This window comes from Passer domesticus, chromosome 4, assembly GCF_036417665.1.
Source record: "Passer domesticus isolate bPasDom1 chromosome 4, bPasDom1.hap1, whole genome shotgun sequence".
Classification (NCBI taxonomy): Eukaryota; Metazoa; Chordata; class Aves; order Passeriformes; family Passeridae; genus Passer; species Passer domesticus.
Window position 1 is genome coordinate 42430093 of NC_087477.1, and position 238977 is coordinate 42669069.

The window sequence follows — 238977 nt, forward strand, 5'->3', positions numbered from 1 at the left end:
TGAGACATATCAGCATACAGCACTTGTAAGGAGATCTGCTGAAAGTAATTATAAACAAACCAGACTGGGCATGTTCACCCTCAGTGTGTTGTGTAAATTTAATTTTGGTAGTGTTTTTGTTTTCTTTTTTTTTTTTTTTTTTTTGCTATTTCAAGATATTTTCTCATATTGCAGGTTTACACCAAGCAGCAGACTGAAAGAGCTATATAAAGATAAAGACTCCATAAAAAGACATCGATGCAAATATTTTTGTAATCTTCTGAGTGGTATGTCTCATACTGGTGGCCCAAAAATACATGGCAAGAGTACACCACCCACACTGCAGCACTTCTCATGCACCAGGGTGGGGAACAGAGAATTATCCTTTAGTCATTCTGCCCATTTTGAGCAGCTGACATTTGTGCAGTTGTAACAAGAGAAAGCTTTCATCTACTATGGGATATTGGATCCTTTCACTTGTCGAAAACAGGGTTAATTTATAACCTGGCCTAAATGGGTCAGATAATTTTCTATACATAAGCACATATACACATATTTATAAATTCTATACATAGATACAAAAACATTTTAAGCTTCTGTGTGTCTTCCCTAGTTTGCAAGACCAAAGAATTCATGAAGCAACAAACTTAGAAAACACTAGTCCTGCAAAACTGCAAAAAGCAAGAGAAACAGTTCCTAAACTTGTATGTTTATTTTGATTTACTGCTGAGAAATACAGATGAGAAGAATTTTGCTTGCCTCTGTTCTCTCATAAATTACTAGGCTAGTTTCCATAGAAAAGTTAAATCTGATTTTGGGAGTAAGGACCTTGGCAAAACACATGTCCAATGGATTTGTATATGTAGATTGTCACACTCTGGATGAACAATAGCAAAACTGAATGTTGTCACTGTAACAGATCCTTCCAGCAATATTTACTGAATAATGATTTGAATGCACTGCAGCATAAAAAGGAATACTGTATGTGTTCTCCTGCTGCACCTAAGAAGGGATATCAAGACCCAGCTTAAATACGGTAAAGAAAGGAGGCTGTGATGGAGCAGTTTTCCATTCTGATTACAAAAATCCATCATTCATAAACTGCCATTTTACATCCCTGTCAGCAACTTTGTGGAAAGAAGAGATTTTCTGCTTAAAATGAGTGTGTCTAGAATGCTTCACTCTATTGCTTGTGTGAGAGCTACTCAGTATTTTAGAGGGCCTAGCCCAAAGCTTCCCATGTTCTGTAAGAGACTGCAGAAGGATGATGTTCTTTCTATTCTTATATTTTGCTCAGTTGACTTATCCTGCTTTTTGTTATGGGCTGAAAAAGCTTTCAGACAAACACAAAAAATCTAGCCATTCAAAATTAGGTTCTTAAATGCATAAAACCTATTTATAGATATATGTATCTACTCTAATGACATACTGTTTCTGAACACTTAAAAAAATGGAAACATTTATATAAGCATATATGCAGTGTGAAAGTCTAAAAAACTAATTTTTATCTAGCACACATGATGAAAAAAAATTAAAAGTATCATATTCATAAAGCTTTTGATCATCTTGTGCATTGATAGTTACCAAGACTTATCTTCCGTGCAGTTTCTGAAACGAGTAAATTAAAAGATTTCCAAGAGCTGCAAAGCATTAAAGGAAGGGAAGGAAAAAAACCTCAAAAAGCTACCAAGAGAAACAAAGAGAACATAAAGAAAGACAGAACAGGCTCAAATTCAGACAGGAGTTCATAAATTCCTTATCTCAGTGGTGGGAAATACTCAGAAATAAGAAATTCAGACAGTTAATAAAGGAAAACAGTAGCTAAAAGGCTTAGTCCAATGTAATACAACCCAGAACCCTAATCTCTCTCTTATTTTGGAAAGTCTTCCCCCTTAAATAAATTGCAGTATATATTTTGCAATAAATTTGTTTGTTTAAAATTTAAATGGCATGGAGAATTATTTTCTAAAGCACATTTTTCTTCAGTGGAGATTCTATGATATTTGGTAAAACTTCATATACTTTATTTCCCAGCTCTCAGTGCCTTGATGGAAGTCAGAGGGCAAAAAGAGGAAATTTTCATAAATTCTTCTATTTCAGTTTTTATAATAAGTTTAGTGTTCCGCAATTTCTAGCCTTCCTTCCTCTTTTTTATGCAGCTTTATTCAATAAGACTCGACTTGTACATATATTATACTTAGTTATAACAATTGCTTCCTATAATCAGAGCAAATTACTTTTTCTGTAATTTGTCTTTGGAATCCGTACTAAGCTGCTGAACTTTTGTGTGTTAATCCATAGCAGGGAAGCATGAACATTTCTGACAGGTTTTCAGACTGAAGTAAACATTACCAAAATAAACACAACACAATGTGTTCACAATTAATTAGTTTAACTAGGGCACTTTAATTTCTCATAGACAGAAATTTGAATGAATTCAAAGAAAAATAATTTAATTATAAATATACTTGCAGTTGAGCATAATGGTGCCATCAATTTTTTAGTAGAATCCACATTACAGTCCGTGGGGGATCTGTTAAAATATTGATAGCAGGATATGGCCCATTATGAGGACACACATTGTGTTCTATTTCAAACAGAGAATTAATAAAGATTTGTTTCAGGAGGATGTAAGAAGCGTAAACAGTAAGGCTTATTTCAGTATGTCACTGGAACATAGAAGGAAAGCTGACATATTGACTTCCACATTTTACTTTGACGTGTAGCATGAAATTCATAGGAAGGAAGGAAGGAAGGAAGGAAGGAAGGAAGGAAGGAAGGAAGGAAGGAAGGAAGGAAGGAAGGAAGGAAGGAAGGAAGGAAGGAAGGAAGGAAGGAAGGAAGGAAGGAAGGAAGGAAGGAAGGAAGGAAGGAAGGAAGGAAGGAAGGAAGGAAGGAAGGAACTAAAATACTTATGTTACAATATATATTTTTCCCCCCTCTATTATATAATAAAAATTACAGTCCCCAAATGGACCCAAGTACTCAAGGAAGTGAAATTCTTTTATTTCTTTCTTGCTTTTATCTCATACAGATTTACCAGAATGGCAGAAGATTTTTCCATTGTTCTGATGGAAGGAAACAAAAGCCTCCATTTTTAACTCAACCTCCTTTAAGCCTTACAAAATTCATAACAGACAGAGACACTAACACAGTATTTCCTATCTTTTGTCCTTTTCTTTCTTCCTTAGAAATAAATACCTCTTATAAATGCTGTCTAGTTAATACTTTGCAATGCTCAAAAGAGGAGGAGAATATAACACTGGTGTCAACTTACTCTTTCAGATTTTTATATTATACTCTGTTCTTATTTTTCACTATGTTCCCACATAAAGAATTCACTTTTCCCCCTAATTCATTTCCTCTACCTGGGGAAGGGAGAGAAACACAAGTGTAGTGAGGAAGCAGAGGATAACACAGGCTGTCAAGCTGGCATAGTTCTAAGGACCCAAAAATTCAGACTGACAGTCTCCTTCTGTTCATCGTACACTGGGTTCATTGCCATTTTGGGGCAGCCAAAACAGCCTTCTTGGGAGAAAAAGGAAATTTCTTGCCTTCTAGACAAGGATCTTAAAAACTTATGAACAAATTCTTTATTTTCAGGTTTTATAGTTTTAGTAAAGTGGAAGCTTATATAACTTACTGTTACTTATTTTAGCAAGCACAGCAATATAGGAAGATACAGAGACAGCCAGCTGACCATGACGACATTTTGGCTGAAGGAAGTGTTTGGCTTTCCCTGTTGGCAGGGCAGGGATATCTCTCAGAGCACTGATTAGGGGGCTTATAGCTCCCTTTACCCCCAGAAGGGATAGAAATTTGGAGCGTATGTGCCAGCTGCCAAGCCTGATTTGAAGCTGGAAGCAGTTTATGTGAGATCCCCTGCGCAAGGGCAATTAGAATTTATAGGTCTTGGAAGCATATGGCACATGTACAAATGCCAATCCAGCTCAAAATTGGTGAAATTATGCTAAATAATTATTTTAATAATCAGATTTGACTGAGCTATCAAAAAAAGGGAAAATAAGTTTCTTGTTTTCTTTTTCTCTATCTTTCACCTGTGTTGTCCAAGTCTCTAGTAATACAGAGGTCTGATCCTGGTCTCAATGACATCAGTTTCAGTAGGGCAGGAGTTACAACCTTGAACCTGTTCAAGCATGGCAATGAAGAAGCTCCAGCTGACTGCAGCTTTGTACAGAACTGAAACCTGAAATCTGTACCTGACAGAGCTTTATCAACACTTAGTGCAAGAAGGATGTCCCCTCCTGTTACCAAACAGGTCAAGAAGTCAGGTTTTTTGGGTTTTATTTTTCAATACAAGGCTTGAAAAAGTACTTAATCTTTGTTTACGTGGAAAGATGTTTATATGGATAGGTCTTTATATGAAGCTCTAGAGCTTTGCTTCAGGAAATATGACAGGGATACTCCTTCAATGTCAGGTCATGATTTGTGGAAATATGGACAGCATGAAAAGGGGATTTTAAGAGTTCCAGCACTGACATACGGAATAAGAGATAAGACTACCTGAAGAAGAAAGGGTTAATCTCAGAAATCCTTAACGCCTAATAAGATCTATGGAAATTGGAGACTAATATTTCTTTCTATACTCAACAGCATTTTTACAGGCATAAAAATGCATGTTAATTAACATATCAATAAATCAATAAACAAAAAATATATAGTGAAATTTGGATAGCATAAAGCGAATATATCAAATAGTCAAAATAATTAAATTTCAATTTTGCTTTGTAACAAAACTAATTTCTCTAGCATTTGTAAACTTTTTTTCCTTAATATTTAAGGTAAAAAACTTTTAAAAAGCTGTTGAATAAACACATATTTATTATATAAGAGACAGTCTTTCTTGTGTACCATCCATCTATCCCAGGAGTAGCACTACTGAAGGGAATGAAGAATGGCATCCAGTAGAAATCAAATAGTGAGAGTAGATATTGAATTTACATATTGCCTTACATGTCATGACTGCCCTTGAAGCCAGCATGCCAGCAGGGTGAAGAAGGTTTTGCACCTCAGCTTTCTACACTTCTTGCTTTTGGACACACTGATAATGGTAGCTGAGTGTGAAGCTAGGCTATTAACATGAGCTTAGTCCATAAGCAGCAGCCTTTTTCATGTACCAGAAATTGCATTTTTTTCCCCAAAAAGCCAGATGGAAGTAACAAGTGATATGTTATATTCACTGTATTTCATGTGCCTGCAATGCCCAGAAGAGCTGCCTGAGAGAGATCAACACAAATGAATGGTCAGTCTTTATTACTTTCAGTATGTAGTGTCATTTCTGAGCCAAGGCCAGAAAAATGGATGCAAAGTTTCTAAGCAAGGAGGTGAAGCTGCAGGAATGAAACAGCAGCCAGGGTGAGTGTTTAGTTGTGACATGGCTCATCCTGTGCTATAGCTCCCAATATCTGCTCCTACACATCACATCAGGAATATTACATTGTACATTCGTGTAAACAATTCATTTACAAAATACTGAGCAATATCAGCATATGTACTTCAAATTTCTTTCAAGTTATTCCACTTCATATGATAAAAGCAAGGGTTTATCTACATTAAGGACTGCAGAAGTAAAAATATTTCCTTTGAAGCAACAAATAAATTAATTTTTCTGGTATCATCTAGGGACAGGAAAGTTAAATTGCTTTAGACAATACCTGTCAACCCATTGCATAAGATAAGCTACATTCAATTCTGTGAAACATTACATAGAAAAAACCACATTACAATGTGCATATTTATTCTCATGCATAAAAGAAATATAAACATTGCTCCGAGTCTGTGCATATGAGAGTAAGACACAGTGAATCACCTTTTGGAAAAACAGAATTCATATGGGAAAAATTGTTTTACTTGGCACCTGAGACACAATGTGCTGTATGATATTGCAATACATGATACTGTTGTCATGTTGTATCCTACTTCTTTAGAGACAACAAGGGAGAAGAACATTAGTCTTTCACCCAGATAAGATGAGAAGAGAGATGTCTGTGAAGATGTGGATTGGAGGAGGAGAACGTTCCTCTGGTGGGTAGAAGCCTTGAGAGGTCCAAGCCAAGGGAGGGCAAGAGGGAAACAGAGCAGCCAGGGGTGAGGCAGTCACAATCAGATGATCAATCCACTCACTGCATTGTAAAAAAAAACCCAGGATTTGTCCCAAATACACAACTGCATTTCCTAAACTTCCATGACACAATTGAGTGTATTTCCCTAATCATGTTTAAAAAGTAGTTGCCTATGTGCATTTCCCTCAGGAGGTTAGAGATGGAGCTTTTCTAATATGTAAGAAGTTCAGTGACCATAAAACTGCATTAAGCAGCCATTTCTCAAAAACATTTCAAAATATGTCTATCTATCTGTTAAACTACAGCAGGGAGCAAAAATTACAATAAATCCCCTTTATACGTTGTATCTGTATTTAACCTATGTTTGCTTTCATCTTTCTGTGAGATTTTATATATAATTTTTTCTGCTAGTGATATTTGACAGAGTCAATAGAGGAGATCAAAAAGTAGAACTAAAAATAATCAGAATTATTTCTTCTCCTCCCTCCTTTTCACACTTCCCATTTTCTGTCAGTTCTGTTTAATTTCTACTTTTTCTGCTTCTAGTAAATCTGTGTCCTTTTAAATTCAGCCAAAGCTCTGACAATTATACTTTTTTTGTTCTGGTATACCAGTGATAATAAAGATTCTACTGGATAAAAATTTCTGTTACTTAACAGAAACCTAAGCTATGACTCACATATTAGGTAATCAGTATTTTCCATAAAACCTAGTATTCTTTATAGGTAAGACACAAGTTTTTTGAATTTCAGAGATTAGCAGGCACATACCCTATAAGCAACACTTATTGCTAAAATTTCAGTGGTTTGTGATTTTATTGTTTTTCTTTCAGCCTGCAATATGGGCAAGATGAATTGCTTGAAAAAAGGCAACATGAATAATTTCGGAAAATTTATCATTCTCTTTAAAATAAATTTCTTGTTGATTTAATATCATAACTATTTGAAATGAAAAGTTCTTCTGTTAATGCATGGCATACTAAGAGATAATATATTGGATGGCTACAATTAGCTCTTCTAATCCTACAGAGGCTTCAATGAAGAGCTTTGCAGTAGCCTGGCTTGGTGAAAGACACTTGTATTGGCCTCCTTCACTAACTAACTCTTAAAATGCTACATTAAACTCCATGCGTGTGAACAGACCTGGGAGGAATCCTTGGTGTTACTGAGAATGAATAAGTCAGTGCCGTGCTTGGATCCAGGGCAGGAAGGTCATATGGATGCTTTGAGATCCCTTCTGAAGCCAGTGAGTCATTCCAGCAGTTGTTTTACAGACCCTCAAAGAGAGGCTGGTACCCAACTGCACAGCACAGCCTACTCCAGTAACCTATTTCAGAACTCCCCCATGTATTTCTACAACACGACACCAACACCTGTTTTTCTGATATTAAGAAGAGGGTCTTTCGTGTCACAAATTATAAAGTCTATGGGACAGGAGCAGTTTATGCATTAAGGTGATTCATAAAACTGAAATAGATTTAAAGCAGATGGAGGGAAGTTGACCCCTGCTTAGAATTCCTATGCATATGAGTTGTCTAACCCTGAGATCTTTTTGTTATTGTCAGCTCTTTGACAACATTAAGATGGAAAGAAAGGAAGAAATGCAACAACACCTCAGTTTTGGCAATTCTAAAGCTGTGGCTGCAAGGAAAAAAGGATGATTATGGTAAATGTTCAGATTTTCAGCTCATTCATGAATGCAATAAGTAGATAATATTTTTACCCATGTACATTAAGAAGCTGTTATAAATAATCCATCCATTATGGACTTGTCCAGAAACTGGATTGTCTATCTGTACATGTGAGTAAAGGAACAAGAGCTTGGCTAAGTGTATGCTATACAAACAGAGACAGCAGATTTTGTCAGGCTTTTTCCCAAGTGTAGGTAAGTACTGGGAATATACTATTTAAATGGTAATCTGATTGCAGACATGTTTTCATCACACAAGCGGGCTGGCTTGTAGGGTTGCCTAGTTCATCAGATGTTAACTAGGAAAATTTATAGAGTAGTTACAACTTAAAAATGCAACCAAAGACTATAAGTAAAGCACAGAGTACCTGGGTAAAAAAAGAAGTGGATAAAAATTCTCAAACTACTTTAGAACATCTTTTGTTTCAGCTATTTCAGTATACAATATAAACCCAACAATACAAAAACCTCTTTTGCAAGATAACCAGGTCCAAACATTTGGGAACAACAGCATAAATTGTGGCCATTCTGTATACCAAAAGAAACAATTTTTTTTTTTTTTATCAGAACAATCCCTTTTAGAAAGTCCAGATTTTTTTTATTATTTTGACTAATAGCATTCAAGACGTATGCATTTTTAGATTTCAATACAATGAAACATTTATAGCTTAATTCCATCTGCAATTCAATTACATATTAAAACCAGAAAAATTAAAAATTAAATCACTGACAAGGTCATGTTGCTGCAGCTGTTCAAACAGATGTACCATCACCTCAGAACCTGTGAAGTTATGTTTCATTCTAAAGCTTACTAAATTAAGCAAATTATTTTTAGAAAGAATGGCAGGTAAGCAATCTTTTGAATATTTTCTCCCTGGTCCTGAAAATTCTTCCTTATTTGGATGCATGTTGGACAGGCTTATTAACAAGGTCTATTTTAGTCTTTTGACTGAAAAATCAAACTGAAGGAGACCAGGATAAACAGACCAGGACAATAAAATGATTTTTATCTTGTTTTGTTTTTGTTTTTGTTTTTCCCTTAGCTTTTGGTTGTTTTGTGGGGTGTATTTGTGCTTTTCTTAATCAGGAACAATAATTAAATACACTTCTGAGGTTAGAAAAGCATTTATAAAGAGACAATCTTTAACATACCACCTACAAATGATACTAGTTAAGCTACAGTGATATTTATATAGATCCTTTCCAACTGAAAAATCCATAGCTTTGTAAATGACTTAGTACACAGTGATGGTGCCTATGATATCTTTGAACCATGCTCATTTCCTTAGAGGGAATATTAGCAACTGGAAACAGAACAAACCTTTCCCGAATACCCAGCAAAGGGTTTTTCCATCATCCACATTTTCAGTTTTAAAACAGGTTTTAAAGCAAATAATTTTTTGTTTGTTTGTTTTTAGTTCAGACTCGTGGCAAAGGAGCTGTGGTTCTGTTACAGGAAATGTCATGGGTGATGCTGATGGCAGCACGTGGGTGTGTAGGACAGTGAGCATTGGTGCATGTGTCTGCAAAACCATGCATGTGCTTTGTGGGTTTTTGGTTGCTAATGTAAAGTATGCAATTTGAAATTATTGCAAACGTACTAAAATGTACATTAGAATCTGCTTTCTTAATATCTTCCCTAAGGAACTACCTCAAGAAAATCATGCTAAACCTTGTGATACTGAATAAGTCCTAGGGGAAGCGATGAGGCTAATAGGTGCATATGATCTTTACTGTTTGAGGAAGAATGCCTTTTATTCTGCTGGCTGAAGGATATTTTTACTTCAGATTTAAGGATGTATGATCCAGCTGTGCAAAACCCCTCTATCACAGAGCTCTAACTTTCAAGACCCTTTTCATAAACTAGTTGTTATAGGAATAGTAAAATCAAAAACCACTTTAGAAGCTTTTTCATTTCTCCCCATCAACTTTATGAGTGTTGGTTTGGACAGAACAAGCCTAGGCAGTGCAGGCACATAGTTATTAATGCCTATCTGGCAGCAAGAGCAGTGGCACTTGGTATAATGTAGCAGTGGAAATTTTTATAGAACAGCTAATATGTATGGACTTGGAAATTCAGGGGCAAAAGAATAAAATCACTCAGTGGTGCTTCTCTTTTATGAAATTCACAAATTTTTTTATTCTTACATATATTTTTTTCTTTTGCCAGGTAGCATTTTTGCTGGTTTTTCAGAACTTGGCTTCTTTTCTCTTTTTCTTATTCTGTTTCTAGTCATTGTGTTAAGTCAATTTCAGATTTCATTCTTTTGTTGTCTTATTATCATATTTAGCTATTCAAAACTGAGAGCATGCTACTTTGTACTGATTTAATACAAAGAATCTACTCATAGACTTATTCCATGGAAAGGTCTACAGAACAAAAGGAGTGTCAGGCTCATTATAGGACAACATGCTCTGCAAGGAACTAATTCTTTATTATGAATACAAGTGAGAGGTGAAGGGATAATGACAAATGTTCTTATTTAACATAAAATAGAAGGTTTCTGCCAAGATGTAGAAAAAAATTACTGTGGGAAGTTTAAGAGTGACGAAAAGACACTCATATATTTGGGGGGGGAGGCAGTGAGAAATCAACATTTTATTTTGTAGGAAATTAGTGCTAAATATGCTTAATATGTCAAATTCAGGTGATAATACACAGTCTTAAGCTAGTTAATATGTGATTGTTCTTACACCATCAGTGCTCAGCTGACACAATGCACTGAGCTTCACAAAGATTATTGGAATACCTCTTCCTGGTGTTATTTCCTAAGTGCTCTACTTCTGTGGAGAGGGGCGGGAGGGGCACTCCATGTGTCAGTTCTCTGCAAGCCAGTCCATTTCTATCTCCCCACAATAAATGTTTTATTCCTTACCAGGGAAGGGAGAAGGAAATGAAAAAGCAATAAAAGAAGAGGAAAGCTACCTGACAGTACCCCAGTACCCTTCACTGTTGCTGAGAAGTACAAGAAAAAAATAATGGAAAGAGGAATGGGGGTTGAGGAGCAGGAAAGTAAAAAGGAGAAAAAAAAGAAAGACCTGACAGGGAGGAGCAATTAAAAAAATATAGGAAGCTCCTTAATAGCGCAGTTTCCATTTGTTTGAGTGCTCCCAGAGAAGAAATAGAACTGCCTGTATGTGTATAGTCCTGTAAATCCTGTAATAAAGAGGTTCCTTCTTTGGTATTTTTCTATTTTTTCCTAAAAAAATGAACATGAACAAACAAGCAGGCAAAAACAAACAAACAAAAAAACCCTAAAAATCCCAACATGAAAAAGACAGATTTTTTTATTTCCTCCCTGTGAATTTTGAGCTAGGTTTTCATTATCTAGTCATGATTAGTCTGACTAGGTAACTTGAGATTAATGAGGTCACTGTAGCTTAATATTTATTTGCATGTGTTAACATCAAACCACACAGTTAAATAGGGGAGTGGGGGGGAGGTGTTGCAGGCTTTTTTATGATGAATTAGAAAGCCAACTCAGATGAGTTTTTAGTAGTATGATGAGCCTATTCAAAATTTCCAGAGTTCAGAGGCAACTGCTGAGAACTAGATTCTGATGATAATAACACCTTTGCTCTTTAAGTAGCCCATTATATTTTAATTCTGTGCAGACCATGCTAAGAAGTTGCAAACCAGAATTATCCAGGAATAAAAACTGAAAAGAAGAAACCCATACCTACAGTACTGATTTGCCAGTCAGTAATCATTTCTCATGGTAAGTAATTAGAATAAAAGAGAAATATTTATCTATACAAACTAATATTTGCAAAACAGAGGTCAAACTAATTTTATTTGCAAATGTTCTTGCTTTTCCAGTGATGAAAATACAGTACTGTATTCCATTTTATTTTGACACAATAAGATTTCCAGAATAGTGTCCCTTTAACTACTCACAATAGTTCCACACAAAATCAAGGGTAGATCCAGACATTTGCATGACAGTATCAAAAGAGGAACTTCCTGAGATTGTTCAAGAATATTTTCCTGAGCAATAATTTCTATAGAAAATTGAGAGAGAGTATGATAGGAACTAGGATGTTAGCATATATTTGTCCTCTCACAGCATCCATACAAGTAAAGCATGGCTGGAATCCATCATACTTAACACAATGCAAACAGAACCTTCTTAATAAAAAGCAAATGAGCAATTTTTCTATCTACATAATTACGACACTTTATCTAATTTAGAAGATCAGACACTGAAATATTGAATGAGAACTTTTATGCAGAAAAATTCTACTTGAACTTATTTTTAATATTGCTAAAACAGCATATAATTTGAATGCCTCAAATGTGACTGCCAATTTGTGCATGGGTATTTTTCTTCACACATCATTTTTACAGCTGAATTAAGCTCATAATCAGAGACTGTGAAGAAAGGTTAGCAGAGAAATTCCACAGCAGCGGACATTTCCCAAAACTCAGCTTATTTATGAAGAAATACTGAAACTTTTGCTAGATTTGAATTCTTATGCCTACAGGAATCAATTCCCTAATCTGATTATAAAATGTGAAAAACGCTAAAACGTGTTGCAGCATACATGCACTTTATGTTTGCTGCCTGCACTCCTAATTCCCTGAGCTTCGTGCTCCCTTTCGAAGCACTCTGCAGCTGCTTTCCTGCTGCCAGCCTGCCTGCCTGCCTGCCTAGGCTTCCTTTAATGGAAATCAAGCCACAGTGGGAAAGAATCCATTTGCAGAGCTCGTCCACGACAAAGTCAGGGTGTTGCCAGGCCATGCACCTGCAGCAGGGAACTGAAAAGTTATTCAGGATCATACATCATAAGCATAGCCAATGTTTAGTACAACACAGGACAAAGATTTCATAACAACTCACTGGGGACAGGAAGGATGCCATAACAATTTAAGTTAGAGGAGTATGCAAAGATTTTCTCAATTACCCAAGGTGGAACTTGTATTTAAAATTGCTAGTTTCCTTAAAATGACTTCATAAATGAAATAATTTTATCATCTGGCCAAATATCACTGCTTCCTTGCCCAAAAAGAGGTGTTAATACTCGATCACTAAAAACATTATACCCATCTTTCAACTAAAAGTAAGAATGCTGGGCAAGAAAGCAAATCCAGCTGGAAGATGTTTTCATAGGAAGTCTGACTGTCTCTATCTTCCAATGAAAATTAAAACCTAGAATCCTATTTATCTGTCACTGCTGTTACAACTTTTGTAACATCCCTGTGACTCTCCATGCTAATTTACTGTGAGAACTTCATAAAATTGTATTTCTGTACACAGAAGTACTGTGATACAGTCATACTGTTAGAGCACACATAGTAAATCTAATCTGCCCTCCAGGAAACAGCAGTTTACCAAGAAAACTTGCGACAGAAACAAAAATCCTTTTTATCCTCAGAAACTTTGTGTTCCAGGACAGCTTGCTTGCAGGTGTATGAAGTCCATGGAAGAAGATAGAACTTGTGCTTTTATTAATTCAATGAAAATACCCTTCTTCAAGGGAGACTCGAAACTGTGCAAAACTTTCTGAAAATATAGATATTAAATCCTGATAAATACTCAGATCTGACTAATCATGGCTGAATAACTGTGAGAAAATGGCAGGTACTATTTGAAAAGGGAGTCTTTCAGTGAAAAAGACTGAAGGTAAAACACCTAACATTGGTACCCTTTTGATATATTTTCAAACAGTATGAGACACATTCCTGAAGAAGGAATTGATGAGCCTTAAGAGTGATTTCTAACTGTGAGAATTTAACATTGTCCAGAAAGGGACATATTGAGTTAGGTGTGGATAAATCACTGAAACCTCTTCTGAATTTGATGTAATTTGGTAAGATGTCTTTAGACATATCAGTGGTAATACGTCTTCCACAATGTTTTCAACTTCCTAAAACAAGAACCAATAAGAGAATGTTAACCAGGTGGCAGAGATATCAAAACTCCACAATTAATCTCAGTTCAGATGTTTTTTAGATAGTACAAGACTAAATTATCTCTTCAGCTGGCATCACACCTTTTGGTACCCTAATTGATCTTAGAAGGCTCTTGAAAATGTCACAGTGACTGATACAGAGTTTTTTCAGTTTTTCAAATTTTTATCCATCCTGAAGCTTAATTCTCACCTTCTGTTGTGTAAGGAGGTAATCGATTTGATTACTAGTGCCATGGATTAGGTGACTGTCCCCTTTCTGTGTTGTGTGAACCTCCTCTGCACTGGAGTGGAAAGGTAATGTGTTTCTCATGGGAGACTCCAACAAATGCCATGACATGGCAATCCTGAAAATGCATCATTACACAGTGGGATAGAAATTACAATTACAAAAAAGAAGAATGATGCAAAAAAAAGAGAAAAACCCAAACAGAAAAGAAAAATAAAAAGAATCAAAGCTACAAAGCCAAGCATTATAGTCAAGGCAATAATTAAGTTTGTCCATGCCTTGAAAAAAGATGCACAGCGCAGTCACATCACCCCTGGGTTCAATAATCCACCAATTAGAGGCGAACTGAGGCAGGGAATCCATGAGGACTCTGATTGACCAGACTGACTTCACAAGTGAAAAAAAAGAGCATTACAGCCAAGCAGACTTCTACCTGGAGCACTGCACATTTGCAGCAGTGCAATTTCTAATGCCAATGACAAATGCAAATAGGATCATTTTAGGCTGCCATAAACATAATATGGCCTGCATTAGGGAGAGCACAGCCAGCATGTCGCAGGAGGTAATGCTTCCCCTCTACTCAGTACTGGCAAAGCACATCTGAATTTCTGGGTCTAAGCCTGGGCTCTGCAGTACGAGGAAGAGACATGGACTTACTGCAACAAGTGCAGCAAAGGCTGCTAAAATGGTTAAGGGACCGCAGCACCTGATGTACTAGGAGAGGAGGACACAGCTGTGACTGTTCAGACTAAGGAAAGGAAGGCTCCTGGAGATCTTATCCACAGGTATAAATATCTAATGGAAGAGAAAAGAATTGGGACCTGGACTCTTCCCAGTGGCATCCTGTGTAAAGACAGGAGGATGTGTATTTCACAAACTGAAATACAGGAAATTCCTTTTAAATATGGAAATATAACTTTTTTTCTTTTTTTTTTTTCTGTGAATGTTGTCAACATGATGTTTAAAGATGTTGTGGAGTCTTCATCCTTGAAGACACTAGAAATTTGGCTGGAGACCATGCTGAACAATGTGTTCTAGCTCACCCTGCTCTGAGCAGCAGGGTAGGATTAGCTCACGTCCAGAGGTAACTTCCAACATGATTCTTTCTGCCATTCTGTTATCTGCCAGCATCTCCAGCCCCATGGTGCTGGTGCCTGAAGCCATCCAGGCTGAGCCATCAGCTGCTCAGCACCACAGGGCTGCAGCTTTCTGTATTTTCAGAAATTTCAGTTGCCATGGGGGAGATGATACATTTGAGAGGTGCTTCTTTGAAGACATCTGATTTGAGAACTTGAATTAAATACAGCAGATGCCGGTAAATGGCAGTTTAGGAGTGTTAATTATGCTCTGAATTATGATGCCCTTATATTTGATTATACATATATCTTAGCAGCATTACATATAATACAATCTTTCCATCTTATTGGTCATAAAAAAACCCTTTATTTTATAGAAGAAAATAAAGAAAATGTTGCCATTTTTAAGTGTGACATAAGTGTTCCTTAAATAAAACGTGATATCTTTTTTGGTATTTGTAGGATCTTTTGGATCTTATGGAAGGAATTTATCTAATCTATTTTTTTTTTTTGGAGAACTAACTTTCCAATGACTAAAGTAAAATAAATACTGACCTGTATTAATATTTCAATTATTATAACTTGAAATATTATACTTTTCTTTCAAATACTCATTGCAAAAATCCTATTCATAAGCATGTTCTTTGTTTTATTTGGTGCAAGATTGCAAGTTATTGTTAGTACACACATAACAAGTGACAGGGATGAACAGTGGCTTTCCAAGAACTATGGGAGACCTTGTTGTGCTGATGATTCAGCTCCTCACCAAATGACAAAATTTGCCGTTCTTGTCCAGCGTCTCTTTGTCACCCTGGCCACAGCAGGTTTACACTGCAGTGATCATCATATCTAAATCTGCATGGCACATCCTGGAATAGGAATTCTCTGTGCAACAGAAGCTCTTACTCCTTTTGGTACAAAAACCTGATAATGTAATTCACTTATATCAGTTGCTCAGTAGCTGTTTCTACTTTTTTTTTTTTTTTTCCCAGAAATGTCTGGTTCCCTGAGGCAAGAAAAGTGAGACTGAAAAGCGAGAGTTAGGGTAGTTTGCAAATGAGGGCAAACATTAGCAGGACCACACCTTGCCTTGAGACTAATTTTTGTTTTTGAAGGCAAAACACTGCATCAATGCATTATCTATTAATACAGTAGTTTTATGAGGTACACACAGTCCTATGCTATTTATCACAAGTTTCATATGACTTCAGAAATGGCAACAAATTGGGTTTTGGCAGATTATTTTCAGTTGACTGACTGGTGGCTGAAGGGATTAATCACTTCTTTAGCTGACAGATTTCTCTTCTTTTAACATGGCAGGCAAGGAAGCATGGTGTGAAGCAGATATATTTATTAAACCATCTTTCAGTTCTGACAGTGAGGGAGGCAACAAAACATTCACACCTTAAATTTGATACCCTCTCTTGCGTAAAGTTGGTCTGTTCAAAACCACTTGGAAATGTGCTACTTTTGTTTTGGTTAATTTTGACACTTGCTTCCACACAAGCTTATTAAGGTACAACAATCAGTGAGCCACAAGAAATAATACCCCTCTTCTCTTGCTATGTAGTATGCTGCTCCTCCAAACTCATCCTTTAGCTTACAAGAGCTGTTTTTCCTGGTGAAATTTTCTGTTTTCTTCCATGTGACTTGATAAGGTAACTGAACTCAGTCACTGTTAATTGTCCAAGCCCAACAAAATTATTTATCCTCCTGGGCTGCCAAAAACTATCCATTGGTTCCATCCAGTGAGAATACCATGAAAATGCTTCAGTGATGATTTAAAATTTGTTAACTTATCATTCTGGTGGCATGCAAGAATTAAGAGCACAATTTCAGACCTGGGCAACTCTACAAGGAGCGTTTTATGAATTTGTGCTCTAAATTGAAGTTGGCCATCTGATATGCTGATGTTGTGTAAACGATTCTTTTATTCTGTGCTTATCTGGAAAGGCATTTCCCTTCTTTCATTGCTTAGGTATGAGCTTAAATAGTAGCACTCCAAGGCTACAGTAAAAAAGGTATGTATCACATACTGCACGGAATATCACTAGCAACAAGTAAATAGAAGCCGTGGTAGAGAAAATGCGAATAAAACAAAAATGGCAGCACACGTTTTCGAACAGAAGGGTATATGAAAGGATAGTGGTGTGGAAGAGACGTCAGTAACCACAGCGCCTTGCCCCCAGTGACACGGGTTCCTACTGGCGCGGAAGCCGCAGACAGGAGCTCCCGGCTGCGCAGACTGATATTTCTCGAAGCCTTAACCCGTGGGGGCCGCGAGGCGAGGGGGCACCGGCGGGGCGGGGGTACCGGGCAGCCCGCGCCCCGCTCGCAGTCCCGGCGCCCCGCTCGCAGCCTCCGGCGGTGCCCGCGCAGGGGCCGCTCCGCTCCGCGCTCGGCGGGACTGGCCCGGCCCTGGCACGGCTCTGCCCTGCCCTGCCCGGCCCGGCCCGGCCCGGCCCGGCCCGGCCCGGCCCGGCGCGGCGGGGCCATCGCACCGCCCCCGGCCGCCGCCCCCGCCCCGCCGCCGCCCTGATTGGGCCCGCGGGGAGGCCCCTCCCGCCGGGCCCCGCCGCCGCCGCGCCGCGCCCGCTCCCCAAATACACCTTGGCGGCGCCGGGAGCGGCAGCGGCGCCTGCCCAGAGCCCCTCGGCGGGGCTGCGGCCGCGGGCACCCCGCGCCATGGTGAGTGACGGAGGCAGGCAGGGAGGGAGCGAGCGAGCGGCGCCCGGGGCGCGGAGAGGGGCGGCGGGGACCCTGGACAGCGCTGGGACGGGGCGCCCGGCCGGGAGCGCGGGGCGCGGCCGGGGCCGGGGCTCTCCCGGCCGGGCGGTGATCGGTGCTGAGCCCCGGCAGCGGGAGCGGGGCGCGGGAAGCCCTCAGCGCCCCGAGCCCCTGTGCCCGTGCTCCGAGCCAGACATGGGCGTGAGCGGAACAGGGATCGATTCGGGGCTGGCAGCGCTCGGGGAGCCCGCTGAGGGCTCCAGACACCAGCGGTGCTCGGCGGCCTTTGTGCATTGTGAGGCTTTCTAAGAATTTGCGAATTGCTGATGCTCGTCAAGCTAATTAAAGCCATCCAGGCTGGTGTTACTGCGTTATGCTTAGGTAAGGTTTCTTACCCGGTTTTCAGAGCAATTTCTATCACCCCACCTCATGAATTAGACACCAGCCTGATATTTCATCGCATACTTGATGCTCTAACAATAACTTCATCTCTGCATCTGCTATTCCAAAGATTTCTTTATCGTAGGAAGAATAAATGAACCCCCAGACTGTGTTGCATTCATGACAATTAGCAGTTTTTCAGTCAATTTTCTCCCTCTTTCCATTTCTTCAAGACTTCAGGCTGACAATCCGTTTTCTGAGTGAATAGGTTTATTTCTGTGGCTAAAGCTCAGTGGGCATTACTAGCCTACGTTTAGTATTCCCTTTATAAAATCATCACTATCTATGATCATGAGACACTTGAAAACTTTTTCTCTCATGTAGAAAGGAGTGATTTTATACATCTTTTAAACATCTTGTGTCATGTCTCAAGCTTGATCTAATGCTGCTTGTAAAATGGCTCTATTTTCAGAGCTGGTCACTTATTCTGGGGATGTAGTAAGATGGCTTTCTAAGTTCGAAGGATGATTTAACAGGAAAAAGTCATAAGCAAGGATGCAGTGTGTCTGTAATGCTGTATTTGGGCTTTTCACTTCCACTGGACTACAGGCTACCCTGTGCTGCATGTGGGTTGCTCTGAAGAGAGATGTGAAGACATTTGCTGTTTGGAATACTAGGAGGAAAACCAACATTTTTATTCACTTGGATTTTCCATTTTTAAGTCTGAGAATACAGAGCTACAGAATAATGTAACAGAGGATTTTTTTCATAACAAGTGTAAGAGTTTAATTATATTTGTATGAATAGAACAAAGTGTTTTACTTATTTGGAAGTGGTCTAATCTTAGAATTTTTCCTAAGACAAAACTCCCAATGGAGCCACTCCCTTTTCTTGTAGTTAGAATTAAGATGATTTGTTTCCAAACTACAAAATGTAGGTGTAAGGAAACATACACTTTAAATCATATAAATGGGTCTACTACTTTTCTAGGGTCAGGAACAAAAGGTGGTGACAGGGTGTACTGGGAAGAGATTCCTGTAACAGACCATTTTACATAATTAATCAGAGAAGATAAGCAATTCAGGCATCCAGAGAATGTGTACAAATGTGTTACAAATGTTCTCTTTGTAGGGAAGAGAATTGTAGAGAAGTTTTTTGCTTGGATTGTGTTGCTCTGCAGTGCTACATATGGCCATACGTTCTGATGACTGTTTTCTTTGCTTTGCCAGTAGCAAGAACCTTAAATGAACCAGGTGATTGTAAGGAAGCACGAAGAGTATGTAGCAAAGATACAAAAACTTTGTGCTCCCATTCTCAAAAAAAAAAAAAAAAAAAAAGCCTTTTCTGAAATCATGCTGATCCAAAGCAGGCAGGAAAAGTATGGAAGGAGAGAGAAGGAAAGCACATTTTCAGATTTCCTGGTTGTACTTCCTTTTTTTGTGGAAATATATAGCTTGCAGCGATTATGAGTCATGACAATGCAAGATCATGAGGCAAACATTGGAGGAGAAGGTAAGGAATTTAGTTCTGCAGTGGTTTTTTTTCCCTTTTTGACATCAATAAAATGGCTCACCTAGGTCTTGCTGCCCTCTCTTCCACTGGTTCACTTGCTCAGTACTCAAATTAATCAAATTTTTAATAAAACACTAAAAATGAGAAGTCAGAGTTCATAAAAGTAAGTACTCAAGTTAAGTATATTCGTTTTGCTGGGATTAATGCTTTCTTTAAAAAAATCTGTCCTTAGCCTTCTATGACAGTCTGTTTCAAAACAGATCCCATAGTGAAATCAAAACATAAGTAAGAGTTTATAATAAAATCTAATATGCCAAATATCAGTAGCAGTCAAAACCTGATTATGTCATGCTAGAAAAGATAAAATATCAGTGCTATTATGTGTATAAATGCCATCTGTTTAAAATTCTAAAAAAAAAAATACCAAGACTGAAAATAAGTAGTCCAAGATAGAATTTGTAGCAAACACAACTATTTTCCTCTTAACTGAGACGAGCTGTTAACAAAAAATCCTGTAAATCGTATTGTACTTTAAAAAATCCCCAAAAACTAAAATCAAGCACCTCAGTAATCTAATTAATCATATGCTACGTTCTAAATTATCCACAATGAAATATGTGTAAGGAGGTACTGGCTGTATTTTGTATCTATTTTGTATAGCAACAGGTTTTTATAAAGAAAAAAATATATTTTTTCTTTATAAAAGCTTAAGCATTTTAGAAAAGTTCTGTATAGGTAAAAAGAAATCTTATTTTAAAAAATTCTTAGGAACTACAGAACGTGATTTAAAGTATTTTATTGTAATGTTGTTTAGCAATCATTACACTTCAGATGGCACATTTTGTTAACAAATGAAATTTGGGCCATAGGAGAGCTGCCATTAGAGTTTCTTTGCTGGGATTCCTTGCACTTTTTGTACTATTTACTTTTTAAAGACCTTTATTGTCTATGTGTCTTAAAATTTACTGTATTTATGTAGATGTTTGCCATTGCAATTAAGATTTTTAGCATTTGAAATTAAATTAGGGCCAAATCTCATATTTGACATTACTTTGAATATTCTTTCTAGCATGTCTTCACCATTTGAGATATGGATGTATGAAGTTTGTATATTGTATGGCTGTATGTATGATGTATATTCAGTGTGTCTTCCATGAATAGTTGTATGACAAGTAGAGATTCAAGTTTATTATTAAACATATTATATTTTTAAGTCAGTTCAAGGCATTGGTTTTTGTTCAACAAAGCAACACTGTTCAGGGCAGAATGTTAGTATCTATTTAATTTTAAAATTACAATATTTAAGCATGTGCTTAAATTGGCTAGGGCTTCTAGCTATGGTGTAAACAACAAATTAATTTTTACTAATAAAGGCAACAAAATTTGCTAGAAAAAGCAGATTTTGTATAAGGGTTTTGTTTATAGATTCACATGCTTTGAGACAACTGAAAAAATAAATTAATATCTATAGTTAAGCCTTTCACTTGTGCCATAGGTACTGACTGCAGCTCATTTGGTGCTATGCTGTTCTTCCATTTTTTTGGTTGTCCTAATCGGGTGATGGCAGTTGTAGGTCAGTGCTAGGAAGTGGCTCACCACACAGGATATTTATTTTTGTAGATGTGGTGTTGAGAGCAAGCTGATATCAACTCTCTTTTTGTAGGAGTGCACGTTTCACTGTTCTGCTGCTTCATGACCTAAGCCAGCACGAATACGATCCCTACAGATTAATTTTACTTCACCACAGAGAGGCCTCACCACGTCCTGTTCATTGATGCAGCCCCAGGCTCCTCTGTGAGCTTCAGGGCCTCCACAGGCCTTCAGGCTTTAGGAGAATTCCACCCTACCAGAGCATTTTGTGATACTCACTTCCAGTTGTTTTTTATTAATGTTTCCTGTTATATGATAGTTTTGTTAAGTGGAATTGATGCCCTTGCTAAGAATATTACTGCTTTCAGATTTAATAGAGATTAATGGTATTTTAACTGACATTCTCAAATGCCCCCTTCCATGGTTCAGGCCTTTACTGCTACTTTTAAGCACTCTCCCAGCTGCTTGAACTTGGCAGTATTGTGGTAGACATTATTCTTGATTTTACTGCTCTGACTCTTTAAATTAGTTCCTTTGTATTACTTAAAGTCAATTTGTGAATTGATTTTCTTCTTGCATATTCACTATTCACACTCAAAGTAGCTGTTCCAAGAGAGCAGTGTCCTGCTAGCAGAAGCATTCAAATGAACCCCCTTGTGAAAGTCAGGCCAGGAGGGTAATTCCTTACAGGGAGAGCACTAAGCCCAGATGATAACCAAGCTGTGACCTTGTGTTATTTCTTAGAGGGCATTTCCTTCATGAGAGCCCCTGTCTCTACTTCCCATACATATGTATCTGCCTGTGGACAGAGTGCTCTGCTGTTCCTGCTTGAGTGACAAGGCCACTTTTTCTCTGTCCTCAGCCAAGGGGAGAAATGCCTGGAGACTTGCACTCCTGTGAGGGGCTGTGGGGGACAGAGCTGTCTGGAGCCCTCCCTTGGGATGGTTTGGCTATGCCTTGCACTTCACGCATGGCTATGCCCATTGATTGTTTCAGCTAAGTCCATATAGAAAATAGGTCAGCCATGCAGTGGCTCAGGAAGGGAGCTTCAGTTGTGTAGTTGTAATCTAGAAACAGGACGTGTGTATCATCTTGGAGGAGACTGGAACCACTTCCAAAGATGTTATCAAGCATCGTGGAATCTAGCCCTTGGAAAGCTGTTTGTATTGGAGAGCTGCAGGGAATATCCCATGCAAGCCATCCAATTGCCTCCCTGTGAATAAAGTTAAAATTTCTTGTTAAAGGACCACATGCTAAAATTCTTGGATTATTTTCCCCTCCACAAATGGAAATTGAAAGAAACATACATTTATGAAGTGAATCTGTTCCTCAGCCCAGTTCTGAGTTATTCAGAACAAAGATATATCATGCTTTTGGGGAAAATGTATTTTGTGGCAATCCTGCTGGTGTAATTCTTGAATGTCGCTGATTCCAGAGAGTGCAGTAAAACTTGTGGTTTCTGTGATGCCATGCACAATAGTTGCTGCTAAACTCTCCACTTCTAATAAATAATAGCACAAAACCAAGTTTTTCGATAGTATATTAGACAGAAGTGTGTTGTGCAGTGATGACTGCCTTTCTAATGCTGACCAAAGTAAATGTGTGTTTAATTTCATTTTAACCTTGCATTTCACTTGGCACTTGATACAGATGCAGACTGGCAGAAATTGTTCAGGGAAGGCTGATTGCCCTCCTCGGCAAATACAGAAACTTCACACACAAAAGAGCACTAGTAAAAGCCTGAATACAGGAGAACACCTCAGCAATATTTCTAGTTTGTTATTGGGAAGAATTGGGATTTTATGTTTACTCAAAATGATTTCTGTGATTTGAAAACAGAAGACAATATGCTCAGGTGCTGCCTTCTGGTTGACAGGGAGGGGCATCTGCTTGCACGAATAGCTGTGTTTCTCCCTAGCCCTGACTGCTGGCATCCAGGACCCTAAAATACTCATTGCCATTCCTCTTTTAAATAGAACTGCTAAAAATGGCAAAATTTCCATGTCTTCAGAGAAAACATGTATCAATCTAACTTTAAATCTACTTTTTTGTTGCTTTTTGCCAAAATTGTCGTCATAGTTGTCTCTTGTCTCTTTGCACTAGCAAGCTGAAAGTGCAAAACTGTTCACCTTCACGATGAGAAAAATCTTTGGTGGACTGATACATTGCTGAAATTTTAGTGATTAGTCCACAGAGCTTACAAAGCATATTTAGAGGTAGGATTTTAGAATTTCCCCATGGGAAGAATGTTATGAAGGGAAAGAGTCTTGTGGCTTAAGTAACTAAACAAGGCTTTTGGTCAGTGGGGAACTGATTTTTTTCCTCAAAAATTGTGACAGAAAGAATTACAATTAATTATACCTTGAATGAAATTCTTCTTTTGATACAGTTAAAGTTCCCAAACAAGTTGCATGATATTAAAAACCATCCAAGGGGAAATGCATTTCCTTTAAGGAATTATGAAGCCTTCAGAAGTAACAGAATGACATTAAACCTGCTGTGTGTTAGTCATGAAGATTTAGTGTAAGGATCCCTTCCTTGTTCTGCATGTGTATTTAGCACCTGCATCCTTTTATGAATCCTATCTGTAAAATCTATTAGAATTTTACTGTGTGAAGTGTTTTAATCCCACTGGTGCTTTTAAAATCTGGCTGTCAGTTTTTATAAGGTCAAACATGACTTTTCTAAGTCACTCAGATCTATTAAACTTCCCAACAAACTTGTGCAATCTCTTAACTTGTGCTAAGAGATTTGGATTCACTTGTTAGCTCGGCTGCTGTCTTCCTTTTGTGATCTCCAGCATGCCTTATTTCCCCACTTATAAAGGAAGCATTGTTATGCTCCTTTCATATCCCATTTTTCTGTCTTTGCCATTCAGAGGGCAAACCTTCAGGTGAGACATCATCTTTTGCTGTATATTTCTGTATGGCCCTGCTCTTAATTGGATCCTTCTGGGTTAAAATAAGCAAGTAGTCGGCCTACCAACAGCAACAGAGAGAGAGAGAGAGCAGAATGCAGGGTATCAGTGGCACTATTTGTCTGCTAAGCAGCCTGCCCAAGGATGACCTCACTGAAGGTTAAATACCAGTATTTAAGTGTAAAAAAAAGTTCTGTAAGAATTTTCACAAGTTGTGATCTTGCTGACTAAATAGTGAGACCTTCATGAATGTTGGAAGGTAATGAAATATTTCCCTTTGCAGACAAAAACATTTGGTTGTGTGGTGGCAATGAAATAACACAGAGGAGACCAGTCTTCATCTCAAGTTAGGCACAGTTTGCAAAACCTTTTGATGTGCTCATGAGACAGAGACCACATTCGTAGTGTGACACTGAAAATCTGTTGCTGGTCTGAAAATTAGTATCAGCTTCGATCAGGTTCGGACTTAGCCCTGTATGTCACATGCTCCTGATCTGCAGGAGAGGCAGCATGATTATCAATTATATGTGGAAAAATTCACTGACCATAACAAGAGTAAATTTTAGAACCAACAGAGGCATGGCTAGTCACAGTCTGAAGTGTGCAGCTATACCATGCATGAGATAGAGGTGGGTGGGCACCATGTCACTGACTATTCTGACTATTCTCGTAGCAGATTAGAGACAGGCACTCAGAAATGCCAGTAAAAACTGGCTTTGATGGCTGCTTAATATATGAAATGCAGTTTCATGATATCTTCCTTTGAGTTTCTCTTTGAAAATTATTTGCAGTTCTAAGTAATCATAAGTTCTAAGCAGAAGAGGGTTCAAATAATAGAGAGAGGAATTAAAAGGAAAAAGTATCTTTTCAAATAGGCTTTGAAACAGTGAAAAACAGGACTACTGATAGCATACAGGGGTATGATTTACCCATAGCAAAAACGAAAACAGAACATCTATCCCTGCCTGTGTTGTGGGCAGAATTTTGTTAGCAGGAAATTGGTATATGGAAAAATAAGGTGATAAATAAGAGAGTGGTAGTGGCAGAAAAGTACCTAAAAATAGTTAGATTTTATTGCCATAGTTCTAAGCTATTATATTGTCAATGGCTGACCTGTTTCATGTTGGAATAAATATGCCCAAAACAGCAGTTATATGAGTTTGCATGACAAATACTCAGTGTTTTCTTTCCCAGCTGTTACACTACAGTAATGGAAAACATTAATGATCTTTAGTAAAATATTAATAAATCCATTCCAATCTTTAAACTTGGGTTTGGCACTCTGTCTTTTAGCAAAGAAGCTGCATTACTTAGGAATTCAATCCTAATGTCAGTTTAACATAGTAGGGACATCATGGGGTTTAGATGCCTGTTATAAACAGAATTGAAAACCCAGAGCAAGGGTTTACAACATGAATATGCTGTAATGATACTTGTGATACTGTGAGAATTTTAATTTCTCCATTGTCACAACAACTTGTAAAGTTAGTGCTTGTGCCTCGTTAAAGCTTGTCAGGTACAAGTATTTAAAATAAATGTTTTGTATTTTCCACATCACCTAAAGTGTAAGCAGAAATGTCAAATGTTTCTGACCCCATATAAAGGAAGACTATACACAGTGAAGCAGCCTTTCTTTCCTCCCTGTGTTATTTTTACCTGTTGAGAGTGCACTGTGCAAGATTCGTGGTGCTTCAAAATGCTCTGTAATGCCAAGATGCTTAAAAAATGTTGTCTTCATCTTGGCAGGAAATTCCTTGTGAAGGAGATACTATCTTTCTTTATCCTTAAACTTAAGTTTCTGGTTTACATCCTCCAGGAGCTGGTGCATCACATTCCCTCCCTCTGCCCCAGCTATTCTCATGGCTTCTCAGCCTTTAGTCCCTCAGAAAAGGGGGGACTTGCAATGTAGCACCCTCTTTCTGTGCACATAAACAAGTACAGAGGTGAAACCCATTATTTGTTACATGGTTTCTTTTTCCAAGGGTCCAGTGAACAATAATTTTAGCTGTCCAGGCAAAGGAGCATACTTCTTCAAGATAATATTCAAATAACATTCAAAATCTATTTTGAAGTACTCCTCTGAGTACATATGCACTTGATATGTCATTTGATTTTGGTTCATTTTTAGCTTTTCTGCCACAGTTCACTAGCCAGTTGCTCTGCTCTTTCACCTCTGAAACAGCTGAACTGTGTTCTTTTCTGCTTGGAGCTGTTATTCACAGAACTAGTATGCAACACAGCAAGTTGGAGACATCCTGTTATATGGCTCCATTTTTGAAATGAATGTAGTTTCTTAATACAATCAAAGAAAGCAGGTGTTCAGTGGTGGATTTCCATCTTACAGATTTAAAAAACAGCACATACAGAATTTGTGTGTTATTTGTTAACATTTTGATGGGAAATTGTGCTTGAAGGACTTCTGGTGTGGTACAGCCCCTACACTTCAAGTGAGCCTCAGATCTCTGGGTAGCTGAAGTGTTAAGACAAAGATGTTTATCAAAAACATTTGATTTGAGTTCTCGACAAAGTAATCTGAGATGACTCTGTTGCTACTTTTCTTTGGCTGTTGCTCCTGTTTGGGAGCTCTTTCTGACCAGGATGCTCAGCTATGTTGTGTGCTCATTTTGCCTGAGGACTGAAGCCCAAAGCCTCCCAGCACTGAATCGTAAATTGCCACACTTTGAACTAAGAGCTGGATGCCAGAACAGTTCCTTACCTTCTGTGGTGGCAGCGGGAGGAAGGTCTGCTTGTGTTTATGGGTGATTGCTGACACCAGTGCACTTCCATCCTGCCACACTGGAATGCAGGGCAGGGCATTCCAGTGGGTAAGTAATTAAGGGCATTAGCTGGGTAAGTAATGCTTCCATTCTGGGATCTCAGATACATGTGCAGCACTGACTGGTGTTTCAGAAGGCCTAATGGAGAGAGAAAAGAGGTTCCTTATAGGCATATTATAAAACACAAGTGAAGTATCCTTAAAAAAAGAAAATGTAAAATTATGAAGTGAAACCTTAAATTTGTAACAGTGGACATCTAGCCTTTATGTTCCAAATCAATGCCATTTGAAACAAAATACTACAAAATAACACAGGATTTTTACTTCTTTATTAACACAGGGCAGCCTCATTGAACAATGCTGCAAAACAGGGTATGTCATTCCTAGCCCATCAATAGGTGTTAGTGCAGCAAACCAGTGAAACTAGAAATTGAATCTTGACAGCCAAATCAAGGTAATAAACACATATCCTTCCTGAATTGTGCATCAGAGAGTAATACATAGCCAGGAGAGTTGGTTGAAACACAGAAACAACAAACAGAAAAATTCTCCTAAAATCTAAAATACTGCTGGAAAGTTCCATGGAATTAGCATGTCAAAATATTCTATAACCTATACTGACAGATTACAGAAAATTATTTGCATAAGAAACTGCCAAACTTCAGTGGATTTGTAGGAGAGGGAGGAAGCACTTTATCAGTAAGCAAACTGTCCATTCCCATTACAAATAGTTTTGCTCTATTGGCCATGTTTTCCTTATTTCTTATATATTTTTGGATCCTCATGTTCTTCTATAGGTTTTTTCTGTTCTTTCCTCCTTAATCCTTTATTCTGTTTGTATCTTCCTTTATCTTTCATGTCACAAAGAACAGCAAAATAAATTAGAAAAAATAGGTAAACTCAGTTGGAGAAATGGAGACAAGCTCTGATCTTTCAGAGTTCAGTAAGATTACTGTGATGTTAACATCATTGCAGCCAGTGCAGTTATACAGGTTGTGAAGTGAAGAAATGTGGGCAATTCTAGGTGCCCTGCCTGGAATAACTCCAGGAAGATTATCCTGTGGTTCATGCAATGCACAATATATGTATTTACCCAATGAGAGAAAGACCTGAGGACCTTGCACAAAAAGTCATGAAAAAGCAGAAGAAGAATTACGGTTAAAATACATTTAATTTACCTCAGTAATGAAACCCTGAATTTGAACCTTGAATTAGAGGCTGGCGATTGATACATCTGATCAGAGTTTCTGAATTGTTCTTTGTTAACCTTTTATTTGATTTCCATTCTCCAGTATCTCTTAATCTGTCGAATCTCTGTTCGTCTGAAACACCTGCCACAGAAATTAGTGAATTTCAGTGGAATTTGCAAGCATTGCAAGCTAAGCATCTATTTCTGTGCCAGTCTGTAACCAGCACTTTGGCACAAAAATATCATAAACTGAAATAGAGTTTCAAAATACTGGATGGTATTATTTTTTTTTTAATTTGAATATTCAACTTTGGTATTGTTACAAGAGACTGCAATTCAACAGCTAATGTACTTGAATCTGTATAATGGATAGCTTGAAACATGCTAAATCTTTCTAAATGTATCTGTACTAACTGGAGCAGCAGCACTGACCAAGGCTTCTACTGTTTGATATGTTTTAGCTATAAGGATGTGTCTTTTTTTTATTGTTTATCACTAGTGAGGATTTGGAATGTAGAATTATAAATATTTTCTTTTCCTTGGTGTCATGATCAATACTTCAATGATCCTCTGATTTTCTCTGTGTCTATTATTAAAACCAGAAGCTACATTTTAATGACTTGAGAAGTTTCTTTGTAAAGGAGCTCACATTTCTACATCTCAGTAGCCTTGCTATGGTTTAGATTTGTCAAAGCTGAATCTCCCATAAATGTTTTCAGCTTACTTTTCCATAGGACCACATTTTTTCCTCACTCTTCCCTTCAAACTGCCGCCAGGGCCAAGGGGAAGATATTACAGAATACGTGGTGAACATGGCAGTTCTCTCTGAGTTAATCTTGCATTCTTTCTCCCTGCTGCTCTCATTTACATGTGCTGACTTTTCCTGTGCAAAAGTAATCTGAAAAACACTCTGTGCAATTTGATTTCATTCAGATGCTTAAAAGAAGTGTTGAATAAATGGAACGGAAGGATTTGAAAAAGCAATAGCTGCGGTAACTTCAGCAATTGCACTGGAGACAATAACAAGCATCTCAGATTGAACATTCAACAGGAAGCCAAAATCTGCTTCTGGATTTATTTAACCTTTAGTTTTGTTACACACATGGTATACACTAACAACAGGCTAATGTTAGTCATTAAGTGCTTATTTGTTGTGATTAACAAGATTAATTTCTCTTAATACCACATGTGCAAGCTCAGTATTTTACAGAAGCTCTCATCTTCACTTAGCTTCATCATTTTAGTGAAAAAGGAAGCCTGTGCTTTTAAGTACCATATAAATCCATATACTTACCTAGCTTTCTCTGCTTTAAATGCATATCTGCTATATTTTACAGAAGAGTATTAGAAAACACCTAAACAAGATACTCAAAGTGGTATTGTAATGTATTCCTAGAGCATACAGTCTCTCTGGATGTGCTGATAATCTTTTCAAAGGTAAGATGATCTGCTTTTGTGTACTCAAATCTTTCTTAGAAGAGCAGATTTTGAAAGAGGTGGGCTATGAATAACTATATGTGCCTGTACCATTGTGTGCAAAATGACAGGCCAATCAGTGAAATAAAAAAGGAAGGTGCTAATTTACAGTGCACATGGGCTAAATCAGCAATTCCAATTATTTTTAAACATGTTTTGTAGCAGAAACTATCTGTAGGCATTTAATCAAAAAGAAAGGTGCATCTTGGTCCTGCTCTGCAAATACTATGGAAGAGAACAATTGGGAAAGTAGCTGATTTCTCTGCTTCTTCAGAGCTGGGGTTTTTTTTTGCAGGGACCTACCGAAAGCAGAATCAGTATCTGTATGATGGCTATGAAAACGTCCTTTCAGCCATCTATTTGGGTTTGTTAGACATCTTAAATCAATATTTTTTTTATGAAAAGTACAAGGACATAACCTCAATGCTGTAGGACAAACCATTTTTGCTAATTAGAAGTTCCTGTTATTACCTTCCCATGCATAGTTTTTAACCTTTCTGTAATCTCAAATGACCTCAGTTCTGTGATTATTGCATCTGCACACTTAGCTGCAGAAACCCAACATTAAAAAGCCAAGGTCATATTTTGGTTCAAAAATAAGAAAACATGCAAATCAGTATTTCCGTGACAGCAGTGACAGACCTTTTAGGTTTAATCCTATTCCTGCTGTATCCAGAAACCTGCTGTTGACTTCAACAGGAGTTGGCATGAGTTTTTAGCTATGAATAAATATGAAAGGTAGTTGTTAGTGATTTCCAGCATGAAAATGATTCTGTAGACATTATAAACAGAAGTGACAGGTGGCAAATACCCAGTCAGAAAACTCTGCAACTGAAATCTGCTAATGAAACACTTTTCTTTTTCAGACCTAGTTTTCAGACACTTCTCTAAGATCTCTGGAGTCCATGGAAACTTTTAGTACTTTTATTTATAATACTTTTAGTACTTTTATTTATAAAACTTGCTGTTCATTATAATTTAAAGCTGTGAACACAAAGGGAATATTTAACTACATGCACTGCCTTTAGACACTACAATCAATGTTTTATATTGCTCTACCATGTTCCAGTGTATTTGGGAAAATAATATTTATGCAAACCTGTATGTCAGTTGCGTAAACTGTTACATCAGCTGCAGCAAGAATATGTGCAGGTACAAATCTCAGGAAGATAAGTGTCTTTCAAGAAGTAGGGGAAATTTTTTGTCATCTCTGAAAGGGGCTTCACAGTTAATCCAGACCACGGTACTCAAATGAGAAGTTACTTCATGCTTTAGAAATTTGGAGTTGTTAAGCAGTTTGTTGTTTTATTTATTTAAAAAAGAGATGCAGGCTAAGTCATGAATACTAGCTAAAGATTTCACTAATAGTATGGGATAAAAGGTTACTAGATTTCACTTTTATCACAAAATAATTACTATTATTTTTTAGTTTATTTGCTCCTTAAAAGCATTTTTGGTCTATGAAATAAACAAAAGTCAGATTTTTCAGACATGTAAAGTTAAAGGTTTAGTTAAATAGTAAAGTGCCATGCATTACTAAATTTGAGAGATTGAGCTGTAAGTAGCTATTTGGAAGGAATCAGTGAGCACAACAATTAACAATTACTTCATGTTCTAGACCATCAGTGCTTCTCCTTCTGTGGATTCTAATTAAATTCCATTGGCTATGGGCAATACTTTGATCTTTACATTTAACTACTGCAGGCTGTCACGACCACTGCATGTCCTCAGGATGAGGTTTAATTCTTGAAAAGAAGACATAAATTTATTGTTCATAGCTTTTCTCTTACAAGTTTTATGGAAGTATTGTACTTTGAGAGACTGCAAATGTAGATTATGCTATATTTAACAATACATTCCTTTATAGTGTGAGAATAATTTCCAGATGCTTTGGATTGCTTGCCCTCACTGCAGCAGCTCCTCTCCTTCAAATGCTTCCTCATCTGGGCACCCAGATCACTCGAGGTCTCATCAGTTATGTCAGTTCAGTATCGGGATTTCTCAAAAAAGCAAAACCAAAATGCAAGCCCAAAACCTGCATAATGCATCACGGTTACATACAGCAGGTCTCTGGTTTTTGTTGAGGTATCTTCATCTCTGCCTCAGTGGAAATGGCCGTGAGCAGTGCAGCTCCAGCGCTCCTGCAGTGCAGGGGGGCCGGGGCTCTCGGGGCTGTCTCCATCCGGGGTTGCTCAGCTGGGGTTCTGCGGGCCCAGGGTGCGGATGTGCCGCGGTCCAGGGCTGCCTTCTCATCCTCAGCGTGTGGTGGAGGGAGCAGAGGATCAGGTGCTGTGAGCCTGCCTGCTGGGCCTGCTGGGGGAGTGTTTTCACAGAGGTTTTGACTCACAGGAAAATAATATTTTTCCCACGCTGCCTTCTCAGCATGCCTGCCTGTTATTTGGTCCTAGCATAGGAAAATATTTACCCTATGAAAGTACTTAATGTGATACTTAAAATGGCAAATATGTATTTTATCAGCAGCATTTGGGAATCAGTCCTTCCTTTAGCTACATGCCAAAACATGGATGTATTAATTAAGGTTCCCCCTGTGCTTTTAATTGAATCCAGAGATGTGGCTGCAATATAACTTTCACATCTGGAGTCTGGGCTTCTCCCAGGGGTATAGTTGGATCCAGGGACTTGCTTCAGACCATTACAGGGAAATGAGTCAGCCACAAAACCAGTAGAAATTCAGTGATACTTTAAAATTAGGGTTTTTTCCCTATGTTCAAGAACATTAGTTTCAATACTAAGATGTAGTGTTTGGTGTTATTACACAAATGCTAATATTTTTAAGCAGCAGAAATATCTGTCTCATGACCTTAAAATAAGACATATTAGTAGTTTTGAAGTTGACATGTATTCTGTGAAACTTGTTTTCAAGATAGATGACAAGATAGAAAAGTAGATAGTTTAGTTTTTTTCTCAGAAAACAAAGGTAATTATTTTCTTAATCTTCTGGCTTGGTAGCTGTCTAATGTTGCAAATCGCAATCTATTCAACTTGAAGCACAGAGGAAACACTTGATTGTGTTTCTCTGCCTCTTAAAACAATTTATACAGAAAAAAAAAGTAGAAAGGTGAGGCAATTCCACTATATCTGGGGAGAAAGATTTCTAGTAAGCAAGGTCTAGATTTTTAACTTGCCCTAAGCAGTCATATAGTCATATAGGACAGTAGGCGGGATAAGTTACAATACTGAACTTGGATTTACTAAACTGTTTGGACTGTTAAAACAATGATTGATTGGTGTGATTTGTGTTGTTTTATCATAGCTGCTTTACTATCTTTTTCTTCGTTTGGTAATCACTGTAAGTTCATTAATTCATTAAGTTCTGTGGTGTGCTGTGGTATTTCCTTATTACCAAAGCTATCCTGTGACTTACATAAATTTTGGCTCTACTTGTATTAGAATAGCCCTAAACAGAGGGGGAGAACACTGGAACTGGGCTTGCAGAGCACACAATGGCAGTTTTAGTGCTTTGAAAAAAAAATGGTAAAAGACTACTCTTAAAGGGTTCTGAGGTAAAGACAGATTGGAACAAGGATTGACTGGAGAGAAAGGAGGGTGGAAATTTTGGCTGAACAAGCAGGAAAGTTAATGTCTGGCAAAGCATATTAATTTTGGGAGCTGGAGTGGAATTTGAGATTGCTGATTCTAGTAATTTCTTGGGCACCAGTAAATTGTTGTGGAGTTCACTGTTCCATATCATGTCTGATCCTGATCTGTAGAGAGGATAATAACCTTTTCATCAGTTACTGCCTTTGCTCAGGTAGCAGAAATATGTACTGTGAAAAGCCTAGAATCTTTCAGGAAAGAAAAGTACTACTTTGTAAATTAAGTAAAGCCCGTGTCTGTACAAAGTGGTAATGTACTGGAATTGTCTTCCCAGGGAGGTGGTAGAGTCACCATCTCTGGATGTGTTTAAAAAAAGACTGGACATGGCACTTGGTGCTACAGTCTAGTTGAGGTGTTAGGGCATAGGTTGGACTCGATGATCTTAGAGGTCTCTTCCAGCCTCAATATTCTGTGATTCTGTAATGATTTAGGATTGAATGGTCACATGTATTATGGGGTTTCTAGACGTCAACTCCTTGGCTTTGCAATATCCAAACAAATTAATGCTTTGAAGGTGTGTGTACCCAGGACATATTTAAACTAACAGTGGAGCAAACAATGAAAGGTTAACTTATTTGTACAGGATTTAATAAGACTAATAAATACTTGCTTTGACTTCTTAAAATATGAGCTTATATATTGATGTGGACTCGAGGTGTTTTCTTAGTATTTTAGAAACAAGATCATTGGAAATGGACCAATCTCCAGGATTTTGTTGCTACCCTCAGCAACTTGAAGTAGAAAAAATAATATGCCGATATTTTACTTAATATTACTACGACACAATTATAAGATTTAGTCATTTTAGCTGTGTCAGCTGATAGACACAGCAGCTGAAACAGAAATGAACTGCTACTGATAGGGAGGGTGCTGGCTCCTAACCTGTCCCACTAGAAGCTGGTTGTGTTTTGCTCATGCATTAAAAGAACAGTTCCTGCCTTGCTCTCTTCAGAGGCACTGATTGGCAAGGGGAAAAAGGCAATGATTTCGGAACCCCACAGAGATTAGAGCTGAGTGGAATAGCAAACCCCTTTCTTATATAAAGGCAGAAGTTAACAGCTCCTTCTGTAGAGGCAAAGGCTTGCACACCACTCCTGCAAGTGCTGCAATCACTCTCGTACTAGAGAAAGTTAGATTCAATCAGTGATATATTTTCACTCCTGCAAAACAGACTATTTTTTTTTAAAATTATTGCTCAACATGTAGCAGTTCACCTAACAAAGTGATAGGTATGATTTAGAATTAAAAAATGACATATCGTCATACCATATTCTGTCTTACTGTGAGTGAAGGACTCTGCTTATCATAAGATAAAAGTATTTAATGTTGCTTTTAATTTTTGTGCCATATCCATAAATTAAGATTATAAACTACCTTTAGCTACTATTGACAAGTAGTATTGCTTAATTTTTATAAATGGCCATGTTAATATTAGGGATTTTACTGTATGATTGATTCATTGATCTGTATTGAATGACAATGTCAAGAAATGTTGTAATAAAGGAAATATTCAGAAGCAGATAGTAGAAATAAACATGGAGGAATGCTTTTTTGACTATGAGACATGTATAGATGTAAACTTAGAAAGAAATGTTTGTACAGAGCATTTTGAGCACTGTTAAGTTATTCTGCAGCTATGACTATACTAAAGTTGTCTTCATTTTTCTGAGTGGCACAGTGCCATGTTTTACTCAGTCAGACACTAAATAAATTGATTGCTTGTAGTTTGATCTCATGGCAGATTATTTAATTTTAATTTTCAATTTGTTTCCCAAGGTAACTACAACATCAATTACTATGGCAGAGATGGAGAATTCACATTAGACACTGCTACTCCCCTGGGATGAGCTCTCTCAAACCATGTTTGGAGAGGAATCAAAAACATAAACTATTTTCATAGGGGTTTTATGTTATTTTGGTTGTGGTTTTTTGGTTTTTTTGTTTGTTTGTTTGTTTGTTTTGTTTTGTTTTTTGTTATGGTCAGAAAATGTCTAAAGACATGGTGAACAGTGGGAGGGCTGGTGTTCATCATTCCTGAAACACATCTGCAGATGTTTGACTTAACCTGTGATGTGTGGTATCATCTTTCTCATACCATTTTGAGGTCCATCATATTGCTGAAATTCCTTCTGTTATCTCTACACTGGGGATTCATTATCTTTCTCCTGTCAGACCTTTAACATCACTTATTATCACATGAGTGAGACAGATTTTCCTGTAATACAATAAACTTTTTTTCCTGAACATTACTTAAATTAAGTGCAAGATGCACTTAGGATACCAGATGCAAACTTGATGTTTTAATTAAAGAAGACACAGAGGGTTTTTTTCAGTATTTGAATCCTTTAAAGTATCATGGAATCAGGTTTTCCACTTTGTTTATTTAAATATGTTATTTAGGGGGTTTTGTCATTGCAGAGGTCAGGAAGAGTTTTGAACTGTCCACTGCTTGAAAATTGTTATGCCTGTTAAATTGATAATGGCTCTGAACTGGGATCTCTGTTATCAAAGAGCCATACACTTTGTTTCTGGGAAAACAAGAACTTCAGGATGCTTAGAAAATGGTTCTTAAGAAAACTCTCTTTAGGAACTGTGTCTTCATTATTTGGATTTTAAAGATCTGATATTGGTTTTGTACAACAGTATTATTGCTAGAAACATCATGGATGTTGTTCCAAATCGATTATGATATGTAAATAGCAACTGGCAGGAGACAAAGTAGTGTTCAGATCAAGGGCAAAGACTCCAGGATTCCAGTCCCCATCAGGGCAGGATGAGGCTGAATGTAGGTGTCCTGCAGCACACAGGGTGGCATCACAAAAAGAAGCTGCAGATACAGTAGCTGCATGTCCAGCAGCTTTGTCAACTCAGGGATCTTCACATTAGGGCCCATTTTGCCCCTGAAAAAGTCTTGTCCCATCACCATCTTCTGGGACCTCTTTTTCCCACTTGGCAGCTTCTGGAGACTTTTCAGGTGTAAAACAATGGCATCACTTCCTTTTCTGAACTGATTCTACCTGCCTGGATATTTTTCCAATGACAATAAATGTGATTTAGTTAAAATACAATATACTAGCATGGAAGTGAACCCCAAATACTTCCAGATAATTGTTTTCTAAAAATGGAGAAATAATCAGCAGGAAAAAAAATCCAAAGAGACTGAAAACTCATTGGTAATTGATGAAGGTCATTCACTTTCTTTGTTCTTAGGTCAGTGCAAATGCAGTGCATATTTTTTGCTGTCTAATTTAGCCATTAATTCACGTTTACATTCTTCACTGAGAAACTTTTTCTTAAGTCTGTTTAAATAGCAGTATATGAATTTGCAGCATGCATTCCTTGGGAGATGTTTAAAATGTTTAATTCTACATTATTTACAAAAATATATTTAAGAGCCTTTTTTCCCTTTCAAACTGCTGATATACTTGACTTAAAAATGTTAGTAGTTATTTTATTAATTCAAAATTTATCTTGAAATTTAAGGCACAAATCCAGCAAAGCATGTGAATATAAATGTAAGAGCCATCAAAGCCATAATTTTTTTTTTAGGTTTGAAAATTGTGCATGTATATATGTGTGTTTAACTTCAGTACACACATCAGTCCAACTGCAGAAAATATGGTTCTTTTCTGCTTTTCTTTTTTAGTGTAGTAATAGTGGTTATGTAATGGGTTCTGAATAAAAATGTCTATCTATGTATCTATGACAATGCTTACAGTATAAAGTATTATGTATATTTACGTATTTGGAGTATAGTTCTTGCTTTAAATTTTTCACTGCCTTATTTGTTATCCAGTGTTATTCAGCAATAAAAAAAATGAAGTATTGCTGATGTCCATGCAGCAGAAACAAATGAGTTTCTGTGTAAAAACTGAAATCAGAAATATAAAATGCTATATAAACATTCTTCAGCCTCTTGTTCTTAGCATTGTGTTTATTGATTCTTAAAATAAGTCATTAATTTTGATAGATGTCCCCTAGAGCCTGGCCTGACAGCATCAGTATTACAGCATGCTTTTCTGCCAAATATTTTTCTCAGCAGCAGGTCCAAAGTAGCTCCTGCCTATTTCTCCTTTTATCCGTGCCATTTCTGCTGTGTCTGCAGCATTCCTCCGCTGTGCCATTCATTCCAGCTGTTTCAAAAGCAGCAGCTGATAACCTGTATCAGGGAATTAGTTATTTTTAACCCTGATACAGTTGCAGTGTGACCCCAAATGCCCTTAGGGTGTCTCAGGGGCAGAAACAAATGATGTAGTGCACAGGCTTATTAAAGCTGTAGTGCCTTTGAGAGAAGTAGTTGTTGTATCTCCAGAGAGAAAAATGTAATACTTAGCTGCTTCCAGAGTCGCCAAAAGCTCTTGAGGATTATTTTTAAAGAGTATTATATGAGGATGAGAGGATCTGATTCAATGAGATACAGTCAATAGAAAATGAAAGAAAGAGCCTTTTTCAGACTAACTGAAATAAATCGTCTTTACTATACCGTGTCCCTAAGTGCCACATCTACACATCTTTTAAATATCTCCAAGGATGATGATTCCACTGATTCCCTGTGCAGCCTGTTCCAATTTTTGAGCACCCTTTCTTTGAAGAAATGTTTCTTAATATCTAGTCTAAACCTCCCTTGTTAAAACTGGAGGCTGGTTCTTCTCATTTTGACACTTGCTACCTGACAACTTGCTACAGCCTCCTTTGAGAAGCAGTAAGGTTTTGGCTGAGCATCCTTTTCTTCAGGATAAACACTCTCAGTTTCCCCAGGCACTCCTCATAAAACTTGTACCCCAGATCCTTCCCCAGCTCCATTGCCCTTCTCTGGACATGCTCCAGCACCTCACTGTCCTTCTTCTACTGAGGGGCCCGGAACTGGACACAGGGTTCAAGGTGTGATGTCGCCAGTGCCGAGTACAGAGGGACAGTCACTGCCCTGCTCCTGCTGGCCACACTATTGCTGATCCAGGTCAGGATGCCATTGACCTTCTTGGCCACCTGGGCATGTGCTGGCTCATGTTCAGCTGCTGCTGACCAGCACCCCCAGCACCTGATCCTTTTCTGCCAGGCAATTTTCCAGACACTCTCCCTCAGCCTGAAGCACTGCATGGGGCTGTTGTGACCCCAGGGCAGGAACAATCACTTTGCTTGTTGAACCTCATATGATTTGCCTCAGTACATAGATCCATCCTGTCCAGATCCCTCTGCAGCAGATCAACATTCCCACTCATCGTTGTGCTGCCTGCATTCTGACTGAGGGTTCACTCAATCCCCTTGTCCAAGTCATTGATAAAAATATTAGCCAGGTCTGGCCCCAGTACTGAGCCCTTGGGAGCCCCACTAGTGACTTGCTGCCAACTAGATGTAACTCCATTCACCAATAATCTCTGGGCTTGGTTATCCAGCCAGTTCTTTGGCATAGGGTATGTTTGTGAAAGCCATGAGCAGCCTGTTTCTCCAGAATGTTGTGGGAAATAGTATCAAAGGCTTTAATTGAGTGTGGGCAGACTTTATCTTTTTCCTTCATTCACTAAGCAGATCACCTTGTCATAGAAGGAGACCAGACTTGTTGGGCAGTGCCTAAACCCATGCTGGCTGTACCTGATCCCCTGGTTGTCCTGCATGTGTGATGGTATTCAGGATGATCTGCTCCATGACCTTCCCTGGCTGACTGAGCCTGACTGAAGTCAGGCTGTCAGGTGGTATCCTCCCTCTGACTTCTTGTGGCTGGATGTTATCTTAAGTGACCTCCTGTCAGCTGGGACTGCCCAATTAGCCAAGACTGCTGGTAAATAATGGAAGATGATTTGTGGAGCTCTTCTGCCAGTTGCCTTTAGACCCTTGGGTGAATCCCATCCGGCCCCATGGTCTGTGTATTGTAAATTGTGTAGCTGATCACTGACCATTTTCTCCTGGTATATAGGAGCATCATTCTTCTCTCTCTCTCACCCAGCATAGGGTCTTGGTGTCCTGAGAGCAACTGTTCTCACTATTAAAGACTGAGGCAAAGAAGGCACTGAGTACCTCAGCCTTTTCCTCATCCTTTGCCACTATGTTTCCTCCTGCATCCAGTAAAGGATGGAGAGTCTCCTTAGCCCTCCTTGTGTTGCTGACATATTTGTAAAAACATTTTTGTGTTTTACAGCAATAGTCAGGTTAAGTTCCAGCTGGGCTTTGGCCCTGTAACAAATGGAACCATTATTAAAATTAAAAGTTTAATGTGTTGTTTGGAAAATACCACCTTCAAAAGCATAAAAATCCCTTAGTGTTTCCAAGCAACTGCAGTTGTGTGGTCAAATTCCCAAGATGTGAGTTGTCACCAGTTGTTTTTACAAGAGACTCTAACCTTTGGTCTTGGATGGTTTACTGTTTAAGAAGTACACACACTAAGTTAAGTCATATGTTTCTCTGTTACATATATTGGACATAAGTAAATTTAGATTTAAGTATTCTTAACTAATCTGTTTCATTGTGCCATATGAGATAGTTTTTAATAGCTACTTATAAAGAATCAAAAAGATTTCCTCATTGGAATTCCACTCTTTCAGAAAACTTATCCATCAATGTGAACAAATATGTTTTGGGTAAGACAAGTCCTCTGCCTTAATCACTTGAGTCCCGGCTCATATAAAACTTAACCATGCATGCAGCTTGAGTTACCTGAAGCACTGAAGTCAGTAGATATTACATGCTTAAAATGGGGGCGAGAATAAATGCTTTCGTGAGCTAAGTCCTCAAAAAGCCATTATTATAATGTACTTAAGATAAAACCAACACATCATGGGAATTTAAAAGAGAAAAATAAATGTTTGTAATTAGTTTTTTTCTTTCTTGTTTTGTAGGGGCAGAAATTTTTTCTGTGGTGATTTATAGCTACCAATAACCTTCCACAGCGGTTGCCTTATCACCTTATTATTCTGGCATCTTCTGCTCTTGTTAGTAAACATAGAGCTAAGTACTCCTAATCTCAAGAGAGAGACTCCGTACAGTATGTTCTGTACAAAACTGAAAGACTTGAAGATCACAGGAGAATGTCCTTTCTCCTTACTGACTCAAGGTCATATTACTGAGGAACATGACAAGGACTGCACAGAAAACAGCTCTAGAGCAGCTTTGCCCATCTGCAAAGAAGTCCATGAAAAAGATGGTCAAGGAAACCTTCCACAAAGGAAAACGAGCAGAAGTAGAGTGTACCTGCACACACTAACTGAAAGCATCTGCAAACTAATCTTTCCTGAGGTAAGTAGATACTAAGTAAAACTTTAATAGCATTTAACTATAAATGTTAAAAAAGCATTCTATGCCTGCCTTTAGATATAAACCCTTACAAAATTGCTTTGACTTAAAAGTTTGTGATCTTATGCAGTTCTCCCTAGTTTAAATCCACTTCCATTCCTTCTGGACATAATTTTGCCACAATCTGTGTTGTACACACCATTCCTTCCACTGTATTTCCTTTACTATTGCCTTGTATTTGCAACCCTCCACTGATCTTTTTAATTGCTCTTTTTAAATCCATCTTTTTTTGTACCATTTTAACATAGATATACAGTAATAGAAATTCTGCCTTGTTACCTAATTATGTAAATTATGTGGCCATCTCATCAGTTCACCTAACTGAATCCAAACTGCTAAGTGCATTAATCATTATCACAAAAAAATTAAAATAGATGTTTCCATCTGCTGTGATACTAACCTCCTGTCATACTATTTTTAAAACCATTACTGTTTGTATTTGCCACAATGATATTCTTATGTCTCTGCTCAACTTAACTGAAAACCGGCCCAGTCTTGCTTGAGTGGAGACGAATACCATGGTTTATCTCTGTAAAAGGAACACGAAAAATGCAGCTCTCTAATATCCAGCTCTTGGCCTTGTCACAAATTCAGTGGGAGGCTTGAAAGAACTGACTGACATATCGAGACTACAAATAGCAAATGGACAATTTTGTACACTCATTTAATTGCAATTCCATTACTTGGACATTCAGTGTACCTTAGTTAAAGTGCTGGAGTTTTGTTAAATCTATTTGCAGATCTGATTATGCCGATCTTTTTACCTCTGCTGCATTTATACAGATGGAATGCATCCCTTGAAAATGATCTCTAAATTTATAAAGGAAAAGACTTGCAACCCAAAAATGAACTGGCAAAGCACCCTTTCCAGGATGTCAGGATTGCTGTATTGCTTTTCTAGTATACAGTTGTTTGTGGGATTTTTAATAACTGGTATTTTTTTCCCCCTTTAAAGAGTGCTATAAATGTATGCAGTTGCCTATTACATAATTATGATAGGCTAGTTCATCATCTGGGACAAAGCATAGTAAAGAGAAGATATTATGACCATGTACCCTAGGAACCACTGAAATTCAAGGTTATCATTGTTACTATTTACAATTATTCAAGTCATATGCATCAGAACTTTGTTCAGGTCTGTTCTCATGCTGATTTGGGGTCAAGCCCTAAGCATTTTCCTAATCCTATTTTTCCATAAAAGGGCTTTGCCTGTTTAGAAACATATTTTTCATTGCTTAGAAAATTTCCTTACTTAAATGTCATTGAGTAACATCATCTTCCTTCCAACTGGAAGCTCCAAAACAGGGCTGCATCATGACCCCTATGGAACCATGAACTTCTCATGGAGACAGCAAGCTATGCTTGGAAGTCCAGGACAAAGTGCATCCAGACCACTTTTTGATTAAATTTGGGATATAATGTAGTGCATGTTGTTGTTTAATTTGTTTCTTTCTTTACAGAAATATGGAGAACATTGCTCATGTATAAGTAATGGATTGAATGGCAATCCACTTACTGTATCCATTTCTACACAGATGTAATTTATGTTGTGTTCATATACATGATATATGGTATATATGTATCTAATTCACTTTAGATTTTTTTCTTGGAAAACATTTCCAGAATATGCCTTTCTTTGATGTAATATTTTCTTTGGTTGTACAGACTATCCTTCTGGAAATACAAAAAGTAAAAGATGCAGTAAAAGCTGCCTCATTCCCTGCTTTCTTCAGGGAATGAGGAACAAAGAAATGCCAGGCCACAGGAAGCCTCACAGCTGAATTCTGTCATGGCAGTGTAGTACTATTCTATGACCCTGTCTGTGTGGGAAGTTTGGGCTTTGAATATCAGAGACTACATACATATGACAGCTTTACTGGCCCTCACAATTTGAAATACACATATTTGGAAAATGTTCCATCTGTTCCAATTAGGAACTACAGAAGGGATATGTAATCATGGATTGAAGTATTTTAAGGCAAATATTCGTTATGCTCTAAAGTTTCTTTTATTAGAGAATCCTTTCTTGAATCCTTTCTTAAATCCTTTCTTAAAATCTAGTCTACAATTACTAGATTTTCATCTGGCATATGCAGTGAAATTATTTCCTTTAAAATAATTTTGTATTCATGGTACTTTGTGGTTTTTTGGGGGGTGGGATTTGTAATGATAGAGAGCTGTGTTAGTTATGCTTATTTCTTAGCAGCACTGTCTTTATTGCCATCTGAAAACTTGGAGCTGAAGAACATCACTGTTTTTAAAATACACTACCACTGGTGCACATGGACTAGAGTATTAATTTCAATGGTACTGGAGCTGAAGAGATGAACATAAAGTAAACCCCATAACCACAGAAGTGACATGCTATTTCTAACAACAACATTGTCTTGAAAAAAAGTTGTTAATCCCTAGGATGGCAAAGAAATTCTGTGTATAGAAATGTTACCTCATGATTAAATTTTCATCAATGAGATAGATACATATGACATACTTATTTTTTTCCCCAGTTTGAAAGGCTAAATCTTGCACTGCAGAGAACACTTGCAAAACACAGAATAAAAGAAACCAGGTATGTAAGTGTTTGTAACTAATAGGTTTGTAACTAACTTCACTGCAATAATGTTTTTCATACAGAAATGGGGTGGTGACCAAGAATCAAGACTTCTGGAATTTATATTCAATTATCTTGTCAAATTGGTGTGTAACATTTCATGTAATGTAAGCTAGTAATGATTTAGTTTATTTGAAAATATTCACAAATATTTACATCACTCACAAAGCTGACTTAATGGGTGAATTGTATGGAGAATCAAAGCAAGCAAGGACTGTGGAGGAGCTTAGAGACTGCTTGGCATAGATGAAACAATAGATATGGTTGTGTATGGATCTAGCCCAGTGTTTCTAAGATCTCGGGGAAAGAGTCTGAAATACAATCAGTGGTATACAAAAGAATTTGGTTTCTGATACAGTGAATGCTCATACACTACAGATACTGGCTTGGATGTTTTCCTGAGCTCATTTGGCTTCTGGTTTCTGTTTCTGAGGAACTCATCTCAATTTTCAGCACTTCTTAGTACTAAGCCAATATTAATCATTGAGCCTTGTAGGGAGTTAGAATTTCTTCGCATCTCATGATACACTGAGGATTCAGTTTATTGAATGCATCTGAAAAAATAATCCCATCAGTTTAAATCTGCTTTCTGAAGAAAAATAATCAAATTGGAAGCTACACTGTTGCTCACCATGATAAGAATAGATAATTGCTGTGTATCTTTTAAATTATACTTGACATTTTCAAAGCACTTTACATGCATTGACTGAACCAAAGATAGCGGGTCAGATGTGCTTTGCAATTGCTGACTGGCTTATTGCTATGAATGTTTTCCCATTCTTTAATTATGTGTTGCTTCCCTGGAGTATCAGTTGAAAAGAAAAAATTACTGTGATATTCTGAAGGAGGCAATAATGCCAATGTAAAACAAATCTAAATGTCTGTGTTGCTTTTGCCTATAAATATACCTATGATATTCCAAGTGAAGTAATTCAGAAGGCATGTATCAGGATTTTATTGCTTATATGAAGATTAATCTAAACTATATGTCTTTCTCATAACTTGGAGTCAAACATTCAGTTTGACATTTATTGTCCTCAGAGAACTCAGAGGGCTGCAGTTTTGTGTCAAATATCTACATTACTACCAATGAACAAGTAATTTTGTAGTTAATAGTTGTTTTTTGTTTTTCCTCTCAAAGCAGAAATACGTTCTGACCTCTTTTGAATTAAATGTACTGTAATTCCAAAAAATGCTTGAATGTAAATTCCAATTATATTTTACAATATGTTAGGAAATGTAGTTTTGGCTTCAAGAAAAAAACACAAACCAAACAAAAACCCACGACTGTTACAATGATAGGCAATAGCATTTGACTGAAATCCATAATTTGAGCTCAGACCACCAAAACTTTTAATCTACCAGAAATGCATGGGATAATCTAAGATCCTACCAAGATCCTCTTTAGAATTAATTAAGATCTTCCTATTTGATCAGCAGAACTGGGTCTATACACTTTAAAGACAAGGTAACTTCTGTACTTTCTGTCTTTGCCACATTTATCTTGATAATTTAGGGGTTTTATTATATTTTTATGATCTTTGCAGAAAAACTGGTGATAGAGAAGATTTTGAAAAAATAATCAGTGATCATGCTAATGCAGCAGGTAATTTAAGCTTGTTTAATAATATATATAAATAAATAAAGTATCTATTCTATATGTATATATAATAACATTTTTTTATAAATTAGTCTTGTTACTAATATGTTACTTCATATTCTGAGGACTATGTGTCAGAAGAGAACTCTGTAATTTGTAATATGTAATTCTGGCAACATCTGTAATAGTAAACTAACATTTCCTGAAGCAAAAATATGGTCTTCTGTACACTTAAACTGTTAAACTGGTCCAGGCACACAGTTGGTCTCTGAGAGACAATACTTTTTCAAAGGATTCCCAGTAACAGTTGGAGAAATGGAACATTTCCAACAGTCAGTTTGCATGCAGCTATCTGGGTAAAACGAATTTACTAGCAATGATGTGAGCCATTCAGTGCCAACTGGCCTCAGTGCTCCAGAATATTCCCAGGGTCATATAATGTACTGGATCACACATAGTACTTATATCTGCAGATCCCATTGTATTTGTATGTTAGTTTTTAAACTTCTTATTTTACTCCTTTAGATCGAACTAAGGGAGTTGAGTTAAATCTTGTGCCAAAACTTGCATCCATTTTGTCTACTTCTCTACAAAGAACGCTGAATCTTGGATCTTTCTAAACCACAGCCAATTGTCCCCCCATTTCCAAGCTTTGTTTCCAGGACTCCCAAATGAGAATCCCTTCAGGTGTCAATGCTGTATCAGGGCAGGATATTGATTGTTTGTTTTAGAAAAAAATGTGGAGGTTAGCCTGTGATTCAGGATGATGGGTGCAGTTCTGACTAAAATGTGGTTCTGTGCAGGTGTTCCCGTGGAGTCTCTACGGGAATCTCTTGGTGAAGAGCTATTCAAAATATGCTATGAAGAGGATGAACACATATTAGGGGTTATTGGAGGCACCCTTAAGGACTTCTTGAATAGTTTCACTACTCTGCTGAAGCAGAGTAGCCACAGCCAAGAAGCAGGAAAAAAGGACAGACTTGAAGATGCCTCCATATTATGCCTGGAGAAAGATCAGGACTTCTTAAATGTTTATTATTTCTTTCCTAAGAAAATCACAAGTCTTATTCTACCTGGTATCATTAAAGCAGCAGCTCATATTTTGTATGAAACTGAGGTGGAAGTGATGCTCATGCCTCCTTGTTTCCATAATGACTGCACTGAGTTTGCTAATCAGCCTTATTTGCTGTATTCTATACAAGTCAAAAGTGCAAAACCTTCCTTATCTCCATGTAAACCACAGTCTTCACTTGTGATTCCTGCCTCTGTGTTCTGTAAGACTTTCCCATTTCATTTTATGTTTGACAAGGATATGTCAGTTCTTCAAATTGGAAATGGGATAAGAAGACTTTTGACCAGGAGAGAATTTCAAGCTAAGCCAAATTTTGAAGAGTATTTCGAAATTCTTACCCCCAAAGTAAGCTGCACTTTTAGTGCAATAATGACCATGCTAAATATGCAGTTTACTGTACGAGTTAGAAGATGGGATAATACTGATATGAAGCCATCCATGGTAAGAGAATTTTTATCACCATTACTTCTACAAAGAATTTGTTTTCGTCAGATGGACTTAAAATAGCCACAAAACATGGTGCATCTTGCATTTTCTACATCTGATACAACTGTATAATAATGATTTAATTAGGGTAGTCAAATGTAATTCAGATTCTGAAGCCAATGTTCAGTCAAAACTGCTTTAGGACTTACACAGAAGTAAAATCTGATTGCAAATTTGATTTATTTCAATAATTTGAAATACTGACATAAAGCCAGTGATATGCCGTGCTGCTGAGAGTAAGGGCATCTTCAGCACAAAGACAGTGGTAGGAAAAGCTTTAACAAAGTGGCTCTGAGTTATCTGGGAATAGCTCTAGGTTTGGGGAAAATAAACAGGTGTGTGCTCATTCAGCCTTTGGTGTTTTGGTATCTTTGATACTCTGATGTTTTCATCAGATACAATCACCAGAGGTTCCACTTAACAATCACCAGAGGTTCCACTTAGTTTCATCTGATGGGATTACAACTATCTTTGCTGAAATGACCTGGGACAGCAAAAAACATTGAGGATGCAATGGCTGTTTTTATTCATTCCTGGTCCCAGTTTATATACATTCCAGTTTATATTCACCTGAGGCACTCCAGGATGAATCACCATCTCAGACTCAACAGACCAAAACTTCAATGAAGAACAGTTAAGAAGTTTTACCCAGTTACTAATGTAGCTACTATTAAAAGCTGTAGCTACTTCATCTCAGATCTGTTTCTGCACTACAATGGTTACAAGGGTAGTAGAGTCAGATTTGATTTTGCATTTACTTGCATAGGCAAATTTCTATTAGTAAGGAACAGATTTTATTTAAAAAGTGGTCTTTCAGAGCCATGTTAAGCTAAGCTCTGCAGCATCTTTCACATTACACAACTGACTACAAAAGGGATGTAAAAACACTTCACAGAAAATATTTTTCTTTTATAGACTATAAAAATTGGATATTCCTGCCATTTCTGCCTTTAATTTTAAATTTCAGTGATAAAATCACTGAAACTGATAAAATTAATCCCATGATAAAACTGAAGCACATTTTCTCACTTTATCTTATGGAGAAAGTGGTGCATGAACTAGTTATTAATAGAAATTCAGAGGCTACTGTAGTAACACATTTTATCAACTGCTGATAATACACAAAATTATTCTTTTTGCTTTTCTTTTCTTCCTAAGATAAACTGATACTCAGACATAATTAGGTGTTTATCCTTAAGTTGGAGTCCTCTTGTACCAGAATAAAAATGAACTTTCTTGATGGCTCTGTGTTTCAGCACCCCATGTTTTCTCTAAGCAACTAAATGAAATTGTAAGGGCTATGGACCAGTCTTGGTTTTCTTACATTTTAGCAAAATGTATTTTCTCTAAAATTTCTTGCTTCTAGGCTATTGCCATGCATGTTTTGCATGAATTCTTGTTTCTTAAACTGTTTCAGGTAATGGATCTTAAAGGCCAAATGATCTATATTTTTGAATCCAGTGCCATTCTCTTCTTGGGATCTCCCTGTGTGGACAGACTAGAAGATTTTACAGGACGTGGATTGTACCTCTCTGATATTCCCATTCACAATGCTTTAAGAGATGTTGTTCTGATAGGAGAGCAGGCCAGAGCCCAGGATGGACTGAAGAAGAGGTTAGGAAAGCTAAAAGCAACCCTTGAGCAGGCCCATCAAGCACTTGAAGAAGAGAAGAAGAAGACTGTAGATCTTCTGTTTTCAATTTTTCCTGGAGAGGTTGCTCAGCAGCTGTGGCAGGGACAAGTTGTGCAAGCCAAGAAATTTAATAATGTCACAATGCTTTTTTCTGACATTGTTGGATTCACTGCCATCTGTTCCCAATGCTCACCTATGCAGGTTATCACCATGCTTAATGAGCTTTATACTCGCTTTGATTACCAATGTGGAGAACTAGATGTCTACAAGGTACACAATTCATTGCTTTTCTTTGGGATTCTGGGGCAGAAAAGGAAATTAAGACTAAGTGGGACAGAAGATAATAGAGGACCAATTTTTTTTTTTGCCAGAAACCTTTTTTTAAATGAAAGACAAAATAAATCACAAAACAAACAAACAAAAAAGTGAACACAAACAGCTGTTCATTCAGCCAAGAAAGAAACCCATCAAAACTTAACAGTTAATTTAAAAAATTAATTTCAATGACACTGCTGTGACTCTGGAGTAAACAGGTGTTTAATGTAGCTGGGGATGCCTGACTGTAAATGAAAAAGGAAAACTATTTTAGAATTATGCCCAGCAATAAATAAAAGTTGTGCAATTTTTCCTTTTGTATGATACTGCAGGATTTATCTGGTACTTAATTTTTCAGGAAAACTAAAACTTAGTCAAGAATTGAATGTAGCTACAATTCTCACTGAAGTTAGGCAGTTTTTTGTATTTGTCAAAGTCTAAGAGTAAGGAACAAATATGCTTGTTTTAGGTTGAGACTATTGGAGATGCCTACTGTGTTGCTGGAGGCTTACACAAAGAAAGCGAAACACATGCTGTTCAAATAGCACTGATGGCCCTGAAGATGATGGAACTGTCAGATGAGGTGGTGTCTCCCCATGGAGAGCCTATCAAGGTCAAATATTTTATTGTATTTTATTTGGTCAAACTGAGCTTTTTTGTTTGTTTAGTTGCTTTCTGGGATTTTGTCTCAAGGAAATTTCACATCATTGCATTAACATAGAGAATTTGGGGAATCAAGTGACTGTGGCTGGAGAAGCTGACCTATTTAGATCTGATGGTGAGAGTTTCGTGGAGTGGAAAAGATGAAATAGAGATCTGAAAATCAACCCAAAAGACAAATGCAGTGAAGTCCATAGATGCAATCTGACGTGCGGCAGTTTTTGTCTCAGTAGCAATAAAACTGTCAGTGGCATGGAATATTCTCTTTTCTAAGGAAATGACTAATCCTCTTTCCAAATTAGACTTCCAAGTCCTTTGACGCAGGAGCTATGAATATGAATGCCCAAAGACGTTCTGATTGTAGTAATCCACATCTTTAGAGGATTTCATTGCTGTTCTTGTTTCACAGTCAGATACTGAACCACCATAAGACAATGGTGTTAATGCTGTCAAAGCAACTGTTACATTCAGTGGTAATTATATTTATGGCTTTCTTTCAGTGAGAACTTACACATGTACTGAAATTTTCGTATAGGATAATCTCTTACTGAGAAAGAAAAAGAAATGCTTGTGTGCATGAAAAATAATGTAGACCTTCAGTGTAGTTCAAATGGACTGGAATGATATCCCATTATTTTTAATAGAGGTGTCTCAGTTCATTATGTCTTTCATTTGCTAATTTTTAACATTTATCTGTTAATTTGTTCCTCCAGAAAGCTTAATGGTTTTGGGTTTTTTAATTTTAGATTGAGGAATACTTGTATTCCAAGAAAAAGAAAATGGCTATTAAGAGGATTATATGCTCCACATTTATCACACAGAACAACAGTATTGTATTATAAATAAATGTTGTTTTTAGTATTTTGCAGTATCAAATTAAGTTACACTTAAAAAATCTGGAAACATCCTGGCAATATTATAACAGGTGTATAATTTACATGCAAATACTACTACTACTACTGCATTTTTAAAACTATTTTAAAATAAGGATAAAATGTAATATTGTGTAAGTACCTAACAGAAGCTTCTTACAAGGAAACTGTTTTTAATGAAAGCATGCATATATTTTAATTAAATGCTTCATGAAAACATTGGCTATTGTGGAAAGCAATAAATTTGTCACACAATCTACTGTCATTTTACATATCAATTGCCAAGAAAAAAAGGTGTGACTGCAAATGGCATACTTTGAATCAGACTTGCATTTTGATTAACATGTTTCTGGATTTTGGTTTTGTTGCAAGTTTTTATGCTTTCACACTCAAAGTTAGAAACTGCAGCTTCTTCATAATGGTATGATACTCTCTTGATATGTAAAGAGTAGTATGCAGAGTAGACATACAAGCTTTCTGACACCATGCCATTATTTAGTCAAAATGCTGTTCTGAAGAAAACACCTCTACATATGTATAATGCTCATGAGAAAAAGAACACAGCTCAAAAAAACACCCCACCAAAAAGAACCATGGAAAGCAGCAGCAGCTAAGTAAGAGTTGAAAATCTGAGTATAAGCTATGTTTACAGTAGTTCAAAGTCATATTTTGATATGATGGGATTATTGACTAAAAATGCAGCACAAGATAAACATCCGCTAGTTCCCTCTCCATGAGTAGAAATGACCAGAATACAGCTATTTCAAGGAGACTCTGCTAACCCTGTTTATTTTAGTAGCTCATTCTTTCTTTCTTTTTTTTTAAAATATAGAATAATTTATAAAATTGACTTCACCAATTCTATTTTACCTAATAGTGCTGTTTTCTTTCTTTTGTTTAAAGATGCGTATTGGCCTTCATTCTGGATCCGTCTTTGCTGGAGTTGTTGGGGTTAAAATGCCTCGTTATTGCCTTTTTGGAAATAATGTGACCCTTGCCAATAAGTTTGAATCTTGCAGTATACCTAGAAAAATAAATGTCAGCCCAACAACTTACAGGTACAGTGCAGTCTGTAAAATGTCCACCTGTGGTAGTTACTGAAGTAGTCTTTTATCTTCCTGTTTTTTGGGTTTTTTTTTTTTTGGCTGGGTAAAATAAGGAAAATTATAAATTATTATTACTTTTTAAGGGAGTTCTGCTACCCTCACTGTAGCCTGGACTGTAGTCTGTTGTTCCTACTCAGTTTGTACCCACTGCCACATATCTGATAATGCCTTGTGGCAAGGTTCTGCATCCAGCATCAGACAGAGCATTTGGCACAGGATGTTTCCTGACATCCCCTGCAGCATGTGTTATGTGACATAGATGGTGCCAAGCTTTAGATGATCTTGGGTAGGTGATTTAGAAAAAGTAACACAGGTATTAGAGCACAGAGAAAGTAACCCTTTTGATCATGCACTCTTAAAACACAGAGAGAGCATTGCATCACCAGTGCTTATGTATGTCAACATAAGCAGTGCTGGCCAACAGTGATTGTTTTTCCATTACACTCATACGGAAAATCATTTTGAATCACACCCCTAGAAAATAGGCAATTTGATTAATAGGTAAACTATAGTTGTGGAGTTGTTTTTGTGGTTTTTTTCTGAGTGTATGAGGTGTTAACCTCCTTTTTCTTTGGTGTTTTTTTTTTAAATTTTGATTCATTCACCAATTCTAAACACACATTGATAATGTTTTGCCATATTGCACAACTCCTGTGTATTGCAGTAATTGTTTGAAAGCTTTGGCAAGAGTTATCAACATTTATCCCTACAGATTAGTAGTCTCAGTTTCAACCTGTGAAAAAGCAGATAATATTAGAATTGATAAGAGGGTCTGAATAGTTTAATTAATAATGTTCACAGTATTCCCTTCTTTGAAATACTAATTATGATGCATTTGATGTGTGGATGGATGTGAGCTACCTTTCAGCATTAAATACTTTTTGAAAATATTTACAACAAACATAGCACCTACATGCAAAACATTGACAAGATAAAAAAAAAGAAGAGATACTGTTATTGCATTGATGCACAAGTTAATAGGTTGTCAAGGTTACCATGTAAACATTATTTTTTATATTTCCAGTAAATAACTATAAAAATTAAGTTGGATTCTCCCTGCCACACATGAAGAATTATTGAATATCTGCAGTTCTTAGTGACTGATTGATTTTTAATTGATATGTTTAATTTTTGTTTTAGGTTGTTAAAGGAATACCCAGGTTTTGTGTTCACACCACGCTCAAGAGAGGAGCTCCCACCAAATTTTCCAAGTGATATCCCTGGAATTTGCTATTTTCTGGATGCTTATATTCAAGGAACAAACTCACAGACTTGGTTTCAAAAGAGAGATTTGGGAGATGGCAATGCCAATTTTTTCGGTGAGGAAACAGGAATAGACTAAGTTGTACATTCACAAATGTACAGAATAAATTTATAAATATTTGGATTTTTTTTTGGTATAAATTGAAAATTTTTAAAACTGTATGAAACATGAAAGCACTTTAGATTGTTAACACCTGAAAGCCAGTATTAAAATTTCAGGAAGTATGTCACTGACTACTTTTTATTTCTCCTTTGCATAAGGAACATAATCGCTAAAGTAATGTTGCAACGTCACTGTTGGAAATGCTACTATAAACTGTATTTTCCCTGTGGTAATTTGTAAGTGCTACAGTTCTCTCTATACTGAGAATTCTAGATGTATTGTATATGCAGTTTGTCAGGAAATGTAACGTGCAAGTGATGCAGCCACATGCAGTGTTGTGAGCTGGTGCTTATCAATGACTATGAAAATGTATTTTCTTAGAGATTCCATAAGAAAATGCCCATTAAAATATTGTCATTGCCATCACATACTCCTTCCAGTGCATCATTTGGGCCCCATCCTAGAAGGCTGCTGACCATCTTCTCACACTGACTGGTCAAAGTATGAGGGTGCTCAGCATTTTCTGGATCAGGCTGCTAATTGTAGCTAATACACATGCATAGCAGAGTTGCTGCTTACTGTTTCATGAACTTTATTTTGTGTATAAAATGAATATAGATTAAAACACTGTATAATCACATACTAACATCTCTGTAATCATCAAACTATTTTAGTTCTTAGGGTTTTTAAAGTACTTAAAATTAATAATATCCACTTGTTATTATGTATTACAGCAATAAATGTTTTCTTTTTGTTGTCATTTAAATTTGAAATGTTTTAACGGAAGTGTAATAAAATATGCTTTGGAATGTTTGCTTAGAAATGGAATTCCAGTCAGACTGTATGGAATGGAAGCACAGCAGCTTAAAGCTCTGATCCTTATTTGAGGATGCAATGTGGGTGTGAGGTGCTACGGAAATGCCCATCACATGCTCGCTCTGTAGTTGCCAGGGGAATTTTCAGGTGAAAAAGAGATGCTTTTAAACATCTGAACACATTTACAAAGATTAATACTACTACAGTACAAACTTTTCTGTTGTGGCTGATGAAATATGAGTGGACAATTCTAAAGGCTTTGCCTGTGGAACTGGCAGAATAGAGTCAGTTAGGAGTTCTGAGTTTAGGATTCCGCCACTCTAACTAGCAGATCCATCTGCCCAGAAATTCCTCTGTTGATCCCAACAGCAGGCTGGAGAACTGCACTGCCTATACACATACTACCACTACTCCCATTTGTATCAGGTATTATTATTCTGACCTCTTCAGCTCCTGCGGTTTGGCATATCAAACCATAAATGTCTCTTCAAATCATTCACCACTAAACCAGATTTTGGTCTCTTAATATTTACAGGGAGCAATTACATTAGATGAAGGTGCTATTTTGTTAATTTTCTGATCTTGACTGCTACATTATGAAGCTCAATAAACCATTTTATCCTACTAATTTGGTAGAAACTCATGCATGTAGCATCAGAATCTTGAGAAAAGACCTTAGAAGAGACTAGAATTAAGAATGTTTTAAAGCCATATTTCAATTCAGATTTCCTGTAAGGAGCATTTCAACAAAACTTGAACCATTGAATCCTTCTTCAGGTCTACTACATCCATCCAAGATGCTTAGAAATAGTTCTGTGGCACAAAAATGGAACCAGAAAATCTATGTATTATAAATAAACACATCTGTCTTGTACAGATCAGATACATATATATACACATACATATATATACAGGCACATATATTTGTAACACTTTAGACTGCAGTGTTTCAAGGAAACAAGAATTATACAAATCTTGGAGACTGATCTTTCCAATATTATATTAGTCAGACAATTCTATTCTATTGAGAGAAATACCCAGAGGTTACTAGCAGTCCTACGTGGGTACCCCATGATATAGAAAATGGGGGAGTGTTTGACTCCTGACAGTTCAGTAGGCTTATGTTATTAAACCAGAAATTACTGAAGTCAGTATGAATCTAACCATCCCTGTTAAGAAATAAATAGACTTTTAAATAAAAAGGATTTATTTCTCAGATCTACTAAATGGGAAGTACATTTAGGAGGGAATTTCTGTTTGTCCCTAGAAGACAACTGTTGCTGACTGGATGAGGACCATGCTCAAAGCCAAATTCCATATAAATCTGCCATTAGATAGGATGTTCATCATGGCAGTTCTTGATAACCTTCCTTAGGTAACAGACTTCTGGGAAGAATTCTGATGAGGTGCTTTAGTGTACACAGAAAGCAACGTGCTTGAGTCTAAGGGAAGTAAATAGGATTCAGGCACATATTTAAGACAAAGATTCATGAAAGTGCTTTAAAATGTACTCTTCTTCAGGTCTGTTCTGCCATAAATCCTTTATAAATCCGTTTAGCTTTAAACATAATTTAAGAATTTAGGTCTCACTGAAAATGTTCCTCTGATTAAATTCTTTTGCTGAATAAATATGTATTTCATAAGGGACAAGTATTTTAATTGATCTTTTCACTTAGATCTAAAATATTCTTTTCACCTTTTAACTAATAATTTCATTTAAATTGAAAAAAAAGGAATCAGAAAGCTAATAAGCAAATTGTTGAGATAAATGGAAGGCAATTTAACTGATGCAATACTGGGACATTTTGGAAGAAAATAATAGAGTTGTTTTTAAGTTGATCTCTTCTGTAGTATAGTGTATGATATTCAGAGACTATGCAATGCTATTTACATGAATATAAAAATACCTTAGTATTATGTCCAGAAACAGTTTTGTTATGTGTGAAATTTTATTTTATTAGTTCATGAAGATTCTGTATGGCTGATTCCTGTTAACACTGACACTATGTGATGGAAGATACATTTTTATCACTGCAGTTTCTTTGCCGAAGAAGTGTAAATGGCCCTTGAAATAAAAAGTGGGTCCTTTGAATCTTGACACTGACATAGCTGAAGTGAAAGATATACCAAAAGAATTTAATTAATTTTATTTCATTCAGGCATGACCTGATAAGATTTCAGGAAGATGTCAGAAAAAATTTGCATTGCTGGTGTCAGAGGAAGTGCAATTAGTGTGGAGCTGATGCTTTTTTTCTCTCTGAACTACTGTGCAAAACCAGAGCAAAGGGAGTCACGGAAACTGACAGAACGGTGAAGTGCACAGATAGTTGAGCCCCTGGGACAGATATACTTCTTCCTGGGAAAACTTGTGAAGGCAGAATTCAGACCTCCCCCAAACCCAGTTTATTTCTTCTATCATTTTCTTTTGCAATCTTTCCAGAAACAGCTGCAATTAATAGTACAGGGGGCAAAATCAGTATTTCCAACTAAAGGCCATCAGAATTAAGGGAATTGCTCTTGAATCTTGGCAAGGGGACCCTTTTTCAAACCCCACCCATCCTACAACCTAGCAGGGCACTCCATCTGCTAACATTTTTTTTTAATGCCTGCCCATTGTTCTGCAAAAGTGGTGGGAGATTTGCTTCCTGCAACAGCAATGACTTTTGTGGCTGTTTGCCATAGAGTGTACGAGGTACTGAGTTGCTTTCAAAGGTCTGCTCCAGTTTATCTAAAGTCAGCTTGGCAGGAACTAAAAAACTTTCTGAAATGAGAGCTAGGACTTGCTTTTCTGCCTCTAAAAGTCTGCAAGGTGTGTGCCATAAGTCTTTAAAGACTTCTAAAGCCACCTCTGTTGGTGTGGCTGCTTACAACTGCATAGGAAGAAAATAATCAGTTGTAAGGTTTGGTTTTGGCTTTATTTTAAATTTTCCTATCCTATTTGCATAGGTTCATGGCAGTCCTTTTCTGCAGAGCATGGAGGGAGAGTAAAAACCACTGTCTTAGGTTACTGACCATTGGTCTGATACTGAAACACAAATAAAAGAAGAGAGATAATCAATGATTCTGGAACCTTTGCTATGTCCAGATGCAGCAGTTTAAAGATACATACTCTCCAGAACACAAGCAGTAGGATCTGAATGTTAAATATGCAGTTAGGGTGGAACATAATCTGGAAAGCCAGTCAAAGAAATAACAAACTGTGAAAGAATCTGAAATGAAGTAAACAGCCTTATAAAGTTGTGTGTCTCATCTGCTTCAACAGACTTTTGATGCTGAAAGCAAAGTCAAGCCAGTGGTTTCCTAATATAAATGTAAATGAGCACATTGCTTTTCAGCCTTGTTATAAGATGGCCTTTGAAGATCTGGGCTAAAATTGCTTCTATTTTTTTAGCAGTACAAAATTACAATTTTTTGTGCCACTACAGCAAATGCATATCCTGCACACACAGCAGCACATAGTAATTATTGGGAAATAACCAAAAGAATGCATGCAGAAGCATCCCAAGGTCGTGAAAAGAGCTGGATTCAAACATAGAAACATTTCCACTCTTCTGATTTTTCAGCCCAAACAAAACCTGCCAAAGAAGTATCAAGGACAAAGGCATTCCCAGGGGCTTTGGACTACAAGCACGTGAAAACGAGCAGAAGTCTTTCCACTGATTGCAGATGACGTTGGGGAAACTTTGACCATATTATTAGTTCACTCTGCATGGCTAAGATTACATTCCTCTAACAGGAGGATGCAATGAAGCTCTCTGTTTCTCAAATGTACACGTTAGTGCATTACAGAACTGCATGGGAACATTTAGGGCTGACAAATCATAGCTTGTCAATACCAGGACTGAAAAATTAACATAATGGTATAGGAGAACATTGCATAGTGGTATAGTAGAAATAATGAATCTTGCTGAAGTGAACTTACAAGGGCATTTCTGCACCTGAGAAGTATTGTTATGACAATTCCAAATGTCAAATCTCAGACCATAACTAGAAAATACCTATAGTTCAGTCCATGTCAGTAAAGCATCTCCAGTAAGCGGGATCCAGCAATACCATATAAAGCAGTCTTTTTATTCAGGACTTCAGTAACAAAATAAACTGGAAAAGCAAAGTCCAAGTAAAAAATGCAACTTATTAAAATACTTCCTTTATTTTATTGTGCTTGTGCATTAACACAAACCATATTGAGCTGAATGCAGATGTTCTTGGCCAGCTAGCAGTTTTCCTGAAGTTACTGTCTCAGCAGCTGCCCTTTCACACAGCATAAAAGGATCCTGTGCTACCTCTTACTTTCATGAATCTCACCAAGGATTGCCAGATGAAGTCAGCATCTCAAATCAGGAAGAAACTTGTTAAAACCTGTATAACATGTACCTAGTGCACAGGGGTGACCAAATGGGAATATGATTGTGTGCTATAGTGGAATAAGCTGAAGGCTTTATGGAAGTGCCTCAGATACAGTCCAAATGTTTGTGTGATGTGCATAATGCATGTGGCACAAGAGTCCTGGTCCTGACATGGTTTGGCCTTGGAAACACAGCTCAGTATTAACAGCTTAGTTTGACATTTATCTTATTGACTTCAAGCTTCTCCTTCAGATGAAAGCAAATCTTCTTGCCTAACACTTCCAGACAGTCTTGACTGAGCAGGTATCTGGAATAGAGGTTTGTCCTTCTCAGCAAATCAGTTGGGTGAATTCTTTAATTCAGCATCTTCCAAACTTTCAAAAGGAGACCCCTGTTTTAGAAAACAAAATCAATCACTGCCTGCTTTTACTCTGACTGTGCCATTTTCACTTTACATTTTACAAATCTCACCTTGGCTAGAACTTCCATTTGTATTATAATGGTCTAATCACAAGAACAGCCTGCAAATGCAACCTACCAAGGCTGAACCAAATCAGAAGAAAGGCAATTTCATATTTATCTAAGGCAATTTTGACCCTTGTCAGCACTTTCAAGCGTCACTCAGGTACACAAAATCACCAGATAATGTACCTTCTGAAAACCATAACCAAAAATATTTTAATATAATCTCTCTAATACTTCATGGCCATGATGGCTTACCCCATATATAAAGTGGATTCCCTTGACATCTGTGAAGAATAAGAATGTTTTTTTTACACCTATTCTCCATACAAGTCAACTTGTTTCCTGCCTGGGACATTCTGTCAGGAATTCCTTGACATTTGTGTCCTCCAAACTGTTTTATAAGTGCTTGAGGGAGAAGACTAACCACACTGGAGGGCAAAAGTCCCAGGTGTTGTCTTTTCATTACCAGCAGTAAGCACACAAAGATGTAACTACAACATTTGTATGGTAGGATCAGTTTTCCATTTTCCCAAAATTTACTTCCTACCAAAAACTAAAAAGTAGATAGTGACCTGACGTGTTCAAATCTTAGTTAATTGGTGACAACCCCTCTTTAGCTGCAGCAAAGCACAGCCCTTGGTCTGGTTCCAGCAGTATGATTTATTACTTTATCTCTGTATTACTTTATCACTTTCCTGGAAATTGAGGAGATTTTTAGAGATTTGCATCTCTTCACTTTTTGTTTGGTTTTCTACACAGAGATATTCAACCAGTAGATTGGAACAGTTTGGTTAATTTATCTAAATATTTTCTTTCTCCCTTCAAAATTAGCATATTACTTGTATGATTTTAACTGATTATACTGAAGCTTTTGTTCTTGGTCATTCTTTTAAAAAACCTAAAATTGGTTTTCCCAGTAGATTTGGGCTGTGTTAAGTAGAATTGATTACTATGCTTACATGACCTAGAACTAGAGTTTGCTTCTGCTGTTCTTGGAATGTCTACTGAGATGACTTTGCCAAATTTTTAATGTCCATCCATTTGTGTTCACACTTACTAGAATTTTTAAAAGCTCTTAAAACAGATTTAAAAGTTCACCAGGCAGTAGGTGAAATTTCAAAAGATTTTACATGCCGCCATTTTAAAACTTATTTACATGGAATATCCAACATCAATGCTTCATATTTTTTTCAAGAACTGTGTGAACACTTCAAATGTTAAACTTTTTCTGCACTATTTTACTAAGGTCTGAACTGTAATTTTACCTACATTTAGAATCCATCTGGTCTGACTAGTGTAGCAAGGTATCTGCCCAAGAGCTACTACACTGGTAGTCCACTAGGTACTCATCCCCTTGTCCTCCTAGATAAACCAATTATATTTTAATATGTTTTGCTTCTTCTTAAGCAACTTAAAAAAAGTTAGTGGTCTCCTTAGATTTTTTAATTTCATACACTGGGGCCAAGTCTTTTGATTGTACAAAGAGCTTTAAGCTATATTATCTTTTTTATTCCTTGTATATGATAACATATGATAGCGTGTGTTATTTCCAAACTGGCCTTGGCATATTGTCTCTGCTCAAAATCTCCTGTTGCAAGGGTCACATCTTGCCTAGAGAACTGTCTAAAATCCATGTTCAGTAGGTTAATGACACTGCTGCATTTATTCACACTGACACCTGGAAGGATTCAAAAACACACAGAAACCCCATTACTGAAAGCACTCAGCATTATGCTTTTAACTTCTTTGAGAAATGAATGTACAGGAGCAGAAATGTCTGGGATCACTTTGGCGCTCAGATTCTTCCCTTTTTCGGGGACATTTTTCTTCCTGAAAACTAAGTGGTTGCATAGGTACAAGAAACAGCTGAAGCATTCCTGCGAAGGAACCGCTGCACAGGGAACTGAGCTGCAGGTTCCCACCCAAGCACTGCGTGCAGGATGAGTACGAGCAGGAACGAGCAGAAACGAGCCGGACCCCGGGCCGGACCCCGGCTCCGGGCCGGGCACGGGCAGCGGCCGCCCCTCAGCCCGGGCGGCGCCGGCCGCGGCCCTCAGCTCCGCAGCCCCGCCTCCGCCTCTGATTGGCCGAGAGCGCGGCGGCCGCGCCCGCCATTGGCCCCTCGGGCGGCGGTCGCGCTCGCCATTGGCTGCCGGCGGGTGCCACTCGGGGCGGCGGCGGCCGGCGGAGGCGGTGAGGCGGCCGGGCCCATCCTCGGCTGGCGGCGGCGGCGGCGGCACCATGGTGAGCTCCGCCGGGCCGCCCGCCCTGCCCGCGGCCGGGGCGCGCCCGCCCTGCCCGGCACCGGCCCGCGGTGGGAGGGAGGGGGCTGAATCCCCTAGGGAAGCGGGAAGCCGGGCCCCAGCCCTTTGTTTCGCGGGGAGATGGGTGATGTTTCGGTGGGGTCGCTTCCCGGCGGGGTGATGGGAAGGGTGGGGTGGGATGCTGGGCCGGGGGAAGGGGCTCCCCTGCCGCCCGGTGCCTGACCGTGCCACCGCCTCGTCCTGCCCCGCAGTACGGCTTCGTCAATCACGCTCTGGAGCTGCTCGTCATCCGCAACTACGGCCCGGCCGTCTGGGAGGACATCAAGTAAGTGTCTGTGCGCGTCCGTCCGTCCGTCCGTCCGTCTGTCTGCGGATGCGTCTCTGTGTGCGCGCCTGTCCGCGGGGCCGCGCAGGGCCGGGCCCGGCCGGTACCGCTGCCGGAGCTCCGTTTGCCGGTGCCGGGCGGGCCTGCGGCCGGCGGGGGCTGGCAGCGGCAGCGGCAGCGCGGCTCCGCGGGCCGGCACGGGCACCGGGACGCGGCTCCGGCCGTGACAAGAGCAGCGGCTCCGGCCGCGCCTCGTCCCGCTCGCGGCCCCCTGAACGCCTCGCTCCACCTTTCCCGGTGTCCCGGAGCCGCAGCGGGGATGGCGTGGATCCCCGCGGTTCCCTGGGTTACGGGGCGTGTGTGGCAGGAGTAATGTCCTTGCATCAGGCCAGCAGGTGAACCGTGTAACAGTTGCATCCCTTGGCATCCCTGAAGGAACTGTGATGCAGTGTTTGTTGAATAAACACTGTCTAAAAATAGTGCCAGATTTTGGTAATGTCCTCAGCTCGAAATCAAAACAGTCACTGATTATTAAAGAGAAATATATATAAGAATGTAAGTAGAAGAATGAGTTTTGGCTTCATTTCTTGAACCTGGTGGTATAATGTTTTTCTAAGGAGCTGACTGCCTTCACTTTAAGCCTTTGATCACTTGTGAGATTGCACTAAAAGTTTTAAATGAGTGGGCAAACTACTTAAAAATAGTAGTATGAATCACTGGGCAAAACTACAACAAAATTTTTTAAAAGGACATAAAAGCTTACAGAGTTACATGGTTTAATATGATCTCTTGATAAGGCAGAAGTCGATTATCCAGCTTGGAGAAAGTGATCCTCTTTCAACTGGATGCCTTCTGTGTGCCTCTGTTGTATTTATTTTAATATGTTAGTGTTGATGTTGATTTTATAATATATTACTGTTGTCTTAATACAATTCAAAAGGCCAATTTTGATTGTGAGATTTTTTTTACCATGACCTATTTTTTCCATAAAATCATTTGTTAAGAATGTGGAAACCTTGCACAGTACCATGAAATCAGAGAGTCATAGAAATGTTCTCTGGACGGGGCCTCTGGAGGTCGTCTAGTCCAGTTTCTGTTCCAGCCTGGATTGCCACTGGCACTGGATCAGGGCTCAGCTATGACTTTTGTCTGGCTGAGTCTTGAAAATGACCAAAGGTGAGTCCACAGTTATGGTTCAGCAGGCATTCATTGTTCTGTTGATCCCTGACTCTGTTAATTACTGTTTGCAAATACAGTTCTATGCATACCGCAGATGAACTTTTAGTGTACGCCACAGAGTTTTGTGCTATAAGTGAGGCATTTGTTTTCCTTATATACTAAACATTTCTAAACACAGTGATCTATTTTGAATTCCTGTTTTGATTTTTTTAATGACATATGTTAATTAAGAGGTGATAAAATAGTGACACATGCATCATTTTCCATGAAAATTAAAATAAATAAATAAAATAAAAATATGTATAAATATGATGTTCACTCTTTCTTGCCATGGCATCCCTTACCAAGATGCCTTTAAGTATCATGGACCACTTTTTGTCCAGATTACTCACTGAATATGTATTTGTATTTAAGATAATCCATCAGAGAAGATACAGAGTTTCATCTTCTAGGGTAAGACCATGCTGCAGACTGTCAGAACACAGCCATAGTTCCTGATGCATCCTGTCTCTTTAGATTTTGGAAACACCTAATAGAATACTGTAGATTACTAAAGCCCATGAGGAATACTACTCATATAACATTTTGGAGAAATTTAATAGAAATATACAAAATTCTTTTCTAAGGTCAGCTGTGAAAATTCAGGAAGCTGGTACCTCCTGTTTCTGCTTTTCAAATGCGAAACATTTATGTCTTGTAGCAGCCCAGCAGGCGGGCTCTGCTGTTAGCTCACAAGAAGATTGCTCTCTGGAAGGAAACCAGCACGACACCACCCAGCAGAAGACTGGAATGGGATCTCCAAGAAGGAGCCAATGTGTTTGCAACAGCTGCCATAGCTCCTTATGTGGAATTGGTCACCATGGGGTGTTTATTCAGCAGGATTTCTCAGTTGTGTATCCTAGAGTTCAGAAACCAGTAAACCAACCCTCAGTGGAACACATTGTAGTGGTGCTGATTTAGGCAATGGTAGTGTCAACTGCGAGCCAAGTGATGGTGAAGAAAAGCTTGGATGTTTTATCTTTTATAAGCAGATACAAACTTCTTACAAAGGCTTTTTTTGTTAGAACTGGTAATTGTTTAGGAAACAGCAAGAAAGTACAGAACAGTGTTGTGGCATGCTGAATTGAATCAGTTGAATCACAGATGGCTGGAGAAATAATTATTGAAGTCAACAGTCCTTGTCTGTTTCAAAAAAAACCCATGAGGAACTTTCCACTGTTAGTAAGGTTGAATTTGCAATAGAACTTCAGCATTTTTATGAAATGGAGAGACCTCTGAGTAGTTCAGTAGAAAATTTCTTATCTAAACTTTTTTGATTTTGGTTTTTTTTTTAATGTTGAGCTGATCACATACTGCTATTTTGTTCTCTCTGAAGTCACCACAGAAGATATGAATCAGCATTGCAGAGTGGTGGGTTATGATTGCTGAGTGATTCTCAAATGCCAGCAGGTGAATTTGTACTTAGTGTTGATAGAAGGGGAAAGAAAACATGGAACTAAATAAACTGAAGTAATGAAATATGGCCATTCTTCAAATAAAGTGCATTTTAAAAAGTTAAATGCTGAATTGAAAGGGTATTCTTCATATGAAACATGGAAACTCTTTTGTAGTTTGTTCAGTCAAAAATAGTGTTGAATGAAGTTCTTACACAGAGAATTTGGGTACCCAAATAGTTGAATTTGATGCTCTTACAAGAGTGGTGTTTTCAGTGCCATCACTTACTGTTACCTGAGTTAGCATGATGATTTCAAGTCTCTGTGCCTGCTGTTTTTTTCATTTTTCAGCATTATTGTAAAACCATGATTTATCAGAAAAAGACTCACGCTGTTTTTAATGGCCCACAGTAAAATTCTTGGGAAAGTTAGCATCCATGTTATTTTCACTCATGTTAAAAAAAAAGCATAACTGAACAACAGACTCTTTTACACATCATATAATAAGGCACTAAGTTCATGGAAAAATGGCAGTATATACTTTGATATAGGGCTTGGCTTTCCTGATGAACTAGAATTAAAAATGCTTGACACACAAAATGGTTCAAAGCCTTCTATTTCTGAACCAGCATTCTGGATCCCAAATTGGTTGAATTTAAAACGAGTCTAAGAAAGCTGGCCCATAAGTAATGAAAGTTAATCTTGATTTATGAAGGCTTTACTCATTTTCTCAACAGCTCAAAAGTCTCAAAAATTTGCTTCTCCTTAAGGTTTTCTCTGATTGCCACTTGCAGAATGAGAATTTGAACTAATGAACAGAGTTTTTGTGATGAAGCCCTAAAATAATTAGAGGAATTTAGCAAAGCTGGATGAGCAACAGGGAGTGAGAGGAAAGTCCTTCTGTAGTCTCTGAATTCTGTAGTAGCAGATTTTTCTTAGTGGAAGGTGATGATGGTTGACCATGGTCTTTTCTTTTGCTTGCTGGCAGTTGTAAGCTGCACGTGCACTGCTCATTGTCATTCCCTATTTCATCCTTGGAAGGGGAGACTTAGGACCTGCAGTGCAATGGAGACGGATTCCTTTGATCAGCACTTCACTAGTAACTGCAAAGAGTTACTAGTAAAGAAACAGTTAACGTAGACCTGCTAAGCACACTGTTACTGAGAAAACACTCTTCATTTGTTGTTCCATACTTAAGAGAAAACCACTTCTGCATCCTTATTTTGTACTCGTTGCATCCAGAGGCTGGTTTAGACTGTGTGGCCACAGTTGCAATGGCTGGTTCTCAGGGGTGGTTCTCAAGATTCCTTTGGCATTAGATATCTTCAAGTCCTCTGCAGCCAACATAAACTCAAAGTTGTCAGGCCTGGCCATTCCCACTTACATGCAGTTCTGTGCTCGTGTCTGTTTAAGGCCAAATTTGTACTGCTGGGTGTTACAGTAGCGTGTGCACATGATTGTAAGTAGTGCACATGGAATTACTGTCCATGTACCTGTCCAAAACTATGCAGAGACATTATTCATATTGTCCAAATAAATAAAAATTTCCAGGGCATAAGAAATTGTATGTTTCTGTGGTGGGCATATTTTTATGGTGTGTGATAGTACATTTTTAAAAGAGGCCTCTACCGTAAAATCTGAGCTCTTCTGCAACAGGTATCACTTTTGGCTCAGATGAACAGCCAATGTATGTGAAATTCTGATCATTCAGCAGTTTTCAGAGTTTAATTGTGTTACAAGCATTGACAAGGATGTCTTCTTGAAACAGCTCCAGGTCAATATGTGGGAGCTAGAGCAATGTTGTCAGCAGGGAATATGTACAGAGTTTTTTCCCTGGGTTTCCCAACACTATTCCTCTGTGTTTGATTAAATGAATACAGGATTTTCCCACGGGCTCCTAAATCTGAATTGAGGCCAGGTTACATGCTGAAATTGACACTTTCAAACATACTGCCAAGAAAATGAATGAGAACTCAAAAAACTAATAAATGCATTAAAATGCTTTATCACAAGCCCATGTAGTTAACTAGTATTTTTCCCACACAGGTATATGAAATGACTGGATTTGGGAAATGAAATGGCACAGCCAGTCAGCCACAATCTTCATCTTCCTTCTGTTTTTATTGTAGGAGTCCCCACAAAAACATGTAGCATGGAAAACTAGTGAGGAAGTTGAAACTCAGTGTTTGCTAAAAGCAGCTACACAGAGGTGAAAACACTTTTTATTTGATTCTGGCCAAGTGTTCGAACTTGCACAGTAGAAAAATAGGCATTTTTTGCCCTTTGCTGTCTGTGCCTTAGCATGGGGATATATTGATCAAGTAATAGCCTTATGTCCCTGGTGCTCAGTGCTTAATGTAGAATAAAGTAATCTTCTCCTGCCTTTGCCCTGTTTTGTCCTTTGGAGAGGTTAGGATGGCATGTGCTCTCCACACTTTTAAATGCCAAGACTCCAGGTCTGGGGAGCCTTCTGGCCAGCACAGCCTACAGGGACCCAGTGGTCTGGAAGTGCACACTATGGAAGAGCAGAAGTCAATTGCTTGTCCTGGGAGGAAGGAACTTTCATTCCCCAAGTTTCACAGATTATCACAGGCTCTTGAAAGCTTTTTTTTTTTTTTCCCCTGTAAATCTCCTGTTATGGTTAAAATGGTGAAATTGAGGATTGAGAAACTGGCCTGGTGCCATGTGGAAAAGGAGAGTAGGAAGCTCTGCTCAGTTTGAAATGGGTTCAGGTGAAGTGGGAGAAGACTGTACCATTTGGGGATGTGAAAGAACCTGCAGGGACTGAAAATGAAAAGTAAACTAAACAGACAGAAACTTCTGCATCCTATTGGTGAAGGTGAACATGATGTCAGACTGTAGTGACTTGGTGTGGCTTTTGCAGTGAAATGTAGGTGATTTAATAGTACATATTATGGGGTAAATTTTCAAAGGCATTCCTAGCAGTTAGGTTTATTAGTAGTGTTGTATGTTGCCTGCTTAAGTCAGGACAGGTAGATGCTTTTATTCATTTACCTATCTAAAAATGGTACTCTGCTGATTTCCCTAACATTTATATAATTAGGAACTCAATGACAGGATGTGCTGTTCTGATTAATTATATTTGTAATATACCTAGAATTTACTATTCTAAAATAGTAAGTTTTATAAATAAATAATATAAATATTAAATGCCTTTGAGAAAATATTTTCTAATTTTTTTCTACAGGAGATGGATTGCATTGTTTCCTGGAAACTTCTCACAGCAAAAATTGTCTATTTTTATGCTATTTAAGCAAAGCAAAGAATAAGAAGCTTATTTATCTGCAGAATGAAGGCCCTAGCTTGGCTTTCTATGTCTGTATGCTGGGTTGAAAATGTCGCTTTGTCAGAGATGTTTTTTTTCTTTTGATTAACATAGCAAAAGACAAAATATTTCTTGACAAATCCTGTGCGAATCAAAATTTTGGCCTACTGCTATTGCTTAGCACAGTGTTTATATGTAGTAATAGCTCCTACTGTAGTGTAGTTTGCCTTTTCAGAAACCTAGGAAAGTATGCACAACAGCTCTAGTGAAAGGCTTTTAAGTTGCAATAGTAAGTTCTTAAGATTAGTGGGAATTTAGATACTTTGTAGGTCTGATGCTGGTAGGCTATAAAATTCATGAAAGTTGTGTTATGAGCATAAAAAGTGCTTAATATCTTAAAAAACCAGAACTGCTGGTCACATACTGGGCACCCTAAATGAATGAAACCTTTTTGATCTGTGGTGTTCTTGCCTATTTTAAAGGAAATGGTATAATTGACCTCATGAGATTGTTGGAGACCTAATTAATGCTTCTGCATGCAATTAGTGGAGATCAATTGCACAGGAAAAATTATTAGAAAGGAATAATTCTCTCTTCAGAACTGGGTTTGAAAACTGCTGTAAATAAAGCCTAAGGTTGTATATTGAGGAATGGGATAAAATAAAACACGAAATAGTTGTGCATTAGTGGAGTAGGATCTGGCCTCAGTACTGAGGGAGCTGGAAGCCTGGAGGAAAAGGAACAGATTTGTGGGCTCCTGGGTGTGGCTGGGATGTTGTGTCCTACGGGCTTAGGAGCAGACAGGGAAATGTTGCTTGGAGCAAACGGCTCTAATGTGGTGAGTGGACCAGAGTCCATCTTTCCTGCTTTCACTAAACTACAAAAAACCAAAACAAAACAAAAAAACCAAAAAAACCAATCACCAGACGCTTATGGCTCTTTATGAGAGATATTTTATTTCTTTGTAATTGTCCTGGAAAGTGTTTTTCAAGTTTTCAGCTGACTGTAGTTTCTATATATAGGGCAGCCCTTTGGAAAGCATGTAAAACAGTGCCATAGTCTGTAACAGCCTGTCTGCAGTGATAACAGCATCACTGCTGGTAGGAGGGAAGCTGGATAATCATCAGCTTAGAATGTAGTTTTTGGAGAAAATCTATTTGTCTGTGTAGCTACATATGCAAATAAATGTTGATGTGCATGCCTATGTGTATGTGCATATTATGTTTACATAATCACCATATGGCCTGGGCAATAAAAATGCAAACTGAACAGGAAATAAGAATCAAATATCTGTACAAATTGTGAGGTGGGGCACTTCAGTTAATAAACATCTGTAGTGGAAGCGAGTGAAAAGCCTTCCAGTTCTCTTTGGTATTTCTTGTTAAGGGGTTGATTTGGAGGAGAACCTTGGTGCCAACCTCCTTGTAAATTTCTAAGTGTAGGTTTTGGTGTGTCTCAGACTTCTAAAATTTTATTTTATCCTATTAAAGCCTTTTTATTTATCCTATTAAAACCTTTGGGATTTCTCCCATCAAAATGCTGGATTTCTGTTCCTTTCTTCTGTACTTCTCCCCCCAGGAGCTGTAGAATTCTGGCTGTTGAACAGGTGAGCTATGGAGTTGACCACGTAGACACACATACATACCTGTGTGCTGCAGTGGTGGCAGTCACTCCCTGTGAATCCTTTCCTTCTTTGTTGAACTGCTGGGAGTTTGCTCAGTATTTCCCTTTCCCAGCCCACAACTAATTGTTGTAAAGAATTACTGCTCTACAGTTTTCTTGAACTTACTGATTCTTTCATGCTCAAAAGTGTTGCAGACATACTGTGTTAATTATTTTAACTGTCTTGTCATAATGAGCACTGGTGAAAAAAACTGAGGATTTCACTAGAGTTTAGATTGTGAATCCATTCTTATTTTGGATCATGCTGTTCTCAGTTGTAAATAGATCAGTGATCTGTTAAAAAGCAAGAAAATTGAGGTTTTTCTGCCTCTTTCAGTATCTTGTGGGTTTACCCAATGCTGAAGGCAATGTTGTGTTCAACCAATCTCAACAATTTTGAAAAAAATGCAGATTGCCTACAAATAGATATGAGAAAGACACTTTGGCCATTAGTGGTGAAATGACAATAGATGATTTCTTTTTATCCATACTCCTTTTAACATTGTTGAGTTTTTATCCAGAAAGTTTTGTTTCTGTTTTAAAGTCCTTATTTTATACTATTCCAAAGTTCTAATCAATATTTTTTTAAAAATTTTTAAATGGTGCTGACTAAATGATTCTTCATGGGTAGGGAGGTTAATATTTACAAGCTTCATAGGATCAGAGCACTATAATTCCTGCTATTTCAGTTCCTCACAGCGGAAGGACCTGCTTGAAGGTCAGGAGTTAAACTGAGTGGATGCCAAATTATTTAATTCCTCTGGGAAAGGGTTGGCTAAAAGGAAATACTGCCATGTTATGAAACTTGGTGTGAATGTTTTTGCAGTATCTCTCAGGTACTTTGCAGTTTTCCCAGAATTAAGAGTTTTTAAATGCGCCAGCATAACAGGTGTTAGAAACACATCATTCACTTTTGTTAATAAAATGCATGAAAGAGTATTTTGTAAATACCATTATTTTTCTTCCACTTACGTAAAAGGAAGCAAAATAATACTAGCTTTATATTTTTAAAAATATTTTTAGTGTTTGTAGTAGCAGCAAGGAACTTGTACTTTTGTTAACTGTATCTTCTAGTATTATCTTGTTTTGAAAACCTACATTAAACACTCCCGTATCCAGCCTGTAAAACTGGGAAATAGCTCAGAACTGTTAAGTCTATAAATACACCTATTTATTTTACCCAGAACATCATTTTCCTGGACAGATTCCCATTTTTATTTAATCTTGTAACTTAATATAATTTATGTTCTTCCCAGCTGGGTATTTTAAAATATTCTTGGACCATCCAAAACATGCACAAGCCTAATTTCTTTTTTTCCTTTTCAGTATACTGGCTTAATATTTTTTAATAACTTTTAGTAAAGCGTCTTTATGAAATACATGAAAAAAAGGAAACATTTTGAAAAAAACAACTGTGAAGTAGTATGAGCAGTGGGTTTGTCATTTTCATGTAAATGAGATGCAAAGGCAATGATTCGGGGTTCACAGATACCATCTTTAGGTCTGACCCATGTAATCCTGTTTAAGAGTGCTACTCTTGGAACGGAATTAAACTTGACTTGCTCTTATCAGTAAGATCAGAGCCATGCTGTGTTTCTAAGTACAGTAGAGTTATTTTGTCATTAAGATTGTTTTGACCGATCTCTTCAATTTAACGAGCACTTTTCTATCCTTGGTACACCAAGAATACTGAAGCACAATGGTGGCAAAAGTCCCAACAGAAACAATACATACCATGGAAGAAGTCCTGGAGGTGGTCTTGGAACTAGCTGCTGGTTTTGGTGTGTTCAAGGTGACACACCCAATGTGCACACTTTGGGCTGAGTTTTGGTAGGAAGAGATCCAGTTGTGCTTTTGGGACACTGGATGATCTCTTAAAGTGACACCAGCAGCTTCTAAGTAATAATGTTATATATCACATAAAAGCCAGTGCATCTTCAGGATGCAAAGTAATTGTTCCATGCAGTCTTCTACCATATTCTTTGTCAATATTTGCTGCATGCAAATGGGAAGGGTTCTTCTTCTGTAAGAATTTCTTAAGATTCCAGCTTTTTGACTGGCTACAGAGGCAGGATAGCAAGTACAACTTCATAGGAAAAAAAAGATTTGTCAGCAGCAATCTTCTTGAGTATGATTTATGCAAATTCCCTTTAAGAACTAGAGTCTGACTGCAAAACTACATTAAAACTCACCTCGTGCAGAATGGGCTGTATATAAGTAGGACCAGCCTGATGTGATGTCTTATCCAGCTGTGTTGTCTGTAAAATCTCCAAAAATGGCAAAAGAAATTCTTCCTACATCAAACCTCTATGAGAAATAAAAATGTGTGCATCCTATGGTTCAAAAATCTGAAGTACAAGATGTGTTCTGATTTTAAGAATTTTCTGATTTAAAGTTTTTCTCAGAATGCTTGTTCATATATAGCATTTCAGCCATTTCTGTGAATTATTAACATCACCTTTGAGCATTAGTAGTGTGTTTACAAATACTAAACTAGTTGCACAATGGGAAAGAATTTCAAAGGGACCATTGTACACAGATGTATCACCTGTAATGCTGTTCTGTGCTGCTAAACCAACAGCAGTTTTGGGGGTGTTAGCATGACTGATAGAGGAAAGGCTGCTTTAAGACTTGATCCTGCTTTGATCTATTCAATAGGAATTTTTCCACTGATTTCAAGGCCAAATCTTTATGTGAAAAATATCCTCTGTATAGCTGTTATTTTCCATGGTGCAATGGTTTAAGTTCTTCTCTTGCCCAAGTAAACTGCCTCACATTAACCTGGATAATAGAAACATTCTGGAGGAAAACAAAAGCATTTTAGAAAAGTCTGTGCTGGAATCTTTGTTTCCCACAATTGAAATAGCTCTGTGTAATCATTCAGAATTAGTCTAGAGTAAATAAAAAGGGCTGCCAGACTGTAGAAGTTAGAGTAGCCATGTCATAGGATGTAAGTTCTGTACCATGAAATATCACATCTCATGTGACAGGAATCAGTTTGGGAAGAGCATTAAAATCCTGGGGTGTTTTAACATTTTGAACATAAATTTATAGGGGAGCAAAACCCACACTTATTTTGTCTCTATAAATGTAAATGAGACATTAATTGTAAATTCTGTTCTGTTTGACTTGAAACTTACTTTGAAAGAACACCCATATAAAAGTTAGAAGTTTGCTACTGTAATACTGCTTCTTCACTAAAGAAATAAGCAGGGCTTGGGAATTTGCCAGAGTTTGTTGCTTTTGGCTCATTTCCAGTCAAGTTCTTAAGAAAGCTACCAACATGTTATTGCTGTTAATGTCTTTGTGATCAAACACCACAGTCTGCAGAAAACATTAGAACTATGCTAATTTCCTTCTACAATTTTATCTGGTCAAAAACTGTAACGTAAGATTCCAGCAAAACATTTCAAGGGAAATGCCACAGTTTTTTTATAAAGCTGTGGATTATGAAGTTTTCTTTAAAATGTGGTCAGCCAAATACAAATGTAAGGAATTACAGTTGATGGACAGCTAACCACAGCAGCTCTGACAAAGCAGCCTCACTCTTAACATTTAATTCTGATTATGACATGATCATATATTTCTTCCTATCACCCTTGTTATAAAAGCATTTCCTTAGTGTAAGTGCAGACAGCTTTGAGAAATAAGGTAGGGTCAGGTAATTAGGTGGGAAAACTGCTGCTATGGAGAAACAATTTTAGGTATTCACCTGAAGGACACTGCCCTATTTCCTGGGCTGCTGGAGGTCAGTTGTGGTGCTGATAGCTGTGATGCTCTCTCAGACAAGTCTTCAGAGTCCCTGTTCTTTTGTAGACTTGCTGAAGGACCAATGCCTCTGAAAAAATGGGATTGCATTCACTTTGCAGTGGCCATTTTGGATAAGCTCGCAGCAGATTTTCCCATTGCATATAGTCTGAAGAGTAGTATTTCAGAGAGAAGGACTTTTGGAAGCTCTCACTACTGTTAGATTACTGAGGGAGGCAGAAGGGCTTCAGAAGTCTGTCCACAATCACTCTGCCTATGTGTTGTCTGTATGCAGAGCAACTTCTGTGAACAGGTGATGGAGCAGACAGGGAAATTCATCAAGCAGAAAAATAATACAGAAAAACAGCTATCTAACTGAATTTTATTTCAGCTCAACACCTATCTAAATTGCTGGGATGCACCAGCACAACAGATCTCAGTAGTATGAAGGAATGGACTTGGAAGAAGAAAGTTCTGAAATTTAATAATTTTCAAGCATGCATCTTAAAAAAGCAGTTTATCTTTTGAAACAGACTTAGATTAGCCATTGTCATGGTATTTGCTGTATTTGTAGAACAAGCAAAGACATTTTTGCCTGCATGGTTTTAACAGAGAAGTGTAATCCCCTGCAGGAGTAAATATTTACTTTGACAAATTTTCTAGAAAATTTTGCTCACCTTAAAAATATTTGTAATGGGAAATATATCAATAAGGCTACAGAGAAGATGGCTGCTGAGTGATCCAAAGCATCTAGAGTAAACTAGGAAAAAACAGTTAAAATAATTATATGGAATAGGATGAAATAACTGAAATAACCAGTGGTGATTTTAAAAAGTGGTAGCTCAGGGAAATTACAGATATTGAGGAAAAACTTTGACAAAGTAAACTAAAGACAAATAAAATAAGAAAAAAAGAAGCATGGCTTGGCATAGAGAAGTAAACAGGAAAAGTTCCAGTCAATGTAGTTGAAAAGAAATGCAAGAAGTTTTGAAAGAGATACCAACATCATCAAACTGGGTCAGTTTTTCATAGGGAAAATTCTCACACAGAAAATCTGTGTCTACTGGACTATGTAAGTATGCAGTATTTTTGAGGATGTTCATTGCTTTTCCAGATGTGTGTATTATCCTTTGTGGTTTGGCTCAGATCAGAGAGACTAAAAGAAAGCACAGCATGTATTTGAGATGTGGGAAAGTTTGTTCATCCTTTGCAAACATCCCTCCAAACTGTCGCTGGCTTGTTGTTACATACCATGTTATGAGAACCAAAGAATCAAGATGGTTTTCTTTCCTCATATGCATTTCAGTTCTGTTCTTAGGAGGTGTAAACTTTACCTTCTTGTCCCTGACTGATCTCTTACGTTTCAAGGCACCATTTCCCACCTCTCTTCCTGCTTAAGACTCTGCTTAATTAAGGTTATTACAATATTTTTCAAGTCATTGGATAGAGAGTGATGTTTCTTTTAGGTGGAGTTCTGAGACATATTTAGTCACATCTCCCCTATAGCCTTGTCACATTTCTTTAGGAAAATTGCACTGCTTGTGTTCAGTTCATCATGCTTAGAGTGAGTATAAAGATGTTTATGTCAAGTAACAGTTACAATACTTCTGGTTTTAATAAATAATATATTTTTGAAATATAAAAACAGTGTTGTGTAATTTTTGGACAGTGGGAAGAATATGAGGAGCAAGATTAAAAGAAGATGAAGAGGAAAAAGAAAATAATGGGTTCCAGACATCCATTAAGTGAACAGATTACCAGAGACTGATGATTACAAACTGGAGGGTTAGATGACAAGTCATTTCACTTAGGTCAATAAAATACTGCCATATGAGAAGGGAACCAGTCCTTCCCAGCAGTACCATTTGCCATCCAGCAGTTTTAAGATCAACGAGAATACTTAATTCTCAGACCTCTCCCCTTTGAGTACCTCAGGAAATGTTTCTGTTTCCATGAATGGATAATTCCACTGCATCTGTAAATGCTTGAATTGTTCTGCAGGCATTATTATTTTGTATTAATTAACTTTTAAAATTAATGACACCACTTTAGGAAATTAAAACCTGAGTTACAGTCAAATAATTTGGTTTTAATGTATGGGGGATTATGTTATGATAATGGAAAGTGTTTGACGTAAAAGGGGATGCAGTGTTTTACATAATAGATTTAGAATTTTTCTTTTTGTAGATCTTTATCATTCTTCTGGTGACCAAGAAAAATTCAGAAGTTAGAAATATTGGCTCTGTAGGCTTGAGCCATATCTCAAAGAGCATTTCTTTGTATTTACTCAATTTACCAGTCATACTCTGATAAAAGCTCCTCATTACCATGGTACTAGTAAATAATTGTTTACTCACTGTCCTCTTCAGTTTGTAAATTAGAAAAATAATTATACTACTACCAAGTTGAGGACTGTCTTGATTTGTATCCCTTGCCCTTAGAATTTTTTTTAAGAGCCTGCCTTATAATCTGCCTTTTTTAATAGTTTTTTTCTAAATCTAAGGGTGTTTTTCTGAAGAGCAACATTGTATACCTTTTTTTTTTTTTGGTGTGATGCAAGATGTGATTCAGTAATTCATTTCAAGGCTTTCCTGTCTTTTTGCCTTTCTTTTGACTTCCTGAAATGAACTGCAGCATGGAGATACATTTAGATGAAAGGGTATAATTTCTTTTTAATGAGGTAGCTGTGACCCTCCACCTGCAAATATACTAATGATGCCATAATCATATTAGCTTTGCTGAGCCAAAATATATTCTAAGTACATCAATTAGAGCATGAGTACTTACAAATGTCTCCTCTTCCATCATTATTTCTGCAAAGCACACCGTCTCTATAGAGAGTCATAGTAGGCAACACCACAAAAGGTGAACACCTATTTTAAAAAACATACTGAGAAAGGAGGCTGTGCTCATTTTCCAGATGAGGACTTCATCAGAGAGCACAGCAGGCCCCTCTGCACATCCTCATTTGCTGAAGGAAAATTTGCAAGGGAAATAAGCATACTGCTTTACATGAAACTGGGCAGAGACAGGGCCATGTCCATTGGCATGCTCTGTGCACAGCAGGACCAACCCCATGGGCAGCTGCCTCCTCAGTGTCCTGGGCTCTGCCTGCCCATGGAGGTGCTCCCTGTCCCCTCCCAAGAGCTGGGACTCACCAGTGCTGCACCCTCTTGCCTCCTGTGCTGTGCAGACAGGGTAAAACAGGCAGGAAGGCACTTGTGTGTCCTCCCTAGTAACTCACTTGTGCCAGATAGCAAAGCTTGGAAGGCACGACAGTTCCTTCATTGTCTGGGGGATCAACTTGTTTTCCTCAGTAAAAAAATAGAGCCTAGAGATTTGTGCTGCCTTTTGGGCAAGCTGCTGACTTGATGTTCAAGTTGAAGAGAATAGTAAAGGACCCAAAAAAAAAGCAGTCATTTTGGTTTCTTACTTAGTGTCAGCGTGCACAAGACATATATATGAGTCTTGTCTTAAACCTGGGGTAGAGAGTTGTTTTCTTTAGTGAAGAAATGTATATTTTTATTGTATTTTAGCTAAGTGGTGACACTTTACATGTGAGAATCAATGTGCAATGTGAGAACAAGGCCTTGCAAAATCCTAGCATCCTTTTTCTTCCTATCTGCTTGGCATGTGCACAATTCTGAAAAAAGATATTTGATTTGGTACCTGCATCTGTACTTTAAATTCCTCTTTGGATGTATGTGCAAATGGTTGTTAGAAACATCCCATGCCTTTTTGAAATAAAGTGTAATTAAAATGTGTTGGAATGAAAAAACAAAAGGGTTTAAAGAGCCCATCATGGGCTGCATTATTGGATACTTTCTTATTTTAAAATGCAAATTGTGTCTTTATAAGTATAGCAACTTCTTTTTGAGGCTCTGTACTGAAAAATCATGTTTATTTTCTTGTCGCTAATTATTGTTTTCAGAACATTTGTGGTCTGAAATATTTGTATTGTACACTAATGACTGGGATATGGAACGAATTTATTTCTAATTTTCTGTCTTAAATAACTATACAAACTTACTTGTTTTAAAATGCTTTATACATATGGTGCTTTTCCCTCAAGCAAAAATATTTTATTCTATTTTCTTTTTAGGAAGGAGGCTCAGCTGGATGAAGAGGGACAGTTTCTGGTCAGAATAATTTACGATGATTCCAAAACCTATGACCTTGTTGCAGCTGCAAGCAAGGTCCTTAGTAAGTAATGCAGATATCTTCTTTACCCATTCATCACAAAAAAGGTAATGTCCTCCTGCCCCCCAAATCTGTGCAGCAGAGAGGAACAGGATTTAGCACAGGGGAAGTGAAAACGGAGTATTGGTTAGAGAATTTTTTTAAATCTTAGGAGAGAGAATTGCCTTTCTTTATTTCTCTAAGAAAAAATTACTTATTTTATTGCTTGAAATTATTTTTATTATTTCCAAAGTATTCCATCTTAAACTGAAGAAATATACCTCATCCACACAACATGGGCAGTGTAATGAGCAGTCGTGAAGTAACAATATCCTGCTGCAACTGCAAGTTTCAACCACTGCTGCAAGAGCAGTGAATGAATAAATGAATGAATGAATGAATGAATCCTTGATCTCTGCTGAAGAATAGTGCTGAGTCACAGAAATGCTTGTGGCATGGACACGTTTCATTTAATTGCATATCAGCCATTGATTTGGGTTGCATTCATTTTCAATCATTGCAGCTCTGGTCTGGAATTGAAAAGGTAGAATTATGCCCATCAGCATTATTTTATCTGCAGACCCAAGTGCGGTATGAAATTGTTCTGCATGAGTAATTAGCCAAAAATCTATAAGACTGATGACTGTAGTAATGTTGAATTGGAGCAGCTGATGTGGTTTCGTGCTATTGTAAATTGGAATTAACTTTGCTGAGGCGAGCATTACGAACAACCAAGTTCCTCTATTTTCAAGAAGTGATTCATTTTTCTGTATCAAAATCTAAATGCTGTACATGTGTGAAATGCACAATGTGGTGAAATAATAGTAGTAATTGGTAACTCTTAATGAAATTCCTGTATTGGATACTCTCTATTTGCCATATGAGCCCTGAATCTTGCTTTGTTCTTGACCTACTGGATCTGGGTAGGATTTAAGTACTGTCTTTCTTGTTTGTGAGTACAAGAGTAAAAAGAAATAAGTAAGTGCATGAAATACAGTGTTTGGACTGAATCATATTTTCCTGTTTTAACTAGATTTAAATGCTGGGGAAATTCTTCAGATGTTTGGGAAGATGTTTTTTGTGTTTTGTCAAGAATCTGGTTATGATACAATTCTACGTGTTTTGGGCTCAAATGTCAGAGAGTTTTTGCAGGTAAGAATTTTGTGCAAAATTGTTCCAGATATCAGACAGAACTGTGGCCTAGTCAATAGAAATTTAATTTGAAATTCCAAAGAGAAATTTGGAACAGGAGTATTCATACGCAACAGATTGCAGGGGTGGTCTAGGTTAAGTGGACTTACCTTATTTATCATAATAGAAAATGTGATATTCATGTTTTATATTTCTTCTATTATCTCTGACTAATTATAGATACTGGATATTTCTAACAGTTGTGTGCAGAGCTAGGACTCATAACAGCTTATCTTTTAAGATGCTATCCTTCATCCATGAACTGAGGGTGGGATACTGCAGAACAGCATGATACTGCACTGTAAACACAAACAAAATGAAAACGATTGTTTAATAGTGTGGAAGAAATACCTTCTCTAGAGTTGTTATTTCTAGGTGTAGAAAAATGCCCTTTTTTATCACCTGAAAGTTGCTCACTTCTGTAAGCACTTTGTATTTAAGGTTTGTGATCTACATCACTCTTGGAAAGAACTGTGTACTGTAATGAGGTTCAAAGAATTGAACTGAAGAGTGCTCAAAAGCTGACTATGAAAACTTTTGATTTTCTCTGAATATATAGCAGCCTCCTGTCACCTTTACCCTTAAAATTCCTCCAGCACTAAGGGAAAAAGCAGAATCATTGTTTGCTGATTTCTTGAATATTTACTTGTGTGTCTTGCTGCACCAAAACCTGCATCATTCCAGAGCATCCTAGATACAGTCAACCCAGACTTCTTGTACAAATCCCACAGACTGTAGTTGCTGGGCAGAACAGGGTATGTTGATGTTCCAACATGTGCATATCATGAGCAATCTGTAAACCACTATGGGATGTGCCACCCTTTATATTTCATAGCTTCATTCACAGCCTGCGCTCAAAGCAAGCCTTCAGATACTTTGGTTTTATTCAGGAGTAACTTTGGGTACTCATGTATAGACCAGAAATACAGATGCTATTTGCTTTCCCTCATGCCCTTTTCCATATAATATACTTCTCTTTTCATTCCTTACCATATGTGCTGGTGGAAGGACTGGACATGTTTGTTATACACACCAAACATTATAAAAGTGGAAACAGCTTACATTTATATTCTTCTAAGGGCAGTATTTTAAGTTGCTTTGTTTGAATTTCAGTGTTAACAGATGACACTGGCTATTATATACTTCTCTAAATGTTAACAGGGCTAACATATTAGTAGCTGTGCCAGAAGAGTACTTTTTAGCTTTTTATTGCAATGGAAAATCAACATTACCTGTGATTTATTAGTTTTGCATCTTGCAGCAGTTATATTAGGTCAGGAAACTACTTTATATACCTGTTACAAAAATAGGTGCAGATTGGGTTTAATGTCCCAAACTTCTCTCAGGTTCTTAACATAATAGAGTTCCAAAAAGTGTTTCTTGAGATGTATACTGAGTCCAGGATATATACAAAATAATTGAGAACTGCAGCTTTTTTAAATATATAAAAATAAATCTCACGTTTATATTCCATTTCCTTTGACATCTCAAGAAAATTTAGTTTATTCATAGTTGAAACACAGGTACTTCAAGCTTCATAAAGAGGAAAATAAAAAGGGCAACTAAATCAAATATTTATACTTTATGTGAAAAACTCAAGCATGGAAAATTTTCAAATCATGTTTAAAGACACTGTACCAAAGAGAAGCAATGTGAAAAGAGGTACCTCCTAAGAAACTCAAAGTGTGATTTTATGTTCAGTTTAGTAGCTTTCTATTGAATGAAAATCAAAGTGGTTAGTTCTCTCATTTAAGGAATTGTTCACATTGCTATTTAGACTTCATACTTGCAGTGCATTAAAATTCAGGGGAGTAACTCTTCTTTTAGATAAATCTCCAGGTGCTGTGTACCACATAGCGCTGTTTGTGGTACATAGGTTTGTAGTTCAGGTGCCAACCACAACTCTCACTTTTAGACAGACCAGGATCAGCCCTATTTAAGGACAGACTTTAAGACTGCTTGTTATTTCAAGGAGATTCCCTTGTGTTTCTCCAAGGAGCTGATCACTGTTCCTCATAGCTCTGGAATTGTTCTTTGGTCCAAGCACAAGCTCTGGCATACATCTGAGCAGTCTAGGAGCCAAGAATTCAGGGAGAGAGCTTAGCCTATTATAAACTGTACCTGACCTCACCTCTGGCTCACAGCAGGTGAACATACCAGAAAAAAGACGTTTGTTCTTTTAGAATCTGCAATATCAACTTAGAATGGATTGAACGCAACAAAGAAATAGGAGTAGGAGTAACAATGACAGTGTCTAGGCCCAGGAGTGATTTCAGCTCCATGATCTGGAAAAAACATGTCTACTCCTTGGCTATGTGTCAGATTGAGGTTTTGAATACAGTAAGCTGTAAGTCCCCCACTCTGGAAGATTAGGGAGTAAAAGCTGAAGGACCTATCACATGGACTTCACCTGTGGCACTGCTTTGACAGAGTTGGCTATAAAGGAGTGGAAGGGTGGCAGATGGTTTTGCAGAATGGGTCTACTGCCAATTGGTAGTCACCATTGTGCCAGACTTAATACTTAGACAACCATTTTACAAAAATTCTTTCCTTGACATTGGCTGTTCCCTGTTTGAAATTCTTCAGCTGGTGACTGTGTGACTGAAAGATGATCATCTTTTCCCATGTATCTCCCTGAGAGTTTTTCTCCAAAAGGTTAATATATCCCGGCTGTTTCTGAGGCATATCTACTGAAACTGCAGTTCTGCATCCGTTGAAGGAGACGGTGGGGCAATCTTTCAGAGACAGTCATCTCTCTTGCTCTTTTCTCATCCACACTCTTTCAAAGTAGTCTCCTCCAATTTCATTGTCTTGAACCCTGCAAAGTTCTTACAGAATTTGCCTTCAAGCATTATGTTTTTTTGTCAATGCCCACTAACAGCTGGAATGAATTGACACCCAGATTGTTGCCTCTTCATGTTCTAATTTGGAGATGTTGATATAGCAACAAAAACATGAATTGGAAACAAGCTGAAAAACTGAAGGAGGAAATTCCAGGCTAAGTGCATCCCACGGAATTCATTGCTAAGAGTGTCATTTTGTCTGGAGGTCTCCAAGAGAAAAGGCAGCTGTTCAAGCACTTCACAGCTCACATGAAATCAAGTTCACTATGCCTCCACAAATTTGGTGATCGACAGATGCTCATGAAAGGTGGAGAATTTCCCAGACAGCACACTGAAAATATTTTCACTTCACTTCCTGTGTTGGCAGTAAACAATATGCAAAGCCTGGTGGTAGCAGTCACTTGCAGGGCAGTGAGAGAACAACATTTAAAATATGCAGTAATGTTCCGGACTTAAGATGTAAGGCGTTATATGAATTTTACAGCATAAATAAAAAATTGTGGGTTGCAACTCTATCCTGCAAACTAGGTTTCTCCTTCTATGTTTAATTTTCAGTAAATAGCAACCTGGATCCCTGATAATTGCTTCACAATCAAAGTTGAATCTAGTGTTTTGTTTTAAGTGTGATTTTGATCTCACTGTTCTCTTTAATTACCCTATCAGTTTATAATTTAGCTTACCTGTCCAGATCACAATTTGTGTAGTTAAAATTTAAAGTTAAAAAAGATCTCTTCCCTTTCTTGAACAGCTTTTTCTGATAAATTATTACAGCAGCTGTGCTACTTCTGTTTATTTCGTGGCGTTTTTCAGCTATTGTCAAAAGAAAAGATATATTCAAGCATTTAAATCTTTACTTTAAAATTTGAACTTTGTCAGGCCCTGTAAACTTTATGGTGTCAGGACTAGGCTTTTTCACTGATAGTAAGGACAAAGATTTATGTTTATTCAGACATGCTTATTTGTATTTGGCTCCTGAATTAATATTTGAAGAGGAGATTATAGAGACTGTAATTGGAAGGAATGAAACTGGATGTGGTACCAGACTGAGAAACACGCAGAAGGTCTTTAATCATCTGAATGTTTCAAAATAGAGCATAATCAAGCACGACTTCTTACTATCTGGAGTAATTTATAATAGTCCTTATTTGTATGCCATTCATTGTTCAAATGTTGCCATGGTAGACAGAATATTTCGGCTACCTGAAAAGCCTGCTGTGATGGCAGTTCTACAGAGAATAAGGCAAATGTGTAGAAGTATGAGCAGTAAGAGAAAGGGAATGTCCAGATTGGACAAAATATGTGCTTATTTTCTTCATAAATAGTAAGTGAATGACTTATAATCATGTTTTTAATTTCTTCTTCCAGAACCTGGATGCTTTGCATGACCACCTCGCTACTATTTACCCGGGTATGCGAGCCCCTTCCTTCAGATGCACTGATGCAGAGAAGGGAAAGGGACTCATTCTGCATTACTATTCAGAAAGAGAAGGTCTGCAGGATATTGTCATTGGCATCATCAAAACAGTAGCTCAACAGATCCATGGTACAGAAATAGACATGAAGGTAATATCTGAAGTGATATACTCATTGAAAATTTATGTCAGTAGGAAAAAACCAAGAAAATCAAAAGTGAAGTGATGGCAAAAAGTAATTTTTGCTGTTGCTGTCTTCTGTGAAGAAGTGGCATCAGTACTGAGAGCCATGATCATTTGTGTTGCTTGAAGGACACAGCCATGTGCTGAGAAGGCCAGCTCTAATTGGTAGCAGACCTGACTGGGAACAGTACAGAACAATATCCCCTTATTCAGAAAAGGATTGTAAAGAGCACATGTAAAGAAATTTATACTGGCTCATTTGGGGTGCTTTTTTCCCCCCTTTATGTTTGGCATATATTTCTTACTGTCTTCTGTGTTTTCTGAGAATACAGACATTTCCTCTTTGTCCTGTATTCTTCATCTCTGTGCAGACTGTGAGGAGGATTGATGTGCATTGATGAGGCCTGGGTAGCAAGCACTGTTTTCCTTCCAGCCAGCATGCCAGGTTCTTCCCAGAATAAGATCTGTTTGTGGGTTTCTTGCTGTCATTGCATGGAAGTGTGGCTGGCACCTGGAGCCCCAGAAGTTCCTCAGTGAATGAATGAATGTGAACAAGAATGTTCCTCAGTGACAGAGTTTATGTAATGACATTGCTCTGTCACTTGTGAAATGTTTGCCCATACAGATCGACAGAAAGATGTAATTGATCAGGTCTTGCATATGTAATAGTATAAAATCAGAGTTTGGTCTAAGGTGGGGGGGGAGAAACAAAAAATGAAAGCTTTTTTCTATTAGAAATATTGCAACTAATATAAATTTTTTTCATCAAGTAGAAAAGAATCTAAGCAGATACACCAATCATTCTTTGGGTTTTTTAAATATTCCGTAGTCATACGACATTTCTAGCACAGTTTCATTGTGTGCTTGCTGAGAAAATGCTTTCATTATTTTATCACACAAACATGATCTTGCTCAGGCAAGAGATTTGCAAGCAATCCAATGACAAAGATATTTTTACTGCTGAATTGGAGTATTTGCCTTTTAGGTTTCCTGTTCTAAGCTAGCTCAGGTTTACAGTAGATGTCTAGTTGTGTATAGTGTGGTGATATACTTGTGTCCTTGTTTAGATTCTATTTTGTAGAAAACCACAGGTCAAACTTTTGCAGCAGGTGTTAGTAATCAGATACAGAAGGATACAACAGAATCAAAACAAGCCTCTTTTTAGATCCCTGTTTATGTGGAGTGTTGAGACAGACAAGGAGGACCATGTTGGAAAGTTGGCTGCAAAAGTGCTGAAGTTGTTGCTTGACAAGCATTTCTTTTGGTAGCAGCTTAAGCAGTCCCTGTTCTCTCAGTGCTCAGGTTTGTCCTTCTGTAGCTTCTTCAGCTCTGCCTTCCAGGTGGTGTCAAGTTATGAAATAAACTGTACTGAGGAAGTGAACAGGGTTCAAAACAACAGGGTTTTTTATTTTTTTTATTTTCATGTGTTCCTTTACATGGTTTAGTGTTCTGTCTCTCAGAGGTCCACACAGAGGCAAAAGTGTTCCGTAGGGCAGAGGAGAAATCTGGGTTGTCCAAAGCAGCTAGCAGCACAAACTTTTGATAAACTGCCCTCTCAATCTGAAGGTTACGTTGCTGAGAAAATTGTATTAATATCCATCTAGAACTTTGCACAAATAATATATGTTCTAAAGAGGTTTAAATATTTATCATGTATTTACTTCTTTTTTTAATTTGACTATTTTAGGCTTTTCAGGAAATTTTACAGTTCTGCTGTATATAAGTAGACATTTAATAGCATTAGTCAAACCTAAACAAATGCAAAGTCTAATTTAAATCTACACTATTCTTCTAGACTGTCTGAGGTAGAAGCACATAGGTGCCTAAAAAATAATACTAAACCTCTAAACTGAAGAAAGTGTATATTGTCTTATTTTGTGTTACCCCAGTTTTAACCTTTTCCCTGTTAGAAAGTCATGTACCCTTAACCCTGAAGTTTTTCATGTCTCTCCTGATTAATAAAGCCTATGTCTTGACATCTCTAAAACATTACACACTGCTGTACTCCATAGGTACTCAGAAACTTCAGTGGTAGATAAGGAGAGAATTTATTCTCTAAAAATGAAGAAAAAGCTGAAATTCGCAGCTTATCCACAGACACTGAAAGTTTTCCTCCATTACTCCAGGTCAGATATTAATCACGAATGGTATGGAGTGAAGGTTTTAAAGTCTGGCATTGTGATAACTAGGTAGCTTTGCTGTTCAAAATATTGTAAATAGAAGAAAAAATAGACCAACTTCTTTCATCTCCATTCTTTGCCTCGTAATTTAGTGAATCAGTGCTTTTGTGTTCTGTTCTGTTCGCAATGCATTGTTTGAAACAGCGCAGCACAGAAAAACAGTGGAATTGCTTTTAATTCTTTCGGTTTTGTGGACCAATCAGTGCCTCTACTGTAAAATTTTTGGTTTGAACCTCAGTTAGATTTTTGCTTAAGGAAGAATGTTTTGGGTTTTTTAAAAATATGATAAAAACCTCAGTGCCTAGCTCAAAGTTTCCAGTGTTATTATGGAGTTGTCTTCTGACTTGCAAAAAGAGATTCTGTGTTGTCTTTCAAATATCTTTATCCAAAGCACTTACATGACAGTTCAACACAGGACTGACTTAGTAAGTCCTGCAGTTCTCTTTATATTAGTATAATGTTTATATCTGAAATTTGATGTCTAATACTTCGTTATCCACTTTTCTCCATCTGTTTTGAACAAATGCTTGAGAGAATACATGCTTCTAATTCTGTATTTTCATGAAACTTTGGTTGAATTTGTCTGATATATTACAAGTCTCTGTATAGGTGCTAGAAGAGATTGTTTTGATAATGCTGGTTTTGTTTCATTAAGTGGTTAGATTTTGTTTCATGGCTTACAGAATGGCTGAGGTTGGAAGGAACTTCTGGAGGTCATTTTGTTCAACCTCACCTGCTCATGCCTGGCCGCCTAGGACCAGTTGTTCTAGGCCATACTCAGACATGTTTTAGCTATCTCTAGGGATGGAGACTCTGAAAATTCTTTGAACAGGTGCCAGTGCTACATCTCCCTCATAGTAGAAAAGTATTTCTTGATGTCCAGACAACATGTCCTGTGTTTCAGTTTGTGCCCATTGCCTCTTGTCTGTGCACTGGACACCACTGAAGAGAGCCTGGCTCCATCCTCTCTTCATCCTCCCTTCAGGTATTTGTGTGCATGGATGAGATCCTGCTGAGCCATCTGTTCTCCAGGCTGAGCAGTGCTGGCTGTCTCAGCCTTTCCTCTTCTGAGAGATGCTCCAGTGCCTTGACCATCCTAGCAGCTCTCCCTAGAGGGTGTGGACTCTGTCTCGAAGCTCTGTATCTGTCTTGTACTGAGGAGCCCACAGCTGGATACAGCACTCCAGGTGTGGTTTTCCAGTTCTGAGGAGAGGGGAAGGATCACCTTCCTCAACCTGCAGAGAAAACCAGCTAATGATCACAAGAGGAAACTAAATATTAAAGAACTATTGTTCTTGTTTTGTCTCACATTGTTTCTTTTGGTGGAGAAATAGCTGAATAGAAAAAATTTTTTAATTTTGTCACCTTTCTTCAGTCTCAGAACAATTTTGTGTGCATATATATATGTGTGTGTGTGTGTGTCTGTGTCTGTGTCTGTGTCTAAAACCATACATCTTCTTCTTAAATAAAGTAGGGCTTCCTTTTTTCCAGAACACTTTCCTTTGGGAAGTATTCATTCTCTTTTAACACCCAGAGTATGTGTGTGCAAAAGGAAAGGGGGGACGGGGTTGCAGGGGGCCAGTGTATATTTTTGGTTCTGTTAGATGTTGTTAGCAATGAAAGGAAACCAATTTGTTTTGAACTTGGATTAAAAATTCCAGTTGAATAGTTCAGAAAGCCCAAGTTGACATTAACTGATTAATTAATTCAAATCAAATTTGTGTTATCTTCTCTGATATGGTAATCCATTTTTAGCAAATAGAGCTAGGACTAAATCATTTTTGCAGTAGGTATTGTCTCAAAAATTGTTGCTGACTTTTCGTATGCATTAAGAATGTTCATGTTCTGCTAGTCTCAGTATGAGAACTAAAAAATCATCACAATGCTGGTGACAAACTTTGTCATGAGATCTCTGTTAGCAGCCTACTGGCTATGCCTTCTCTTGCTTCACTTGTCAGAGGTTGTTTGTATATAGATGAGGGTGACCTGTGAAGGTGAAGTCAAGACAGGGATTCCCGCAAGGCTACTAATGGTATGGGTCAACAAAGCAAGTTGTACATAATCCAGCAAAGCCCAAAAATCTGTTGGGAGAGCAGACTTCTGCAGTTCTGTTATTTGAGAGCAGACTATCAAAATCTTTTACATAGGGAAGATGTTTTACAATATAAAATGAGAAAAGAACAGGGGAAGTCCTTGACAAGATGGTAATTTCAGGCTTACTAATGGCAGTATGAAAAAACAAAGTGAAGATGTGACCAGCTGGAGAGCTGATCTAAAAACTACTTGGGTACTTGTCATGGAAGACAAGCAATACTGGTCCACACATTACAGTGCTAACTGTGTGTGAAGATAAGTCGGTCATGGAGCATGATCAGTCTCTAATTTTGGCACTGGGGCAGCTGTAAACTTCATTATCTCCAGGCACAGTGGTTTGGTGAAGTGACACAGTCTGCTCTGAAGCCAGCTGCCAGGGACAGATATCCCCATGGTTCTATCTTTGGGTATACAAAACTGAAAGTCTTCCACTGCCATTTCCGCAGTGAAATCCTTTGTCTTGGGATCATTCTGAAACAGCTACAGTGAGCTTTGTTAAGCAGCATTGCCCAGTCAGTTTTGATCAGAAGAGATCAAAAATTTCATGCTGTATTGGCCTTTAAAGGGCAAAACCCCCCTGTTTTTGTATTAATTTTCACAATCTCATCAGAAAAGAGCTCTGTCCAAGGACATTCTATCCTGCCATGCTGAAGTACAAATGTGTCCTGGGGATATGCTCAGATCTACAGAATTGAGTCTTGTAGACACATAGTGACAGCTTAACAGATAGCATGTGCTCATTATATATTCTGTATCACAGAAATACTTCTTGATTTAATGTCTTGTGTGAAGCTCACCAAATACATTAAACCACACTCATTTTAAAATAACTTTTCTCTGAATTATCATTCCCTGAAATATTGGTGTGACTTTTCATTTGATTAGGCAAGGACAAACTCTGAAACTACATCTCCTGGAAGGCACAGGCAGGTTAGCAGTTAGATGTTGTATATTCTCTTTGAAACCAAGAGAGTGATTTCTCCCTTCAGTTTTAACTGCAGTTACTATGGTGATTGAGCTCTTAGACATTGTGAACTGATGTCACTTCACCAGCTAAGACTGCAGGGGGAGGAAGAATTAGACTTGATTGCTGGCTTTGTTGCTTTGTGACTGAACTTTGATTTGTCAAGCATTTATCAGAGGCTTCTTCAACAATATTTAAATGATACTGAAATTGTGTGGCTTGCAAACTTTGCTTGCAGAAGTAGATAAGTTCTATTCTACTTAAGATAGCAGAGTATCTAGGGCAGGTCCTTATGCCAGACAAATATGTGGCCAGTTAGGTTGGATCTGTAGGTGCAAGGGTGAAGGAACAGAATTTAACATCTTATGTTAACAGTCAAAAGCGCTTATTTTAAATTTGCTGACAAGGCGGATGACGTAATGAGATAGGAAGATTAGATAGTTCATAAGTTGTGTGAGCAGAAAAGACGTCATGAAATTGCATATCCATTGGGAAGTTAATTAGGGATGCATCAGTAGATTTCGTAGCCTGGAGAGGGGTATGATTAAAGCATCTGTTAATAAGTGTCTGTGCATGGATGATCAGAATAAAATTGCATAAACCAGCCATGTCCACAGCATATCATGTTTACCAGGAATGTGCTTCTGGCGATGTGTCTGTCTTGTAGGTCTGACACATGTCCAAGTGTTTGGCCTGGTGTTCATTTGCTGCACTAGCGTGTTGCACTAATACAGCAAGCATTTCTAGATGCCCTGGAGTCTGGTCAAAAATAGTGTTTCAAATGAACTTGAAGATGCTCAGGAAATTTGGAGCTTTTCACTGTTACTGGCACAGTTCTAATCTGTAAAGGTTTGGAAAATAGCACAGCATGTATGAGGACTGACTTTGTCACTGTGTGAGCTTGTAGGATCTGCAGAGGATCATGGCTCAAACTAGTTAAGAGTCTTGAAGTATGTAGCAGTTCTATTTTTATAGATAGTTTTCTTAATCTAAGCCTGAGTTTTGTTTACTGATGCATCATTCATTTATAATAAATTAAATTTTTAAAAAAGCAACCTGTTAAATGCTGCATTGTAGCAGGAAAAAGTCTGTAAGTTGGTAACAGAATACTAATGTGCAGTGAGTAAGATGGCTATAAGGAGATAATGTATCTGGAAGGTGATGTGTTGTTAATATGAACATTTTCTTAAAAATTATTAGCTTCTTTAAAATCTGCTTTGCTGAATTAAGAAGGTTTTCATCCAAAATATGCAGGGTTTTTTTCCATTTTTAGCAAGAGCAACACTTTAAAGTAAGATCCAAGACTGGAAATAATCTGGAAGCATATATCAGTTCTAGAGATAAATCTTCACAATTTGAAAAATGTTTCTGTGCATAATCTCAGCTGTCTCTGGCCACAGTAATGGTACTGTTAAAATAAAACGTGGGAGTGTGCATGAGTGATGGAAAGGAAGAACTAAGACTCTTGACTATCTTCTGATAATCTTCAGTATTGCCACAGTCTCTCACAATTTCAGGGATAATGGTTTAAAGGAAGATGTGGAAAACGTTTAAATTCTGAATTCAGAGGAAAACTAGGTGTTCATCTACTAGGTTCCATTCTCCTAGACAAACCCATTTAATGTGTTTCCCTCAGATGACCATCATTTATTTTTTCTGAGGCTTACCCCTTATTAGATCATAATTTCCCACTTATCTTGGTCGTACACTGGCATGTGAATTACCAGGACTGTTTTTGAGGCAGTTAGCTTATCTCATCATCAACATTTGAATTTATTTGTACATCCAGCTTTGGGTACCTACATTAGCTGGTAAATTTAGTATGCTGATCTTTCTCTAAGTTACATAAGCAATAGAAAGAGGAGAATAATGCAGAACATAATATAGAGCACCTAAATTTGGCTCTTCCTCTAAACTGTCCTCCAGAAAAGCCTCTCTTTCCTTCAGATGTGCAATCTGTAGATCAAAGAACAATGCCACCTTAAATTAAACATTTAACAATAAAATACTGTTTTGTTGCTTTACACTCCTTCATTTGTTTAGGAACACATAAAGGCATCAGCACTCCCTAGCCCATCAAGTGCTATTTTTGGCAGTTTTGGAGATCAAATATAATAAACTTAAGATTTTAGGGATCAGTTGCAGTGTTTGTGCATATCTGTTCTGTTTTCAAATTGCATTTATTAATCTCTGTTAAGACTATGTGTAAAGGGCAAAATCAGGATGCTTTAGAAATTTTAAGAAGTCTTTTTTTTTTGCTTCAGTGACTTTAGGATCAGAGTCAACATGAAAGTAGAATCAGGTGGAACATGTTCCAGAAAATGACTGCTAAACAATACCATATAAATAGAATCGTTCTTTTCCAATCATTAAGTCTAATTAAATTTGAAAAGAACTGAATTTGGCTTCTCATGGTAAATGATGTTGTTCTGCTAGTTATTAGCTTAAATTATATTGCCATACACTACTCTCGCTGCAAACAAAATAATCCCTATTAATTTCATATTTTTTACTAACTTTGAGTAAAATTACTGAAGAGTGTAATGGTGTATTAAGGACACCTTTTTGATACTCCCCTGATGTAGATGATTCTGGTTTTGCTGTAATTTCCTTTAATATGGATTACAGCCCAGAGAAGATTGCTTTTAGGTTTGTCTGTTGGCTCTGATCTTGCAGTCTGCTGGAATGTATAAGGACTGTATATCCTGACATGTGCTCCATGCACTTTCCTTCTTGCTGTCAGTGACATGCCCACCCTTTCAGCACTGTTTAGTCATCACTAAACAGTTGGCACGATTTGCTGTTGTGTTATAGAGCTTGCAAACAGCTTTGATCAAAATAAGGATTAAAGGGTTCTGTGGATTCAAGGCTCACACAGGTTCATTTCAGGGGAAGGGGCTACCCTATCTTCTGGCAAGAAAAAATAGCAAGCACAACCTCAGCCTTGACCCCTCATTTCAGGATTTGCATTTCATTCAGGCTTAATAAATTGTATTTGGGTGATCTTCAATATATTGCTCTTGCAGAGAGCAGCTGTGGCTAAGAAAAGGCATAATTATTCACCTGTAATTACAAAGGCTATGAAATCAGGAATTCTTATTAGAATACTGTATTTTTCACGATGTGAATATAATTCTGGAATTTATCTTTCTCTTCTAAATACATTCCTGTCTCCATAGTAGCACTCCAGTTACTAATGAGTAGCAGAGTTTTCAGTTTTTCATTTTTTTCTTCATTTCTCTAGGTTATTCAACAGAGAAATGAGGAGTGTGACCACATTCAATTTTTAATTGAAGAAAAAGAATCTAAAGAAGAGGACTACTATGAGGACCTTGACAGATTTGAAGAAAATGGTACCCAAGAGTCTCGCATCAGTCCCTACACTTTCTGCAAGGCATTTCCTTTCCACATCATATTTGACAGAGATCTGGTGGTCACACAATGTGGCAATGCTATATACAGAGTCCTTCCACAGGTTAGATGACTCTTATGCATGGATAGCCATAGAAAATTCATAGTGATAGATGCTTCACAGGTTAATTATAAAGATGAATAAAACAGATTTAGGATTCTCTGTTTAAACAGAATTCCAATGTAAGTGTATAATATTTACTAAATTGTGCTTCTCTTGTTAGAAAAAGCACTTGAAAAATAACCTAATTCTGTAAGAGCTTTGTTCCTTATGGTCATGTCCATATGCAGTAAGGGAATAATTTAAAAACCTTGTGATTCAATGGAGAGATGCATAAAGTATATATTCTCTTCTATTCACTATTGTCATCTAAGAAAATGGAATATAATTGCTCTATGTATATGTTTATTGTAAAGCATAACAGTTGAGTGTTTTTTTTCTTTTTCGTTTTTTAATATTCTAGCTGCAGCCAGGAAATTGCAGTCTGTTGTCAGTTTTCTCCTTGGTCCGGCCCCATATTGATATTAGCTTCCATGGGATCCTCTCCCATATCAATACAGTCTTCGTACTGAGGACTAAGGTAACTAGAGAATATTTTCCCAGTTTTAATTTAAGGAAGTGTGCTTTGGAGAGATAAGAAGTGCAGAAAGCTCAGAAGTCTTCAGAGAAAATTCTTTGTAGTATGCTCAGACCTTTTTGAGCCAAGAGAGTCACAGGTGTGAATTTGTGAGTAGCTGTTAAGCAGAATGTTTTATAGGAATGATGAAGTAAACACACTTCATTCATGTCTGATGCTTTCTCTGCAAGGGGCCAGTTTAGCTTATGGTGTTGTTTCAAAGCAAATGTAGAGATGTAATTACGTTTACCTTACTTCATAAGAGTGTGGGAGACCAATATGGAATGTGTTCTTGCTTGGACTCATATATTCATACAAAGGTCTGTGTCCTGTTCTCTAAAGAGGGCAGGAGACAAGGCAGGAGATACGAACAGATGCAGTATGTAGGGTAACACCTACTACATCAAGGAGCCTTATTTAAAAAACTATCTTAGAGATTGATTTCTTAGATATGATCCCAGGTGCAGGTAGAGCTTCACAGAAGGGCAATACTATTGTCAAAACTATTGTTAAGGAGCAAGGTGGAACAAAACAAGAAGTTACAGACATGAATATAAAGAAAGATACCATGCTTTGTGTCTTCCAAGTAGCAAATTCAAAGGTAGTACTAAAATACAGACAGTGCGTGGTGTTCAACGATATATTAATCAGGGTTTAATGTAAGCAGTAAGTCTATTCCAAATATTCTGACTGCCTTGGTAGTGAATGCACTTACAGACTAGGCCTGGTGCATAACACACCATTGCCCTTACACAGTGGTGGCTTTTCATCACCAGGAGGGGCTGTTGGATGTGGAAAAGTTGGAGTGTGAAGATGAACTGACTGGCACAGAAATCAGCTGCTTACGCCTGAAAGGGCAAATGATCTACTTGCCTGAAGCAGACAGCATTCTCTTTCTTTGTTCACCAAGGTACTTCAAACCTAGAGACTTCTATAATATTGATTTTCATTTTACAATTACTGATTTTAAGAACACTTATGAGAGTAGTACTACAGAGACTAATTGGTTTGAGTATTGATTTAATTGGTTTTGATGTGTTTATACTAAAAGAGGTAGGAGCATTTAAACATTGGAACTTGACTGAGTATTAAATACTCAATATAAACATTGGCTTGCTCTGGCTCAGTTTGTACAAATGGTTATTCCAAATATTCCATTTTTTTAGCAAGTTTTATCTTTTGCTTTTTACTCAGAGTACTAAAAATGTGACAGTGATTTGGTTTTCTATGTGGATTCATGTATTTTTGCAGTAGTTTTAATGTAATAGATTAGCAATAAGGAGGTGGTTGGAATGGAGGATGGAATCGAAAGATTCTTTACGTAATCTCACTTTGTGTGCTGAAGTACATACATTTGATATGCTCCTGGAACTCTTCATGAGAATTCTGTATTTAAATGCAAGAATCAAGAGCTGTGGGTTAAAATGAATGATCACAAGTTAGGTGTTTCCTAGAAGGGATATGTTGTACAGCTCATCACAAGTTCAGAAGTTTCATCTTTCTACTGTTATTCAGCAGACTGCTGTTTATTTGAGTTTTAAATTCTCCTTTGGCCAGTTTAATTTTACCCATATTATTGTATATTTCTCTGCTTTGCAGTGTGATGAACTTGGATGATTTAACCAGGAGAGGATTATATCTGAGTGATATCCCATTGCATGATGCTACCCGTGATCTGGTTCTTCTGGGAGAGCAGTTCCGAGAGGAATATAAACTGACCCAGGAGCTTGAGATCCTCACTGACAGACTGCAGCACACACTGCGTGCTCTGGAAGATGAAAAGAAAAAGACAGACACGTAAGAACCAAATCCCAATTTTGGGCTGAAACACTCAAAGCAATATATTATTTATAGCTACCTTCTTTAAAGAATAACAGAATCTTGTAAGGAATATCAGAGATAATCAGGACTGGTAATTTTGGAGTTGAGAAAGAACATTTAATAGGGTATTTCTTTATTTAGATTGTCAAATGTCACCCACAGTCTAGGCCATTATATGCCTCGATGTTTTGATGGCTCTCTGCCTGACAAGAAAAGTTACAAAAAATGAGCTGACAATTCATTTTTACTTGTGAATTACCTAAAATTTTGGAAACTTACATGCAGTTGCTGTAGCGAAGGTGAATTTGATGAATGCCCAAGTGCTGTTATTTGACAGAGTTCAGTAAACCAACTTTTGTCTTTCTGGCACAGGATAATAGAGCAGAAAAACATATCTTATAAACCTTGAAAACAGTTTGTGTAAAGCTGAAGCTTTGCAATAACTTAATGCTATGAATTTGATATAATAGTTACTTGTAGAAATGGATTGGGGTTTATCTAGATATAAGTACATAAAAATAACACATAACAGTAAGTGTGCATTGGGCCCCAAATCCAGTACTACAGATAACTATAAAGTCAAATTCAAATGTCATTAGTCTGTGACATTTCAGCTCAACAATGGCAAATTGAACAAAAGCTTGTGTGAAAAGTAGCATGGAGTACGATTGACTCATTTATAAAACACAGTCCCATCTCTGTATTAATTCTATTGACAGATAAGTTTTTTTCTGTAATGGAGTAATGGAAATTATTTTAAAAATACTTGAAAGGGTTGGACAGGAGAACCAGAGAAAATAAAGCCTAAGAAGTATTTTTTTTCTTCATTCCTGTTGGCTTACTTTATAAAGTCATTTTATCTTCAGGAATTCTAGCCTTCATGGCAGCTGCTGGAACAGATAGTGTCAGTTACTGTGTGATGTGCCAAAAGTATTCACTAATTATAACTCAAGTAGTGAACTTGCCAAAAATGCAACTAATGAGGGTTTGTGCAGGAGGCTATGTACAAAATGATGTTCAGGATTTGTGAAGCAGTCAGAGATCTTCAGGAGCGAAATGGACTTTAAGATAGCAGTTAGAAAGTTGAAGGAAGACACATGAGAATAGGGTGAATTTCTGTGTGTGTGATTGGATTTTATGTGCATAATTTATGATATGAACAAGTGTTAATACATCATATAGACTATTAATTAAAAAAAGGCACTCTAGACCCTGAAAGCATTTGGAAGCATTTGGAAATGCGTGAATTGATCAGAGATGGAAAACTGTTTGATCTCTTCATGGCCTTTTTTGCAGTTTTTATGGTCCTGTGAGCGAAACTGTATTATATGAGCTGAGGCTGTGGCAGAAAGAAGTAAAAATGATCCAAGACACTATTAACAAATCCTGTCAAAAGCATTAATAATACATGTCTCATTTTGTTGATAATTTAGATGTATTAATGTGTTCGAAATGGTATGCTGATGTAGATCAGTTCCTGTTTTCCAAATATTTTTCAGTAAACACCTTGTCTATTGCTTGTTGATGGTGGGAGTATGTTATAAACCCTGTGGGGGGTAGGAAGTTAGTATGTGAACAGTGCTGCTGTAAACACCTTTCTCCAGATTGTCTGTTTTGCTTTTGCCTTTCTTTCCTTACCTGTGTAGGTTGCTGTACTCTGTTCTGCCACCATCAGTGGCAAATGAGCTGAGACACAAGCGTCCTGTTCCAGCCAAGCGCTACGACAACGTCACCATTCTTTTCAGTGGCATTGTGGGATTCAATGCCTTTTGCAGCAAACATGCCTCTGGAGAGGGAGCCATGAAAATTGTCAATCTTTTAAATGATCTTTACACAAGATTTGATATTCTGACTGATTCACGAAGGAATCCATTTGTTTATAAGGTAAGCATAAGATTTTTAAAGTATCTAATTTGTTACTTTTCTGTAATTTACTATGGTGTCATTCTTTTCCAAAAAAAAAAAAAACAACAACTTATGTTCTTAGTCTGAACTGTTACCTGATATTAGATAGCTACAGAAGAGTATGTTGGTTACCTCTGAATGTTTGAAGGAACATAAAATGCTAAGTTCTCATCTCATGATTTCTGCAGTCACCCATTAGGGTGGACATATACATTTAGCATGAAACGTGTACTTCCACATTTGGCAGATGTGAACTCATACAAGGTATTTGTGGTTCTTCTGAAATGACAAGAAGTTTTATGCTTTAAAAACTTCTTATGCTTTAAGTTTTTCAATTCTATTCCTGGGCCTTCCAGTTGTAAATTATATAGCTTACTATTCAGTTACTCAATGTGAGTTTCATTCCTTCATTCACTTCAGGAGTGAGGTGCAGTTGCAAATGTGGCTGGTAGCAGGAAGGTGCAGAGATATGTACATATGCATCCCATGTATGTTTATATCTTTGAAGTTCTTTATATCTTGTGTGTTTATATCTATGAAGTTCATTCCTAGGTTTTGCTAGAACTGAATTTTATGTCCTGTACCATGTGAATTAAGGGTGTGAGTCAGAATAAACATAGAGCTCAGTTTCATTCAGAAGACACCAGAAGAGACACTCAGGTTTACACAATCACAGTCATTGTAAGTTGCTACATTGTGGGTTTATGATAAATTCCTTTCAATAACAAGCAGAGATGACAGTAATTAGGGTGATTTGAATGGAAGGGAAAGGGAACTCTTTTAAAGTAGAAGCAGTCTTGAAGAACTACATCAATTCTACTTCTCTAAAAACCATAACAATTAAGTAATTGAAAAATATCTATCTTGATAGGTGGAAACAGTTGGGGACAAGTACATGACAGTGAGTGGTCTGCCAGAGCCTTGCATGCATCATGCACGATCTATCTGCCACCTGGCTTTGGATATGATGGAAATAGCAGGCCAGGTTCAAGTAGATGGTGAGCCTGTACAGGTTAGTAAATGTGGGCTTGAATGAAAACCCATTCTTTGACAGCATGGTAATGTTTTGAAATAAGATAATGCTCTAGTCCCAGTCCATGCAAGGGATGGGCCTTGCTATTGTTAGATTTTGAGACTGATATGTACAAATAATATGAGAAGGCACATGTCGCTGTGACATGTGCAGTTTCCAGACCTTAAAATGCTTATTGTGTTTTTAAAGGTAAAGGATTCATTTAGGTCCACATAATTTATGTCTGTTTCTGATAATTTCAATATAATAAATGAATTCCTATTGTGCATCAAGTATAATCTGTTAAGTCTTCTTCAACTCAAGAAGCAGAAAAATATTATTCCTTCCCTGATATTTTTGATCATGCCTCAGATCCTTATGTCGAAATGAGACATTATTGCATTAAAAAGAGAATTACAGTTCCACAGACATGTACAACAATGATTACTGACACCAGTGTATATTCCACAATGAGTGGAATTTCACTCATTGTGGGACTTTCTGGAGATATTGTAGCACTAAAACAGAACTGGGCAAGAGGCATTGACTGTTCTCATCAGAAGGCTGTGAGCAGAAAATGATTAACGAGTGCATTGCATATTTCTGTTTACATCGTTGTTACTACTCTATCACCTAGCTTAGAGCTGTGTACTTCACTTTATCATGGCGCAAAGCAGTGAGAAGGTTTGATTTGGGGCTTTACAGTAACTGTAACGTGCTACAAGAATGAGCTTCTCCAAACCTCTGTCCTGTCTCTTGACCTTCTGAATACAAAATACCATGATTTTTCCTTTGAGAATCATCTTTTTTCTTGAGCTATGCCATCCTTTTCTGCACCTTCTGAGCACTCATTAAACACAGACCTGCAGAGTATGCCTCTCTGCCCACCTCTTTTTTTATTTTCACAGTACATAATGACAGTAGGGTGCATGCTGGAAAATTACAGAGTTTGATTGTTCATGTGGAGGACAGAGGCATGAAACTGTACTAAAGTTAAAAAACAAGTCACAAAACCCACAAAATGCAGGCTTTGAAGAAGCAAGAGTAGCACTTTGGAAAAATAAACTCTAGTAGGTATAAGTGGCATGTTGCGTGTGTTTAGTCAGAGGCATCAGATTAGTTACATTACTTTTGAATGTAACTATTTTTTATAAGTTTTCAAACTTATTTTTTTCTCTTTAAAGATAACCATAGGAATCCATACTGGTGAGGTAGTCACAGGTGTCATAGGTCAGAGGATGCCACGGTACTGTCTCTTTGGAAATACAGTCAATCTTACAAGCAGAACAGAAACTACTGGAGAAAAAGGAAAGATCAATGTCTCGGAATATACTTACAGGTGAGTGATGTGTTATTCTTATTGGTATTGGCATCTTAAAATATATCACTTTGTCAGCATACCATAGAGGTTTTTTTGGAGTTTAAAGTGACAGTCCTCCTGCAACCATTATGTGAGTTCTCATGAAACTGTGTGGCAAACTGCATTATGATACTGTTATTGGTCTGCACATATAGTAATGATGTAGAGATAGATTTGAATCTTGTGATAGTCTGCTTATGTACATGTAACATGTTTAATATCTTACATAGTGTGTGGCATGCATGCAAAGTCCATTCATTTACCTGTTTTCTCTTTCAATTTCAGGTGTCTTATGACACCAGAAAATTCAGATCCTCAGTTCCACCTGGAGTACAGAGGTCCAGTTTCTATGAAGGGCAAAAAAGAGCCAATGCAGGTTTGGTTTTTGTCCAGAAAGAGTACAGAGACAGAGGTATGAGTAACTAGAGTGCAATTTTGTTTTTTTTTCCAAACATAAACATTGAAAATTTAATCTAAACCACGGAGATTCATTTACATTTGCAAAACTAAATGTTCCATAGAAAAAAAGGACGAGTTTTGTGCAACACTCTTTCATTAACACATTTATTATCTTGACAGTACTTGAAAATCCTTGATTATTTGTCTTTGCAGTTTGTGCAGTTCCTGAAAGAGTACTTTTGATTTCATAAAGTCCTTGAGGGAATGCCAAGTGTTTAAATATTTATATCTCCCTCTTACAGATTTCTACACTGTACTAGATTTTGCAATATAATGTCAGTTTCTGTTTAGCTGACATGTCTGGTTATCAGCACTTCAAAATTTGCCATTTGCTTTCTTGCAGTGAGTGAAAAAATGTGCTTTCAAATATTTAGGCAGCAGTCAAGCAACTATTTGCAAGCAGGTTCACACGTGATGTGTAGGTGGTCTCTTAACCCCAGGTGGCACCTGCTTGTTCAGAGGCTGTTGCATGGCAGAGGTGCTGCTTTAGAAATACACAGGGTTAAAACTACAAGAAGTAGTTTTAACTTATTGTAAATGACACATCAGCCTAAGTTGTCTTCTCAAGATGAGGTGGGGTAAAGCTCTTCAAGCACTGAGGGACCTTTAAGCTTTGCCTCAGTTTCAGAATTCTGGGCATGTATTATCCAGAATTTCAGTAAAAGCCAATGAGATGTAGACTCAAAGCGTGCCACAAACTTAGACAATGAGGCTACAGTATAACAGATGCTTTGCCATAGCTGAGCAGGTGCATAAGTTCCATCCAACATGTCAACAAGAAAAAAAAGACAAAAGTAATTTACACAGTTGAATTTTGCCCCTAAGCAATATAAAAAATGACTTTTCTGCTATGTATTTAATCTTAAAAACACCCTTGACTAAAATAATGAAAGTCATCAGTATGTGTCTGAATGCTCATGTATTTCTGAAAGTGTAATTTAGGCTGTTTAGGCTTTTTAGGAGATCTAATCTAGATTTATTACCACTGGTACCCAAGTAGTATTGACTTTTTAATGGTAACTCACAGTATTAACCCTCTGTACTTTAGCGCTGCATTTTAATTCTGTATTTGAATATATATTGCTTACAATTATATCCTAGGTGCCACTTTTGAGAATACTTTTCTGTTCTTATTCTGCAGTAAGATAACTATTACTTCACATGGCTACCATTATTTCAAATCTATTGTTGTATTTAAAATACATTTTAATTAAACACCTTTCACTTTTTTTCTGCCTTATAAATGTCCTATCATTTGTTTCAAGACACATTATAATTTTAAATGTAAATTTCAGAGAGGTACTGAGTCAGATGGGTATTTTCCTTGTTTCTGCCTAACACATGTTTAGTATGAATATAAGGTTCAGGTAGTTTAAGACTTTCAGAGATATTGTACAACAGCTGGTTTTGTTAATCTTCACAGCAGTCCTGAGAGACACTTGCTGATACTATTATTCACTGATTGAGCTTTGTAGAGGGAGACATGGGGGCAGGAATAAACCTGACTGAGAAATATTGTGAGCCTGGTTTTCAGGAGCATTTAAGACTCACAGTTTAAGCACACTGAAAAAGCCTTTCTAACTTTGTTAGTTTTTGTTAATTCTGAACTTCAGATATAAATGTAATTCCTAGAGACAGAAGGACTTTACCCAAGACAGGTATCTCTTCTACATTGTGCTAAGTTTGGGAGCATAGGAGAATAGAAAAATACACTGATGTGATGATGTGAACTGATAATAATTTTGTCAGAAGTGATTTTGAAAACTGAAAGAATATGGTCTTGTAATGTTTTTTATTCTTTTCCACTGCCTGCACAATTTAATCTGTCCATATACAAAAAATGCACAAAATTTTATTCCTTTAAGATTTTCTGAACTATTTCTCCTGTAAGCGTACTCTTCATGTTTTTTCTGAAACTTTACAGGCTGTGCATTATTCTTTTAATCCAAAAGTAGAAATCAGATAACCAACTTTTTATGTCTGATCACTTTAAAGTAATCACTTTGCTTTATGCACACCTAGTCTTGTTTTTCTTTCCAGATTTTTTTTTTTCAGAATGCTAATGTCTTATTTTGTGCAGTGGCATTTATTGTTAAGTACAGGGGGACTGTACATGACAATAAAAAAGGGCATATTTAAATATATTCAGAAGCTATATGGTAAACTCCTGAAAGGTTACTGCAGAATATTGCAAGAAGTAGCATGTAGAAGTAAGCATGAAAATATTTCTTAAATCATCCTGAAGACATTTCTGCTAATTAGGCTTTTACTGTGAAGTTTTCTATCTCTGATAACTTCAATCTAGGATCAGTGCACATTAGTGATGTATTTTTGTTTTCGTGATATCCATTGGAGAGTTATTAGCTCAGCATTTGCAAATCTATCAGCATATTTTACTCTGAAGACCAGTAATAAGGACATGGTGGGAAAAAAGGGCAAAATGTTTAGAGATGCCATAAGACATGTGAAACCAAGGCTAAAAATATGCTGTTTCTCTACTAGGACAGTAGAAAATGATAGGGCTGAAGCAGCTCAGCATGCCTCAAACTTGATTCCTGGGTTGACATCTCTGATATCAGTCCCCATGAGCAGCAGTTATTTCTGAGAAAGACCTAATTAGCAAGAATAAGTGTTGGTTTGGAGTGCTGCTCCTTCACCTTTTTTCTCTAGTATATTTTCCATGATACCAGGACAGCAATAAGTGGAATTGCATTGGAAATATACGTAGAACAAAACAACTGTGACCGATTATTCACTTTGCACCTGCTTGTTTCCATAAAATTAATTATTACTGTCTTCATTATTTTAACAGAGGTTCAGCTGAAGTTTTTCTCTCAAGAAACAGATTTATTGTAAAAAAATAAATCTTGACAGGAGCCTCAGATGTATGACTGCAATTTTACTCCCTCTCCAGCTTTTAATATCTTTCTCTTCTGCCCTGTTCCCACATTACTGGTGGGAACAAATTGAAATATCTCAGCCAGAGCTGGTAGAGTTCACCAGGGCATGTAGGAATCGTTTCATTCCTACATACAATACATATGAAAGAAATACATACACTACCTATACTTTTTTGGGGTTTTTTTTAGTTTTTACTATTTACTGATATTGGTTGCAAGTTGTAAAATGTATTTTGTCACTGCATTAACCCACCATATTGTTGCTTCAAAGAAAATTTCTTACTTCTCAAATTCTCCTTGCATGCTCTCAAGGAAACAAAGCAAGATGCTTTCTGAGCTGAGGGAAGAGGAAGAGGACGCTGAATAGGGTGCAATACTGTCTCCAAATAGGGTACCAGGCAGTAAGGTTATGTTATGGATGTTCTTTCACATTATATCTCCCTCTGCCATGTGCAATACCATTGTCTTTTGCCTACTCCTGAAGTCATACTTACCATTTTTCTCCAGGCTTGCTTGCTAATTTTTTGTCCTTATTGTTTGATACTGTTGTATCTCTGCTATGAGCATGTATTTCAAGCTTTCCTTTTTTTGATATGCATTTTTGCATGTCAGTCATGTGACCATTCCTACCACCAGATAATATTGAATGAAACCGTGTAGTATGCACGCCACAACTAGCCACTTCAGTCTGATGCTTCACATCTTCATCTTCATCTCTGAAGTACTGTGGTTATGTGAATTGATGACATTTCTTGAAAGATAGGTATTTCAGTTGATAGGCAGAACAATGAACCTAAGGAACTGTATTTAAAAAAACTAAAGTAGCATTATGAAAATTATTGCATATATGATACCACGTTTAGTTCTGCTATTACCATGCTTCTCATTCATGTTGTGAATAACACTTGATGCTCTGTAAATTCCTGGTTAGGAAAAAGGTTTCTCATTTGTTATCATCCTGCATTTTCCCTTTGTGGACACTGTAAACATCTTCTGTGTTGGAAGGGGGCAGCTGTTTTTCTGATACTGCCATTTGAAGCATGTGCCAATGTACTTCTACTGAAATGCTGTTCACTTGCAATGTATTTCTCATTGATTTATATGAACTAAATTAAATTGTCATGTTAATAATAGATTGCTGGACAGTTTTAGACCACTCTTAGTGCATTGATTCTCATCTGATATAGCCCCTGGAGTTGGAAGGCATGCTGCTAGGACATGGTTGATACAGTTGCCTTTTGGTTTGGTCTCTCTGGTTTCAGAAATGATCTTATTTTATTCCTTGAGAGGACCTGGTAATATTCTAGGCATCATGACATAATTAAGGGATGTAAAGGGACATAGTGTGTTTCATCAGCAGATACAGTTAGTAAAAGTGGACAAGCTTTCAGATGCATAGACCTTCCATAACTTTAAGATATAGTGCATTTTTATGTGAATAGTATCTGTTCTTATCTAATTGATAATTTCTGAATATTTGCATTATAAAATAGAATAGTGCAATTACTTTGTGTATAAAAATTGTCTATATCTAGTATATCTTATTACCACAGAATATATATGTATAAATGTTTCATGTTAATGTGCAAAAGAAATTGCAATAAATTATTTTTTCCACGGACTTCCAGAAATCTTGTGATTTTCTTTCGGTAGAAAACTTTATTTCATTGTTTGATACTAAAAAAGTATTTTCTCCATTAAATAATTTGCATTTCATATTTAAATAAATTGTTGAGGCATTGTTCCAATGTTTTTGAATGTCCAAGTGTCTCACATATTCAGGTTAATTAATCACATCCTCAAATTAAAGTAGTGTTCAAAATGTTGAGGTTAATGCTTCAAAAATAGTAGATGAGGTGACAAAAATGCATAAAACCATCCTTTGAAACCCGTGGCCAATGTTTAACAATCAAACATTATTAGCTGTATGCTTTGAGCAGGATGTACATTAGCAACCCAGGCTTTAGCAATGGGAAGTGAAGAGAGGAAACCTCGTAATTTCTTCCCCATCAATCTGACTGCCAGATAGCAACGCATCGCAAGGCATCATCAGTGGTTTCCCTCTCTCAGATAAGTACACAACAGCAATTTGGATTGATCAAGTTGTTCAACCTTGCAAAAACTTGATGGTTCCTTAAGAAGACATGGAATTTGTGACAGCTGTGATTGTGTGTTGATATAATGCATATGCAAATGGTTCTAAAGAAACTGAAGTTCTGTATCCCACTTCAGGCTGATGGAAGATGGCATGCCAGAAAACTTAAGTAATGCATTAGGTTTATATTGTGTCTTCTTAACAATTTCAAAATATTAAGGCTCCCATTAAGATACTTTGTAACATAACCAGTTCCTTAAGGCATAGAATAATAGCTCATATTGTTTTCATGTAAAAGCTTTTTATCTCAGTACAATTTAGGCACTTAACCACTTCTGTTACTAAAAATGGTCTTCACTTAAATGCTGCATTCAACTACTAAATTTATAGTTTGGTTAAATATTACTCTCAGCTAACAGTTAAACACTTCTGCAGGTATTTAGTTCTTTTATGTGTGTTCTACTGCCTCTTTTATTTAACTGTAACGATTTGCTTTTTCAGTAGATGCTCCCTAGCTGAAACATGAGGCAGAGTAATCATCAAAGTCTGTTTCAAAGATCTTTATAAATGGATGTATTTTATTCTGGTATTTTTTGTTTAAAAAAGAAAAACTGGAACAAGGAGAAAAAAGGAGAGATCAGCCATGAAATTGCAAATTATGGAATGCTTAGTTGTTTGGAATCTCCTGGATCACATGCATTCCTTTGAAATCAGACAGGCAAGGGAAATTGATTTCTGGTGGTGTTTGTGCTTTGGCTGTGCAGGGGACTCTGTGTCTCTACTGCTGCCTTGAAGTGGGCACTGCAGTTGGCTTTCAAACTGCTGGGCCAGTCCTTTCAAGGAACAACCTCTGGGGACATAACTTTATGTTTGCTTTTTCTTTTAAAGAGAATGATAAACAATGGATGATAAACAATGGATGAGATGCTCATTTGGATATCTACTTACAGGATTATCACAAAAATATCTTTACTGAAAGGGTAGTCAGGCACTGGAACAGGTTGCCCAGGGATGTGGTGGAGTCACCATCCCTGGAAGTGTTCAAAAGGCACATAGGTGCTGCACTTGGGAATGTGGTTTAGCAGTGAACACAGCAGTGCTGAGTTAACAATTGGACTCGATGGTCTTAAGAGCTGTTTTATAAACCATGGTTCTCTGTAAAGGACTTCCTTCAGGAGGGACACATGAAGACAAAACTAATAAGATTTTGTGAGATTTGGTAGTAGTGGAAATATATCTGATTGGTTCCAAGCTCACTTTTGAAAGACAGACATAGGCACAAGAAGGAAATAGGAAGGGATGTGCTAGTATTTGATATGAATAAAAACTGGGTGGTGCTGGAGACCCCAGAACCTTTGCTTTGAACAAACCTCTAGTAAAATCTAAAGCTAATCAATGAGTGTTCTGCAGGCAGTTGTGCCCTACAGTTTCTATGGCCTTGTCAGCAATGCCTCTCTCCATAGAGCCAGAGCAAGGCCTGAGGCATCTGTATTCTAAAATGTGTTTTTCGTTCAACATGTAGACAGGCCAACACTTTACTGTATTGTCACAAACTGTAAAATGGTTATTCCATGCATTTCTAGAGCCATAAAATATTATTAAAAAAAAAAAAAGTTAGGTCATCAGATTCTAGTACTATGAGAACTTGAAGAGAATTTAGTATTCATGTTCTCCGGGCAGTCAGCGTACTGGTACAAATGGAATCTTTTGGGCAATTATAAATTAATCCTGCCAGTCACTGTGTTGTCTTATCATATCCAAGTAAAGGGAAGTTACTGGACTTGTAGTCCTGTTTTATTTTATTTTTTATTATAACAAGATCCTTTCTTTTCTGGAGAGAGTCTGAAACTTGTTATTTCATGCACCAACCTAACCATGAGCAGGGGAGCAAGTAATAAGCCAGTAAACAGAACTGTGCTAATGTAAGTGTAAAAAAAAAAAAAACAAAACCAAGAAACAAAACAAACCAAAAAAAGAGGTTCAATTCCCTGATCTCTAGCTGTATGTAGAAGGCACTGAGGTTTTTTCTACTGTTCTTTAGATGTCTGTCTGACTTTGGGTGACACTTTGGAAAAACTGCAACAACACATGCTGTCTCTACCAATTAGTTCTTTGTTATTAACAGGAAAAGGCTAATGTTCAGTTTCATCATAATCAACGGGGCTTTTTGCCAATATAACTGTTTTGGAGATAATTACAAGACTGGAATGTGAAAACAATATTGTGATTGTTATTCTGGGACGAAGATGTGTGATCTCTGTTACAAAGGTTTTGTCCCAGACTATTCCCCATATCCAGCATTCAGATTGGCATTGTTTTCCAGAGGTGATTATGCACCTAATACAGATTCAACACCACAGGACTCATGTGCTTTCAAGGGCAGCAGTTTTGTGTGCTGAGGTTCTATCTCTTCATATGCTAGGCAGCTCTGGCAGGAAACCTGTGTGCCTTTTCATATTGGAGGTTGTCAGGGTCTTTCTAGCCTTTAAAAACTGATTTTACACTTTGATAAATGTGCTGTCCTGTCCAGTGCTCTGAAAAGTGACTTGTGATTAAAATGACAGAACTTAGCTGAGCCCCAACAAAAGGCTGAAAATGTTCACAGTTCCTAGCTGGTGTTAATCATAGTCCTGAACTGCAGACCAATTAAGCCAATAGTCCTTGAGCCTTTGTTTAAAAATAAAACCAAACAAAACCTCCCACAAAAACTACAAGGCCATAGTTTTCAGATGAGGAGTAAAACTCTGAGTTCAGTATTGCTGCCTTCAGCCCCTGTGTCAGTGTGAGCATAGTGCTCTAATGAAGTGTATGAAAAATAAACCACCTTCAGAAATCACACTGAAATACGCAGTGTATTAAGGGAAGAAATGCACATCTATTTCTTACAAGTCCTAAACACTGGGTGTAAGGTCCCTGGAAAGAAAAGACAGCTTGTTATGCCTTGTTATTTTCAGATATTTTGTGCAAGTCAACTTAATAAATGTAAGCTTTCCTATACAAAGTGTTCAGAAACAACCTAATTAAAAAAAAAAAAAAACAACAAAAAAAACCCCCAAAAAACCACCAACCAAAAAACCCTCATATAAGGAGGTTGAATTGTAAGTATTCTTTTTCCACAGAGGGCATAGTGAAGCATTCAGAGCTTCAACTACCTGTACAAGAAATCCAAGCCTCCCTTTCCTGTCACATTATATATGTGTTTCTGCGCAATTTTGTAATGATTTAGAGGATAAGAAACTTGACCACAAAATAAGGATTCATGTCTTTTCACACAGCCTTTCCCACACCATCCTACCCTTCAGCTTTATAGATGCATGTGTATATACACACACACATTTGAGTGCTGCATGCTCTTGCATAGAGTGTCATGAGTGGTGTACAGACTGCAAATTCTAAACTCAGCAGCTGTTGGAAGAACTTGCTTTCCTGAGGTTCTCAGTTCTCCAGAGGAAGACCGTGGAAATAACTACTGTTCTGCTTTCATCACTGGAAGAAAAGAAAGATCAGTTTTGTTTATACAGATAAGTATTTCGTTTTGAAGGCAATTGCTTCTTTCCATTGCTCATTTTATAAGTCTTAAATGAGAGGTTTTATGGCAAAAGTGCTGGGTTAATGATAACATTTCTATCTCTATGAGAGACTAAATCTCAATTTTCACTTGAACCTTATTTTCCAAACCATGCTGCATAGCTGTCAAGGAATACTGTCCATCCTTTTAGTTCATTGGTATTGTTTTTAAGAAGTGCTAAATTTTCACCTTACCCTTGACTGCCCCTGGCACCCTGAAGAAAATCAAAAGCCTTTTACTTCTTGACTGCTGACTCTGCTTTGGACTTCAGAAGTCAGTCCAATATTTGTGGTTGTTTCATCTATTACTGGTGCTATTGATGCTATCCAAAACCCATACATGATGTAGCTAATGACATTTTAGTTCAGGAATACACAAATCAGATTTTTTGTCTCTGATGGATGTGTCAGTATTTTGTATTTGGTAACATTTTGGTAAGGATTATGTAACAACGGTGCTGTTTCTTCAGTTCAAGAAATGAAGTTCAACTTTGCCCAAGCAGTACCCAGCATTCCTATAGCTACATTTACATGAGGCTCTTACAGGGAAAGCATCCTAGACATAACTAAAGGTTGTTCCATCATAGGAGGTCATGTTTGAAGAGATAGTTTGTTTTAACCATTTAAGAATTACAAGGCAAAGATACTACATTGACAGGTCTTTCTAAACATTCAAATTCATCATTCATGTGTAGTTTCTCATACAAAGATTTTTGGGTCATTTCTGCTTGCAAAACTGATTTTATCGCCCCCATGAATGTGAAGGCCCATGGCAAGTGTAACACTGCTGCAAAAAAAAATGTATCTGGTCTGTTAATTACTTTTTTGAAAGAGCTCATCAGCACTTTCGGAATTGCTTCTCTTGTAGAGTGCTCACTTTTCTGCCAGGAGTTTCTGCTGACCGACAGTATCACTCCTGATGCAGAGTAGTCCATTTTACACATCTCTTTCTGTACCTTATGTTCATTTTCTCTTCAGCTGTCTGGTAAATACACAGGAAAAATTCTGTTGAGACAAGTGCTACTGAAAGTGTCTCTGGATTGAAGACAGGGACTAAAATTACTTGCAAGTCAGGAAGAACTAATATATTATTTCCAGGCTGTTGCTCATACCTGGAGTGTGCCAAAATTCCCTGCATCTGCTTCTATTCTGTTCTGCAGTTCTGGAGCCTTCAAACTACTTCCACTGTTAATTATGAGGATGTGAACAAAATGGAGGGACTTATGTTAAAAAGTCTGTGCTTCTTTCCCTCATTTGTTTCGGTAACAATTTCCCTTCTATGCATCTTAGTAATGCAGATTTGAGCTTTGGGTTGCATTTATCAGAGCTGTTTTACTTGCTCAGTCAAGTGCTTGAAAACATCCACAGGTCATTAGAGTTACTAATTGCAGTCACTAGGTCAGGTTGGAACATCTCCTGCTCCTAAACAAAAAACATGTGCTGAAAATGTGCTCCCAGCTTGTGGAAAAACAAAAAGCAGCTTTATTCTGACTGATGTGCAAGTGGGTGAATTCTATCAGTGCACAGCTTGGTGCAAAAAAAATTAGTAGTAATCAGTGGAACAGGATTCTGACTGGGAAATTAGGCTGTGAAAGGAATTGTCCCCATCCACCAGCACACAGATTAATTGAGCAATAACTTTAAGCACTGCCATGTCTTTTCCAGCTCTGCTTCTTTCCTTCCTGCAGGGGCAGGTGGAGCAGATGATCAGGAGGGTGAAGATCCTGAGCACCAGGCCTCATTTGGGCTTTTCTCATTTGTGTGGACACTTGAGAAAGTGGGATGCGCCTGCCTTGGAGCAGAGGCAGAGTGGCTCTGTTGGGTGCAGGGGACCTGGGCAAGGTGCTGGAGGCTGAAGTCCTTGCTGAGGACTTTGTCTTCCATCAGCGTCCAAAGAAACAGCAGTACAATGTTGCTGCTTTTCCACTTTTAATGAGAATAAGAGGGACAGAATTTGGGCACTAACAGATTCTGTAAGCACGGCCAAAAGAATTGTTTTGGTTTATGGATCTGAGAGCTGCCTGCCATATGTTTTCTGTTCTGCTGTCCTTCACCTCCTTAGGGCAAATACTCATCTATTGGTGCATGTGAACTGTGTGTTCATTTTAATTATCAAGTCCTGTATATGCTTTATTTCATCAACCTGCTCTTAGTAATACAAAACCAAATGCATGCATTCAGAATACATGATAGAAATCCATTCCACTTGTAGCTTTCTCAGCAGGAGAGCCATTCTGTTCAGCTGATTGCTGAACAATCTCAGAAATTAACCCTCAACTTCTTGCTGCTGATTATTTGAAGGTAGAAAGCTTTTGAGTAACATAGTATTTATAAATCAAGACAGGGAGACTGGGAAAAAAAGTAGTCAAACTTTGTCCTTGATGTAATCCTGGAGAATTTTGCTGGCTTTAACAGCAATTGCATGGAGTTTGTTGTTGATGACATTCATATTGGGTAAGTAGCTGTTGCATATTTTCCTTACAGAGCATCCTGGGTCTGGTCTTGATATCATGTAAATTACTGATCAGTTTGTGGACTTGTTTATATTCTTTATTAAGGCAAAATGTCAGAATTATGCAGTTGAATTCAGAACTATATTTGTTGACTTTACACTGTGAAAATGTGATGAGTGTTTTATGTAGGGGTTAATTAATGGAGCTGAAGAGCTGAATTCCGTTGCTGGGTGAAAACTCAGTAGAAGATTATACCTTTAGAAGGTTTATTTCCTGTTTGGCATTATGAAAGATACAGAAATTGAGAAAGCAAAACTCTAGTGTTTCCCCCAACTGTTTGGATCCTCAGCCTTCCTGATTTTCCTCAGAGATATGAAATGTACCATCACAAGAAATACTCTCTTCAATTGGAACCTACCCCTTCCTCTCCCCTGAAGAGCTGGTTTTCACCCTTGGATGCATCTTTGGAATTGAATACCACTACTAATTTGCTAATAGTGTTCTTGATTTTCAGACAGAGTTTTCTGGCAGAAGTTTCTTATTGGCTTATTGTACTAAAAGCCTCCTGTGGAGTCTGCAGAGACTGGCAATGCCAGCCAGTGAGAATTCAGCCATGTGTCAGCAATAAAGAATAGATAGATTGTTTCCAAATATAGATAAAAACTTCATAATGCAGTATTTGCTAGTGTCACCTGCAGAGCTTATGTGGGTGAGTGTTTGCTGGAGCAAACCCAAAGATGTCATCAAAACAACTGGGTGGCAGGAAGTTGTTCTGTCCACATAACTCAAAACCATTGTTTCTCCACCGTTCTGCATACAGCAGGTGCAAAACATGTTTGCCTTCACAAGGGAGGCTCAGGAAGGGTCATTCATGTCTATCACAAGGCAGTGCTCTTGCTGTTCTCTGCTTACTGTCAAGGCCATTTGTTCTGAGACATCTAAACTTTTTTGTGCAAGAAAGAAGAATGAGAGAAAAGGTTGTTGGCATTGCCTACCTAACTACACTTTCTTATCTGACCATGTAAAGTGGCTTCTCAAACACACAGGTGTTTTGAATTGGGGAGCAATCCAGGTGCCTTACAGTTTTCTAAAGCTGAAGAACCCTTGGAACAGCATCTGTGAGGTACTTCTCACAGCAGAGCCCTTGTCTTAACTGGAATACTGGCAAAAAAAAGGAAAAGGAGCCACTTATGCTTCAGGAAAAATGAATTCTCTAAAATCTGGTGCTGTACTGCACTCTATGACTTCACTTCCCTCAGGTATTTTTTTTAGAATTATGTAGGTCTCTTAGTAGCAGTATTGCCTTTAAAAAATTTTCCTCCTACTTGTTACTGTTTGTTTGATTTCTGTGTTTAAACAGTGAGCAGCTTCTTATAATTAGTTTTAAAACAGACTTTTGTGATGTTTCTTTAGTCAGATAGGGCTTTCATACCTGGTTTGTTTCATGTGGGACATTGTTTGCCATTTTTATTCATGTGTTGCTTAGATGTTTGGAGTAAAACAACCCCAGAAAATTCCATTTATTCAGATTGCAGGAGAAGATTAAGATGTGATGCAGCACTTCCAAACTAGAGCATGCACAATCTATAAGCGGATTGTATATTTACATGGGCATGGTCTGAAGTTGTTGGCATTTTAAGGTTGGAAATTCTCTGCTGAACTCTGGATCAAAATGTATAGCAAGTAATATGAGTCCTATGCAATGGGGCTAGAAACATTTAGGTGAAATTCAGGATTAAAAATGTAGCAGGCCAGGTGACCAACGAAAAATATTCCTGGGCTAGTCCTATTAGGGAGGATTCACAGTAGGCCTTCTAAGTTTTAATGTTTTCTTTGTAGCTACTGTACACAAAGACCTGTTGGTTACCCCGGGAAAATGGGTTATATTAAAATTCTTAGCTAAAGTTATTGGGAGTATCAGTTATGGAAACTGCATAAGAATTGAGTCATTGTTGTGGGAGGCATATGGGTTCAGTTGAAAAACACCAGAAGAAAATTTTCATTTTTTAATGAACTGTTTTTGCAAATTCTGTGGTATATGTGGCAAGTTCTCTGACAAACCCACGTTTTTGCAGCTTGTGCATGAAAGCATTCCTTGTTGTAACTGTTCCTATTTGTTCAGCTGATTCACAGTATGTGAGGGGTACATCAGGAATGGTCAAGTGTGTAATCATCAATCCTGCCTTGCACACCTGATTGCCAAGTCTTAAATAGGTAGAAGTAGATAAGGGACCCCAATGATCTGCTGAGACTGAGACCCACAAGGGACACAGCCTGGGTTTATTTAGTGTTCATCTCTTTAACTCAAAATGACTGGCTAAGGGGAGGGTGACTTTGAGTGTCATAAAATAGGCAGAAACACTAACAATTATAATGTGGGCTATCATCCTTTCCATTAAGGACCTTGAAGTGTTTACTAAATTTTCTAAGGCTCAGGGTTATTTCTTTGACAGTAACCCCCAAGAATTAGCAAGCCATAAATAGATGCACACTTAACCAGGCTTCCTGTTGCAAAATGACATTTTTCTTTGGAGATAGAAGCGTTTTAGAATTTCACTCAGGACAGAGCAGCTACACGTGTGAACCTCTTTCTCCTAGTTTTGTGGAAGTAGTCCTGATCCCAAAAGGCACTAAAAAATAATCAAACCAAGAACACAAAGACCCCACTACCTTGGGCATTTCTGTCCTGAGACAAGAGATAGGTGGGGATTCCCTGTTTAAACTTCAATTGTATGTGTAGTGGGAGCAGCCATTTGGAAGTTTTTGTGTTCTAAAGAAGCTTTCCTTCTTGTGGTGACTGCCTTTAGTGAAGAGTGAACAGAGGTGAGCATCTCCTGCTGGATAAAGGGTCAGAGTGCAAGAGGGTTAACAGTGCAGGATGGCCATAAGCAACATGAACAAGATCTGATGCTAACCCTGCAGCAGTATCCTCACCACACAGAATTTATCATTTATAACCCTGTCATGTTTCAACGTTGCACTAAGTAATTAATATGGTGTGAAGTTGGAAATATTTCCTGTATCCTGAGTTTATTAAGCGCACTGACTGCCAACACAAGAATGTGTTTAACTCTGGATACAGTTAGTATGACAAGATGTACTAATGTTTATAGCCTAATAAGGGATACTCACTTCTGTGTATAGAAGTATGAAATTCTGGAAACACTTAATACTTTGAGAGACAGTGTGAGTGAAACAATATGGTTTATGTTGGTCTGGGAGTTTTTAGAATTGCATGATCATGTTTGGATTTCCAAAATACTGAGCAATTGTGAGACAATGTTTATTTGTAAGAAACTTGGCTGTGTTGTGCTGCCATGAGGTACTGTTCAGGTGAGGAAGTTTTGCCAGCACCAGATTCACACACAGTGCAAACACTTGTATTTGGGCTAGGGTGTGGGCACAGCTAAGTACTTTCAAATTTGAGTGATTATATAGGGAAATACTTCCCCCCCCGCATAGTTTCAGCTTAAATAGTTGGTGATGATAATTATTTTACTTCAACCAACACTTCCTTAAGCAGCATTAGATCAGCTGGCTTGTATAAGCTCCTTAAGAAATGCTTTGGTAGCTTATTTTGATGTAGAGTGGGGATGGCTGTATACTTTTGTTTGTTTGTTTAGATAGGAATCTATCTAAACATACTGCTGCAAAGATGATGTCTCTTAGTTCAGTCTAAATAATGGTAGGTTTGTCAGGAGCTCCTTTGAAATATTTCCCCAGCTGATACCTCATTAACCAGGGGGAAACAATCTGACTTCAGTTACACTGAGAAATTCTCTAAAGAGTGCTGAGAAATCAACTGTGCAAGAGAAGCCTTGTGAACAGCAGCCTAAGGTAAGTGGGGCATCTACTGGTGAAATGTTGCAGTGAATTCATCTACGCCATGAGAGTCTGCTCCAAATCCTTCTGTACAGGCCATTCTGTACATTCTACATTTTGCTTTGCCAAAAAAATAAGTGCCAGACCTGTTTCCTGAACTCTTTGGGAAAAAGTGCAATTACTTCTTGAATAATTCTTTATTTTCTAGCATTCCTTTAGCGATGTCTGCCATGTACATTGCAATAGTAGTATTGTGAGACAGTTAGAAGAAGGGAAATGAGCTAAAGAAACTTGTCAAAAAGTGTGATTCTTGTCTTTAGCTAACTCCAACTTTCCCTCACCCCATTCTCTCATGGCAAGTTCTCTGATGGTATTGAGTCTGTCTTCCTTGTACCAGGAGCTCAGTTGAAAATTAATACTATGTCTAAATAATACTCTATGTATAAACAATACCCTGTGAAAAATACTTATAAAATCCATAAGTGAATGCAACACTGCTCTATAAAATCCGGACCTCCCAAAAACAGGTCATTATCCACATAACTAAATTGCCTTCTTCTGTTCTTGAGAAAATGTATGCAACAGTGTGAGATTCTCTACAGCATTAAAGTTTAATGACTTCTACAGAACACATTTAAAAATGTATTTTAAATTTTTTTTTAATATAAAATTCTATGTTTTATCTCTTTTTGCACATTAGACAGAGACTTGGGAGAAACTTATGGGAGCTTTCCCTTTGGTGAGGAAGAGGGATCTACCATTTTAGAATCAACTGCTATGGGAAAAGCTTGCCAGTATGTTTACTTGGAGCATGGATGTGCACTTGTGAAAAGGAAAACTGAATAAATAAGTGACAAAGTAATGCTAAACTAGGAGATGATCTGTTCAAACTCTTAAAATACCTTGCTTCTGCCATCCTTATAGATATGACATTGTCACCCAGTCAGTAAAGCCAGACATTTTCTTAACACCTTTTAAAATTCTATTGCCATAATAGAGGAGTAGTCATACATCAAAATACAAAAGCACCCTTACTTCTGCTCTGCTGCACAGCACAATTGCTAAATTTAGCTGTGCTGGGGAATCAATTGCTTTATATAATCTTATCACAAACCATTGCTGAAAAAAAAAACATCAACGTCTGTCACTTGACCTTGGGCAAAACAAGTCTTTGTGCTTTCTTCAGAACTCCTTCTGCCATGTGTGTTAAAAGAATCTGTAACCAAGCCATGATTTCAGCTGTCCTTGAACAAAGTCAGTGGAGTAAGCAAAAGTCATTTTAGTCTTGTTAAACAAAGCAAAGATTTCAGTACGTTCCCTTTCTGGGGACTGCTGCTTTTTTGGCTGATTTTTTAGCATGTTCTGTGCTTCGTTTCACGTGAACCTTTGGACAGAAACAATACCAGTTTTGTTTTCTTTAGTCTTTACAATAATAATGTTATTTTATTCAGCTCTTATTAATAGAAGCAAACAAAACAAATCATTGTGATTGATAGCTACAAAACACTTTGATCTTTGAAATACAAGGTGTGCTTGATTACTATGTTTAAACTTTACCCTGCTTTTCTTTTTATCCAGAAGTCAGATAATACCTGGTTCCTTCTTACAAACCTATAATTTCTTTTGGCTTGAGAATTCCACAGTTAGAAACAGTTTGAGGCTGGGAGAAGTCTTTGGAAAAATATTGCAGTATGTTTGCTCTCTTTTACATTCTTCCTTTGTGTTGGCTAATGCAGAACAACATTTTTATAGGGCTGCTGAGCCAAATGTGCCTGGGCTTGATAATGGCGTGGGGGGAAAAGTCCCAGCAGAAGTGGAGTGACCAATAAATGAGAATTGAGAAAAAAGATCTTTGAGTTGTGCTTAAGGTTAGAGGAGAAAAATCAAGGCATCTCTTTCTAGGTAGCAAAGACATTTCCTGTGTTTCCTTGCAAATCCTAGGGCTTATGCTGAAGGGAAGCTGTTGCCAATGGTGGCCAAATGGTAGCATTTTCATTACTTTATATCTGACGTTAAGGACTTGGCTCTTCAGTAAATACACTTATTACTTTATTTAATCACTGCAGTCTTCTTAAAAAACTGTAAGACTAAACCACTACTGCTCTATAAGCCCAAACAGATGTAGGAAACCACAGAAGCTTTTCTGAACACTGAAATAATGTTCAGGAAGCCTGAATCGGTACCAAAGCTACAAAATTCTTACACTGACTCATATTTAGTAGGATTTAGATTAAGCCTTTATTATCATCTTTCATGACATTAAACACTGAAGTTGACCCATGCTTGCCCACTTGCTATCCACTTGCATGCCCTGTGGTTCTCTACAGTAGCTGGCAGACTGATGAGATTTTTTTGATGTATTTCAGACAGATAGTACTGTAAATTTTATTGCTATTAGGCACATTCTTAATTGTTCTAGGTGAAGTCACCATATTCTTCACTGGAATATGTTACGATGAAAACCCACTAGAAGAGTTGTTAATAAGGAACCAGCATTTTAAGAATAACAATGCTCCATGTTTATAATAGTCAAGAAATTTCTGTGAGATAATTTGGCATGTGTATTATTTCTCATCACTCAAAACACAGAAGATAAAATCTGGGTTATGAATGCTAAATTTTATCATATGTCAGCATCACTTGCTATGCGATTTAAAAAAAATTATTAAAATAAAAGTTAAAGATTGCATTTTTATTTATATAAGAAGGAAAGTGAGTCTTTGTGAAATGCATTCTTTAAAGTTATTTAGCACAGTTAAATCATTTTAGGGAATAATAGGGAGAATAAGGACAGCAGAGAAGGGAGCAATGTAAAATATTACAGTATCTGTTGTATCTTAAAAAGAAAGGGAATTTGCAATTAGTTCTGGCCTTCCACAAACCATTAACATTCTTGTATTCCCCTCTTTTCTCCCTTATGTGTTGGTTGGTTCTGGGATGGATTGTTCCATTGAGGCATTTCAGGAGCTTTCAAAAGAAAAAAGATGCACATCCAACAGAAGTTAGTAAAAATATACTCTAGCAGTTCTATGATTGTAATCATACTGGCACCACAAAACAATCCAAGCTGGCCACCTACATCGGCTGTAATAGAAGGAAATAAACATGTGTCATACAAAGCATCTGGTTTAGTCTAGCAAGCAAACAAAACCCTGCCAGGCTCAAGTGTTACATAAATTCAATATACATAATCCATCACTTTAGGAAAACAGAATTCATATTCTTAAGAAAGTTTGCTGAAGACTAATGTGTTTTTGAAAATTCTGAGTAAAGTAAGTACAACACAAGACATGCTACTGTGAAACGGATACTTAAAATATTTACTACTTCTATGCCTTTGTAGCTGTTCCCTTACTTCTCTTTCCCATGTTCTCCCTCTCCTCTCAAAATCCCCTAAATGTCACTGTTCTTGCAGTCCTGTCTGTGACAGAGCCATAAACTAGTGCCAAACTTAGTTCTTACTCTCAGCTGCTGTCCATAGCATGGCTTCTTTAATGGAATGACAGAAGACAGTATCAAAAATTACCACCAGACAGACACGATTATTACTATTATATATAAAAATTATGGCTTCTTGTTCAGAAGCCCACACATAGTTTTTTATTCAGGAGGTGAGAGAATTAAAAAACCAGGATTTTTATTTTTTTCTGGTAGGGGATTTTTGTCTGTCTATTACTATTTTTAGATTAGTTATAAATCAATAATAAATATTAAACATTCACTTACCAAGCAACTCAGAGATAGTCAAAGCCTTCTGCTGCTGTGTTATTTTGTAGCTCAGGTCATGATATTTAATCTCAATACGCACAAGATTTTGCCTAATGAACAAACACAGAGTTTACTTGAGACAGTCAGGAGTGCTGCTCATTTTTACCAACATCTGTCAGCATGGTCTGAGTTCAGGGAGAGGGATGGTGTCATTAACGAAAAGTTAGATGAGTTTTATCAAAATCGGTTGATTTTGATAGAAGGAGAAAACCCTAAATCCAAATAACAACAGCAGTTTAGCAGGACTAGATTTTCCTAGTGTTGAAAAGGTAGCTCTAGATCTGTACTGTGGGGTAGACTCATGTTTTTTAAGGATCACTGAGAAAAACTTGAATGGAAATGTCAAATAAAGTGTAGCCTACCACTCTTGCAAGTGGATTACATGCAACTGCATATTTAATGGTGCTTATTTCAATTGGCATGTTTGTGCAGAGCAGTGCTTGTCCAAAACTTGGATGTTCAGTTCTACCCTCTGCTAGTAGCTTCACTTACCTAATTATATTCTTGCCTGCTGCAAAAGTGGAAGAGTGGGTAAATCTCAGCTGGATGAAGACCTGTGTAATTACTGAATGAAGAGCTCCTCTTTATGGTGTCTTGTCTACAGAAAGACTCTGCCTAAGTCTTAAATGGAATGTAAAAATAATGCGTTTGGAAGAAAGCCAACACAAAAACTGACTGCACAGATAATGTCAGTGGCTCAATATCCAAGTATTTTTACCAGAGCTGTTTAACATCTTTTTAGTGATATAGACAGTGGCACTGAGGGTTCCTTCAGCAAGTTTGTCGTGACACCAAGATGTGTCTGGTGTGACTTACATGCTGGAGGGAAAGGATGCCATCCCAGGACCTGGGACCTGGACAGGCTTGAGAGGTGAGCCTTTGCAAACCTCACATAGTTGAGCAAGGCCAGGTACTAAGTACTGAACCTGGGTCAGGGCAAGCACAAGCACAAGTGGAGATTGAACAGAAAATAGGATGAGAGCAGCCCTAAGTGGAGGGACTTGGGGTGTTCATTAAGGAGAAGCTCAACACAAATCAGAAATGTGCTCTTGCAGCCCTTAGAGTCAGCCTGGACTGCATGGAAGGAAGAGTGACCAGAACATGGAGGGAAGGTCCACAAGAGTGAAGCAGAGGGGCAGAATGGAACAGCTGGAGGGTTTTGTCCAGTTCTGGGGCTCCCATCATAAAAAGAGAGTCCAGAGGAGGCCTTGAAGATGATCAGAGGGCTGGAGCACCTCACCTATGAGGACAGGCTGAGAGACTTGTGTCTGTTCAGCCTGGAAAAGAGAACCCTCTGGAGAGAAATTACAGCAGCCTTCCAGTACCTAAAGGGGGCTCACAAAAAACATAGAATGGGACTTTTTACAAGAACATGTAGGGATAGGACAATGGCTTTAAACCGAAACAGGATAGGTTTAGTTTGGATATTGGGAAAAAAGTCTTTACTGTGAGGGTGATGAGGCGCTAGAACAGGTTGCCCAGAGAAGTTGTGGATACCCCATCCCTGGCAGTGCTCAAGGCCATGGAGCTTTGAGCAACCTGATGTAGAGGGTGATATCCCTGTCCACATGGGTTGGAACCATCCAGGGGTTGGATGATCATTAAGGTCCCTTCCAATCTAAACCCTCCTATGATTCCTTGGAAGTGTTAACAGCTGCAGGTTTTTGCTTTGATAGTGACAATGAACTCATTTATAATATTCATGAAAATAAAGTATTTTCTATACAACGTCATTACTTCTATCTCTTTGGGTGAAAATTCTAAAGTTCAGGTAGCGCTAATGTATAAAAATAATCTTATTCTCCTAGATTCTGTTAGAGTCTTCCCTTGTAATGTATTTGCTAGCAGAATTATCCAATAAATATTTAACTTTTTCCTCATAACATCTTCAGAAATAATTACATCTCTATGTTTTATAGTTTGAAATATGTACTCATTAATGTGTTGGCAGGATTCCTATTGGTTAAGGCCTGGTAACAGAGGAATTTTTTGTATGTTCCCTTGTGTAATTGAATAATTACTGAGTTGTGCATGATGTTTGCAGACAATAAAATAATCAACAAAGATAAAATGTCCTGAAGGGATTAATATTGTTTGTATATAACAGGTTTAATTTTCATAATGTTCATTTGGAACAGACTTTTTAATAGGGCCTATAGATACAGGACAAGAGGTAATGGTTGTAAAGTAAGGGTAGATTCAGACTAGGTGTAAGGAAGGCATTTTTTACAAGTGTAGTGGAACAGGTTGCCCCGAGAGGTTGTGAATAGCCCAAGCCTGGAAACATTCAAGGTCAGGTTGGACTGGGCTCTGGGCAACCTGATGTAGATGACGATGTCCCTGCTCATTGCAGGGGAATGGGACTAGTTGAACATTAAAGGTCCCATCCAACCCAACCATTTTATGATTTGTGTAGTTCCTGTGCATGTATAAACATATGCCAGCATTTGCAGACTGATGGCTTAAAAGTGAGAAAGCCAAAGTCACTGAGACAATGAAACTCATAGATATTTCATGAATCCAATGTTCTACAGTTGTTTATAAACATACTTTGATCTTCTATATACTATGAGTTCATGTAGCACCTGCCTTAATACTTATTTGTATTGCTGACAGCTCTGGCTATGAGAAAGAGGCAATTCAGTGGATGAAACTGTATCAAATTTGCTACTTCCTTTTTCTGAGTAGTGCTTTCAATCACACACAACCATCCTGTTTCTCTCTTCTGCTACCTCTTGAGGATTGATGTGGTACCAAAGATTTTCTAAACTTTTATAATATAAATAATGTTAGGGAATGCTACTAACAATAGAAAATATTATTAAATCATTGGCATTGCTGCTACAGTAAAATGCAGGTCTTCAGTATTTACAAAACTTCCTTTGGGAATAAGCTAAAAGGAGAAAAAACTTTATACAGCATCTATTTGTGTTTTTTCATTGCCTTAATTTGTGGAAGTGTAAAGATTGGTTTTCTCCACTAAATTGATTGTGAATAGGTTTGATAACCCCATTTTTTTTTATTCCTAATTGAAACAGTGATCAGAAAACTTTGCCATCAGAGATTAGTGAGAGAGAAGTTAATTGAGAATATTACTCTGTAATTGCATTATCTATTCTTTGTTATCCAGTCTTAGGTGCATCTAAGTACATTATATACATATATGTATATATATCTGTGTGTATAATACATACATCAATATAGATATGAATTTGTATAAATCTTAACCAGTTTTGTCCAAGAGATTCTGTTATCTCACAGGCAATGTTAGATGTAAGAATAACTTTTTAAGGTCATATTTTCATCATACACTCCACTAACATGGGTAAAAGGAATCTATAATTTCTTTGTTAGACAAGGTTTTAAGCAAGATTACCTGATGTATTCTGAGCTTTTCTTCAGTTTTGTAGAAAAATATTTTATGGCTTTTTCTCCTCCAAAGTTTGAATAGGTGACAGTGGTAGGATAATCTGTTTCTTCACATGGTGCAGGGCACGTGGAATTGTGTGTTCCTACTGTACATAATCCTTTTATCTCTATATCATCTGAAATTTCAGAAGAAATAATTTTATATAATATTTCTTTAAAAGCAAACAATTTAAAAACTTTTAAAAAATACTAAATTACTTTTAATTGTCTTTGATAAATGTGTGGATTAATTATCCCAGGAAAAGTGGATCCTTGTCAGTACTGAAGGATCAAATAAGTATTTGCAAATTTCATTTGGGAAACTGGTGCACAAAAACAAGGGTTGAGATCTTTTTCTCACTTTTTCCAAAGAAATACAGCACCTCTAAGTCTTTATGCCTTCACTGGGGCTTTATGTGCTTATTATTTCTCACCCACAGTTAAACAAAAAGACAACAGAAGACTTTCCATGTTCTGTGCAGCTTTTAGATTAAATACTTAGGTGTATATCCTTGCTCTTGTTGCCTTAGTGCCTACCCAGTTCATTTCAGTGCACAGAAACACTTCCAGAGCAATTCCAACTTGCTATCATCTGATAACTATAAAAACCTTGCTAAGCTAAGTTCACTTTACCTTAACCCCTGCATGCCCTTTGACAATTGGGCTCAAGACAGCTAAGAAGGCTTAGGGAAAGCTTTGTCTCTTCAAATACTGAAGAGAAATAATAAAATTCTGCAGGTCTGGCTGACATGAAATTGGGGAGCCATTAGTCTTAACAAGGAATTACAGAAAGAATTACAGAAAATAATCATTACAGAAATCTGGCAAAGCTAGAGAAAAACAATGTGGATGAAAAATTTTAAGGCATAAATGTTTCCTAAATCATAAGCCATCACTGTGAGATGAGTACTGTGATCTCCTCTTGTGATGCTCTATTTGTCCTGTTTGGGGGGTGGCAGAGGTTGTGTCTGTTCACTCTGTTTGTGGGCTTCTCACCTCTGCAGAGCGCAGAGAAGGAGATATCTCAGCCTGTTAGCTGATTATTTGAAATACTCTCTAGGGATGTTGGCATTGTGGATTTTATTCAGGAGAGGCAGCCTTTAAAGCTCCTAAAATAGTGTTCTTAGTGGGTCCTGCAAATACTGGATAAGTGTGCTGTCACTTGAGATTTTGTTATCAGATGTCTTGCCTCTCCTACACTGTCAAAGGAGAGTGAGCCCCTAAAATGAGATCCCAGGGACCATATATCTACAAACCTTCAGGGATCCAGCTCTGAATCCTGTCCATCCTTCAGATGAATTTGGGGTCATTTTTGCTTATTGCTCTGTGGTTTCTTTGACATTCAGTCACTGAATATCTATTAAGTAAAATAATGTGCATCTTCCCTCATGACAGGCTTTTAAGGATCATGGTTATATAAGAATGTGAATTTAGTGGAATCCATTTTAAAATAGTTTACAGGGGGAAAAAAAGGAATTGTTCACAGTAGTAGATCTGGCCTGAATGTTGCACACACCTTATCAAAACAGTCCCCCCCACCAACTTCTGAGTCTACTAATCACTCAGAGAGAGTCACATTACACAATAGAAACCAAACCAATTTAAAAAGAAAACTTTCTGAAGTTCATGAAAAGTTACTTCTCAGATTACCATTTTGAGTATTTTCCAGTCTGTTGCAGTGACTTACAAATTTCATACCCACTGTGCATAGATTATTTGTTTCTGGAAAAGAATTGCATTTCAAGCGCTTTCAAAATTTATAATTTACTTTTAAATTTATAAAACCTTAAAGCCAGTGATTTATGTTTTACCTGTTGACAAACCTGTTATTACTCTACTGTTCATTCTTCTTGCACAAAGAATAAAACTTTGGATCTAGAAGATTACCATGAGGATGTGAAAATGCTAGCCAGAGGCTGGTAACTGAAAACAGATTAGTTGGATGTTCTTCCATTTTAAAACATTTCTGATTGCTAAAATGAATTATTCTATTAGTTTTCATATATATATATATACACAAACTCTTTTTTGGGAGTATTTTTTGTGTGGTTTGTTTGTTTTTTAATGGGCATATATTTCATTCCCTGTCTGGTTTCTGTTTTCAGAATATTAAATTAACTGGGATGTACTCAATTTCAGATTATTTTCAGTATTTTGGTTTAATTGATAGATATTGTTTACTATTTGGCATTGGCTTGGAAATCATGAATATGAAGTTATTACTTACAGACTGCAGGATAAACACATTTGTAAAACTTCAGCAAGTCACATTCTGTTCCATTTCCTAAAAATAAATAAAAATATTTAGGAGCCTCAATTAACCATCTAACCCTCTATTTGTACTAAACTGAAATATAACGTCATCAAAGCCTGCTCACCACTTCATGTTAATGATTACACAACTGAGAAATCAATTCTGTTGGGCACAGTGCAGTTGCCAACACCAGGAGGGGTACAGGCTGAAGAGACACAACAGACCAAGCCAGGAGGCTGCTGTTGGAGCAAACACCTTCATTATGTGCACCAGCCTGAACTGCCTTTAAGCTTAAGAGTGGCACACTCTTTGTGTTAGCATGCTAAAGACAGGAATTTCTGCTTTTCCTCATGGAAATGAACAAAAACCTCCAAAGTAAGGTAGATATGAGATTACATCCCATGTGTTTCTGAATTTGAACTCCATGCAGGAGTTTTTTGGATATCCAGGGGGTAAGATAGTATGCTGAGCTAGAGCAAAATTTTCAGTTGGCCTCAGTTTCACCCCATTTTAAAATTGTTTTCCATCACACGAAATGTTGTGTGGCAGTTTAGCACACAGTTCCAGAAAGCATTGCTCTCCTTTATCTAACTGTCTTTGTATAAAGTTGTATAAAGCTGTCACCCCAGGCATGGGAGACCCAGACTTAGCTGTCTTGGCAACCCCTTTTCCATGAGAGTTTGCAGAAGACTGCCAACCTCCTTTCCCACGGGTTCTCAAACTAACAGGCTAGAGAGTACACATGAATGGGTCTACTTTAGTAAGGGTGTCCTGCCTTGCTTGAGCATATTTAAAAAATACAATGAATCAGTACAGGCATTCTTGTGGCTCTCTTGCCCACCAATTGTGAAAAGAGGTGCAAGAGCAGAGATCTGGGTTCCAGGGTTGCTTTTGGTGACAGTATTGTCATTAATGCTGAATAGGTGGTAGAGCTCAGTGTTACTGCTTTACATTTCTAGAGTAATTAAGAAGGCTGGATACTTTAGGGGAGTATTACAGCATGCACCTGGTGCTCAATGTTTGAAGCTGATTAGAAGGCTTCATAGAGCATTTTTGGCTTTTATAGAGCCTTTGCTGCTGCCAGGCTCCTTTTATGGCTCATGTAGGAGTCCTGAGATTCTTTCTTCAAGCAAGCTCTTCTGCTGTGGTTGCTGAACACCTGCCTGCAAAGTAAGTTGCCTGGATTATGTGTGAGAATGTATGCCTTCTTATGGATTTAGTTCCAGTTCCTTAGGAAGCCAGGTTGAAGACTGTGAAGTCTGTGAAGACACTCCTGAGGCATAATTGTTTCTTTCTATTTTTTGGACTGTATCCTAAGAATAGACAGTGATCCAGATGCTAGGTCTAGGCTTGACCATATATCTTGCTTGTTTCCTCAGAATTTTAATTAATATCAACTGGAGATGTCCCTCAAATATGTGCTCTATCTCCATGGCTATTCAGTAACATGTGAGGTCTTCCAGGAAGATGATCATTGTGTGGTATGATGATACTCCTGAGAAATACCTGGAAGAATGAATGGCAAACAGCCACACCAGTCCTGTATGTACCGGGCTTTGCATTCCAGCAAACATCCATTAGTACTATAAATCTTGTGGTACTGAAGCTTTATATCAGGCTTGCACTCTCCCCATGGGTATTCTTGGATAATTGACTGTAGGGTAATAACAACAAAAGATACAAATTTTTTGGGTCTGTTTTAAACGTTGGTATTGTTTTTCCACATTTTAAAGCGCTGAAGAAAGCCTGTTGAAGACATAAGCTGTAACATTGTGATTTAATTAGAGGCAATTACAGTTCATGCTCTTGGGATTAAAAATTCATCTCCCCTCTCTCAAAGCAAAAGTAGGGCCTGATTAGACAGTTTAGTGTAAAATGGTACTCCACTCCTCTTGAATTCCACTAGGAATGTGAGACCCCCTTAATGGTAGCAGAATGTATTAAGGAAATTCTATGGTGTCTTTTTAACATTATCTGTCAATGAGGTTGCAAAGTTACAGGAAATAAAGGCTGACTTTAATAGAAACAATTGATAGAGACAATTTGATGGAGAAATTAGGAAAACCAGTGATATTCTCCCAAACAGCAGTAATTTCATTTATGTTTGGAGGAAATGTTATTTTTTGGAGTCACTAAGTCATAATAAGTATTCTACATTACACAACGTCTGATTCATTGTTAGTGCTTCAGAAGAGAGTTGGAGCCAGTAAAAACCACTACTTGCAGTCCATGGGCAAATCCTTACCTTCAGCTGGCGGATCGCGACCTGTGCGTGCGTCCCCACTGGTGTCAGTAAACCTAAACCATCAAAGCGTGGAAGCTCTTGGGGTGAATGGATAACAAAAGTTATTCCAGCATCAGTATAACCAAGAGTAGGTTCGTCAGTGAATTTGTCCTGATACAAAAAGAATTGTTTAAAGTAGTTTTGGCTTTGCTTACCATCTGAAATTTGAGCTATATTTATTGTGGTACTATGCTGTTTAATAATATTTTTGGCAATTTACAGGAAAGTATAAAAGCAAACTGACCTGAATTTCCTTTGTTCATTAGCTCTCTGGGTTTCCTTCCAGTTGCTATAAGCTTTTAACCTTTCTATTCCTTTTGTCATCCCCCAATTTTAAATGTAAGAAGTCATAGATGAGCATTTACTCATAACTTGGAGATTTATTCCTTTTACTTGCAACTACCCATCACATTTCACTAAACTTTCCATTATTCTCTTCAGAACCTTTCACTCCTGACTCATAAACCCTAGAGAACAAAAGCCAATGTCTAAGTAATATATCAATCTGTTAGTTTTCTTCCCTGTTCTTACAAGGTGATATTCCCCGTATTCTGCTTTTTTGTTGGTAAAAGACAATTCTAATTTCAGAAACAATTTACAGTGCAAAGGTCTTGGCTGGCATTGAGCTGCTGCAGCTGCTGTAAATAAAATTTGGTACTACTTAGAAATTGGCACCAGGTGGCCTTCCCTTCTGGGTATTTTATAAAAATGCACAGCTTGTGTACAATTAAATCTCTCTTCTGATGACATGTTTCAGTTCTGGGTGAACAGTGCGTGTACATGCTCACTCACAACCTTCTTCCCTTCAGCTAGGGACAGAGTCACTAATAATTCTGTCTTTTTAAATATCTGTTTGGGTCTTTCCTTCAAAATACCCTCTCAGATGGAAATAGTCTTGATTTTGAATTTTGTGCATGAAATTCTGGAGGCCTCTGTAAACCAAATCAAATAAAAATCCCAAATCAAACAAAAAATAAAAACAACAAAAAACCCTCCACTAATTTATAAATTAGTACATGATTTGTTGCTTATAATCCTTAGGATAACTGTACCTGCTGGACATCAAAAAGCAAATGTAAGCCTCTTCCAGACAAACTCACTCTTCTTGCTGAAAGATCATTGTGATTAAAAGTAAAGCAGTTTCCATATTCAGTGAAAACATGTTCAAAATCCTTCAATAAAAGAAAATAAGGAAGAGTGAAATGAAAGAAAGAACACTTGCAGTTTCCTTAGTTAATTACAATGCAAGAAAGGGGCTACTGGAGTTATTGTTGGGTTATTTTGTTTTATTTTTTCCTCCAAAGTGCTCAATATTACAATCAGAAAAGTGGTTTTTGATGAAATATTTGCAAGTATTTTAGCCCTTTGTATAGAAAATGAAGTTTAAAGGAGAAATTTCACATTGTTTATTAATACTTATGAGCTGCTCAGAATAATTTAATGAGGTCCTGTGTTATTTCTATACCTGTTACATTATATAGAAATTATATAATAAAGGTAACGTCTACATTTTTTCCATTAAAAAATGTGCTTAGTAAAAACTGTTTCAAAACTGTCATGTTATATATAAAAGTACAATATTTGCATTTTTTCCTGAAACCACCTTGTAATTTAGCATGACTGCATCTCATTGCTTTAGTTTTAGTTCTTAGCACTAGTGTCTTCCAGTTAAGAGAAATCTCTAATGCCTAATTTTAGAAACTGCAGCATATCTAAAGGTTAGATTAAACTGAAGGGGTATAGACCTGACTTCTTTGTTCACATTTTCTGTCTAAGTTGGGAATTCCTTTACAGAAGAATTGACATTAAAATGGAATGATCATATTTTTTGGCTGTTGTCCCAAATTCCCAAAGATGGGCTATTTTTTTTCAATATTTAAAATTCCTGTTACCCTGGCTGCCTATATTCTTGACCTGAAGAACAAAACCACAGAATCATGTCATGCAAAAACACTTGGCACAAACTGTCCTTCATTATAGGCCACTGATGGAAAAGGTTTTTAGATACAGCCTGGAGGTACGACAGCTTTCAAAGGCTGCTCTCTGTGCAGAAGTGGCACAGAGAGCAGAGAGCAATTTAAACTGAAATCCATCCCATCTTCCAGCTCAGAGAGTCCAGCAGGCTGCCTCTGTAGTCAGTGGGAGAATTGACACCCTCAGGGTAATTTCGAGCAGGACTTTTGTTCTCTATTTGCTGACTGTAAAAGAGCACTGGGGAGCAGCTGGCAAAGCTAGATGTCTTGAGTTGAGTATAAAAATATATCCCCTTCTTCTCTGTGCTATTGTTTTAATAAACATATTTACCTGTGGGTAACATGGCTTTCCAAAAAAATCACATTCTAGCAATGTGCTGCTGTTCAGATAAAACCCATTTTTCCTTGTAAAATCTTTGATGCTGAAGTTCTGGTTCCCAAGAAGGAAATCATTTAACTCCTGGGAATATTTGTCTTCCATAGCAATTTTTTGGAGAATTGCAGATACAATGTTCCAAATAAAAAAAATTACTTTCAGGTTACTCACAGCATGAGCTTGAAACCTGTCAGTGAGAAGGAGAAAGAATTTCTTGGAATTCTGTAGTTATAGGACTGATCTCAAGGCTGCCTTTGACAAAACTGTGACACAATTTGCTGTCTGCTCACAAACTGTAACTGATTCTTGTCCAACAGATTGCAGTTTGATCCCTACAACAGGAATAAACAATATAGTCCCTATCTCTAGGAATGTATCTTCCACATCTGGAAACAGCAAATAGACACCTTCCTATGGCTATTCTGGTCAGTCATACAGGAAACATTGCTGTTGTCTGTGGTTGTTTATTAAGCATTAAAAACTAAATCCCCTGAGTAGATGAACCATTCACATAAGCCAACAACCAGATTAGTAGAACCGATAACAAGCTGAACAATTGAGTTTACATGTGGGAAACTATCTGAGAGGAACTGCCCATTCAGGGAAAAAAAAAAAAAGCTGTTTTCCTTAAATTAGAAAATTGATTTCTAAGCACATTTGCAGTAGTCTCATGTACCTGCTTTACTAAGGCACTACATCCCACTGTACACAGAGTACATTCCATGAGCTGGTAGCACAGTACTTAAAATCAAAGGTGATCTTTACTCTTTGAATCTACTTGAAAAGTCTCAAAAACGTGATGAGACTATGTTGGTGCTTTCCTTATGTAAAGCACTGAAGTTCTTTATTGAAGTAAAGTAAGGCTTTACAGAAGTTATAAAGTTATTTTAAAAAATGTATTAATGTAACATATTTGTGTAATAGATCTTAATGCCCCAGTTTAAGGAAAGTTAGTAGGAACAGTTCTTCACCACTAAATTTGAGTAAAAAAATAAAGACAAAGGAAGTGCTGTGCCTCTTTATCCTGCTGATGAAAAAAGCCCAGTTAATAAAAACAGGAGGGGAGGATAAGCACAGCGTGACTGGCAGATGGATATGGCAGCAAACTGTTACTTAGATGGAAAAATGCCGTGCTCAGTAGCTGACTCCTTACAGGGTGCTGCTGCTATAGATACAAGAGGTGAGGCATGTTCATAACAGCCAGAGGGACTTCTGTCTGCAGTGCTTGTCGTGTGGTATAACCCAGGGTAGCTTTATGCAGGAAATGGGGAGGTGGCAGAGGGAGGCAGAATGACTCCAGGTCTTTGAGACTTGGACTTCTGGCTGATTCTGCCAGCAAAAGGTGGAAAATGAGAAAACTTACTAATTTTTGAGGAAAAAAATGCGGATACACTTTCTGTGTTTAGAAAACTGTTCCTAAATTATGTTTTTGCTCTAAAAATCAGTCCAAAAATTCATTAAATTATTTTTGAAGTGGCTGCACTGAATATTAGCCACTGTCTTCAAATGTAAAAATCTATAGTGAAGTTCTTGTTTAGGCACATGATTTCTAAACAAACCAAACGCTTTCTTCCAGACTTCAGCTGGAGTTGTAAAGGCCAAGCACCTCTGAAAAAAGGTATTTTACCTGAGGTGTTTCACGTAAAAAAATCTGTTTTACCTAAGATTTTTACCTTTGCATGAAGCTTCTATTTAAAATCATTTGTTAATCTTGTCTTTTATTTTAGCTTGAATGTGGCTGATGGCTGTCCCTTAGTTACACTGAAAAGCAACACTCATATGTAGAACACTTACTACCAGAGTTTTTCAATTCCAGCTTGTGTTGTGAAACTTAAAAACCATGTCATCTGAAGGAAGGGAAAATTATAAAAGCAACTTTCTTTGCTTGATTCTCCTATTTTCATCTTCTTTTAAGTATCATGTGATGGTGTGGAAGACATGCCCCTCACAGCCATATTTTCCTTGGTTTATGTGATTTGTCCAGTCGAGTTGTGGAACCTGACTGCTTTCAGATAAAGATGTGTTGTGTCTCAAGAGCAAACAACAAATATAGTTTTTACCTGTTCAAGTTGCAGAAGGTCACAGCAGGGAATTGGACTTTTTCCACATACTGAACCACCACTGTAGTTGTGGTTGGCCAGCTGAAGTAGTAGATGAAGCGACTGCAGATCTGCCAGACAACAATGGCAAGGCAGCCTGTGACTATCAGCAGCCACAGTGCCCTGCGGGCCTTGCTCTGCCTGTGGACAATGTTATGCACGCCATGAAATGAAGTGGACGAGGCAAACTCCTCATGATATTTCCTTCTGTCTTCCAAATCTGGCAGCAGTTTCTTTATTAAACACAATCGTATCTTTCCCAATATTCCTGAATGTGGAACAAAGTTAAAATTAAAAAAAAAAAAAAATTAGCGTTTAGCCATGACTTAAGAAAAGGAATCATATAATTCTGCTGTAAATTTTCCCTTGAATTGTAAATTCTCTCTTTAAGTAATGAACTTGCTTCTGAGGATGGAAGAGTTGTGTGCTAAGAGGTGGGCTCAATGTTGCCCTGAGTATAAAGTATATCTTGCAGTATTTCAAGCCCACAAGTGTTCAAGCACTTTAATTTAAAAGAATAGTTCCACTTCTGGGGGAAAGATTGGATTTTGACATACCTCAGGGCTCTAAAACCATACATTGCTGTGAGCTTATGTGAAAAGTTAAGCATCTCATTTTTACAGTAACTACTCCATAAAGAACTGGTTCTTCACACCTGCTCTGACAAATTAGGTTTAAAATTAATGATATGGAATGATATGAAAGGAAAATTCACTCTTTCACTATTAAAATTTTCAAGATAGGAATTGGAAGGTTGCAGGTTCAAAAGAATATCTAATCTCATTTTCTTAGGTTCACACTTGTCTCATTCCATAACTTTGAAATGGGATGGGTTTAGCTTTCATTTGCATCATGTTTTATATAAACTGATAATAAAATAAAGCAAACCAAACAATTTTTAAAGCTAAGTTTAAGGGCTATACCAATAATGAATGTAGTCAATACCTTGAACTGCAGTAACTTTCCTATGCTTAATGCTGAATAATCTTTTGGGCATGGATTTAAACATTATTTTCTCTCCCAAAATATCCAAATAAGGGAAACTTCATGAGACCTTTTCTGTATCTTCTCAGAATTGGATCACGCTTTTTGCAAAGTTCTTTTGTGGATTGCCATCCACTACTTTGTTTTGGCATTAAGTCCACGAAAAACAGTAAATCAAAGAAAGTTTGTAAAACAGTTTTTAATAACTGAAAATGTATTGTTTAGCTAAGCATTTAACAGCAATTAAATGTTTCCCTTCTGTTTTTATCCAAAAATTAGGTTTAATTGTTTGCATGTGTGGTAGGAAGAGAATATAGCCTTTTAAAGACTGGGTTTGAGGCTATTACAGCTGGGCAAAGGAACAAAGGGATGTGAGAGTCATCTGCCAGAGCCACATCAGCCACATCGTGACCACATCACTACTCTGGGGCGTTTCTTTGGTCCACAGTCTCTGGACCGTGATAACAAAATCCCAGATGGTGCTGGATTTCAAAATGTTTCTGAAGGGAAAAATTTATTTTATGCTGCCCTTTTAAGGTCTGTGTAAGTACTTTGATCAATGTTATGTAATTTACTATGACCTCGTTTTATCATCAGAGAATTTTCCACTACAAAACTGTTCAAAAGTTTCTCTCCTAGCTCTAGTCACTGTTGGAGCCCACTGCAAATCTGTTCAGCCATGTGTGGTTTTGTACATCATGCTGGAATGGAGAAGATTTCTGGTTTTGCTGTAGGCTTCTCTCTCACTAGCATGTGGGCAATGGGATTTGCATGTTCCCTGAAAAAGAGCAGAGGGAGATGTTCCTCTGCATCTGCTGCCTGTAGACTCCAAGAAGAGATCACAGGCAAGTCAGATCCTTTTCTCCAAGATAGTGCTGTGGGTGTTCATTTCTCCTGTATGCACTGTGCTAGGTATGAGAATGATAGCATGTCCCTACAACGAAGTCCAGTGCCATCAAAAAACACTAGTTACTTTAATCAGCAGAGATGTAACTTTGTATCTAAGCAAACAGGAAGCTACGCTGTATTTCAGCTCTTGTGCATAGCTAGTAAATACTAGTAAGTAAAAATGATGTTTCACCTGAGAAAAACATTAAAAGTTTTGGTTTTAATGTATAAGATTATCTAATAATAGCATGCTGCTGTTTTCATTAGCACTACTTTGTGAATATCTTAAAGAATCCTTACTCTACTTCCAGATTTCTTTAGAAAATGCTATTTAGCAATTCCCTAGTTAAAACTGTATTGCTTTATTCTGAATACAGAGAGGGTCAATAGCTAAAGGATTTTAAAATTTCTTAAGTAAGCCTACACATTATTTTTCTACAAGCTTTTTGAGCTCTCCCTTCTTTGCTGTATCTTGAAAAGGTACATTATTGCTACTTTTGGACAAGATGACAAATAACAAAGCTCTGGGTAAAGTAATACACCTAGTTACATACCTTTGGCATCCAGTTGAATGAATCTCCTGAGCTGGTCCATGAGGCCGTGCTTATTTCAGTAGGGAAGGGATGGATAAGAAGCTGCCTTACCACTGTGATCACTGCTAGGTAATGGCTTTTATAGAACACTAAATGGGAGGTGATTCTCAATGACACCTGGGACTGGGTAATTTGCCTGCTGGGGTTGCTATGTTTTGCCTTTTATTAACATGGTCTGCAATGTGAAGGAGATAATTTTGATTACAGGATCAGATGTACACATATACATACATTTTAATCACTTATTATGCTAATGGTAGTACAAGTGCATTGTGTATTGCATCACCTTACAAATTTCTTTCATATATTTTCCTTTTGTATGATCTTTGCTAAAACACTGTGCTGTTCAGAACTGAATAGCTTCTCTTTAAATAAATAAGGAGCCCCTTCCTGGTCTGGAGAGCAGGAAATGCTTCTCACTAGGTTCCTAGCAGGAACAGGCTGCAGTTTATCCACACTTTGAATAGCTGTCTTCATTACCAGCTCCAGATTTCATGTTCTTGTGGACATTTCAGCAAAAATGAGCTGTTACTCCTAAGACTTAATTCTGTAGGCAAGGATGAATATACATGCAGGGCCTTATGCAAGAGGCTTATGTGGGGGCTGCTTTTTTGCTAAATTATCTAGTGCAAAATTATCTAGTTGGAAATTTATTTCAAGAAAAGAGTTGATCATCTAATAAAAGTGAATAAAAATATTAGAAGATTCAAACCTGGGATGTACTTGATTAATATTTTAGGGAAAAGTAAGAAAAGAGCCCCCTCACATTCTCTTTCTGATCACTTTACTTCTTTCCCTCTGTTAGTAATTGTCCCATTGGTCACCTACAGAGTTCTTGGGTGCATCAGCTTGGGTTCTTGGTGCCTCACTGCCTGCTTGTTTGCTATTTTCTGGCTGTGTTGTTAACACTACAAGCAACAAGGTAAAGCACTGAACTCCATTTAATTATTCCTGGCTGAAAGATTCTGTATTCTACTGCTTGGAATTCCCAGCTTCATTTGTCGCTGTTGCCTCACTGGTGGGACTTTCTGCCAGGGCAAGTTTTGCACAGCACTTGTGCTGACACAAGCAGTTTTTAAGATGTTTGTAACTCAAGCCCAGCTGGTGCTTTGCTGAGCAGTTTCTGAGCCCTGCAGATCCATTGACTCCTAATAATGCAAACCATTGTAATTCACAGAACCCAGACAACACCTCTTGCCTGAGTTGCTTGAGTTCATAAAACAAATTATGTCAATCTTTGTACTGTTATGTGTGTAGAATTAAGAAGTACAAACTATAAGTTACTTGGCTCTACATACAGCAAGTGATTCAACTTTCTTTTTTTTTTTTTTTATTGTGTTGCTGCCTTACAAAGAGTTGTTATGCTTATGCAATACTTTAGATGAACAAGGCTTATGTTGTCCCCTTGTGTTTTACATAAGAAATTGATTTTGAAAAATTTCTTTCTTTTATAGTTGTTTTATATTAATTCTTAAGCAAACACTAAGGGGCGAAGACCAACCATCTTATGTTTGTTCATCCTTCCCAAATGGCTTGGACAAACAGGTTCCAGGTTATAAATTGGTCACAGGCAGCTTGCTCTGGCCACTCACTCCTAGCATATGTATCTGGTTATTAAAACCACACATTCCCTAATACTTAATGCAGTAAAGATAGGAAAACCAACTGTTGACAGAGGCAGTCACCGTTTTTTGCATTCACACATAATGCAAATTTTGTAATCAAATTACTTGAAGTCAATCTTAAGTGTTCAGTTCTTATGTTATGGTGCTAAATTAAAAAGTAATGCTGCAGCCAGCGTAACTACTTAGTTATTTCCTGAAACAAATAGATAACATGTTTCTGATAAAGTTAATTCTTTATAGCCTAGTTACAGCAAAATGTCTTCTGAGAATTCTTATGGGTTGCTGAGATAAAATGCATGTGTACACAAGTATGTATTTGGTGTATATTTAGCTTTCATTGGACAATATTGTATTTTGTAGAATATATTAGTGTTTCTTTCCAATGCCTGTAACATTGCATGACCCTCTATAAGTGCTTTTTTGAGATTAATGCTTCTGATGTTTTGCTTAGCTCTCTCTTTTAATAGAAGCATCTCAAATATTATCTACTTTTAAGACAGAAGTAATGCATTTGCTAATATGGCAGACTTCAAATACTTTTACTCAATTAATGCAAAAATATTAGCAGAAAAAGGCAAAACAGGAAAAAGAACCAATGGAGTGATCACTACCTGGATTGTTATAAGGTATTGTCATTGCCATTTCATGGAGTGCTGGTAACAAATAGTATATGCAAGCATCTGTCTTGCTCCTTCCTTTGAGCTTGTGCTGAAAGGAGCAATGGGGGCAGAACGGGGTGCAGCAGGAGGTGCTCAAGGAGAGTTTGAGGACTCATTGAGTCTCTCTACATTGAGGAGGAATCAGCTATGACTGGATAAATCATGAGCTCTGATCATTGTTTTCTAATGCTCAAAGATACTAGAATTTCTGGGTTTTTTTTTTTTTTCATATATCTTTGTTATCCTGTTGTAATTTAAACTGGTTACTCCTTTTCCCATCCTGTGGTGTACTGGAAGTTGCTTATTGCCCTTTTCCACAATCTTCTCCTTGTTACACAGGTCAATTCTTTCCATCTTTCTTAAGGGACCATATTTTCTACATCGAATATTCTTTGTTCTTGCCATCCTCTTCTGAACACTTTTCACATTGTCTTCATCTGTCTTGAAGAGTGGTGCCCAAGACACAATATAACAGATAAAGTCGTTCTGATGCTGGAAAGAAATGAAGGGTTCCATCCCATGTAGAAAGTTGCTATTTAAAAATTCCAGTATAAGATTTTCCCTAAAGAACTTCTTATTTGTAAGTTTGATTATCATGGCTGAAGTTCAAAAGCACTGCTCTTTCCATCACAGAAGCTGCACATTATTAATTTCAGTGCGTTAAGATAATTCTGAATTCCAGCTCCTACCTGCCAGCATGCTATTAGACTTTCCAGTCTGTTCTCATTTGTCAGTTTAAGAGAGCACAACCTATTCCATCACCCCATCAGTTAATGATATTGCTGAACAGGACGAGATGAGCACGTTTTTGTCAACGTTTGTCCTAAACCAGCCCTTTGCACTTGCCAGACAGCTGTACCGTGGAGTAAACAGCAACACGGGCTGAGCCACGTGGAGGCACGGGAGTAGCTCATGGTTCCAGGTTTGTGCTTCACTGGACCTGACAGCTAACCAGGACTGGGGTGTTCAGGAGGGGAAAAACAGCCTAAAGAATTATATACTTTATATACTAAAGCACTGCACCCTGCCATGTGTGCCTGCAAGGCATTAGTAGAGGATAGGTCTACTTTGGGACAACGCTGTGGAATGTGTTCAAGATATGTCGTGTCTCCTAAGTTTATAGTTCCGGCTGGCATTGATCCATTTAGATTGATGAAAGCAGGGTGTTTGGGCAATAGAAGTGAAAGAACATTTTCTTCATACTTGGGGAATAATTATCAGTCAAAAATTATCAGCATGTGAAAGAAATACTGCTGCATTCTACTGAACCACAAATGAGAGATGATGGGGGGATGGTTGTGCTGTGGGATGTGTGGAACGTAAATGTAAGTTAAAGGTATTCTGGGAAATGATGACACAGTTCTTTGTGTTTAAGAATTTGAACTAATGCAGTATTTAGAAAGAAAAAAAAAAATCTTTCCAGCACTATCTCATCTCTTTGTTTGTAGTTTGCAAGACCTTGATCTCTGTTCCTCCCCCAGGTACAAATGTCTGATTGGATTATTAATATTGCATCAACTTTAAGCTTGTTTGTTTTAGCCTGGAGTCACCAAATTTTAGTTTTCTTAAAACCAACTGTTAATTTCAAGTGCTAGTTAGATAGTAAGTCCAGTTTGGAAAATCACAAAACACACAGAGGACACATTTTGTTTCCAAGTTTATCTTCTGCTCTTCACTTTTGTTTTATGTGTCTTTATTCACATATATCTTTGCTATGTTATTATTGGGTGAGGAAGTGATTTTTGTTCAGTGCTGGCAGAATAGCCAGCACAGTGAGGTTCTGGCTTGGGACACTGGAGGCCTCACCTCTACAATTTGAGCTGCACTTTGTCAGCCACAACAGTAGCTGCTGTACTGTATTTCACTATTATAGTTGTGTGTTTGTTATCAAATTATTTTATCACTATAATTTTATGAAATTACAATGCAACATCTGTAAGTAGAAAATATATTTTCCTTCTGAGTGCTTCATCTTACAAAGGTCCCAGAAGAATCTGCACAAATGCAGAACATGGTGGCTGGGACTACAAAGTTTAATGCACCCATTTCTCATTAGCCATGAATTAATACCAAACAGAAATGAAAATTACTTTATTACTTGGCAGGCAATTTGAAACATGCACATGGAAACACTCCTTCACATGGTATGTACTTCAGTTATGGAACTCATTGCTGCAGGTTGTGAATTCACAGAATCCACAAAAAGGTTATTAAATGCAAGAACACAGATATCTTAGGAAGTCCTAGGCTATCAAAATTGGAAACTTACATGAATATGTAACTGGGGAAATGATTGGACTGTAAGCTTGCTTTTTAATTTGGGTTGTGTTTTGGTTTGGTTTTTTTGCTGATAGTGTTTTGGGGTTTTTTTAGTGTTTGTTTTTTTAGTTCTAATAGCTCTTCCCAAGAAATCTTTTACTTTCTCTTTGAAACTTTTCAGCATGGCATGACCTACTTGGCTCTTTGACTCACTGCAAGCATTGTTACATAGGTAGAAGCCATGTGTGCTGGGTAGCTCCTAGTCTGCAATTGGTAACAAAGTGTTGGGAAGCTTCAAGCGTCATTTGTTTGCAGTCCGAAGCTCTCTGAGCTCTTTCTTCAAGTTAGCAAGACCTAGACAAACAAATTGATTTGTAGTGATTTTGTAATCAGGATGAGAGATTGAGCAGTAGGATGGGTGACACTGTCCAAACCACTTGTGTGTGTACTTTTTCTTCTCCATACGTGATTTCATGTAGGAAAACTTGAAATTTGGCTTGGGTGAACAGGTCACTTCCAATTCATACTTTTTTTGGATTCATGACAGTATGTAGAAGGTCAGTCTTACTTAGCTGTCCTCACCAGACCATAATGTTTCAGACAGAGAGCCCCACAGTGAGAACATGCAAGCTCCTGGCTCTGGCTGTATCCATAAATCCCATAAATCATGCTGCAGGCCACCTCTGCCTTACAGTGAACCTGCCTCGGCCAGGCTGGAGAGAGGCTCCCTTTTTGTCCATATGAATCCCTTCTCTCAGTCCAAGTTCAGCTTGCTCTGCAGCCCTGTTGCAGCCAGTCCAGCCACCCTGCATCCACCTGGGGAAGGGGAGGCAAATGGAAAGGGGGCCAGGGGAAATTAAGAGGGATGCTTAATAATTCCCGTGCTTTGTCATGAAGGCCATGACAGTTCATTTGAAGGCCACAAAGAACAGTTCTGGGAAGCTCTGGTGGTTTCTTTGCTTGTTTGTTTGTTTGTTGGGGGGGGTTTTGGGGGTGTTTTTTGGGTTTTAAATTTTTTTTTTTCTGCTGTATGTAACTGTTTGTCTTGTATTCAGCCCAGTCACAAAACAGAACATTCTCACTGTCTGCTGAAAATTAGAGTCCTCTGTGATGAAAAGAAGGCTTTTCATCTGCCTTTCATGTGTTAAAAGTAAATTAACAAATAACTAAATAAAAGCTCAAGGGCACACACACTCTTGGTTTTCACAGCCTTGCTCAGTTATCTGCAGCAGGAACAGCAAGTTATACGTGTGGTTAGATCTGCTTCTTTGTGGTTCTGAGAGTTCAACATGAAAAAGGTAAATGAAGGTATGTTTTGAGAAATACCATAATTTTAAATTAAGGTTATGTTTTGCTTTCAGACACATTCACATTGAAGAGCTTTTTTTCAGCAAGACTTGCTTATGATTAGGCTAGTAGGGAGAGATGAAAAAGTGGCTATAAATCTCTGTCAAGATATAAAGGACACTCAAATAAAAGTCAGGTCCCTACAGTAGGCCCCAAATTTGAACAGCATGGCAGAAGCACATTTATTTCTAAGGGTATTTGCAGCCATGCCAGAGTTCAAGGCTCTGAGCTGATCCAAACCTGAGGGCTCTTGTGAGCTGTGCTGTCATCTACACTGCCAACAGACAGTTTCATAATCAGGTCATACAAGCCACTTAAATTATTTTACTACCAAGTTCATTACATACTTTGAAGCCTTATCGAGATCAGATGAAGGCAGCCAGTGAGAGGAATGACCTTGTCTATGTCTGAAAACCATTGTCTATGGTTTTATTTCAGGGGTTTTCAAGTCCTCATCAAGATATCTTTTTCCACTGATCTTGGAGAGTTTGAGATCTATTGTAGTTGCAATGGTTAGAGAGCTGAATTCAGCTAGTGTGAGATTAAATTTTCTTAAATGAATGGATGCAAATATTATCCATAATATTACCCAGTTTTTTAGGAATTGGTCAATTTACAGCTTTGGGACCAATCAGCTATGAGGTCCTTAAACAAGGATTTTGACACGTTGGAAACACTGGAAAAAACTTTCTCAATTCCTCTTATCTGGCTGATTTACTTGATAGACTGAAGCCTGTCTGCTGCTGAATTGGAAGGGGTGTTTGTATAGTTGTTGATTAGACAATATCTTCAGCTAGATTTCAAATGACTTTGCTAACCCTGAGTGAATTAATGGTACTATTACTTCCCAAACAGGGAGTTAATGTTTTGTTAACTTCAGTGTGTAAAAGGGCTCTGATACTTCAAAGTCTTTTGCCTGCTGGGTAGGCAATGGAAAGGTTGCCTGTCAGAGATCGTTGCACCGGAAGTTTATAATTCTCTGTATTTCAGAGAAGAAAATAAAACTGCACAAGAAAACACACATTAGCGTATTTTGTGAGGTTAAAAGTTCAATATTTTCCAGCTGTCCTTATTTTTACTAGTTTCACATTTTTTCTTTCTTTGTGCCATGAGAAAAGATAACAGCTTGATTTCATTATGCGGGTTCAGTCTGGATGTTTCAGGTGAAGATATAGAGGAATGACAAGATAAACCTTCTTTTTCTTTTGAGATATAAGGATGTGCAAGATTTCCACAATTATAAATGAAGCTGTTTGAGTGCAAATATATGAAAAGTGGCTTTCAACATTTGATTTCTGATGTCCTCACTTTCATCTCTAGTTGTCCGCATCGCTGAGCACGTGTAGGTGTGTGTAAGGAGAGGATTATTTTCTTCTGTCAGGTTTTATATCATGAAGGAAGAACTCCTTGACCTTGCTGGGTGAGTTGCTTCAGTGAAGTCCCACATTTCTTGTGGCTCAACTTAATTTTTAGCTGATTTGTGTAAAGCCTGACAAATGACATCTGGCTGAACAGGGTATCCATCCCATCACCACATCCTACATCTGCATTTTTTTTTAATGAAAAAACTACTTTTAAGTGACTGGAACAGCTGAAATCACCACACAGACACCACTAAGCAGAGTAAGTCTTTCAGAGAGCAAATGATCCAGGGTCACAGAGGTCCTGTAGTTTTGTTTGCAGTGAAACTGAGCATTAACTTTTTTTTCAGAAAGGGCTGGCAGGCAGAAAAGTGTATGCTAGTTACATGTTACTTCATTGTGTGTTAAGCTGATGACCAGGTAGAATTGAGTAATATTTGTCAATAAATGAGACTGAAACTTTTGTGCAAGGAGGTAAAATTAAGAAATTATTCAGAGTTAAATACTTGGAAAACCAGCATGAGAGTTTAATGATGCTTTTAGTACTTTACATAATGTGTGTACATTTTTAAAAATTGTATATATTATGTGAAATCTCTTTGAATAAGCACTATTTAGTCTGCCTTGGAAACACGTTTTTCCACTTCTCCCCCCCACCCCTCTTTTCTCTTTCCATGTGTCTGATTTTTAAAACATAATAGTATCCTGATACAAAAGGCTGCAGGTTAAAAACCTATTCTAACACTTTGTGCTTTTATTAAATTTTGCCTTTTCATCACACACAGACCTCTCATTGACTTATACCTTACGCACTACACCATACAACTGCATCCAAAGAAGCAACTGGTGGAAGCCTCGCAGTAAAAAGCACAAAACTCTTGTGCTATAGGACAAAACAAGCATGTCATCCATTCCTTTTTTAACTGGCAGAGAAAAAACACAGTCCTGGAGAGCCAACAACACATGAACCTCCTGACCTTTGTGCTGTGATAGTTTCTGTCATTATTGAATAGTGGGGATGGGCTGAGGGCTAAGGAGGGGAATTTGGGGGTTGGCCTTGGCAGTGAGATAAGGCTACATATAAGGGAGCTGCAGCAGGTTTGGGAACACTAACAGGGTGTTTTCCCCGGTGCGCAGCTCAGCGAGTTTGGATCCTGAAATCATGAGCCAGTGCCCCTTTGCGGGGAAGAATTACCTGTGAGTCCTTCCTCTTTCTGTTTTGCCTTATAAATTCAATTCAAATGATAAGGTGTTAGTGCAAAATATGAAAACTCAGAGAGGAATTACTCATTATCAACAAATAGACAGCTGTAGCTATCATTTATCTGTTGCTAAATTAGTAGAGATCATACAAGGACTTGTCTGAGCACTTGTTATTTTATGTGATGTTACCAGCTGTTACTGTGGCAAGAGGAATTTTAGTTTTTATCAAAAGCATGCTTTACTGGTTCAATTTATCAAAATAAAGCATTGTTTGAATTGTAGATGCGTCTGTTAGTAAAAAGGCAGGTATATTCATAATTCTTTAATTAAACAGTTTACATATTTACTTCATTTTCTTCTTAGATTTAATTTTAGCAAGCTATCTTTGGAAGATGACAATGATGACAAATCTCAAGAAGGAGTAAATAAAGCCAGCAAAGGTGGGCTTATCTATGGAGAATACCTACAAGTAAGTTTAATGATTTCATGTTTGCTGGTTGCGCTTGAGGCAACCCCTGAGACTGACACTTTTCCCACTCAGTTACTGGGACAGATCTCCAGGTGTAACAGGCACAGGTGCCCGTCTCAGCTGGGACCTCAAGGTGGGCTGTGGGAACACTTCTCAAACTGCAAGGAATATGGATATTTTGGGGGGGATGGTAGGGAATTATCCATGATGGTAAGCCTAAACTGTAAATTGACCCACCACTAAAATCTTTCTTTGGTCTGACAATAATCACTCAGCAATTTCTGCATGTCAGCAGGCTCAGTGCAATGTCCTTGAAACTCCAGAATACTTGGCTGGAAAAACCTATTTCAGAAAACTAGGGGGTAGGATGATGACTAGGGGGCAACATAAAAAAAAACCCAAACAAAAGCTGCAAAGGTAGAAGTAATTAAGAAATAAGTAAAAGTAAAATACCATAGATAGTACAAGAAACCAGAAGTTATTTTGTTTTTGTTTTTTTTTTTTTTTCAGACAGCATGAACTGAAGGGAATGACTCTGCTTTTGAACTAAAGTAAGAGTATGTCAACTTTGATTTGTTGACATACTCTTTAAATTTTGTAAAGATTAATTTGAAAACAGCTATGATTGGATTGTAAATTTGACTAAGAAAAAAATTTAGTAATATCAGAACTGAAATTGTTATTACTGCCTCAACTCAGAGCTCTTATGCTGATATTGTTGTATGATTACTCAGAATTTTACTATACAAGCTCTGTTTTCATGGGATACGACAGTATAGATCTAAAATCTGGAAAACATGCTGGATATTTTGTTTCCTCTATTTTTAAACTATACATATATATTTATATAATTAAAATTACCCTTAAAATTATTTTCAAAACTTTATTACTTGAGGTACCTAAATGTTCCATTTCAGGCAAGATTTTTCCTAATTAAAAAGTAAAAGTCATACCTGAGACAAGTTAGTCAAACTTCTCATATACCTAGAGTGTGAGGTCTGCATGTATATTTTTAAAAAATATTATTCTTAAAAATTAGCTGTATGCAGTAAGACTGCCATTACTAATAGCAGAATTGAGAGCTTTACAGAACAGTTCTTACCTTTATTTTTAAGCTGAACAAAATATTGAATGCTCAAGAACTTGAGAGTGAGAAGAAAGGGAAAAGAATCCATGATGAGCATCTTTTCATTGTGACACATCAAGGTGAGTGGAGGAGTGCAGTGGTGATTGACCAACATATTTGCCACATTTGGTGCTGACACATGCAGTACACTATTTGTTCTCATTTTAGACACTAGCACAGCAATATCTGTGCCTTTTATCTGTTTTTATATATGCATATATTAATATATAAATTGTAAGGCAGTAATCAACTCTTTGCTTGTGAAGTCGTAAGTATAATTTTGGATTTGGTAAACCAAGGTATGGATGGTTCTATTCTTAGAGAAATTAAATTGGTGAAAACCATGGCGTCATCCTGCACTGCTGTGCAGGTTATTGTAGGCAAATTTTGTGTGTTGCCTTACGCAACTGATTTGTCTTAGGCAACTGTTGCCTCTGAAATTCCAGTTTTAGCCATTTAGAACCTGTCTAGAAATAAGGACACCAGCTAGGCACTCCATAATGCCCATATCTTCCTGTTTCCCACATCCTGGCCTGATGATATGTTCTGTTATTGACAGAAAACACTTAGTTTGTAAGCAGATGTGGAATTAGATTTTATTGAAGTATCACATCTGGATTTCTCTTTCCTCCTTTTGTAATGAACAATCTGCAGATCAAAGAGCTGATGTGTAAAACATATTTTAAAAAATTCTGTCAGTATTCTTGACTCTAGATTATTTTGTCTAGTACTTTAGGTAAAGGACAGACTGCTGTAACAAGTAATAAGTTCATGTGTCAGTATCTTCTTTTGCACTGGCAGTGTCAATGTAAGCTATTAATTTCAAATCAACATGTAAGAATTCTTCTTTCTTGGTGCTAAGAAGAACAAACTAACCTTGAAGGTGATGCTAACTGTCTTTCTTGTTGTAGCATATGAACTTTGGTTTAAGCAGATTTTGTGGGAAATGGACTCTGTGCGAGAGATCTTTCAAAATGGTCATGTAAGTTAAAACAAATTTTAATTTTGGGAAAATTCAGCCCTGATTTTCTCTTGCTTCCTGCCTCTCAGTCTGATACAGTTGGGTTTACTAAAGCAGCATACGCTCTTTTTAGAAACAGCATCGAAAGACCAAATAAAATTTGACTGAATGGCTCTTATATGCCAACAATACAGTTTTTTGATCAGCAAAATCTTATTTCCTCCTGAAGTATGCCTTTTGTGTAGATCACCTTGCAAGGCAAATTTCATTGGCCAAAATGCTCTCATACTCTCCTGCTAGTGCTGGGTAACTACATAAACTTAAGTTGGAAATATCTACTGCAGAAAAAGCAGGCTCAGAGGCAAAACTGAAAAGCAAAAGTCTCACAGGTATTTTTATGTTGAAAAGTAATTTCTGCCTTTATTCAGTTTCTGAAGTCTACATTCTATCTCCTTCCATCCAATATCTGCTGTGAGAACTCATTTTTGTGATTGTGTAGTGATAAATCCAATAGAGAAGCAAGAATTCAAAGCAATGTAATACTGTGCAAGAATTTCTGAAAATTACAAATATAAGCACATCTTCACATTTGCCCAAAGCTAAACACACGTTATAATGGTAGGTAAGAATGGAAAACTCTTTAATGGATACCACATCCACAGAAAAATCTGACTTCGTGCAGTTTAAGAAATACCTTGAGTACGTCATTAGCATGTGTCTAAGCAGCAAATTTGAAACTAGACCAGATGGAAAAAAGGAACTTTGTTTTCATAAAGTCCAATGAAAATGTTCTCTGTTGTCCATTTTCCACTATATTCCTATTTTTGTTTGTTTTTTATTTTAATATTTTATCAAATTATAATTGACCAGAATCAGTTCTTACGATGAATTTTTTTTTGGTGAAAAATGAAGGCTTGCTTGTGATCAGAATTTGAAATGTCAGTTTGACATAAGGTCAAATACAAAGCCAAGCAATTAGGGAAATGAATATCTGCCATTTTTTGTAGTCTGATATTTCCTGGTTGCATGCCCAGATTTTAGAGAGAAATTTAATCCCATTGAAACTGAAAGGAATTTTAGCAGACTCCTCTGCAGGCAGAGTGTTTAATTTAGTGAAAAAAAGAACTTCAGTGTTTTCCATTTAATATTATCTATTATTCCATTTAATATTATCTATTTCCCACCAGATGGAGTATTTTCTTTTCTCTGCTTGCTAATGCACATTTCTGATAAACATGTTTTAGATGTGCTCTCCTGATGTAGCTGTCAGATTATTTTGCTTCTCAGCTTCTAAGTAATTTCCTTACCTGCCTTACGGCTTGCAGAATGGAGGAAAAATAGAAATTATTCTAGAAGTAATTATAACAGAAATTATGTAATTTTCATATATATAATATTAAGTTACAATAATATTGTAATTATTGGAAAAGGTAAATTATTTTAATAATTTAATTTCTTTGACTTTTATTTTAATCAAAAACATAGAAAAAAACCCCAACCTGTATAATAAGCCTACCTATAATATAGCATCAGTCAGAATAAAATGAATTTCAATCTTTGAAATGTAGAGTTTCAGTTTTAAGTTAAAACCAGAGTGCTCTATTCCATATATGATTCTGCCTCTTTGGGTTTCACATGGGAAGGACTTGGGAACTACAGCGATGTACAACAGTGAAAAGACATGAAATAACTAGGTAGAATCTAGAGAAAACACCATTCTGGTTATGATCTTTATTTTTTTATAGGTAAGAGATGAGAGGAACATGCTGAAGGTTATTACTCGAATGAACAGAATTTCACTGATTCTGAAATTACTTGTGGAACAGTTCTCAGTTTTGGAAACTATGACTGCACTGGACTTCTTTGATTTCAGGTAAAGACTTATTATTCCTCTACAGCAACCCACAAGCTGGTAATTCTCATCCTTAGAACTGACTGTGAATTTTGCATGTGTGCTGGTGTCTGTCAGCAAGCTGAGAGCTCACCTTGGAGAGGCAAATGTGACATTAAAGTGCAAGGGTCAGTTATGAAATTGACCCTGACTGTGAGTCCAGTATGTTCCGCAAAGAAGTACAAGTGAATTGCTGACTCTTTTGTGTAGGGTGCTGCTGACTGGTTTCAGGGTCAAAAGTTAAAACAGCAGAAACAACAGAATTAGTTCATGGTTCTGCTAGCAATTTAGTTGGAATTTGGCACTGCAGATTGAAGCCTTGTTCTATGGCAAATCAAAGGAGTGCTTGGGGGAGAGACATGCACTCTCTCTAGAGTATCAAACAGGTATTTCAGCTGTCTTGGTTTGCATGGTGTTGCCTTGGGCCTGCAGTGCTGGAGGCTGAAGGAAGCACTGCTGTCCCTTTTCCTTTTTCCCTGATAACTTCTGCTGTCCAGTAGCAGCTCGGTGCATTGCTGGGCTGGATGCTGGGCTGAGCTCTTCTGCCTTCTGCTCAGCCTTTCTCTGGATCCTTTGGCTTATCTCACCTCTCACATTTCTTTCTCTTCCCTCTCTACATCTAGGCCCTTCCACCACACTCTCATGTGTTACAGCTTCATCCACTGTCTTCCTTCCCTGTTCTTCTCCGGCTTCTGTCAATTGTGCATCTCTGTCTGCCTTGTGACCTCAGTGCCATCCAGCATCCCTTTTGTATTTTGGTACCCTTTCCCTTCTATCTTTTAATATTCCCTATTGAAAAGAGCAGGAAACTACGATTTTTCTTCCCTTGTTTGAATCGAGCATTACCCTAAAGCAGGGGAAATCCATGGGCTAATCATCCATCTTGATCTGTACCTGCTTCAGCTTTTCAAGCACATACTCATTTGATAAGTAACATAAGATTAAATTCATGATGTGTCTCTGTCAAATCTTGTGCTTGCAATTCAAAATGCATTACAATTACCTAGCAATGTGGGATTTTCAGGCTTTTACTAATAATTGTTTTTCAGCATGGTCAGATGATTTAACTTTTAAGATTCCCATTAATGAATCCCTAAAAGAAAAAGGAATTAATTAATGAATCCCTGAAAAAAAACCAACAAAACCACTGGAGTTTTTCTGAGCATTGTTCTACTCTATAGAATAAGGCAATATACAATATTGCATGTATATATTATAATAATTATATTATTATTATTATTATTATTATTATTATTATTATTATTATATATAGGAAGTCTGTGTATCAAGACTGTTTAAAATGCATTCATTGGCATTTTATTGCTGTGAAAATTTTTGTAACAGCTTTTTGGGGTGCAGCTGCTTAGTCTGTTTGGAAAGGAAATTTTATTCACTAACATTGCCTCCTGTACATCATATGCACAAAGCTGCCTTTTTAAAGCACAAATTCACGCGTTTACATTTGCACTACCTGTACAAACAATAGAGAACTAGAAAATTAGATTATATGTACACTGTAGTTGCATTAAAATTGCTTGGTTTTTTTTCCTTTTCCTATGTGCAGTCATATAAAAAAGTCCCTAGATCAGATAGCTATTTGATATTCTTCAGATGTGAAAAAGTCCCCAGATCAGATAGCTATTTGATATTCTTTAGATATGAAACATGGGGGGTTTTTAGAGAACAAGAGAAATCCACCAATGTAAAATAACATCCTGCATTTTTGTATCTTTCCTTCTGTTCCCAAAGATACTACCTAAGCCCAGCCTCAGGTTTTCAGAGCCTGCAGTTTCGCTTGCTGGAGAACAAGATTGGTGTTCCCCAAAGCCTGAGAGTCCCTTATAACAGAAGGCATTACCGTGATAACTTCAAGGGACAGGATCACGAGCTGCTGCTTCAATCAGAGCAAGAACCAACACTGCTGCAACTTGTGGAGGTAACAAAGTCTGTCTTGGACCTCGGTTCATTTTCCCCCTCTGCCAAGAATGTCCTTCATTAGTGTCAGTGACATATCCTCCTACCTCAAGAGGAACAAGCATGTTGGCAAATTCTCTCTCAAGTGTGTTTTGGATTCTTGACAAATTTGGCATGAAAGTGACTTAGTCATTAGCAAACCAACTGATTTTCCACAGTGTCTCCCTTTCATCTGAAAATTCTGGCTGTTTAACTGGTAAATAGCATAGTGGAAGTGTGAGCTAAGAATGTAAATGCACTGTTTCATTTGCATTGTTTTCATGACTGTAAGCCCTTTTGGGAGGAAAACTTTAAAAATAGTCCCACTGTTTGGTGGCTATTAGGCTAAAGACTATAGATGGCTCTGTGTCTTCCTTCTGAGATTTATCACTATTCTTATCCTATATATACATGTGGAATAAGATTTGTTTTTCTGTAGTTTGTTTTAAAGACATCCTTAGAATGAGACAGCTTCTGTCTTCCAACATTGGCCATGCAACCTGGAACCTGAGTGGGTTGGTGTGGCACTATTATGCAGGTGTAAATCATCCACATGGACATGCTGAATTTAGCAATAAGCACTTCTACAGGCTACTAAACCAGAATTGTAGAAGTAGAATTTATGTTGCTATAACTTGTACTTCTAGGATAATGCAGTTGCACTGTTATTGTTTGAATATATTATTATTATTACTACTACTACTATTACTACTGCTATTATTATTATTAAAGGCATGGCTGGAACGAACTCCGGGACTTGATTCAGAAGAATTTGATTTCTGGGGACAATTTGAAGAGAATGTTTTAAAAGGCCTAGAAGAGGAGTTTGCCTTGATACAGGTATTTACTTTACTCTTGAACTACCTATAAGCAAAGACATCTGGCAAAATGATATTTTGACATAAATTTAACTTTTGACTTACTCAAAGTTTCTCACTCACTTCACTTAATCTTCATAAGTCTTTGTGTGCAAGAAGCAGAAAAAATTGCAAATTCTTCAGGAAATAGGAATATTTTTTTAATTTGACATCTAAGACTATTTAAAGCATGAGATACATGAGTGATTTGGATTGCAGAAGGCATGGATTAGTATCAATGGAAGGGCTGAAGTTGATTTTACTGAAACTACAACTTCACCATTAGTTAGTACTTGCATCTACAATCTAGAGCAAATACGAAGTTTGGGCTCCTGAGCTGTAGATATGGAATGTCACTATTAACAGCCCATTTCTCTTTAACAGTATATGGCAATTTGCTGCTATGTGATCACTTGAATTGCACTGGCAAATAAGCACCAGAAAATCCCTGACTATTTTAAGATCTGCAGCTTTAAATAGTATTTTTTAATATTTTAATTTTTAATGAAAAAATAATAAGAATTTATAAACTTCCTGAGAATATCTGTTTATGACTTTCTAACTTATCTGAACTTTTTTATTTACAGTTTTCTTGCCCTCTGCAAGGTGTAATTTTTTTGCCTTGAAAACAAATAAATCAAATTTCAAACAAATTATAATTAACTTTTTTAAGGCCAAGAAATACGATAAATTGCCAGTTTGTTTGAATAGTCATTTATCTGAGTTGTGTTGGAATCTATTTAATTGTACATTTCTTGGTAATTTTACTTTTCAAAAGACAGTGACTCATGTATCTTATTTGAAAATACAGTTCTTACATCTAAGATTCAAACTTCAGAGTATTTATTTAAATAAAAATTGCAAAATGAGTCATTCAAGTGCTTAATTTTCCCTGTTGAATTCTAAAGCTTGTCTTTATTTTAAATACCAAAGGCCAAAGCAGAATCAGAAGAAAAAGATGACTTATTGTCTGAATTCCAAAAACAGAGAGACGTATTGCTTTCATTATTTGATGAAAAACGCCATGAACATCTGCTCAGTAAAGGTAGATTTTATTACCACATGTGAATATGCACTTTGTATGTTTTATACATGTTGTTTATAAATGTTTGTTATAGCATTAAAGTTGCAGGAGAGTGAGCAGCAAACTGAGGACACTTGTATTTTGCAGGAGACAGACGGCTGTCCTACAAAGCACTGAAGGGGGCCTTGATGATCTACTTTTACAGGTGATGTTGTAAGATGTGTCTTTGATGGAGACTGCCAGGAGAGAGGTTAAGAACAGCAGCACAGGTTTAGTTAGGCTGGAATGAGCTGTGGGAATCCATCTATTTCAGCCCTCCACAGGAACCTTGATTAGTCAGACACAGCTTGAAGGTCAGACCAGGCTGCTCAGCACCATGTCCTGATGAGTTCTGAGTATCTCAGGGATGGGAGGTTGCACATCCCCTCTGGGCAGCTTGACCAGATGCTGCTTCTCAGATTGTAACAAGTAAATGCCTTGTTCTACCTGTCCTAGAAAGATCTGGAATCCTTTTTCAGGTTCAAAAATAAAGGGGCAGATCAGGATTTACACAGCAGAAGCATTTGTTAAAATATCTAGTGATATTCCAGTACCAGTTTATGACAAGCATGCTTTAAGTCACTAAGCACTGATGAAATGCAACTTTGAAAAATACAGCATATGCTGAGAGGTCTCACTGTCTTCTCTTTCATTTTCCAAGGGAGGAGCCTCGTTTCCAGGTTCCCTTTCAGCTCCTCACCTCCCTTATGGATCTCGATGTGCTCATGACTAAATGGAGATGTAAGTTTGACTTTTTTGACTGTGACGCTCCCTCTTCTAGATGCAAATAAATTGTTCTGAGTTACACCCAGTCTTAGAATTCAGCTTTGGAGTTCATGCTTTAGGAATTACTTTAGTTTGTACTTCAGGAGGAAAGAGAAAGAGCTGCTTCTGTGATCATTAGGTACATGGGTATAGCTACCACTTCTCTGACCTGATTTAAGTGTACTATCTTATTAAGGGACAGGTATCTAATTTTCAATGTATCCCAAAAGTCATAATGTCATGTCTTTATATCCAAACATTCCTTTTGCCTCCTTCCCTATCTAGACATATGTAAATGAATGCATAATTCTGTATTAACAGAGCACAGTAATGTGTAATAATTAGCCTATTCATTCTGAATTAACAATAATTTTATATTAATTGACTGAAGAATGGCAGAATTAACTCCTGCATTGCTGAAGACCTAATAGTTCTGTATCCCTGTAAAGATCTCTGAATGACCTTCAGTAAGTGTGACCCTTTAGTTATATTGAAATACTGAACGTGTGCTATTTTCTCCTGTTTTATCATTAGATAACCATGTCTGTTTGGTGCACAGAATGATTGGTGGCAAGGCTGGCACTGGAGGCTCATCAGGCTACCACTACTTGCGCTCAACAGTGAGGTAGAAATAATGTGTTTCCCCTGTTACCAGCAACAATGCAGTGCATAAATACTCTGATACTGGGAGATAAAATTCAGATGGCTCACTGGAGGCCAAAGGGCTGCTGACTCTCTTCTAGGACTCTATCTCTCCTTGGTTGTTGTACATTTATTTATCAGTGACATGTAAATTTCAAGCTTTCTAGGGCAAAAAGAACTCCTTTTGATCATTCATGCAAAGTGCCATCCGTAATTCTCAGTTAGGGAGTGCAGGCATTACAGTGATAGCAATAATATGAACCCTGCATTGTTCAGTTGGTGTGCCAGCTAGCCCAAGTTAATGAGGTGACACAGGCTGGAAGTGAGCCCCAGCTACTGTGTGACAGTTTCTTTATTCCTTAGCATGACCTCTAATTGCACAACATCCTTCAAAAAGGATCTTTGAAGTTTGCTCTCAAAAGAGCAGTGAGCAACTATTATCACAACCACTGGAACAGAGGGCAGGGCAGAAAGCAGATGGTTAGGCCGATACTGAGGGTTGAATGCCCACTGTCTTTCTTAGAAAGCTCTCCCACTCTACCTTTATGTCAGGTTAACATTATTGTTCCTAGATAAATTCTGCTAGAGATCATACCCTATGGACTCTGCATTTTCAGAAGAAAAATGTTACTATAGATCCCTATTATGCCTAATCTGCTATACCCTAGGAAGTCAGGACTGGATTCCTGCTCTGCAATATTCAGGAGGGTTAGTGCAAGGAATCTTGTTATTTGCACGAGAAGGACTGATTACTGAGGATTTAGAAACTATGGCCTTCTCTGCTGATGGAATTATTGTTCCAATTGTCTTTTTCAGTGACAGATACAAGGTGTTTGTGGATTTGTTCAATCTTTCAACATTTCTAGTCCCACGACACTGGATACCAAAGATGAACCCCAGCATTCATAAATTCCTTTACACAGCAGAATACTGTGACAGCTCCTACTTCAGCAGTGATGACTCTGACTAGCTTGCCTTTCTACACTGTTGCTGTAAAGAACTTCCTGACTTTCACCTTCAGTGGTGTTGCCAGCAAAGAGTGTGGGTGTGTAAATATGTATTTATGTATGACAGCTTTGTGAATAGTACAATTGGCCTGTGGAAGAAATTAATTGCTTGTAGAAAAAATAAATCTGTATTGAGTTAGCCTATATTAAGAGTAAGATGATACCCCAATTCAGCCCAATGACCAATTTAGCTCTTGGCTGGCTTCTTAAAGCCTGCACCTAGAGAAAGAGAGAAAATTACACACAGTTATTATGATCATGACTTATTTGTACATATTTTTGTATTTGCTTGTTTGCCTGATGGCTGCTACTAATTTATGTCTAGTTGAGGATATAATCATCAGAAGAATATTAGTTTCTGAGCTCTAGTGCAATTTCAAAAGGGATTTTGGGTTAAAAGTTTCAAAAGCTAGATTCAAAAAAGTAAGTCCTGAATCTACAGAAACCAAACCATCCTGAACTTATAATACAACAAGAATCATGTTGCTATCTTTTTACATGTGAATGTAAATCCCTTATGTAGAAATACTGTTAAAAATAGCAGATATAAGTACTTTGCATTCCAAATAAAGCAGTATTAAAGCTCATCTTTTGTTATGTCTTCTTCTAAAGCAAACTATAAAATTCAAACAAGAGTATGACAGGCATTCCAAGTGATTTTTATTCATATTGGTATACAATAAAAGGCAACTTTGGCTATAGAATATTGATAAAGCAGTGCCATCTTCTCATTAAATGGACTTTTGTCTTTTTAAGTGCTTCCTTTGGAAAGACAAAAACACTGTAGGCTGGAATTTCTGGTAAGTTCCCTCTACCACAGCACTTCAAGTAGTAATACCTGGCAGTAGCACCTCAAAAACACTGGAGGCACATCTGTGTTTCATATTGCTATGACTACATTACTCCTATCTGTTCCCATTAGGGACTTTGTTTTCCAGTTATGGAAGTGTGCTATCTGTTTGTAAGCCACTCAGGGAAGGCCACACTACACAACACTCAAGAGTACAGAAGACTTCACATTTTTTAAAACTGAAGTTTTCAGCCAAGTAAATTCAGTAAGTAGCAAAACCTGAAGTAAAGAAACATCACACTTGGTCTTCCTTTCATTTAAAATATGAAAAAAATAGAAGGAATTAAAACTAGAAGGAACTAAAAGGAATTAAAATTAGAAGAAATAAAACAACAACACTTAACAATAGACAATTATAAATACTTGTTGCATTTGTCATTAAAAGTTATAAAAAACTAATCTAAAAACATGTTACAGTAGTTGAGTGCAAAAATTACAGAAGTGCTTCAATACTTTTCATAGTAGGCTTTCTTAAAAGATACAGGTAAAGCATTTGAGGTGAAAAATTCAGAGCATTTTAGAATTACATGTTTCATTGTGAGTTCTAGTTACATTTGCCCACAGCTGCAGTTTCACAGCTCAGCAAAGCTGGAACACCTTTTTATTACCAGCAAGTCCCACCTATGAATTCAATTAATGAGGGAAATTTAATACTGACTCTATTGGATATATTCTGTAATTGCTGACTCTCTAAACTGTCACTCATGATTCTGCTTATACTCAAATGATTTCAAATATACTCTTATAGTATTGATTTTTTGATTCAAATTCCTTCTTATTTGTCATAATTTCTTTCAAGGTTTTTCTATGGAGTAGTATCCAACACCTGGATAAAGCTCACATTTGAGGCTTCAGTCCATCTTTGTAGCTTCTATTTGTGCACTCTTCAGATGAGTCGTCTTAATCCATGAGAAATTTAGCATTCAACAGAAATTCAAAATAAAAACATTTTTAAAAACTTCAGCCAGGAGTTGCAGGAATTGCCCTTACAGCTGTTTCTTATATTTGAAAATGGTGTTTTGAATTCCATCTTCATATACAGTGTCTGTCCTCATGATAATTGTGGTCTTTGACCAGTTGTAGAGGCCCAGAGGAATGTCAAACAAATACTGCTGAAACTGTATCTGCAATACCTAGAAATGACATAATATTTCATTTTAATAAATATTGAAGTGGAGACTTCCCAGAATTCATATAATGCCCTCTCCCCTTCTTGCCATGACAGTAGGAATCCAGGGAATCATCTGCAACCCTTTTATTTTTTCCTTTCCTGGTACTGAAACCTAATCTCCTCCTTCATCTGATTTTATATTCAAAATTTTATACCTTGGTGGTCTCAGAGCACGTCTTAATCAGAAGACAACATCTCTGTGGGAAAATCAGCAACTACTATCCTTTGCTGGATTGTTCTTGCATGGTGCACTACAGAAAAAGTGAAAGATCCTGCTTTTGGAAAATAACACATCTGTTCTCCCTGACTCCTCTATAGTTGACTTGCTGTATCACTACTTCTAAATTTCTCTTTCCAAACTGTTTATACAACAACAGTAAGAACAAAGATTCAGTAACGTGTGAAAGCTGAGTATTGTCTATTCTTTATGTGCAGAAGACTCGGGTAACCTAATACCTCCTTCAATGACTGAGAGCTGCTGTGAAACGCACATGGAAGGGAAAGCCAATGGGTTACTCTAACACATAAAATTACAACACTTCCTAAAGACCAGAGCTTGACTTGCTTTACCTCCGTATCTTAGCAGAAACTGGGTATTTAATGCTATGGGAATCCTTCAAACACAAAGAAAAAAACCATGCAACAACAATAGGGCAGGAGATTGAACTAGCACTGAAAGGATATATCTCTGTCCTCCAAGAAAAAGGACAAGCAGGGTACAGAATTCCCAGGTATATTTGCTTTTCATATTTGTTTGTTAAACTGAGCCCAGAGATACCGGCACCCACCAGAGAAGCACAACAGCTGTTTCACCTACAGGGAGTACAGCGATGGCACCCACCTACAACCATCACACATGGCTGGATGTTTACAGTGCCATTACCTCTGCATGGTAAGGGACAACAGTACTTTGATTATTTGTTTTGTCTTACACAGCTTTGCCTTTACATGGGGCTTTTCAATCATTCAACCACATGCCTTGGTTGAACTAGCAACCACTTCATTTATTTTTCCATCTGGACTCATTTAACCTCTTTTAAAGCATAGCACTGATTTGTACTGCCTCTCTGAGGATCCCATTATATCTTTATTATATTACTATATATATTATGGTGATATTAATTTGTTATAGCCACTGAGAAACATATCCCAGCCCATGGCCTTTACAACTTACTTTTTGTCAGACTTACCACAGACATTGCCGCCCATCTTAACACGAACGTATCCATCTATTCCCCATGTCGGCCCCCAAGAGTTCTGTACAATCCAGTAAGGAATGCTACCTGGAAGAGACATTTCATGAACAGGAGACAACATGAGACTTGGGAAGCTTTAGCCTGCTAACACTTCACAGAGTTAATTAGCATTTCAGTATCTCACAGTTTCTGATGGATGGATGACACAGGCCAGGGAAACCTACTGTTGTTCACATAGATAACACAGCTAATATTCTGGTATGGGAAGACTGGATATGGGCTCTTCTAGCATAAAGACACACACAGCCATGGTCTTGACTTTACAAGGATGAAGTCCCCACAGAACTTAAGAAGCAATGACAAAAAGAGTTTTTCTTCTGGCTGATGCGAAGATGATGTGATCTTCCGAGAACTTCCAGAACTGATGTGACATCAAACCAACAGCTTCCAGCAGAAAACCGAGTTCTGATTTTAATCACTTATCCCACAAAATGCAAGTTGCAAGTAAAAAGAAACCTACTGTGCTGAAGCTCAGCTGGTGGAAACGCACCTGTTCTGTCAAAACCAGTGATAAGAACAGCATGATTTGGTCTTCCACTGGAGCAGTGATATTGTATGATTCCACCGAGATAATCCTGCCAGCTAATGGCATCGACTGTCACTGCCAAAGGGCCCCAGCTGACAAGCATCCTCATCATTTCCTCTTCTTGACCACTGCAAAAGAAGTGAGTAAAAATACCAAGTTACTTAAGTTAGCACACTAAAATGATTAGAGTGATTGTAATCTACTTGTTAAGAACAGTTTAAAAATCTAATAATTAAAGTCTTTCCTCCAAGTTCTATGTATTGCACATCAGTAATTATGTATTTTATATACTACAGCACAGTGATACAAATATAGGACACACAAACTATGGGACAGGTGTAGATCTAAACACACAATGCTATTAAATAGCAGAAGGTTTCTAGGTCAAGCCAGTGAGCAGTGGAGAGCACTTCATACTTTTTGTACATCACTCTTCTAAATCAAAACCAGCTTTGAACAAACCATTATTCTGTTTTAGAATTTCCCACTGTTTTTTAAATTTACAGAAGTACCTTTTAACATAAAAACACACTAAAGTATGTGTCTTAAACATATCAAAACACAGGACATTTCCACTATCAGACATTTATCATTAGCAACCTCATACAGTTTTATTTATCTGGAGCAGGAAATTTTCATCACTGAAAACATGTTCATTAACTAAATTTGGCAAATACAGACTGGCAAAGATATGATTGATTTTGGTTACTTATATCTAGAAGTAACACAATTCCTAGTCAGAATAATACTTCTTGTCTTTATTCAGTAGATGTACTGTACTGTTAAAAACTAGAAATGAAGTTTCTTCACATAGAAACTTAAAAAGCTGAAGTTTTTACAGCGTTCAGTTGACAACAGTGTTTCTAAAGTCATGGGCTGGAAAGGATGTGGGTAGATATGTAAATGCATGAATACTGAAGTAGTTGAATGCTTCCTATTTTTTCAATAAATGCCAGTTATTGTTGGTAGGATTTACTGTTTCTGACAATAGCACTGTAACGTTCATATATTAAAACTGTAACTGACTCTATGTTCCAATTTATAGCCAATTTAAAAGACCTAATTTCAAGATACAAGCCTTCTCATTTCAACAGGCTTAGTGATGGAAGTGTTGAGTGGATTCATTGTGGCAAGCCTTAACTCTCAAAGATGTTACGCATTAATCCAGCACACAGCTACAGAATGGATGCAATCAACCTCCCAACCTTTGCCTGGTCAGTGCACTGTTCACTCCACCTAACTCCATGAGTGCTGAACCCGGAAGAAAAAGTACAGTGAAAGAAAAGAATGAGTAATAGCTACCTGAAATCATATGCAGCAAATCCTGTTATTGAAACTCCAAAATCTGAGCGCTCAAAATAATGGCACAGTCCTGTCTGAGCTTTGAAAGTGTATTCTGAATCTCTCACGAGTTTTACTTTGGTCTGCAAGAAGGTAATTGAGTAAGAAATTAAAGCATTTGACTTCACTACTATGCACCTCAAAACGTAAGGAGAATGACCACATAACCCACTCAAACTTCAGTGCGCAGTGGGCAACATTAGAAGTAAGAATGTCACATTGTGAAATAATGACTTACTATCTCTAGCTTCCTTGTTCATTGAGCTTCAGAAGAGATTCAGGAATCTTTAAATAAGAAACTAAATTTAAAAGGAATCTGATTTAAACTATCCTCATAAGCAGTCCTGTCAATTTCAAGACAGATATTCATTCAGTTCTTTCATGAACAATTCATTCTCTTCAAATGACTTCCACACACAAAATTACACTATCATTGGGACAGTTCAAGAAGAAAAAGTATCCCAAAAAGTTATATAAAATGCTGTAAAGTCCAATTCTGTTCATAGCATGTAATTCTAATGCTAGTACATGATGTATGCATCAGCCTTTTATATTTTTAATGTCTTCTGGAATATAGCATATTTAAGACCGGGACTTCTTCAGCCTAATTCATTTGTGGTTCCTCTGCTGCCAAGAGGGAATTTTCCTTCAGAGGAATAAAGGTGAGTATCCTCTGTTGTTCTTGATATTCAAACTTATACAGTTATCTACAGTGTTATTAGCCATGGGTATCTTACTCTTCATGGGTAGAATTACACTCTCTTAAATTCTGGGGTTTTTTTAATTCAAAAAACAAAATAATTATTTTTATATTTTTGTATTTCAATCTGAGAGAGTACTTTTTATTTCAAAGATATTAAAATGTGTCTGTTTACCTAGGTTATTAACACACATTTTGAGTTTTTAACTAAATGAAATGTGTTAGCCACAACTGAAGGAGAAAACTTTGAATGCATTTTCAATGTTTTGATCTGCAAGGGAAACAAAGGTAAATGAAATTAATTTTATTTTGAGGTTTTCCACACACACTTCTTCATAATTTTACAGTGTTTGCAATAGAAACTACTGAAATTTGAAAACAGAAAATGTCAACATCTTTCCTTTTCCCTAGATGCTGGCACTTTAATACCACCAAATGCCATATGCAGAGGTGGCTGTGTGTACAATGGTACTGTATGCCTGCAAATGAATTCAGGAACATTATTTTCAGCCCCTGTGGGCTGATTTGTTACATTCACAAGAACATGCATGGACCATAAAGTTCCGATCAAATTTCAATTCTGCTTGAACTAATTCCCTCTTGGTTCCAAACTAAATAAATAAGCATATATACATATACACAAACACAGATGTGTATGCATGTATGTACACACACATATGATTGAATAAAACCCCCGTACCTTTCACCTTCCCCACCAATTTTTTTCCCCAATAAATAAAAATGCTACTAGAGAAGTGGATGAAGTCGTTTGGGATTTTTACAAAGAGTTTCAAACCTGGTTCAGCCAGCTCAGAGCGCTAACAGTGGATCCCCCGCTGCAGCCGTAGTTATTGTAAGAGCAGTCAATAACTTGCTGCACACTGAGCTCTTCCAGGGTGCTTCTTTTAATTGCATAGGCAGATTCTATGCCACCTACCACGCTGAAAGCCCAGCAGCCTCCACACTGATAGAGACAAAGGGGAAATGGCAGAGAAAGCAGATGTCAGCTTTGTTTCTGAAGCTTGATATGGAAAAAAAAGGCAAAAGAATCTTCCAGTGTTCTTCATTTAATACATCATCTTTGAACTCTGTTTTTAAGGCAATAATAAAGAAATGTTAGCATCCTTTTAAAATGCTGAACTGTTTTTTTCCCCTATATTGCTCTCTGAATTCTAGAAATGCATTATGGGTTTTTTTTAAGGACTGTTTCTTCATGAATTTTTGTTCTTGATGATAGGTCTGAGGGTGCTTTTACTGTGAGGTATCTACTTTCCAAAAAAAAAAAGAGGCCTCAGGATGCAATTAGTTTTTAACCACATTAGTAAGTTTTTCTAGAATTTTGTAGAAACAATTATAGTTTAAGAAATGGTAAAGTGAAATTAAACAGAATACAAAAAGTCTCAGACAATAACAATCTATACTGCAATTCTAGGCTCTTTGAACTGTGACATTTAAAATAAGCAGCAGAATTTATTCCTCATGAGGTCCTACATGAAGCATAGAAAGGAGACAGTGAGACTGAGCAGCTTGTTTCTTACCAGGGATCATAACCACTTTGGGATAAACTGCAATTGTATGGTTACTTTGAATGCATCCCTGAGGAATTCACTGGTAAGGATTTGGGTATTGACCAGTCAAGAGGATTCAGTCACAGGAGAAAAACAACAGGAAAGGATCTACATCTCTCCAGGTGGGATGAGGTCAAGTACTGAACTTATCTTGGGTTTCTTCAGAAAAATACAAAATACACATGGTGCAAAGTATTTGGAGATTCACTTAACTAGATAAAAAAGTATATTACAGTTTGTAAATGCACAGCTTCTATACCTCATTCTTTTAAGTCTAATACCACTTTGCATAAAATGCTACATGACTTTGTGTATGTTCAGCTGGCCACTCTTGTGCCAGTGCTCCAAGGAGCCTTCAGGCAGAGCTGGTCCCTGCAAAACCTCCCCTGTGCTCTACAGCCTACCTGCTGAGAACCAGGAAGGGAAAACACCAGGACTTACTGTCTGCTGATTTCTCACTCCTGCAATGACTTTCTTGTCCCTCCAGTCAAACTTCACTGGCAGAGGCTTTTCCTTCCCCTTTGGCACTTTTATATATCTGGGAACTTTGTGAGGCATGCTTCTCAAGTAAATAGCTAAATACAGAACACAAACATATTTAAATCTATGGACAACAACAACAACAAAAAAAAATCCCACAAACAACTACTTTACTAGAATTCACAGGTAACTTGGATCTATAGTTACAAACACAAGATTGTATCTCATTCTAAAATCCATAGAAAAATAATGTATTTTAAAACAACCGTTATGCTCCAGAATGAATGTAAGTATTTCTACAGTTTCAGAAAGAACAGAAATACTCTAAGTGGGAATATGGGTAGAAAGTGTGAAGATTTTCTGAAGTTGAACAATAACCATAACCACTCCATAAAACAAATTTTACTTGAAAAATTTCAAAACATTTTACTTAAAAAATACTTTGTTTTAGCCATGTACAAGGGGAAAATAAGAGGAGAATAAAGATTGTGAAACACCTTCAAGTTGGGTTTTCACAAAAAAATGTTGTTTAATTATTTAAAATTAAAGCAAGATGCTAAATCCTCTGATGGATAGAAAATGTGACAACAGACATTAACAGCAAGAAGGGAAGGTATCATACAAGTTTTCTAGGGAAAAATAAGTATGTCATATTGCTTGAGAAAGCTCCAGCTGTCATTATGCAGCCATGGACCTCCAAGCATTGTTTGGACTGTAGTCAATTTTGTGCTGGGGTAGGGAATATGAACTTACTGCAGAACCATATGCATCTTCCTCTTTCAAAAAGGAAGAACCTTGTGTATCTTCCTTTCTTCTACTGCAACTAATGAAAACTTTAAAAGGCAGTGAGAAGAAAGAAGGAAAATCAGAACTGCCTGAATACAGAAACATATTCAGGCTGTGGGTAATCCAACCTTGCAAGACTACAGAACACAAAGAGGATTGTTGTATCCTCCAGAAGTACTTACAGTTTGGTACCAGCCATTGTAAATTAGCTGATTATCAGCACAGGAAGAATCTGTAAGTGTGAAAGACACAAGGTTCTGGGAAAGAATTAAAAAAATAACAGAAAAGGCTTTAGAAAACCAGAAAATGTACCTTTGAACTCTTCAGGAAACAGGTGAGAAAACTGATTGATTCCATAGACAGCAGTCGTATTATCTTTTGATAATGAATTCAATAATCTAATTCTTTTAGCACTTTCCTGAAGGAATAAAAAAATTATGTGCATTGTTAAGTTAGCAGCAGGGACAAAAATGTAACATCAGAAAAAGAAAAGGTTTAGTAACAGTAAGCATGAAATTAGATAATAAAAACTGTTCACCTGAAATTCATCCTTCATCCCTATCAATAGGAAAACGATTACACTAATTTCAATTCCAACAGACAACAAAGAAGCATTTGTTAAGTGCAAAAAAATTGACATGAAACAGACAAAACAGCCACCCTGAGAACAAGTTGCGTCAAACTCATCTGATGTCCTTCTTTGACAGCACAACAAACCTTGTGGTTGAGAGATATGCAAAAACGTCTGCAGATACGAGTTAACCCCATCACTTCACGCAGCCAAAGAAAGCATCACGACCCGGAGGCCTCCCCGCCTCCTCCAGCGGCCCGCTCTGGCCGGGCAGCCGCTCTGGCCGGCGGTGACCCGCGGGACCGGCCGGGCGCCACGGCCACAGCGCCCGGGCCTGCGGAGGGGAGCTCCGCCCGCCGCCGCCTCCCGGCCCGCAGAGCCCGCAGCAGCCCCGCAGCGCGGCTGGCGAGGGCAGCGCGGGCGGGACACCTACCCGCAGAGCCGCCGCCGCTCCCTCTCGCTCCCGGCCGCCGCCACCCCGCTCCCGCAGCCGGGCGCCCGCGGGCGCCGTGAGGGCGGCGCTGCCCGGCCGCAGCAGGCACGGGAGCAGCGCCAGCACCGCCAGCGGCCACCGCGCCATGGCGGGGAGCGCCCGGGCACGCAACCCCACCCGCGGAGCTGAGATCCGTCGGGTTCCGAGCGGGAAAGAAGCCGAACCCCGCCTCCTCCCCAGCCGGAGGCTGTCCCCGCCGCCGCTTCCCGCGGGGCCGGCGGGCGGGGCCGGGCCGGGCCGGGCGGGGCAGCAAGGAGCGCCCGCCCCGCACCGCAGCTCCCGCACCGCCGCACCGGGCTGGGAGCGCTCCTGCGGATCCTTCTCCTGCGGGCTCTTGGGGGATGCCGCCCAGTCTGAGCTGTGTTGGAGAGCGCTCAGCGGCGCCTGGGTAGAGCCGTGTTTCCAGCGGGGTTTTCCATGTGGGAGACGCCCGGCTGCCAGGGAGGGGCGAAGGGATGCTGAGCGTTCAGGTGCCTGCCAGGTTATAGACCCGTGCAAACCCTTCTCTGAGGGGAGAGTTAGCTGGCACCTGCAAGCTGGGCTGCCGGCAGGACAGGGAAGCAGCAGGAAGGCAGGTTCCAGGTTTCAGCCCGGGAAGGCACGGGCGGGCAGGGCAGAGCTGCCCGGTGTGCACAGCGCTGCCCGCAGCCCCCGCGTCCCAGTGAGAGAGCTTGTGCTGAAGGAACACCGGAGAGAAACCATGACTTTCCTCAGAGACTGGTCATGCTGGTATTTGGGTGAGCAGGCCAGTGTTCAGCGTTTAAAAGCCCCATTAGGCCACTTCGACTTAATGGACCCCTGTTAGTTAATTTCCATCACCAGGCATTTTTACGCGGTGCCTGTAAATAGGATATTTGTATGTTTTAAACCTGCTGTATGTTCCAGTTCTCTCTGCTGCTTTCCCTTCATGTACCCTCTTGTTAGCACAGGTGTCCTGTCCTGTGGTGCCAGCAGCACACCTGGTAGCGCTGTGCTTGGGGAACAAACCTGTGGGGGTCATGATCCCGCTTTGCCTTTGCCCTCCTCCATGGAATAGTTGGGGAATTGGCTGAACTGCCACTGGTTTTGTTACAGGGAAGGTTATTTATGGCTTATAGCCAGTGTATGGAAGAGCTTGTTAGCAGGGCAGGTTTTATTGGTTATTCTGACACGGTTCATCACTGTAAACACAGGATTGGCGTTGGAGATGTTATTACTATTTATTACAAACTCGTACTGACAGATTGAGGTCTGGGATCAGTGTAGGGATGGAATAGGATGACATAAGAACTGAACAGTGAAACCTTTTTAAGGATGGTTTGAACCTCAGCAGCCAAATTCAGAGGCAAATTCCATCAAACTGTGACTGAGCACTGAGGCCCTCGTGAGTAGTGTGTCTGGTGGGAGTGTCAAAGGACAGCTTGCTGTGGTCATTAGAGCTTTGGATGTACTGGTTGTGGGAGGAGCAGCAGCCTTAATGCAGCAGTCACGGGTTTTTATTCTCTGTGGTACAGTAGAATGGAACAGGAAAGAAGTTACTTTGCCAGTTAGTGTAAGCAACAGAAAGATGCTGACATTATGCTTTATTTAAAAACATACTTTCATTAAAAATTTAAGATTTGCCATCAGTCTAACATGATCAACACTCTCTAAATTGGCCTGCTGCCCTTGAAATCTGTTGTTCCAGGATTATGATTATCTCAAGTGAAATACTTAATTTTAATATATAGTCGTTAAATTTTAAACAAGCCAGCTTAGCTTTAAAAGAAAAAAGAGATAAACTTTCAGCTATTTTTCTTTATTATTTGTATAGACTATGCTGGTTTCAAACAGAAGTAATCTTGATTGGAGAATCCGTTTTGCTTTGTTTTATATGTAGACTTCAAGGATTACTTTGCTCATGAAACACATGAGGGCAGCAAAGGGCTTCTGAAATGTAGTTACAAACCACACGGCTTTCATTTTTATTTTAATTAAAACAAATAACCCCCATCAAATAAGCAAAAACATCCCGTCGTATTTTGGAAAATAGATGTACTTCAGATTGATTTGCATTAAAAATTCTGTGTAGTATAGGAAGAGGAAAAGGTTTGTTTCCTCTGGATTTCCTCTCTGTGTACTAAATAGCTGTTTCAATATATCTTCAGGAGGAGAGATTGTAAGAAAAGTCAGTGTCTGTCCTGGTGACTGGCTCAGGGGAAAGAAAGTGTAACAAACAGCCAAAGGTAGGTGGCTGACAGCCAAAGTATTTCAGAAGGTTTTCTTTTTCCACTGAAATACCTACTGTGCCATAAAAACATTTTGTGCTGTGCTCAGATGAACAAAATCCCACCAAAGTACACAGAGAGCTCAGTCTGCAGGCATGCAGTCCCTGCTCTGCTTTGAATTACTCCAGTGTAAATTTAGCCATGCTTCATTAAGATAGAAGAAAATACACTTGTAAAAATAATGTAAGAATAAGGCCTATAAAAAGAATAGGGTATAGAGGTGTTTGTTTGGTGTGTTGTTTTGGGATTTTTATTTGCTTGAGTTTTTTAAAAGACTTTATTGGTACAGTTCTTATTGGTTCATTGACACAGGTAAGCCATATATTAGTTACACTAGTTATCACAGACAGATGATAAAAATATTTTTATGCCTTTTTTTCCCCGGAAACTCTGATTTAGAATTTTACAATTGTAAATAGTTTAAAAAATATATTTTAATGAAATTTTGCATATCTTTATCCCATTCTGGCTATTAGAAGTATTTGATGAGCTGAAACAGTGCATACCAAAGGAAGAAGCAATGATGAATATGTATTTAGGAACCTCTAAACTCATTGTAAGATGTTTTCTTTAAATAAGGATATTCCTTTATTTAGACAATTTGCTTTCCATCAGCTGCAAAACACCCATTTCTAAAATTTCTCATGACGCAGCAGTATTATTAGTGAGTGGGTTTTTATAGTATTACAGGTTCAGATTGAAAGATTATGTTAATATTTACTAGTCAGGCTTTTATTTTTCCTCCAGTGATTTTTGCTTAGCTGTTTGAAATAGTTAATTAAATCTGGTTGGACAGCCTACCCTTAGTGGCTCCTGGCCTCTGTGTTTATAATTAACATAGCAAACAGGGCAAAATACAAGAAATTACCTCTGAGTTAGAGACAGGTGTGCCAAGGATGGGTGTTGCTGCTCCTAGGGGCATTAATGAGATGTGTTAATGGACCTTCAGGTAGGAGTGATGCCTTTATAGCACTTGGGGAGGTATTTACTTAGCAGCAGTTTGGACTTCTGTTTTAGGCATATAAGGAAAATAAATCCATTTGTGTTCTTCAGCCTCAGAGAGAAATTGTCTAAATCCAGCAGATGGAGCTAAGTGCCCTTGCTTAAAAAGGCATGTGTGGAAAAATTGTGTTCAAGGATTTGCTTATTTTAAGACCTTGCAGAGGTCTTGTTTGCTAATACTGTAGCACTGGTTACAATTATTAAAGGTAAGCAAAGCAAGTGAGAATTGCAATCTTGAGGTGAAATGTATTCCTGTGAAGGTAAATGAGTGGTGTTGATGTAGCCAATGTTCAGAAGTTGTCTTTTCTGAGCCCCAAGATGGACTTTTTAAAATTTGTGAGAAGCAAAGACGTTTATACAAGGGAGCAGTTGGGTTTGCAGGAATAACCAAACTGTGCCAGGGCCTGCCTTAGGTAGATCATGGCAAACATCTGTGTTGACCATGAAGTCTGTCCTGGTAGAATGATCTTCCTTTGCAAATAATGAAATAACTGTAGGAGCTGCTTCTCAAACCTGACTTTATCTCAGCTGAATATCCTAAACACCAGTAAGTCTCTAGCTCCTTTAAAAAGGTTTTACTTCAGTCTTGTCAGTAAGGGATGAATTATGAATGAAGAAGGCTGGCAGTGGTGCTAATATTCAAAATCAAACAGTGAAGCAAAAAATAAAAATGCAGAAAGGAGCAGCACCTGTTCTGAGAGAGAATGAAGTAAGAAGTCGTGTCAGTTTTAGGAATCTGAGAATTGGCTTTTCTCTGAGAAATCTGATTTGCTCTGTCTTCATTGCCAGTCCCACTTGCCAGTGTGTACAAATTCACATTAAATATTGTCAGCTGAGAAAATTTCTCATATCCAGTTCATTCAAGTCTGATTTTCTTGTTGGATTTTTGCTTGTTTGTTTTCAGTCTTTTCAGAAAGTGGGTTAAGTGGTCAGCTTTTCAGGAAGAATTTCAGGCAATATTTGGTGCAGCTTGGCTCAAGGGCACAAGTACAGATGAACATTTTTTCACTCTAATTGTTCTGATTTCTTCCATCAAACTTTTTGACCATGGGATTTGGACAAAGGGCTTATATGTAGAAGTAATACTGTTTTACAGAATCTACTTTGCAGATTTCTGTAAATGCTCCAGTTAGTTTGTTTGTATATCCTTCATGAATTCCTCATCAGTGACTTTGTTGGTAGAGGAATCCAGCAGGAGATTAAGAGGGCTTTCAAAATTCACCTGAAGGGAGAAAAAAAATTGAAGAAAAAAAGCACCATTTAGGAATCAAGGTATTCTTATCCTACATAGATTTTTGTTCTCCTTTTTGGAGGATCTGCTTGCTGACTTTTTCCATGGATGATTATCATTCAAAAATGCTGTTGAATCATCCCAACTTTATATTCTTTCTGTTTCATTATTCTTTCTGTTTCATATGCAATACCTTCCTCTTTTGTTTTACTGTGGAACTTAAAATAATGGATTTTACAGTCACGTTGGTGTGAATCAGTTGTGACTTTCTGCTGTGATTATAATACTATTGAAGATATACTTTGTCCCTCTAGTGCTTTTTATCCATAGAACTCCAATGCCCTTTTGTAGGAAGGTCAGCAATGTAAAACCAAGGTCAAATTTGCACCTCAGGCATGAGGTCTGTGTCCATGACTAACCTGTGCACAGAAATAGAGGGTCTGTTTTACATCAGTGGTTGAGTTTTTTATTGTGTAAAGTTTTGCTGGAAGGTTAACTTGTTTTGTTACTTTAGACTTTGGTTTAAAAGGCTTTCGTGCAAGAGTCCTGCCTTCCCTGCTGCTGCTTGTGTGCAATGCACCTCCACATTGCCACCTTTTTCATACATGCTGCTGAAGAGGATGAGCTTTCCTGAAGTCTTGCAGCTCTGACATGCTAGGAGGGTATTAGGACTCAGCTGCCTTTTGAAAATGGGAGGATTAGTATGCATGAAAATTTAGAGAAAGAGGTGTAGGACTATGCCCTTGTTTATCTGTTTTGTTGCCACAGGAAGCACAAAACCTGCCATGGTTGTCATCTTCACTCTGCATCTATGGTTGGTATAAGAGTGCCATGTCATTATCCTGGTATTTTAACCACGGAATGGATGAGGTTGGAAGGAGCCACTGGCAGTCATCTAGTCCAGCCTCACTGCTCAAGCAGAGTCCCCTAGACCATGTTTACTGAGGCTTGTGTCCAGATGACTGAATATCTCCACAGGAGACTCCACAACCTCTCTGGGCAATCTGTACCAGTGCTTGGTCACCTGCACAGTAAAGTTTTTCCTCATGTGCAGGTGGAACCTCCTGTGCATCAGGTTCTGCCCACTGCCTCTTGTCCTGTTAGTTGGCACCACTGAGACAAACCTGACTGTCCTGTCACCCTCCCTGCAGATACTGACAGACATTGATGTGTTCCCCTCTCAGTTGTCTCTTCTCAAGGCTGAACAGGCCCAGCTGTCTCTGCCTTTTCTCATAGGAGGGCTAATCCAGACCCTTCATCATTTTTTGTAGCCTTCCTAGTGAACCAGTTCCAGGAGCTCATTGTCTCTCTTTTCCTGAGGTGCCCAGAACTGGATACAACACTCGAGATGTGCCTCACCAGGTCTGAGCAGAGGAGCAGGATCAGCTCCCTCATCCTGCTGGAATGTTCTTCCTAATGCACCCAAGGACACCATCAGCCTTTCTGGCCACAAGAGCCCTACTTGTTCACGGACAAGTTGTCCACCAGGACCCCCAGATCCTTCTCTGCCGAGTTGCTTTCCAGCAGGTCACCCCCAGCCTGTCCTGGAGCATGGGGTTGTTCCACTCCAAATGCAGGACCCACAGTTGCCTTTGGTAAATTTTGGACAGATCTCTTGTTCAGTTGCAAGTACTGATTCTTCTTTTTAGTAATAAAAAAGTGCAGTAGGAGTGCGTCATAGATACTTACACTAATAAAAGTTTGGAGAAAAGAAAAGGTAAAATTTCTTTTGTTATGCAGAAAGGAATGATGCCCCAGGATTCATAAAAGTGTCCTTTCACTTGGCTTAATATAATCATCTTATAAATTGGAATTTGAATGTATTTTGAAGTTGGAGGATCATAGGATAATTTATTAGGTGTATATAAAGCAAAAGTCAGGAAAACTCTGGGCTTGCATTTGTTTGTACTTCATGTGAATTTTGGACTTAAATTGTTATTTTATTATAATTTCAAATAAATGTTGACTTTTCCAGTGAGCTTATGCTGTTTTATGACTGTAAACAAAAGTTTAATGTCACTATTCTGTGGTCCTAGTGGTAGTTTTAGATGGTATAAACCAGGCAAAGCTTTGTGTGAGTGTGTAATTATAGTGATATGAAATTAATGTTATGGTGGGCACAACTGAGCCTTGTATGTTGTCTTAGTTACAAACTTTGAACTTGTGTCTACAGCTTGTCAGGGGGAAGGGAGAAATCCTATTACAGCTTCCAGTTTTCTTCTTACAAACCACTACAGTTGGCCTCCTGTGTAAGACCATACATGGCAGTGCACTTAGTTTCCCAGATGATTAAATTACATTGTTTTGGAAAAATTAGATGATGGCAGGAACTGTTGCACCAAAAAAAAAAAAAAGTTTCATTAATTACTCAAGTATTTATTGTGTTTGGGTTTATTTAAAACATAATGACAGCTTACTTCACTTTCTCTGTTAGCAAAAGTTAATTGTGGTTTTAAAAGGGTAGTGCCAGGTTTTGGGTCTTAAGGACTGACTTATTTTGGTTCATGAGGATACTGAGCTGCTCTTCTAATTTTCCCAGGAAGTAGAGGCTTTATATGTAATATAGGGCAGATTCTTAATGATGGGCTTAGCATTCTCTGTTCTGCACCCCACAGCTCCTCATGTACAGCTGAAGACAAAGGAGAACTGGAGAGGCAATTTTGTTTGAAAATCCTGATTGTGGCGAGTGTTACAAGTTACCTTCTAAAAAGCAAAACTTTATTGTATCTCAGCTTTTCCTTGGCATATTGAGAGCTCGTTCAAGTTGAAGCCCTTCATACTAAGAGATCGTTGGGAACATCATTCTTTCAAAAGGACACAAGAAATATGTTCTGCTTTTACAAAAAATTATACTTTTGAGGGCTTTTCTCATAGTTGTTTTTTTATTTTTTCCTTTAGATGTGTTTAATAACCAGGCTAGCCATGGTTATTATATACAGAGTGTTTGTTGTGATAGCTCAGTATCCAAAGGCTATGAAAGCACCACATGGTAGAATTTGAGGGAAACTAATAGATATTTGGTATTCCATGAGAAGGATTTAATATAATAATTTAACATCTATGTAAGTGTCACTTAAAATTAACAACATTACAGTAATATTTTTAAGCAACAGTTTGAAATAGCTTGAGGTAATTCTTGAGGGAACATTTTGTCTGAAGAATAGTACATGTATATAGGATATGTTAAAATTGTGTGAAAGGTTTTCAGGCTTTGATCCTGTCAGCCCCACCCAGATGTCTGGGTTGAGTTACCAGCGTGTCACTGGTTTTAATGCTGATGGAGAAACATTGTGTCAAACTATGCATTTTTTTTTGTCTTTGTGTGGTCATTTCTGTGGAATGTAAACATAATATTCATGGCCAGATGTGGATGTGTGGCTGAGATTGGTACATGCTCTGGCTTCTCTAAGAGAAGCAATTATCTCTGCTAGGTCTTCAGGGTCTGTTGCCCATTGCTCTGGGTAGAGCATTGCTCTTTATTGACAGGTTACTATGTATGTTTCTCTGCAGACAGCATTTGTTTGTTTTGTTTTGGTTTTATAATTTTTTTTTTCTGAGACTGAGAGGATTATGTTTCTTTTGAACTTAACATAATTTCTCTTTGGGGTGGTTAAAAAAGTTGTAAAATCTCTTCCAGGCTACCTAGCGTCAACATCAGACATGCTGCTTCTTTTGGTTGACCGTGAATATACAATAAGGTTAATATTTTCTGTGCTCAAAACAGTTTTTCCTGTTAAGTTAGTCATGCTTAAGTATTTTGAAATAATGGAGAACTTAGTGAAATTAAATAATGTGTAATTTGAGCTGAGAAGAACTGCAGATGTTTGGACTATGATTTTTAACACAATGTACTTAATTTCAATGTTGAGAAGATATTTTTAGTTAACACCACCATTCATTTCCAGCCAAAGTGAATGCAAAGAGAGTATAAAGACCTACAAAATTAGATTTAACATTTGTAGACTGCAGAAGGAAATGAGCACTAATGAGTGCTTAGAACATTTTTATTATATACCTTTGTGGTCCAGTTTTGGAAAGAATATTCATTACCTGAGATGTCATCCATTTACAGCACAGGCTGGCTGGCCCTAACAGTTTAATAACTGAGATGTTATTTGTGTTAACAATTTGTTGTAATTCAGAGCTAAAGACGTGTGCAATTAAAATGGACACTAAATGCTGTGGCAAGAGGTGTTTACCTAAGCCCAGCTTCCAGAGCTTTCAGGAACTCATTTTCCCCAGCAGGCCTGCCATATTACAGTCTGCCCTTGCTAATTACATGGGCAGGCTGCCTTAAACAGTGCTGATCTTGAATTGCCACAGGACTTTTTCTTTATAAAGAGTATATTTCTTTGGAGTGTGCAACCATCCTGCACTAGCTGCAGCCTGTAACTCATCTTTGCAGAAATAATGTGCTTATCAGGGAAACAAGTGCTGGGAGTGCACGTTTCCTTAAGACTGGTCTTATAGCTGTGGGAAGACTCTACTCAGAGATCCTTTGTTTTGAATATGAATAGACTTGAGTTAATTTTGCTCCTTTGTTAGAATTTTATTAAAGGGAATTTAATATTCTTCTGTTCCATTAAGTGTGGTTCTGCCCAGTTGAAGGTATCCTCTGAGTTGTGCAGCAGATAGAGAGCAGCACAAGTAGCCAGCTGGGAGGCAGTACAGGAAAGCACCACCAGGGAAATGGCCAGAAAGTGATGATTTCCAGGTAGGCCTGGCCTGGCTGTGTTTTCAGTGCATTTCAGGAAAGGAAGTAAACCCACTAGGGTGGGGTGACTTTACCTTTTCATAGTATTAAAAAATACGTTCTTGTTGGAGTCAAGTATATTGGAGAGAAAGCAACTTCTGCCTTCACAGTGAGAATGGGTCCCCTCCAAGATTCCCAGTTATATCCTACAGCAGCCAGAGCTGACTGCAGGCTTGGCAGCCACCCATGTTCCTGGTGAGCAGCTGGTGCAGCCATCCCATGCTCAAGATACCAGGTGACATGCAGACACAAATGGAGACACTCATTGTCTTATTTGGATGTTGGGACAAATGGCTGGTACTGTCTCATTTTCCTTTTGATAAAGGTGTTGACCATTTTAAGGACCACAAAGTTAAGACTTGAGTCTATGACATCTCATTTGAAAGCAAGTATGCCATGCACTGTCTTTTCCTTGTTAGGCAGAAGAGTATCCCATCAGACTGTATTGTTTTGATCACTCCTTTAGTCTAATACTCTTGGAAAGTGAAGATTGTTTTCCAACCTTTTGCAAATCAAAATAAGAAAGAAGACAAAGATCAGCAGTTGCTCTGTCTGCTATTAATACAAGCATAGTTCTCTCCTAAAGTGTAGATATAATGCCTAACTAGAATTGCAGGAAGTGCTGCACCATGAAAACTTGATAGGTCATTGGTAAGTTTCACACCCCTCTTGCATGGCTGGTTAGCCTTCCTTAAATTTATTGAAAAGCTCTCAAGTGGATTTTAGCCTGTGACTGCTTTTTTTGTCTGGACTTGTCCTGCAGTTATTGAGTTACCACCTCTGGGGACTAGGAAGAGAGTGTTATAACATGATAAAAATCTAAAGAATTTTGTCCATGGCTTGCCAAATGAAATAGCCCTACCAATGCACTTGATTCATTGAAATATCAAACTCCACGTTGAAGTTTGGTTGGTAACTGTAGAGAAGATAAACTGTTTTAAACACAAGTTTAGCTCTTAAATACTGATTAGTCATCAGAGATTGCTCCAATTTTGACTTCAACTTAGTCCTTGCCTGCTTCCCTTTTATTCTTGTAACCACTCTGAAAAGTGAAAATGTCAGGGCAGCCGCTGTGTCACTAACCAAAATGCAGCTCAAAATTGGGCGCTCAGTGAGTTTTACTGAGCACTCTTATGTTCTGTGAGTAGGAAAAATATTCTTGAAAATAAGTGGTCCCACTGCTTTGGGAAAGAATAATTGAAAAGGATGATTAATTTATGAATTCTTTTCACTTTCATTTAAAATAAATTACTCTGGAGGCAATTAAGAATTTTTCCCCATGTAATAAGTTAAAGTGATGAATTGTGGTGGTCTAAAAATGGCTTAGATTTATTTTGGGCAAGTTCAGTCTATCAAATTAAAAGTTATTAATACATTTTCTAACAGTCTTTCAATAAACAAAGAAGCCTCACTAGTACTGATAATATAAATGCTGTCTGTAAGTGATTTATCTTCTCCTCACTCTTTGAGGTCTTAGGCCATGACTTAAGTTCAACTTTCTTGTGATATTATTTCAGGAAGACAAACAATTGATACTTTTGATTCAATGAGTTATGGACAAAGGACATTCATTTGCTGAATAGTTTTAATCTGAATAGAAGATATTTAAAGAACTATGTATAGTATTTAGGTTACCACCTTTGAAAATACTCTAAGAAGTTTTACTTTTCTGCGCTGGAAGTACTTAGCAATAGTCAGGAATTTAAAGCACAAGTTTCCTTGTGTTAAATAGTTATTTTTTTTCCATTTTTTCCTTTAATGGTATAAAGCCTGTGGAGAACCTCTATCACCAATTTCTAGTCCTGAAGCCTCTCACATCTTTTCTAAACACTAAATCCAACTAATGCTTTACTGTGGAGTTAGTTTACTATTGATTAACTATAAACCCAGAAGGATCAAAAGTAAAGGACTTGAACAATATATTTCATCAACTCTCAGCTAATTCTCATTAAACTGTAGCAAAACTGAGGTGCCCCATCTAATAGCATGGTGTTTGGGGTATTGTGGAGATATCCCTGTGTGTTCCTGCTGTGAGCAAGGAGAGGACTCTTCCAGGAAAGCCAGAGACAGAGGAGAGGGCATGGTCGAGATGCTGTCATTCCTCCTTCAGCCTGATCCATGCCAGCTTATCCTGGCTCCATGATATTCCATTCACAATCTAAAATGTAAACTAATTACAGACAATTTGATGATTATGATGATAATAATAATGTAGTAATAGAAGAAATGTATACCTGTATGTAATTAACACAGTGCAGTCTTAAAAACAAATGATTTTTTTTATTATAGAATACAAACCTACTTTGTTTACAAAACTATGTTGTGTAAAGTTATATGCTTGAATTAATATAAGTTTGAGGTGCATATTATTTATAAAAAGGGCATTTAACAGTTTAAATGTAGCAATTGAAATGTTTTTAAACAATACTTTACAATTATTTTCACAGTTATTTAAAAAAGAAAGTATTTTAGTTAAATATTATTCAGAGTGTCTTTCAACAGATGACAGTTTTTTTTCCCAAGAGATTCTGGGTTCTGGTGGTAAAGATGTACATTTTCCAGTTTGCATTTACCAAAACGGAGAGGGTCATAATCAATTTTCACTGAGTACCCATTATTTTAATAGCAGAACCACCACTGGCTGTAAAAGTATTTAAAAGGGTGCATGGCTTTTTGTTGCATCCTGGTTTTATCTGTCAAACCCTGTCAGTCTGTGGGGAAAAGAATGAATGCCTAAAAATATCTCAGTGCAGTGTAGGTGAGCAATATGTTACATGTGAGCACATTTTTTAAAAGTCTGTAGCTGGAATATAATATCACAATCAAGTGAGGTGATAGAGGTGATCAGAACTTTTTGGTTGTCTGCAAACTATTTCTAAGTGTATTTCACAGCAAGAGTCAAGTGGTCTTTTTGTACAGAACAGGAAGTCAGACACAAAATGCATCAATAAAAGATATTGAATAAACTGTACCACATGTTTCTGCTCTTAGAGTTTCAGGGGTTAGTTTAAACCTCAATCTTGTACCATATTACCATTTGAAAGTTTGTCTGGTCTGATGTATATGCCTGTGTGTTCACTCAGGCAGTAGCAGGGATGAAAATCATATTCTGGAATATGGTATGCAGGATAGAGGTGCTGGTTGAAATACATCTCTGTGCAGCTGCTGTGACAGAGAATCAATTGCACTCCAACATTACTTAATATCAGGGAATAGTGGTATTATACATAGTATCTAAGTCTTATTTCCCAGTACTTTTTTTTTCCTTCAATCATAATTTGATGCGGTGTGTGAATGCAGCCATTTAAAGGGTGGTTACAATGGTAGCTGAGAAAACATCAACAAAAAGGTTTTGTTATTCTTGTGCTGTTACATGCTAGCTTTCCTGAATAAACAGCTGCCTAACCAGAAAGCAAAACCAGTCAGGGCTTCTGTGCCTTATTTTTAGTCTAAAGCAAACCTCTTTTTTTGTCCTATCCCTACATAGCCTTGTAAAAAGTCCCTCTCTAGCTTTCTTGTAGGCTACTTTTACACACTGAAAATGTATTTGTTTTAAAAGCTTTGCTTGGGCAATCAGAAAAAAACCAAAAAGAAACAAATAATCCACAAACACACTAAACCCCCAAGTTTTGCTTTTTATTTTATTCTGATCCTGTGCAGTTATCTTTTCTCCCCTCAATGCTTCAAAAGTTGATTTTATCCACTTTTTGTGATCAGGAAGTGAGCTTTTGTTACAGTGTTTCTTCTGTTGTGTCATGCTTCATATCTGAATTTCAGATTTAACTAAAATGGCTTGTTCTTTTCCATCCTATGTCTACATTATACCTGTTTCAAGAAGAAAAATCTTAAGAGTGGCAACTGAAATATTCCTCCCTGTGAAATAGGTGTAGATTTCAAAGAGAGTGCTGCACCTGCAAAGATGTACAGGCCAAGAATGTCCAGAAGGTACCATTTCCAGTTGCACTTCCTTGTGCAGGTAAGCATGGTTACTTCAGAGATTCATCTAACTTTGTGGCTTCTTAATCTGCTGTGTCCCAAGAGCTTTCAGCTGTGACTTCTGCTTTTGTTATTCCCTGTGCCCCCTGCTGATGCACAGAGCACAGAGTTCTGTGTGGGTCAGGAGAATGAAGGCTCTCCTGGCTCCACAGGCTGTAGTATTATGTCTCATGTGCTGCTCTTATCCCTTTCTGTATTCTTCTGTTTCATTCAGTCTTTCCTGTTCTAATGAGACTGTGAAGAGAATTCCTGATTCCATACCTGCCTGACAGGTATAGGGGCAACTGTCTCAGGCTGACAGTACTGCAGCGCCTAAAAAAAAATTTCATTACATTACTGTAACATTATCATTACAGTGCTGCAGTTCTTAAAATGGATTCCTTTTATTAAGTCAACATCATGGTAATGGGTGCCTTAACCACTGCCATAACCTCATTAAGTGTTCTTGCCGTTGGTATAGAAATACATATTTAGAGTGTTCTGAAATAGCTAAGCAAGTTAACAAAAGGTGAAAATAGCAAGAAAACCATGGAGGTTACAAGTATTTTATTTCTTTGAAATCTGTAGAATCCTGTTAGCTAAAGCAGATATTGAAGTAGGAACAGCTGACATTAGGTAGGTGTTACATAATTTTTAAAATAGTGTGTGCACAATCCAACTCAGGATATTCTATAGTTCTACATGTGCAAACTGTTGAATTTTCTTCTGGATCTCTTGTCTTCTCAAATCTTTTTATATTATCACCAGTCTGTAATACATTTCATAGTATTCAATGCAGGGGTATTCTGCTGTCCTATTTGTGACTCTAGGACATATCATAATAGACAACTTTTGTTGACTCATGCACTTGTCTATAAGATGGCAAGAAAGAGACGCATATATTTTTTCCTTTTAAATGCATTAGTAGAAGAGGAGGTAAGAAGTAGGAATCAGCACTCTATGACCATTCCATTATTTTTTAATAGCTGATGTGTCCATACTTAATTGTAGCAATTATTCCTCAGTGCTGCCTTAGGATTATTTTACTAAATTTTTATGGAAGCTCAACTATGGTCTCAAAAAGTTGTGTTTTAGCAGTAAAAATCAGTTTCAGGTGTAAGGGGTGCAATGAATAGAGATTGTGATCTTGGCAAAATCTCTTTGAGATGTTTGACAGATTTCACTCTTTGCTAAAAGCAGAAAACATGTCTAGCTAAAATGGTAGCATTTTACTCAAATTGTTTACAAATGTATAGGAACACAGGCTGTAAAGGAGTAAAGAATTAGGCATTCAGTTTTGATACTGGGCTGGTAAGATCATTCTGCTCCTGGTAAGCTACACCAGGAAATCACAATATCAAATGCTTTGCAGCTTACATTTGTTTTTCCAAAGCAAAATTTTCAGTACATGATGTTATATATCATTCTAACTTCTGCTTACAAATCCATTGATCTTTATATTGAGGTAAACAGTGCAAAGAAAATGAGACTGAGATTTGGTGTCTGCTCATAATAAAGTACTACTTCCAACCCCTCCTCCACAGAATGAATGACATAATTTAGTGGTCAGACACCCAGTGGCATAACAGAGATTGTTTTTCTGAGCCAAATGAAAACTAAGAAATACTGCTTTCTGTACATCACATATCAAAGGACCAAGACAATGAAGAGGAAGTAAATGATAGTATGTTCACAAAGTCCTAAATACTTATTTTGTGTCTGTAAGGGGATGCTATGGGGACACTCAGGTTGGTGTAACCTTACAGCATTTGAGAGATGACTCATAGCAGCCTTTTCCTAGCTCCAGATGAATGTGAGCCGAGTCCGGGATTTATGAGGTGATACGCAATAACTTTGCTTTTTGCCAGCACTGTCTTGGCCTTGGTTGAAAATCCAAGTTCTTTTTTGGCTAATGAAAAGGTTTTGTTTCCCTTTAGTGCTTACATGCTATGCTAGAGTACAGCAATAAACAGAGCTTGTCTGGTTTGCTGTGAAGAGTTATGACAGTGTGAAGTGCTCAAAGATGAGATATTGTAGCCCAGATGCTCTTAAAAACATAAGCAATGAAGATGAGTTTACTATCTACAGGAATCAAGCTATAACAGTCCAGTCTGGAGACGTGGAACTGCAGAAAATAGTTTAGGTGACCCTGTGGACAAGCTGAACATGTGAAAGTGATGTATCCTCTCAATAAAGAGGGCCAACTGCATACTAGACTAAAAGCAAGGGCATGGAGAGCAGGTGGAGGGAAGTGATTATTTTCCTCTGTTTGGTGCTTGTGAGGCTGCATCTGAAATACTGTGTTCAGCCCTGGGCTCCCCAGTACAAAAAATATGTAGATATACTGGAGTGAGTCCAGAGAAAGGCCACTGGGATGCTAGAACAAATCATATACAAGGAGAGGCTGAGAGAGCTGAGATGGTTTAGCTTAAAGAAGAAAAGAGGTTGTTGCTGTCCTAAACTGTCTGGTGGGTAGTTACAGGGAAGATGAAGCCAAACACTTCTGGAAGGTGCAAAATGACAGAAGAAGAGGCAACAGAGAGAAGTTGCAATAAGGTAAATACAATTAATTAGTAGAAAAAAATTTTACCGTGAGGGTGGCCAGACATTAAATCTGAGTGATTGTGTAATCTCCACCTTCAGAGATATTCAGATCTCATGAGAGCTTTTCAATCTGTTCTTATTCTGATTCTTATTTCTGATTCTTATTTTGTAGTCTGCCAGAAGTGGTAGAAAATTTTACGCATAGATATTATTCAACAAAAGGTTTGCCTTGAGTTTGAAAGGGAATATTTCAAAGCAAACCGAGGTACTGATTGTGGAAGCTCATTCCTGCCTCAGTTGAATGTAGCCTTTATTTAGCAGAGTGCACTAGAGTGAAAAAATGTTCAGTCACTGTTGTTTGAGCCAACAGCTCTGTCTCTCTCCAGACAGACAGCTAAAAGAAAATGACTTTCCACCAATGGATATATTAGAGAGGTCTACTGTACATCTCAGTGTATGCCTTCAAACTTCAGCTTTCCCCAGAACTAAGTGGGTTCACTTGCCCTTGTGTTGAAGCTGACATTTTATACTAGGTATACTGTAGTACAGAGCAATTGAATTTTATTGCTATGTTTTGCCCTAAAATTTATTATAGTCTCTTCCATTAAGTAAGCTGTTTTATTTGTTAGTGTTTTGTTGGGTTTTTTAGGGGGGCTTTTTTTTAGGTAATAAGGTATTAGGAGCACTTGAAAAAAAGTAGAGTTCTTGAAACCTTTTTTCCATTATGTGCATTAAAATATAGGGTTTGAATTGGAATATGTGGGTTATTTGTCCTTTTAAGACTGGCAAGAACAGAAGAAAATCACACTTTCTGTGGATTTATTCACCAAGAGGTGCATAATACACATAGGCTTATGGTAAAAACTGTCATGTTTCACATGGACACTGTGCTTGAGCCCATCTGAAGCTTCTCCTCTTGATTACTGCTGCTTCTCAAAGGAAAGGAGAGCTTTTATGCTGGTGCCACTTTTGGTGAAGATCCCAGTCTCACTGAAAAAAATACCTGGTTCCTGTCTTAAAGTAATGAATTTCTTGCATACAAAGTAAATGTGATACTTTTTAATGCTCATCTGAATAATAATCCATGTAATTTTGACAATAACAGGATTATTTAAATTGTTGTTTAAGGCTATAGAGATTAAATCATCTGGATTGTTTATTTTTTTACACCAGTAAAAATCAGGGTATGGATTTTTTTAACCTAGTTATTTGCTTACATAATTTTCTGAGGAGAGTCAAAAGTAGTGGTATTAGTGATAGAGATGAGAGTCATGTCCACATCATTTGTACATGGGAGATCCAATAAAGATGAGGAAAACTAAATATGAAAAGGGACAAAAGTCATTAACTTATCTTAGCAGAATAATTCAACTTGTTTTAGTGAACAGGTTATCACTGTATGATCTGATGTAATGAACAATTTGTCTTGTAATCAAGATGATACTTTATTCTGTTTGTCCTTGTTTGTTTTGACAGAAAAAGAGAAGGTAATTTTTATTAAAGGGGAACTTTTCAATTTGAGCTGTTTGGAGAGCTGTAGAATTGTTATATATGAATTGTGTGTTCTAGTGACTCCCCCTCCTGTTGTATTTGTTTGTTTCGTTGCATGGTTTCAGTAAGAGCCTGTTTTGTACTTGGGTGCTGCCTCTGTCCCCAATTCTGTGTCTCTGTAGCTACCAGATAACCCCTGCTTCAACAAGGGATGCAAAAAATATTTATATATATATATATATATATATATAGCTTTTGCTTTAGTATTTTCTACAATATTTGTCAAACACATGTAGGAAGCTTTAGATCACAGCTTCACAGTCTTAGGCCTGGTTTTGTAACTCATCACTTACCTAAATTCATTTTTTCTCAGTTGTTTGTTAATAATTCAGTTAAATCCTAAAGGTTTCATAATGTATAAAGGACTGTATGCCTCAGAGGTATTCATACTATCTGCACTAGATGATTTCCATCAGCAATCTTAATCAGTTGTTGGGCACGACGACTTTACAGTGTTGCCTTTAAGTTGCTAAGAGTAGGCGTTATCAACGTTTCATGGTTCCTAGAGATATTTATCTGGTTTTTGCAGATTCTAAATTGGATTTGCATCCATGCCCTTTAAACAGCAATGAGTATGTTAGATTAAAAGGAATAGAAATGTCACAATCTGTCTTCTTTATTCAGAATTCTCAAATGTGAGTAGAAGCACAGGGAGGTGAGAACAGTGTCTTTGAGTGTGCCCAGGTGCCATGGGTTAAATAGCCAGCAGCTGAGCACCCACCCAGCCACTCACAGAAGAACAAAGGCTGGCAACCTCTGGGCTGAGATGAAGCAGCAAAGCTGCTGCATGTGCAAGCAGAACAGAAAATCAGAAATATATTCACTATTTCCTGTTGCAGCCCAATGTCCATCCAATTCCTGAAAAGCAAGCATGCACAATTGTTGTTTGGGAAAATGAAAGCCATAACCTGTCCTTCTCCTCCTTTCCCTGAGCTTTTATTGCAGAGTATAATGGCATATGCATTGTAGGAAATGTTCCTTTGGTCAGTTTGGGTCCACTGTCCTAACAGTGACCCACTTGTATCCCCTTCCAACCTCATGTCATACCTCTGGCCTACTTACTGAGGTGGGCAGAGTAGTGAAAAAAAAACGGTGATGTGAAAGTCACAACACTGGTGTGTTTATAACACTGGTTTAATCACAAGTCCAAAATACACTGTGATATGGGCTGTGCTCCAGGATTAATTCCATCCCAGCCAGACCCAGCACACAAGGGAAGGCAGCATTTATTCAGAGGAATAGGTTGCTTTCCCTCTTCCTGTAGTAAAGTTATTAGTGAAAAAAAAATAGCAAGGTATATAGCTTATAATGTCTGCCTAAAACTCTGCTTCTTTTTTGCTTAGTATATGTTAGACTAAAAGAAGGCAACTGTACAAACTTATATGTATTTATTAAAGAAATAAAAAATTGATGGATTGTTTTGAGCTCTGTGACTGTGCCACCATTAAGGAACTTACATCATTTTCAGCCTTGCTGTTTTTCACTTTTTACATCAAAATCAATATTAGTTGTCAATGTTTAATTAGTGTATTTTATAGACATACATTTCACATTCTGAATTGCCTTCAGGTAATTTCTTTTCTGAGTGTATCTAATATTACACCGATTTGTATAGTATTTCTCAAAATAACAGATGAAGGTTAAAAAGAAAAAAAAAGAAACAATTGGTTAATAAGTGTTTTCCTTAAACCAGCCCACTGAGAAATTTCTGGCTTTATGTCAGCACTAGCAGCAGAGGAGGAGGAGAAGGGAGAAAATGATAGATCAAATGCTGTGCTTCTGTGCATAAAGTTTTGTTTTTATTCGAACATCCACTTTATGGTAGAATGAATTTAGCTTGGTTTGCAGGAGCAGGAAAGGTCAGGGATGTATATAGCTTTGACTTAGAATGCTTTCTAAGCTAACTGCACTTAAGGCCTGGCAGGAGGTTGCCATGCGTGACTTCTGTTGATGCACAGTCACTTCTCATGCTTGTGGATATTTTGTGCACTCAAAAATGAGGCCAAGTCAGATGTTTTTAGAAAGACCTGGAAAAAAAGTTGTCATCCTGGTGATGTAATGGCCATAACACAGAAAATAGACTGTTCTTAGTCCCTCTCAGTTCCCACAAACACACTTTCCCATATCACTAAAACATTGGGAAGTTTCAGCAGTGAGTTTTGCCTGATTTTGTAGAATCAGGTATAGAAATCAGGTATAGAAATCAAGCAGAGGCTCTATCTGGTGCAATATTGTTGACTTTAGTATTCATTTCTTGCCTGGTTTTTCTTATTTTCTGAGTTTGTCTGCTGCAGTTTTCTGCCTCTGTGAGAAGGAAGAAATTTAAGGCAAACCTACCTCTAGCCAGACTGTTGCATGGAAACCTAAAACAGCTAAAATGTCTTATTTTGCTAATAACAGCCCTTTTTGGGTTCTAACAAAGCTAGTGCAGTGTTTTTCCAACATCAGTGTGCTAACTTTGTACTAGTAGTGCAGTTCCCTGAGATGATGATGAAAACTAATATTAAAGCTATGCAAATTTTGGAATATAAAAGGACACATTTCAGGTGGCTATGCATAACTGAGCCTTTGGTATTTGGGCAAAGAGTTGATTTGCATACTTGAATATATTTTGCACCTTATTTGATCACTAACTAATCAGTGCATACAGATGGCAATCAGATTTCTGATCTGAATACACAAATAATACCTTGTGAATTCAATCAAGGGCTGTGAAGCTGCAGATGGGGAGCCCTACTCAGTTGGAGTGAAAAGTTATTAATATATCTCCTATGATTATGAAAGTGGAGGAAACAGGGTTTTTTCATTAGTACTTTGAAAGGACTTGCTAATTTATTCATATGTGGAAGATAGTTGAGAAAGTAAAAATTGGCTGTGGACTCACTCCAACTCCACTTCCCAATTTTTATTTTTAAACTTTATCTGCAAGAGTCTTATCACTTACTGAGGAGCAAGTGAATGGTATGAATACTTTCAATACTTTCAGAGCACTTTCAAAGATTTTTCCCATTTCTGTCTTTCACTTTCCTTAGGGAAAATAAAGAATTTCTGTGAATGCTATGTGGAGGTGCCCACATAGGCTCACATATTCCAGAGAAGATCACTGAGTTTATAACACTGGAAATAATTCTTGTTTCCTAATTGCTGTAAGTTTTGCTAGCATTTAAAGAATCCATATGGATGTCTGAAATCTGAAAATTCCACTTGCTGTTTTCTTGTCTTTCTCCTAATTTTTAATTCTGTGTTAATAGTTGGACTGGTAAATTGCAAATGAAAGATGTCCCTGTCCATGGCAAAGAAGTTAGATGGTCTTTAAAATCAACTTAAGAAATGTTGTGATCTCAAGCAACTTTTATATGATCTTAAGATTTCTATATTGGCTTGTAAAACATTGTATTTTTGTTTTGTATTGCAGCAGATTCTGAGAAATACATTACCCAGCTTTACTTATCAGTCATGCAAGTAGCATTCTTTAAAAAGCTGGTAAATGGGGAGCTTAAATACATTGTGACTTGTAGAGCTACTTTTTTCCCCAATCTTGTTGTTCAGTGGTCCATAGCGATTTCAGCCTTGGAAGTTATTTTTTTCCATGAATGTTGTCAGCTATAAAACTCAAGCTATTGACCTATCAGCAGGCTTCTCCCTGAAAACAATTCAACTTCAGAACCCTTTCTTTGAAGGAACTTGACTTCTAACTGGTTTGACCTTCCATTGACTCCCCAGCCTGCTTTTCAGTGAACTGAAATTTCTGTAATGGCAACATCATTAAGAATGCAATTTCTTTTCCCGCTGAAATATTAGCTACATTGGCAAAAGCCTTTGTACAAGTATTTTCATATGTGCAAAAAGCTGCTGTCCGAGGGAAAGCACTGGTGTTACTTCTTGCAGTCGGGTGTTCATGCAGTGATAAAATACCATGGTCGCTGCATTAAATGACTCCACTGGCCTGTCTCTTATGACTAGAAAGGTTTCAATCCAGTGTTGTAATCCTGGCCAGCATTTTAATATTTGTGTGATTTTCTGAAAAATGCAATTGATATGCAAGCCGTATTTTGTTATCTTTTTTTTGTTGTAAACCAAGCTGCTGCTGATTTTTAACTGGAACTGTTGTGTTGCTGTTTTATTACTAGTTTACTCAGCAGCAGCTTACAAAAAGATTATTTTAAATGTAAAAATTATAAGAGAAATGGGATTTATGTTTTGTTATTTAATTTACGTTCCTATTAGATGGAGTAATCAAGTAGACTAAGGCAGTTTCTTAAAATAATGAGATTTTATTTTATCAAAGTGGACATTTGTTTTAAATGAATCATTAATCTTGTAGTTAAAGAACTGATTAAGAACATTCTCTGATTTGCATTCCTTTGTCTAAATTTGATTTAGGACAGAGGCTATTATAAAAGAGGTTGACAAACCTATTTATTATAAAAAATAATATCTCTGGTATCTTATATATCCTTTGCTATTCATCATCTGTGCTCTGTTTTACTTATTGGACCTAACCTTTCAAGCTCTGAGACAAATTGGTTTAATATTTTCCTTTTCAATAACTCAAGAACTATGGGACTAGTCAAATTAATCTGAAATACTCTGCATATTCAGAGGTGTCAGTGAGTGCTCAGAACTCTGGCTTCTGGGGCTCTCCACAGGCCTTTCCTGCCCCTGTTAGCTTTGCTGTGGTGATCACATTCTACACAGCCTAGGCAAGGGCAGACACACTCTGCAGTGCCTGTGCAGGGTTGGGTTTCAGGTGGGAAAAGGCAGCTGCTGTGTGTGAACTTGCTGCTGCCTGGCAGCACAGCCCAGCAGTGCAAGGACCTGCTTTTCCACAGCTGGGGAGCAGAAGACTTGATGTTCAGGGGTGTGAAACTTAAAATATGTGGAATCACTGTAAGAAATGAACTCTAGAAACAGAAATAGTTATAGAAAACTGTCTGTTAGATATTATATATATATATATGTAAAGACTCAGACATTAGCACAGATTTTTTCGCTCCGCTGTTTGAAATCCTTTTTGTCATTCAAGTTTAAGCATGTAGGGAGTTATTAAAGAAGTGCAGTGAGTCACAACTGCAGCAAAACTTGCTTGATGTGAGTGTCCTGTAGTGGGCTGTGACTGGTCACTGTTTCTTCTCTGTCTACCTCTCATCTCTTCAATTGCAGGTAGGGTACTCTGCATTTTCAGGATCAAGGCTTCTGTTTCTATGCAAAAGTGTATGGCTTTTCATGTTTGCCTTTTTATTTTTCTCACTTGTATTTTTCTCTGTACTGTATTACACTGTATTTTTCTATTTGCTTGAAGAAAATAAAAAGTGCAAGAATAATTTATTCTCTCAATTCAGAGGACAGGAACCCACCAGAAGTTTGCAATTTATCTCCGTTCCCCTCTCTCCACTTGCACAGACACATTTCAAAACTGAAGCTTCTGCTTTCATAAGTTTTAGAAAAAATTGACTACTGTCACCCAAAATTAAAGGCTCTAAATATAAAAAATGGCTGCCTTATGAAATCTCACAAAAATGCTGCAAGGAAAGTAAGAAGATTTTAATGTGACTCTAAAGATATCTAATATTTCCATTTCTGAAATATTTCTGAGCAGCCCATAGTATGAAATATTTATTTTTTTCTTAAGCAGTTATCAGTTAAAATGGAAAAAAAATCTTTGTGGTAGCATTTCAGAAACATATCTCTTAGGCAGAATTCTTGTGTAAGAGTTCTAAATGCAAGATTTTGAAATTTAAATGTAAACTAGCAATTCATACCTGTAAATTATTATTTTTTTGTTTGTTATTACTCTGCTCCTTTTGTGACTTCGAAACTTTGCCTCAAGGTCAGGTTAGAAAAGAGTTGTACATAGCCAGTCATAGATTCCTGGAATTCAGTGTTTACAGGCAGAGTTACGAGCATAACTTTGTAAAAGATTCTGATAAAAAGAATGTACCACTCAAATTCTCCTGACCAAAGGAGGATATGGAAGTGATGTTTGTCTGAAAGAGAAAACATCTCCTTTGTGCAAAGCTGTGAACAGTAGTGCATTATAAATCAAGAACTTTCAGGTGGTGGTGCCCCATCTTCTCTCCTTCGTGAACACAGAGACCACTTAACAATGACTGCAGATATTCCATGCAGGACTTTAGAGCTGCACGTTTTCTTTCTTTGGGTATGCCTGGCACATGTTGTCTCAATTGTCTATTTTTTTAAGATGCATTGATAGGTCTGTCATTGACACAAGTTCCACAGGTCTGTTTTAGTTCTGCAGGTGTGTGCTAGGCTGGACTGTGCTTTGTTATACACCCAAATAATGAGATCCCAAAAGCAGAAGAAATGAGTTTTTAAGTCAAGTGGTCAATGAGTATTTCTAAGCTAATTTAATACTTTTTTTTAAGACTAGGCTATTTTGTGATAAAGATAGTCCTATTAAAATTGGACATTATTTTTTATTTAATTAACTTTCAGAGCTATAGGAAACCTGTAGGAGAACTAGGGCTCACCTTCCCTTGGGATGCCTTTCCTAGGGATTCTTCCCTCATGGTGGCTGTGTCTGGGCTCCTTGTTTGAAACCATACACTGAACTGGGACATTTGTGTACCTTGGCTGTAGCTGAGGTTTTGGCTTGCTGGTTATGATTTGGCTGTTGTTAAGTAATGTTTTTTGCTAATTTTTGTGTTGTCCTGATTTTGCTGGTTCACCCAGTGTTACAGTCAAAGCTTAGAACTGGATACCTTTTGTTTGGTCAGTGAGATTCTTTTTTAACTCTTCACTCTTGGTTTCATGTCAGGTAATGATCATTTCTGGTGCTTGAATATCTTGTGTGGAAAGGCTTTATCTGGTACTGTTAAATGCAGGTGGAAGCAGTGTGATATATCTGTGAATCTAAGAACAGCCTGGAAAGCACAAAAGTGAACAGGAAGAGGTTGGTCATTCTCTGCATCCGATTGCAGTGGGCTGCCATAGGATGTGTGGTGATTGGCTATGTCAGGGCACGCAGTGACAATTCCTCAGAATTCATACTCGTGGCAGTGCACTGTTCAACCACTGCTGATGTGACAGCTCCTGGCCCCCTAGCAGAGTGTTTGCTCTCCAGCCAGAAACATGTCCTGTTAGCATAGTCTTAGATTTCAGTTTACAGCCTTCTCATCTTCAAAGATGGCAGTAAACTCTCTTGATGGAGTGCAGAAATGGTGTTCCAGAGGTCAAACTTCCATCTAATCCCTTACTAGCCTTAAGCCACCTAAACTTTTCTTACTCTGGCTCAGAGCTTCATGCCAATGCAACATGCATTATTGGTCTGTTATGGTGTGCTGAAAGAATCTATCTGCTTTAAAAAGAGGGAAAAAAAAAAAAGAAAAGAAAAAACCCTACAAATGGTATCCACCATTTTTAAATTACAGGAAAAATGGTTTAAAAATATCAGGACTTAGACTTTTTTATATGTACTACTTTTCTGTGGTCACTTCTATACACTCACTGGGAATGATTTCTGCATACAGCTGTTTTGTAATATAGAAAGAAATCTTTCTGTAATAGTATCTTTATGATTTCCTGTGAAATAGTTATGAGCAGTATTTTTCTACTTTCCTACATAATGATGCATTGTGGATTTCTTCTAAGAGTGCACTTTAGCAAAATATAATTGTGTTTCAGATTTCAGGCAAGATCAATAATTTGGAAGCAGTGGTGGAAGCTTTTAAAATCTTGCAGTAAGCATCTCAAATATGGAAATATGTTTGGAGAAAAAGGGAATAAAATCAGGAAAAAAAGCAGGGAACTGATACTGGTAGGTGTGAGTCTTCATTGGGAAGGGAGAAAAGAAACCTGGGGCAGCAGAGGGAGACAAGTTGAGATCTGAGGTTTCAGTGCATTTGGAGCCACTAAGCGTGACTGTCTCAGCACCTGTGAATAACAGTCTGCTTTTGGGAGGAAGGGGTGAGGGATTGTTGGTTTAGAACTAAATTCTGGCAATGGTTCTCTGCAGAATAATACGTAAGGAAAGGATCAACAGTGGGATGAAAGACTAGCCAGGTGGATTGCTGGTTTTTGATCCATAAAGTTAAGTTCCTAGGCCAAACCTGAAGGATATAGGGTGAAAAATGCCTTCCTGAGGATATAGGTATACAAACAAGAAATGCTCAATAAGCTGCCTGCAAAGCTTCTAATGTCTAGGTTTGAACTGTATGAGAAGAAAATCTCCTGCAGGATCTGTGGAATTGGCATTGTTCTGTTGAATAAACACTGCCGTGCTGGTCTCAACTGGAGTCTCAGATGCTTCTGCAGTCCTATTAAAACTATATTTTCTGATTGACTGACTTCTTTTTCTAAGTAAATGTAAATGTTTTTGACTGAGAAAAGCTCAGACATTTATACAAAAATGTGGAAGATATTTCCATTTCTTGGGAAGTAAGATTAAAGAGAAAAAAAGATTTAACTTATAATGTCGTTTCGTGCCTTACTAAATTTCTTCCAGTGTATATATCCTCCTTCTTACAGTAAATTTAATAGAACAGAAATGGTTCATTATCATGCTGGGCAATGTCTTACACAGACTAATGTACACATACTGATTATTCTAAAAACCATCCACAGTTCCTGATTTCGATTAGTATACTTGCTGGTGAATCTGATTGCAGGGAACATTTGCATTTGTTTGGAGTTTTGGAGCTCAAACATCCTAACTGCAATCTGCAAATTGGAGAGGCTTAACGTATCACTTAAATATCATGTGTGTTTTAATTACAGAGTCTCCCCAATTTACTCTGATGTTGTGAGATTATGGGACTATTTAGGATCTCTGTATTATCTCTGTTCCTTTAAACTCTTATCCAGCTGTTCATGCAGAAATGCTTGTGCCTTTCAGGGTGAATTTTATTTATTTTTCTTAGTTTTGCTTTGTGGAATCCAGCCTCTGAGATTTTTCGATATTTGTGAAAAGCATCTTTGTTTCAATGGTAAATTGTTTTGTTCTGACCTATCTGGGGATTAGTATATTTTCATTCTTCTCTTGGTGTATTGAAAAGAAAAAAATAAGCTTTTATGGCAAAATATGCAATTAAGGGGTAAGCAGTTAATTTTCATTATTTATTCCTTCAAGTGAAAAATGTCCTCAATGTATTTTGTCATTAGGATCTTTGCACAGATCAGGACTACACAGACACCTATGAATAATACTTGATCTATAATTGTGCATTTATTTATCACATGAATCACACCGGCCTGATTTTTTTGGTTTTGGGTGGTTTTTTCCTCTGGAAATGAGTTTTTTTATCCTTAGGCCACTACTTTCTCCTTTTTCATCGTCATCCAATATATCAGCATATAGGCAGTTTATTGGTCATCATTGTTTACTCTCTGGGAAAATATTATATGTGTGCAGTGGGCACAAAATTCCTCAGTAAATGAACTAGATGTGCTATTGCTATTTTCTCCTGTAAATCCAGACCCGCTGGAACAAACCTCAAATGAAAGTTCCATGATCAAATCTGCACAGAAAAAACCTCTGACTTTTGTCTGCCAATTGCTATTATAAACAGGCATGCTGAGAAGCCAGAAGGCTGCATCAGGAAAGTGCTGGTTTTCTATTCAGTGGCTGGTCTTCTGCAGTGGGAGTCCTGGATAATCATTCTAGTGCATGATTTTCTCTTTTTGATGGAAGTTCAGAATTCTGCTTTATTATCCAGTAAAGTATATTAAGTGTAAAATAATTCTGTATTGAAATAGAACGTTTCAAAGGTATTTGATAGGACAGCTGCAGTAGTGTAGCTAAGAAATAAAACATGAATTGAACTGATAAGGAGGAATTGTGCCCTTTAGTTCATATTATGGCATGACAAGTGTCAGGCCTCTAATGCATCAGTCTCCTTGTTTTCATGGTTTACAATTTACAGGGCCTCAAGAACATTGGTTAGCTTTTATCCCTTATTTGAACAGGATGAGTTTCAATGCCCTGAATACTTGCATGTTGTTCTCTGTTGGCCGTCAGGCAAGCCAGAGCATGTGACTGGTTAAGTCTGTGTGTCAATGCTGGCTTATGGAACTGGTGTGGAAGTCAGTGGAGGTTTGAAAATTGGAGAGTGGTGGGGATTTTGGTGTTGTTTTCTTGTTTTGGGTTTGTTTTTTTTTTTTTTTTTTTTTTTTTTTATCTCACTGCAGAGACTTCTGAAACAGGGAAAATAAATATTCAGAAAACACTATATTTTTCTATTATTCTTAGTAAATACATTAATGCATCATAAATATGCCAAACATATATGTTTTTTAATTTAAGTAGCCATAGGAAAAAGTGCATATTGTCTTAAGTGTGAAAATTAAAGGTGTTGCAACTATTCAGTAGTTGTAGTATGAGTGCCTCAGAGTTGCACAGCAGTTATGTTCCTCATCTGCCAGGAACAGGTTCACACATGCTTACTTGTTTTATGAACATAAGTATTTGATTTTCCAGGCAGTCTCTTGGGAGATTAGACTTGGCCACAGCAGTAGCCTTAGAAAGATTTCTTGATCTCCTTGCATTTGGTAAGTGTTAATATGGATCAAGATAAAGACTTGTTTACATAGTACATGTGTATTTGTATCTTACCTTAAAACTGAAAGCAGAGGTTACAGCAGCCCAACTAGCCCTGGATTTTTCAAGCATGTGCTGGCCTGATGCCTCTCTGTAATGCATATTTTTAGTAATTTATCTTTTTTCACCTGTCAGGGAAATCTAGTAAAGATGGTTGTACCCGTGTCAAGTGCAAAGATCATATAAAGTGTCAGTACAAAGCTTAGAACAAGTTTGTAAAACCATTGCAAAATATCACCTTTGCATTTTAGAATTCTCAGTATGTGACTGGAAGTCTTCTGGCATGTTTCTCAAGTCTGTTCTTAGTGATATGCTGTCTTTGCAGCATGTCTGACATGCAGACATGTCTCTCATGTTCACCTAAGCTGCCACTCTGGTCATTCTTAGGAGTGCTTTTGTGCTCTCAGTGATTTCCCAGTGCTCTGACTCCCCTGACAAAGGCCACAGCAAATGGCGACTTCTGCATGTGACCTGTGTCTGTGGCCCTTTTAGTAACTGTAGGGCTATGCAGATTGGACGAAACTCCCTCGTGAGACCCCACCTGCATTACTGTGCCCAGGTATGGGGTCTTCAACACAAGAGTCACCTGGACCTGTTAGAGGAGGTCCATGGAGGAGGGCATGGACATGGCCAGAGGTATGGAGTACCTCTCCTTGAAGACAGGATGAGAGACCTAGGGTTGTTCAGCTGCACAAAGAATTAGCTTTGGGAGACCTTACAGCAGTCTTGCAGTGCCTTGAGGGGGCTTATAAAAGGGAAAGAGAGAGGGCATTTGTATACAGGCAGATAGTGACAGGACAAGGGACAGTGGTTTTAAACTGAAAGGGGACAGCTTTAGTCAGATGTCAGGAAGAAATTTTTTTACCATGAGGGTAAAAAAATGAGATATTGTATTGATTGCCATGAGATATTGTAACATGTTGCCCAGAGAAGTTTGGGATACCAATCCCTGGAAGTGTTCAAGGCTCTGAATAGCTGGCTCTAGTGAGTTGCATCCCTGCCCACAGCAGGGGTTTGGAGCTAGGTGATCATTAAGGTGTCTTCCAACCCAAACCTTTGTGATTCTCTACTAATTATTTGGGATAGTAATACTAATTATTTGGGAAAAGGTTCAGTGCCATTTGGGCATACAAGACACACTATCTTGTTTGCAGTCCCAAAGTTCAAATTCATAGAATTAAGCATTTTTCAATATTTTATTTGTGAGAACTCACAAGCTCTGTAGAATAAGCATGAGATTATTCATATGTAGAAAATTTATCTCAACACTTTCAATTAGACTTTAGACATATAGTTAAAGTGCCTCAATACTTCAGTGGGTTGAGCATCATATAATCTTTCAAGCATTCAAAGATAAATCTGCCAAAACACAATGTATTTTCCTTAAGCTGTGCAATTAGGAATTTCTGTTTTGTTGTAGTGTTTAAGCATTGGCAGACTTTACAGGAAATATGTTTTTAAGGTGTGTTTTGTGGCCTATTCACCTTACCTTAATATGAAGTCCCATTTTGTATACATAAGGATTGAAAATCACGTGTTTTGTTGTAAATAAACTGCAAACTTTATTGTTGTCCAGAGTACCATGGAGAAGAAACTGTTGCATGTTTAACTCCCCAGCCTACCTCCTACTCCTTCTCTGGAATGCTGAACTTTTGTTTCCTGCAGCCAGTAACACTAAGAATTGATATCTATAAGGCAGTATTCCTTCCAAGTGTCTCATAGTTCATATTCACAGTCCTTGCTACAATTGCAGATTAAAGGCAAGCTCCCTCTCTCCCCTCAAGGATTTCTAGAACTGTGACTTATATTACTTGCAGTTTTGAATGGTAATAAGTCTGATAGGTTTTATTCCTAAAAGAATGATTTAAGGGAAGTAGTGATGGTAATGAGCTGATAGCTCCACCAGACATCAAGTGAAAACATATGCATCTAGTTCCAGTCATATGAGCTTTTACGAAATAGAAATGTTGCAGGGGTTATAGAATGAACAATATGCATGGAGGTGCTGTTAACTATTCAAGATACATCGACTGAATATACTCTGAAATAATTTAGTGACAAAGGATACTTCTAATTTTGTTGGTTTGTTTTTTTTTTAAACCAATATTGTATAAGAAGTCATAAAAATGTTGTTTGAATGAACAACAGTTATTTATAATTCCTCGAGTTTGCTGAGGAAATAGAGTAATTCCATATATGTCCATAAATATTTCTGTGATAAATTTTTATTTTTTAAAACTTTCTTGATTATTATTCAATTCACTTTGAACATTGGTATTTAAATTTTGCAGCATTTACTGCCTTAATTTAGGATGTCATTCTGAGAGTACCACTCCCAGTTTTCAGGTAATTAGTTTTGCTTTATTTCAACAACTTTTAATTGTGATATGGCATCAAATATAAACTTTGCTTTGGCTTTCTTTTTATTTTTTTTTTAAATTTCTTTTACTAAATACAGACTTTTTTGCTTGCTGTTGTTCAGTAGGAGAAAATGGGTGTCAATATTCACACATTCTTTCTCTTTTCTTGAAAACATTCTCTACCAGGGGTATATGTATAATCTTGATTTTTTTGAGAAATATCTACGTAAAAGAATAGATAATTATGTTCTCCTAGGGAGATGTATAGTTTTTACAACAGGGAGGGAGAATCCTTGGCCATAAGGATTTCATCTGTGTTTCCACATTTTTTGAAATTGTAATGCACTGTATATTTTATAAGGTTTGGGAATCTTTATTACTTTATTGCTTTATTATTCATTACAGTGAATGTATGCCAACCTTAATACCTTGAATGTGTTTTATCATAAATAATTACTTTTTCATCCCATTTTTCAAATCATTACTTGTACCATAATTTATCACTGTTTTTGAATGGTTTATTACTATTTTGAATGATATGTTGTGGCAGAGGTTTTTTTCTTCAAAGATATATTGGCATATTTCATGTTTTATTCCGTGATTTCATTGAGGCTGACTCACTAATTCATCCTTCTTGTGTTGTGTCCTGTTTTATTTCTGCTGGTGTCAATAACAGTAACTTTATTTTACCTCACTTGGTATAATTTTTCTATTATTTGGTATAATTTGCAGTGTAAGAATTATTTCGTTAAAAATTTTGAAGGCTTATGTGTAAGAGAAAATAGTATGGGGCAATTCAGGTATCACTTGTGCAGCTTGGTAGAAGTTCACCCTGTATATCTGGTGAAGAATAGTGAGCATGCAATAATTTATTCAAGTTTATGATGAGCACAGGGTGCCAGTGAGTAAAGGCAAATAAAAACCTGAAGGTCTGAATCAATACCACTGAAATGGGAAAATTTACATCAAGTTCTTAGATCAGTCTTAATGGAAATGCAGCAGTCAAGTATTGGTAATCTTGACATTTCAGCTAGCATGTGGAGACATACCTTTCATTACTGTAATTTTGCACAGGCTTGCAAAAGCAAATCCTCAGATCTTTTTGGGAATGCCTTTTATAAGTTACTGAGAATACGGTTGCTTATCCTGTAGGTAAATTCTGTTAAGCTCAGATCTTTTTGGGAATGCCTTTTATAAGTTACTGAGAATACGGTTGCTTATCCTGTAGGTAAATTCTGTTAAGCTCAGAGTTTGCATGTGGACCACAGAGTGAGCTCCATATGGCTGTCCAGGTGACGTAGATTTTGCCCTCTAAAATGTTGTTCAATATTTTTCTCAAATACTTAATTGGAAGGAATTTTTTACATTATTTTCTTTGTGTGAGAGAATAATATTTTGACTGAAAATGTACTTATTTTTGTCCTCTTTTGTTCTAAAATTAAAAAAAAAAGAGTTGAGTAACATGCAAATCTTAAAACTATTACAGTTGTTATAATTTTTATGGCATTGTACTTCACAGGCAGTGGTGCAACACAAAGAATATATAAATGATTTTCAAAGCATCACATAAGAACTTTGTATTAAAGGTAAAAGAGTTTTCTAAGTCAGTAGTTAAAGGTCATTTTCATTTGGTCATTCTTTACCTTTTCTTTTATATTTCTAGAGAATGAATCCATTGTATTCTCAATCCTTGCAGAAAATAAAATTAGGGGTCTTAGATATTATTTTTTTTATTCTATATACCTATTTCGTTCTTTAAGCTCCACTTACCCTTTCTGTGCACCAGATAATAAATTATTTGAACTGCTAAAGATGTGGTTTTGATTTATTTTTTTTTTTAAACTCAAAAGTGCACAGAACTTGTGGGGAAATAGAGCAGCCTGTAAAAATTTATCTGGAAATACTATTCCAACTCAGGAATCATATGTTGACCTATTCAAGGTTAATTTCTCACATAAATGACCTGTAAGAAGTATCTGAAAGTCAAAATAAGGTAGCCTGTCTAGGTAGTTACCTTGACAGTTATTTTTATAAATGAGACTGAAATGGGCAGAGAGACTGACAAGGAGTCATTTCTGTCTGTCTGCTCTCTTTTTATTTGCTGCATGAAAATCTCAAAATGTCTTAGGTCCATTATGGAATAATGTGGGAAGTGATTACATTCTAAATAGGCATGACGAGTCATGAAAGCCAGTTCTCTTCAAGCTCTATTAAATGTAACCAACTTTGAGGGTTTTTGTTTTGTTTGTTTGGTTTTTTGTATGTACAGAACCTGGTTGACTTGTAACCAAGAGTAAGTAAGTGTTCTATGCATATTTGTGTCCTAGCAGTGTGATTTAGCAGAATGAGAACGGATCAGCAGAAACCTGACTCCTTACTTCATCCACCTTCTACAGGGTGATCTGGAGCTTCTGTCAAGGTAAGAGCTTTAAAATGCAAACAGTCCCATTTTAGTAATGTGCAAAGAAGCCTCAGTTAATTTGGTTGAGGGTCTGTTTTTGTAATTATCAAGAAAGATTTGCCTTGATCATGATATTGTTTTGGAGAATGTATGATTTTTTTGCAAAGTTGTCTTCCATTTAATATTTTCTTTGTTCATTGTTTTAATTAATTTTTTTTGTTATTATGGGATATGTCCCTTTAACATAACTCAAGTAAATGCCTTTTGCATGGTGTATAAATACAGAACTTGAAAAATCTCTACAGGTCGCTACTGCTATATTAATCCAGCTAAAACTGATAAGAAAAAAAATTGATACAGAATTGTCATACTGATGGTGAGATCTGTAGGAGTCTTCTGTGTGTTTTTGTTATGGGATATACCGGTTATATTGCTATTTCAGAAAAAGTTATTTTCTCATCAAACAGCTTTGAGTTTATGGACTTTTCCTGGAGGAAGGCTCCTGTGGATATCCTGCATTCCTTATCTGAAGTATGGCATTGAGCTCCTGTGTCAGGTATTTGCAAAAAGACCCATGCTACCTTCCATGAGACCTTCCATGCTACCCCAATAGCTTTTATTTAAGAAAAAAGTTTAACTAATCTCTTGCAGAATCCTTCAGTGATGTATGGATAATGATTTGGTGGGGAAGGAGTACAGGAAGGAGGGCCAAGCTGACTTGTGATTGTTTCAGTCTCTTGGATAGTCTAGTACTTCCCATCAGGCATTTAGTGTATTATAGCGGTATATGGTTAGATTACAGAGCTAAGTTTTTATAGTAGCTATCAACCTTTATTTTCCAGTTAAAAAGGGGAAAATTCATTTCATTAAACAGTAGAATGTAGAATATAAAATTTAAGAACCTTTTTTAATTTTTCATAGTGACTCATTATAAATGAATGGATATGGAAAGGCAGGAGTTGAAAAAATTCACCCTTTGGCAGTTTCTTTTCAGGCTTCTCTTGTTCTTTTTCATGGAAGATTCTAAAAAATGTGAAGTGTTCTAAGCTTTGTTTTGTGTCTGTTATTCCTAGTAGTATTGATACCTGGTTTATATTCATACAGATAATTTATTCATATTCACCTGTAGGTCATTTTGTATGCTGTCACATGCAGTGGAAAATGTATACGACTGATCCACTGAATGTTAATTTAACAGAATTGTGGGGTAATTCCGTTTGGAAGGGATCTCAGGAGGTTTCTAGTACAACCCACTGTTCAAAGCAGGGTCAGTCCTCAGGTCAGCCTGGGCTGCTCAGGGCTTGATCCAGCTGGATCCTGAAAACCCCCAAGGCTGGAAACTGCACAGCCCCTTTGGGCAGCCTGTTACAGGGAAAAAACATCAGGCTGGTCAGGCATGATTTATCCTTAGTAAATCCATGCTGGCTCTTCTCAATCACCAAGCTTGGCACGTACTAAGCAATATGAAGGCTAAATAACTTCTCAAGTGCATGAAATGTGACAGATTTGTTAAGCCATTATCCTAGCGAGTAATTTCAGAGGAACCTTGGTGTGCGTTGGAAACACAAATGGAAACATTTTAAAGGTCTGGTGGGTACTATTGACCTTGTATCCTTTATCTCAGATTCATAGTTTCTCCATGTCTTTGCATTTAATTTCTGCTTCTGCTGTATAAAGTCCTGGGCACAAAGGAAAGTGGAAAAAAATTTTATAGTATTTTTTTTCTTACTTCAGAATGTGAATACTGATTTTTTTTTTTTTTTTGTAGTTACTTCTAAAATTTCTGTCAGTGTTTTGTCATTCTGAAATGTCTCTGAGCCACTGAAAATATTTTACTTGGTACTGCAGTAAAAATAATGGATATTTTAAGAAATTCATGGTTGTGCAACTGATAAGCCTATCTAAAAGTGTGAACCTTCTTTGCTGTTAAGCAAGAAGCTGTTGACTGTAAATGTAGCAATACTTCAGTGAGTATCTCCATTTAATCATCTGTCAGTAAGTTTATATTAGAGGAAATATTAGAGTTGCTTAACAGTACAAAACTTTCACTATCCTATTTTTAATGTCACATTCTTTCCTATTCCTTGTGGTTTTATGACACAGGCCAACATGACATGATATGACATGACTAGACCCAAACTCGAACAGTGACATATTCTGTTTTCTAGTCAGATTGTTCAGGCCTCATGTCTCAAATGGGACAGACACCCACTCCAGAGCTGAATGTAGATGTACTTTACAGCCTGACTGTCTGAGATATGTGGCCCATAGGTAGAACTAATTTTTTAAATATGTTTAAGGAAGGAATTAATGAAAATAAATTAATTTTAAGACCTATTTGGCAATGGATTCTGTTAGCTATTGTCAGAAATGAGAAAGAAGGTAAAGGAATGATCTGTGGTAAATGCTGAGGCAATCTTGAATAGAAAAATTATTCAGCACAAGGTCTTTAATAAGTGTATTTCTTTTCCATTTGATTTAAATATTCCATAAATGTTAAATTAGTCTAAATAAAGTCTGAAAAAAATGTGGGACATAGAAGGTTTAAATATAGTAGATCTATTGTAGCTGCCAAATCAATTCTATGCAACCAGAAGTGCTTAAGTGTTTCTTTTTCACTCTAGCTGAAAATTGTATTTGTTGGATGCATTAAAGAACAACTAACCAAAAATAAGATTATTTCTAATGTAGTGTAGTATAGTAGTGATAACTGTGATAAAAAAGTGACTCCTGGAGTCAACCTTCATTCATTAACATGTAGTTAATGAGCTAAGTTTTATTACACCAATAAAAATGCTTCCAGTTTATAGAAAGAATTTATATTTCATAGAAAATAGAGTGTATAAACCATATTTTGTAGATGCTTAATGAGAAGTGTTTATATCGTGATTCTATATTTTGATTGAGTATGAATTCTCCCATCCCGTTTTGGACAGAGGAGTTTGCCCATTATGCAGTTAAATGAAATAACTGAAGAATATAGGAGTTACAGGGTGGTGGCAATGTTATTACTGTGCCTAATATATCTTACAAGACCCTGAAATGCTGCCTGTGGGGCATATTCCTAAGGATGCATTTTCACAACTGTAACTCCACTTTTTATGTGTCTTGCCAATTTTAGCTTTAACATGTTTAGTTGGCTTTTGATTTCACCAGTCCGTTTCAAGAGTGCAATGAATTCTGGAGCTAATACACAAAAAAACCCACAAAAACATACTTGTGAACAAAGCCAGATAAATTACAAAGTCAACAGGGGTTTTCAGTTACCAAGCTGTTTGGGTATTGTAGTCAGACGTTCATCACACAATGCTTGCTTATATTAATTGTTTTTATTTGGTTCTCTCCTCAAGATTTAAAGAATGAGAATGAGTGGCTTATATGGTTCTTGAAATTACTTTTTTTTTGTGTAAAAAATTGGGCTAGAAGTTGAAAATTTGAGAGCCTCTATTTTCTGTACAAATGAATGTATTTGAACAAGGAAAAGGGTGATTATGGTTTGCATAATCCTCTGCCACATCGATGTTACAATGCAAAATAGTATTTGAAGTTCTTTAACTTCTTTAGGACTAAACTTATGACTTTGTAGAGTTATGTCTAATGATCCATCATTAATAATAAACATTTGAGCAGCCTTAAGGCTTGATTTTTAACTCATGGAGAAAAAAGACTGTTAAAAAATAAGCTGTAAAAAGGTAATTCAAGTAATATAAAATTGTTCTCAGATCCAGATCATTATTTTATTCTGGTCTTTTTAATAATTGAATTTTGTATTATATCACTCTTTCCATTTCAAAGGTAGCTGAAATGAACCAGAAAGAAGAGCCCTAGTTGTCATCTTAGTACCTATTTCCCCCCAGCCCCATGCTGTTTCTTGCTAACTTCTGGCTAAATTCCAAGGTTACAATTACATTGTTAGAGAAACAGAAGTGTCCTGTCAGTCAGCTATTAGCAAGAGATACCAGAAATAAAAAAATGTATGTATTTGTACTTACATATTGGATTATGGAGCAGAAATCATCTGTAGCATTCAAGACTACAAATGCATACACTGACCTTTATTCTTCCTCATGAAAGAAGCAACTATGTTCTCTTAAAATAAAACAAATCCCCCAAATGCTTAACTGATGTGACCACTGGTATTTTATTAGGTCTATTCCCTCTGCTATGCTGTCTTTTCTCAAGATACTGGTTTTTTGCACTGTGAATCTCTTTCCAGGGAAACAGGGAGAAGGAACTTGAAAAAAAATAGCAAGGCTAGTCTCTGAATTGGTTTTGCCACTTCTTTTCAGAAGATTTGTTGAGATGGCCCCAGAGCACCTGTTACCTTGCCAACCATAAATTAAATGTATTCAAGTTCTTCTAGTGGTAAATGAAGAGCTCAGTGGCTGTTCCATCAGTCTAGATCTCTAGTGCAGTGGCCAGGTATGCAGTGATCACTACTTCTGTGAGGATAACTCTCTCTTCCTATAAAAACCACCTGCACAGAGCCCATAGCAAAATTTTTTTTTCAAAGGCAGAAAAACTGGCAAACTTGAGCAGAAGAAGTCATGGGCATAGGGATGAGTGTAAAAGGAAGGATGAGTGTAAAAGGAAGGCTTCTGTTGAGATGAATGGACAAATTGGCCCCCTTAAAAGTAGATGACTTTGAAACATATGACACATGCTGCCTGCTTATATATCTTACAATGAAGACATTTAATTCAGATGTGGTTTAAATGACCTAAATCTAAGCCCTTTATGCAAAATCAGACATTACTAAAAACCAAAATTAAACTCGTGTGAGTAAGACCTTATAAGAAAAATTACAGTAAAGTAAGCAGGCGTGATTGTAATTAATTTTTTTTTTTATTAGTAAGAAAGTTCAGCTAGATCATGAATACAGGTTGTTTATTTGTTTGCTTGGTTTTTCTGAGGAATTAAAACTATGTTATGTTGAATCTGTCATTCACTTTGAATAATCAGTTTTTTAAAAAATACATTTTTGTACTTTGTTCATTGAGCCACTGAGTGCTGTTCTTTTAATGAGAATTTTGATGTGTGTTTCCCTGCAACTCCCCCTTTCCATGTTATTTACTGTGAGAATGTGACCTTATTCTGGGTCATGATTCAGTTTAATCTTTTGGTATGATTTTTATCATGGAAGACAGGACAATATGTAATAGATCACAACATGAACAAGGTTATTTTCATGAAAATTATTTGCTGTAATTTTTCAGTAGCATGCTAGTAAAGAACCTTTATGGTTGCCATTAACCCTGAGTAGAGGTTATTTTATCCTTCCTCAATTGCTGAAAGGGCTTTTAATGAAAATAAAGCCTTCTGCCAGGAGAAACTAGAAATTTCTGTTCATAAAAAATGCTTAAAAGTCTGATAAACTCAGACTAAGAGTAAACATGAATGATGTGTATAGTTATTATGTTACTGTTATTTATGGATAAGGGTTGATGGACAAAACATTTCTCATCTGTTTTTTGTACTATCTAAATTGGGCCTTGCAGACCTCTACATAAATATCTAAAACAAAAGCCTGCTCAGGCAGGCAGGTGTAGGAGAACTATTGTTCTTATCAGATAGCCATACATTTTAAGAAATTTACCTTCTAAGTCCAGAATCTAGGCCTATCTCTGCAGATGCACTGTAAATATTCTGCCCCACCAGAAGAAGCATTTCCTTAAGCATTTAAAAATGTCAGAAGTATTTTTAATAATTAACAGAAGTCTGTGAGAAAATGAGAAATGTGAACTACCTAGACTTTTTCCGGTATTGACAGCCCAGATGTTACAGGAAATAAGAGAGATTTTACTGGCTTCATTGGTCTGCTCTGATCCATCAAAATCTCTGTAGAGGAAACTTATGTTGATTATGAGTCTAATTACAATTCCTTTTTAGAAATCTAATTGCTTGTAAAAGGTACAAGAATGAGCAAGTAGGAGGTTGCTACCCTCTGTACATGTTGGGTAAAATTCCAGCTGGCAGGGCACTGCTTTCCTCATCTCATTTATCCTCTGTGTTTTTAGCCTTGATGTGAGTATAATAGAAGCTTCTTTTATTTTCAGCCTTATCTGGGTTCCATATTCTCTGGGAATTATTCCTGGTCTACAGAGATGTAAGGGAAAGAAAAATAGTACTGTAATCCTCTTTTGAAAGAATCGGGGTCTTTTGGATAATTATATATATATATATCTATATAATTGGCAGCTGATTCAGATTCACTGGAGGGCTCTTTTTCTTTCTGAGCCTAGAATGTGGCCAAATACAAATCTCTAGGAATAAAAAGAATCTGTGGGATTGAGAACAATGAGGTTTTAAAGGTGAGAGTGGTTCTGAGGTTATCCCTCCCTCAGGTATGAATGGCCTTAATATTTTCATGTGGAAGGGTCTTTTACCAAAACTGAGATAGCACTGCAGACTGAAGGAAACAACAGAAAAATCCCGTGAATTCTGCCAGAACTGAGATTAGTGCCATGGGTTATAGAAGACCTTCATGATGGTAAGACCATTCTCTTTCAGAAGTATCTATGACTGCACAGCTTATTGGAAAACTAACAACAGAATTTTGAACAGAGGTAGTGGCATAAGTACTGTTTGTGGAACCTTAACCTGGGACCAGCAGGCGTTTCCCAGAGGAAGGAGCTGTCAGGGAAATTTCCTTTGGCAATCCCCTTTGGCAGACTTTTTCTGGATTTATGCATACTGTAGCTCTGGGTTCTCTTTGGAAATCTCTCCCAGACAGCCTTAACTAGATGATCAGATGAGTTTTTACAATGGACCAAGAGCCATAACTTACAGAGAAAGGTTTCAGGGGAAATTTCTTCTGTCAGCCTTCTTCTTTGGCAGGTCTTTTATCCTTACTTATACTGCAGCTCTAGGGTGTGTGGTTTTCTTAACCTTAATTCTATGTCTTCATCTAATCCTTAACCCAAGACCTATAAAAATAATTTTCTGCAGCTCCCATCTTGCTTTGGCAGCCCCTTTTCAGCCTTACTTGGCAGCTTTAGGCTTTCTTTGTTTACAAACTATAAAAAAAATTGTAGGTCTTAATGACAGTTTATGACAGTGTGTTTGGCAACTTTTACTCTTTTAGGAAAATGTATCAGTCCTTCATTGTTGTGCTGAATGTGCTGTAAATTCATATGCTGCATGCTGAATAGGCATGCTACTCTTCTCAAATACTTACATAATTTAGTTTGTACTAAAATTCATTCTGAGGGGAGGTAGTTACTTTTATGGTATGGAATGAATGGAAAGATCTGTCTAAACTCCTTCAGATGAACATATGTGGTATCTGAAAGTCTGTTTAAAGACTGTGTAAAGAAGATTGTCTTCTATCACCTAACTGCTGTATTCTCTCACTCCCCTAAAGTAATTGAAATACCTAATTTTGTAGATGTTGCATCAATGATTCATACAGAACCAGAGTGCATAACAAGGATATAAGCACTTCCTATATTTTACTTCAAGGAGGAAGTGATCTCTGGTGATTTGAGCGACTATCACTGTTACACTTATTTTAAAAGCAGGTCCAACTACATTTTAAACTGGAAATTTATTAATATATGATACCTTTCACTCGAGCAAATTTTCTTCTCTGTGTAGGGGGAAACGAATCACCTTTGCTCATTAGGCACATGCAGAATGTAATTTCATATGGTATAAATGTTTACTGGCAGATTTTGTAACATTGGCTGGGATCATAAAGTCCACAACACAATTAAAGTGGCAAGAGTTTAACAATCCCCCTGGTTTATTGCTTAAAACATAACCTGACGATATTTCAGAAATTCATGAGGTTTTCAAGTGCTGGGGATAAAAAAAGTAGTATGATAAAGCTATTTAATCTTGAAATATTCAGGAGAGGAAGAATACTAACCCATATGAAGGTGACTCTATTTTGGTAGGAAAAGGCTTAAAAATATATATGATCAAGGTCTAAAAAGTAATAGCTTAGGAGGAAAGTGATGACAAGCAGAAATGTTACTCACAAAATTCTATGGTTCTCGAGTTAAGGGGCAGTCCCTGAAACCACTATGAGATCAGTATGAAATAGGTATGTTTTTATGCAGAATGTAGAAATTCTGAAATTTCTCACTCCAGGAAGTTATGGAGTGGCAGAGTTTGAGACAAACTTTAGCTGCATGGAATGTAGGATGTCACAATAGAATCTTTTACATTCTTAAATGTCAGTCAGCTTCACTTATGTTCTGGTTTGTTTTTTTCTTGATTAAAGAAACACCTTTACTGATAACACCTATCAAAAATTTCATCAAAATAAAGGCATGTATTTTAAAAATAATGAAGACTCTAATAAGATTTTCAATTTCTTTTTTTAAGCTATTAAAATGGAATCTTCCATTTATGATCCTTTTCCTCAGTAAATATTGGAAAATCAACATAAGTGTTTCATTCTCCTATTCTTACACACCAACGTCAGCAGTCAGATAATCTTGTTGTTCACCAGGGTCTTGCCTTGGATTTCTTACAGAGGCTTCATGATGGTATATTTTAGAAGAGACCTCTAAATATGAGGCAGCCAGCTAGAGGTCCCCTGGAGGAGTATGAATGTCTTAAGCCTATTGGAAATTCTTTCTTATTTTTCAGTAAAAAACAAGTCAAAATTTTAAAGATAAGGAAACATGTATGTTCTAGACCCAGACAATTAGCTGTAAACAGAAAATTACTGAGAAATATTTTTGGTAAATTCTCTTCATGTAGTTTGCAAGTGTTGATGATGGAGGCTAATTAGAACATTAAGGGGAAAAGGATGGTGGTTTTTCTACCTAGAAAGGGATTGAGCTGTTCAGAGGAAGTTGCTCCAGAAAACTGACAAAGCCTCCTCTACCATTAGGAAGGAGAAAACTTAGGATCCATCACCTTTTCTTCCATACTCTGAGCTTATTAAGTAGCTCTTTTCCACTTTCATCCTATGCAGGACATTATAGGTGATTTCTTCGCAAGGATTATATTGTGCAAAACTAGCATGCATGCTTTTCTATGTCCACTAAAAATAGAATAGTATTGGTTGTAGATTTTTTGAAAAGAAAATATCAGAGTCATTGCATACAGCATCCCAATTTAAATGATGGCACTGCAGTTTTTCACTTGTAATAGTTTTCTGTGAAAACTTGTTCTGCTAAAGGCTCTGCTGTTGACAAGATGATCTCATTTCTCTTTTTGTGGAAAGAACTTTCAAAAGCTTGATTTAATAGAAAACAATACTTATTCTGCTAGCACTAGGGGTTTAGAGAGGATTTTATTTCATTTTTCTTTTCCCAAAGTAAATATTTCCCTCAGAGTAGTGGAGTCCATTCTGAGATCAGCAGCAGAAATTGAGATTGTGTTTACAGCAGAACCAATAAGGAGCTTGTCTGTAATTTTGTATCCAATCACTTCTTTGGATTTTAGCTAGGAGGAAATAATTTTTGACTCAAAGATATTCGTATGATATGCACTATGACTCTAATTATCTTTTTAAAGTTCCATTTAAACATAAAAGCAAGGGTAATCAAAAATATTGGAAAGAAAGTCTTCTTTGCAAGAACACAGAACTTTATTTCTACCTACAAGAAAGGATTAAGAAATTAGAAGATTTTAAAGATAAGATTTCTTCAGTCACAAACATGATCTCTGCTTGCCTCCTCTCCTTCTCTTACATGGAGAATAGCTTTGGTTGTTTTTTTTTTTTTTAATCTCACAAATGTTTCCAGTAAATGAATGGACATTTACATATGATGTTAAAGTAAATTTCCTGAAATTTTATTTAAATTGACCTCTGGTATTCAAGATAAACCAAGGAAAATATTTAAGTACAGATTAGATTATGTTTATTTATTTAATATAGAGGTAGATTTCCCTGCTTCATTTTGTGTGGTTTATTCCCTACCCTTTGATAGTATTGTTAGCTTATGCTTCAATTAAGTTCTAGGAAATACCCTGTATTTAGACTTGCAAGTATATCTTCCCAGAAACCTGTTAATTGCAGAGTGATGTCTCTTTGTGGTGAAAGCATATTGATTTTCCATATTTTTGCCATCCTAAATTAACTATGTGTTTCAGAAACGGTCATACTTGTTATATAATTATGGATTACTAGAAATAATTAAGAATTGGTTTATGTACTGGTAAACAGGATATAATGTAAAGTTTTCTACTCAAACTGTGGTACATTTTAAAGTTTCTTTTCATTGTTTATGTAGTAATTGATTTCAGATTTTCTGTTTGTTTTCCCCTAGGTTGCTCCTGATGATATAAGTTTCAGATTTGTTTTACACAGAATGTCCATCTTTGATGAAAATACATTATTTACCTCTAGTAATGCATGCCTTTCTAGCAAATGTAAAAGATGGATTCATATACCTGGCTGAGACATAAAATTAGAATTTTAATTTATAATTATTTGTGCTTTGGCTATTCTCCCTGAAATGTTAGGAATCAGGACTTAGTCCCAGCAGACATTTGTATATTTGATCTCAAATAGTTTCAAAGCAATCTTTTCTTGTAGTAAAGTTAGAACATGTGCGTATTATTGCTGCAAGCCATGGAAAGTTTAATCTCTGTTAATATACAGTGGAATAGCATATTTTCTTAGATCCAGAGCCTCAAAAGTCCTTGGGTCTCAGCTATGGAATGGAGTTCCCAAATGGAATTACTTCCTGACATGGTGCTGCCTAACTTGCCTTCAGTTAAAATTTTCTGGGCATTTAGGCACGTACAGAGAGTCTGCCTCTGTTTTGTCACAGTTGGTTGACCTGGTACGTGTTTTGTGCTCAGGTCTGCTCCAGATCCTCACAAAAGGATCCTTCAAGAGTTTACTGAGAGAGGCTACATTTAATCAGCCTCTTCTTTGATACGCCACAAGCATGTGCTTGAATTCCCTTAGCTCAATATTGTATCTCCATTTTGCAAAGGTACAGCAGTCTGAGATCTGCTGTCTTTCAAGTGTGAGGGATTTTACCCTACTTTTTCCATATAGGTGAATTTTAGAGCTGGAGGCTTTTGCTAATTTGTTTGGAGGCACTTGCCATTCTTTTATTGAAACTGTTCCATTATGCCATGAAAAAGCAATTTATTGTTTGAGCAGGAAAAAAGCAAGCAAAACTGTCTAAAGGGATTTTGAAATTCTGAAGAGGTCTGCTCTTCAACTCATTCTTCAAGACAAAGTCAATTTAAAATGGACAGATATTTTATGGAAAGCACAAATCCAATCTTCAGAACAGGTGTCCTTTCAACTTTTCTTCCCCTGCCCGTGTTCCCTCTCCAAAAGGTTGAGACATTTTGGGCTGTTGCAGTAACTAAAGTTCTTCCTTTCCTGTCAAAATCGCTTATGAAAATCCGGTAGACAGTTGTTACTCTAGATCAATTCAATTTTTTTTTACTGTGTGGACCTCTTTAGAAAATTCACATCAATAGTGCTATGCAGCATAAGAACTTTCTTGTCTTCATGTACTGTGGATTTTTTTAGAGATAGTTAGGACATACCTTGGATTATTTATAGAACAGACATAGTATTACCTGTAGAAGAAGCAGAATTGTTGCATCTTCATGGTTCCCCTCTGAGAATACCAATTTAGATAGAAAACTGAATTTAGTTTTTGTTTGCTGCTTCAAATGATCTGGATTTAGGTTAATGATCTCTAAATAAGAAACTTGATCAATTACAAGTAATTTGGTTTAAATTCCACAGATTTTTTTTTCAGTAGAGGAGGTTCAGGGCTAATGATTACTTTGGAGTAAATTATTTAGTGTGAATGTATAATGCATGCATTGTAATATATTTTGTTCTTCAGGTACTCTGACTTTTAGCCTAAGATACTCAATAAAAGCATTAAGCCTATATTTAGAATAACTTTTGTTCTTTTCATAAAGACAAGCCATCTGCAAAATCTGTGTGTACATACATTGTGGGAGGGGGGCATTTAGAGGTTGTATCTCTAGCAGTCTGGTTCACTTAAAGTTAATTTATTTTCTTATGTAACTTGATTCCTTTCACTGAGGCTGAAAAAAAAATCAATTTCTGTGATACGTCACCTCTTCAAAGTCATAACCCATGCTGCTGGTTCATGACATGATTACCATGCCTTCAAAACTTCAATTAGCTCAATCTGAAATAGAATTTCCAAAGGCAGTGTTGTCCTTTGAGGTAATATAAATGTCAGAAAAAATGTACTAGCTGAATAAATACCATCCACTTACAGTTAAATACTGAGACTGCAGATGGATTATGGCACTTAAGCAAATAGAGCCATATTGTAGAAAAGGTTGCAAATATGCCTTTCAACCCTCTAAGTTCTGTCCAAGAAGAATCAATATTAACAAAAAATAGACCTGCAAAGTTCTAAAGTAAGATGCTTTTCTGAGCTGCATATTTTTGTGAAAATTTTTCTGCTTTGAAATCAAATTCACTTGAATTCATTTAATTACCTTTTTTTTTTTTTTTTTTGGTGTGGGTACTGCTGATACTCTTAGTTCTTAAGTTTCCCTAAATTTCAGATTGAATTTAAGATAAATTGAGAAAACAGTATAATTTCCATTTTGAAAGAGTTTAGCTTTTTTGGTGCACAGAAGCTTTGGCACCCAGTGCAGCATCCGTGGATGTGGGCTGGGTTCTTCAACTTTGCACATTGTGGATGCACCTCTGGCTTTTTTTTTGGAGAGATTACAATTGCATGCTTTGTGCAGTCTTCACTTCTGTTAAGCTGATAATATTAAAATTTGATTTAGGATAAAAGTAGTCACTGGAAAGGGAGGTTGACAGACAAAGTGGTTTAAACCTAGCCCAAGGTTACTGTGTGTTTTTTATTAAGGGGGCAGAAGAATGTCTCCAAAAAACTGTGAGCTATGGTGACAACTGTGACAAATGCTTGACTGGCAGGCTTATATGCAGGATTTGAATGGTCCTGGATTGTGCAGCATGCAATATGTTACAAAGCTGGCTTTAATAGTTTGCCTACTGGGCCTCAAAGGCTTTCAGTAAGTTGTCACAACAACAGTTTCTTTTCAGAATGTTTGTACTTTCCTTTTTGTGTTGCTGAGTGACTAATGTGATATGTGGGGTATACACCTTACTGTAACAGATCCAAGGCTTCAGAATAGTGTATGTTTAAGGCTTTCACGTAAGACTATGAACAGTGAAAAAAAGACAGTAGAAGTCTTCGGAAAAAAAATAAATTCAGAAGCAGTGTGGTTATTGGCACTTGGATTTTTTTGGGGTATGTGATTCAGTGACACTGGATTCTCTGGATTCAATATATCTCATGGAATATTCTAAGAGCTGCCTAGGCACACAATGATACGCCCTGTCCAGGCATCAGCGTCTTGGTCTTCTTTCTATATCAGACCCTAATTTAAGAGAATGTAAAAGTCTTTAAGGAGACAGTAAGTGGAGGAAAAGCAGTATGTTTGGTGGTTTTGAAACCCCCTTGTTTCATCTATGTTCTGCAAATCTGTATGTTGTGAAAAATATAAAGAAAATAACTAATGTACTTTTCTTCAGCCAAATTATGATATGAGGGAACACATTGAGATTCCAGTGCACAGCTGGAAGTTATGGGGCAAGGAGAAATAATTTAGTAGGGATGTTCCTCAGTCTAGCCTTAAATCAAACAAAACAATTATTATGAACAAACACTGATTTAACGTTCTCATCAGCAAAAATTCCTTCATGGACCAAAATGGAGAACAGAACAAACTGTTCATTTTCAGTTCCTGTACAGTGAAAATGGTGTTGGTGTTATAAATCAGTTTCTGAAAGCTACTAGAACTATCAAGCAAAATCCAAGCCCTGCTATCTATTTTGAAATGTTATTCTCTAAATGGCAGATTTAATACTGCTCACCATCATTTTTTAAACTTCTGGTTGGTGTATCTGAGATGCAGAGCTGTGATAATGCCCTTTATTACACAGAATCCTGTGTAACAGCTCAAGCATTTATTCCAGGGTATGAGGGATGGATTTGATATGACCAGCTTGCTTTTAGGTTTTGTGTTGGGAAAAGCAATTACTACAAGGTAATTGCAATGCTGCTGGTTTTATTTGGAACATAAGATGACTATTCCAGTACAATTTAGGATTAAATCTGGTCAGATTTTGATAAAATCCCAAGTAAATATACATGCATAAGAATCATGCTCTGTCTGATAAATACCCAATATCTATAAACAAAAGTTGTAGTGGAAACCAAGCAAAACTTCATGTTTCTTTCATTGGTCAGATGGTCTTGGTGCTGCACGAGATGGGTGTTGAAGGGCAAAACACCCTTGATGCTCGTTGAATGTTTTGGTGGTTTTGGTTTTTTTTCCATAGCATGTCAGCTTTAATTTTGCGTGGTATTTGCCATATTCTATATTTTACTTTTTCTTGCTTTAAAAGTACAATATTAATATGTTGTGCTTTGGGAATGGTATTGTTCAATTTAATAGTCTTGCCAAAACCATGCTCACTTCTGCCCTCCCCCTCCAACTGGAAGACCAAAAGTGAAAGATCATGGGTGGAGCTGCCTTGTGACGTAGGATCTGGCTTTCTGAATATTTCTTTTTTATAATTACCAGAAATATAACTACAGGAGCTCAAATAGACTTCTGTATTGTTCACTAGATAGTGACACCTTTGTGATGTCATAACTGGTTATTGTAGAAAGGATTACAGGGTACCAAAAAGAATTGTGACTTTAAGTGTTAAGTAAGAGAAGAAACCTATTAACACTTGTGGGAAATATTTGAATGATCTGACAAAGTCTTGATTTCTTGTATCTTGAATTCTTCCTGAAGTAATATTCTGCAGGTTTTTGAAAACTGTCTGAGTAAGCATTTTTCTCTTGCTGATAGATACCCTCAGCAAGAGAGGTTTTTCATATGACGTTATGCAGAATATATGGTGTAGAAGTACAGACATTTGGTAGACCCTGTGGGACAGGTGAATGAAAGTGTTTGTAAATCTTCTTTATCAAATATTTAAAGTATTATCATAGAGAAGATAATTCTCTGACTGTATAATGCAGTGGGAGGCAGATGCGTTTAGTTCTTTCTAAATTCAGATCTTAAGCTGCATTGGTCTCTTTGAAAGGTTTGCTTTTGATTGACTCTATATAACTAACACAGTGTCTAGTTCATGAAGTGCTGATTTATTTTTTAATTTTTCTTTTTTTTGCAAGACCAGGTGATACCACTGGAAAATTTTAAAGCTAATCTATTATACTCTTTTTGATGAGGAAAACAAGAATATGGCTTTACTGACAACAATACTGAAAGAGTAGCACCTCAATTACCTTATCTCTTCAGGACATAAATTAGATAAGTATGGAATATGAAAAATGGTATTTTTGTAAAGCTCCAAATATCTTGAAAATAATGAATTTAGTGTAATCCAATCAAAAATATGTCTAACTTTGCTTTATGTTTAAAACTGTACTTTCCTTCAGCCAAGCAGTATATTTTTAATTGAAGTGTGGGTCAGAGAGTGGCCTTACAGTTATCTGTGTGAGACACAATGAAACTGGAGAAAGCTGTAAAACTGATTGAAGTGCAAAACTGTTCTAATGAATAGGTTTACCCATAAAGAACTATTTTGTTTTATAAGGACAAAGAGCTGTTTTTTATGTTGACAAATTAGAAGCACTGCTGCCACTGAGACTGAGACACTTTCTTGATAGGTCAGTGCTATTTAAAGATCCCACAAAAATCTATCAAAGGAAATACACAAAGAAAGGGCATGCATTTGACTCTTTTCTGGAGGTGACCAATAACAAATATAGTTTATGTTGAGCTTGTAAGGAATGTGATTATTTTAGGAGGTCAGGCATGGAAAGAAAAATAGGAATACCTGAATCTGGTAACACTTTGTATTTAATAAGCACTTTGTGTGTAATAAGTGGCGTTATTTGTAATTGTAAAACTCACTTTCTGAAGCCTTTAACTTAAGATATTTTGATGTGACTTTCAGAAAGTCAGAGCTAAAGGATATGGAAATAATAATTCCATAATAATAATAATAATAATAATTCCACAGCAGAAATGACTCCTAGGCTTTTGGTTGTGCAAGCTCTGAAATAGGTTTTATCAGTATTATAAAATACACAAATTGTTAGAATGACTGGTTTGATATTAGATTAATAAAAAAACTAGAGATGGATGAGTGGGAAACATGCAGCATGAAATAAGTAAGAGAAAGTTGAATGCCTTTCAATTAACCAAGTAATATTTCCAAAATTATTGGTGACTAGATTTTTCTTTAGCAAAACCAAACTATTAAAAATAATATCTTATAATTTGCCAGTTGATCACAACTTACAATATATAGGTATATATTTGTTGTTTGCTAAAATTATTTAAAAACTTCTTGAAAACATTTGGGAACATATAATTGTGCAATGAATATTGTGCTGCCCTTGTTTTATGTTGTGGCAACAAAAACTTTAACTTTTTTAAATGCTGCTTATCATTCTCTGTGCTCTTAGCCATGTTCTTTCAGCATTTAACACATTTGTTTTTCTTAATTAATTTCCTGAATTATTATTTACTTTTTAATTCTGCAGTCTTGGATTTCAGTGTTCTTAGGACTTGTCAGTACCAGAGATAACTGTATCCTTCATTGATTAAGTTAATATATTTATCTGTTGAGATTTTTTTTTGTTTGTTTGGTTTGTTTTTTTTTTTGTTGGTGGTTTTTTTTTCGTGTCTTGTCTTCCTTTCAAAAGGAACAAGTAGCTCTGTTCTTTCAAAGATGTATATGTATGTATATAGTATAAAGAAAAAGCGGTATACCTTAAAAACCTTGTGAAACAGATCAGTAACCTTAAACTGGTGTGGAAATAAACAGTTCTCTTTGATCTAAAAGCATAGCAAGATAAAATGTACAGATGTTAACTCACACTTCTAATTTCTAATCCTGTGAATGTGATTCCCTTTATCTGAATTTCTGTCTGCACACCAGAAGTGCACTTATGGAATTAGGAGGATTGGACAACTAGAAATTTGTGAAATACTGATAATACCCAGTTTTGAGTAAAAACATTAAAACAAACTTTAATATGCTCCTTGTAAGTAGTGATAGTAGTTTGAAATTAATTTCTTGTTAATAATCAAGTATAGCTCTTCTGTTGCAAGCAGTGCTAAGGTCCTCCTCGATCTTCCTAGTTTGTCATATGAACAATTAGTGCTCAAGAAGTTGCTTTTGACCTTACCTGGTGTTGGTGTGGCCTCCTGCAGCAGCTGCCAGCACGCACAGGTTGCAGCAGGGATTGACAGACAGTACAAGGGAGCTAAACTCTCTAACCACAGTAGAACACGAGACTGTAGGACAGCAAATATCACTGTAAAGAGAAACTGAAAGGAATTTCTGTTCACAGATTAGAGAATCTTGGATTCTGTTTCATGTCACACCAGCTTGGGCAGGGGATGTTCCCTTGTCTCCAGCCACATTACGGGGTGGCAGTAGTGTAAAACAGAGAGTGGCTGCTGTTTGCAGGGGCTTGTCTAGAATGAACAGAAGAATAAAGCCAGTGTAATACTAAGAACTAAAGCAGTATGTAATAACACTGAAAAGTACCTCCCGATTCAATGAATTGTGTGAAACAAAAATTTCTTTTGTACCTTATCCTTGGACTGAAAGGCCACTGGAAAAGAAACTCCAATAAACCATAGGAAACATAAAAAATAAGGGTTTTTTTTTTCCTGCATGAAAATATAGTTTTTGAACTATATTGAACTATATTTGAACTGCATGAAAATATAGTTTTTTGAACTATGCTATTTATATAAAGTAGAACATGGAAGGAAGAAAGATTTACTTAGAAATATCAAAAAAGTAGTCTGTAATCTGGGATGTGTGAGAACTACATCCCTATTTTGAATCAGAAGGAATCAAAAAACCCCAGAATTTATGACATCTAGGAAAGATCCTAAAAGATGATGATGCTCTGACTTGTAACAGTTTCTTGGAAAAGTTTGCCTAGATTCTTTTTTACGGTCCTGTGTGGTCATCAGATAAAAAGGGTGTGCAGTGATGAGTTAGGAAGGTAAATGAAGCCAGAGTACAGTGGTTTTGGAGGGGCTTAGAAGATAATGCTGTACTGTGTAAGAGGAAAACGGTAATTAAGGTCTCCAGACCTAAAACATTGATATGTGCAAGAAAACATCAAAAATAAAACAAAATAATTTTGATTCAGCCACTGACTGAATCTGACTATATATTTTGCTACATTCATCTGAAAGGGCTGTGGGAGTTGAGGGGTTTTGCTTTGTTTTTTTCCTAAGGTTGAATTTATATAGTCTTCAGCTGAGATTCTCATTAACTAGGAAAACATTAGGATGCAAGAACTTGAATAGCACCTGTACAACCTGTCGAATTAATAGATCTACAGCTACAATTACAGAAAAGCTTTCATGTCCAAAGTTTATCCTCAAACTTTAAATAGAGTGTTTGAAATCAAGTTCATCTGGTAATGACTTGACTGAAAATATTGACAGGGTCCAGGTAAAAAAAGCTATATTTGTCATCAATGAATGGCAAGTAATTGATTCAGTGGAAGAATGGTTACTAAAGAATTTATCTAGATGATTTAGTAACCTGTAGTATAATTTTTGATATATCACATCTTCATTGCCTTAATAATTTTGCTTTAAGTACCCTGTACATGCCTTAAAAAATTTATTTACCCCTTTTTATTTCAAAAAAATGTTGATGGGGAAATAGAAGTAGACACTCTTCTACATGATTTTTAGGAACTGTTATTTAAATTGCTTTTTAAAAATTCTGTCCATGTCTTGATGGAAATTTAAATTAGGTTCTGGATGCCAGTCTTGTAATGTAAGGCATAGTATACACAGAAGTACAGAGGCTTCTTGTACTGAAATTGTTGGGTTTTTTTCATAATAACTGTGACCTTTTTAAACCATTTTAAAATTAGCTTCTTGGTCTCTTAATTTTATGTCACATTATATATGAACTCTCTTGTTCTGTTTTGGAGGAAATCATGCATAATTTAGTAATAAAACAAATATATTTTGTTATGCTCTTTAAAATCTTAGCAGTTCTAGCTCATATCTGATGTGCATGGGTACTGCAGTCACTGAGAGATGCCACAGTTAGTGTCCTACAGTGCATTTCACATGAATCTGTACAATTCTAAGGGAACTGTAAAATATATAGTACATGCCTATATTCTTTTCTATAAAACATGTGTGTATAACATGAATCTCCTGAAGAATCTGATGAATAGTTTCTCCCTTTGTAAATTAAAGGGAAACAAAATAAAATCCTCCCTACAACTTTTATGGCCCATATATGAACTAAGGTGCAGACTATACCTAGTTGTCATTTAATTTCATATAAGGAAAATGCATTTCTTTTCTATCTAATTGAGATTTGGGTTGCCTTTATAAATCTGTTTTGGTGTCCCTGAGGACATTGTCAGTGAAAATGTAAAACTCACATGGTCTCCACAACTGTCTCCTAAGACCATGGTTTTGGCTTGGAAGTAACAGAGTGTAATATGAGATACAGCAGTTGCCAAGGTAACTGTTCTTTTCCCATTTAATAGCAGCAGGTGAATGGTTGCCTGGATATCCACAGTAATTTGCTGGGGCTCTAGTAATTCATGAAGGACGTACACATTCTTTGCCAGACTTGTTTTTCTCTCACAGAAGCTTTGACTAAAACCCCAAGGTACATGATAAGTATTAAAATATTTTTCAATATTATTAAATAATTATTCTTCCTTTAGTGTTGTGGTTTTAATATTAATATTTTAATACTGTTTTAAATGCAGAATATTAGATCAAGATATTTTAAAATTATGATTGTTCTTTTCAGAAGAACTTAATTTCTGATTATTTTTTTTAATCTTGGTTTGCTATTTCAAAACACTTCAGAAATTTAACTAATTAACACCATATTTAAGTCTGGAGCTAATGAGACAAATTTTTGAGTGCAATTTCTGGTTTGTTTTTACTGCACTTTCCTCTAGTGAAATCAGTAAGATGTTTGGAAATAAGACTAGTCTCTCATTCTAATTCTACTGCAGCATTCTCCTGAATTTAAAAGGAAGTACACCCAAAAAAGATGTGTTCAGATTTTATGGACTTTGAGAATAAATGGGAAAGTTCTCATAAAATGTAACATAATAATTATTTTCAGTGATTAGAACATAAGTCTTCAGTGTGTCATAATTAAGTTTTAGTTTTACCGTATAAGACTGTTTTATTCAGTCTGTTGGCTAACCCATAAATAATCTGTTGTGTTGTTTATTACTTAGTTTATTATCTCATTAAATACACATAAGCAGAATGGAAATAAAATCTTACGTTTGGGACAAACAAAATATGTTTTAGAGATTTCACTTGTGCATAAATTTGGCCATCCAAGCCCCTGAACATGTCATCTGTGTGTGGCCTGAATTTCAGCTGTTAAATACCTTAGAACTGAGAAATCTCCTCACGTAATCTCTAAATTTAGCACTTTATATGAAATAGCATTGATTAAAGAAAAATATCTCTCTTCATAATTCTGTTACTATTATGAACAATAAAAATGCCCCCAAATACTAACATTGCAAACAAGCTGATAGAACAGAAGTAATCAGCTAAATAAAGCCAGCAGCCATATTTACAAAGAGAAGGACAAGACAGGCTCAAAGCTGTTCCACCATTAAGAATTAGATACATACTCAGTGGAACTCTTCTGTGTAATGGCAATCATGTCATTCAGAGAGACTTGATGGAAGTCTTGTATTTATTTAGTTTCTTTAGGTTTTCTCTTAGAGCACTTGTGTTCTGAAAAGCAGAATTAGTGCTGGAGGTGAGTCTTTTAAAGCTGACAGTGAAACTGCTTTATAACAGAAGTCTAGTCTGCTTTCTTTCAGTTAGTGAAGTAAAATGGAAGGTGTGTCATTATATGGGATAGACAGTTCTTGACTCAGAAGGAAGTTGTTTTTCCTCCCTAAAACAGGGTTGGAGAAAAATTTGATTAGAAAAATAGATTTGTTTTAGGCATTCATCTTAGCCAAGACTACCACCTGACAGGTAGACTCAACATCTTGACACCACTGCAAATGTTAATGCTATCTCTGATTTGATGTGATAACCTCATTAGATGCTTATTCAACAAAAGTACTTATTTAAGTAGATCAGACTCTTAGAATTAACAAAACTACTGCAATTCCCAGTCTGAGGACACATTTTTACTGGGGTGTGTGACTTCAAACAGATGTGATAGTTGTTTTCTTCTCCCTTCATGACTTGATACTAAATCCTGTAGCTAAAGTGAATGACAGCAGTGACCAAAGCACAGCTCTAAGATTCTGAATTGACTTGTAAGTTACCTGAAGTGCAGCAGTGTGTAACAAATAAACCTCTTCAAGGCTTTCATTACAATTATTTTTTAATGTTGCATTATTAAAATAAATTTCTCTCTTTTCCTATAAAGATTTCCAGATTCAAGTCTGATATTAAACAAAGGTGAACCCAAAGAATGTTTGTAGAGCCACTAATCATTTCTGAACAATAGAAAGAAAATGCCTGATTGATACATATTTATTCACTCTGGTTCTACATGTCATGTTTTTGATTTATAAAGTCTCTCAATAGTGGAATAAGTTGGAAAATACTGTCCTTTTAAGCTGTCAAACTAGTACGCCTGATTATTTCAGTAGGGGAAAACGGGCCTTTTTTCAACAGTACCCTTGAAGTTTGCAGCTTCAGTACAGTTAAATGTTAAAAACAAAATTAACCCAACGACACATAAAATAACAAAACTGAGTGTACTTAGATACTCCTAAAGTTGCATTTCTCTGTGGTAATTGTATTATTTTCTCCTATAGGTGTAAAAGGGCTTCTAGAAGCTGTAAGTACCAGGCATGTGTTTTCTTCAAAGTGACTACTGTTGCAGAGGTGAATCATCAAATCATCCATGTGTTTTGTTTTCAAAATTCTTTTTAGTTTATAGAAGTAAAGGTTTGCACTCGCTGGGAATTTTAACAACTCTGGTGAATTACATCTATGAAATACAGACCTGGGAGTCCAGAAAATAGCTTTGAAAGATTTCAGTATTGCATTTGAATAGAAGAAGCAGTGAATTTATTTTTTTAATTATTATTATTATGTTAAAGGCTGGGTGCTTTTTGTGTATGCAGAAGCTGCAGAACTGATGTAATATTTACAAAAAGATTAGCAACATGGTAATATTTGAAAACACTCATCTTGTCACATGAGTGATCTTTACAAATTGTTAGATAACCGTGTGTTCTGCAGCAAACTTCTCAGCATCTCACTTTATCTACTCTTCTTGTGGCTGATTTTTGGTATCTAAAAGGATAGGGTGGAGGTCACTAGAGAGCAACTGCTTGAAGAACCCTTTTGCAGAAGAGTAAAATTATATGTGTAAAGATTTCTTATGTGAATTGTTTCTTAAAATTTGAATGAAAAAGTTTTCAGGCTATGGATTGAACTTCCGTCAATAGTAAATCAATATCAGATCAATTAAAATTTTGTCTGAACATCTTTTAAATTTCCTATCGGGTTTCAATGCAATGCTTATATAAATACTTTTTCTTCCTTATTGAAATGATACAGAATTTTACTGGCTATAATTCTTCCAAGGTAAGTTATCTTGTGTTAGGAGAAAAAGCTGTGAGAGAACAAATGCTTGGACTCCTGCAGTAAAGGAGCAGAAATTTATTATTTGTTCTAATTTAGGTACAGGAACTAAAGTAGGTAACAGAAGTGAGTCTTGTGGAGCCAGGTTGCAATAGATTTTAGTTTGGTTTGGATAAGTGGCTATACTAAGGTGGTTGCATGTTTTACAGCAGATTGAAATGAGCCCTGTGAAGATCAGAGTTCCTAAAACCTATTTCTAGAAATAAGCTGTGACTGCTGTTTATCAGCCAGTGGGAGCCCAGTGTGTGTGTTTGGGCTTCACTGTACTGTGGCAGTAAATAATGTTATGGACTGTGTGTGAATTACTGACTCTTATAAATGAAATTTATCAATGTGACTGGTTTTGAAAATAATGAATGGGTTTGAAATGAGTAAAGTTTGTCCTGTTGCTTATGATGTACACTTTAAAAAAACTGATTAGGAAAAACAAAGGTTAAATCACAGTTTAATCTTGTGTTAGTCCAAATGGCCACCACAGAATAAATGCGGGTAAAATCCTACTTTGAGTTATTTTGACAACATCAACAGTATTTAGGGACTTAAAAATTGAATGTGTGCAAATGCCATCCAGTATAATGTAAAACTTAATCTCCAGCTTTCAGTAGGTATTCTCAAGTTCTGTGTGTTGTGGCTAAATACAATCCAGGCATTTATGAGTGCAGATGGTGTTTTTAACCAGCTGTACCACTGTGATGTAAAAGGAATTCCTTGTAACATAGAAGGGCACCTCATCAGCTGAGGGGAATGCAAGAAGTGCTCTAAATGAGCCTGTAGAAACATCTGTTGCAGTCATAAATATATATGAGTCTGTTCAGCTGTATGGAATTAAAATTATGTTTCAATAACACTTATTTTAATAAGCCATAAAAGAGATTGCATTGCAAATTATAGATGCTGACTGAATTTTAAAATCAAACTAATGCTTATTTTTGTGCTGCATTTTCATATCCAGATAACATTGTGTTTCCCTTAATACAGTTAGAAATAAAGCATTTGTCAAAGAAAGTAACAGGCTTGCCCTGTATATTTTGTGAAGAGTCATAGTTTGGGCTAGAAATGATTAATAAATTTGAAATACATTTGTGTATTACTCGTCACTTAAAAAAAAAAAAGGAAATTATCTCCTCTGTATCCAAGTGCAAAGTCTCTTTAACATTCCTGTCATCTTGGAACTGGTGAAAAAGTCTTTTTTAATGAAGGTCCTCATTGTCTTTAATCGTTAGTGGATTTAATTAGTTTATAAATTCAGTTAATTGTTTTGCAATATTTACAGTCTTAGAGAGCTCTTGTCAATGCTAGTAAGGTCAGAATGAGTTTCTGTACCCTTGAGAGAAAAAAGAGGATGAGTCATACCTCTATCCCATGGATGGGATTGTTTTCTTAAGTCTTAATGGCAGAATTCTCAATCACCTAAATAGGACAAAATTTCTCTTTTCATCTCTTATATTTCTGATCTGCAAAATAACTTTCTTAACATGTTTTCAAAGTTATGCTTCTGTCAATCCTCAGTAATTTTTCTTTCTGTTTTTTGTTTTCCAGAATGATCATGTGGTTTAACCCTGGCCAACAACTAAGGACCACACAGTCGCTTCCACTTCTCCCCTCTCCCCAGCACTGCCATGAGGGGAAGAGAATTGGAAGGGTAAAAATAAGACTCTTGGGTTGAGATAAAGACAGCTGAATAGGGAAAGCAAAAGCTGTGCACACACAGAGCACAAGGAATTTGTTTCCTACTTCCCATGAGCAGGCAGCCGTCTCCAGGAAAGTGTGGCTCTGTTGTGTGTGGTTACCTGGGAAAACAGGTGCCATCCCTCCAAATGTCCTCCTGTTCCTTCTTTCCTCAGCTTCACAGGCTGAACATGATGTCAGATGCTATGAAATGACCCTTTGGTCAGTTGAGGTCAGCTGTCCCGAATGTGTCACCTCCCAGCCTCTTGTGCACCCCCTGCCTCCTTGCTGGTGGGGAGTTGTGAGCAGCAGAAAACAGTGCTTACACCCAGGCAAAGCTGGTGTGTAAGTGCTGCTCAGCAAAAACTGCAGCATCCCTGCACTGCCACAGTGTTTTCAGTATGTATCCAAAACACAGCCCCATACTAGCTACTGTGAAGAAAATTCACCGTATCCCAGCTAAAACCAGCACAAATGGCTAGTTCCAGTCCTTTCTCAAGTTGACTACTGTGTGCCCTCTTTAGAAAGGTGAACTCGATGATGATATTTTTCCATTAGTATTTTATCATTTTGTTCTACAGGTATAGCTTACTCTGATTTCCTGCTGCAAATCCTGTTTCCACTTACTGATCATCTTCAAGCAAATATGTAATACATGCCATAATCAATCTATCTCAGTACCCTAATCAACATCCATTTAAATGCAGCACAGGTTTTATGTCTGCCTGGACTTGCCAATCTAACTGACATGATCTGGATTTATTAGAAAAGTCCTAAATACTGTTACACTGTCAATTAAAAATAGAACTCCTGTAGTAGTCTGAAGAACATGCAAGTTGATATTTAGCACTTACATTTTTTAAATAACCCATTTAATGATAAATTATGTCATTAGTACATGATGAGCAGATTACTTACTTACAATCCTTACCAGTGTATTAAAATTGTTATCTCAGAATATTTGAATAGTGATTTACATGAAACATTGAAATGTATTAATCTTTATACTCCTCATTTAGAAAGAATATGATAATGAAAAAATTAATTGTCGGAAATTTGTGTGCACTACTCAGAGAGAAGCTTGGATAATTCCTGCTCCTGAAGGACTATTTCTGTCAGGCCTTGTTATGCTTGACTTGTATCATCCTTGGGAGCTGCTCTGTCAAATTGATGTTTATTTGATATATTTTTAATTTCTCTTCAGTAAATTTGTCCAAACACATGCATCATGTGCACACATGCCTGCTTGTACACTAAGAAGATGAGCAGAAAGGGACACTGGGAGATGTCAATCCATGTTTGGGTAGTTGTGGCTGTCTGTATGCTGATAGTCATGTTCAGCTCGCCTGCACCTTCTACTGACATTCGCTGGGTCCTGCCTCAAGGTGGAGCTGTTATATTTGCAATGGTGATCAAGATTTGAAAAGCAATTTCTTCCCCCAAATGCTGTTTCTGATTTGAATAGATGTATGAGTTATACCGGTAAAGAAAAACAGCGAGAAATTTTCCTCCCCCTCAGCAAAAGCTGGAGTCATCAGTGTGTCACGCAGGTGGATGGGCGTACAACACTGACTTTTATTCAACCTGACACCACCTTTTGTAGGCTCAGGAAGATGCATGCCTTTCACTTGCAGTAGGATTATGACAATGTGCGCATTCCAGCTGTCAAAGGCAGTGCTGTTCTTCTTGTGGCTCTTTGTAATTGGGAATGTTTTCCCAGAAGACAGTATGTGTGTGTGTATTGTGTTCCAATTAAGACTATATGAGGCATTTATGGCAGGCTGTCAAATCAATGGGACGCTGGGAGTATTTTAGTCTCCATGCTATAGTCTAAATAACCTTTTAAGGACTCTGTTCCCTCAATGTGGTAAATAAATGCTGAATGTTTTGTACTTAATAGGCCTTGGAGTAATGTGTTCCACATGGCTTTATTGCTGGAATGAGACCTTCTTATCGCTAAATACACAATAGTGACATGAGGTCATTTCAGCATGAAGAAATGCATAAATCTCATAGATGAATGAAGTCAGTTTGTTGTGAAACTTAGTTAAACAGGAATACTCTAAAGTAAACCTTGGTGGCAAATTTAAGGAAAATTAGAGAAATCCATAAATACTTAATCTAGTCATCTTTGACCTTCAGTTTAATACTATAAATGTCTGTCTGAGCTGGATTTGTGAAAGTGATGCTCATTTTTTCCTTATTTATATTTCTTTGTGTGCGAATATCTTTATTCTGGTAACTTATAACATTTTCTATATAATGTATTTCTAAAACTTATTCTTTGGAGTGTGTGAAAGAGATTGAGCCAAGCCTCTCTCTTAACAGGTGTAAAAAAAGACCTGCTTTTAGGTCGTTTTGTGTGAAGTTGACCTAAAGTGAGAAGAAATTAAATTAGGCCCTGAATAGCTTGTGCAGCCTGAACTGGGAGCAGGTCTGGGGGACTCTGCTGGGCTGGGTACAAAATGCCCATTGGAGATGGGGTTCGCACTTTGAAGCCAGTATTCTATACAGAGCTGGGTGACATCCCTTTTGTTAAGATGCTTACTCACCAAAAAATACAGCTTCTAATTGCTGGCAATGTTGGTAAAATGGGATTCAATTAGCTTTGACTGGCACAAAAATGGAAAAAGAAAAAAGAAACATTCTTGAATGGTGAAACGCTTCAGTGTTCTAAAAACTAACATTTTGATCACTTGGGCCTAGACTGGAAGCGTGGACACTTGAAGATAATGCACAAAACTGAAGACAAATTTCTTATTTATATATCTTGGGTTCAATGGATATTTTATTTGCATATTAATTATGAATGGTTTTGTCCATTTTGTCCAATTGCCTCCAAATTTTTTATTTTTTTTACTTGTTACTTAGAACTTTCTCTGTGCTTCTAATACATGTATTCATGCAGGGAGGGAATTCGCTTCAGTTAAGTATCTTCATCACTGTGAAAGATTGGTAAAAAATAAAAGCAATACTGATTCATATCTTAGTGATGTAAATGATAATTCTGCTTTAAATCTAAACCTAGTTCTCCTATTAAAAATTACTGGGATGCAAGTAGTTCCAGCTGGTTGAAATAATAAATATGAATAATTAGGACTGAAAATTGTGATTGTTTGAGCTTTTAAACTTTTTTTGTTGTTGTTTGTTTTTTTTTATTTTTAATTTTTTTTTTTTTATTTGGGAAGCTCTTCCTCAGGAAGAGAGGAGAAGCTAAACCTTGTGTTGTGGAATTAATCTGTTTGCCTTAGTCTGTGTTGGTTGTTTCGCATAGTGTTTTTCAGAGTATTTAGGGACATGTTTAATACCCTTGATGAAAACAGATGTTGAAATTCTCTGCTAACGGGACTCCAAGGTATTTGGCTGTGCAGTCAGTTCTGCCAATTTACTTCTGTGTTTTCTATGTGTTTTAGGTGCTCCAGGCCCAGTTTTTGAGTAATTTTGGTTCCTGCCTCATATGCTGTTTATGGTTCTTGGATGGTTCATGTCTGTTCTTAGAAAGATAATTCCTTATAGCATTATTTAAAGTTATTTGAAAGTAATTTGAGGCTGTCTGAAACCCAGAGCACAGTTTTGTCAGTTTATTCTAATTTGGTGAGAATTAACTTGGACTTGCTTTCAGACTAAGAAGCAACTGAACACAGCCTTGGCAGTTGTCAGGACTTTATTGCAGGATGATGATGATTATTTATTGTTGCTGTAGTATGCATGCATGAATGCTTCCTTTTTGTTTTATAGGTAAGTTTCTTCAGTTTAGAGCTTGGATCCCCAAGAATTAAAATTAATGTGGAATAAACTTTCTATCCCTGTCCCGTCTCAGCTTATTCTGAGAGCTTTACTTTCTGTCTTTCTGCTCAGCTTTTCAGAAGTACTGCAGATAGCAGCATTCAAAATTCAAACTGCCAGTTTCAGACCCTGCTCTTGCTTATCTGTGCTGGTTCCAGCTGGCAGCTGCAGCTCAGCTCAGCTTGGAGTGGTTGGTGTTGTCAGAAGCAACTTTTGCTATTCTCTCAGCAGAAGTGATCTGAAAAATATGGCAGAAGGAAGAAGATGAGCTGAATAAGCTTCTAGCCAGCTAATAGGGGTAATTTCACAAATCCAACAGGGCTCGAATGTCTGAAAAGCATACTAATGCTCACGTTTCCTGAGAAGAGCTTGCTGTATTGTTTGGCCTTAGCAGAGCTATGTAGGTGGATAACTCATTTTACAAAGATACTGCTCCCCTTCTGTCAGACAAATGTATGTCATCAGGAAAGAATCTCTAAAATTTATGAACTGCAGACTCACTTGCATTTTTCAGCCTTTGCTGGTATTTGATATATACAGATAAAGTAATGACTAGAATATTCAAAACATACCCCCATTTTCTTTAAACATTCTGGCACATTTTAGTTTGTTAAAATGAAAAAGAAATCTGAAAGAGAATAATAATGTTGAGAGACTGACTTGATTATGAAATTAAATTATAAATTATAGGTGACAGCTATGTTGTCCTGGACTTGTCCTATCACTCTTCTCTCAATTCAGTGGTCTCGATCCTCATCCTCCTCTTAATCATTTTCAGAGAGCATGACCTTGGAATATTTCCTTGGGATTTCAGTAAGTTGTGCCTACAAATATCAACTATACTTATTTAAGATGAATCTGTACAGGATGTTATGATGCTCTCAGAAGATATCTGAATATCTGAGAGTGTTGTATTTGTGCCCATGAGAGTGGGTATCCAGTTGATCAGACACATGCTGAACAGACACCACCTGTATAGAAGAATAGATCCTATACAGAGGACTATTGTGTGAATTGATTTTCCTGAATGAATGCCTTTGGCATAGCAGCCTGAAAGAAGAAGAATCCATGGGGGAAAAAAAACCCTCAAGCAAACATGTGAGGTGAATTCTCCAGGAGATGTATTTTATTACATCTGTAATTTATTTATTTGTGCATCACACATATAATGAACTTTGTTAAGTAATTCTAAAATAAAAATAGATATTAACCTCATAGGTTATTTTTTTCTGTCAGTCAGGCTGTTAGAATACCTTTACGCTATTTAAAAGTTCTGGAAATCTTGCTCTTACAATCAAAATAACATTTCTTGAGCATTGAGTTACCCAGTTCTGTTCGTGCTCTTCTGCTGTGTCCATCACCAAGTTATTTGTTTTCCTGATCTGTTCCTATGGGAACCATGTGGTTTTAATTACACATTATGATGTGGGATTATCTTTTTTGCTTTGGCAAGATTGCTTAATGTCATTCCATCTCTGTAATGAAAAAACATGTATTTTTCAGTTGACATAAAAATATTGTCAGACGATAAATTAGTGATGATACTTTCCCTAAATTCTATTAGACTGATATTTTGGGACTCCTTATTTCTTCTTTGGGGTTTATTGCTGTTATTTTAAAAGTATTCTCATTAAAAGTCCTGCTGCACTGTGCTGATCTGGTGGATGAAGGAAGTAAATATAGTCATTGTGGAAGATGTAAGCAGAATTAGAACTGCATTTACTTGCAGAGGAGGAGATGAAGCAGTGTACCATTTAGAGTTTGAAGGGTATTACAACAGCCTTTGTATTCAGAAGTTTGGGCTTTCTTAAAAAACCCCTGCATTTGCTCAGGATAGTATATTCTCAAGTTGTAGAAACACATAAAAAGCTGTGAGCAGTACTATCAGAACTAATGTATTCAGCAGTAATAACTTTAAAGAAAAATGACTGCCTGGCACCCTATTTTTTTCCAGGAGGCATTTGTTTGACAGGTAGACCTATTGAGAAGCTGGCAAAAAGTCAGCAGGAGCACTGGAGGTGATGCATGGTCAGAAGGAGGCCTAGAGGCAGGGACTTTGTCTACTGACTCTTCTTTTGACTCCTCTTGAATTCTATGATTTAGTGACCTTTCATAGTTCAGCAGACAAGGAAGCTAGCTGGCAAATACATCAGTGGGACTTCGGAGACAATTGTATTTCAAGATGCACAAAATACAGACGTACAGTAGTGCTGTTGAGGGGAGTGTGAAAGTCAGAACACTTTTGCCCAGGTGTTTCTTGTATGGATTTAGTCAGGTATGCTGCCACTGGTAGTGTCAAAGTGTTTTGTGAGTGCAGTGATTGAAAAAATAGTTATGACCAGCATTATTCTGGAATGTACTGTCTGAAAAATACATTAAAGCCTACAGAAACTGAAATCCTTAATGGAACTTGTCTGAGCCTTCTAGTAATGAGGAATTTTCAAAGTTATTTCGTAATATTTCATATTAAGGTGAGAGTTGATATAATTTCAGTACTATTTCTCTTTATGCTGAGAGAAATCTGCTGAAGGTAATCTGCTTAGTAAATTCTATAAATTACAGAATTTTTTAAATAAATTCCAGTCCCTTCCCCCCTCTCCCCCCACCTTGTTTCAAAGGTTTTATGGGACTTCAGCATAATCCTTGTATAATAAAAAGCAGAGAATCATATTTAGTTTCTGAAGTTTAACCCCTGAAATTAAGAAAGATATGGATTTGAGTTTGTGTTGAGAAATTGCTGTAGTTTTTGCAGTAAAGCAGCAAACCTACATTTTTCTGGCCCTCTTATCCACAGTTTCCAGAAAAAGTAACATTGCTTTTAAAATACACTGAGGATAGTAAAGGGGGTGTGTGTAGGGTGAGGTAGAGTTAGTGTTTTCTTTCATGTTAAGTGTTTTTCTGAGCTGACATAACCAGAAAATTATAACATTTTCTGCATAAACAACAACCCATGTATTGATACTACTTAGGGAGAATAGAATGATCCCTTGATTTCTACTTTATGCCAGAAAAATGTCAACTACAGTTTTGTAGTTAGATATTTCTGAGTATTTTTTAAACCTGCAGAATAAAAAAAAAGGATGATGTTACATCCAAGTTTCACCCAATAGGTTCATGATTTCATGTCATTTTTTATAGTGTTTTTATGAAAATATAGATTGAAAAGTTAGCACTTTCTTGCATGCTATTCACAAGATGATGAAACAATTAATCTAGTTTCTTTAGTAATTCTATTATTTAGTTGGAACTAATTACAAAATGTCATGGGTCATGACCTGAAATGACTTGTATATTTCTATAGTTGCTTTTTAGAAAAGAGAATTATTTCTGTTGAGACTTGACATAAATGTTGAGACAGAACAATCAGTACAGGGATTTATATGCTGTTGATCATGCTTGATTTCTTAGCGTTACTGATCTATAAGTATTAAGCTGTCTTTTAAAAAGCATATGCTTTATATGGAGATGGAAGTTATATATGAAAGAAGTGGGCTTGTTTTATAATTTCAGTGCCCTAGCCAGATGATCTAAGCCTGTGATGTTCATAAACACACTTGCTCTGCAAACTCAGTTTAACTGCTCTTTATTTGATAGGGGTTTACTGAGTATGTGCAGGAATTCTGCATTTGCAGGAATTAATTGTAGTTTTCTTGTTTTGTATAATCTCAGTCCTCATTGACTTTAGTTGTAATCAATGATGATCACTTTTTCTAAAATCAGATACATCATAAAATGCATTCCAGTACTTTTTGTTGACTTTTAACAGTAAAAAATTGTGAAATCTAACTTAACAGTTTTAGGACAACAGTTGTAACATCATCATCCTTTTGGTAATCTTACTGTAGAAATTGGTTTTATTGATGCCTGTTACAAGAGAAGAACTTTCTTTCTTGTGCCCTTCTGTGCCACTCAATATGTAGAGAAAACCATGCCTCTGATGATAATGTGTATTTTGAATCATATTCAAAAAGATAATGTTTAAAGGAAATTAATTCCATTATTGCAAGCTCTTGTTACTTGTCCTTCATAGTAACACCAATGGAGACTGTGTTGCATGGCAAAGAAAACTGGGCTGCTTTTATTAATTTTCTGATCTAATCAATTGTAAATTTGCAACATGAACTTTAGTTAAATACTTGTATATTGATGGGAATAGCATTCTACTACCTTTTTCATTGTATGTGAACATTTTTTGCTAGTGGAGGAAACTATTTTCCAGCAGCTTGAATATCAGATTTGCATGAATTCTCTTCAAAAGCCAGAGTTAGTGTCATCACAAAGTTCACCTGAAAGTCTTCTAAGAGAGGCTTTCTTTGTATGCTGTTTAGTGATTTTCTTTCCTTTTGCTATTTGCATTTGGGATTTGATTGGTTTATAATATTTTGAAGATTTTTCAAAACTTTGCAAATGTGTTGTAACAACCTGTAACAATCAAGGTATTCTGTGTTTAATATTGCATTTAAATTTTATTTTCCTTTTTTTATCAGCATGAAGGTAGTGTTGTTCACACAGTAAAGTATTTCAAGATTGCATCATTTCAGTGTGTTACTGTTTCACTTTGCCTAAAGCATTTGAGCAGCTGTCTTTAGTAGTTTATTGACCTCATTGCTCAAGTATTTGCTGGATTTTATTCTGAATTTCCACTTAGAAGATAAACATCCTTTGGAGTAATTCTCAAAACTTTGTATGAATTTTAATTGGATCAGTATTTCAAATCTATTCTAATTTTTCTCTAAGGAACATACTAGCATATGAGAACAATTTTTGATGACTCACTGTAGGACAACCTTTACACAGTATTAATTGAACAAGCTTCTGAATTTCTAAAGTGAATGATGCAAACTATAAAACTTTATCACAAATTTTACTAAAATATATTAAGTAAAAAATTATTAACTTGTTAATAGTTACCTTATTTAAATGAGTGGCCATTTCCTTTCTTCACTTTTCCCAGAATTCAATTATTGCTCTACCCCAAAATGAAGATTTTTACTATATTTTTACTAGATATACTGATTTTTATTATTTTTGGTTTAAATTGTTTTATTGTCTAATTTGGGTGGGTATTTTTGTTTGGTTTTTTTTTCAGGAAGTGAGTTGTGGTGATGTTTTGCTTTGATTTTATTTTTATCAGGAGAAGTCTAATTGTTTATTTTATATAAAAGTCACATTAGTGTCATTCTCAGTACCATAAATTATTTAGTTATGCATGGATGCCTTTGTCATGGATGCCCAGCATTGTCTCTTATTTGTGTGTAGAAATGGGTCAAGAATTTGAAAACTGTTAAAGTCAACTAATCTCTATTCAGTTTTCATTTGTATTTTTAATAGGATATGACTTTTTCTTTGTTCTCTAGATTTTTTTGCTAATCTTTTATTTCTCAAAAATATTCAAACTCATAAGTGTATGAATTTCTGGATATCAGAAGTGTCTCATAGCATATACCTTTGTTGAAGTCAAATTGTAGTGAGTGGGTGTGGTTTTTGATTTGACTTTTTTTTTTTTTTTTCAGCTGAGTATAGGTAAAACCAGAAAGTCAGGACCTGAAATTTAAGTTCTAATAAGAATCAAATGGAAAATGCCTTTGTGTCTCTAGGCACAGCCAATGTGGTACACTCAGAACAAATTTATTTCCCAAATTTATTTATTTATTTATTTATTTATTACCAGGGAGTAAGTGGTTATTTCTGGAGATTGTTGCTCATGTAATTACTGGAAAAGCTGATAATCTTATGATAAAGTGTCTAGCTACAAAGTAATACTAGGGTATCCTGAAAATTGTGTTTTCAGGACCTCACATACTGTGAATTTGGTGCTAAATAAGCAGTATAGGAGATCTATAATTTTATGTCTTGATCTAAGAAATTGGTGTGTTGTGCCCTACATTCTCAAAGGACAAGGAGTATCAGTGGTTTGGGTCTTGTCTGGAACCATTTTCTCTCTTAGTTTGTGCAACTGGACTTCATAATTAAAACTGTTAAGGTCTTCCTCTAACGAGTTTGAAAGGGCTTAATAAAAAGTTGGTAGTATCTTTATCAATATTTTCACAAAAATAAACTGTTCAGAGCTCTTGATGCAGCCCTGCTAGATGATAGTCTGAAGTAGTTTTGAATTTAAGGCTTGTACTTGTTGGCCACTTTAATAGAGATTGGTCACTGCCTCATTTTCCAGCACATTCTGATTTTAACTTTATATGCTAGGTACAGGCAGAGCATAGATAGAAGATTTGTCCCTTCAGGAGTTGCTGGTAAGGTTTGACAAATGTCTGGATATAGAATGTATAGGGTGAATCTAGTCCTTATGCATACGTTGGAAGACCTTGAAATTCTGAGGTGTTTCACTGATGCTCTGGACTTGGCTGTGATTGTCTACTTACCTTGTTATAGCTGCAGGACTTCAAGTGTGTATGTGGGAATAAAAAAAAGTAAAAGGAGGCAGGAGTCCCATTAAAACCAAATCAAAATTCTGGTCCATGAAATGTCAGTTGGACACTGATCACTCTTCCTCGAGGTGTAGTTGAGTAGAACCAAGTGTAGTTCCCTGCAGTTGTCCCTCAGTAACATTACATTTTTCCATGTGTTTGCTGGCTGGCACCTGCTCTTTTCTCATCCTAGGTGTGATCCAGCCTTCTGACATGGACAGCTGCTGGGTTGGCTCAAGCAGGGCTGTGGATGGTCTATCGTGGCTTCTGGCTAGGCCAGCGATCCAGTTTTGTCATTTGTCACCTTTTGCTGGCAGTTGTAGCAAGGAGGTGAAGAAAGGCTGGAATTAAAAGGTGGGGAGGGGGAAAAAGCTATCCTCCTCATCCCACTGGCAGCTCTTGTCAAACAGCTGAGGTGCACAGTGGGAAGCTGGGCTGCTGGTCCTGCGCACTGCTCTGAGGGAAGGAGCCCAGGGATTCAGTACCCTTAGTTCAGCACTGATACTGAAGAATTTACTGAATTTATAAACCTGAAGGAAACTCAGTTTCCCTATCTGTGTCTACCAATTTTTTCACATCAATTTGGTGAACAACATAACTTGGTAATATGTCAATGTATTGCACAAAGGCCTGCTTTTTTGTTTTGGTGTTTTTGTTTTGGTTTGTTTGTTTGTTTGTTTGGGGGTTTTTTAGGGCGTCTTTTTAACAGATCCTTGCATATTTGCTGGTTTACCAGATTTAATTTGTCACACAAGATCATGAAAACTTAACACAGAATTCGGCTTTACATCAGATGGGCGATCTCCTAGTTCTGTTTGGATTGAGTTGGTTTTCCTGAAGACTACAGCCAGTGTCAGCTTTCTGCTAATACAGTGGTCTTAAACAGGGGAAAAAATTCTAAGTGATTAGGTATCAATGCCTTGTTGTTAGTCATATCTTTTAAATCACACAGTATTCAAACGGAATGCAGAAATCCTAACGTGCTTCAAAATAGAGATAAAGGAACACTGCTGAAATTACTTCTGGGCAACTTTTAGTTGTCTGCTATGTGAGAACTAGTTCTTGATGGCATAGTGGAAAAAGAATTTCTGCTTTTTTGGTCTATGCACCTGATCCTCTTCAAGTGTGTCTTGAGAACTTGGCATATGTAGGTCTGGAAGCAGTACTTGACTTCTTTCAGGGACAAATAAAGCTCAAGTTTTTTTATTTGTTTGTTTGTTTTAAATTAATTTTATTTCTGTAGCGTTTGTGAGACACTGAAAATACTTTTGGCTAGATTACTTGATTGCATGGCTCTGGGTTTAGGAGCTTTCTCAACTGTCGCTTGAGGCCAGAGGTAAGAATTATGCTTGTTTAAGGAGAGCTGGTTATCACTTTGACTAGAAAAGTAACCTTAAAATACATTGTTCTTTATGAACAAAATTATTTTTTCATTTTTTTGCCTTTCTTGTCGATCTTTGTGGATCTGCCATGTCTATAAAATAACTGCTGCTTACCATATGTGATCTTAATGTGTTGTTAAATTACAGTTTAATATAACAATTTACTTTAGTTAAGTAAATGTCAAGTAGTAAACAGAAAGCAGCTTCAAATGTATTCAGAAATGGCTAGAGCATTATTGTACTAGAATGTTTGCAATAGAAAAGAATTTTTGTCTCTTACATGAACTAAGTAGTTTTTAAAAATTATTATTTCTCATTTCAAATTTTTTTAACTTAGAAGAAAAGAGGTACAGAATTTTTCTCTGGTTCCCCTTTCCTTTCCTCCTCCCACCCTCAGCAGTTAAAAAGAGACTTAGAAATACCACCAAATCTCTCATGTGAATTAGTGCAAGTGCCTTATGTCCCACATGCTTGTCCCTAAAGACCCAGTTTTCAATTTAGATTTTTTCCCATGACATGCTGCAGAGATTCCATGAGATCATTTATTCTGCAGTGCTTTAACAAGAACAAAAATGTTGAACAACATTTTTTGTAAGGGACTATGGGACTATTTCCTAACTATTTTATTTTGTTATCTGAAACATTTGGACATTAACATTTATTTTTAGTTATAATATTTTTAATGCATTGTTTTTGCATTTGAAAATTTGCAGTTTCTCATAGAGAAGAACAATACACCTTTTCAGCTGTATTTAATTTAGTAGGTAGTGTTGCAATATTTCCATTTTGGTCTTGAAATTGTTATTATATTTCTTCCATTAGCACACAGTATTTCATCAGTCATCATCATAGCAAATGTCTTCAAAGACACTACATTTTCTCTAAGTCTTATGGCTAAAACTACAACCACTGGCTGCTGCTTTTCATTCCTGTGTCACAAAACAGTAAAATACAAGAAGCAATATTTCAACTTACTGCTACATAACACTATGAAACACAATAAAAGCTGCCTTGCAAATGCCTTTCTTTCCATGCAAATCAACTTATTAAAAGTTAAATAATGGAATTAGTTATATTGAAGTTATTAATAGTTTGGCAGGCCATGGAATCTCAGCCTCTGAAATTCACAGGCAGGCTTTGGGGCTGTAACAATTCCAGTTCTTTATAATTGCTGTATAGAAAGGAGATTTTCAAGAAGAAAAAGCTGAAAAAGCTCAAAATTTTTGCTTCTCAAACTTCAGGGTTTCTGAAGGCAATACTGAGTCAAATCTGACTATTGGGACATAATCCCCTCCAGTTTAAGAAAGACCCTATTGACCTCAATTAGAGTAGAACCAGATTGCCTCTGTGTGCTACAAAGGCTTTTGCTCTTATAATTTTCAGAGTATCAGTATTAAAATTGGGTACTATCTTATTATGTGCAATGAGAGATTTTACTGGGGTTAGAGAGAGCTTGTCTTCCTGATTCTGGCCTTCAGGTCAGATCTAAAGAATTTCTACTGGAAATAGTAAAGTTTGCTCCCAAATTCACATTTTTGAGAGTGAATAGTGTTATGCAATTTGGCCAAAATGTAAATTGTCAATAACCTTGTCACAGAATGGAAGCAGCTTGGGTAACAATAAAGTAGTTTCCATAGTTTTGTCAGTTAAAGGCAAGTACCTGATATTTCATTGCCTTTTTTGGAGAGAGAGATTTATGGGGAAAAGACAGAAATTAAAAAAAATATAAATTAAAAGTCTCTAAACTGGGACACCATGATCTTTAAATTACTTATAGGTTATCAACACTTAAGGCTTGAAATGTTGATTCTGAACTTGGCTTCGTGAAGCAAAAATAGTTTCTGTTCCTTCTCTCTATGATTCATATCTTGGAAAACACAGCTGTCTTTGGAAGAACTCTTACCATTCTTGCCATGGTGCCAGAATCTCTTGGAATAAGAGATCAAGAGAACCCTTGGATATTGCTGCTCATCCTTAAATTAGGAAAAAATTGGCATAACAAAAGAGAATTTTATAACTTAGAATAATAAATCCAAGTCCTAGATAAATGACTGAAAGAGAATAGAGAGGAACAAAGCCTGTTTAGTAGAAGTATAAACACGTACTTAGACTTTATTTCACTGATTTAAAATATATCACCCTTTTTAGCTTTCCCATAACATTTGTACTACTGGAATGTCTCAAACCATTTATTTTAACTTTTCTGGTGATCAGAAAAAATAAGCAGACTGAGAAAAAGGTGTTTGTCAAAGCACATCATAATTATTTTGGTAGCTTGCACACCAGGGTTAGCTTTTTACTTTTCTGAGTGAGTTCTTCATTCATACAATGGCTTTTAATTTTGATATTTTATCCTAAAAATATTTTAAAGTGAAAACAACTGGAGGAGGGGTAAGGGGATGCAGTAACTGGTCATGGTGAGATGTTTGTTTTAATTTGAAAATCAATTGATAAATATACATTTTATTTTAGGGCACTAAAAGGATGCTTCTCAGTCTGGAAGTTTTCCCAGTGATTTTACTCTTGGAAATTACAGAATACCAAGAATTCCAGTACATGAAAATGTGCATCTGTACTATGATACTGGTAGCTGAAATAGCTGTCCCTAAAGTCTGTTAAGAATATTTCATCCTGGAATTTTTGAAGAACAAAAGCAACAACTATTTATATTTGTGCCATGTAATAATGATTAAATTTTTATCTGAAACAAATATCCTATTTAGGTCTAGTTCAGTCCCACCATCATCAGCATATATTCTAAAACTAAAAAACAATATAAAGTAGAACATATTTGAAGAATTAGGTTTAGATCTAAAAAAATCTTGCTACTGCGAAGGATGCGTTTTTTCAAATGGCATTTTAAGTCTCCCAAAAGTGTGGAACAGACTAATGAGAAAGTACAGATTTCACGAAAACAATTTATGTTAGGAGGTTTTATTCCTAGTCCATGTTTTATGATTAATAAGATAATATAGGAGGAACTTCAAATAAGAGAGCATTAGCGGAGTGTTTTGGCTTTTTGTTTGGGTTTTTTTCCCCTTTCCTTTCATATTTTGTTTGTTTAGAAGGAAGTACATCTCAATGTGGATAACTTTGTTTTCTTTTATACTCGTATACTATCAGGTATGTTTCAAAGAAAAAAAAATCGAAAGTGGTAAGTTCCTTTATGTCTTTATTTCCTTTAAAACTAAGTTGCTAACCTAATTTCTATTGTGAAATAGTTTTTGTGATATATAAGAAACACAATAAGCATTTTGCAGCCCAGGTAGTCTTACTGTTTTTTCCATGGCATGACTACATTTAAAAAAAAAGAAAGGAGAAGACAATGCACTTACTTTTCTGCTCAATGCTACTGCATGGAGAATTATTTGTAGAGGCTTTATTGACTTGATGGAGTCTTAACAGCTGTACTGTTGCACGTACTTATGCATCGTCCAGTGCACATCTAATCTAGGTACCTTCACTTTAACTACAGGCTTACTGATAAACCTAAAATAAATCAGTGTTTGTGGAAGAGGTATTACAACACTCCAATTACCTCTTCTCATTAATACTTTTAATAGTGTTGGTGTTTTATTGTGTTTAAACATATTTTCCATTCAGTTCTCTGTGATAACACAGGAGGTGTGGCCAGTTGTTATTCACATACATTCCATACACAGCAAAGCCCAGCTTTTCAGCTGGGTTCTGCTTTCTGAGTTTATCTATGTCACACAGGTAGTAAATCTGTTATTTTTTACTGGGGCTTCCAAAACTTTATTCTTCTGGAACACAGAGTTTCATGGACAAATATCCAATCTTTTTCAAAGTAATTTTGTTGAGAATGGTCTGGTTGGCTGGCCATGCTGCTGATAATGTACTTGGTGTCAAGTGAGGCAGGGGATGGAGATGTCAGCAAGGTCTCATTCCAAACAATGACATGCCCTCTTAGCTGAAGAGACTTTAGTGTCTGTATGCCCTGGAATTCAAGGATGCTACCTCAGCTTGTTTATAATTCTTGATTGTGCTTCAGGGCTTCTCACTCTGCATCTCACACGTACACCACCAGGGGAAAAGGGCAAAGGAAAGGAATGAGAGTATGTTAATGTCAGGGCTGAAGAATACACAGGTCCAAACACATACAAAAGTAGATGTAATGAGTTTGCCAGATCCTTCTAGACTTGCTTATGACTTTGTTCCATTTATACAGATGGGAAGGGATGGTATTAATGAGGCAGATTACATCGTAATGTTTTTTCCATGGAAAATTATTGAGAATGACTCCATCAAATCAAAGGATAGAAAATATTATGATCTTATAAATGAAAGCTCATCCTCCAGAAGTTAATAAGAACTCTTATTTGCTGGCATTCTTTAAATGTCTGTACAGCCATGTTCCCTTGTTGTAGTACTCTAGTTTTCTTTACACATTAGTCAACACCAGAAATATAAATTTCATATATCTACTTGATTAAGAACATTCACCCTGTGTTTGTTTGGGAGGGGTTGCTGTTTGTTTCTGGGATTTTTTTGGTGTTTTGGTTTTGTTTGAGTGGTTTTTTCGTGGTTTTGTTTGCATCTTGTTTTGGTTTTTGTTTTGGAGTGGGGTGTTGGTATCATGGTAGGTTTTGGGTATTAAAAAAAAAAATTTCCCAAACATTGTGAAGCATCTATATTTGATCTATTTTGTTTTGTATAAATTATTGAGGAAGCTAGTTCAAGTCTAGGTCTCCAGATTCAGAGCCTGGTTTTACTTGTTGCACTATAGTCTTCTCTTAAATTGGACTTCCACTACTTCCCTTAAAAAAACCATGTCCCTTCTTAGTTATCTGGGGTTGAATACACGTGGGATGAGTGTTATGGCAAAGGGAAAACTGCCAGGCAATGACAGTGGGTTTGGAAATGCTCTGTTTGCAACTGTGGTGAGAAATTCAGTGAAATGTTTGAGAGAAAGCTGAAGGATATTATGTTTATTAATTCATGTATATCTGCTCTATGCCCACACAGCTGCAACAGATATTTCTGGTTAAAATAATCTGATCTATGTGTGCATTTATATGGACAGAACATATTGAAGTATTGCATTGGCTGTGAGCTATGATCCTTCTGTGCATGGAAATATTTTATTTCCTAATTTGACATACTGTAGGCTCTAAAATTAAGTCATCTTTGTCTGATGAAAAAGATCACTTGTGAGTTAAATGGATTTATCATCATTGATCGTCTTTTAAGATGCAGTCTAGATATAGTTTCAATCTTTCTTTAGGCTGAATCTAAAGAAAAATGAAGACAGTTTTGTTCTGCTTTGAATGTATATATGTGGAAAAAAAGGGGGAAGAAACTATTATTGTTAACTTTTTAAATTTTTTTTTCCCTAATGTCTTATATTATAAATACTTTCTTACCCTTCCTAGTTATCACAATGGTCTCTTTTACCTTATATTAATAAGGAACGTGGTTTTTTGTCATAGCAGTAGTAAATTTGTAAACCAAAGTATTATTTTCTTACTTCAGCAGCTTTTTCCTATGTATGCCTGAGGCACAGCAGCAGTAAAGGAAGGAGGAAACATAATGCTTGTTTTCCTTTAGACACCTTGCATATAGTACTAAATAGCTTCAAATGTGGGAAACAGCCTGTGAGTAATTTTGCTGATAAAATTCTAATCTTTGTGCCTTCATTTCTGAAAGACCTTCCTTTTTGAAGTAACTGTTTTTACAAAAAGACAAAGAAAACCCTCCTGTAGAAAGAAAAAGTGTGCTACCAAATAAATATTAGTGCCTATGAAAAAAAAGACAACAGGACACTCTCATATATATTTCCTTGTTTTCCTCATGCCATTCACTGCCTATCCTTTGACTGGTTTGATTACAAGCCACACCTTTTAAAAATTAAAATGTGCAGTCTTACCACTTTTATTTCTTCAAGTGAGCCTTCTATTCTATTCTATTCTATTACAAGAAGAGGCTAATGACGCATAGATTCAATTGGTATCTCAATACTAGTGGGGTTTTTTCAGGTACAGGGCAACTACAAAATGAGGAAAATATTCTGTTTCTATTATTAAATGCTGTCGAAGTCAGTGAGTGATTCAGAGAACAGTAGAAAACTTCAGGAATCCATATTCAGTCTTTGACTACACAGAAGTGCTGCAAGAGCTGCTGGAGACCACAAGTTTCAGACCACAATTGCACCCTTTCACAGCAGCTTTCAATTAAAATGAGACATGTTCACTTCCATTCCCACCACCAAATCCCCCTCAATATTTGGAGTGGAAGCTTGTTCCAAAACCTGATTTTTTGATGGCTAGAAATCTTTCTTTAATAGGCATTTTTTCCACTCCTTTTTCCCTGGTGTTGTTCTCTATAACTGCTTGATAAAGAAATCTGTTACGTGTTGTATCCAGGGTTAGTCTACAATCTGTTTCTGGAAATTCAGCCTCCTGTAATGATGTGATTTTTCACTTCTTGTAAAAGTAATATATAGATCTTTAATATATCCAGGGTAACATATCTATATGGAAGGAAATGGATCTCATTAAACTTCCTTTAGTACCGTTGTCAACTTTTTTTTTTTTAAATTTCCGTCCTGAAACAGATTCTTTTTTTTTTTTTGGTACAATTTTTTGATCCCTGACAAAAGAGGAGATGCTTTCTGTCTTCATAGTGTGAAACATAGGTTTTCTTAGAGCCACTTTTTGCTTTTATCAGGTCTTTTAATTTCATAGCATGTAATTATACTAAAGTGGGTAATATCATTGCCATGGATAGATATACTTGTTATGGAAAACCAGGTCCTATTAAATGGGTGAAAATTGCTTAGAAAGAAAAAAATCATATGTGTGATAGAAAACTTGCTATCTGAATAGAATATTTAAAACATGATATGGAAAGAGAAAACTTCTTGCTCTACATTTAATAGCACCACAGATCTCCTTGTAATCACAGAACAGAATGAGAGAATATTCTGAGCTGGAAGGGATCCACAGGGATCATCTAGTCCAGCTCTTTATGTGAATGGTCCATACAGGGATCAAACCTACAATCTTGATGTTATGAGCACCACACTAATCAGGCTGTCAGGCCTGGTTCTTTTCCCTAGATGGACCTGGTGAGGATAGGCTGAGAAAACTGAAAAAGGGCAATAGTCAATTAAAAAAAAAAATCAAACCAGATCTTTAAGAGACAATATCATATTAGCCAAATATGAATATTTGTTAATTAGCAATATGAATTTGTTTAGGAGTAAATGTTGAGCACTGTATTAGGGAGTAATTGAAGCAATGACAGTTGTGTTCTTGTTAAGGATTATCACATAAAAATGTGTAATATTTCTGTCGTTCTTCTTAATTAAGCTTATTCACAACAAGGTAAGAACAGAAAGACTAATGTAAAAGTGTTAAAGCAGCTGTTGTAGGTTTTATCAGGAAAAAGATCCAGCCTGGAGAATCAGAGTTATAACAAGTTTCTTTATGGACCACAAATATGAGGCCAGTGGGGCAGAGAGAAAAGGTTTTTGATACTTATCTTTTTAACAGACATTAAAATAGGAAGTTTTAGTGCTATGGGGAAAATGTATCAGAATGCCCTTATTTTCAGTACTATACTATAGGAGAATGTTTGATTAATAAGGAAGGTATTGATTTAGTGCAAGTTAAGATGATACAGTTATGTTTTCTATTATTGAAAATTCAGTCTCTTTGAACCACCAGAGATTATGGGTTGTGAATTGATACAGTGCCTCCTCCCACACTTGCTTTAATCACTTGATTAACACCTGCAGTTTCACTTTTCCTTGACTGCTGAGAAGTAGATATTAATTTCATAGTTAAGCAAAAGTTCATAGGTAGCATTTCTATTTTTGAGACTATAAATAATTACTTAGAAATACTTTCAGATGCTTTAAGGAGATGACTTATTGACCTTTTCAGAGAAAATGAAAGTAATTTTATTAAAACTTGAATGAATTAATATTTTACTAGAGCTCTGTAACTTTAACCAGACCATTTAAACCTATGAAGCCAAGAAAATAAGAATAAGCTATAAAAAAGTTTTTAAATGGCTGTGTCTCAAGGGTGCTACTTTAGCAATGAATACATGTATTTCAATAAGATAAGGAGAGATTTGTTTACCATTATGAATGTCTCTTTGTCATCAGAGATAACTATTTCTTCATGACAAGGATTTTTGCCTGTTCATCTGTCTGTCCATTCCCTTACACTGGGCTGCTCATCATCTCTCTATCAGAAAACATTCAATGAAAATTGATACAGTGGCAAGTAAAAAAATGACTTTTCATGGATTTTCTTGTTGTCTCCCTTTTCAAATGTGTACATTTTTGGATTTGAAGCTTCAATTTGCCTTTTTTCAGGGACTGAAGAAATTTTAATGACTTGGGGATAGTATAAAAGTACAACGAAAAAAAAATCCAGATTTCAAAAAAGTCTTTCACATGAAGAGGGTTGTAAAGGTTCTGGTTATAGAAACCTGAAATATAGGTCTTTTTGCCAGGAAAGTACTGTTTTTTAGTGTTTATAGAATAAGGCATCTTAAATATCTTAATATGTGCTCTATTGACTCATTTCACCTTGTAAAATAATTGTGTGATTTGAAATCTTTAACATAGCTTGCAGATGCCTTTATTTGCATTCTCTTTCTAGCTCTGTGCTGTAATGGATATTGCCATTGCTGTTACATTTTGATCATGTGAGTAGAAAAATAGTTGTAAACCAAGAAGGCAAAATGGGAAGGCAATTTGTCCCTTGTCAGGTGCTCCTATGTCCTGCAATGTCCCCAGAACCAAGTCTGGGGTAGAGAGTAACCACAGGGTAGCTGAATGTCTGATGGTTCATTACATAATAATGTAATGATGATTCTAATGAGGGAAGTTTAAAATTTAGTTAATAAATACATTTATTTTGATTCTGCAACCATAGTCTGCATTATAACCACCTCCATTAGCATCAACAATAAAGTGCCAGTTAAATGCCCACAATGAATATGAAGAGTGTGGCTTTCAGATATACTGAAGCTGAAGAAGCTTATGCTCTTGACATTGTTTTCCAAGTATCAGACCTCAGATTAAGACAATCTGTGGGTTTTGTATCTGAATTCTGCACATGCATGGAAAAAGAATTTTGGTGATTTTTTTTTTTTTTTTTTTTTTTTTTTTTTTTTTTTTTTTTTATGAAGCAGATATTCTGCATGGGCACTGCTTTCCCAAGAAATTAAGGGTAAGAGCATGATGAAGCTTTATCTTGGTATTAGGGGAGTGTATCGGGGGAACCCTCAGTACTTTCAGAAAAAAACTACCTATCCAACATATATATGTATTGTCTAGTGCCTAGAAGGATTGTGTTCTGATCCAGATCCTTTTCAGGACCTTACTTGGGACTCAAGCTTTTGTAGAACTTGGTAACATATCCAGCAAAGTTGATAATGCCAGAAATGCAAGCCTTTAGTTGACAGACCATCAGTTGAATGCACTAAAATATATCTCTTAATAATAATAATAGCAGTAGTTGTTGTTCTTCAATTAATGACTTCTGCACAAATACAAAGATCACATAGTCCCAGTCTAATTTTGAATATGTAGCTAATAACAAAGCTACAATAATACCAGCTATAGAATAAAAATACAAATCCTCCATTCATTTTTTGAATGCTGTTCTATTATTTTTCTCATCCTTCTGTTTATAACTCTTTGTGCAAGTAGGTTAAGTAATTTGCAGTGTGACTTAGATAATGAACTAAATTCTCTAAAATTGTAGTTGTCAAAGAATGGCACTCTTTAATTTCCATTCTCATGTGAATTATCCAGAGATGAAAATAAGCTTAGGCAGATAAAAAAAGCTGATACGTGCAACTGTAAGATGGACTCTGTAAGAGTCATCCACTAGAAACAAGCATTCTGAGTCTGATAGTCTATTTCTTTAATCAGCATGAGGATTTATTTGGTATGTTTCAATCTGATAATCCTTAGCCAGCAAACTGGCTGTGGCACTCTGCTCTTGCTGCTGATGTGCACTGCATCCAGATTGCTTAAAGTAAAATGATCTCCTCTTGTGTTCTGATGTGCTTTACAGAGATAAAAACAGACTAATTCCCCTTTGCCAGATGTATCATTCACTTTGTTAGGCACCTAACCAGAATTGATAATATGGTCATTACAACTTAGAAATGGAAAAAATATACGGTATAAATACATCTCCTAATGAATACTCAGATTGGGTTAAAACACACTACTCACTAAACATTACTGTAAGTGCACTAAATGATCTCAGAATTATTGCTCCTTCACATTATTATTTTGACCATGTGTAGTCCCTGATGCTATGAATGTCTTGTTTTCTGCATATGTCTGTCCGTTGTTCCACACAGGGCTGGGAAAATATTTTCATATTCTCTCCAGATCTTGAACTGATTAGAAACCGAAATGTTTAATTAACTTTTCTCTTGGACTCATTCACCCTACAGAGCTATGTAATAAGAGAAAGGAAGAAGGTGTGAGATGTAAGAACCTCTGGATTTCTTGCCACAGCTATGAACAGCCAGCCTTTGTGCAGAGGATTCTTCTGATCAGAGGATTCTTCTGAATTGTTTTCAGCTGTGGTGAGATGTCAGGCAGATGCTCTAGTGAAGACCAATAATTGTAGACCAGTGCTGTAGAACAAGATGACAGAATTTGTCTGTGATAACCAAGTAAACAAGTGACAATCATCTAACTGTTTTTTTAAAACCACGCTTAGATATTGGTGGTTATTGGGAGGTTGAAAC

The 238977-nt window shown here is 37.0% G+C and overlaps 5 protein-coding genes and 1 long non-coding RNA gene across 51 annotated transcripts; 4 read left to right on the forward strand and 2 right to left on the reverse strand.

Moving 5' to 3' along the window:
- The first annotated feature begins 17497 nt into the window (after positions 1–17497).
- GUCY1A1 (guanylate cyclase 1 soluble subunit alpha 1) lies at positions 17498–52985 on the forward strand. Of its 2 annotated transcripts, none has more exons than XM_064417461.1 (9): positions 17498–17654; positions 39983–40379; positions 42944–43005; positions 44595–44653; positions 45451–46160; positions 47623–48108; positions 48623–48766; positions 50589–50743; positions 51932–52985. In XM_064417461.1, the coding sequence occupies exons 2-9, from the start codon at positions 40131–40133 to the stop codon at positions 52131–52133; spliced, it is 2067 nt and encodes a 688-aa protein (XP_064273531.1). In that variant the 5' UTR covers positions 17498–17654; positions 39983–40130; the 3' UTR covers positions 52134–52985. The 2 variants fall into 2 exon arrangements, with proteins under 2 accessions (XP_064273531.1, XP_064273532.1); XM_064417462.1 differs by lacking the exon at positions 17498–17654 and adding an exon at positions 17941–18074.
- A 6956-nt stretch (positions 52986–59941) lies between these two features.
- On the forward strand, positions 59942–101832 carry GUCY1B1 (guanylate cyclase 1 soluble subunit beta 1). Its single transcript, XM_064417463.1, has 14 exons — positions 59942–60028; positions 60300–60373; positions 75783–75883; positions 76893–77011; positions 81259–81456; positions 89971–90201; positions 90602–90718; positions 91531–91664; positions 92354–92551; positions 94222–94459; positions 95352–95492; positions 96677–96831; positions 97138–97264; positions 100524–101832. Exons 1-14 carry the CDS (start codon positions 60026–60028, stop codon positions 100545–100547), a joined length of 1860 nt encoding a protein of 619 aa, XP_064273533.1. The 5' UTR covers positions 59942–60025; the 3' UTR covers positions 100548–101832.
- Positions 101833–108186: 6354 nt separating this feature from the next.
- TDO2 (tryptophan 2,3-dioxygenase) lies at positions 108187–150070 on the forward strand. 11 transcript variants are annotated; one of them, XM_064417470.1, is made up of 16 exons: positions 109234–109585; positions 112016–112163; positions 136528–136626; positions 137986–138085; positions 139164–139223; positions 139593–139698; positions 140814–140904; positions 141736–141806; positions 143531–143658; positions 145426–145612; positions 146362–146469; positions 147420–147531; positions 147658–147715; positions 148211–148290; positions 148849–148939; positions 149773–150070. In XM_064417470.1, the coding sequence occupies exons 4-16, from the start codon at positions 138057–138059 to the stop codon at positions 149924–149926; spliced, it is 1275 nt and encodes a 424-aa protein (XP_064273540.1). In that variant the 5' UTR covers positions 109234–109585; positions 112016–112163; positions 136528–136626; positions 137986–138056; the 3' UTR covers positions 149927–150070. The 11 variants fall into 11 exon arrangements, with proteins under 11 accessions (XP_064273545.1, XP_064273540.1, XP_064273539.1 ...); XM_064417469.1 differs by having other exon boundaries at positions 112025–112163; XM_064417467.1 differs by having other exon boundaries at positions 112050–112163.
- Positions 113398–130822, reverse strand: ASIC5 (acid sensing ion channel subunit family member 5). 2 transcript variants are annotated; one of them, XM_064417465.1, is made up of 10 exons: positions 130737–130822; positions 128272–128578; positions 126167–126398; positions 124915–125034; positions 123824–123973; positions 123085–123232; positions 121552–121608; positions 119293–119461; positions 115875–115966; positions 113398–115115 (listed from the first exon to the last, which is right to left on the reverse strand). In XM_064417465.1, the coding sequence occupies exons 1-10, from the start codon at positions 130774–130776 to the stop codon at positions 115033–115035; spliced, it is 1398 nt and encodes a 465-aa protein (XP_064273535.1). In that variant the 5' UTR covers positions 130777–130822; the 3' UTR covers positions 113398–115032. The 2 variants fall into 2 exon arrangements, with proteins under 2 accessions (XP_064273535.1, XP_064273534.1); XM_064417464.1 differs by having other exon boundaries at positions 113398–115232.
- Positions 147520–159821, reverse strand: CTSO (cathepsin O). Of its 4 annotated transcripts, XR_010361108.1 has the most exons (9): positions 159646–159821; positions 158954–159059; positions 157817–157950; positions 156604–156771; positions 155069–155190; positions 153731–153894; positions 153175–153267; positions 151655–151946; positions 147520–150182 (listed from the first exon to the last, which is right to left on the reverse strand). XR_010361108.1 is itself a non-coding variant. In XM_064417478.1 (8 exons), exons 1-8 carry the CDS (start codon positions 159790–159792, stop codon positions 151912–151914), a joined length of 969 nt encoding a protein of 322 aa, XP_064273548.1. In that variant the 5' UTR covers positions 159793–159821; the 3' UTR covers positions 150607–151911. The 4 variants fall into 4 exon arrangements, 3 of the variants coding, with proteins under 3 accessions (XP_064273548.1, XP_064273550.1, XP_064273549.1); XM_064417478.1 differs by lacking the exon at positions 147520–150182 and having other exon boundaries at positions 150607–151946; XM_064417480.1 differs by lacking the exons at positions 147520–150182; positions 159646–159821 and adding an exon at positions 159359–159424 and having other exon boundaries at positions 150607–151946.
- Positions 159822–160039: 218 nt separating this feature from the next.
- LOC135299084 (uncharacterized) lies at positions 160040–218532 on the forward strand. 31 transcript variants are annotated; one of them, XR_010361140.1, is made up of 12 exons: positions 160042–160175; positions 161832–161909; positions 172822–172913; positions 187443–187513; positions 189854–189908; positions 191151–191214; positions 191442–191508; positions 192250–192341; positions 192791–192879; positions 211856–211980; positions 214133–214202; positions 216507–218532. It is a non-coding gene; the product is annotated as an uncharacterized LOC135299084 (long non-coding RNA). The 31 variants fall into 31 exon arrangements; XR_010361139.1 differs by having other exon boundaries at positions 211859–211980; XR_010361118.1 differs by lacking the exon at positions 211856–211980 and having other exon boundaries at positions 172773–172913.
- Positions 218533–238977: the final 20445 nt, after the last annotated feature.

Coding starts and splice junctions, on each gene's coding strand:
- GUCY1A1 (XM_064417461.1), top strand. CDS start 40,131: ATGTTCTGTACAAAACTGAAAGACTTGAAGATCACAGGAGAATGTCCT. Junction 44,654..45,450: donor TGATCATGCTAATGCAGCAG/GTAATTTAAGCT, acceptor GGTTCTGTGCAG/GTGTTCCCGTGGAGTCTCTA. Junction 48,767..50,588: donor CCCATGGAGAGCCTATCAAG/GTCAAATATTTT, acceptor TTTTGTTTAAAG/ATGCGTATTGGCCTTCATTC.
- GUCY1B1 (XM_064417463.1), top strand. Junction 60,374..75,782: donor GCCGTCTGGGAGGACATCAA/GTAAGTGTCTGT, acceptor TTTTCTTTTTAG/GAAGGAGGCTCAGCTGGATG. Junction 81,457..89,970: donor GTACAGAAATAGACATGAAG/GTAATATCTGAA, acceptor TCATTTCTCTAG/GTTATTCAACAGAGAAATGA.
- ASIC5 (XM_064417464.1), bottom strand. CDS start 130,776: ATGGACCAGCTCAGGAGATTCATTCAACTGGATGCCAAAG. Junction 125,035..126,166: donor GAAAGCCATGTTACCCACAG/GTAAATATGTTT, acceptor CTTTTATTGAAG/GATTTTGAACATGTTTTCAC. Junction 123,233..123,823: donor TCGCGATCCGCCAGCTGAAG/GTAAGGATTTGC, acceptor ATTACCCTACAG/TCAATTATCCAAGAATACCC.
- TDO2 (XM_064417470.1), top strand. CDS start 138,057: ATGAAGGAAGAACTCCTTGACCTTGCTGG. Junction 139,699..140,813: donor TCTATGGAGAATACCTACAA/GTAAGTTTAATG, acceptor TTTATTTTTAAG/CTGAACAAAATATTGAATGC. Junction 141,807..143,530: donor AGATCTTTCAAAATGGTCAT/GTAAGTTAAAAC, acceptor ATTTTTTTATAG/GTAAGAGATGAGAGGAACAT.
- CTSO (XM_064417478.1), bottom strand. CDS start 159,792: ATGGCGCGGTGGCCGCTGGCGGTGCTGGCGCTGCTCCCGTGCCTGCTG. Junction 155,191..156,603: donor CTCTGAGCTGGCTGAACCAG/GTTTGAAACTCT, acceptor ACCTTCTTGCAG/ACCAAAGTAAAACTCGTGAG. Junction 153,268..153,730: donor CACTGGTTTTGACAGAACAG/GTGCGTTTCCAC, acceptor TGTCTCTTCCAG/GTAGCATTCCTTACTGGATT.